The sequence below is a fragment of the Boleophthalmus pectinirostris genome, unplaced genomic scaffold, assembly GCF_026225935.1.
Source record: "Boleophthalmus pectinirostris isolate CB_2022bp ecotype Guang Dong unplaced genomic scaffold, ASM2622593v1 HiC_scaffold_14, whole genome shotgun sequence".
Taxonomy (NCBI): Eukaryota; Metazoa; Chordata; class Actinopteri; order Gobiiformes; family Gobiidae; genus Boleophthalmus; species Boleophthalmus pectinirostris.
The window spans coordinates 14,004,910-14,231,849 of NW_026571047.1; the positions used below are offsets into that span (position 1 = coordinate 14,004,910).

General features: G+C 38.2%; 11 protein-coding genes and 1 pseudogene across 11 annotated transcripts; 7 read left to right on the forward strand and 5 right to left on the reverse strand.

The window, feature by feature from the left end:
- Positions 1 to 18,280: 18,280 nt before the first annotated feature.
- Positions 18,281 to 46,810, reverse strand: ngfrb (nerve growth factor receptor b). Its single transcript, XM_020936719.2, has 6 exons — positions 46,756 to 46,810; positions 42,011 to 42,155; positions 36,122 to 36,478; positions 23,925 to 24,165; positions 21,581 to 21,741; positions 18,281 to 18,738 (listed from the first exon to the last, which is right to left on the reverse strand). Exons 1-6 carry the CDS (start codon positions 46,807 to 46,809, stop codon positions 18,398 to 18,400), a joined length of 1,299 nt encoding a protein of 432 aa, XP_020792378.1. The 5' UTR covers position 46,810; the 3' UTR covers positions 18,281 to 18,397.
- Positions 46,811 to 52,735: 5,925 nt separating this feature from the next.
- slc4a1b (solute carrier family 4 member 1b (Diego blood group)) lies at positions 52,736 to 64,319 on the forward strand. Its single transcript, XM_020936661.2, has 17 exons — positions 52,736 to 52,809; positions 56,225 to 56,396; positions 56,474 to 56,609; positions 57,455 to 57,527; positions 57,971 to 58,013; positions 58,094 to 58,278; positions 58,602 to 58,809; positions 59,232 to 59,435; positions 60,013 to 60,161; positions 60,237 to 60,431; positions 60,537 to 60,785; positions 61,102 to 61,191; positions 61,271 to 61,437; positions 62,535 to 62,776; positions 62,846 to 63,015; positions 63,690 to 63,863; positions 63,945 to 64,319. The coding sequence occupies exons 2-17, from the start codon at positions 56,243 to 56,245 to the stop codon at positions 64,023 to 64,025; spliced, it is 2,520 nt and encodes an 839-aa protein (XP_020792320.1). The 5' UTR covers positions 52,736 to 52,809; positions 56,225 to 56,242; the 3' UTR covers positions 64,026 to 64,319.
- Positions 64,320 to 65,772: 1,453 nt separating this feature from the next.
- On the forward strand, positions 65,773 to 69,507 carry LOC110171002 (nucleolar transcription factor 1-like). The gene is made up of 16 exons (XM_055149894.1): positions 65,773 to 65,919; positions 65,992 to 66,170; positions 66,241 to 66,306; positions 66,383 to 66,532; positions 66,602 to 66,663; positions 66,775 to 66,817; positions 66,897 to 66,928; positions 67,073 to 67,214; positions 67,284 to 67,310; positions 67,381 to 67,407; positions 67,790 to 67,833; positions 67,910 to 68,099; positions 68,187 to 68,234; positions 68,328 to 68,384; positions 69,194 to 69,259; positions 69,341 to 69,507. The coding sequence occupies exons 1-16, from the start codon at positions 65,901 to 65,903 to the stop codon at positions 69,389 to 69,391; spliced, it is 1,203 nt and encodes a 400-aa protein (XP_055005869.1). The 5' UTR covers positions 65,773 to 65,900; the 3' UTR covers positions 69,392 to 69,507.
- A 189-nt stretch (positions 69,508 to 69,696) lies between these two features.
- Positions 69,697 to 72,533, forward strand: atxn7l3b (ataxin 7 like 3b). The gene is made up of 9 exons (XM_020936716.2): positions 69,697 to 70,009; positions 70,274 to 70,315; positions 70,398 to 70,521; positions 70,614 to 70,746; positions 70,818 to 70,989; positions 71,302 to 71,429; positions 71,506 to 71,528; positions 71,611 to 71,656; positions 71,786 to 72,533. Exons 3-9 carry the CDS (start codon positions 70,471 to 70,473, stop codon positions 71,863 to 71,865), a joined length of 633 nt encoding a protein of 210 aa, XP_020792375.1. The 5' UTR covers positions 69,697 to 70,009; positions 70,274 to 70,315; positions 70,398 to 70,470; the 3' UTR covers positions 71,866 to 72,533.
- A 395-nt stretch (positions 72,534 to 72,928) lies between these two features.
- On the forward strand, positions 72,929 to 78,689 carry smarcd2 (SWI/SNF related, matrix associated, actin dependent regulator of chromatin, subfamily d, member 2). The gene is made up of 13 exons (XM_020936664.2): positions 72,929 to 73,420; positions 73,986 to 74,185; positions 74,823 to 74,865; positions 74,942 to 75,064; positions 75,167 to 75,286; positions 76,152 to 76,247; positions 76,537 to 76,638; positions 76,742 to 76,903; positions 77,014 to 77,111; positions 77,224 to 77,359; positions 77,439 to 77,561; positions 77,633 to 77,734; positions 77,950 to 78,689. The coding sequence occupies exons 1-13, from the start codon at positions 73,277 to 73,279 to the stop codon at positions 78,001 to 78,003; spliced, it is 1,503 nt and encodes a 500-aa protein (XP_020792323.1). The 5' UTR covers positions 72,929 to 73,276; the 3' UTR covers positions 78,004 to 78,689.
- A 482-nt stretch (positions 78,690 to 79,171) lies between these two features.
- On the forward strand, positions 79,172 to 81,978 carry psmc5 (proteasome 26S subunit, ATPase 5). The gene is made up of 12 exons (XM_055149892.1): positions 79,172 to 79,257; positions 79,850 to 79,921; positions 79,994 to 80,063; positions 80,143 to 80,240; positions 80,322 to 80,378; positions 80,472 to 80,702; positions 80,781 to 80,907; positions 80,983 to 81,173; positions 81,253 to 81,351; positions 81,457 to 81,567; positions 81,640 to 81,726; positions 81,806 to 81,978. The coding sequence occupies exons 1-12, from the start codon at positions 79,234 to 79,236 to the stop codon at positions 81,857 to 81,859; spliced, it is 1,221 nt and encodes a 406-aa protein (XP_055005867.1). The 5' UTR covers positions 79,172 to 79,233; the 3' UTR covers positions 81,860 to 81,978.
- An 8-nt stretch (positions 81,979 to 81,986) lies between these two features.
- LOC110171044 (MAGUK p55 subfamily member 3-like) lies at positions 81,987 to 100,071 on the reverse strand. Its single transcript, XM_055149895.1, has 20 exons — positions 99,915 to 100,071; positions 88,597 to 88,727; positions 88,312 to 88,430; positions 88,101 to 88,178; positions 87,952 to 88,032; positions 87,249 to 87,386; positions 87,014 to 87,095; positions 86,545 to 86,630; positions 86,387 to 86,461; positions 86,104 to 86,300; positions 85,950 to 86,014; positions 85,157 to 85,174; positions 84,922 to 84,963; positions 84,283 to 84,354; positions 84,010 to 84,168; positions 83,853 to 83,933; positions 83,475 to 83,568; positions 83,221 to 83,329; positions 82,970 to 83,089; positions 81,987 to 82,888 (listed from the first exon to the last, which is right to left on the reverse strand). Exons 2-20 carry the CDS (start codon positions 88,631 to 88,633, stop codon positions 82,709 to 82,711), a joined length of 1,833 nt encoding a protein of 610 aa, XP_055005870.1. The 5' UTR covers positions 88,634 to 88,727; positions 99,915 to 100,071; the 3' UTR covers positions 81,987 to 82,708.
- A 1,289-nt stretch (positions 100,072 to 101,360) lies between these two features.
- On the reverse strand, positions 101,361 to 137,163 carry lrp2b (low density lipoprotein receptor-related protein 2b). Its single transcript, XM_055150181.1, has 81 exons — positions 137,097 to 137,163; positions 135,308 to 135,418; positions 135,053 to 135,175; positions 133,864 to 133,980; positions 133,636 to 133,746; positions 133,268 to 133,384; positions 133,074 to 133,190; positions 132,394 to 132,537; positions 131,707 to 131,823; positions 131,464 to 131,592; positions 131,197 to 131,366; positions 130,452 to 130,675; positions 129,695 to 129,901; positions 129,193 to 129,395; positions 128,938 to 129,078; positions 128,650 to 128,859; positions 128,227 to 128,419; positions 127,573 to 127,698; positions 127,358 to 127,488; positions 127,094 to 127,231; positions 126,729 to 127,007; positions 126,107 to 126,346; positions 125,909 to 126,031; positions 125,711 to 125,827; positions 125,262 to 125,639; positions 124,488 to 124,736; positions 124,036 to 124,244; positions 123,782 to 123,966; positions 123,485 to 123,713; positions 123,228 to 123,405; positions 122,437 to 122,565; positions 122,194 to 122,360; positions 121,957 to 122,100; positions 121,689 to 121,798; positions 121,433 to 121,607; positions 121,147 to 121,360; positions 120,253 to 120,489; positions 119,977 to 120,168; positions 119,265 to 119,737; positions 118,274 to 118,721; positions 117,375 to 117,540; positions 117,142 to 117,300; positions 116,644 to 116,933; positions 116,356 to 116,559; positions 115,294 to 115,536; positions 115,062 to 115,187; positions 114,846 to 114,965; positions 114,542 to 114,673; positions 114,242 to 114,443; positions 113,511 to 113,806; positions 112,711 to 113,227; positions 112,153 to 112,308; positions 111,898 to 112,068; positions 111,597 to 111,820; positions 111,357 to 111,534; positions 110,779 to 110,975; positions 110,294 to 110,539; positions 110,067 to 110,192; positions 109,571 to 109,690; positions 109,384 to 109,500; positions 109,180 to 109,296; positions 108,378 to 108,515; positions 108,169 to 108,291; positions 107,452 to 107,580; positions 107,239 to 107,370; positions 106,733 to 106,858; positions 106,516 to 106,659; positions 106,276 to 106,441; positions 105,770 to 105,898; positions 105,083 to 105,303; positions 104,598 to 104,780; positions 103,819 to 103,938; positions 103,640 to 103,727; positions 103,485 to 103,549; positions 103,223 to 103,394; positions 102,950 to 103,016; positions 102,749 to 102,865; positions 102,228 to 102,305; positions 102,091 to 102,147; positions 101,518 to 101,577; positions 101,361 to 101,428 (listed from the first exon to the last, which is right to left on the reverse strand). The coding sequence occupies exons 1-81, from the start codon at positions 137,161 to 137,163 to the stop codon at positions 101,402 to 101,404; spliced, it is 13,821 nt and encodes a 4,606-aa protein (XP_055006156.1). The 3' UTR covers positions 101,361 to 101,401.
- LOC129407960 (5S ribosomal RNA) lies at positions 117,679 to 117,797 on the forward strand (annotated as a pseudogene).
- Positions 137,164 to 139,294: 2,131 nt separating the features above from the next.
- muc13b (mucin 13b, cell surface associated) lies at positions 139,295 to 144,618 on the reverse strand. The gene is made up of 12 exons (XM_055150549.1): positions 144,611 to 144,618; positions 143,904 to 144,166; positions 143,337 to 143,453; positions 143,159 to 143,265; positions 142,065 to 142,126; positions 141,841 to 141,968; positions 141,628 to 141,756; positions 141,510 to 141,552; positions 141,398 to 141,435; positions 141,155 to 141,242; positions 140,804 to 141,077; positions 139,295 to 139,823 (listed from the first exon to the last, which is right to left on the reverse strand). The coding sequence occupies exons 1-12, from the start codon at positions 144,616 to 144,618 to the stop codon at positions 139,671 to 139,673; spliced, it is 1,410 nt and encodes a 469-aa protein (XP_055006524.1). The 3' UTR covers positions 139,295 to 139,670.
- Positions 144,619 to 146,976: 2,358 nt separating this feature from the next.
- Positions 146,977 to 154,616, reverse strand: znf281b (zinc finger protein 281b). The gene is made up of 7 exons (XM_020936658.2): positions 154,490 to 154,616; positions 152,288 to 152,784; positions 152,098 to 152,208; positions 151,897 to 152,020; positions 151,413 to 151,496; positions 150,846 to 150,964; positions 146,977 to 150,734 (listed from the first exon to the last, which is right to left on the reverse strand). The coding sequence occupies exons 2-7, from the start codon at positions 152,714 to 152,716 to the stop codon at positions 149,154 to 149,156; spliced, it is 2,448 nt and encodes an 815-aa protein (XP_020792317.1). The 5' UTR covers positions 152,717 to 152,784; positions 154,490 to 154,616; the 3' UTR covers positions 146,977 to 149,153.
- A 3,069-nt stretch (positions 154,617 to 157,685) lies between these two features.
- On the forward strand, positions 157,686 to 167,435 carry kcnj19b (potassium inwardly rectifying channel subfamily J member 19b). The gene is made up of 3 exons (XM_020936660.2): positions 157,686 to 158,354; positions 165,472 to 165,688; positions 166,768 to 167,435. Exons 1-3 carry the CDS (start codon positions 157,686 to 157,688, stop codon positions 167,433 to 167,435), a joined length of 1,554 nt encoding a protein of 517 aa, XP_020792319.1.
- Positions 167,436 to 226,940: the final 59,505 nt, after the last annotated feature.

Below are 226,940 nucleotides of genomic sequence, written 5' to 3' on the forward strand. Positions count from 1 at the left end.
CAGTGCAGAGTACCCGGCCTTCTTGGAGTCCTTGGGAGGGGTACTAGACAGTGCACCAACCGGGGACTCCGTTGTTCTACTGGGGGACTTCAACGCCCACGTGGGCAACGACAGTGACACTTGGAGAGGGGTGATTGGGAGGAACGGCCTCCCTGATCTGAACCTGAGCGGATGTTTTGTTATTGGACTTCTGTGCTAGTCACAGTTTGTCCATAACACACACCATGTTCGAGCACAAGGGTGTCCATAAGTGCACGTGGCACCAGGACACCCTAGGCCGGAGGTCGATGATCAACTTTGTAGTCGTGTCATCTGATCTCTGGCTGCGTGTCTTGGACACTCGGGTGAAGAGAGGGGCTGAGCTGTCAACTGATCACCACCTGGTTGTGAGTTGGGTTCGCTGGCGGAGGAGGAAGCCAGAAAGACCTGGCAGGCCCAAGAATGTAGTGGGGGTCTGTTGGGAACGTCTGGCGGAGCCCTCTGTCAGAGGGACCTTCAACTCGCACCTCCAGGAGGACTTCTCCCGGATTCCGGGGGAGGCTGGAGATATGGAGTCCGAGTGGGCTCTGTTCTCAGCCCCTATTGTTAATGCGGCCGCTCGTGGCTGTGGCTGTAAGGTCTGTGGTGCCTGTCGCGGCGGCAATTCCCGAACCCGGTGGTGGACACCGGAAGTAAGGGATGCCGTCAAGCTGAAGAAGGAGTCCTATCGGGCCTTGTTGGCTCGTGGGACTCCTGAGGCAGCTGATGGGTACCGGCAGGCCAAGCGTGCTGCAGCCCGTGCGGTTGCGGAGGCAAAAACTCGGAGCTGGGAGGAGTTCGGGGAGGCCATGGAGGAGGACTATCGGACAGCCTCAAAGAGATTCTGGCAAACCATCCGGCGCCTCAGGAGGGGGAAGCAGTTCTTCACCAACACTGTTTACTGTGCGGGGGGAGAGCTGTTGACCTCAACTGGGGACGTTGTCCGGCGGTGGAAGGAATACTTTGAGGATCTCCTCAATCCCACCGTCACGTCTTCCGAGGAGGAAGCTGAGGCTGGGGACTCGAGGGCGGACTCATCCATCACCTTGGCTGAAGTCACTGAGGTGGTTGCCTTGCCACCAAGCTCCTTGGTGGAAAGGTTCCAGGGGTGGATGAAATCCGTCCTGAGTACCTTAAGTCTCTGGATGTTGTGGGGCTGTCTTGGCTGACACGCCTCTTCAGCATCACGTGGCGGTCGGGGACAGTACCTCTGGACTGGCAAACCGGGGTGGTGGTCCCTCTGTATAAGAAGGGGGACCGGAGGGTGTGTTCCAATTACAGGGGAATCACACTTCTCAGCCTTCCCGGTAAGGAGAGGAGAATCCGGCCGATAGTCGAACCTCGGATCCAAGAGGAGCAGTGTGGTTTTCGTCCTGGCCGTGGAACACTGGACCAGCTCTACACTCTCCATCGGGTGCTCGAGGGTTCATGGGAGTTTGCCCAACCAGTCCACATGTGTTTTGTGGACTTGGAGAAGGCATTCGACCGTGTCCCTCGTGGTGTCCTGTGGGGGGTGCTCTGGGAGTATGGGGTCCAGGGCCCTTTACTAAGGGCTGTCCCTGTACGACCGGAGCAGGAGCTGTGTTCGCATTGCCGGCAGTAAGTCAGACCTGTTCCTGGTGCATGTTGGACTCCACCAGGGCTGCCCTTTGTCACCGGTTCTGTTCATTGTATTTATGGACAGAATTTCTAGGCACAGTCAGGGGCCGGAGGGGGTCTGGTTTGGGGACCACAGGATTTCATCTCTGCTGTTTGCAGACGATGTTGTCCTGATGGCTTCAACGAACCAGGACCTGCAATGTGCACTGGGGCGGTTTGCAGCCGAGTGTGAAGCAGCTGGGATGAGAATCAGCTCTTCTATGTCCGAGGCCATGGTTCTCGACCGGAAAAAGGTGGCTTGGTGGGTGGAGAGTCCCTGCCTCAAGTGGAGGAGTTAAAGTATCTCGGGGTCTTGTTCACGAGTGAGGGGAGGACGGAACGTGAGATTGACAGGTGCAGCGCCTGCAGTGATGCGGTCGCTGTATCAGACCGTTGTGATGAAGAGGGAGCTGAGTCGAAAGGTGAAGCTCTCGATTTACCGGTCAGTCTTCGTTCCTACTCTCACCTATGGTCATGAGCTCTGGGTAGTGACCGAAAGGATGAGATCGCGGATACAAGCGCTCGAAATGAGTTTCCTCCGCAGGGTGGCTGGGCGCTCCCTTAGAGATAGGGTGAGGAGCTCAGTCACACGGGAGGAGCTCGGAGTAGAGCCGCTGCTCCTCCACGTCGAGAGGAGCCAGTTGAGGTGGCTCGGGCATCTGTTCCGGATGCCTCCTGGGCGCCTCCCTCGGGAGGTGTTCTGGGCATGTCCCACTGGGAGGAGGCCCCGGGGAAGACCTAGGACACGCTGGAGGGACTATGTCTCTCTGCTGGCCTGGGAACGCCTCGGGGTCCCCCCGGAGGAGCTGGAGGACGTGTCTGGGGTGAAGGAAGTCTGGGAGTCCCTGCTTAAGCTGCTGCCCCCGCGACCCGGCCCCAAATAAGCGGACAAACAAGGATGGATGGATGGATGCTTTTATTTTAGTTAGTTAGTTTAGTTTTTTAATGTAATTTTTTTATGACTTTTGTTTTTTAATGACATTTTTTTTCATTGCATAGTTATAACATAAACTCTTACTAGTCTTACCAGTTTTCAAAACAATGCTATTTACTGTTTGTTTGGTTTTTTTTTTTGGTTTTTTTTTTTAATATTACGCAGAACTGAGTTAAGCATTTTAGCCCAGCCCTCCACAATATTTTCTGTTTCTCATGTGGCCCCATGGAAAAAATAATTGTCCACCCCTGGCCTAAAGGGTTTCTCTTCATTGTCCTACTAAAAGATGTATTTTGACGAATTCCTGTATGTTTGAGTAATTCTCCATTGGCCTACATTTAAGGTTTCAGTGCTCAAAAAAATCCTGTTTTCATCTACCTCTTATTGTTGCCTACTTCTCTGTACTTTTGTATATAGCTCATTTTTCAACAATAAAAACTTATTTAGAAAATCTGCTGCTTGCTATTGTGAAATTCTACTATGCTCGACTATGAAGAGGCAGGGCCAAGAAGTTATTGGACCTGTTTCTGTGATTAAGTAATTTTGGCATTCATTGAACAAAGTGTTAAATAATAACCTATGTTATAGTTTAATATCAAATGCTTGAAAAAAATCACAATATGTTTTCTTTAACTTTAAATACATTATAGGGTATCAGTAGGGAATTTAGAAGGTTCTATGTACCTAGTTTAAAAATTCTCAATTTATTTCAGAACATAGGCAACATAAATACTTTTTGTGACACATTTCATTCCTCATTTGTGTTGCCATGTAATCGCTAAAATCTATTGTTTGTAAAATGACCACTCATGTCTTTCCACTGTGTCACTACTGCCATCACCACCTCCGTCCTGCTCTTAGGAGGACCAATGGGCTGTTTATCGACTGGCTTCTCCTTCCTGTTTGTGGTAATAAGAGGCTGAAATTAGATCTGCATCAGTGAGGATTTGAGATAAATTGGGCAGCAGATCGGTTCTAACTCGATTTGACTGTTGCTTCAGAAGGGGGGCGAGGTGGAAAAGTTCTTGGTGATGTGGTGGACAGACTGATGAGAAATGATGGGATATTTTTAGATTCCTTATTATGTATGCAATTTTTAGATATTTTTTCTTTTAACTCCCACTTTGTTACTTTTTAGTGGAAAACATGTGCCCTTATGAATGGGCTTGAATCTTCACAAAATTTGGTCTGGAGGAGGGCCTCTTCCTGCTTGTCTCCACAGCAATGTTGTTTGGCTATAATTTTAATAAAAATTAAAAATATATTAATCTGGAGATTAATAAAACTTTAGAATAAAATAATTTACTTTAAATCAGGAGTGGGCAATTATTTTTGGCCACTTGAGAAAAAAAAAAAAAAAAAAATGTATATATATATATATATATATATATATATATAGAGAGAGAGAGAGAGAGAGAGAGAGAGAGAGACTTTCACATGGGTGACTTGGGTTCGAATGATGAGCTAAACAGTGAGGGTCCTTGGGCAAAACCCTTTGTGCTACTGCCGACCTCATATAATGATGAGAGACAATGAAGAGATGCCGGCTCAGACGTCCCGGCCTATATATATATATATGATGATTATGACAAAATTGGTTGAACAGAGTTTAAAAAATGAACCTCTGATGGTTCCTCCAAAAGTATGGTGGACCTACTCTGATTTCAGCTCCCAGGAGACCTACGTTCACTCACTTCACTTCAGTGTATGACCATGAGGCGGGTGTGGATCACACTCCTTTCTCTGTCCCACTTTGATGTGTCTCCAATCCCCGACAGAGGATATTGTTGCCGGGTGACACTTGATGCGCCTGCTGCCTCTGTAGAAATGGGCAATAGGAAGAAGAGAAAAGGAGAATATCTGTTTTATGTGGTGGGCAGACACGGTGACCTCTCTGAAAGGTCACGGCCCACACTGACGGAGAGGAGTACCCAGAAGGCATCACTGCTTACATTAACACAAAGACTGACAAAGTTAGCTACAAGCTGCTCACTAGTTTTGTCACTATAAAAAATTAAGAAATATTGTTAAGTTCCAGTGTCATTTTTCCCTTTATAAGCAATTCAAAGTGCACTTAGTCCACCACCTTGTCTGAGATGTTTTGATTAGAATGTTCCACAATATGGCACAATACTCATTTATTTTGCATTTATTTAATCATACGTGTTCATATTACTAAAACATAATATATATTTAAAATAAAAAAATGCAGGATCCTACACAAAAGTTATGTAGTACACCTGCAAGTTATTCATAATGTCTCATATGTATTTGTACTATTTTCACTAGGGATGTGCTAAAATATCGAAATATGATGTATCTATATTGATATGGGCTGGTGTATCGATATATCGCCAACAATATTTTAGGTATATTTTATCAAATTATTTTGTGGTGAGGCTACAAACTTGTTGCTTGTTTAGAGAAAGGAAACTTGTTAATGCAATATATTACATATTCTGTGACTTAGTCACAGTTTTAATGATTCAAAATTTATGTATTTCATATTCACTTTGCATGGGTAGTGGTTCAACAAAAACTATTAGAATCACAGTCATATTTTAGTAGTGATGTAGTAAGTAAATGTGGAGCTGTATAAGCTATGAATTAATAATATTGTGGAAATTCTCCTATTACTATGTAAATGGTGAGAATTAAATAAACATCACAACACCATACAGTTTCTTCTTAGTCTATTTTTTGACTTGAAGCTTCATGTGGTACATGAGCAGTCTGCAGGAGTGTGAACTGCTACCCAGGGCACAGACATTCTTGTGGGCACATCTGGGGTCAGAGTGGGTCACAGATATGGACATGAACTTGCAACTAGGCAAGGGGTAAACAAAACTAGGTAAAAGGTGAGACAAATGTCACAACTATCACTTCTATGACTTAGACATAAGTGCCACCAGACAGACACCAGAGGGGACTTTCCATTACTTTTCCTTTTTTTTTTTTTTTTTTGTGAAAATGGGGTTGATCACTAAGTAAGGGGACAAAGGCTTTCTATTTTACACAGCCGTATCAAATCGATTTGCACAGAATACTATTGAATCAAAAGTGTAGTGTATTGAGATACACATTATATCGTGGCCTATGTATCAAGGTATGCATCATATCAGCAAAATCTTAATGATACCCAGCCCCAATATTGACTGTCTTATTTCTGAGTTACTGTACATACTATGCAGTGGCCAGCTCATGATGTAACTATCTGCCTATAGGCCAATCCTGTCAAAACACAAACATCTCTTCAGCACATAGTTCAACACTTTAAAGTTTCATTGTCTACATTTTGTTTTGACCAGTTGGACAATGCACATGTCAGTCAATTAAGCTTATCTATTTAGGCAGGATTTAGAAGTTGTTTTGGTTTTTAAAAACAGACATTGACCAAAGCCCTGATACAGTCTGCATACATCAGAAACTGACACACTGTGACACAGTTTGCTTCTGGTCTAGGGTTCAATGACAAAGCCCAATTTACCAATTTAACCAGTTAAAAGTATAGAAAGTGAAGCAGTGTTGGGAAGAATACTTTTTAAATGTATTAGTATCAGTAGTTACAGAATAAAATGTTAAAATGTATTTTCTAATGTATGGCCCAATAAGAGAACTGTACTTTGCATTATAGTGTAAAAATGCAAACAGAAGATTAAAACAGCGTAATGTTTATTATACTGTTGGTACTGCATTAATTTGTCACTGTTTATATAAAGAAAAATCCTACACACACAAGAGCTGCATGATCAAGGACTAGAACGTCTTTGATTTTAGGAAATGTATTCTCAAAACAACCTAATAGTAACAGTACAATCAGTCACTCAAAATTAGTTCTCAATCAATCACTCAAACTTTATTTATAAAGTGCTTTTCATACAAAAAATGCAAGACAAAACACTTCTCTGAATATATATATTTTGGTACATGTATTTAGTTACTTCACTGGACAGCCTATAAGGTAATATTACTTATTACATATTCCAGAGTGCCCAACACTTGTACTCCAAATGTACTTCAGCTTTGAAAATAATGTACCAGAAAATCAGCATGAAAACAAGGGCTTACAGTATGTTACACTGCCAAATCTAACCTAACCTTTGACCTCGCTCCCATCACTCTTGTCTGCATCCTACCTAAAACATCCTACAGTGGTGCGTTCAAAGCCGGTGCATTGTTTGAAGTGCGGTTACTGTCTACCGTGACTAAAGGCTCCACGTGTATCCCCACATGAAAAGCTGTAGCCACTGGTTACAGTCAGTCGTTTATCATTGAGAGGAGCAGTTGGGATGTGTTTCTCTCCTGGTCGTAAAGAGAGAAGATGTTTGTGACCTTTGACCTTTCCTTAAACATTACCAGTTACAGAACACTCTTGAATGGTGTAGCTCAGGGTATCAGGGTCAAGTGGCTGAAAGAAGTTAAAGCTGGTTTGCATTGGTGTTGTAGCTTGAGCAGGAGCCATGGGGTCATCTGTGTGCATTCCAGTGCTGAAAGTCATTACTACTTTTGCATGTATTCTGACAAATCTGGAATAAAAAAAACTAACAAAAAACATATACTATTACTTTGGGCAGGATATGTCTCTCAGTGCAAGGTAGTATCACCTGTATCCATGGGAATAGTTATATTAATACCATGTTGTTGGCAAAGGGAACTATGGAGTAAGAAAGCTTTCAGAAATATTTGTGCGCATAGAATAGAAATTCATGCGTATTTGGGAAATCTGTGCATATTTTGTTGTAGTTGACCATAAAATAAATATTTGTAAACTCTCAAATGAGTCCAGTCGTACATAAAATATATTGTGTGTATTTTATCCATCAGAATATGAATTGAAAAGTTACGATGTCAAGACTTACAATTGCGAAATTAAAATTTACGATTACGCTTTCATCAGTATGAATACGAATTCACAGACGGGACTTTACTGACAAAAATACATCATCACATCACAGACATTATTTATCGATCAAGATCAACACTGCACATGCTCATAGACCGGGAGCCAGGTACACCCCTCAGGATATTTTTTGCATGAGTTGATAGGGACCAACCCCATCTCAGCCTCCTTTGGTCTCAGGGCCCATAAAACACAGTTTTTAAGAAAAGCTATTTGCGAATATGTAACTGTAAATATTAAGGTACTGTAACTGCATACATGGTCAAATAACCCTAAAATTTGACATGGTGTATCCTGACACATGGGGGTAACTAGCAGAAAAATATTTGGGGGCTTGCTGCCTTTCTACTGTCAAATATCACCCCCAACATACACCAAAAGACAAAAAAATGTCTGTCCGCCTGACAAATTGTCATCAAAAGTGATCATTTTTAAGCATTTTATTGCATATATCACTGCCTCAAATGTACATGAAAAACTTCCCTAGTATATAAGCTTCAATTTAAGCCCAAGATGACCTTTGTATCTAGAGGGAAACAGCTGCTATGACCAAAGTTCTTCACTGTACCTCAAATCGGCAGAAAGCAGAAGTTACAGGCATTACGATTTCATATGGGATTAAGCATGATTTTTTTATAGAAAAAGAGTTGATTTATGTACTGCTATACTATATGAAGTGAATTACATTAAAAATGAATAACATTAAAACTCCAGGTGGACAGGGATCCACCTCCCATGTCCTATTTTTTTATTTTTATTTTTTTTGAGTTGGTGAAAAAACATTTAGAAAATAGAGCCCAAATTACCTGCCTCTTTTTTCTCTCTTGCCTCTCAGGGCCTGTTCCATAAAAAAGTGGAGTTAATATGATTAACTGAGATTCAGGAGCAGGACTATGCCTCAACCGCCCTCTCCTCCTCACCAGCGAACCACAGCTCACTTCGACCACACCCTCACGTTCTCTGCGGGGTCACACTGACCCGAAGAATTTTTTCCCGAGCGGGAAGGAATTTATTTTCATGTAAATTTTCGCCAAGCGAGAAAATATTTTTTTGGGTCTGATCGACCCGTCCCAAGAGAGTGGGTCAATGTGACCCCGAGGAGAGCGTCATGGCTAATTTCCCAGAAGTCTATGTGTAGCAGCCTTTCCCATCATCCCAGTTTGTCTCGGCCAACTCGACAGAGCTCGAGACACGGATCACGAGCCGATCATTAACACGTCCAATTCGGAATCTGACCTGTTCGAAGCGTCGCAGTCCGTTGTCTCCTTACACTCCCGATCCTACTCCCCAGTACTACGAAGAGAGTTCCCGGAGGGCCGCAAGCCGCCATCTCCCCCACGCCTCCACCGCAGAGCTCTCTCTCCTGGCCGTACACCCGCCATAATCTCCTCCGTTGACAGGGACATCCTCGCTCTCCTCCCCCTCGTTCGCCTCTTCCTGTTTGCCGCTCGCCCGGCCGCAGCTCGCACAAGCCACGACCATCGTCTCGACCGCAGACACGGCAGCCTCCTCGGAAATCACCTGAGCTCCCGTCCCAGTACTCGACTTTGCGCCCGCACTAACAAATCCAAGATATACCATAGCCATTTAGCTTCAGTCCAATGCCTGTCATTCCGGGCTCCCAGCCCCCTTCGCTCTCAACCCCCTCTCCCCTTCCCCAACACCCAAATGTTTTTTCTACTGTCTCTTACACACACTCTACCTTCAGCCAGTCACCTCCATTACTCGTCTGTGTCCCGTTCCTTCATCTCTCTAACATCAGATTATTACCGGTAATTACGTCGATCTCGCTCAATTGAGCCAGCCCCCTCTATCGCGAGCCATCCGCAGTCTATACTAACCAATGCCACACACCACTCCTTCCAAGGATCTCACCCCTACTGAATTTGCTTTCGCTTTTTCCTTATATCGCAACGTTAGCTGCTCCGCTTTTCCCAACCTTAAAGCCGAGAGCCGACTATCTGGCACTGGTCCTCAACCTCACGTTGTGCTTCAGTCGGTCAGGTGGGGCAGAGATTACTGCGGGTGCACCATTCTGTATCAAGGAGGATGGATAATCTGCCATAATTTTAACGATCAGAGTTGCAGTGTCTCCAATTGCAGGTTTCTCCATGTCTGCTTCTTCTTCAGCAGCACCCACAACAGAATCTCTTGCTGACACAATCCAGTCACCATCGTCGACGAAAAGAGCACTCCCTACACCTCTACCACCCCCATCAAGATAAATGCTCTATCACCCCGCAATCACCCCGAACACAAGTTTGTTAATTTCCTGGTCAATTGTGTCAGCAACGTTTTTCACCGTGCCACTGAAGTTCTGCCAGACATTTCACACTCATGTAGTAAGCTCCAGTCTGCACTCACAAATCCCACTGCTGTGGACAACCTTTTGGCGAAGAAAGCAAACGAAGGGTTCATGATTGGCCCTTTCAAACGTTCTCCTTTTGAGACTTTCCGCATTACCCCCATCAGCCTGCATCAGCCCCATCGGAAGAAACGTCTTGTCAAAATATCTTCTCCTTACAGCACAGCTGTTCCCAACATCAACAGTCTCATTCCTGCCCCAGAGGTTTCCATGCAGTATGCCACTATCAATCATGCCATCTCTCTCATTTGTCTCACAGGCTGCAGAGCGTGTCTCTCTAAAGCGGACATTACCAGCGCGGTCCTGCCCATCCAGATGCTGCAGCAGCCCTAAAATCTTTGACTCCTTGTCCTAAGCCTTGTGTTAGATTCTTATCAATAACTTAAAATTTCCATACGTCCTACACCTCCTGGACGACTTCCTGCTCATGACTCCTGCATCTCCCGCCCCGTTGTTCCAGCCTATCGTCATTCATCAAAGTCTTCCTGGCCAATCTTGGAGTTCCTTTGTTTGAGGAAAAGACCCTTGGCCCTTGTACTACTATCAAGTTTCTCGGCATCATACTCAACTCAGTCTCAAGTGTCTCTCCCTCCTGAGAAGGTCCAGCAAACCTCCCTGCTCCTCTCAAACTTCAATTTAACCTCATGCAACAAGAGACAGCTCCTCGCGCTTGTCGGTCACCTTAACTACGCTCCTCATGAAAGCCACATCCATTGAATTCCTTCATGATATTATACCACTGAATGAAGCTTACAGGCCCAACATGTGCCTATGGAAGCATTTCCTGGACTCCTGGAGTGGCATCTCTTTCTTCTAAGACCAATTTATGTCTCTTCCCAAAGACATTCAGCTTTTCACCTGTGTAACCCTTCACTTGGTCTTGGAAGGTTTTACCAGGGAAAATGGTTCATTTCCATGTGGCCCCCAGAGCTTCTCAGGCCAACTGACAGCTCTTCTGGTTTGTTCAAACTCTACCCCATTCTTTGGGGCCATTCTTTGGGGGCATGAGTGGTCTAGTAGGTGCATCCTTATCCATCCTTGTCCATTCCGACAGCAATGCCATGGTCCACATCTTCAGCAAGGGAAGATCTTGCTCCTCCCGCGATTGCCAGTTCCTCCGAGCTTACTTGTCCACTCAGAATTAGTTTGTCATCCGCGCAGCTCATACTCCAGGTTACTTAAACTCCATCACTGCTCCTCATTTCGATTTTTAGAGATTCAAAAGCTTGGCTCCGCACTTGGATGACTAACCCATTCTAGTTCCTCCATTTATGCTATCCCGCTGTCGCTCCTCTTGTCTCCACCTCCCAACACACCATCCTCAACAGCCTCGCCCTAAGCTTGCTTTTTATAATCTGACTGGGTGGAATAGCTTCAAAGCTAAGACTGGCCATCTCTCACTGCCACGTTTCCATGTGGATTAAAGGGCTACTTAAGTCTGAACCTTCTAAATGCTTGTGTAACACCCCCTAAGGGCTTGACCTCCCCACACAACAGGTATGTTGGATCACCAGAGAACTATGGACAGCCAAGTTCAGTTTTAAGGATTTTATTACAATAATCTGCAGAGTTTTAGTTTAAAAGGGGGAAACAGGTCACAGGAGCATATATATCCCCTCCTTTTATGTAAGTGTGTGTGTGTATATATATAGTTATATATATGTATTTTCTCCCCATCTAAACATGTGTTAAATTCCTTGCCGACTGTACCTGTTTTGTTTTGTTATAGGATGTTATTATATAAAATACTTAATAAAAATTAAGTGACAAAAAAACAGGTCACAGGAGTGGGAGAAATCCATGGACTTCATTTAAAAGTTAAAACTTAGAGCTAGTCCAGAGGTCCGGGCATTCGGTCAGCTAACGTTACTCCATGGCAGGCAATGACAGGTGGCACAGCTGGTGTGGCGCTTTGTCCCCACTGTGCCCCAGTTTCACCCAAGGAGTGGCTGACATTTCTTCTACTGCCCAGGACCTCCTAAACAGATGACAACCAGGTGTGAGAGAGAGAAGGAAAAAGTCTACAGGGTTTTTATACCATAGGCACCGCCCCCCCAGCTGCCAATTATATATTTTTTGGCCCACACCAAACAAAAGAAAAACCCACACAAAGAAAAACCACACCCATTAAGGTGACAGAGGAACGATACCATAGCTCTGCTACACTTGCATCTTACTTCTACTTCTACTTATATTCTCTACTTTTGCATTTGCACTCTTCGTTACAGATAACTCTCTCCGCCCTTGGACCTGACCCTTCAGCTTTCTCCCATATTCAGAATTCACTCCGTCATGAAGCGTTTTCTACCCGTCCGTCCCCCCAGCTTTCTGATCTCGCCATACATTCTCCGGATTTGCTTATCTTCATTCTCCACTGGAGTTAAATGGACCAGTTGGGAAACACTTTCCTTATCCACCTCTTATGCCTTAACTTATCCTTACAAACCTTTCATAAAATATCTCGCTTCCACTTGTGCCTTCGATTCCTCCGATAACGAGCTGCTCTTCCTCACGGAAACAAGCAAGATGGCTTCCAGGTTCTGGTCCAGTATTGCAGTCATTTTTGCATATCTCCCCATTCCTTCTCCAGCCACTGTTTCCACATTGGTGCCACCACGTCTGCTGCCAATGCAAGTGTACCTGACTGGAAAATTCAGGTCCTCGATTGCTGGGCATCCAGCACCTATCTCACCTACGTTCATCATGACCTCAATGATCTCTACCAAGCCCATTCCATCTTGTGCTCTTTCAAAATTTTTTGGCAATCCTGTTCCGGGTGGGCCAATTGAAGATTGAGATGGAGCCCCCACCCTGAGTCTCAACCCAGCCATCTCTGCCCCACCTCAAACATTTATCAATACATTTCTTCTTCGTACAATCTCATTGTTGGCGTGGTCCCTGCTAGTGAAATGCGATTTTAAGAAAGATTTTTGATGTTCTTTACTTTTGCTTTGTCATATAATTTAATAGTCAAATGTTATGGATTTAAATGGCCCTACAGTAACCTCTACTGTTTTCCCAGAGCACATCTTAAATAAATACAAATTTTGGGAGAGATTGGTTTCATTTTAGAGACTTGATGGTGGACCTGTGGATATAACTTCATTCTGCTTTGATGACTCTGGTGAAAGGTCTTTTCAGAGCAGAAGGTTCCCGCTTTCCTCATCTGAGAGAGACTTGTCCAATTGGGATTTGACTTCTGTTTTACCTCACACCACTACTGATTTCAAAGTAAATACTGTGCTGTGATTTTTGAAGAGAGTAATTTAATATAGTGAAAATCTAACAAAATATTTTTCCTAATCATTATTATTATCATTTTACCATAAAAATGCAATTTCAGTTTTGCAGAAATATATGAAAGGTCAATTGCTTTGCCAATTTTACAGTCTGTATCAAATCCATTTTTATTTATAGAGTGCTTTTCATACAAAAATGCAACACAAAGTGTTTAATCCTTAAGTCATCACACAGTAATCAGCTGACAACCAAAATGACAGTTTGTGTGACAATACATGCAGTATTTTTATTGGTCTGTTTTTGTCCAGAGACGACATATACAACAAAAAATAAAAAAAAATATATTGGTGTGTGAAGCACTTTTTCGCTTAATGCCACACACTTCCACATGGTAGTGACCAGATTTAAAGGCATATCAGTAGTAGCAAGTGGTTTATGAACAGCTAAATCTAGTGTGAGTAATCTAATTTCCTTCTTTCTTGTGTTATCAAACCAAATACAGCACAAAGGTGATATAAATGCAGCCATGCACTGTGTGCTCTCCAGTGGTTATATTTATCGATAGTTATCAATCATAGGCTACTGTATTTTACCTCTACCAATGAACCACCACAGTTATTTTATATAATATTAAACATATAAACACTTGTATAATTTTGACTGATTCTCTAATCTCGTGGTCATCTGCACTTTAACACTCAGCCAAGCCACTCTCAGCAGCACATGTCATGATGCACACATGGTTCCCTTTACACATCAGGCATTCCTCACTAATAACTCACTGGAGGTTAGCCACTGTTAGCTCCAAATGTGTTTCCCATTCAAAACCTTGGTTCAGCTAGAAAACAAACACAGCCTGGGTTATGGGTCAGGACCTGCTAGTGCCATTTCTAATTTGGGAAAGGCTAACAGACTCTCAGGTTTAAATGTATTACAGTAACGGGAAGTGAAAGGCAATCATCTGTGTAATCAGCATGCTCTTAAAGAATTAAGCTTAAGGGTCCTATATTACATGAAATGTAGTCTTGTGAACATTAAGTCATGTTAGAATGTTGTTACCTCCTCAAAAATGTACTTGGCATTGTGTTTCTTTTCATTCTCAATTTGAGTAATCCTGCATTAGATGTCTGCATCTTCAACCTCAAAATGCTCTGTTCCACCATATGTCACCAAGAGGTAGTGTTAACAGCTTTTACCTTTTGTTCTGTTCTAAGCTTGGCAATTCCAAGGCTGAAGCTATCCAAATGATTTCAAATGAAGGTGTATGAACACAGTGGAGCACTTCCTTTATTACCACAAGACATCACAAGGTGGAATAGTCTTCAGTAGTTCAGTTTGAGAGAACTCAGCCTAAATAGGCAGGTTTAGTGAGTTAAACAAAACAAAACACAACTCCAGGTATTTTTTTTGATAAGATAACATAGAGCAGAAACTAGTGTAATGTGGGCCCTTTAAGGTATACTTAAAGTTTATAGGAAATTTAGTTTATCAATCAACTTTTTTGACTTTGAGTAAATTCTAGTTTAATAATTTTCCATCAATGCAAAATGTAAGGTTCTTGTATTAATTGTCAGCCTGCAGCAATGAAATCAATAAAGTATAAATAGCCTACTAAACAGTAAGTCTATGGATCTTACTGCCACAATATTATTTATATGCTAGAATCACTACATGAGTGAAAACCCATTCATTCACATACAATACCATGATACCAGTGGGAACCCCTGTCATTTCATGCCTAATTACCTTAGCTTATCACTCAGCACACTAAGTCAAATTGTGCTGACAGCCTGTTCATATTGACTGTGGCAAGAGCCTGTTGCCCTTTAGTATAATGACCACATAAAGCCATAATTCATGCTCAGAAAGTAGTCCTCTCCACTTCCTCCTTAAGGGCTTTTGAACCCACTGGTAATAAGTCTGTCTCATTTGGCCCAGGATTACATGTCAGAAGGATTTGTGTGGTTCTTATAGAAAATGAACACATTTTTAGCGACCAGGGGGCATAACATGTGAACTGAGGCCAGAGGGTTGGGAACAATGAGAAGATGGGGAAAAATATACATGATCAGAATAACATTAGTATAGCATTACTTGTAGTATAGTATAGTTTTGATTGGCCTCTTGAATGCCCTAAGGAGGTGCTCTAGGCATACTCCACAACAGGGCAGACCTAAGACATAAGAGTTCCCCTGAGTAGCTAGAGGAAGTGCGGGGTGAAAGAAATTCAAAAAACCCTGCTCCACTGCAACCATGAATTGGTCCCAGATAATCTGTAGAGCTTTTCCCAAATGAATATGTAACATATTGTCAGAGATTCCCACTGAGCACCACTCAAAAGCAGAATTAGGTTTAAGAGCTTTATTATTGGTTTATGGCTAGTTTGACGTAAGAACTTTGTAATTCACATGAACTATAGTACAGTTTACATTATTAGTACATAAAGAACATTCATTATATCCATAGATCTATACAAGTAGACAGTCATTGTCAGTACGAGCTTCATTACCTGGGCTTTTATTTTCAGACATACACCCTCATTTGCATAAACATGTCACTCAAGTGCAATGACACTTCAGTTAGATACTGTACAAGCTACTCTAATAATCTATAGGATTACATTTGGCAAAATAAGCAAAACATGTTTTTTTTTTATTCATAATTTCTTTGAATTTGAGAGAATATTTTACAGTAATTATATAATTATATAATGAAGATATAGGTGGTGTCAACTGACTAATCTTTTAAATGATCCAATTTCAATTGTGGCAGAGTGTTCCAGATCAAAAACTAACTGTATAAATACTAATACATTACTGTAATACAATAATATGTTGGTTTACTAATTACTATACATACCAACAGTAATTGCTTAGCTGGAAACTACAACTCCCTTTTTGAAAATAAAAAAAGACACTTTTAAAAATGCAAATTCCAGGTTTTAAGTCCTATTAAAATTAGAAAAAAAATATGCATAAGATTTATTACAAAATGATCTAAAAGCTTAACTGTGCAACATCAGCAGAAACCTGAAAAGTCCCCAGGCACATATGATGTAACACAGAAAACATGACACATATAAGTGCTACAATCTATGCCAATAAAATAACATTATATTTAACACCATGTACAGTTTTATGGAATACCTTCATTTCATTATGTAAGCTCAGTATTGGTTAGTAATAAACAAACAATGGGCTCCTTCAATTGTAAAAACAAAATTCAAATGAAAACATTTACAATCACTGGTCACGTTTTAGGCACACTTTCCTTCTCATGCCTCTTTTGTGACATTTATAGCACTGATTCAAGTAGGAGTCTATACAGCTACTCCATTGTCTTGGCATTGTGATATTTTTTTTTACTATAGTATCAAATGTTATTTTTGCTCTCAGTAATGCATGTCATCTGATCACCACCCATTTTTTAAGTAACATTTCAAAACAAAAGCCTTTTCTTAACAATTCAAATAAAGTGGCCAGTGATTGTATGTAAGAAGAATGTGTGAAACAACATGCAGCACAACTCAAGAGCCATAACCACAGCTAACACTTAAACAGTTTGATTTATACAATTTCCTGTTTTTACCTGAACATAACCCACTCTACTTTCTCTTATCTATTTGCTCCGAGTCCATCCCACATCCTTTGACTTGTGTCTCCATTGACTTGCCTTTCATCCAGAGGTCATTGTTGCAAACAATAAGGAAACATTACACCCCCCTTTGCGTACGCCCTAATTCACTCTGTTTCATCTGTTTCAAAGATTGTCAGAAGCAAAGAGTATCACATGGTCTGTACAGGTGATGATTTTAAGCAGTTGCAAGATGGATGTAGGAAGTAAAATTATTCAGACCCTGAATCTGGATGAAAGCCTAAAACAAAAACAAAAAAATAAGTATTGATTCATTCACTTTTAGGTTTGTGGAGAACTCTATTTGCCATTCTCTCCACAAAAAAACTCTAGTATTTATGATGTGGGACCTTTCTGACTCGAGCTTGCATGTTCTCCTCATGTCTCCCGGGTTTCCTCCAGGCACGCCAGTTTGGCCCATCAGCCCAAAGCATGCAATAAAGGTTGTTGCCCACTACACTACAGATAGATCTGAAGGAAGTGTCTGGGGAGTGTGAAGCCTATAGCCTTAGACCACTGCCACAGTTGTACAACAGGAATACATTTGAACATCACTACACTACTTTCATCCAAAAGAATTGTTAAAGGATTTTCACATGTAAATTATTACAGTGTCTTACGGTTTTGTCTTTGCAATCTACGGCTACAGCAAATGCCTTTGTTGTGATGTGGAAATGCATTAAGCTTGAGCAGGGTATGAATAATGAATTGGGTTTAACTATAATGTGCTTACATTTGATTGTAAATCTATAAGAGACCCTGAGAAAAACAAAACTTTCAGGCTCTGCATTTTGCTCCTCTCTCATTTTCTAACACATACCAGTTCATAGTGTACACACATTCTTAAAGTGAGCTCTAATGTTGACATAACAGTATCTGGTCCCTAGAACAGCGCATTAGTTAAATGAAGCAAAACGTGTGTGGTATGTTTGCATAGTGCATGCATGGAGTTACTATACTGCATGGTATTGGTATTTACAAAAAATGTACATTGAATGTGGAATTGTTTCCTCTTACATCCTCTACAGGAGATTCAAGCAGGCTTGTAGTGTTGATCAGCATTTGTCCAAGTCACAAGTTTGTGCAACACTTTGTAAATCTGATCAATGTCCTCTGAAATGGTTGAAATTGAGAATGAGTTTGAACAAGTCCATGTCTCTCTTTTTGTAGATATTTGGTGTGCGTGTCTTGTCTGGTAATGTTAGCAGGTCATTTGTCAAAGGTTTCACAAAATGTTACATGCTGCTTCTCTTTGGTAGATTTTTGACATTATGAGCATTTGATAAAAAACAAACAAACTATAAATGAAGTGAACACTGACAGAAAGGTTGAAAGACAGAGATAAGAAGTTGAAAGCTCACATCCACCGCGGCCCCATTTTTGGAAAAGTCACAGTTGGATCACTTTTAAATCTTCTTGAATAAGAGGTGCAGATCCAGGGTCAACACATGAAACAATTATATGAGTAAATATATATAAATATAAAAATATTGAATTACGTACAGGAATTTAATGGCTTTATCATCTAAATGTTTAAAATATTTTTGGTGTAGATTGTGGTTTGTAAATTTGATGATTGATAGGTGCTGGCTTTCCGAGGCTTTAGATAAAAGTTGAGCTTATAGGAGCTATGAGTAAGGCCTTAGTATATAATATAGGCTTGAAGTGTTCAGACTACAGATGTGGCAGTGGGCTTTGTTGGATTCGAACCTAGGACTAAACTCTGAGCAATATCCTCTCTGTTAATTTTGCGCAGAGCAGTGCACAGAGCATTGATACTGGCGCTGTCCTTGCTGGCCCAATCAGAAAGCAGCGCCCTGACGGGATGGTCCTCCTGCCTGAAGGTGGCAATGCGCTCCTCCTCGTATCCCAGGAGACCGGCCAAGTTGGACCAGTCGCTGTCATCCATGTTGCAGTTTTCTCCAGCACTTCCTCTGAACAGCAGCTGCTCTACCTTCTCTCTGGTGTGAAGAGGCAGCAGCAGACAGGGCTCCTCATCCATTGTAAGAACTACATATGAAGGAAAGACACATTTTATTTCTACTTTCAACTTTTTATGACTTTATCCTTACATGGCAGTCACTGGTTCATCTGGCCTTGTGATTTTTACAATAAAAATTAAGCCTTTGGTCCCTTTTATGTGATGTATGCATCACATATCACATTATTATTGTTATTAGAGCCCGACCGATATATCGGTTGGCCGATATTATCGGCTGATATGGTCGCCTGGAGATATATCGGCTATCGGCCGATATGCTTACTGATATGGGCCGATATTTCACATGGGCATGTTATACCTCGTTATAAATCTTAGACTCTCTACATTATGTTCATTTAATCCGATTTACAGACAGATAAATGTCTGCATCTGCATCAGTATTTATGCTGCGAAGTCATTTGTCTGTGTGTGTAGTTTTGACAGCGGCAGCGGCTCAAAACGAAACTTTCAGAAATCTGCATGTGCATAGGATAGAAAAAACTTGCATATTTGGCTGTAGTTCAGTATAAAATGAATAAACCAAGACTAATCTTGGGCTCGAGAGACAGGGAGAGGTAAAGACCAAGTCCTGACTCTCAGACTCTCAGTTCTCAGTCCTGAGTCTGGTTTTCAGTCTGGTTTAGTCCTGGTTCAGTTCTGTTTTAGTCCTGTTTTTTTAGATCTGTTTTTAGTCCTGGTTTAGTCCTTTTTCAGTCCTGGTTTAGACCTGCTTTAGTCCTGCTACCCATCACTAGTAGCTAGAATGTTATCTACTGTCTGTAAATATTCCCACTGAGCACCACTCAAAAGCAGAATTAGGTTTAAGAGCTTTATTATTGGTTTATGGCTAGTTTGACGTAAGAACTTTGTAATTCACATGAACTATAGTACAGTTTACATTATTAGTACATAAAGAACATTCATTATATCCATAGATCTATACAAGTAGACAGTCATTGTCAGTACGAGCTTCATTACCTGGGCTTTTATTTTCAGACATACACCCTCATTTGCATAAACATGTCACTCAAGTGCAATGACACTTCAGTTAGATACTGTACAAGCTACTCTAATAATCTATAGGATTACATTTGGCAAAATAAGCAAAACATGTTTTTTTTAATTCATAATTTCTTTGAATTTGAGAGAATATTTTACAGTAATTATATAATTATATAATGAAGATATAGGTGGTGTCAACTGACTAATCTTTTAAATGATCCAATTTCAATTGTGGCAGAGTGTTCCAGATCAAAAACTAACTGTATAAATACTAATACATTACTGTAATACAATAATATGTTGGTTTACTAATTACTATACATACCAACAGTAATTGCTTAGCTGGAAACTACAACTCCCTTTTTGAAAATAAAAAAGACACTTTTAAAAATGCAAATTCCAGGTTTTAAGTCCTATTAAAATTAGAAAAAAAATATGCATAAGATTTATTACAAAATGATCTAAAAGCTTAACTGTGCAACATCAGCAGAAACCTGAAAAGTCCCCAGGCACATATGATGTAACACAGAAAACATGACACATATAAGTGCTACAATCTATGCCAATAAAATAACATTATATTTAACACCATGTACAGTTTTATGGAATACCTTCATTTCATTATGTAAGCTCAGTATTGGTTAGTAATAAACAAACAATGGGCTCCTTCAATTGTAAAAACAATAAAATAAAATGAATAAACCAAGACTAATCTTGGGCTCGAGAGACAGGGAGAGGTAAAGACCAAGTCCTGACTCTCAGTCCTGGTTCAGTTCTGGTTTAGTCCTGTTTTACACATGGTTTAGATCTGTTTTAGTCCTGGTTTAGTCCTTTTTCAGTCCTGGTTTAGACCTGTTTTAGTCCTGCTACCCATCACTAGTAGCTAGAATGTTATCTACTGTCTGTAAATATGACACAAAGAGGCAGAAGAACAATAAATGTTGCTTAAATAAACCCAATTTAAAATCCACTACAGCCAAACCTAAGTTTTTTAAACAATTCAAGATTTACAGTGAATTTTTTCATCACTAAATATATCGGCGATTATAACGGCTATCGGCAGCTCCAGCTCCCATTATATCGGTTTCATATCGGCCACAACAAAATCCATATCGGTCGGGCTCTAATTGTTATTATTATTTGCTAAGTAAGATAAGAGTTTGGTAATCTAGTTATCACTCATTTTCAAAGCATTCTATAAGGGCATCAGGTTTAAATTCACAAACATATATTTTTGGCAACTCCAAAAGGAAAATTTTAATTAGAAATAATTGATTTTGTTAGTATTTTACACACTGAACTATTGCTAACGTTTTCTTTAACTTACTCTGTATGTGGAGCTTCAATTAGTTAAACAAACATGTGATTTTGAAGTACTTAAAAGTAAAATGTAAACAGGTTTGTCGAGAGCAGACACTGCCAAACTGCACTGCATGTTGTAACACTAAAGGATGTTGCAATCCTTGTTTGCTGATTTGCTACTTCATTACATTGAAAAGTTGTTGAAAATCCTAGAGAGCTAAATCCTGAGGTAAAATTCTTTTCCACTGGCTAAATCCAGTGTTGATTAAAAATAAACCAACAGTTGGATTTTGTACAATACAAACCTGTTGCCAGGGACATTTTTCACCAGGTTAACAGCTGGTTTATTCACAATAAGCAAATAATGCCACTTTCTGAAGATGCTGGTATGTTTATGAACAACCCGAGTACTAACTAAGGAATAATGGAAATACAATATCTAGTTATTTAATGATTGTATCTTTATTTAATGGCAGCAACAAGTCTGGGTTAAAGGCATTTGTCATTATTCGTGTTGCACTCAAAAAGCTGTATAGACCAGATGAGTGTACTGTTTTTTTCTGGTACCTGTGTGTGTCTGTGTCTGCCCCTGCTGTTCCTGTAGACTCTGGCTGTCCACTGAGATGCCACTGTCACTGTGCAGTTTCTCTCCCTCAGGCGATGGCGTCTGATTTGGATTGGCTGTACAGTTGTTGGCTCCCTGTTTGTTTTGCTTGCAGTTATTCCACCTTAAACCAAATAAAAAATATGTTATTCAGATCATGTCACTGCAAACCACCAATCAAGTTTTATTGGGACCAATACACAAGTTCAACGTAGCAATTATAATGGTAGGGAAAGATAGTAACATTACCATTAGTTGTGCGAAAAAGCATTAAATAGAAAACAGTTGAACACAAACAATGAAATAGTTATGCAGATGAGTTATTTGCAGTATATTCCCACAGTATGATCAGACCACAGATGTAAATTGCAATAATTAACTGCAATGTTCCCAGTAATAAATTTCAGAAAAGCCATATACACAACTGGGACTATACAGTAGAGCCCGACCGATATATCGGTTGGCCGATATTATCGGCAACTTTAGGCATATCGGCTATCGGCCGATATGCTTGCTGATAGGGGCCGATATTTCACGTGGGCATGTTATACCTCGTTATAAAGCTTAGACTCTCTACATTCTGTTAATTTAATCCAATTTACAGACAGATAAATGTCCTAATATGTGGCTCCACATCAGTATTTATCTACGGAGTCATTTGTCTGTGTGTGTCCGTACTGTCCCTGAACACACCACAGAGTCGCGTCACTCACGTGTGTTTGTTTACACTCGCAGATACAGATCCAAACACTGAGATTATATTCTTTTTACGGACAATCGGTTTGAGTCTGGATTAAAAGGACATTTATTAGTGCAGATTTGTGATGTGAGGAGGAGCCTGTATGAGCGGTGAGTGTTGGAAATATGTCGACTCTGAAGCTAGTTTTTGTCATTTGTTATGGGTTAGCTGCTGTAGCTCACGCAGATAAACAGACTGTTTTCTATTGGTCTGTTCTAAAGTGACTATATTGGTCGTATATTTGTTACTGGACCTGCACTGATATGTAAATGAGCTGTGAACAGACGTGTGAATTATGACATTTGCGCATATAATTAATTACCGCGGCGCGCACGTATTTACGGCTAAAGGCTAATAGCGCTACTTTCTTTACTAGTTATGGGTCCGTCGCGAACGAAATGACTCTTAGAACCGGCTCTTTAAAGGGAACAACGGGAGCCTGATCCTTATTGGGAGCCGTGTTTTCTCTTTCTCTCACTTTTTTTCTCTTCACGCCGCGTGATTCGTGGTTTGACAGCGGCAGCGGCTCAAAACGAAACTTTGAGAAATTTGCGTGTACGTAGGATTAAAGAAAATAAAAATTAAAAAAACGAGCATATTTGACTGTAGTTTAGCATAAAATAAATAAGTCCCGGTTTAGTCCTTTTTCAGTCCTGGTTTAGACCTGGTTCAGTCCTGATTCAGTCCTGCTTTAGACGTGCTTTAGTCCTGCTTGCAACAAAACAATCTGAAGAGCCACTTGGGAGCCAAAAGAACCAGCAGGTTTTAGTGAGCCGAGCCAAAAGAGCCGGTTCTCTAAAAAGAACTGGAATACCCATCACTAGTGTCTAGAATGTGATGCAAAAATGCCATTAAGCCAACCTACTGTCTGTAAATATGATGTAAAGAGGCAGAATAACAATAAATGTTGCCTAAATAAACCCAATTTAAAATCCACCAGAGCCAAACCTAAGTTTTTTAAACAATTCAACATTTACAGTGAATTTTTACATCACTAAATATATCGGCTATCGGCAGCGCCAACTCCCATTATATCGGTTTCATATCGGCCACAGCAAAATCCATATCGGTCGGGCTCTACTATACAGGGGGATCAAAATGGGCAAAAGAAATAACATTTGATATATGACCAATCCCAATCCGTATAATATTATAAACTGAAGATAAAATTGAAAAATAACAGGTATGAAATTATTAGGCAAGACAGGAACTTGATGCCAAAAATAATTTGAGAAACACTTTATTAAATGGGGTCAACATTAGTGTTTTCTTGATACTAAAATTTAAAACTATTTCTATACTAAAGAATAGACTCAATACTCAATACTGATTACGATACCACAGTGATAATAAATTATAGTCCTTTCTTTAACATGCCTTATATCTGTCTGCGTCAGTGGTCCACCTAGTCTATGTGAGCTTATACGTGTTCTGATAAATGATTAGTATCTTATTTACAATACTTTTGACAACCCTTGTCAATGTAGACTATTATACATAACACTCATGCTGCTGCAATTGCTGCAAAAGGTGAGTGCACATGCCAAATATGGAATTCAGATCCCTACCTTTTAAATATGATAAAGGCCACCAGACCCCCGACTACAGATGCCAGGATGGAGCAGTAGACAGGGATAAGCTTGTCATTCAGGCCCTGGTAAATGGGCTGTCGGGAGTCCCCTCCTGTGGTGGTTGTGGTGCTGTCAGTGGGCAATGGCAGGGGTGGGTCTACAAAGAAATCCCCATCATCTTCTCCCTCAGTGCTCATGGGGGAGGTGACAAATGGAGGGGGGGACAGGGTAGGGGTGGCTGGAAAGGACAAAGAGCAGAGTCAGCCTTGATAGACATGTTAATTAAAGGAAAAAGATTTGGTGTGTGAATGAATGGTGAATAGTGAATTAAATATTGGTCAAAGAATATACCAGATGCATGTCCATCAGAAACAGCAATGCTGTTTTAATAGGGCTTAGTAGAAACAGGTCCTGTTCAAAACTGGAGAATTGATAAACCACACCTCTGTATGGTGAAATTTCACAGACGCAAGCACTCACCTGTTTTTACTGTTGAAAAATCGGTAAATTCGATAACCCAATGTATGACATGACATTTTTAAGGGAGTAGGTGAAAACATACAATTTCAGAGCACTCAAGCTTGTGAATGCAGAACAATACAACATGCATGAATCTATCAAAATGTATCGTAAAGTCACAAAAGCCTATTTGAGATGAGAATCTGTCAAGATTGAGAGGGCAACCAAACTACAGTGCCTGAGAAACCATTTTTAAATCTTGGGCTAGACTTGGTCAGGACACCTAGCTGTTCATGTATGTGTTTTAGGCTAAGGAATCAAACAACTAACTTATTAGCAATACAGGATTGTTGGATGAGAACATTTTTAGGCTGAGGTTATAGTAATGTAGCAGTGCGCGCCTGCTGCCTTCTGCCACCAGGTGGCGCCTGGGCTTATAAAAGGGCACTCCCCGTAGCGTCTCGTTCTCTGACCTCGGCGCACTTCCGGGATAGGGCTCCGCCTTGTCGCGCACAGGTAAACAACCGCTGTTCTCTAATTACAATTACAATTTTATAATTTAATGTGTGGCTTTATTGTAGTGCCACCGCTCCTAGAGTCTCGACGCGCCCGATCGAAGTTATGGCTCGTGAGTAAAGCTCCTGCATGTATTTGCTGTTGATCGCCACAAGCGCCACTGTTAGCCGCTGTCCACGGTTGGGTCGGTGTTGCTGTCAGATGCCCCGGCCGCTCGGCGTCAAGCCTCGTGGATGTAGAAGCGTGTGTTTTGTGGTACGTTGGCTGGTCACTGGTTTAGGTTCATGTATGGGGCTACCACCAAGTGAAAGATAAAATATAATGTTCATTTTAGGGTCCAGGGTGGTCTTCGGCACGTCATCTGATGGAGCGGTGGCCCTGTGAACGAGCTGCTGCTTTGTTTTACTGTGTTTTTTTAATTTTAAGGACAAAATCACCGTACCGCTGCTTTTGGTGACTGTTATCGGCAGTTATGTGAACAGTGAATAGTCTACTCTTAAAGTTAATCTAACAAATGAATTATGGCAATAATAAATAATTTCATGTTTTGTAAGTCACTTGTCTCTGTCTGTCAATTAACGAACCTGTGAGCCTTTTAGTTTAGTAAATTTAGTTTTAGTTCTGGGCTACGCCCAGTGGCGTTGTTGGTTTTATGTTGATTATCTTACTTTGGGGTGCTCCTCACACCCCTCCCGGATGCCCCGCTCGCCACAGTAAGATAAGAACCTTTATTTCAGTGTTTGATATTTCAGTGTTGAAATATAAAGTTCAAGCACAGCAGAAAAAATATCACTGTAACCAATCCAACTAGAATATTAGTGCCAGTTATCTGCCTGGAAAAAAATCAACAAATGAAATTTAGGCAAGCACACCACATCAAAACTCAGACTATAAACAAAAATAAACCTGGACAAGACCAGGGCTAGAACAGGACCAATCTAAGTCTAAAGTAGGACAAAACTAGGTAACAAAAACAGGAGCAAACCCAGAACAAGTGTGAATGCAGCCAACTAGCAGTTTGTTGCCTAAACCCTACAAGAGATGTTGTACCTCCAATGAAATCAGCACATCCTCTAATACAGCAAACATAAACCAGTGCCTAATGCACATAGAGAGATGGCACACCACTTGGTCATTTCCCTTACCCTCAGGGAGCCATTACCGAGACTAAAAGCAACTTTGTCCATCTCGTCCTGCCCACTCACCCCTCCCAACCCCCACCTACTCCCCCACCATCCCACACCCGACCATTAATGCTCAAGCGGACATGCTCACCGCCTCACCACCAACGTGAAAACCTATTCTGGCCTGTCACTTACTTACTGTTACTCACATCATCAACAGGAAATCACGATGTCAGCTTCTCAGGGCCCTAAATACCATGAGAGCGGACTAAGTGAGACACATCCATTTCACACTAAACAGGCCAGAAGATTTACAATGAACCTATTAACATGGGTCCACTTGGGGCTTCTAGGTAAAGGAATTCAATGGAGATTCTTCATAACAGGCAGTATGATGTCCATTATTCGTGAGCTTAAAGATATTGATTTTTGTCCTCAAGCAGCACTAAAAATACTTTGTTTGGATGATAGTGGTGTAAAGTTTCTCTGAAGCCTGAGAGGGGGATCTATCCACTTCACTCTGAGGCTAGTCTGGTTTGATATGTTACATGAGAAAAGAGTTTGCACCTCATTGTGTTCCATATAACCTTTAAATGTCCTTTGAGTTATGTGTTTTGATGTAGCTGATGCAAAAACAGCAGTAACATTTAAAAAGCCTTAAAGACTTAATTCATAATTAACAGACTGTTATATTTTATTATACTTGCCCAGTGTAGTGTTTAATTTTCCACTATTTCTATATACATGTTCCTGCATTTTTCTATTTCTATTCTCTTGCTGTTTATAAACTGTTGCATTGCAACACTGAAATTTCCCCATTGTGGGCCAAATAAAGGTTCTCTCATCCTATCTTAATTCCTAACCCTTAATTAAGTAGTTATTAAGCCTGACTCATTCCTTAAAGGCTATTTCTTCAATATGAAATCTTTCCTCATAGTTTATTAAAGCTATAAATAGTGTATAGTGTTACCACAATAACTGATCATTTTGAACATGAATGTAATCTGCTTTAACTTGGTGTGAATAAATGTTGATTAATTAAGTTAATACAGATTTGATCACATAAAACAAATTTAAAAAAAAAAAGGGCCTGGCCACACCACATGTGTATTTGCCCTATGCAAGTGTAAAAACTGCAATTTTTGGATGTGTGATTCTTTCTAATCCAAGTTATTCCTATAGGTAGGTTGCTCAGTACTTCTTGCTGTAGTAGTGGTGTAAATTGTTTTGCTTTTACTTTTCTAGTTATCTGGAGGCAACTGTTGGATTTGGGTGTGGCCTAGGACAGTGAAATGGACAGTCTACTGTATCTACTGTATTTACAATCAAGACCACAACTGAATTCACAATAAATTCACATAGAGATTTCCTTAATACACACATGACTTAAAATATTCAGACTGATAATGTTGGTCGGTTCAGTTAATGTTACTGCAAATACAAAGAGTGGCAAATGGCATTGTTCACAAAGTTTAATCATGTCTCTAGATCGAACAACCAGAATGCATGAGTGTGTGTTTTCTAAATAGAGTGGAAATTGCTAGAAAAAATGACTATTACATATTTTTAAAGCCACTGTTCTTATATTGGTTAAAATGGTAAAACTGTTTAAACCATGATTTGGGATTACAAAGCACCTTCTGCCTTCACTGTGGTGTATATTGGTTTGCGAGTGTTTATGTGTGTGGTAATCTGCAGGCACCACACCTGAGTCCAGCCCCTCATTCCAACTGACTGTCAAACAAAACAGGTGTTATTGTGGCTTCCTCATGAGAGCTGTAATAATGGAGCTCCTCTCAAACTAGATGACAACCTTCAGACGAAAACACAGTTATTTTTCCTGACATGTCATTACTGAAGCAATAAGCCAATAAACCCAACACAAGGGACTTTAATAGTGTTGTTGATACAGGTAAACCTGGGATCATTTCAGATACATGTTCCTGCAGTAACTCATGGGCACTCCCTTGGCTTAGGTGCACTGAATCAGATTTTAAGTAACAATTTGAAAAAAAAAAGAAGAAGAAAAAACATACAGAAAATGCTTAATTAAATCATATTCTAAATGAACAAGTGATCTGATGAGATCAATGGATTATGATTGTAGTACGAAGATCCATGGAGCAAATAAACACTATTCCCACTAATAAATAAAAGAAGTACTGGTATGGTAAAACAATAGTCACTCCATAACTTCAAGATGAATATTATTATTATTGGTGCTTCACACTTTCACAATCATCTAAATTGGTTCTAAATAAAGTTGCAGCGATCCAACTTTTTCAGTTCCAACACCAGTGTTGATCCTTTGGTTTTAAGTATCTGCCGATGTCAATATCAATTGATACCAGAGCAGAGAAAGAAAATATAATTTATTTCCTTCAAACATAAACATCATATGGTAAATAACTACAGAACAGTTTTGAAAAATACAAGTTTAATAATATTATGAGATGTTTTGGGCCAACATTGGCTAGTAAATTATCTTATACACCAATCCGATCCATCCAGCAAAATTGTCAGTATCAGCTACCCAAGTGAGTCCAGTGGGCCATTGCTCATTGGACTCAAACTGGTCTCAAACGTGATCAAACACAAACATGTATGAAGGCACCCTATAATGTATGCATGTACATTTGGTAGCTATATATTTCCTTTAACTAAAACATGCATTCCTGTTCAGAGTTTATAAATCTAAACTGTGATTGCTTAAATTCTTGACCAATAAGAGGAATGGGTGGGATAGGTAGACAATATGTATCTTCAGTCTGATTATATACACCAATAACAAATGGGATTATGATATTTTGGTGGAGCAGCTCTATGACATTGTGTGTGTGTGTGTGTGTGTGTGGCAGCGCTGCAGCAGAAAGCGATCGGCTGTGGTAGAGGTCAAGCAGAGAAACTGGAGAAGGCCTACAAGAAACTCCATCGCCTTTATCGACTAGGACTCATTCTCAGCAGCTGTTCCTCCCTCTGCTCTACAGGACGATTCATCTGTCTCGCTCCACATCCCTACATAACTATTATCATCATGAAGATTCTACAATTAACTCACTAAAATTATCTTAGGTTAGTTTATTATTTCTGATACTACAGCTTTAAGTATTTGCTGATATCAACCGATACTAGTGTAGAGACTAAAATTTGCCTTTATTTCCTTCAAATAAAAATAAATTATGACAGAACTGATCCGAATGTGTTATATAGCTGTTATTTATCCCCCAAGTAACCTCAAAACAAATTTGTATAAATAAAAGTTTAAACGCCCATTATTACATCAATGTACATGCTCAAGATGCTGAACTGATATTTGGAAACCGATATCCAATCCACCAAATTTTGCAATATCGGCACTGACACCGGATACCAGCATCGGATCAGTACAGCCTTAGTTGATAGGTATTGAAAGGTATCTGGAAAAATCAATGGTTCATCTCTATAGTAAAAAAAATAAGTAAACTAAAAAGCAAATTTTAAGAAAACGATGACAAATACAAGGAAAACAAGTCAAAACTGATTTACTTTTGTGCCATTCTTGAACTTTAACTAAGATTTTTATTGGGCACATTTTTGCACCATTCTGATGGACTGCAAAAATATATTAACATTAGAGCCCAATCGATATATCGGTTGGCCGATATTATCGTTTGTTTACATCCGCAGACACAGAGCCAAACACTGGGATTATATTCTTTTTACGGACAATCGGTTTGAGTCTCTATTAAAAGGACATTTATTAGTGCAGACTTGTGATGTGAGGAGGAGCCTGTGTGAGCGCTGAGTGTTGGAAATATGTTGACTTTGAAGCTAGTTTTTGGTTAGCGAATAGCTGCTGTAGCTCCCACACATAAACAGGCTGTTTTCTATTGGTCTATTGTAAAGTGACTATATTGGCCATATATTTGTTATTGGACCTGCATTGATATGTAAATGAGCTGTGAATAGAGGTGTGAATGATGAAATTTGCGCATATAATTAATTATTGCGGCGCACGCGCATTTACGGCTAAAGGCTAATAGCGATTGTTTATTTACTCGCTAGCAGTGACGGGTCGTTCCTGAACGAAGCGGCTCTTAGAGCCGGCTCTTTGAAGTGAACGATGGGAGCCTGATCCTTATTGGGACTGGGAGTTGTGTTTTCTCTTTTTCTCACTTTTTTTCTCTTCACGCCGTGTGCAGACTCGTGGTAGTTTGACAGCGGCAGAGGCTAAAAACGAAACTTTCAAAAATCTGCGTGTGCAAAGGGTAAAAAAAAAAAACTTGCAAAAATATATTCAGCATAAAATAAATAAACCAGGACTAATCTTGGACTCAAAACTATTACTGACCCAACTATGCCTCCCAGAGAGAACCCACTGCCCTAAGAGAACCCACACGAGCACAAACATGAGTGTTGTCCTCACCCTTGAACCCGGAAGACTCTCTCTCTCCTCTCCACACGATCATCTCTCAAAAATGTCCCCGAGAATGTTGAGGGCCACATTCCAGTCAGACAGCGCGCCACTCCGGGCCATTTCCAGTTTGAGGAAAAGTACGACTCCAGCCTGTCACTCTCCCTTCCTCACAAAGCCCACAGTGTGTGCAGATGATTTCAGAAAGGTTAGAATGAAAGGTCAGATGTGCGTAGACTCTGAATGGGGGAGACAGTGGTCAGTTTATCAATGGCAGACTGTCTACAATTGAGAAAGTGAATTGTTTGAGCATTTAGGGACGCTTCACAGTTATAATGCGGGAGCTCGTCATATCAGGAATTTTGAAGGAATTTTGGCACTTGATTATATTTTCCGTAATTTTTCTGCTTCTGTCATACCAGGGCTGCTTATGTAAAAATCATGATTATTTGGATTGTAACCAAATGCATGATTACTTTAAACCACTATTCATGTTAAACTGTTAAGGGAAACAACTTATTTTAACTTACTGTATTAGAAATACTGTGATGTAGTTTTAACAACCACTGTACATTAGGCAAGTGGCTTTGCTCCAGGCTTTGTGGGAAAGAACAAGTGCTCATTCATAAAAGAGTTAAATTATTTTATTTTTATTACACCATTTTTGTCCAAGATTAATTAAATAACTTTAATCACAACTGATATTTGACTAATTGAACAGCCAGCTTTGACCCTTACGACATATGGACCATTCAAAAGACCATCCCCCATTCATGCCTTCTTCTTCCATTTTGATTTTCTCCAAATCCACTACAGTGATTCGGTTGGACAGGCCGTGAGTGCCGTGCATGGATCTTGTTAGCAGATTTTGTTTTGCGATTTCGAGGGCAGACTGTCAATCATTAAGGCCAACCAAACTCAGGAAGGAAATGGCCCCTCCCCAATTAGAGGTGCGCGGATGGGCTACTTTTTCGTCCGTAACCGCATCGCAAAACTCATCATCCGCCCGCTGTCCATTTGCAACCACAGTTTTTGACCAGTTTTCAAAACCGCACCCGCCCGCCATCCGCTCGGTCTCCTCCCAATTGCTCCGAGTTCAGAGTTTTTTTATTTGAGTAGTGAAACCGCCACCCGCCCGAATTTAATTAAAATATTATTTTTCGTCACGTCATCCGCCCGACCCGCGGTTTAGCCGCGGAGTCCGCGGCTGTAATCGCTATCCGCGCATCTCTATCGCCAATGCGACTCACCTATCATTCAATAACCAAATGGACTTGGCCATAATGCCCCCCCTCCCCTTGGCAGCTCCCTCTTCACCACACCCATGACCTTCATCTGCCATATGCCGACTGCTGATGTTTGATGGTCAATAGGTTGCATTGATCTGATGGGGAACAGGGGAAGTGTCCATCCATACGACGGTACAACAGCATAAAACTGTGAGTGAATTACTAATTCAGCTTATAGTAATTGCATGGTTAAAGCAATATAGTATTAGAATAAAAATATAAAATATAAAGTAACAAAAGATTCATTCCTATGTAGGCCTCTCACGACTACAAATTGTAAAGTGCAATTTACTAGTGCTGAGGGAAATATAGACGATAAACCATAAAGTATAATTATGAAAAATGATTGTAAATGTACAAAACCAGGAGCTGCAGTAAAACCAGTACAAAGAAAATGTACCCACGATAAACATTATTACACAATCCTATAATCTTTTCTGTATCGATAGTTTATGCATCATGAAAACTACATTGTTCAAGCCACATGCATGTCACTGAACAACTTGACAAAAGCTTTGACTTAGAAAACTAGAAGATATGAAATTAACTCATGACTAGCCACTCCCAGTTCGTAACACAATCCAAAACCATTACTCTCAAACAATCAAAGTAGTTATACGTAGAAGTTTGTCCAAACTTGAACATATATTATCTGATGTAATGTAAGAAAAATGAAGTTATGAAAAAACATTTACATTTTCCCTAAATTAAAATGACAAATTATTATTATTAGCTATAGCCTATTTACAAAGTACAAAAATCAATATAACTTTGTAAAAATATTTTTTTCAAAGGAATTCTGAAATATTTAGACAGTGATGACAGGTGAAATGAGACTTAAAAACATGTCACAATAGCAAAAACATCCTACGCCCCCTGAGAAGATTTGTGAGGATTACTCTGCTGCTCAGTGCACCTCCCTGGGGTAAACTTATACACCCTGATCTTTCACCAAAGACCCCCTTTTCCATATGAGCCCGAGTTGCCCTTTGACCCCTGGCCTTGCATAGCGGCCCACAAAAGAGTAGAAGTCATATCACACTTCTTTAAGATAAGTATCTGGCCTCAGCTCCAGGGGTCCATGTTTTAGCCTCAGAAAGAATCAAAAAGATTTCAGCTCCTCCTAATATGTTCCAAAATAAACCACTAATCCTGGTTTGGTGGTGTAGGAGAAGCTTTTCACATGACATGTTAGCCTTATCCAAGAGCAGGGTGGTAAGGACCTCGGGGGACCTTTCAAAAGACAAATATAACCAAATTAAACTAGATACAGGAAAGCAAAGACCTTCTTTTCTATCTTAATATTGCTTATAATATATTATGAAGTAGACTTATTGTTAAAATAATACATAAACAAGTTTCCTTCCTTAGTGAATGATAGAAAAGGTTTGAAGGCAGTCATCTGGACATGGACATGTTTTTGTTTTTGTTTTTTTTTAACTATGAACCTCTCCTGGTTGAATGAGGGATTGATTACACTTGACAATTTATTTATGTGAAATGTTCCCAAAAATATTTATGACAATATATATCCATACAGCAGCCTGTGATATCAATACTGTATTACCAAATTCAGTACCATGATGTTTCTATTTTATTTTATTTTTTTCATTTTCAATTTTATCACACCTCAAATTATAATCTCTAAGAATTATTTTTATTTGTATTATTTTAGCTATAAATAACATTATCTATTGTACAAACTATGAGATGGTCAGCCTAAAATGTAATCAGACCATTATTACATTAATTTGTGGGAGAAATAGCATCTTTGGCCCTCATAAATATAGTCATAATATCCGATAATGATCTTGAGCTATACACTAAAAAAAGTTATAATTTCACATAAGTTGGTTCAATCAACAAGGATATCCAAATGTCTCTATATGATATTTTCATGATATTTTATGGCAGCTAACCAAATTGTGAATATGCAATTTTTTTAATACCTTGACAAGCCTTTGGTTCTGTCATAATCTAAAGAATTTAGATTTAAAAGTGATTATAACAGTTATTTATTTAGTGTTTAGCTACTCCTGCACCATAACAATGAATTTAAGCAAAGAGACTTATAATTCGATATATTGTGATGGCCCATGGTATTATTGTGACACTTTTAACAATACAATATTTCCATTATTGTTACATCTCTAATCAGCACTAATGTTAACTGCCAACACCAGCTAACCAAAAAACTGCAAACACATAACTTACAAGTCTGTACAGATAAACTTACAGTGCAGTCAAGGTAATGTTCTTGTCCTTCTAAGCTCTGACTCAAGTATTTCTAATTTCTCGTGTTTGGACTTGTCTTGTTCTGAGGCACTGGCCTTGCTCCTGCTCCCCCTCCCTCCCAACACACCTCGCTGTTTTTGGGGGCTGAATTTCCTTGAGTTAGCCTTCGGGCTGGCCTGCTTTGGCTGGCTCCAGTGCGCTAATGGTTATGGGCGTCTGGTAGCGTGGCTGATTTGTAGACACTGATAACACTTGTTGCATTAGAAATCAAGAGCCTCATGATTGGGTTAGAGGGAGGAATAACGTACAAAGATGAAGACCATAATGCAAAGCGCTGTGGGGCAGAGTGGCAGGAAAATGGTGGAGGTTTTTGACTTCTGGTTCTCCCTATCTCGATCTGAAGATGAATCATCGGTGAGATAACCCCTTTTAAGGCCAAGACTCAATTCAAGCTAAATAAGATCCTGAATGAGTGACACTGCTGCTGCTACAGAGCGAATGGGCAGAACAAAATCATATAGTGTCCAGTGTTCTTGTCAGATTTTTGATGCTTTAAATGTAAAATCTTATAACTAAAGTGAAAATAACTATTCTAAAATGTTGTGATTTATTCCTGATAATATAGAATCATGAATAATTAATTTTATACTGTACTTTTCCTGGGTCATTTCACTGTAGATGTATGAAAGCACGCCAGTCTGACCGAACAAACAATCATTCGCATACTAAATTCACACAAAAACAAGGGGGCTGAAATATGCAAGTACAAACAAAACTCTGTGCTGGAATCGAACCTCAGAGATAGTGATCAAATGGTCTAACCACCAAGAAATAAAGGTTAAAAAGTCAATAATCATAGTAATGATAAAACATGGACAAAAATAAAGATCTAGCTCCTACAGTATTTACAGTTTCTGATGTATTCTCTGCTGATTTTGTGGTTGAAAAAGTTTAATCCAGTCTTCTTTCCATGATTTGAAATTTTATGTTATGTTTTAATATGAGTACTGGGACAAGGTTCAAATAAGGCTACACTGCATTAAGATTCAAACCCTATTCCGCTGACGGACAGACTCCTTTAAGTAACCCCATGGGCTGCTCTATAAGCCCACACAGACCAAGTGCATCATGGGAGCTGCACAAAAGACCCCCTTTAAGTCCAGCCTTCCATTCTGAGATAACAACATCCTCCAAAACTGCTGCTCTGACCAACTCCATTGCTTATCAAGGCCTCTTTTCTTGTCTCCTCACAAAAAGCGTTGATTTAATCTGTGAGCCATTGGGTCACAGTGACTGCAGTCGAGAGGAATTTGTGATTTGGGGGTTTGATACCCACAGGGAGCCCAAATATAAAGGAAACACAGAAGAATGGCCTTCTCCTAAACCCTTCCCATAGAAAGAATACGGTCTCCGGATGAGCTGGATGGGATAAGTCCATTGTAACATGCTGATTTTTGACATTTAAGTCCAACAATGTGTATAGTGTCAAATTCAGATGGGGCGATATGCTCTGGACAATGCAGATGCCCAGTGTTGTCAATACAGTGAAACATATAACTGATCCACAACGTGACCCTGACAGAGTATTTCATAATTCATGTTAGCAAGTATAGTTTGTTAAAAGCCTGCCACGGTTTTTATAGGGTCATACAGCGCTAAAACATGAATCTATAAACAACTGAATGATCTGTTCCATTGAAGGAATTTCCCCTTTCAATAGCGAGAATGGCCATGTGAATCCCAACTGCACACTGAGGTTATAAATTCAGCACTTGGAACAAACAGTCGACTATTAATGTAGTAGATGAACAGATTAACATAAAATGAATGGAGCGCCTTGCCTTTTCTGTTTGATTCAATGAATGAAAACATTGTTAATGTACTGACTTGGTAGACAGAGAAAAGTATTAGACAGTAACTTCCACTAAAAGATGTTTTGGTTTGGGTTATTGTTTTAACTTATGTTATGGTCATAATGTAAGGAACATTTTGTCACACAAAAGCATCAAGCATCAAACTACATCTTGCCTAAAGAGGCCTTAAGATATTTGGGTTGCTTGTGAATAATTGCCACATGAGGTGCATACATGACCTTCCACTGAAACAGGGAGCTATTTTATTACATAAATAGAACTACTACACTGCTGTATACATAACAAACACTTAGACAGTTCTTACCCAAACAGACGGCGTCACTGACGGGGGTACACTCCTGAATTTCCTCGCTGTCCTCACAGGTGGTGCAGGGCATACAGGGCTCTCGGAAGCTCTCCTTGTCTGAGTATGTGTCCATGGTGCACTCCTCACACACAGTGTCACGGTCCTGCTCACAGCTGATTAACATGCCCTGGCCCTCAGGACACAAGGTGCAGGGCTCGCAGCGCTTTGTCAGGCTGTTCAGGTAGTAACCATAGTTACAGACGCAGATGGCATCATTTGCGTCAATGCACGGCGATTCCATCCTCATCAGACCTGTGCACTGGGTACAGCGCTGACACTTCTCTGTGTGACTGAAGTTCTCTGAGAAGGTTTCACCTTAAAAACAGAAAAACAGAGAGGGAAATAAACATATTTTTCATTATCATAATGGCTCTTTTCTTAAGTTTTGATTCAAAATGTAACACTAAGTATAGGACATAATTTGTCTTTCTAATCTTAGTATAGCATTGACTGAGGCAGGTCAAACTTAGATCAAACTTGCCTGAAATGAAACAGTAGTCTAAATCTTACACCGTGTCTTTCAAAGCAGCTTGTGTACCTAAAAGACATCCTAGGACAAATATATCCACAGCAATGAACACAATCAATACTCTATGTTTTATGGAATTGTATTTCGACTGGATAGAGAACTGGGAAACACACTAAATTATGCAACAAATCCATTTGTACCAGCCACTTCTGCTGCATGTGTGTGCGTCACGGAGGTGCAGAACATGCTGTCAGCATGGCAATGTTATCTACACACTCATCTATTCATGTCTAGACTTTTATAGGGTTAAAAAAAGCAAAAACACATCTAAACTAGGTGGGAATTTGGTTATTTGTTTTTCCATGACAAACATCCACAATAATGGGAGCCCAGTCTATTTGTGCTTATAATTGTGAACACAAAATAAAAGTAAACCAAACTGTGTGTGTGGTATAGCAAACAACTCATCCCCCAACTTTCTGAGGTTCAGTGACGTGTAATGTATCAAATTTTGGGTAAGTGGCCTAGACCTACCAACACCGAGAATGCTCTGATGAAAGTAAGATTAAAATCAAAGAAGCAGATCTGATAAAGAGAAAAGCAACGACAGAGATAGAGGAAGCACTGAATCATCATGAGACACAGAATACCATCCTGTTACTGTCCCCCATTATCTTCTATAACACCCCCCTTTAAAAACAGACCCACCCCCATGTCCCGCTGGTGCTCTCAGGCCCATTATCATAATGCCACGCATCAATAATGCAAGTCAATACATTAATAACGCTGGCCTGGAGCATGGAGAAAGAGGGAGAAAGGGAGGAGGGGGGTCCAAGAGGGATGGAGAGAGGAAATACAGACGGCTAGTCCTGGCTCAGCATTTCAAATCAAAACAGTGCTCTTTCCACTGTCCAACATTCAATCTGCACATTTGTTTTTATGGCCCATAGAAGGATCGCCGGAGCTGTCTGCTTGAGCTGCTCCTAATTGTAGAAAATAAGAGGTTTTCCGTGCTCCTAAATGATTTCTCGGCCTGACATGTTTATGAAGCTGAGGAGGAGTTGGGGTTTGTCCCAGTGGAGGCAGCTGGACTTGGTCTGCTTCATGTGTTCATTCATCCATTACCCACATGCTCAGTGAACAACAGGCAGTTAAACACCCAGCACATCTCCTCCACTACACTAGAGCACATCGCATTTTTCTAACTAATCCCATAAAGTGCCAAAGGTTTATCTACTACAGGAAATCTATATAAATATTGAAATTTGTTAAAATTTCATGAATACCAATTACTACAAAACCAATCAGAAACATCATAATTACAGCCATTGTGTAATATGAAAAAGAAACAAATAATGTTTTTTTGTTCACTCATACTGATTAATCTCCATTTCTGATTCAATTTTATTTTGGCGTATCTAACACAAATCAATATAAATTGTCTGAACATATACATTTAATCAGTGCATTTACACAAGAATATAGTAATATGCGCTTCCAAAGTCTGAAGTCTGCTCCCAACCACCAAAAACACAGAAATAACTGAATCTCCATCTTTATTCAGTAGCCCAGTCCTCATCATTATACAAGGAAATCAAATATAAACTGAATCCAAATCATCTTTAACCCTAGATATATTTCTTTTTTGAAATATATTAGAGAAATTGCCTGATGTATTTTTAAGAATGTTAGACCACAATATGACCACTCTTGGGATCAGCACGAAGAGTTACTTTACCCAATGCAATTCCTGAATATAAAAAAATAAAGCAAAAACTTAACTGACATGTTGTTCAACCACTGTGTTATCAAATAGCTTGTAGACACTTAAGCCTTATCGGCCTACATTACAGACACGATCAATACATTTGAGGTGTTCTTTAAATATCCCAGTTGTAATGCTATCTGATGGAGGGCTTTCTATTTTGCATTTAGTTTTCCATGACTTTATAGCTGTCTGGTCTCACACATCACTTTTACTGCTGCTCTGGACAAGATCAACTCCAAAAGATGACATAATTGAGCAATGAACTTCTTAGAGACCTTGAAATTTAACTGTGAGTAAGAAACTATTTGGATTTCCAACTACCATGAGTTTAAATCCGATGAAAAAAGAAAGGCCGTAAAATAAATTAGCAGTTTTATCAGAACTAAATCAACATAAATCTAGTTAAGTCCTAGGATTAAATCAAGTTATTGCGAAATATTAAGTAGTGTGATAGAAAAATGTGTAATGTCATGTAATATACTGTATTATTCATGTCCTTTGTAAATGTACTAAATGCCCTAGTCAGTGGCAGAATTAACAATTTGGGGTCCCTAGGCGAACTTGAGTTTGGGGTCCTCACTATAGTGCACTGTTGTTTTGTTTTTTGTTGTTGTTTTGTTTTTTTCCCTATATTTATTGTCTGTTTTCCCCCATTGTTCTTGAGACATGTGGATCTCTATTATGGTGGATTGCAAAACTTGTCTTATTAGTTAAGTATCCTACTAGATAACCAAAGCTGAAAGTAGTTTTATTTTTTTGCTAGTACAATTACATTTTTGTTTACATCCATTACATTATTATTTTTCTTATGATTATTGTTTAAAAGCAAACTACTTTCATTTAATGTCATATTGAGAGAAAATCTAATTGATCTGAGGCCTTGGTCATTAGTAGCACTGAGGGATATTGGTTGGGGGCCCCTTCAAGTTTGGGGGCGATAAGCAACCACCTACTTTTGCCAAATGGTAGCACCGCCTTTGGCCCTATTTAGAAAAACATTATGTGATGTGTAAAATGTAAACTTTTGTTTTAAGATGTCATAGATTTGGCGAGCTAAGATTCCATGTGAACCAAGGTCACAATAAACAGAACAGCAAGATTCATCTTAAACCAATGAGCTTCTGTCTTCTCACAGTACAAAGGGTCTCTGTAAGATCTTAAGAGTATGGACAGTGCAGACAAGAATCTCTCCATGTATGTACGGCCTCCTTTGATCACAGTGTAACTAAACTTTTAAACTTTTCCACTGGATGCCTTGTTATTTTTGACTTTTATCTTAATGAATGCTAATTGAACCTTCTAAAACTAAATTAGACCTAATATAATGTCCATAAACTGCAAAACTCCAAATTAAAATTTCCAGAAATAACAAGTAAAATCTATCCTTCTAAGAATCAAGTGTAGGTTATGTTTATATAGATGGAAACAATATATCTTTAACATATATTTTTTACAGCTTAGGGGCCTTTCTAAAAACATGTATCCTTCCAAAAAGAAATCCCACAAACTATTAATAAATCATCTTCACCTCCTTGTTTTTGTGACTTCTCTCACGACCTTAAATCTGAATTTCGCTCCATCTTTCGCAGCCATACTGGTCCATCCCACATTGACACTAAAAATGTTTACTACGACTTCCTGGTTTGTGGAGCCAGGGAATGCACTGTGGATATAGGAAAACTCTGGGAACTGCACAGAAGCGGCTGGGCCAATGCTGGATTCTGCAGTATTGACCTTTAACCCCCACTCTCAAATGGAGATGCATCCACCACTACGGCTAAATATACTTCTCAGCTCTAGCGCAGTAAATCTGGTCAGCTAGCCTTAATCACTGTGAAAGAACTGCACTAAATATTTTGGTACTTCTTACTACAACATTTGGAAAAGGTCTCGCACCTCAATCCTCCACCATCCCTGGTTCTCATAAAATCTTACAGCGTGACTCTGCACCTCTCCCTACATGGTAAAAGGCCGTACAGGGGGCAACAATGCTATGTGCTCACAAGTAAGCTAGTTTACTACCAACCAGCAGCTGAAGTCCAAACCTGACATGAAACATGCTTTTCTCACCTGTAACAGAAACATTATACGTCACTACTCATTCAATGACAGCTGTAAGCCAAAGCAATAAAAAATGTATAGTGGCAGCAATGCGCTATATAGGCCGATTTATAATAACAATTTATGAGAAAAAAAAGGCACTGTGCAGATTACATGTTTAAAACAACTTTTAATCTAAATTTATATATTGTGAATTCTGGTACTTGGAAAAACAAAACAACACAAAAGGGATATTATAGAAAAAATCACTATAAACAATAAATAAAGTCAAGCTACAGATATTTTAAGTTATTTAGTATTAAAAGCACTCACTTGTTGTCTTTCTATTGACAGAACATTGTGCAGACAATAACACTGTATGCATTCACATTCTTCTCCTCATTAGTAAATCAAATCCATGGAAAAGAAGAGACAGCACACTACAAAGACAGTTCTGGGTCAAATTGTGGCTGTATTCTTCTTGACTGACTTCACATCTATGCTTTGAAATGTAGTGTCAGGGCATCAAAGTGAAATCACTCAATCAAAAGTCAACTGAGATCAAACGCTAGACAAGACGCTTCTTGTGCCCATTAACATGTGATGTGTGTGAGATCACCACAGCTGAACTTCAGAAATTAATTGCACCACTTTAGTTTGACTATTTAGTGAGACGACATCAAGCTCATTTGGTTAATTGATCGTGATTACTGATCAGTTATTACTAAAAATTTTAAAGTGTGACATTTTACCAGAAAACAAAAGCCAATTCAGTCAGTTCTGAAAAAAAAACAAAAACTCACACACTTGAAGTATATATTAGATAATAGGGCTGGGTATCATTAAGAAGTTGCTGATACGATACATACCTCGATACATAGGCCATGATACAATACATACCTCGATACAGTGCACTTTCGGTCCGATATGATATATTTCAAATCGATGCGATACAGTTCAGTAAAGAATAAAGGCTAAATCCTGCCTGTGATATGAAAAGTCTTTGTTAAACCACTTCTTGTGCAAAGTTCATATGAAACACAAACATTTTAATCATCAAAACAGTGAAAATATCAAATATGTCGCATAAATGAATTCCCTTCCTCTAAACAAGCAACAAAACTGTAGCGCTGTAACAAAATAATTAAGTAAAACATATCAAAAAATACTCTTGGCTATATATCGATACAGCAGTCCCTGATATCGATACTGTATCATCGCATTAAACAATACAATATATTGATATTTCAGTATTTTTGCACACCCCTGTTAGATAACAGTAAGAAAGAGAAAGAAATTAGTCTGTTTAATATAGTATGTACAGATGGGCACTGATCTTTCATAATTTTTAGTCCTGGACCTTTTACTTGTTTGTTACCAAAATAAACATTTGGCAACAAAAAAAAACATTAATAGATCATGATGTAAATAATCACAAATAACCTTTAAATTGTGATGTTTTTTCTCACAATAATCATACAACTAAACACTGAAATCCTTATTTGCAAGGATCATAAATTGAGTGGAGCCGAGGTTCTGGCATATGTGTGTAACTGTCTCTGTCACTCACTGTCGATGCAAGGCGCGCACACCGTCTGAGTGACCCCACATTCTTTAACGACGCCTTCTCCGGGCTGACACTGCTTACAGCATTCTCCACTGGCCGTATACTGGCCAGACAAGCATCGCGAGCCCTTATTGGCCAGAGCTCCAACCTGCAAAATGACACAGAATAAGAAATCTGTTACATTATCTGGTCATACGTCTTTCACAGTACTTTAAGCATGATATATTGTTACAGAGATATACTGCAATAAATGATAATATTGAAACAACTTTAAGTCACTGACACATTGACAATAATGCAACATAATCCCGCTAAAACATTTTTAAATAGACCGTATCATTCAAAAGGTCTGAGCGGCAACAAATAGCAGAATGATTCAATAATTAGTCATAGGAGATACGTATTTAACCCTGTACAGTGCAAATCTTTTCACACAACAACAAACATAAAAAAAACCCTCACCATTATTGCAAATAAACTATATAAAAATAAAAATAAAACAAATAAAAAGAAATAATACATCAAAATAAATAAATATTGAACCACAAAATGCATTGTTCCTGTTTTGATTGAACGATAAGTCTAAAACTGAGCTAAAGTACACAGTTAGCAGTTTTTATGCAGAGTAAGACAAGATACTTTGTTGTTCATGTAGGAAATTTTGGTACTTTAAAAAATTTGCTAATTGAGTCCATTCAAACTGCCGTTTCGATTTGATTTCGAGAAATTGTGTAGCACTACTTTGAAAAATGTGTGGGCCACTTTGGGTTTTATCTTAAAACTGCACAACTTATTCATTCCCATGGCCAGGGTCAAACATTAGAAGATGATTTATGAAGCAGAAAAAGCTAAGGCTGATATGTGCTACTCCATATCCTTCAACTGTATGTATGCTCAGTTTGGTTGTGAAATCTAATCTTTATTTTGGCTACTGCCCTTTTCAAATTCTACAAAATGTAATTCAATTTGTAGAGTATTTTAAAAGATTGTCTAGTTTTAGTAAAAATTGTATTGTTATTCACTAAAAATAAATGCTGAGAGATTTTATTTTTATTAAGAAAAAAATATGTCAGATATGACTGAAAAAAATATGACTTTATTACTGCAAAATCCTTATTTGACCTCTCACTTTGCCTGCCACTCTTTTAATTCCTTGTGCGAATCACTGACTCATGTTTTTACTTTGATTGAAGTTTTGGCAAAGACAAATGTCAACATTATAAGACTTAAATTAAATAACAATAAGGTTATGGGCCAAACTTAATCAACAAACACACATCAAATACATTCAAGAGTCAAGGGAGGAGGTATCACACGCACCTATGATTACCTCAAATACCATCCTGTATGTCAAGATGCAAGTAAACAAAGCTCCACTCTGTATAAATGGAACATTTGCATTTCCTATTAACTATCTATTGTTGCTGTATCACATAAAAAATATTTGGATCTAAGAAAATGATGTTCGAGGCAGTGGGTAACAAGAGGTCAGCGCTGTATTTCATTTAGATTGAAAATGTATTTAAGCTTAGTATGTGAAACTTCATATTGTTAGAAAAACACAGAGTATTTGGTTTACTTCATGTTTTACATTTTACATGAACATACCTCAATAATATCAAAATAACAATCCAACATCTGTAAGAATAGAGTACTGCTGTGTGGCTCATCAAGTATTATTGTGTATTATTAGCTCTTACTAAGTGCATATGCAAATGCAAATAAACCCGTGGCACGTGTCACGTTTGAAGGTGTGTTTTGGACATAAATCATCAGGCGTTGGGCCTCAGGTGTGTGCGGAATGCTGTTGACAAGAGGGAGGCGTGTCCCCCCTGGGGGAGTCAGCTGCTCTGTGTCTCTCTTCTCTCCCATTTGTGTCTATGTGCAGTTATATGAGAATTACACAATAATACTCGGTAATAGCTTTACTTGGGAAACATTTAGAAAATTGTTCCTCAATGCTGACATGACATAGTCACATATTTCTATTATTTATAGATGAAAATTGTTATTTTATTATTTATTATTTTTTATTTAACTTTGAAGATGCATCAAATATAGAAACATAATGAATGAACTTGATTTTTATTGCCTTACTACCCTAATACTCCCTGAATATTGACTTGGATGTGCTTGTGTGTGTATTACACAGGTGAGTGCATGCAGACTCCTGCCCTTCATGGCTCATTCACATTGGAGCCTCTGCTTTTCAGGGATGTCATTGGAGTTTCAAAGATTTCTGTCAGGGGCCTCTTGGGGAAAGTTTTAACTTGAAAGAAGTATGAACATTCTGGTATTTGGGCTTTTAAAAACATGACAAGTAACAAGAAATATATGTTTTATTGGAAGGATACAATGAGTGGTGTTTCTACATGTAGAAGTAATGAGCCTAAGGTGTAAATGTACTGATTTGACACTCAGGTTGTATTACACTATTACAGCAACTACTACAACTACTAGTACTACTACTACTAATACTACTACTACTACTACTACTACTACTAATACAAATACTAATACTAATACTAATACTAATACTAATACTACAAATGCAATAATAATGACAGTGCATGAGTTTCATCAGTCTTGATACTTGCTAGTATACTATATGCTACTTCTAGATATCTGAATAGATTTTCTTTTTATCTGTCTTTCCCTATAAAATAATTCAAGTAAAATTGTTGAAGGTTAACATTCAAAAGAAAATAATAGATACAATAAAAACTCTATGCAGGCCCAGACAGAAAACATCTCTTTAAAAATACTGACTATTTTTACAGTAGACCACTAAATGTCTGTAAGGAGTTTACTGCTTGTTCCTTTTAACCTATAGCTGTGTCTGAATGCTTACACAATCAGGTCTTTGAAAATGAATGAACTCCCACTGCATATAGCCATCTTCGTTCCTGCTGGAACTGTCCCTAGATTATAGTGTCTACGCCCATGCATTTGCACAAACGCATAAACAACACAGCATTCACTCACGGCTCAACAAACCTGTTCCCAAACTTGTGACTGACATTTTGAATAGTCCCTTTAACTTCTCTTTGACCCTGCTTCTTATAAGGTGTGTGGGCGAAACATAGCTTAAAGAAGATTTGATACATTCTAATGGCTTTTAAATTGGGTGGATACAACTGAATTATAATTACAGCATGTTCTGGTGAAATTAACGTGCAGTTTTTGTAATGCAAAGATGCACAAGATTTTGCGTGTTGCGGCATGACTTTTGCTCCTCTTATAAATGCGTTTCAATGTGTTTCGGGCCTGTACTTTTATCCCTCAAGTCAAACAGACAAGACTGCGCTAACACACAACAAATCCATCTGGCTGTGTTATAACTCCAGACCAATTTTACTAATGCCCCCAGTCAATGTTCAGTTGGAGGCACTTAACCTTTGCTCTCAGCTGTCAGCACTTGTTATGCCATTTAAGATCTGCTGCTACTATACCAACTCTTCCATAGAGCCTGGCCTAATTTAAATCCATATCGTAGACTGGAAAACACTGGTAGCATTGACATTATGGTGGTTAATGAGTTCTCAGACAGCGCTGAATCATCTTGAACCAGAAAATGGGGACTGGAGACTGGAATGGTGATGTGAGCATGAGGTGAAAGCGTGAGGTGGGAGGAGGAAGGGGCTTCTATCAATATTGCATGTGCTGAGCCAGCAGAGGATGCATAGCCATCAGAGAAAGCATCTGTCATGTATCTGGGACAGTTAAGGCCAAAACTAGAAGCAAATCATGGTTTTCTGGGTTAAAGACAAAAAAAAAAAAAAAAAAAAAAAAAAAAAAAAAAAGATAATAATAATAACTTTTTCAGTTGTCCCCTCAGACATCCACATGTCCGTTTATCCAAGCTGTGGAATAATACAGAGACACTTGATATTAAAAGTAATGGTACAATAACAAAATATAAGTGTATAAATATAATAAATAAGCGATATTCTGGTCACATCACTATTATGCAAAAATGTAAACCAAATAAAATTCTGTAGGAATTTTTAGTTTAGATTAAAAGAGCACAAACGTACACAGTTCGAAGCAATGTGAATGTAAATAATTATGTAAAAATCTGTTTAGCCATCGCCGCTGTTTAAGTACTTTTTAGGTCGTAGAAAAGGTGCTTTGACTCCAGGAAAAGACAAGCTAAATAATTGTTTATGAATATGTAGGGTCCTGGACAGAATTACAAACAAAATCACACAATAAAACTATCTGAGCTCAAATGTATCATTTGAACTTGAATTCAATGATTCAAAATAGCCAAAGCGAGAATACAGTAAATTACTTATATCTGCCAAATCTGTCCCACGTGGTTTATGGATGCACTGATTCCACAAAGGAGCTGACTGCGCGGGGGGTTTTGTCCTCCTGTCCTGTCTGTAAAGGACCATGTAACTGAGAAGGGTGGAACTACAGATGCAGCGACAGAAGCGATAGAGTATCCGTCTCAAAGGCTGCAGTACATCCGCTGGGCTTTCTGCATTGTCGTTTGGGTCATGCGGGACAGGTGCAACTTCAATATGCAGCATTACGCATGGACACAACCACAACTCCCTTTTTAACGTGTCATTTTAAAGTGCAAATGTATGGTATAAACGTGAAATAGTTTATGTTGAATTACAGAGGAATCTGCGTCAGCACGTTTTTAGAGAGTTGTAAAATCTGGACCAATCAGGTGTTGACGCACAACGTAAGGCTTCTCTAAAAACTTTATGTGACTTATAAAACAGTAAACTCACCAGTCCGAGTAAGACTACGAGGAATACGGGCTTCATCCTGTGTGTCCTTGGCATCTTCCCAAAGGTCTCCGTCCAAATTAATGATAAAAAAGGATGCAGCGAACTTTTACCGGAGAGAATTCCACCCGGCTCTCATTTCTGCGGCTTGTTTGTTTATTTTGAGGAAAATTGACTATCTGTCCTCATAAGGCGTTTTAATGGCAGAACTGGATCACAAAAAGTCTAGTCCTGGAGAACTCCGGTCCATCGGATGTCCCGCACAGATCTGCCTCACGCTGGGCTCTGGTGACAGGAGCCGTGCTTTAGCAAAGGAGCCATGACGTGTCCACGCCCACCGCACGCACGCACAGTGCACACACGCACACACTCGTGTCTTAAACGCAATCAGACTCCGGGATGATGTTACTGACTTGCACAAACTTCCAGCCTGAACTTTTGATTCACAGTCTAAAAACAATTGAAATATTCTTTCAGGGAAATGTAGACTTAGCCTATAGACTACTTAAAAACCGTAATAACAGACACTACAGACACCTAAACTGCTCAGTAAGCTCAGTGTAAGAGTAGTATTTTAGGTAATTCTGGGGTATTCCTCTTTAGGAGCATTATTTTATTTTGGGAAATTTTACAATAAATAAAATTAATTGCACAGATTAAAATAAGTGTCCTCTACTTTTCTCAGATAGTACACCACAAGCTTCTTACAGATATAATTTTAGGTGTAAGTACTTAGGCAGAAAGCATTTCTCAGTTCTGCATTGTGCTGACCTCGTTTTACTGCATTCTGCACCAAAACCATTTATGGACCAAGTGCTCTACATGATAGAGCACTTTCAACCCTCTGAACTGAACCCACCTTTAATCCAGATACCCAAGATTCACACTGTCTCACATGTATGCTAACCCTGGGAAATGTCAATGCATGTAATTTCATATTAGGTTTTACAGATTAACAGCCAGTAAAACCTCAAACCAAACTTTCACATTAAAACCCGTTATTGACAGATCAAGATATTACATGTCCCACTCTCCATAAATTAGACTAGTAAACACAGTAACACTGTTGTCTTTAGATGCATTGCATCATAGATTCTCAGGTTTGAACTTGGGTCTTTCATAAACAGATTTTCCCTGCAGCAAAAGTGATGATCTTGAGATTCACTTTTCTCATAATTATGATTGCACTGAGAATGAACACTTCATTAACAAAGTAATATTGAGTAATATTATTGCTTTCACTACAGGTTAAAGCTGCTTGGAGAAGTGGTGACTTAAGATGTGTTCATACTTCACATTCAACATATCAAAATTTTGAATAAAATAAATACAGACTAAACCAAGTCTACATCAGGACTAAACTGGGCTCAAACCCAGGATCAAACCAAGATAAGTGTAAATGCATTTGTCCAGATAACTGCGCTGGAAACATTTGTGATTATTTCCTCAAAGATGTATTTTAGCATTTATTTTAGTGTTTTAGCATTGCTTTATTTGTTAGTTTATTTGTTAGCATTATCAGTGTAGTTTAGGTCTGTGCAATTAATCCAAAACTAATCTTAACTGTTAATGATCAGCTTTTTTAATTGAGAGGTTCACAGCTAACCTCTATCCTTAAAATGTGGTTCAGACCTTGGAGGAAGAAATTAGACTATTTTGGTTTTAAATGGCATTATTAAAAGTCTGTATGGCATTCTTAAAATAAAAGCAAATAAAAAATTGGGATTCATCAGAATGAGGGACAAAATAGGTCCAGTAACCTAACAAACTTGCCACACAAATGTTTCAAGTTTAAGACAGGTTATAGTGCAGTATAGGGCAGATGGACACTTATTAATTGATGATTTGGGGTATTTGAGGTTACAATGGCATGAGCAGATTTTCTCATAAAGGAGAAGGCCCAGTTTGTGTTGGTGCCAGAGCCAAAGTGCTGTGTTAACCAGTCTCTTTACATTGCAGCCCATGGAACAGTGATTTATAAAGCGCTTGTAGGGCTGAGGGCAGCGTGGTACGAGGAGTGCAGGACAGGAAGCTGGTAAGGCTTTATAAATAATGCACAAAGCCAATGAGAGAGACAGTGGGAGAGTCAGCCATGGAGAATTAAATTAGCTCAAATAAATGTTACTTTTCCATGCAGCTGCTGCGTGATGGGTCAGGGCTTCCTTATTTAACTCCATATTACCCACTGAAGGCACATGATGTATACAAATAGACTCAATGCCTTTTACATTTTTTCCATTTGAAGAACGCAGTTGCATGATTGATGTGATCTTACAAAGCCCACCTAATTGTAATGGCCCATATAATCATACATAAACATAAAATATTAAACATGGTACTTACCACTATGATATAGCTTTACAGTTTCAATCATGTCAGACCTATGTATCTGAAGGATTCAAGCCACACATATGCACACAATGAGTTTAAAATTCTGATCCTAACCAGGTTTGTGTATCAGTTGTGCCATTAAGTCTGTATTTGACAAAAGTAAAAACATTTTGTCTGACTTTCTTTTACTGAACTTCTGCAGCAAGAAACTTTGGCCCTGTCTTGAAAAAACTTGCCTGGAAATCCAGAAGGATATTTCTCTGTATTTGTAATACAGCTCCATATCAGTCGCTGGTACCGCGATGAGTCTGGATTCGTCCAGGCAATGAAATAACATAATTTGGGACACAAATCCATGCTCTAAATTGTATTATAAAACATAATATTCTTACCACCCTCTGATCATCATTTGTTGATATGTTAAGCATTAAAGATTACTATTATAATTGCTTATTTTTTGGCATGTGATGATAAATTTTGATGTCGAACTCTCATCTTTGCTTATTTCCAGTGAATCACGTGGCCACACACGCAGCACATGTATACTTAAAATATTCACTAGACTCTTGGACGAACAAATAGGACACACAACATAGACGCACCCAGTCGCCATCTGTCACCCGCCAGTGGACAGAGGATGGGTGGTCCACAAGACATCCACTGTCCCATCTCAAGTTCCTGGAATAAGGGATTTGGTTCCAGGAGGTCTCCCCTAAAGAAAAAAAAAATTAGAAATGATTAAAGCTATATAATGAGCAGGTATTCAAAGCTTTTACATGTATCTAGACAGCAGAAACAGTGCTATCTGATGCAGGCTCCTGTCTAGCTCTCCTTCTAATGTTCGGTAATAGATGGAGGGGCTCAAATGACTCGCCTTGGAAGTCCGAAGATCACTCTCAAGCACTCAACAATAAGCGGCTGAGGAGGATGGATTATGTTCCTGGTTGAGAGCACTGCGGAGGTTTCTATAGGTCTACACAACTTCAAAACAAGCAAAACACACATTACTTTAGTAAACTTATAGTGAAGAATTTGACCATTTCAGTTGGGGGTTCAATTTGCACTTTGTCTGTTGGGCCAGATGGTAGAAAACCCATGGGACACTCTCATCTGCACTGTATTGATCCAATCTGTCCATCCACTGTTCTGGCTTTTTACCGTACGTCTCCACTTCTATTCATTATCTGACATGTCTCACAGTGAATGAGCCACTATGAAAGCATGACAAGATTATGAGACTATTTGCAGTCATATACAGTAGAAAGTTAAAGCACCAATAAAGTAACCATGATAATGTTGTTAAAGGTGCACTGTGTAACTTTTTTGGTGGAGGGTACTTCAAATGCTTTTTTCCATGGAGATATTATTGCATTGTCTGGAACATTTCACAGTATGGTATTAAGCCTTTCTATTGTCATGGAAACCAAATCAGATCAAGTTACAAGGTCAGATCTGTGGAGACGCAACCCTGCTCACAGTCAAAATGCCTGTATTTCTAGGTATTTTTGGCCTTTAAAACTGCCTGTAATTTAATAAATATGAGGTAAATCTATTTAATGTCATATTGTGTAATGTCATTCTAAGCAGAGCAATGGCATATCCATAGAAACAAACAGGTGATGACCCTCAACCAAAAAGTTACATAGTGCACCTTTAACAAAAGTATCACTTAGACTTAGACTTAGACAAACTTTTTTGATCCACAAGGGAAATTATTTGGACACAGTAGCTCACACATCACAGCATATATAATAACAACAATAATAATAAGAGTTTAGACATAAGGGGCTAAACACTGAATATTATAACTGTATATGACTATATGGAACAAGTCTTCAATGCTTTAAAATGTGGCTACTGTTTGTTTGTTGTTGTTGTTGTTTTTCTTTTTTTTCCTTTTAGGGTTATTTTGGCATAAATATAATTCAAAGAAAAAAACAGATATATTGTGACTTAAAATATAATACTTGGCAATATAGATGTGTAACTTACAATTACATGCTGAAGACAAAATAAAAGTTTATATGTCATTTGCTTCTCACCAGTAGCACTGCAGAAATACAGTCACAGCAGCCAGCTTTGATGCCACCTGCAACTTTAATTAATAATGGTGCTGCCCTCTGGTGGATTTGTTATTGCAGTCCATCCAACCCGCAGCAGTGTAAAATTTATCTATGTGAAGTGGTCTCCTTTTATTCCTGCCTTTCTCTGGGTCTGTACTTCTAACTGTAACTACTGACTCTTTACAAATACAACTAAAACCACCACTACTACAAATACTGTAACGCTTTGTGAGAATTATACAATGTTTCCCAGATTGATTTACTGGTATTGTATATGCTTCATCTGCAGTCCAGTTGATACGATGAAATAATAACAATAAATAATTGAATAAATAAAATAACAAGTAAAAGGTGAAACTACAAATGAGTACACTGTTTTGGTAAACAGACGTTGTCACTGTTGTTCCCTTTTGTCTGGACACGGATGAATTACTGTTGAGTGATGCAGGCTGAAGGTTATTACTATCACTATTCAATTATACAATATGAGCTCGAAGTAGAGGTCACTTTTGATGAGAGTAAACAGTACACCCAGTCTCAAGAACTTCCTCTACTGAACAGTTTATGATGACACCTAAATAACACTTGCGTGTCACTTTTCAGGTACCATGCTTTATCTGGAATATTTTACAGGATGTGGTAGAAAAAATGTCCATTTTATATATTAAAGTTCATGTATAGGTGATTTTAGTTTTAGTTTAGTTTAGTTTATTGTACTTATTTAGTGTCATGTACAATTTAATTGGTGCCCAGCCCGCATGGGCTTATAAGACACATAAAACAATAAGCAGACAGATCACACATCAAACATAAAGTGTCCTTTTACGGAGGTCCCAGGCTTTCAACACAAACTGAGCCAACTTGAAAACATTACATTTAAACAGATACTTCAGTTTCTCCTCATCAGACATACCAAACCAAGAGTAAGACACATTAGACAACAACTGACAGCGAAGATCATGATACAAAGGATAGTAAAAGTGATGAAAAATGTGTGTTTTTACTGTGAGTCCTATAATTTGGCCTGGTGGCATAATCTTCTTGTCTAAATAGATAATAATGCCATCCTCTGGAACAAGCCATGGGCAAAGCCATGAAGTCCATGGAGACAAGCAGGTGACAGACCCCAGAAAAGTTATATAGTGCACCTGTTGTATAATATTTCTTTTATTTGTTTTTTTCTCTTTTATAAATAAACTTTAGTTTTAAATCTTGATCTCCCTATCTACATATTAGTCAGCACAATGTGTTAATAAATCACATCTTGTTTTATTGGAATACTCTTAAGTGTATAGCATCACTCTTTTACAAGTCTCATTTGGTAAATGTTCTGAAGGTTAGCATTAGCAGCCCTGAAAGCCAAGCCACTGTTGTCCTGTGAAACATAGACATTAATGCTCAGATAAGATGCAGGTTGGATACTGACTGAGACAGGTTTCCTGCACATACCAAGGCGCTGTATTTACTATCAATATTTTGGGTGAGAACACTGGGGCTTGTGGTGTGCATGGGGCAGAGGTAATAGGTCTGGAGACTGTGCACGCATATTTTAGCCCTTCCTATCCCCATGCAGTGTGGGTCTTTAAAAGGCCGCTGTTTATAAAGTCACGCTTTCTGCCACTCTGGGCCAGTCACTTGTTACTGCTGCAGGACTCTGACACAGGTAAGAATCTACTTTATGGGAAAATACAACGATCTGAAAGATTTATTTATGTTCACTGAGAAAAAAAACAAAACATATTTTAAAACTTTTTAAATGGACAGGTATCTTAAGACTGCAGGTGGAGAATATAAATGTCACCACTTTGCAGTATAGATATTACTCTGTGAATCTAATATGAGAGTGACTGCAGTATGTACATGAAAGAATGCATCATTATCACATTTACTACTATCAAGTTACACAATTGATTAGTGATTCTGTAATCCAGGCTCACCAGATCATAAGTTTACTCTTTGTACCTGTCCCAGTTACAGAGAATATGTAAATGAGCACTACTTAAAAGAATATTTCTGTACTACCATTTGGACTGGACAGTTTGGGTAAAATTATTATTATTATCATGATTTTTTTTTATTTTTTTTTTTTTAGAGTATTTGATGCTAAATCTATGAAGCACTATGGTCAATCATGGTTGTTTTAAAAATGTAACTGATCCATATCTGCACAATGACTCAAGGCTCCAATAAAAAGACTACCATTAATTTGAACTATTTATGTGTACACATTTTCCAGTAAGAGTCATCTTAATTTGCATAGTAAAATTGCAAGTGCTATTGTGCCTAGCATTAATGAATGGCATTATAACAGAGGAATGTAATTCACTTACATCATTATGCAACTCGTGAACAAGAGAATAGGAGCTAAAGTGAATGGGTGACTTTTGCTCTGGTCATTCTCTATTTTAAACCTACACACACTTGAGTAATCCACAGACAGAGTTGCCAAAATGGGCTAGACAAACCTAAAAACTGTAGGAAAAAACAATGTTTCTTCTTAACTATGGAATGCCAAAATACAAAATAAACATTTTTTAAAATCAACACTTTCCAATTTCCTGCCCTTCTTGCCCAGGGCCCCGACAGTGTCTAGAGACAGCTCTGTCCACAAGGGAATGTATTTGATTGTATTTAATTATTTATTTTATTTTCAGCTTACTAATTAGGGATGACAGTGGCTAGAGCAGTCTTTCACCAACCCGAAGATCACAGGACACTTCATTCACCTTGCCTAGTATAAATGTGGTATGTGTGTGTGTGCGTGTGTGTGTGTGCGTGTGTGTGTACCTGTACACATGAGTGAGTGATGGGTGGTGGCTGGAAGTGATGGTGCAGATTGTCAGCCTTGTAACCGAAGGCTGATGTGGCTAAATACTAGCTTGGGTATGGAATGAATGAATAATGTAGCACTGTGTAGCACTTTGAGAGTCTTTGAAACACTTAAAGAGTGCAAGACATTTTATTTTATTATTGTAGATGTTTAGTTGAATTGTAAAATGTAAAGATGCTTCACTGCACCTGATTTTCTGCTTCATTTAGATTAGATTAGATACATTAGATAGATACTTTGTTATCCTGAAGGTAATTTGTTAATATATATTCAAAGGTCCATAGTGGCTGGATACATTGTGACTTGCAATACCCCAAATCTCCAGCACTTGATCAATGCTTCATTTGCACCCACCACAGACATGCTCAGTGAAACAATAACATATCTCATCCAGTGTCTTATCTGTCTCCTTTCTTTGGTCACCTATGTTTTGGAAATAACTGTACATGTTGTTATAGACAACTCCACGACTGTCTTCAAAGACAGACACAGACAAAGTGGAGATATTTTACATAAGTTATGTTTGTTTTGTATGTCCGTTCATTTTAAGTAATGTTAGAAACATGATGAATTTGACATTTGGTCAACCAAACATGAATTAGAACATGACAGGTGCATGTAGTCAGTAAATCACCACATACTGTTTGTATTTATTGCCCAGAAAGTGCTGCATATTTCATTCCCTCCGTTACTGACATGAGTTTTTAATTTTTTTGTCAACAACTTGAAAGAATATCGCAGGGTTAACTTTACCCTGTTGGAGTGGAAACTCTTTCCTACCTTCTAATACCTTAATTATTTCAATAGTCCCTCTAGTTTCTGAATAAGAGCTATTTGAATGTAAAAAATCTGCCCCTGTTTCCCTCCGTTACCGCTTGACCGGACCCTACTACATTTGTAACCTAATTCTTTCAATGAACTGAGTAGATTAGCTAAAATAAGTTGCTAGCCTACTATCCTTACTATCCTAAGCACTTATAACTTATATCTATGTATCTTATTGTAGGCCTACATGAGAATATAAAATAATAGCCAGTGATCATTTCAGTCAGTTAGTTTGGAAAAGTTTTGTGTTTAGATTTTCTTTAGAAACACTGGAGACATATGGCTATGCACTCATGTTGTAGTCAAGTGCATCAGGCCTATATTAACAGATTTAACCTACTTTAATAGATGGCTTTCAATTTCTTTTCATTTTAATGACATTAGATTAATGAATAGGTTTCAAAAGACTTCCCTGCTTTGTTCCCTCTTTGTAAATGTAAACTAGGTCTACGTGTGATTGCATTACTCCAACAGAAACATTTGTGAATGGGTCTTTGTTGTGAACATGGTGAAAATCGTCTCGGGACCCAGGGCCATTTAAAGCAGCGCTGCCCTGAGCACAGGCGCCCATGTGACACACAGAAGTGTCCTCACCTTCGCCTGGCTCCAGATGCTCCAGCGCGGGCACACGCGGGCACACGCGGGCTCACCGAGTATTGACACTCCAAACACGCGGCTGCTCTTCGAGGGATCCTCCACAACGAGACTTTAATCGCCTTTGTCACTCTGTCTCATGCTTCCTGACTGCTGTACTAACGTACTGAGGCTCCTAGTCCTAAATACAGTAACGATGCAGTGGAGATGACAGTTGGATCTAATTAACTTTTTTTTATTGTCAGAGTTGGTTAATAGCCATTTTTGTTAGTTGGAACACGAGCTATGTAAGTACCATCTACAACCTCAACGTAAGCTTTGCCATTAATTATCTTAGTTAATTAACTTTATCATACCAATGGTGCAACTTATTTATCTCGCCAGTGTTGTTAATGTTTTGCTATAGGCCTGTGTGCTGTGCTCAAGAACGAAACTTTTTACTTTTTTATAAATTTAAATTTAAAGAATTTTTATGTACTATTTTAGCAGTCTTATCTCAGCCATTTGACCTGTTATTTCTTTTCAGCATGACCTTTGGGCCCTCTGAAACAAATGATTTCCTAGTTAAGGTCCACAAATATAGTTATTCGTGTTTGCTCTGAGGCTCCAATGATACACTATCCCAAATGAAAAGTGACTATTGAAACCACCACTCACTCATTGCCACAGGCTTGACCGTAACCATCAAAGATACCTGTGGGAGGTGCACCTATTCTTTCAGCCTGGCGTCCAGTTTCGCTCTTGGTCTCATGAACATGCCAGGACGTATGTCCAGGCCTAATTTACATATTCATTGGGTATAATGAGTCTTCTCTATTTGGTCTTTCAGGTGAAGCTAAAGGAGCCAATGAAGGACCAGAAGGAGGGCTACTGGCAGGAGACAGGGCGATGGGGGGGCTACGAGGAGAGCTTTGATCCCCAGGCTGGTGTCTGGGCCTCTTCACATGTCTCCTTTCTCACCTTCAAGAGCCTCATACAGATAAGACGTACTATGAACACAGGTAAGCTTAATTTAAAGAACCTTTCAAATTATTCTGGCCCATTGCTGATCCAGTCATAAACTGTGTATTGTTTCCAGGGGTTATCATTTTCAACTGTGAGGAGCAGAGTATGGCCACCATTGCGGAGAAAATGGTCAAAGAGTTGTTGAACAAAAAGGAGATAAGACCAGGTGATCGTGAAGGAGTGCTCAAGGCCCTGCTACAAAACCACAGGTAAATGTCCCTCGACACACCCAACAGTGACTCAAACAAAATGACCTACATTTAGGAGTTTAGGAGTTTAGAGGTTTGTTATGATTCTGCAAAGAGAAATTTGAATGGTGCACCTGTAACTGTTGTGAGGGCTCAACATGTAATTAAGGGATCATTATTTGACCACAAAACTGCCAACAAAGGTTTTTTATTTAAGCGGGTTAGTACCTAGAAGAAACCATGTACATGTAATCATACAAAGAAAGCATGTCTCAAAATATTTTAGCATTCATAAGATCATTCACAATTTAAGAAAACTTGCAACCTAAATGGCAATCATGTAAGCACTATAATGTAATCTGTTAATAACTAACTTCCTTTCTGTAACCATAGGGTCTTATACTGACCTTGCATAAACCTTACATGAAATAGGTTAAAAAGTACAAAGTGCATGAACTGATTTTAATACATACATAGCAAATGAAAAATGCCAATAAGAATCACTATTATTATTATTATTATTATTATTATTGAATTTAAATCTGCTGACCAAAGAAAGATAATCACTTCTATGGTACATTTATATTTTGACAGGTCATATTTTTGTTTCATGGTGCTTACTGTAGAAAATGTAAACTTTTGTAAAAACTTCCTAGCTACCCGTATTTTGAGAGGCTAGTATAAATACACCATGTCATATTTGTATACCCATAGTTTCAAATGTAATTGTCCTTATATTTACTGTTTACTAAAGATATTCCATGCCCACAGTCCTCAATCACCCATGCAGGGCATTGTTATTGAGTGTTACTGTCATTGCGGGCCCTGTGTCTTTTGGTGCACGTACCAATGACATCTGTTTGTAGTCCGCCCAGTGACCAAGAGAACCAGGCTTTGACCGGGGGGACAGACCTCCAGAAGTTTGCAGTGAAGGAGAGGGTAAGAGTAATTAACCATGATTTCTAAAAAAGTAGACAAAAAAGTACATTATAATTTAAACGGGTACTATGCAACTTTTCTAGTGGAACACACCCACTTGCCTCCATGGTGATATTATGGGTTTGCCTTGAATGTTCCACAATATGGTATAAAATGTATCCATCTAATGTTTATGTAATTACACATATTTTATTGCTCAAAAATAACCTCCTTTTCTCCATGCAGATACAACATAAGATACACACGTTTAGTGTCATACATTGGTACATTCTAGGCAAAGCAATACCATCTCCATAGCGACAAACGAGGTGGACTGTCCATCGGAAAAGTTACACACTACTCCTTTAATCAGAAATGTTGTAATGCCTTATTGCATCTTGTGTAATATTCTTATACATTTTAAGAAACCAGAAATGAATAATCACTTATTTGCATTTTTTTAGAAACAAGATTCTGACAGTGTTGAGGCATCCATAGTTTTAGTAGGTGAGGATCTATTAAAATACATAATACAAAAATTCTAAAATAAAAGTATAATTTTTGAAGTGGCCTCCTCTTTTCCACAGGGGCACTGGACTTCCTGGAGAAACCCACAGTTGCGTTTGTGCGTCTTAAAGAAGCGGTGGAGCTGGAGTCGTCCTTTGACACCCCCGGACCTGTGCGCTTCATCTTCATTCTGATTGGACCCAGTAATAGTGACATCGACTACCATGAGACTGGACGTGCTATGGCAGCTTTACTGGCAGATAAAGTGAGCCAAACACCACAGTGGGAGATACTGACAACATTTATACTTTTTAATATCTATATTTTAATATTTGATCTCACATGCCATTCTAGTTTCCACTAACGAATAACTGTTACACAGATAGTTATAACAGTGTGTTTGCAATGACTAAGTAGGATCAGGATAAAGATTATATGATATAAGAATACTAACTGCAATTTGAATGAACAATATAAATTAGGAAAATTACACAATTAAGAAACATACTACAAAGTTATCTACAGAGTGGTGGTAATTAATGTGTAATTAATAATTAATGTGGTAATCATATATTTCTCAAATTTTAGGTGTTTAATCTGGCAGCATTACAGGCCAAAACGCCCCGGGAGCTGACAGATGCGGTGACTGGTTTCATGGACTGCAGCATCGTCATACCTCCAACTGAAATCCAGAATGAGGCTGCACTTAGCTCCATCATCAACTTTCAGAAAAAACTACTGGAGGAACGATGCCCGCCGAAGGAAGAAGTCTGCCTGGACATCAAGCCTCGTAAACGTATGTATTCTGAAATCACATCAAGTTACTTTGTACTTTGTGCATATATGATATATAAAATATATGGTGTATATGAAAGTCAGAAAAAGTGGTTAAATCAAGCCAGAAAAAAATGTACTAGGTGCACTTTGTAACTTTGCTGCCGTCTTGTCTGCTTGAAGAAGTTATTGTCTTGCTTGAAATTTTCCACATCATGCCATTAAAGTTATCTATCTCCATGGAGTAGTAAGTGACCACCAAAAGGCCAATTCTTGGGTCAGATCTGTGGAGAGGTGACCACGCTCTCCATAAGAATGCATATATATTGTCATTTTGAGCAATAAAAACATATCTGATTGAAAACCCTCCATCAGAAATGTTACATAACTTGCATTTAAATTGAATGTCACCATGTTCACTAATCACTTCATCTCTTCTGTTAGCCTCCATTGTTAATATCCCTCCACCTGAAGACCCACTGGCACGCACTAACCGCCCCTTTGGTGGGATGATTCGGGACATAAAGAGGCGTTACCAATACTACAAGAGCGACATGACCGATGCTCTCAACGCCCAGGTCCTCGCGGCTGTTATTTTCATCTACTTTGCTGCTCTGTCTCCTGCCATCACTTTTGGAGGACTGTTAGGTTTGTATCATGACATATTCCTCCAGGTTTTCATTTATTCAGATTTATTTTAATATTTTGAATCCATAATGACACTTTGTAATGTATCTTGGCAGTAAGTGTGTGTATATATATATATATATATATATATATATATATATATATATATATACACACACACACACACACACACACACACACACACACACACACACACATACATATATATATAATTCAACTTAAAGTCCAAACTCTGGAGGTAATGACAGTAGTGTCATACTAAGTAGTAGTAGTAGAGTAGTAGTAGACTGATCCACTGATCCGAAGGTTGGCAGTTCAAATCCTCTTTACATAAAACAAAATTGGTTGAGCAGGTCCAGCTCTCACAGCTCAATGGTGTCATTGTGTCCTCGGGCAAGACACTTAACTCACCTGCCTTGAAGGTAAATGTGACCATGTACCATTTGCTTGATCGTTTTAACAATGGGCATGAAAGTGAACAAAGGATTTGACTGTTTGTTTTTGTGAAAAATGTTGATGTTTCTTCTCACAATACATTTAACACAAAATCTAATATTATGACATCCTTACTATGCAGCGGATAAGGTTGACAACATGATAGGTGTGCCTGAGCTCCTTATCTCCACCAGCATCCAGGGCATCATATTCTGTTTTGTGGCTGCTCAGCCAGTGCTGGTCATTGGCTTCTCCGGCCCTTTGTTGCTTTTCGAGGAGGCATTTTATGGAGTAAGTTACCACTATATTAATTGATCTTTATGAAAAAATGGACTGGTAAAACATCAGTATATTCCCTATTTCCAGTTTTGCCAAACCCAAGAAATTGAGTACATTGTTGGCAGAGTGTGGGTGGGCGTGTGGCTGATCTTCATTGTAGTGGCCATTGTGGCATTTGAGGGCAGCTTCCTGGTGCGTTACATCTCTCGCTTCACCCAAGAAATCTTTTCCATCCTTATCTCCCTCATCTTCATCTACGAGACCTTTGCCAAACTTGGAAGGGTAGCCCCATTGTCATTATACCATTCACAATTTTAATTAATTCAATTAATTTAACCCTATAACTACTAATCTTTGTTTTCATTTCTTCTGATTTGATTCTTACAGATCTTCAGATCTCATCCACTTATTCTAAATTACGACCATGTAAATTCAACTATAGAGAATCCCTGGCTCCCAAGAGTGGAGGAGACAGTCATCTTTGACAATGCCACTGGAAACACAACTATTATCATCAACACCATTAAGTCCCCGTATCCCAACACTGCACTTCTCTCCATGTTCCTCATGTTTGGATGTTTCTTTATCGCATTCTTCCTACGCCAGTTTAAAAATGGAACCTTTCTACCTGGGAGGGTAAATTTTTGTTTGCCAAATCCTTACCATTGGGGTCTATAGTGGAAGAACTTTCTGATTCCAAATGTAGAGTTCTCAGTTATTTTTCTCATAGAGTTTAAGCCATAACCCTAAAACAGATACTTTAAAATGTATTTCTTAAAGTTTTTAATTTCAGTCTAGTATTTTCTCATGTTTCCTTCATTCTTGTGTTATTTACGCTTTATAATTTAATAGAATTAAATTAATGAATCAATAAAATTAAAACTAGAATTCCCCATTTACTGTTGAGCTCCACTTCTAACATTAATCTAGTATTTGTAAACACACTTCATAGGTGAGGCGACTGCTTGGTGACTTTGGTGTGCCGATTGCCATTTTCCTTATGATTCTTGCGGACTACAACATTGAGGACACCTATACTCAGGTTAGCCTCTAATACAAAAGATCAGTGTGTTTTCCTGGCCTTGCAAGAGGATGATGAAACAAATGTATTTCTCCTGCAGAAACTGACTGTTCCCAAGGGTCTGATGGTGTCCAACCCGGCCAAAAGGGGGTGGCTGATCAACCCGTTTGGAGAGCACAAGCCATTTCCTGTTTGGGTCATGTTTGCATGCTGTGTCCCAGCATTACTCGTCTTTATTCTTATTTTTCTGGAGTCTCAGATTACAACGTAGGTGACATTTAAAATCATAAATAGATTGTGTTCTTAACTACATTTTAGCCTACATTTTAAAATAGATGGAGCAAGTCAGAATTTACCGGTAGAATGTACTGTTAAACTGACAGAATGCAGTTGTTTTTACCTGATTTATGATTATAATCTAATCCTATCCTCAGTGTTGGGAAGGTTACTTTTGAAATGTATTCCCCTACAGATTACAGATTACATACCTCAAAATGTAGTTTGTAACGTAATCCATCAAGTTATTTAAGGTGAGTAACGTAATCTGAATACTTTGGATTACTTGATATTGTCATGCTTTTGAAAACTACATGAATGTAGCAACCACATCCTGAAAATTCTTTGTTTGTTCTCGTCAAATTGTCTGTTGAGCCCAAGTCTCCATGAACAGGTAATTGTTTGCTGTAGAGAAGCAAAGATGAAGATCTTATCATGAGATGTTTTATCTGCTAAAAGACAAGAAAAAGTCCAGTCTTTCCTTAACCATATTAAAAATATTATTGATAGAGAAATTATTTTTATATGAGATCACTACTGCCTTACATTATGTCCATCCTACTGTTAGATCTCATATTGTTTAGTCTTGGTTTAGTCCTGGTTTAGTCCTGATTTTAGTCCTAATTTAGTCCTGGTTTTAGACCTGGTTTAGTCCTGGTTTTAGACCTGGTTTAGACCTGGTTTTAGTCCTAGTTTAGTCTTGGTTTTACACCTGGTTTAATCCTGGTTTTAATCCTGGTTTAGCCCAAAATGTGAAAACAAGAACATACCGCCATGTAATCCATTTATTTCAACAAAGTAACTATAATCCAATTACCACTCATTGAAACAGTAACTGTAACCGAATACAGTTACTCATAATTTGTACTCTGATTACATAATGCTGGTACATGTAATCTGTTACTCCCCAACACTATCTATTCTATCATGTTCTCGGTCTCTTTAAAGTAGACACTGCCTTGAAATTGTGAAACGAAATCCCAACATTGCGTTTATTCCCATAGCGTTATTGTGGCTTCTGCTCTACATCTAACATAAACCCAACATAATTACTTCTCCATTTCATCAGTTTACTTGTTTTGTTCTAGTCTAATCATCAGTAAACCAGAGAGGAAGATGGTGAAGGGTTCAGGCTTCCACTTTGACTTGCTTCTGTTGGTGGGAATGGGGGGCCTCGGTGCACTTTTCGGTGTGCCTTGGCTTAGCGCTGCCACAGTGCGCTCGGTCACCCATGCCAACGCTCTAACTGTCATGAGCAAAGGCCCGAAACCTGTGATTGAAAAGGTGATGGAGCAGAGGGTTAGTGGGATCCTGGTTGCATTATTGGTTGGTAAGTTATCTTTATCTTTCATACTTACTAAGGACATGAAACCTTTTTTTAATCTACGTTTATTTTTAGGCCTGTCTATTCTAATGGAGCCGATCTTAAAGTTGATCCCTATGGCTGCATTGTTTGGGATCTTCCTGTACATGGGAGTAACTTCTCTCAATGGGATACAGTTGTGGGACCGTATTCTGCTTCTCTTCATCCCAAAGAAATACCATCCAAATGAGCCTTATGCTACCCGAGTAAGTAGGACAATATAATTACTATATCGGCTTATCATTCAATATATGAAGAATGAAACAATACATTTTATTATATTGTGGATACATTTTCTTTGCAAAAGTGGGGAGATTTTTGTTATTTTAGTTGTAATATGCAAATATTTGAGCTGCAGAGAGCTGAAGAAGTAACTTTTATGGCTAATTATTGGTTCATTCTGCTATTTATTTGTTGTAGCTCAGCCCTTTTAAAATACTTTATATTTAAAAATGGTGTACTGGGGAATGGGATTATCCTGCTTTATTTTAATCATTTATCATAATATTGATCTGTAGCAATATATTGTGCTTCAAAATTTCTTATCATCAGGTCTACGAGTAAGAGCCCATTAAAACTGAATAACCCACATGTTTACATACAGGCAGTGACTGAGACATAATTTGGTCATATTACAGATAGACATCATGTCAACAAACTTAAGTGTGAATCTGAAACCATCTGTTGCAAGACAACCATTTGTTTTGTCTGTCTACATAACAAAATTTGGTCAGTTAGTACTTAATTTAACAAAAACAATTGGTTTGCTAAGCTGGTTCTCATTTGAGTCATCCCAAGATAAATAGTTTTCTGACTAAGAATATCTTTTATTTATTTTCATGCTAGTCTAAAGTACAATCTCTCTAAATATTTACTTCAGGTGAGCACAGGACGAATGCACTTCTTCACAGCCATCCAAGTGGTGTGTCTGGCCATTCTGTGGATTGTGAAGTCCAGCCCTCTGTCTCTCGCACTTCCCTTTATTCTCATCCTCACCATTCCACTACGAATGTTCATGACGGGCCGAATATTCACCGAGCTGGAGATGAAATGTGTAAGTTTGTGGTTTGTTAACCTTTATTAAACATAGTATGGTGATGCGGATATTAAGGGCTAATTGTTGTTGTTTTTCCAGTTGGATGCAGATGATGCCAAAGTTACTTTTGAGGAGGAGCCAGGACAAGATGTATACTGTGAATCTCAGATGCCATTGTAGATGACATGAAAACTGTCAGAGATGTATTTATTTGAAAAAAGTGTATTTATGTAAAGCTCAAATTAACCCCTGTCAGCCAAAATATTTTTATGAAAACGGTTGAACACTAAGTGTACTTTTAAAAACTTGAAATTATTTTTATTCTATTATTTTACTATATGGGGCAAAAAGCTTCATTTATTTATAAAAATTACCAATCTAAAAATGTTCTACAAAAGCATTAGTCATATAGCATGGCAATGTATGAAGTTTGTAAAATATACTAAATGTATGTATGTATAAAAAGACCAAAGACCCAATAAATCACTCTATACTCTTTATGCATTTTATTACATTTTATTCAATGCTTTTAAAGAATAATAGTGTGGATAGTTTAAATGCATAAAGCTGTTACTATTGTGTGTCTAGTTGTTGTGATAGATGTTACCTGTTGGACTGAACAGTTTTCTCTCAATTCCATAGCCTAAAGACAATACAGCTCTCTCTGGGTATAATGTGTAGCAATGTTTATGTGCAAAATATTCCCAAAAACAAAAGGAAGGAAAATGTAAAAGCTTTTATTACAGCATGGTTACTGAGATAAAGATAATTCTATTTATGCACAAAATGTTGCAACACATTATACCCAAAGGACATAATTAAAAGTAATTATATACCTCAAATAAAATGGTGTAAAAGATTAAATAAAACCAACAAGTGTTATAGACCTATGCACAAATTGTCAGTGAATATGAAAACTTTAAATAATTTATGTCACCACCATTGTTTCAACATGAAACAGACTGGATTGCAAATGAAACAAAAAATGAACACAACACTGAAATAATTAATTTAAATAATTTAAATGCCATCGGCAGCAAATAATATAATTTCAAAATATGAACTATTACTATGAACTCTGCCCTACAAAGGCAGAATGCCGTAACATCATGTTTGGTCATGAATGAGTTTTGGGGGTATTTGAGACCTCTTTTATCATGTGAATAAATATTGTGACAAGTATTGAGCTCAAAATTGACCTTTGACCGTTATTTAGCAGTTACTGTACTCTGCCTTTGTATCATGTGTCAAAAATAAGGAGTCGTACAAAGGCAAAAGGCTGTAACAGTGTATGTTTTGTTTGTGATTTATTTGCTAAATATATTTTATTTTAAAATCCAACCTCTCACCTCCTTTTTGTTGCAGCCTTGGCACAGGGTCTTAACACATTAAATAAATAAACCTTTGTTTTCAATTATACTTTAATTATCTTTAATGTGAATGTATTTCATGTATTTATTCATACTGTACATACTATACTGCAAAGTAAATTGTCTCTCAAAATGTTTAACTGTCTAAGTGTCGCCGCATGATCCTGATCAGCAACAGCAACTTCTATATAATTTCAAACAAACACCCAATGTCAGTTACTCCCTTTTGCCTTTGCACAACTCCTTATTTTTTGCACATGATACAAAGGTAGAGTACAGTAACTGCCAAATAAGGGTCAAAGGTAAATTTTGAGCTCAATATTTTTCGCATACAAATATTTCTTCATTATAGCAACTTGTTGTCAAATTTTTTGGAGCCCTACCTATTATACTTTTGTCTGGAAAAAACAAAAACTTTGAAGTCAGTTTCACACTCTGGCGAGTTAAAGACTTTTGTCTTTGTAGGGCAGAACTGAAGTGGGCTACTGAGCTTTTCTAAACTACTCCAGAAGGGGGTGGTATTGGCCTTTGGTTGTAAAAAACACGCACGGCGGAAACTGAAGAAGACCAACACAACAACATTGCATGTATGTTGGTTGCTTCGTTTTAATGTTTACTTTGCACCCTGTTTTACTTACATTTACTCATTAGGTTACTAAATCTACGACTGCTTTACTTTCAAATAATGGGAACAGCAGGTTCCGGTAAGTTGTGCAATGGAAAAAGATAATTATGCACGTGATTTCTCGCTATAATGGTATGTTTCGCGCAAATAGCTAAATGGTCTACAGATGACATCAGGACGCTTTTGGATGCAATGAGTAAATCCATAACAGAACGTGAAAAGGGCAAAATATGGAACGTCGGCCTGAAGACCTTTGACTGGAAAAAAGTTGCTTTTAGTGATTTCACTCCTGAAGAGTGCAATGCCAAGTGGCGAGAGATAATGCAGAAGGTAACACATACAGTTTCTTCCCACAGTGCAAGCCCAAAACATTTATTATAAGTGCTGTGTTGTTTTTCAGCTCAGAAAAATGAAAACCCTCTCTGAGCTCATTGTTGATGCACAAAATACTGTTAACAATGCAGAGGTACAGTGCCCATTAATATTATTACAGTTTACAATGTTATGACCTTAAGTGACATGGCTGCCATTCATCCGTACAGATTGAATTTCATAAGAAACCTGTGTCTGCAAATGCCTTATTTTTTGCGGAAAATAAGGAGCTATTTAAGAAAAAAAAACCTGATTTGAACAGCCGGGAGCTAATGAAGGTGGTAAATGATAGTTATAAGAAACTGCCACCTGAAAAAAAGGTAGGATTAGACATAAATATATGTTTAATGTATGTACATGTTTAACTGATTGTTACTATTCTTTTAAAGGAAAAATATTTGCAGAAAGTTGAGAAGGCAAAAGAAAAATACCAGGACAGCATAAAGAAAATGTATTAATTAAATCACACATAACTTTTATCTATAATATTGTTAGTATTAATATTATTAGTATTAGTATTATCTATTTCCTGTATAATAATCTTTAACTGTGTTTTTTAAAGGACTGTCCATTCAGAAGACCTAAAGAGAAAAAAGGATTCTGCAGTAAGTTCCTCCAAGAGCACTAATATAGAGCCCACTAAATGTTTATTAACAATTAACTTTGTAATATGATTTCCTTTAGATAGGAGCAAAGGAGCGTACAACGCTTCCAGTGTAAGTTTCAAAATACAGATTTTTTAACTTTTGTTTGTCCTTGAAGCTTTGCAATTGTACTATTAATCCGAAACATTACTTTACTTAACCTAAACACTACATGAAACATGACATTACTTTTTGTAAATGTATATCTGTTGGCAGGAACGGTTACAATCTCTTCTGCCGTGAACAGAAGTCTCTTCTTACTGGGGTACCAAACAGAGAGATAACATCTGTCTGGTCAAGTCGTTGGAAAGTACTGTCCAAGGAAGAGAAGGAAATGTATAGTAAGCGCTGCTTAGAGGTCTGTACACTCACTGGATCTGAAAATTAGAACATGAATTAGAAGTGAAATTTAAATTGTGTGTTTTAGATGAAGAGAGAGGCTAAAAATGTAAAGGTAAGAACTAGAATCTGAATCTAAAAATTAGAACATGAATTAGAAGTGAAATTTAAATTGTGTGTTTTAGATGAAGAGTGAAGCTAAAAATGTAAAGGTAAGAACTATTTATATCAGGGATCTCCAACCTTTTGCGTCTGGTGAGCTACCTTTACAAAATGAAAATGCCAGAGAGCCACTCATTTTAGCGGACGCAGGAAATTGAGTGGATGTAAGAGGGCAAGCCTTAGTGTTGTACAGTTAGATGCCTTTAAATACTGAACCATTATCCATTTATTAGAGCACAAAGTTCAAAATGACACATTTACAATGGTAATTCATCAAATCTGAGTTATTCAGTATAATAGGTAAAATTTAGAAATCACTTGGCCAGCTACTTGTAAGGGGTTGGAGACCACTGATTTAGATATTATAAGTCATGCTTTTAGCTTGAACAATATATTTACTCATTTGTATTTTCTACTTGTATTCGATAAAAGAGAGGAAAACAGACATTCCCTGGGGAGCCAAAAATGCCAGCTAGGTAACAGTTGAAATGTTCAGATTTCTTCTCCGACAAAATAAAATGCCTTGATAAGTTCATGCTTTCCCTGTGACAGATCTGCTTGTTCACTTTACTGCAAGAGCCAAATGAACAAAATGAAGGGGCAAGTAAAAAGGGCCAGGGACCGCTTTGCTATGGCCAGCCATGAGTTTAAGACTCTTTCCCAACAAGAGAAAGATCAATATCAAACAATAATTGAAAACAACTTTAGCATGTATGAAGAACAGCTCCAGAGATGGTTTAAGGTAAAATTAAATTTAAAAAAAAACACACCATTGTTTATTGTGATGCATGTTGTTACCAATGTAATGATTTTTTTTTTTTTTCTGTAGACATTGGAACCAAACCAACAGCAGGAATATTGTGAATGTAACCCAAGTGTAAGTGTTGTTTTCCAGCAAATCTGCCATTTTTATTGATTAAATATTTACATAATTACATCTCTTAACATTTGTTACAAATTTCAACCACAGAAAATAAAATACCTCAGAAGTAAAAGGCACTTGAGAACACCACTTCACCGTACATCGGTAAGTCACAGAGACACCAGAGTCATTTCATGTGAAAACAACAAATGCTTACTGATGACTGTCTTGGGTTTGTTGAAACACTGGTAGATTTTTAAATTATTTTTTGTTAACAGTATAATCATTAATGAAGCTGTGAAAAAACATGACCTCAGAAAAAAAAAAAAGATGGTCAAACAACATTTCTATTGATACTGAAACTAGTATTGAAACTAATGATATTAATGAACACAAATTTTTATATTTTGTAAATGGAATTAGAAATATTTTGCGTTTTATCAGAACTACAATATGTTTATGAAGATCCATGTATAAATCATACTAAGACATGCAGACAGGCCATCTTATTGTTTCTTCAGAGAAAATGAAATACCAAAATGATTGTGATTTGACTTTGTGATTTGACCCTTATATCTGAAAGATGGAAGGATTGAGACATAGAAAAGAGGGGAGAGTGGGAGAGGCACACAAAAAAGAAGACACATAATTAAATGATTTCTCTCCTCATGTATCTTGTGTGAATCAAAATACCCATTATTGAGTGCAAGTCTTTCTGTTCACCATATAGATTTAATAAAAGCTGCCTTGCCAATGAGTTTTTGATTGAGTTTTGAAAATATTTTTTAATGATCATAACACAAGTAAAATGAAAATGATCAACAATAATTGGGGCCCACAGACAGAGATTTCAAAATGTCAGTGCAAATGTCTTCCACATGTACTTATAAAGTCTTGTGTGGTCCAAGTTTCCTCACTGTGCCAAAGTGTTGAATGAACTGAGATGAGTAGAGCTTTTATTTTGTCTTACACAGGATTCAGAAGATGAAGACTGGGAAGATAGCAGCTGCAGTGACAATGATGATGATAACATTGATGAGGTTGGTAAAGTATTATACTGCATTTGTTAAATTTATAAACTATATAAAGGTCCATCAAATCCCTCGTATGCTCATGTACAGGTTGTCATACAAGACGAAGAAGAGGAAACCCCCATGTTTGATCTATTTTAAGAGAGAAGCAATAAGCAGAAACCTCTGGGTCCGAAGCTGATGCAGTGTGTTGGCCTTATGTATATTTATATTATATAATGACGTAGGTCTATTTTTCTTAATAATAATAAAAATAAAAAAACACGTTGTTTATTGCCTAAACACATTGAAATCTAACCAGCCTATGTGCATGTTATGTAATTAATAAGCCGATGGAGTTAGCGTTTTATTGTATGCGCTGAAAAGTAGCGTAATGTGTTGTACTGTTACGCAGTAAATAGCCAAATTGCTACACTTGATTCCGGAGGTGCTGAAGTTTGCAGTGTTGTGGAGAAAGCGCTTGGCGGCGAGAGCCCGTCTAGCGATCGATTACTACTGTCTGTCTGATGTAAAGATGGACGCCTGTCGAAATGGGTAAATAAACACAATAAGACATTAGCGTGGCTGAGATTGCGGTTATAATTAAAAAGTGCCTCTGAATGTAATGACGGTATAGTTTGGTCTAAAGTCGTACTTTGAGTGAGGAGCGGAGAGGCGCACAGCCGCAGTGCAGCAGCACCCCGGGACGAGTCTTTACTCAGCCCTATTTCTTCAAAGTCTCATTCGACTACAAATGTGTATCTTCTCGGGCCCACACCGGTAAGCGTTTTCATGGCCTGATTTATAACTATATCTAATTGAGTCTTTTAGCAGTGGATGCCGCCTCAAGGCGCACCTTGGCACCGTCTCCAGCCTATTCATAGCCACGCTCTTTGTTTTCCATAGGGTTTGGCTAAGCTACTTTGAAGTAACCGACTATGCTATGTGATCAATGAGAGTGCATGCTTCTGTCTGTTTTTGTCTCCTGAGTTACGGTTCATAACGTAACCAAGCAAATTAATGATCTTGGTGTCCATTTCACAGGATAGACTAAATGAGGGACTCCCCGGCACCGCTCGGCGTCTTGTAAGTGGCAGCATCCGCAGATACTTGCACTCGCACTGGTTTTATCTTGTGGTGATGTTTAATATGGCTCTATCTGCTGCAGACCTGTTCTGACCGATGCTTGCTGCGCTACAGCATGACCACAGCAGTCTCGGCTCATCTGCTACATCTGTCAAATGAAAATGGAGGAGGTTTCGGTGTCCAGCCTGGACAACAGCAAGCTGGAGGTAAAACATAATTACCTGGAGCCCCTGCAAATGAAACCCTGATTGGAGGATCCAAATCTGAGCCCTGACTATGTTCTGTTCTGCCTCTGCAGGGCCTGGCTCAGGACATCCTGTCTGACTTGGTGGAGGATGCCTGTCTGGGTCTGTGCTTTGAGGTCCACAGGGCAGTCAAACAGGGCTATTTTTTCCTGGATGACACAGACCAAGAAAGCATGCGGGACTTTGGTATGCATTTTGTTCAACCGAAAGGGGAAACAGCATTTTTGGTCCAACTAAACATTTGTCATTGTTTGTAGAAATTGTGGACCAGCCAGGCCTGGATGTGTTTGGCCAAGTGTTCAACCAGTGGAAAAACAAAGAATGTGTTTGTCCCAACTGTAATCGGAGCATTGCTGCCTCCAGGTTTGCTCCTCACCTGGAGAAATGTCTGGGAATGGGACGCAACAGCAGCCGTATAGCCAATCGCAGGTAGTCCATTTTGACTTTAGCCTATTTAGTAATGTCAGTATTTGCTGAATACAAGGTCAGTGGTACTGTATCTGTGTATATAATGATGATATAATGATTCCAATTGGATTCTGTCTGGAGATGGACTATATGCCAAAAAATCATATCACTTTTTTTTTAGAACCTAGATCATGATTTTAATCGTGATTCATGCCGTTGTTATCTCTTTATATGTCATAAATAAAGAATGAAAAGGTAACTAAAGCCATCTGCTTCTCCTGAGAGTTCACACTTTTAAGTGATGGGCTAAACCCATGTCACTCTCCTTCACAGAATTGTCACTGGTAACACTACCACCACCACCAACAACAACAATAACACAAACAACAAGTCTGAAAGTGACCAAGAGGATAATGATGATGTCAATGACAATGACTGGTCCTATGGGGCAGAAAAGAAGGGTAATGTGTGCTTTTATTTAAAGGCCTGAGTGTGGTGGGACTTATTGTAATCTCCTTTCTCCCCTCTTCTTTTCAGCCAAGAAAAGAAAATCTGAAAAGGTATTTCAAATTAAGATTCATCAACATATAATGGGTCAAATGGTCACAATCCACTAATGAGATTTTTTCCCTTTATTCTCAGAATCCAAACTCACCCAGAAGATCAAAATCTTTCAAACATAAGAGCAGTAAGTAATTTATTTATTTTTTGCTTTGTGGGGTAAATGTCAGTCCATTAATTTCAATGCCAAGCTCTCTGTCATTATAATGTGCAATGAATGGATGTAATCATGACTTCTCATTTTATGACCTGTCAGGTTTAATGGGCCCTAGACGTCGCATGGAAAATCAGGAAAGCCCTTGCATGATGATGAAAGAGGAGGCATTCCCTCAATAACACCTACACGCACAGGAAGACTGTAAAACTTCTGCCTTTATTTTAAGATGCAAGGACGTTTCAGTTATAGGGGACTTCTATAGTGTTTACTGATGAGCAAAAGCAGCCAGTCCTTTTCCATACTTGACAGTACTTGACAAAACCAATTCTCACTATTATTTTTGTTTTTAAATGATTTGCTGGAGTCCAAAGTATATGAATATTTCTACATGCTTTTTTACCGCACAAACTTGTCCAGTGGCCAAGCAGGACTTAAGCAATGTTGCTGCAACATTATGCATATATAAAAGTTAAGCATCAGGTGTCAGTAGGTCCTACTGTTGTTTTCAAGTAGATAAAAAAAATGTGTCACAATATTGGACAATCATGACAAAGTGGTTGTCTTTCATATTGGCAGTTTTTGGTATGCTTATGTGAAACCTGGGGATTATCTTGAGATAAGTAGGTTAAATGAAGGGGTAATTATAAGTGCTAGAAGCAGCTGTATTTGCTTCTGTTGATAAATCAGCTAATTTTCTAGCATTCTCTACTCATGTGTTTACATTGTAAAGGCTTATATAGGCTATATTCTTGGTGTGATGTGTATATATTACAATAGTCAAAAATGCTGCTATCATGACTGAGTGTATTTCATCTGTTTAGCGTAATAAATGATTTATCGGTCAAAAGCTCTCGTTCAATGTTACGTGCACAGTGCAAATTGCTAAATATCCTTTTAAGTTAATCTTTCCTGGCATGTAAACAACAGTATCACCGCAAGAGGGCGCTACTGTCACATAGACCAAACCGATGTTAAAAATATTCGCCTAAGCAATTGGGCTATATTTCATGCATTTTAGTAGCCTAATGTAAGAAAATATAGGTCATTTGCTGGTTGGGTATGGTTTATATCCTGTTTGGATATTATTTAGTAAGTTTATTGGAGTTATGTTTTAGAAAGGACAGTGTTAAGTTTCACTAGTGCTGGAGAAGCCAAGGTGGTGGTGCAAGATTTTATTAGTTCTGCAAATATGATTAATACGCTGAGAGAAGGTAACGAACTATCATTCAGCGGGCAAATTGATACCATAATCATCACAGATATAGCTGAGTTACTGAACTCGTCCCGCTTTGCATTCTTGCACCATAGGTGGTTTGAAGAGATGTCATAATAAAGGCGGTAACTCGCTTCTGCTTCGGAAAGGAGGCGTTTAGTGAGAAGGAAGCAACCCCGGACATGCACCGAGCTAACTCCAGCTAGCTTTTTGTTGACAGTGCGGCTGCTGTCAAACAGGACCTCCCTTTAAACGGATATTTTCTGTCACCTCGTATTTTTTATACTCGGTTTTCACGCGTGCTTGTGATTCATGTTACTTAAAATTTAGTTAAAAGTTTTTTTTTATTACTTTTGGAGCACATGTGGAGTTAAACTATGGCATCAAGAGGAGGCTTCCCGGGTCCGCAGATGAACCCAAACATGAATCCCATGAATGTGGCTCATGCAGCGGTTGTGAGGATGCCACAATCCCCGGCGGGATACCCCCGGAGCATGAACACCGCCCCGCAGTATCCCCAGGTACTTCAACTATCAAAATATCAAATATATGGGTGTTACAACATGTTCCTGCCGACTTCTTAATTTTATACATGTATCTAAAGATATAACTTCCGCATGTTGTGGTCTTCATTTCTTTGATTATTTTATAATATATAAGTTTGGATTTACACTGTTTGTCCCCGAGTAAAGTTTATGGATTGTGTAAAATACAGTCACGTGGTTACCCCTCAGCGTCCTTTCTGTCAGTTCAGTTTTCTGAAAACAAAAGTTTTATCGTCTGCGCCATCTGTCAGCGCTTAGCACGCATGGCTTTATCCCGGTTTGACACCATCTGTAGCGTCATGTCTTTCACTAACTTTTTCTTGTTTGATGTGCATAATACACATAATTGTGAACTATTATGTATGCTTTTGTTATTGGAAATGTATTCCATGTAGTAGATTCTGTAACTCAAAGGCTAATATATTAAAGCATGTGTCACAACTATTTTATACTTTATCAATAATGTCATGTTAATCAGTGATAGTTAATTTTTTTTATTTCAGTCTACTTGTCAAATAGCACTGTTCCTTCTTTTGCTCAGCGCCCAGGGATGCCACCCAGTGGAGTCAGGGGCCATATGGGGTCAATGGGGGGTCAACTCCCGGGTCCTTCTTTTGGAGGTGGGAACATGTCCATGCGTCCTGGAATGGGACCCCCATCTATGGACCCCTCAAGGAAACGTTTTCTACAACTTCAGCATCAGCCACAACAAGATTCTGTGGGAGGCCCAAGGCGTGCAGGGTAAGCTCTAAACAAAGGAGTGTGAGTTAAATGAAATGGGTTTCACGACATTCTAAGGTACTTTAAGCAGCATCAGTAGAAGAAATTACTAATTATTTTATATTCTGTAGGTGAGATGTGTGTTTTATCTTGCTGTTGTTGATTACATGTCTGAAAACAAAATAAAATGCTGTCACTATTTTTTCTTCTAGTCACTGTTCATGCAGCAACACTCACAAACACGAGAATAGGGCAATCTCATGACCCTGTTTTCAAAACACTCATTTGTCTGCTCTATATTATGACTTTGTGGTGTTACTGTATTCATAAATGTGAAATATTTTAACTGAAGGCGATATTTGCTGAGTTTTCGTGTAGGATTATTTAAATTTCCAGAGTACTGTGATTTAGACGTGATTACAGTGAAGTGCCTAATTCACTTAAAGGACACAATGTCCTCTTCTTTGAGTAGTGGCTAAAAAGAAGCTTGAGATGGTCATTTTAAAGTGATACAGCGATCTACTGTAATTGAATGCAATACCAGTAGTAGAAATCTTCGTAAAATGTCTCATAATTGTGTGATGTGATACTGTATGTAACCATTACTAACAAGATGGTTAGTTGTGTGCCCCCTTTAAAAGTGTGTGTATATTTGTAGAGCCAAAAGACGTAAGATGGCTGACAAGGTCCTCCCTCAGAGGGTAAAAAAGTACAGTTGCAAAATAACCTTGGTTATGTATTTTACCTTTTGCTTAAAAAGAGATGGTGTTGTTTTAGATCAGAGACCTTGTTCCTGAGTCCCAGGCGTATATGGATCTGCTGGCCTTTGAAAGAAAACTTGATCAAACCATAGCTCGAAAACGGATGGAGATTCAAGAGGCCATCAAGAAACCCATCATGGTAGCACATTGTACATTTATGAAAGGGTCTTAAGAATTACAGTTTACTTTTATTTCTGTAAGTGAAATATTTTCAATGATGCTGAATTATTTTTATAACCAGCAAAAGCGCAAACTCAGGATCTACATTTCAAATACATACACCCCTAGTAAGCCTGAGGGTGAGGAAGCTGAGAAAGTGTCCTCATGGGAGCTCCGGGTGGAAGGCAAACTTCTGGAAGAGGTAAAAGTTAACTGACTGTTTTCAGACTGTTAACTGTAATGATGTTGTGTGATGATGGTGGCAGGAGAATGTGTCTCCCAATTGCAAAGCATTCTGGGAAAGTGCTTTGCTGGCTGACTCAGCATGAGAAATATTATACATCCATCCAAACAAGAAAATCAACTCACATTATAGACTTTACAGAACTTGCAGAACTATAGGATGTGTTGACGTCATCTGAAATCCACCAATAGTCCCTTTAAGCCAGCGCCTCTGATCATGTTTCTAACCTCACTTGGCCCGTCTCAAAGCATGCAACCAGATGTGTGTTACTGCTCTCCCCTCTGCTCGCCAAAGCCCTTGCACAAGCCTCTTTTTCAAATGAGGAATTGAAACCACTGGCCGTCGCATACCAAGAGCTGACATGCTTTCCCTCCATCAATTGTAGATCTCCTCATTGTGGTGTTTGGGGCCACATGAAGGAGGATTCCTGCTGTTAATTTGTCTCCTGCCTCTTTTGGTCCAAGCGTGCGGAGGAGGGTTGAAGGGTGAGGAGAGAAACAGGGATGTTTGAGAGGAGTGGGAAGGCTCATATTGTGCAAACTCCCAGGGCTTGGGAGAGGGTGGGGTGCTACAGGCCTTTCGAGTTGTCTACAGTTAAGTACACCTCCCCCATTGTGGTCATGGTTAAACAATGCAGTAACTGAAAAAAACAATACATAGCTTTTGTTTCATTTGTCTCATGTTTTAATTTTTTCTTGATTTATTTATATATTGATTATTTATACTACCATTATATATTCATATATTTTCATTGCATATGTTTATTATTATTATTTTTGGCACTAACATATTTGTCATTTATACCACTGTTTTGTATTTTCAGACCGGAAAACAGAAGAGAAAGTTCTCGTCCTTCTTCAAGAGTTTGGTGATTGAGTTGGATAAAGAACTCTATGGACCAGACAATCACTTGGTGGAGGTATGAGAGCTTTGCACAGTCATGTGATGTGGTCCCCTCACAGTATATCACACGCCAGGCCAGAACACTTCATCTGCTGCAGTCTGGTTCAGCTGCAATCACTAAAGTTTTGGAAACGGTCCTTTGTTTCTTTGAAAAGGGAGACGATCAAAAGCCGTAGGTTGGGCATGGAAAACATTGCTTTAATCCAAGCACTTAATCATTGACAATGAGCATTAAACCTTCTGCACACACTTACACACTTGAACTAAAACAGATTTTAAACTAAAAGATGTTTTTGCTGTTTCAGTGGCACAGGATGCCAACAACTCAGGAAACGGATGGTTTTCAGGTCAAACGACCTGGAGATGTGAATGTCAAATGCACTCTTCTCCTTATGCTTGACCACCAGGTAGGTTCCTGAATACAATATATATTTGTATTAACAGGATTATCTGTTTACAGTGGAAAAGTGACAGTTAAATTCAACTCAACTTTAACTTCCTTCGACCTAGCCCCCTCAGTACAAACTTGACCCACGTCTGGCTCGTCTGCTGGGCGTGCACACACAGACTCGGGCCAGCATCATGCAGGCTCTTTGGCTTTATATCAAAAACAACAAACTGCAGGACAGCCATGAGAAGGAATACATCAACTGCAACCGCTATTTCAGACAGGTATTTAGATGACTACACAGCAGTTCAAAATGTATAAAACTCAACAGCCTCTTGACTTGCGAAATAACGTGCATTGAGTAATCCAAATAAAAATTTTGTTTGTTAAACAGATTTTTGGTTGTCATCGCATGAGGTTCTCAGAGATTCCTATGAAACTTGCAAGCCTTTTGCAGCACCCAGATCCAATCATTATCAATCACATGATCAGGTATAAATAGTCATTAATCTTGTGTGTTTGAAGTACTGGCTTGTTGCTCTATATATTGACATAAAGTATATGCTGATGGAGTCTTGGTCTTGCTCCTGTTTCCTCTGAGTAGTGTGGACCCGACAGATCAGAAGAAGACTGCGTGCTATGACATTGATGTGGAAGTGGATGACCCGCTGAAGAGCCAGATGAATAGCTTCTTATCCTCCACCACAAACCAACAGGAGATTGCAGCTCTGGAGATGAAGGTACAAACTCTGAAAATCTATGCTGAAACTTTTTTCCAACTGAAAAACTGAAGTTTTGACAAATTCTCTTCTGTTGCAGATCCATGAGACGATAGAGTATATAAATCAATTAAAAACAGAGAGGGATTTCATGTTAAGCTTCAGCAATAATCCACAGGAGTTCATACAGGATTGGCTCAAATCACAGAGCAGAGATCTTAAGGTTTGTGCAATATCAGTGATTATTAATTTTTTTTATTTACATGTGTCCTTAATTATTTCTTTCTGACGCAGCTAATGACTGATGTGACTGGAAATCCTGAGGAGGAGAGAAGGGCAGAGTTTTATCAAGAAGCCTGGGTCCCAGAAGCTGTTGGCCGATACGTTTACTCAAAAGTAATAACATCTAATAGGCAATTGTTTAATTTCATTTTTAATGTTGATTCAATTACCACACTTGGCACTGCCTTATAGTTGCTGTGTCATGAGGCAAGGCACCCACTTTATACCCACCATATATGAATGTGTCAGAAAAAAAGCTTACTTTCAATGCACTTTGATGCCTTTTAATCCACTTTAAATGTGTGTATACTTCTGGTTATATTTTGTAGGTGCAGCAGAGACGTCAGGAGCTGGAGCAGGTGTTGGGGATCCGCCTTACCTAAAGACACAGATGTTGAATCTAAATCTTACTTGTGCTAAAAAGCTTGATCAGAATCAAGTGGATGTTGCAGGTTAGGAGTCTAAAAGCCATCTTTGTAAATATGATAAACTGGTATAACTGGTGCTTTGTTTGTTTTAAAATCTAAATTTTATTGGACCAAAGTGCAAGTGTTTATGGTCAATAATTGTTATTCTTGCTTAGTTGTTTTGTACTTAAATTGTACAAATTGCAGCATTGATTTTGTTAAATATGATGTGAATGATCCATCTCTAAACCATAGGCATTGGTGCTATTTAACCTTTTTAACTGGTTGTGGATGGTTGATTTCTTGTATTGTTTCTTTGTTTTGTTTAATGTTTCTCTTCCATCTAAAATCTTCTATTGACCTGTAAAATGCTTTAATCTTTTTCCTTCTTGTATTTGGCCATTTAAGTAATCAATGGCCTTTATACTGTGAAGATTAACAGAAAAGAGATATGTCTTATTAATAATGGCAGCAAATATATATATTTTTATTGGGTAACTTGAATGCTTTTGTACAGGGCTTATATGGGATCTTCTGAACATTCCAGGTTAACATATTGTGTAACTTTCTTCACGTTTTTGTTCATCTGCATGTTTTATAATGACAATCAAAGAGCCATATATTTTATATATCTGGATTTTTACAATAAACATTTACCATTATTCACTGTTTTCTATTACTTTAAAATGTGATAGTCAGGGATTAGTAATTTAGTGCAGGGTAGGTTCTTGTACAGAGTGATGCTGCCATAAGGGTTTGCAAGTTTGGGCTGGTCTAAAAGCTTGCTTTTAACTGCTGTGTTACAACAGGTATATCAGGTCTCGAAACTGAACTGAACTTTACCGCTACTCAAATAGCTGCAAGTGTAACCCAATGTGCTCTTACCATTTGGAAATATGCAAAATGGAACTTGCAAACACTGCTATACGGTTTTAGCACTAAAATTATTAATTAAAATAGGCTATGAGTGACCTTGTAGGAAAATGAATGTTTTCAAACATGTTGTGACTAAATGATATAGTGATTTATTATTTTATATAGTGATTTTCTTAATAACTGATAACCCATTTAGAATATGTGGAAAGTAAAAAGTACATGAATTTCAAAGCCTAAGTATGCCACTAGATGGCTCTTTGAGTCGCCAGAATAAAAAAAAAAAAAAAACGGAAGTTGGCTGGGTTGCAAACGGAAGTTAAAAAAGTCAAGATGGAGGTGGACGGTGTCGATCATGTAGGTATTTTTTTCTGTTGCTTTAGCTCTTTTAGTGTTAAATTATACGCGAAAGTGACATTTAACATAAAAATGAAACCCGCTAGACGTTGATTTCTGGTGTATTTTAATAGATTCCCATTAGTATTTCACATATTCTGGTCACGCTAAATCCCTTCAATGAATGCCTCGTTCACTACTGGTTTGCTGTCTCATTGTAGCTTGAGCAGCTAACGCTAAACAGCACTGTTGACATTATGCTGTTTTAAACAACATTGATTGTCGGGCTTTATTCTCGTTCACACTCCATACAACAACAACCAAAACTATGACTGCACCTTGCACGGCAATAATACTCTATATCCTGTGCTTCGTCAATCACAAAGAAAACATTCTAGCTACATACATAGTTCTGACATGTTGCGTGATACTTTTGTATTTCATGGATTTTATATGTATGAAGTTAGTGTTTTATAGATCTCACTGGACTGTACATAAATTATGTCATTAAACTTGTTTTCAAAGAAGTATATTGATTTCCTGTCTGACCATTTTCTTGAATGTAAGCAGTAGCCTTGGTGTAAAACTCTTGATTCTTTTCCCCTTTTTCCAGATGGAAATGGGCGATAATAAAGGTGGAACAGGACTTAGACAGTACTATTTATCAAAGATTGAAGAATTACAGGTAATTATTTTGTTTTGGCAGCTTAAATATATGTTGTTCTAATACATGTTTTGTTTTCTTTTGTTTGAACAGTTGACAGTAAACGATAAGAGCCAGAATTTGAGACGTCTACAGGCCCAACGAAATGAGCTCAACGCCAAAGGTATATTTTGCTTTATAGTTGATAAAATTGAAATGCTAGTAGTCCGTTTTAATAAAGTGTTTTGTTCTTTGTGGTCTAGTACGTCTCCTTCGTGAGGAGTTGCAGCTTCTGCAGGAGCAGGGCTCATATGTCGGCGAAGTTGTGCGGGTCATGGACAAAAAGAAAGTGTTGGTAAAGGTAGGATGTGATTTTCTTTTTTAAAATTATTTAGTTTTGTCTGATCCTAAATTATATAGTATAATAATATTACATTTCCAGGTACATCCAGAAGGCAAATTTGTTGTGGATGTGGACAAAAACATCGACATAAATGATGTAAGTTTTTTTTTTTTAATTATCATATTTTAACATGAACATGTTTTAATAATTGAACATTGACTAGATAGTATTGTATATTTTTTGTTATAGGTAACTCCAAACTGTCGTGTGGCTCTGCGTAATGACAGCTACACTTTGCACAAGATACTGCCAAACAAGGTGGACCCTCTTGTGTCCCTCATGATGGTGGAGAAGGTACCGGACTCGACCTATGAAATGATCGGAGGACTAGATAAGCAAATCAAGGAAATCAAAGAAGTGATTGAACTTCCTGTCAAGCACCCTGAGCTTTTTGAAGCTTTGGGAATTGCTCAACCCAAGGTATGTCATATATATCTTCCGCTTAATCCCTAAGAGAGTGTTTGAAGAGAACAAAAATGTACTATCTTGGTTGTGCAGGGTGTGCTGTTGTATGGACCTCCTGGAACTGGGAAGACCTTACTGGCCAGAGCTGTGGCTCATCACACTGACTGCACCTTCATCAGAGTGTCTGGCTCAGAGCTGGTTCAGAAATTTATTGGAGAAGGTAAGATATGCCTAATAGTGTGTTTCTATATTATTTATCTGCTTTTTTTTATATCCTTTTCTTCTTTGTTTGTAGGTGCCCGTATGGTGCGTGAGCTGTTTGTCATGGCCAGAGAGCATGCTCCATCTATCATATTCATGGATGAGATTGACTCCATTGGTTCATCTCGTCTTGAAGGGGGCTCAGGTGGAGACAGTGAGGTTCAGAGGACAATGCTGGAGCTACTCAATCAGCTGGACGGATTTGAAGCCACTAAAAATATCAAGGTATTCCCTCTCAAGTACAAATTGTTACATATTTTAAATTTGTCTTCAATGAAAATTAAAACCCATTTTCCTTTTAAAGGTCATTATGGCAACCAACCGAATTGACATCTTGGACTCTGCCTTGCTAAGGCCTGGAAGAATTGACAGGAAGATTGAATTTCCTCCTCCTAATGAAGAGGTAAAAAGGGGGAACTCAAAGCACTTATTATGTGTTTTAAAATTAAATAAAGTTATGAAAGGGACAATTGGAAAAAAAAACAAATTTTCTCCCTCTTTTTACCAGGCCCGTCTTGACATTTTGAAGATTCACTCCAGAAAGATGAACCTCACTCGTGGCATCAACCTGAGGAAGATCGCAGAGTTGATGCCTGGAGCATCTGGAGCTGAAGTTAAAGTAAAAAGAAATTGTACAAAATGTGTAAAATGCTTGCCTTTGAATGTGCTCTTAATTGGTGCTCTATTATAGGGTGTATGCACAGAAGCAGGAATGTACGCCCTGAGAGAACGAAGAGTGCATGTAACCCAGGAGGACTTTGAGATGGCTGTGGCAAAGGCATGTTAAATTATTTCAGTTGTAATATAATGTATAATTTGAAGTGTTTCTGGTACTAATTTTCTTAATGTGTTTTCAGGTGATGCAAAAAGACAGTGAGAAGAACATGTCCATTAAGAAGTTGTGGAAATAGTGCACTTGGACACACAGCAAAACACACACTTATGTATATTTTTCCTCTTTGTTTATGGTTTGATTTATAACTGTCATTCATAAGTCATTCAAAAATAAAATGTTTTCCCCAAGTAAAAAGCACTGAAGTCATTATTACTTTTTTCTGTTCACTTCCTTTTGATTTTATTTACCATCAACACTTTGTACAATATGGCACATTTCATTTTAGCTGGTTATGTGAACATTGATCTTGCACTGTACATATCTACTGCATGCATGAACCATGTGTCTGGCACAAGCTGCTCCTACTCAGGGTGGATACATTTCAGCACTATTTTTATTCACAACACCAATCCTTGCTAGTTGTTTACACAAATAAAATAGCGGGTAGAATAAAGCGTATTGTCATTAGTACATCTCGGTGCCCTTTAATGTTGGCACCTTTGAAGATCGTGGGCAATAAAAATGGATAAAAATAAGATAATTGCTAAAAACAAAATGTAAAAAGAAAAAAATATGCTTCAAATTATGGACCCATTTTGAATTCTTTTTGGACACAATATGTATGTTTTTTTTTCTATTCAATCTTAGTGTCAAGAAAGAAACTTTTTCTGTCATAGAAAAATACCAATTGTAAGTAAACTGGCGAGCGAGTTTTTGTTGTATATCCCAAGTAACTGGAGGTGAAAATTGTCCTGGAGGGCCAAAAAATCCCATAAATCACTACTGAAAGTGAATTGTGTGTTGGTGTCAGAAAGTCTTAAATTACAACACAAAGTCTCACATGACTGATTTAAATCAGAGGTGCCGATATCAGCACTGTAACGGTCTATTTTGGCACAAATTGAGCAATGGGAGCATGGAGGGGCTAGCTCTGGAGCCAGGACACAGGCACCCACTGTGGCTCCCTCTGCACCCGCTCCATCACAACCTGCAGCTCAATCAAGGCACTCATAGCATCCTCCTTCAACAGAACATAGTCCACCCAATGACCATAGCATTCGTCAATGAGGTCAGCTGACTGTTTCATCTCCATCAGGTCCTCTTCCTTTAGAAACACAAAGAGCCATTATGGAGGAGTGAGCAACCAGAGTTATGTTCTGGTACATTTTATAGTTAAAATTTTTACCGTTATTCCAGCAGAAAGAGAAGAAGTGGAGCCGAGGAGTTTCCTTTGACTATCAAGGATACGAGGTCTGACAAATATGACATACGGCTTGAACTCAGCTGTCCGTAGTGTTTTTAATGCCTAAATATAATTTATAACATGAAAACAATAAATGTTGGCATACACATGATTCAACTAAAGTAAGTTTTTAAAGAGCCAAACTGAGCCCATTCATAGTACAGTTCAATAAAGAGTCTGCCTGAATTACAAACCTCAGGTTGTACATCCACCAGACAGACTTTGTTATGAGCCAGAACTCTGTGGATGGACTCTAAACTGGTGCCGTAGAGATTGTCTTTATACTCCCCATATTCAATAAATCTGCAATACAACAAAACACCAGTGTATGAAAGCAGATGGGTGAACACAGTGTTAATGAAAAGCTCTTATTTTCCTTAAATCCTGCATTGTAAACCATCTGCTGCTGTTATTTGATTGATGAAAAAGATGATGCTTCCACACTCACTTGGCGCTCTGGATGTCATCCTCGAATGTTGCTCTGCTGATGAAGTGGTACTCCACTCCTTCTCTCTCCTGACTCCTTCTGGCTCGAGTGGTGTCTAACCCACAGTGGTGATTAAAACAGAATTAATAATACATAGGTTCTATATCTTAAATAATATATTATAGTATAATTCAATTCCAGCTAACCTGTTTAATCTTATAAGCTGTTTACATTAATAGTGGTAAAGTGCCATCTGAGAGTGCAATGTTTGAAAAATAGATTAATTCTAATCCTGTAGATTACACAGCCACATCTGTCTCTGTACATCTACACAGTGAGTTTGAGTCAGATTATAGGGGCGGGAAAAGGTAATGTAAACTAAACCAATAAGAGACTTACGTGGCACAGCCAGGCCGTAGCGCCTGGGATTTTCAGCTATGACCTTCTGTTTGAGCTCAGTGGTTCGCGCTCCCAGTGAACCTGCCATAACAAAAGAATGAACAGATTATGGATTAGGCTGCTTACACTATGAAGTACTAGTTTTATGATATCTCACCAATGAGCACTATGAGGCGGGGGTTCTCGTCCGAGCGTGGCAGATACTGTGTAACCTCCTCATAAATCAGGAAGTTTAGGTGATTGGCCTCTGGAGTGTGGGCATCTCCCGATGAAGCCTGACGATCCTTCTTTAGGCGTAGACTTCTCCTCAGGCTGGCTGTGCTCACACATCCACAGAAAATTATCCACTATGTCACTTATCTACACTAGTGGTATTTTATTGCTCCTGTATAATACAAACTATCCTCCCATGTCAAGTACAAATGATTACCTGAAGAAAAATCCCATGACAGAGAATGGCCACAGAAGGCAGCAGTTGTCTTACTCTTGGGAGAAACTACAGCTCATATTAAACTCATATTAGACCAATTCGTTAAGCATCTGAATCAACTGATCAACGCAGTATATATATACTACAATATATAGAAAGAGAAGCTACAGAGCCATGCATCTACACCTTACAAAGCAACAAATAGCAATATGGACCATTACATGACCACAAAGCTAAAGCTGACTTCCATACTGAGCCACAAAATGTGTCATACAAAACGCCAAACAAACAATAGCGTGGATGTGAGACAAAGAAGTGGCTGAACAGCTTCACCAATGTTTCACTATGAAGCTCATAAACAACAAAAGAACCAGCAGCAACAATACAAGACTCACTACATTTACAGTAACTTATAGCATCTGCTCTGATGAATATAAGCACTGATAACATCCAATAATACATGTGACTAAATCACTTTTATTTAATTCAATTATAGGCTGAAACAAAAGTATACTAAAGTATGGGAATGGTATTCACATAGCACTCAGTCTGGTTCAGTATCTCAATAAATGTGGCACACACAAACAGCAGCAGTTAATGAAGCCATACTTATCATGGGCAAAACACTGGCCTCCTCACCTAAGTCCTTCCCATTCAGAACAGCCTCACAGTCACAGTCCTCTGTGGGAGACAAACAAGGACATTGTCAAAACAGAGCACAGTGCAGGAAATAAATTCACTGCACAATGTGCAACATCAAAATGATCCATTATGATTTTAGTCAAACAACTCTAAACACTGGCTGTGGGGTCTGGGGATGAAAGCAAAGAGTTGAATAATGAGCTTGTTCTGTACTCCATATCTGAAGACTTACCTCTATCGGCCTGATCGTCTGAGGCAAGCATGATGACAAATGACAGAAATATTTGTGAAACAGGAGCATAATTTAAATAACATTAAAATTCTTACACTTTTGGGAGTGCATCCCAATCTTTGCTACAACTATCAAGACACCGCAGTATTTCCTGGAGATATCAAATATGTTCATATTATTGTTGTTAGGATTTGTGTTTTTGTTCTCTCCCCCTCCCTTTTCTGTTTCAGAGCTTGAGTGTGGCAGGGGGCATGGCTGGCTTTTTCCGGAGCAGATGAGACACACCTGCAATCAATCCCTTCATCTACCTCAGTATTTAGTCCTGGTCTTCTCATCACCACTTTGCCAGATAATTCTGTCCTGTTCTGTAGCGTGACCAGGCTCTTGGATTTATTCCCGTCTTGCTTATTGTTTGCCCTGGATTTACCTACTCCTGTTTTCTCCCAGGTGTCTCCTGGTGGTCTGCCGTTGCCTCCGGAGAAGTTGGCCAGCTCCCTGCTTCCTCAGCCTGCCTTCGTTTGTACAATAAACTGCTTAAACTTGACTGTGTTCTGATTCTGCTTTGGGGTCCCTCTTCCCCCACCTTAACAATTGTCTTCAGAAAAATGAACCTTTCTTAAATCTAATCTGGATCAAATTTTTAGATCCAACTCAAAAAGAAACTGTATCTTTTGAGAGATTAACCACAGTCTTCTCTCATAATCTCATCTGTTGTTTCTTGGATAGATGAGATTACAATGTGCTCTGAGCCCCAGAGCGTGGTTTGGTGATTGTACATTATAAATTGTCTTACATGTGGGGACTTTGATTGAGTTGGGATGAGGAAAAGAACCCATTTTCATCCTGTATCTCAAACGCCTGAGGGAGAAAAAGAAAACCATCCAATTTAAAACCAAACCAATTTATGTATTTTTAAAAATTTAGATTTAAGTTCGATATAACAGTACCTATCCTGAAACTGAGTTGAGGGAATAAGAGCAGCACGTAGGTTACTGTCACCAACTTTCTTGGCCTGCCACCAGGTGGTGTCCTCCTGGCTCACCACCTGCAGAATGTCCCCTCTCTTAAAAGGGAGTCCTGCCTCTTGGCATGGGGTGGCTTTGTCCTCAAACGGAGTGTAGTCAAACAGAGCTCGAAGGTAAACCTAAAAGATATATACTTTTATTGATCCTTAGTAGGAAACAAACTGGATTTAAAGCAAACTAAAGATTTAATAAAAATGATGCCGACCCTACTCTCCTTAAGTCGATCCTCTTCTGCTACAGCTGGTACAATCTTCAATGTGATAGTTCCTTGGGACTGGGACTACGAAATCGCAATGTAACAGAGTATATGTGAGTAAAAGTGTATATATAAACAGCTCTTTTCTATGTTTCTAGCGTATTTACCAGTATCTGGCTAATTTCGTCTGGTCGTCTGTGGGTGATGACCTTCCCATTTACTTCTCGAAGTTCGTCTCCTACATGCACCAGACCTGGAACAACAATAATCACAACAAGATAATAATGAAAAGTGAAAATAATATAGATTAGCGTATACAAAACATCACCATGGAAACCACAAGCACAAGCAACCTGTAATCTTAAAATATACAATCTCAAAGCACTAATCTCAAGAACTTGATCTCTTGTTGACAGTTCCAGGGGTTACACAGCGTAATCCTCTGTCAGTAGTACAAGAGACAGTGCAGTGTAGAACTGCTATACATGCTTATAGTTTATTCACCGCTTCAGTTTGCTCTTAATAAACCATTATTCAGAGCATATAATATTATGTAATGAGTTGTCAACAGTAGTATTTTTTCATCACTTTGAAACGCATAAATGAACAAAAACTTAAATAAAAATAAAAAATCACCACTGCGATCAGCTGCTCCTCCTCTCATGATTCGGGCCACTATTACAGCCCCAGTGGCCTCATCTCTGCGAATAGTGGCACCCTGATTAAAAACAAAAATGTTATGAAGGTGATCAATCCAAGTCCTAACAACAAACTGATACATGTCTGTAGTTTGGTTGTGAGAAAGCAATTATCCCCTTTATGTATGTGCAATTACGAATACTTTACTACTCACTACTATATTACTACTCACCAGAGGCTCCTTGTTTTTGACCAAACGGACAATTTTCACAGACTCCTCCTCAAAGTCATCGTTCAACTCTTCAGGGAGAGGGGGCAGCACTGGGTCAAAGTTTTTCTGGGCCACTGTGTCATGAGCTGACAGCACCGCCTGTGGTAAATATAGACAACATATTGTTAGTATAGTCCATAAAAACTAGGATTAATTAAAAATGGGAAATGTTTAAATGTTTTATCTATTTCACACAGCAAGTATTCTACTCAGTCAGCATATGGTAAACAAGATCATATAAGGGAAGTCCCTTATTACATAAGTCTAAACAATCCATCTAAACAATTCCAATCATACTGTTAATATGGACAGTATGGATATTTTGAATCTATATTTTGATACAATATCCAAAATTTGTCTTGCTGCTGTGGCCAATAAAATAAGATAATATTAAAATCCATAACAAGACCCACAAATGTATGTTAAAGTACAGTAAAATTCGCACATTTAAAAACAATAAAATGTATTTATTTGTAATAATGTATGTATTGTTTAAACATGCAGCCATGTTTTTTGCCCAGTTGCTCCTTTATTTAAGACAAATCTGATTCACAAATTGGAAATGAGACATAAGCACACATATACTGGGGAAATAATATCACCCTCAATATTATAAAACCTCCAATTTCACCAATGCCAATACTGGCACTGTCTCAAGCTGTACCTTGAGGTGAGGAGCACTGAGAAGTAGGAGCAGCTCTCTTTCATCATTGTCCAGAGGTCCGTTCTGGAGATCTTCAGTCAGCTGCAGATTTGATTAAGATTATTATTACAGTGTTGACTTACTATGATCACTAAATTGACTACACTTACATCTTCTGCCAGGCAGGAGGCACTGTCCAAGACTGGTTCTGGACCAAGTTTTTCATACTGCTTTAATTTTTCATGGATCTGTAAAAACAGGCAACATTAATGATAAAGTAGGTCTAAAGTGGTTCTCAAGATGCTGTGTTACCACTGTGAGTCGAGGAAACATGATTAGACCTGATTTAGTCCTGGGTTGTTTTAGATGGGTTTGCTGTACCTTCATAAGATAAGCAAGGCTCTTTTCACTTAAAACATCTTTGAGGAAGGACAGATCTTCTTTGTGTCTGGCATCGGGGTGGAGCTGAGAGGTGAGAACAGCCAGTGTCTCGTGCAGCCCTGAAAAATATCAACATTCAACAGAGGTACAGCTACTAAACACGACATCTGGACCTAAGCAGCCATAACAGGCCAAGTAACAGTAATGCATGCTTGAAATATTGCCCCATGTATTATTCATAGGGTTATAAACTGCAGCAGAGAGGACTAAAGAGCCTGGCTGTACCTGTGGTTGCATGCACAACAGGCATGGCTTCAATCATTCAGAGCAATAGGAAAAACCAGGAGAGGGAAAATGACCACAACAGTTGAAGAATGGTGTTCTTCTCTGCAGAAGATTTAAAAAGCCATGTGGTTCTGAAAAATAAAGCACAAAACACCAACACTGTTTTAGATGAGAGTTCAATTACAGTGTAGGTGGTAGAATATGAATGCAACTGCTTATCCTTTGTTAATTTTTCCATTTCCTAGCAATGAAAATGTGCATGACAATAAGGACAAGATACTTTGGTCAGACATGATCAAAAGCAGACTACTTCATGTGTACAAGGATTGTCAGAAGTACTGAAAATCAGATACTAATCAATACTATAGCCAAAGCGAAGATAGATACTCACGAGAAAGTATCAATACTGCAAAAAATCGGATTAAGAGGATGAAATTTCAAATTTTCTGAACTGTTTTAGTCTGATTTTAAGCTTAATCAGAACTAGTGCAAGATCTCATGAATAATAAAGTACTATTATTTTGTAAGAAATTAAATTCTACTACTACTTCATTGTGGTACCACAATTTGTATCGAATATTAAATTAATTCTTTAGTATGAAAATCGAATTTGAAATTTTTGTATCATGACAACACTACTACATACCTCCAAATTCCAAATATTTTACATAAATATCCTTGGGATTCAGGATAATTAAAAAAAATGCTATGCATTGCTATAGTAATGAACAGTTCAAAACAAAATATTATATCTGAATGTTAAAAAGTCCTCAAAATACCACCTATAAGCAGATAGTGTAGCCAATGAATACATTACAGTACATAGATTTCAATGAGTGCAAAGAAATGAAATGAGGTTTATTATAATGACCAGTGCACAAAATTCAAACTATAGCTGTTGTTTGGTAGTTTGTTCCGAGCATATAACAAGAAAACAACATTGTTGCTGGTAAGTGAAGAGTATTATTTCTATGGGAAAAATACAAAAGACTTCTCTTGCTGTCATAGCATTGCTCAGCCCATCACAACTCTCGTTTCACTATAATTAATAATCCCTCTCATCTCCTCATATTGTGTGAGCTGATGGGGTCAGACAATCCAGGCCACTTTTCCTTGCTCATCTCCATGGCAACACCACAGTCACAGCTTTACATATGGAGAGAGTTGAAATAATTAAAGAAAGACAAAAGTTTTCAAATCTCCTTAGGGTTAGGAGGTGAGCTGTCCCAGTGTAAGAATACATAATTTTAAATATATTTTAGCACTAAAACACCTCTATATGAATAAGTGTCAGATATGTAAGGTAAGGTAGTGTACGCTTTACTTGTCCCCTACGGACATTGGTCCTCTGCATTTGACCCATCCTTAATGCTGCAGTGCAGGGAGCTATCAGAGGATCTGACGTATTATTCACACTTTGGGTTGATAGGGAAACTGGAGAGCTCAAAGGAAACCAACCAAGACACAGGGAGAACATACAAAATCAGTACAGAAAGGCCTGGACATCATGGGAGTGGAACCCAGAACCTTCTTGTAGTGAGGTGAGACTGCTAGCTGCTAGCAGTGTTAAATGTTTAATTAGGAACATTCTAGACAAAGCAATAATATTTCCTTGGAGACAAGCAGGAGGCAGACCCTTTACCAGAAAAGTTACATAGTGCAACTTTAATTAGCATGACTGTAAACTGAGCTGTAGAAATAATGAAATATGAAACCTCCACTACTAAGTGAACAATAATTTAAAATTCTATAAATATTAAACAATGGCATTAAATTTTCACAGTTCAATTTATACCTTTGATCCCACTTGACTTGTCCTTTTTCAGGTCGAGGAGATCTCATCCCACTTTATCCTGTGTGAGGAGGGCTGCACCATCATTCACAAAGGAACCACTAACAGACATACAACCGATCACAAACAATTTCACGGCCCATCAAATTCAAATGTCCTGGCTCTGCAGAAAAAGAGATTGCACCTCGGAGTAGGAAACTACCACAAGAGACTGAGATAAAATGCACTGATACTGAATACAATATATTATGTATTGTTGTTCATGTTGGCGATCAATCAAGTTAGACAGTTGTCCATTTATTAGAAACTGGTATCCCATTATAAAAGGTATATTGATGAATGTTGAACCTGATCATTCTAATAGTGACTAGGCCCAAGAACTTGCTGCATTACCACAAAAATCAGCATTTTATGTAGTATCAGTAGTACTGACACTACATTTTATCAGTATATAAATTTAAGTTGCTACCATCTGTTTGAAATATTATTGGAAACCCAGTAATAGTATCATTGTAATAAGGAAATAGGATGCTTGTTAAAGTTACCATCAATCAGTACACACACACACATATATATATATATATATATATATATATATATATATATATATATATATATATATATATATATATATATATATATATATATATATATATATATACCAGGGGCTCAAGGAAGAGCTGGAGAGAGCCTGGAAAGTAAAGGCATCAGTGGTGCCTGTGGTGATCGGAGCACTCGGGGCTGTAACCCCAAACTGGAAGAGTGGCTACAACAGATACCGGGAAAACAACGGACATCTCAGTCCAGAAAAGTGCAGTACTGGGAACAGCAAAGATACTGCGCAGAACTCTCAAGCTCCCAGGCCTCTGGTAGAGGACCCGAGCTCATGAGGGTGAGAGAGACCTACCACCGTGGAAGGTGAGAAACACATTTTTATTTATATATATATATATATATATATATATATATATATATATATATATATATATATATATATATATATATATATATATAAAGAGACAGTTACAAGTACCTTGGTATCCCACAAGCAAATGGCAACCTTGAAGAGGCAACAAGGAAAGCGGCTATGGCCAAATACCTGCAAAGAGTGAGGCAAGTCCTTAGAAGCCAGCTCAATGGCAAGAACAAGGTGCAGGCAATCAACAGCTACGCCCTGCCAGTGATCAGATACCCTGCAGGGATTGTAAGCTGGCCAAAGGAGGAGATACAGACCACAGATGTTAAGACACGAAAGCTCCTGACCATGCATGGAGGGTTCCATCCCAAATCCAGCACCCTGAGACTGTACGCAGGCCGGAAGGAAGGGGGCCGAGGACTAGTGAGTGTGGGAACCACTGTCCAGGATGAAACATCCAAGCTCCTTGAGTACATCAAGGACAAGGCCCCGGCAGATGAGGTGCTCAGAGAATGTCTCAGACAGTGGGGTCCAGAGGAAGAGGTGCTGGAGGGACCATCATGGCAGGACAAACCCCTACATGGGGCGTACCACCGGAACATAACTGAAGTGGCTGATATCAAGAAATCCTACCAATGGCTTGAGAGGGCTGGTCTGAAGGACAGCACAGAGGCACTGATCCTGGCTGCTCAGGAGCAGGCCCTGGGCACTCGAGCAATAGAGGCCCAGATCTACCACACCAGACAAGACCCACGGTGTAGACTGTGCAAAGAGGCTCCTGAGACAGTCCAGCACATAACTGCAGGGTGTAAGATGCTGGCAGGGAAAGCATACATGGAGCGACATAACCAAGTTGCGGGCATAGTGTACAGAAACATCTGTGCAGAGTTTGGGCTGGAGACCCCAGGATCAAGGTGGGAAACACCTCCAAAGGTTGTGGAGAACAACCAAGCCAAGATCCTGTGGGACTTCCAGATACAGACTGACAGAATGGTGATGGCGAATCAACCAGACATAGTGGTGGTGGATAAGAAACAGAGCAGAGCCGTGGTGGTGGACATCGCAATACCAAGCGATGGTAATATCAGGAAAAAGGAACACGAGAAGCTAGAGAAATACCAGGGGCTCAAGGAAGAGCTGGAGAGAGCCTGGAAAGTAAAGGCATCAGTGGTGCCTGTGGTGATCGGAGCACTCGGGGCTGTAACCCCCAAACTGGAAAGAGTGGCTACAACAGATACCGGGAAAAACAATGGACATCTCAGTCCAGAAAAGTGCAGTACTGGGGAACAGCAAAGATACTGCGCAGAACTCTCAAGCTCCCAGGCCTCTGGTAGAGGACCCGAGCTGAATGAGGGTGAGAGAGACCTACCACCGTGGAAGGTGAGAAACACATTTTATATATATATATGTATATATATATAATATATATATATATATATATATATATATATATATATATATATATATATATATATATATATATATATATATATAATATATATATATATATATATATATATATATATATATATATATATATATATATATATATATATATATATATATATATATATATATATATATATATATATATATATATATATATATATATATATATATATATATATATATATATATACACACACACACACACACACACACATATACATATACACACACGCACGCACACACACAGGTGTCTCCCAGAAGATAATAAGACAATGTACAAGAGGCATCATTGTGGAAAAAATATTTCTCAGCTTTTATTTACATTTGAACAAAAAGTGGCATGTCCAAAATTATTCATACCCTTTGTAAACTGTCAAAGTCTATGGAAAAATCCAAAGTTCTATACCATTCCAAACATTCTAAAACTTCCTAATTACCCTGATTCATTGGGAAGAGCTGTTTTAAGCAATTCAATAGGTGAATATATATATATATATATGTATATATATATATATATATATATATATATATATATATATATATATATTATTATATATTTTTTTTAAATGTATATATATGTTTTTGTGTGATCAGCAAAGCCTTAGGTCTAACGCCATAGATCCAATATTATCAACTACACTGCCATAACAACCGTGTCAGCTGCATTTTGTAATAATGTTGTCCATAAAAGACCAGAGTGAGGTGGTGGTGTGACCCTCACCCCTCATAATGGTGGTTGCTGTACTGGACATTGATGATAAAACCATAATGGATTCTGCTCCATCAGCAGCATGCCTTTGCTTTCAACAGGGATCTGACCAGAGACACTTCCAATAATCCATTCAACACATTAGAGGAAGCACTGAAAGGGACGTGCCAAGATGTGGTTCTGCACATTCACAGGCAAAATATGTGAGTTCAGAGAGATGGAGGATTGATCATTTCATGGTTCACATATAGTCTGGTAATAATTAGGGCTTTCAGATATAACTTCACATACTAAACTGGGAGTAGATCTGGAACTAAACCAGGACTATTGCAGGACTAGAACAGGATCAAACCAAGTGTTATAACTACTATAAGTAAGAAAAATCTGCTGAATTTTGAGAATGGTGCTGTAGTGTTCAAAGGATAACATTAATAGATACAATAACACTACACACACATTTTTCATTCCATTTTGATGCCATATGAAACAGTTGGTCTCTATTTCCAGTATTCATTTTATTTCAGTTTTAAGCAGTTTCCTGGCTCTCACATGCCTCATTAAACCCCTAAGAGCAGCACTATCCCTCTACCAGTCCAATCTATATACTTCCAGAAAGCGCCTGTCTGTCCTGATACACTTGGCCCACATCCTGACCTTTTTCCTCTCTGTCGAACTCTTTCTAATTACACACTGAGTGAGTGAGGGGCTTAGTGGACATCTCCCTCTGCCTATTGCCACAATACTTAAGGTTGTTCCAGCTGCAGCCATATGGTGGTATTACGCAGCCTCCTTGATTTGAGATGCAACACTGGTTCTGGGCTGTGCATCTCTGAGGATTTCACACAATACAATGGAGGAGATTAGAAAGTGGTGGCAGATTAAACTCAACTACAACAAGAGGATGAGGTGTACAGAAAAGCATTTGGGTACAAGAGGCAGAGTAACAATAAAAATCCTCTTTTAAATATTGTTTGTGAGGATAAGTGACGTGTGTGGCCTTTAGAGATTAGCAGAATGTGGACAAACAATGGAAACAGGTAATTAGAAAAGAAGTCCTATTTCTGAACAGGCAATTATCTAGACTGACAGGTGCTTCAGACGCCTACACAACCTACACAATAATGGTGACACTTCAAAGTAGAATTTATGTCAGTGAGAACAATGAGAAAGTCTGCAGGTTAAAAGTCAATAGGCAGTATAGAGCAGGTAGGTACAAAGGTGGTCAAGGTGGTAGAGCTATTTGTGCTTTATCACTAGTCTACTGTTCACTATAGTCATGCCCTGGGTGTGTTTCTGACATTTTTATATACCATGGTTTAGTTGTCACTGGGCAGACTGGGTTTAATTCCTGATAATGGCCAAGTTTCCTTGAAGCCACATTATGTAACTTTTTAATAAAAATAGAATAAAAGCATGTTTGCTTAAAAAAAAAAAAAAAGTTTTTATTGCACAGAATACTACAATATAACAACGTGTGAGCTGACTTGCATCTCCACAAACCTGACTCTTATTTGAAGAGGAGAAACATCTCCTCCTCCAGATCAAATAAGATGCAATGGAAATGTTTTCCTTTGGCTATAATTGGTGTATAGTGTAAAATGTATCTCCATGGAGAATGTTCCAAAGTATGGTTTTAATCGGTATGATTTCCATAATTGGAATTATGTGAATTGAAAAAAACAAAAAAAAAACACCTTTTTGGGTTGGGCTAAAATGTTGAAATGAGATGATATCTTAAAAATGGTCAGATGATTCCAGTAAAGGTATTTGGCCTACTGGAGGTGCGTAAGCATTTTGGGCATCAATATGATTAAAACATAAAAATATAGGTCTAATAGTAATAATTGAGAAGGAAACACTATAGTAAATAGATTGATTTGTCTAGTACCCATGTTATTGGGTACTCTGAGCATTATACAAAGCTTAGGGGCCTAGGCCCAGAATACCAGGGCCCAGTCTTAAAATGCAGGATTACACAGACATCAGTCCGTTTAGCCTAAAATTAACTTTGGGAGAAGAATGCTTCATGCCAAGTTATTTTCAAAGAATACTTTTATATTACCTCATATACTGAGATTTATGACCCCACCACCCATCCACATACTCCGGGATGCTGATTAGATTCATGTCCTCAAACCCACACTGGGCAAAACCTGGACATAGTGGAGCCAGTGTGTGCCACTTTATTGTAGTGACATTGTGTTTGGAGGCTTAACCCTGTGCCCCTGTCCACACACACACACACACACACGCACGCGCACACACACACACACACACACACACACACACACCACCTGCTTATCCAGGCCTGTCTGCTGCTGGGACATCCCGAGAGGCAGGCTAAGAGGAGTGAGGTCTGCTACACACGGCTACTGCCATCTGCCCACTGATTCATATTTGGGTTTAAGAGAATGTAACACAAAAATGAAAGAAACCAAAATGTAGCGACAGTAGGGCAGCACAATATATATTTGAATCAAAAATCACAAAGACTGCAACTACATGATAGGGTTGTCAAAAGTATAAAAAATCTGATACTAACAATCGATACTTAAACTAGATGCTAATTTAAGCAGGCATCAACACTTAAAAGTCACATTCAAAGAACAGAAACAAACCTTTACTGAACAGCTTAAGACTGATCTTGAGCTATATCAGAACAAGTATAATGGACCACTATGGAACCTATACCTGGACAACTGAGAGATTACACAGATATAAGGCCACATGGCAAAATAAAACAAAGTACTATTACTTACTGTTGAAAATCACATTCTATTGTGCAAATAAAGAGTGTTTTATATCATGATTTGGAAATTGGAATCAGTATATCAGAGTATATTCCTTAGTATTGAAATTGAGTCTTAAATGTTAGAGTCTATTAGATAGGTAACTAGAATTTTCTCTGTAAACATTTAAATACAAAAAAGTTAACCCTGAAGTTTGGAACTATACAAACATATTCTCTTTGGGTGTGCCCCAAGGCTCGATTCTTAGGCCCAAATTATTTATATTGTATATGAATGATTTTGTTAAAGTTTCTGAGCTTGGGAAAATTCTATTTGCTGATGACACAACATTATTTTACTCTGGAAAAGACATAAAAGAGGTCACAAGTAAAGTTAACAAAGAGCTAAGAAAAGTTAAATATTGGTTTGATTTAAATGGATTGATAATGAATGTTAAAAAAACAAATTTCATTTTATTTAATGATAAAAAGAAAAAAGACAACATAACTTTAGAAATAGATGGGATACAAATTCAAAGAGTAAATGAAACTAAATTTTTAGGAGTTATGATTGATGAAGGTCTAAACTGGAGATCTCATATAAATTACACAAAAGGCAACATTTCCAAAGCCATTGCTGTTCTGCATAAAATAAAGTTCTCACTAAATAGTACAGCATTATTAACTTTGTATAACTCTATAATTGTACCATATCTGATGTACTGTGTGGAAATTTGGGGTTCAACATGTAAAACTTACCTACAACCTTTATTTATTTTACAAAAAAGGGCCTTGAGATCATCACCAACAGTCATTGTAGAGAGCCATCCAACCCAATATTTGTTCAACTTAAAGTGTTGAAAATGCAGGATATTGTTGACTTAAGTATCCTCAAAGTCATGTATAAAGCAAAGTGTAATTTATTACCTGTAAATATTCAAAAACTGTTTGAGATGAGAACAAGCCACTACAATTTAAAAGGAACCTACATGTTTAAAAAACCCAGATTCAGAACCAAGGTTATGGAGCGAAGTGTCGCTGTGAAAGGAGTTCACTTATGGAATAGTCTTGACAAAGAAATAAAAGAATCAAGTACAATGATGACATTTAAAAAACATATAAAATCGAATGCACTGTGTCTGTATGAAAAAGAAAACTAAGTTGTGTATAATAATGAAGATTTACTGTTTGCAATTGATCAGTAATTGTGCCTGAACTGATATGGAATGTTTAGTGACGATCAGTGTTGATGTTTTGTCTTGAAAAAGGAAAGGGGGGCAGATAACATAAGATTTTTTCTTCTTTCTGCTCCTTTTCATTCATTTCTTGTGTGTTTGATGTTGTGACACTGTAGATGTCTTTTTATGCTTTATGAAATAAATAAATAAATAAATAAATATTCTGAAATGCTTGTGGTTCTTGTTTTTGCCATTCATACTACTAATAGTGATGCTTCTAGGTATTCTTGATTTGAAAACATATATTGCAAACCTAATCAGAATCACAGTTACATAATCTCTTCAAAACAATGCAGTCCAATCTATTTAAATTATGAATATATTTTCAGAAAATAATAAAGGTGGGAGTTGAATACTAAAATTATATTACTGAACAGTGACAATTAAATGTAATTGAATATCTGTCAATTCACTGAAGATGTGCAAAGACATCCTCAGAGCTGTTGATCCTCAGCATATGGGTTTTTATAGTCATTACCTGCTCATACAAATTACAATGTTACAAAGTACAGATTGTGACCTACAGTCACTAGTCCCATGTGTTCTCATGCAGTCTTTACAGTCTTTAGCTGGCTCCACTTTATGCATACTACAGCAGCCTAGTGCACATTGATCTGTAACTCATTAGTAGAAACTGTTAACAACACAAGTACCTATTTATAAACAAAACTAATTAAAAGATGCAATATCCCACTGAGTCCATGCATGTGTTATGTTACAGTGATACTGATTTCTTAAATGTCTCAAAAACATTCTTTGTTCACCCAGATCAATGTAAAAAAATAAAAAATAAAAAGCAAAAATAGTTTTGTTACTTCATTTTCTGATCTATTTCATACTGTTGTTTCCTCATCACAAACATACCTGGAGGTGTGGTTGATTCACACATGTTTAACACACAAACCCTGCATGTTCTCTCAAACGAAAAACACTCTGTTCCACCTTGTGATGTCATGTGATAAAACAGGAAGTGCTCCACTGTGTTTTAAACTCCATCCACTTTTACTGGAATCAATTGGATGATTTCAGCCCTGGAATTGTCAACCTTTACTGAACTTAAGATAAAAGGTAGCTGAAAATTTCATGACATCACAAGGTGGAACAGAGCATTTTGAGCTTTGGGGATGCAGACCGTCTAATAAAACAGGATTCCTCAAACATGTGAATGGAACAAACATAATTCCAAGTATGTTTTTAATGAGGTAACAGCATTATAACATGATTTAAATCTCATGAGAATACATTTTGTGTAATATAGGAGTTTTAAATCACAATCACTGTAGTCCTAAGTTGATACTTGGAAAGACTGTGCTGAACAAGGACATGTGGGCTTTCCCAACCTTATAAAATGTCTGCCACATTAATTCTGTGGCTACCTTGAGATTTATTTGAGATTTTGGAAAGAGAATCAGACGAGGTCAGGAGGCAGACGGTTTAGGAAAACCACCTTTGACGCCGAGAATAAAAATGTCTATTGTCAAAGTGGGGAAATAGAAAGAGGACGTAGCCATCTTATCTCTGCAGATTTGGAACAAGGTAAACATAATGCAGTGGTAAATTAAATGTAACAAAATAGGAAAATCCCCAAAGGTTTCATTATTTGTACATATTTAATAACAAACTTTATTTATGAAGATGAAAGGATTTTATAGGGATTTCATAAGGAACTGACTTCATAGCCATATACTATTACTACATGTGTTACTATCAGGGTCATCAGAGTTAACTGAGTGCTCATTAATATTTACATTTTACAGTGAATGGTCACAAGAAAGAGGAAATTTCCAATGAGAGGTACAGAGGTGCACAATAAAGCAATACAAATCTACCTATAGGCTCAAATTCAATCAATTCAGTAACAGTATCAAATTTTTGGAAACAGAGTACTAGTATGTATTTTACTATAGTACTTATTTGTTATCACAATAACAAACCAGATGCACTGTTCTGAGTGTTTTATGTTTGGTGGAAAACATACTATATTTTTTATTACTACATTTGATTCCATTGTTCATATTTGTTTGCAGAGATAAATCAGCTAGTATTTAACTAGGCTATACATACAATTTAGAATCTGTACTCTAGAATGTCTTCCCTTTAAACAAAACTAATGCTTATTAACATTTGCAGCCTACATGTAAATGCTCACATATTATAATATGTACAATTATGCTTGGGGACTTTTGATGGATTGCAACAATGTGCATTTCTAAAACAGTAATTATCAGATCTTCATTTAGACCAGGTAATTAACCCCACTGACGAAAAAGGCGTATTTTTAATTTTTTATTTTTTAGTAATTTATTAATTACAGGATTTAGATAGAATTATCCAAAAGTTTTGATATGAAAAAACGCAATTAATCAATAAAATGTGGCATTTCTCTGACCAGAAAATGAAGACATTTTGCAGTTATTTCTTGCCATCGCTTGTCATTTTCCATATTCAAAACCGGACTGAAAAAAGAGTAAACTGATCATATTTACCTTATGGGGGTTCCGTCTGTCACCACGGCTGCGCGTAATACGTCTATCCCCAAAACGTGGGCGGTATCGGCGCGACACTGGCACGGGAGATGGTCGCTCCTGGGTCTTCTCTCGGTCCTCTCTTTGTCCGTGCGTCCGTGTACCTCTGTCTGGCTGTCGGAGGGTCCGTGCAGATGACAGGAGAATCACGTTTGCTTTGGTTTGCCTGCTCCGTTTAGTCTGGCGCGCACTGACCACGCCCCCTCCCCCAGCTGTCACTCACACACCCCTCACCCCGTGCTGTGTTCAAATACCCCATGTAAACACGTAGCAGGTGTATATGATGACGAAATAACGTTCATTTACAATATCATGCTTGTCTAAATTAACAGGTCAGTCTGGTTTATTTAGGTTATATTGTTATATAGTTAATTAGGCTACTGTGTTTTGCATCAAAAACACAAGAAATTGCAAGCCCACCCACCCAAATACAAGGGTACAATGCATTTCATAGCATAATAATAACAGCTCAACAAGAACCATAATCTAATAATAGCTTAGTAATAGCTGAAAGTATAATGTATTGCGTGCAATAATAAACTGAATATGTGATTAGTAATGTGTGTGTTATTAAGACAGTAGCCTTTTGTGTGTTTCTATTCTGTTTATAACTGCTAAACTGCTAAAATGTTGGATATGTTTTTAGAGCCAGAGTTGACATTTGACATATACAACAGCTAATAAGGCTGACATATACAACAGATTCAATTCTGACAATGGGAAGAAACATTTTTTTTCCCTTAACACACGTGAATACAGCACAAGGCTTTTTTTTTTTTTTTTTTTTTTTTTTTTTTTTTTTTTTACAACCCCTTGGTCCCTCCCCATTCCAAACAATCAAATACAATTCATTTACTGCCTTTGCCTCTTCTACTTTGTCTGCAGCTTGTTTTGACTGCTGCTTTGGGAGGCTCTCAGTGTGTGGAACAAGGATAAAATCTTATTAAGAACCAATAACATTTGTCTCCTTCCTTTGATCTCCTCTTTGCTTCTCTCTGTTCTTCCACTCATTCTTGGCCTAGTTGTTGTATCCACAGGAGACAAAACCTTGTGTGAAGACATTTTTGACTAAAAAGAAATTGCTGTCCTACTATTAAAGGATGACAAGGCTACTGATCCAAGTTTAAAGAATAAGTTTTACATTTCTGTTGGACTGTTGGTAACAAAGAAACAATCCTTGAGCATAAATGTATTAATCAGATATCTGTGGGAGGTTGTGTGATATTGCAAATGAATAAAAAGAACAAATTGTAGGCAGTGGTAGCATAGATATTAACATTTATTGCAGAGAATAAACAACAGGCTGACAAAATATAATTTATTTTAATTTTGACATTACATTTTCATGATTAGCAATGATATGACAGTCTGTCTCGCTTATTGTAAAGAGAAACATTTAAACATGATGTAAGGTATAGGTAATAGAAAACAGTCTTCAGTAGTGGGGATCATATGTCGGAGTCAGGGTGATTGTCCTTGTAAATAATAGAATAATAATAAATCAATATTAAAACAAAACACTGCAGTTTTACGGGTACTGAGTTTCATTATGTGCTATACTCACTGGGTACACTGGGTTTTGGAAGCCGCCCATGAGGTCAAAATCAGTGATCGGGTCAAAAGTCTGGGAATAAAACAAGATATGAAAGAAACTTAAACGGACATAATGCATTATTTTAAAGATGCACTATGTCACTTATCTGGTAAGGGGGCTACTACCTGCTTGTTTGCCTGTCTGCTTGAGATATGAGAATGCAAATGTTGTTTTTGTTTAGTCTGGAATGTTCCACAGTATGGCATTAAACGTATTACGCATTGTATTTAATTACACATTTTTAATGCTCAAAAATACATTGCAAAGCTGACATTTTCACTATTAGGGGTTGTGTCTCCACAGATCTGAGCTATAGCTTTGCATAATTTCATCCCTGCTTGTCTCCATGAAGAAAGATAACTTTAATGCCATACTGTGAAAGATTTGGGGTATCATCTCCATGGAGACAAGCAGGTGGCAGATCTCCCACCAGAACAGTAACATAGTGCATCTAATAGTTTTCTTCACTGCTTTATACACCATTGATTACATTGTATTAGTCAGTTCTATCTGTAATATTATTATAATAAATAACCTACATACCACAGTCTTGGGAGCAGCAGCTTTTGTTAACTCTGAATCATTCTCAGTGACAGGCCTCTGAAAAGATAAAAGTGTCCTATATCAGAACCACAGCAACAAAAAACAAATACATGTTTCACTTCAGCTGATGATCAGACCATGTTTGCAGCGCCATCTTGTGGGGGTTCACTGACAACCTGGAGCTCATCCATGTACAGCGGGTTATTTACATTTTTCTAAGAAGAAATAAGACACAAAAAAAACAAAAAAACTTTTAGTGGACACATATTTTATTTTATATCAACGTGCATGCTATTTTATCTGTGTTTACATGTACAACAAAAATCTGACCATTATCTGAATATGAAGTTACTTTTACTATAAGGGAGGAGCTAACTTTTCAATGTAGTTAGCCCCTCCTTGCAGGTAGATATAAGGCAGTGTGGATAATCTGATTTCTTTATGATTCATTATTAAATTCATTGTACTTGTCTTGTACTGCCTTCCAAATAAAATTGTTAGTCTAAAAATTCATTGATTTACTGACATGTCACCAGATCAGACAACACACACAAAAAATCTGATCAAATTACTGAGTTAACTGATTATTCAGATTTTTGCTGGCCATGTAAATGTATCCAGTGTTAACAACTGTTATTTTCTACTAACCAGTACTAACCTTGATTGAACCATTTAGAGTTGGAGATTCTGCATATGATGTAAAAGACTCTGACTTCGCTTCATAGGCCGGATTCTCAAAGCTCTTGTCCTCTGGCAGCAGATTGGGCACAGCCACCTGTGTTAAATTTTATGTTGAAATAGATTTTTGATACATTTTGAATATATAGTAAGCACAAGGCTGTACTGTTTCTGTACAGACCGCTTCATCAGGATCCATACTTGTGGCATTAATTTCTGTCTTCAAGTTATTAGAGGATGGGTCCTTTCTGAAATCATAATTAGATAAATAATATACAGTGTTGTCTGTAACATATAGTTACATAACTAATTTACTACTTTGTGTCATTTATTTTATGTATAGCCAATAAAACCTTTTTGAAGAATTGGGTCCCCATATTTGCTATAATAATTTTGTGGCTTCAAGTCCTTTCAGCTGACAACAATGATCTTAAGGGAACCAGAAGAGTCTTACCTGAAGCGAGATAGATTGGGCATTGCAGGCATAGAGGGCATAGAGGGCAGAGAAGGCATGCTGGGAAGACTGGTGCGCAACTTTCCTATGAGGTCAGGCTTCTTGCGTGCAGTGTACACAATAGCAACAAGAATCCCAATTATTAGCACTGTGACCCCAATGGCTATTCCAACTGAAAAAGACACAGGAAATGGAAATAAAATGAAATCACAATACTATAATATTTTTGTTTCGATTGTAAATTTTGTATGAAAATCTATACCAGATGAAGCCAAAAGACCAGATTTGCTGTTCTCACAAAAATCTCCATACCACGTTGAAGGGCATCTGTGAAGCACAATGTATGTAATGCAAATTTATTGTTACTCAAAACAAGTATATGAACTATGCTGAAGTGTAAATAATGTTTATTCGCACATGCAAAGGGCCTTGTTGTCATTAAAGTAGCATGTTCCGCCATTTTGACACTGACAGGGTGGGGGCATAGTGGGAGGTGGCTCAGACCCTGAAAATAAAATTAAGATAATAACAATAGTGTTTACAAAATCCAAGCTGATTGCAATGTTATGGGACAGTTTTGATCCTGCTGATATTACCAGCGTCGCATTCGGTGGTGCTGCCTTGGACAAAGCTTGTCCCTTCAGGGCAGGCACACGTGTAGCCTCCCGGACGCAGCAGACACAGGTGGCTGCAAGTCCCTTTACATGGGTTCTTCACTGCACAGACAGAGATTGAGCTAATTTTTTTCCAATTCATAATATGATTGTCATTAGATTTGTTATTTAAATTTGTTATTAAGTTTCAGTTCAAAGTGTACATTGCAGACTTGTCCAGGAGTGTGCACTTTTGAGAGAAGAGTGCTAAACTAATGTAAAAACCTTGTGCAAATTTTAAATTAAAATTGCAATGATATGTGTGGGTCTTTTTAATTGAGAAGCCTAGCCAGTCCTGTCAGTAAAAGCGTGCGATTTGGAGTAGAGTTAGGAAAAACAAATTAGACAGTGCTTTTGTTTTAAGTGGTAATCATTTAAAGTCTTTGTTTTTAATCACATATATTTCAGCACATCTTTACTGAACTCTAAACTACAAGATTACCAGCTTTTATACATAAATACCTGTGCAGACAGGATAGAGAAATCATATAAAATCATATAAATACTACATAAAAATTACAACTTCTGCGATTTGTGAACATGTAAATGGAGTTTTGGATTTTGCGATCTTAGCTACAAACACATTGTACACACTTTTAACCTTTATTTAACCTGAACCAAATTATTTCCACAATTCCTTTTTTATCAGAATACCCCACCAGCATAGGCTCTTTATCACAAGGATTTACTTATAACTAAATTACCTTGTCTGTGTAACTTACTATTGATGGAGTTGTATCTCTGCTTCTGATACAGGGACACTTGTGTGAGCCAGGGCCCTGCAGTCAGGAGCTTGGTCTTGAGTCCGTGGCCAAACTTGTCCTGTCTGTAGACCTCGCCCTTCTCCTGTGTGCTCCAATAAATGTTGTCCTCAAACACGTTCACACTGAGAGGGTTTTGGACATCTAAAAATAACACAAATTTATAATGGTAAATGTTCATAGTATTAAAGGGGCCCTATGAAACCTTTCTGGTGGAGGATCTGTTTGCTTGTCTCCATGGAGATGTTGTTGCTTTGGCTGGAATGCTCAATAGTATGGCATTTAAATCATAGTATTTATTTCTTTACTGGTATTTTTACTGTTCAAAAATATAATTAATTTCCATGAAGATATAAGCTGAATACCATACAGTGGAACATTCCAGGTAAAGCAGCAACATGCACCTTTAAAGTCTTTTTTTGTTTTTATTGATCACCTCTTCTTACCAATATAGACGGCAGTTCTGCGGTCTTCTCCAGAGGGCAACACTGACTCGATGTGGTTTTCTTTGGAGTCGGACCAGTAGATGCGGTCATTGTTGGCGTAGTCTATAGACAAACCCGTTGGCCATCCCAATCGCTCTCCCACAAGAACCTTTCTCTGCTGACCGTCCAGCCACGAGCACTCAATCTTAGGGTCATTACCACGATCAGCCCAGTACAACATCCTATCCAAAAAATACAACAGACTTTTTAAAGGTGCATTGTGTAACTTTTCGGGTGAAGGGTCTGTCAAATTATTTTCTGCGTGTTGTTGATGTTATTGCTTTGTCTGCAATGTTTCATAGTATGGCATTTTTAAGCCTTTCTATCTTTATGGAAAAGCAACCCAGTTCACAGTCAGAATGCCTCTTTTTCTTGGTATTTTGAGTTATAAAATCACCTGTAATTTAATAAATGTAAGGTAGAGCTGTTTAATACTTTGGAACATTCCAGGCAGAGTAATAACACATTACATAGTGCACCTCTAAAGTTCTCCGTATAATCCCTCATTCGTGCTGGTCCATAAAACAGGACAATAAATTCTGTCAACTGTTTTAAGAGTTTTAAACAAACTCTTAACCAGTTGACAGAATTCAACTTCTTTTGCTATCTTTAGTTCTAGGAGAATCTTTGCTCGTCTGTCTGTCTCACCCCAGTTGAGGGTTAACAGCCACAGCAGACGGGTATCCCAGGTCAGTCTTCACCAGATGTTTTCGGTATCGTCCATCCAACATGGCCACCTCTAATCTTTTGACTCTGGAGTCTGCCCAGTAGAGGTTTCTGTTGGCACAATGAGCAAATGCAATGTGCAAAACGTAGAAAAAATATAAAGGGACTATATTAACACTACAGTACTTTGGACATTATAGTCTGCTCTGAATTTCTTTAAAACATACTTCCAGACCTTAGATGCAATGAATTTAGGATACAGAACTGAAGAAATACAGAATTTATATCAAGCTAAATATAATGGATGCTAACATCACAATTTCTGAGATGTATAGTGCAATTTGAGCACTAATGTAATCATAACAAGCTTCATGGATTACAACCTTACAACCTATTTCAGACCACTTTAAATACTGAAATTCCAGGACAATATGACATGTTTAAAATAAATATAAGAACACGGCAGCAAACACAAAATGTCCTTTGACCTGCCAACCCAGTCCACGGCGATGCCGTCTGGTGAGGTGATGTACTTGATGTCCAGGGTAACAGCAGCACCAATGTTATTGCTGCCATCATCTACAGAAGGGATGTACGCTCTCTTTATAGCCCCTGAGACAGCACCATTACTAGCAACAGTGAAGTACACCATACCTGAAACACACAGATTCAATTAAGTTACCAATATTGTAATAAAAGGTGCTTTGATCTGCCAGCTTGAGACCTACTAAATCCAGTGTTGTTGTGGTCGTAGTCATAGTCCACAGCCATGATGCGCTCCTCCTCTTGCAGGAAGTCATGATAAGTCTGAGCTTGGAGGTTAAATCTCCGGATGCGGATGTTTTCAGGCAGAAGCAACAGTGGAGCGGGGCCTAAAAACATGGGATTCATATTTGCTGTTGCCTTGGCAATGGTAAAGCTTGCTGAATGTAAAGGTTTTCTCACCCTCTGCCTCGCACTTGTCTCCATTTCCCACTTTTCTGTATCCAGGGGCACATTCACAGTCATAGCCACCTTTTGTGTTTTTACAGATCTGAGGGCAAATGCCGAACTGCTCACACTCATTTATATCTACAAAAATACAAATACAAAATATAGTATATTACAATAATTCTATTGAAATAAGTTAATTGGTTCTTAAAGCAGAACTAAGTAACCTCCAGCAAAAACAGCATTAACCCTAACCCTCTGTCAGGGAACAGACTCAAAAGCACTTTATTCTTTTCTTCTCTTTCTTTTGTTTTTTAAATGAAAACAAGGCAGTATAATCACATACAAAAAAACTAAAATTAGAGGGTCGATGGCTGCCATTTTTGCAAGGATGGTTTTCTGCCAAGAGACAGCAAACAGAGAGAGCCAACAGATCCTATCACAGGGACTTACAAAAAAAGACAAAATAAGGTACAAATATTACTTAGTTCTGCTTTAACAATACTAATGACACTATGTACCAATGCAGGTCAAAGTGTTATCTGGGTTCACTTTGTATCCAGCTCGACATGAGCAGATGAAGCCTGTCCCGTTCAGGTTGATGCAGTCTTGTTGACAGACCTTCTCCTCACAGGTACGATCCGAGCCAAAGTCTAAAGTCACAAACAAAGACATGTGTATCACTAGTATCTTAAATATATCTTAATGTTTTCGTGTTATCATTTGCTACTCACTGCAGCCTATTTCGTCTGTGAGATCCCCACAGTTGTCGTTGTGGTCACATACATAGGGCAGAGCTACACAGTGTCCGTTGGTGCATTTGAATTGGTCCAGGGTGCAGGGGGGCAACGTGGGCTCACGGCCTAAAACAAACAGCCAATGATTAGTCAGTGATTCACGCAGTCAATGCTGAAAAATTGAGTATGTTGAATTACTGCCTGTCCACTATGTACATCACTGCTCTGTGGACAACTCACTCCCCAACACTACAAATAAATGGCTAGGAGAACAGTCAGATGGTAAAGGGTAAAAGCAATTATATAAATGTATCAAACTCTCTAAAACAGTGATTTGATTTAAACTAATCTGATTGTTTAAACTGTACTCTGTCCCATCATAGGAGATTTCCCTTTTCCTGTGTTTGAGGTTCATAAGGAAACTGTAAGAATAATTCCCAAACATACTCAAGATTAGATGATTACTGATGCATTTACTCAACAAGAACATAGTCTCCATTCAGTGTGTAGTGACCCCTGGTGGTAATAAGGTGAAGTAAAAGAACAACATGGTTTAAAATGCAGTCGACATTTGTGTGCAGTAGCGTGATAGGCCTCGTATGCACTATAGGTGCATATGATCAGCCTGAGTTTTATTTTAATTTTCTCAGATAAATTAAACATATTCACATGCTTAGCTTTTTTGGACTATGGATAATGTGTTTGTGTTCGTACAAAGCTCTTCTTTCTCATCGCTGCCATCTCCACAGTCGTCCTTCTGGTTGCAGAGCAGTCCAGAGTAGATGCAGTAACCATTTGCACAACGGAACTTGGCTGGCATCTCACAAGTTACGTTCACTAAAGGACAAAAATTAGTGTATTTATTTGAATCAATATATTTTGAAACATAGTTACTGATGGAATGAGTATCTTTAAGTACATACTGCATAACAGTAGCTGTTCATCGGAGCGGTCTCCACAGTCGTCAGTGCCATCACACACAAAACTCTGGCTGATGCACAGATGGTTGGCACATTCAAACTGCTGCGGTGGACACCAGCGGCCTCCTGGGTAACGAGTGGCTACATCGGCAGACATCAAGACACATTCAGTACATGTAAACAAGCCTTGTGATTTGTCATTACATCAACAATGTTTTACCAAACTTTTTAGTTAAAGAGGAAGTACAAGACAGCAATATATCAGTCTCAAAAAAGAATCAGAATCATTTCTACGTATTCATGGGTTTCAGCTTCCTGTTATAAGCAACATTCAGAGGACTTTTCATCATTCAGTAAATATTTCGTGTTCAATTGTTGCAATTACACAGTCTTAATTTTTCATAATTTTGAAACCCATGGATAGGCAACATGTATTTTTTAATTTGTAATATAAAAAACATATAAATGGTCTACTAGTACTAAATTGAATTAATCTGCAAGTTGCCTGTTTCATGTTCTTCACAGATTTTGTTCTGTTAAATTCTGTTCTGATAAATTATACATACAATGATTATGATTATTATACATTATATATGATACAATAGAGGTCTCAGCTGGTTTATTTACTGTATGTTTTATTGTCACAGTATGATATGGCATTGTGGTTACTTGGAAAAAAGATTGTGGCATATGTGTTATGGGGATTATCTAAGGAATATTACAAGATAAAGTTTTTCTTCAGTGGTGGGCTGACAGGTCTAAGGGTGCGATAAAAGCATAGTTGAATCCTGAATGATAAACTTACGGCAGCTGGTCTCATCAGACAGGTCTTTACAGTCTGCGAGGCCGTCACACTGAAGAGACTCAGGGATGCAGTGACCGGAGTTGCACTGGAATGAGCCTGGGTGACATGTGTACAGTTCTGGACATGATGTGAAAGAAGGGTTTGTTTATTTTATGTTTAACATATATTTAAAACATTTGAGTTTGTGTATGAAGGCCTATGTACCGCAGTCCCGCTCATCCGAGTTGTCCCCGCAGTTGTTGTCATGGTCACACACCCATTTTCCGGGAATGCACTGTCCGTTGTCACACTTGTATTCACTTTCTGAACAAGGCCTGGGTTCTAAGAATGATAAAAATCTATCAACATTTTGTGGACACACATAACACATGCACGACAAATGAATTCATACGGCAGTCTTTTTCATCTGATCCATCCCCACAGTCATCGTTTCCATCACATTTCCAGCGAATGGGAACACAGTGATGGTTATCACAGCGGAAGTCTCCCACAGGGTCACAGGTCACGGCCTCTGTGAAGTCAGTAAGTAATTTAGGTTACATTTTCATCCACTAAAACAGATCCCAAACACAGAGAGGGGATTTGCAAAACTGTCCAATATTTTTTGTTCAAGTTGTCATTACTTAAAGCGGCACTATGTAACTTTTCTCCACAGAGATACATACACTTTATGCCATACTATGAAATATAATAGCCAAAGGAACTACATTTTCATTTCTATGATTTTGAGTGCAATAAAAACATCCCAAATAAAATAGCAAACATGCTATTATGCTAATCTATTGTTGACTAAAAGGTAATGTGGTTGAACTTTAATTGTTAACAAATTCCCCTTGAGACAGTAAATGTTCTTTTTTATTTAAAAATAAATAAAAATAAAAATGTACCGCATCCTTGCTCGTCACTATTATCCAGGCAGTCATTGGTGCCATCACAACGCGCCCACATGGGAATACAGCGGTAGTTTGTCTTACAGGAGAACTCTGTTTCATCACATTTGTAGTCGGGGCCCACTGCAGAAAAAGACACAAGTTAAATCAGTTCACCATTGATTTTTCAACACCTCTAAATCTGCATGGAATGTTCCGCAATATTGCATTAAATCCTCACTCACTGCAGGTCTCGAAGGGCTCATCAGACCCGTCTCCGCAGTCATCCTGGGCGTCGCACACATAGCTCTGGGGCACACACAGGCCATTGGCACAGTGGAACTGTCCTGGTTTACATGTGCGCTGAGAGCAAGTGTCTGGGTCCTCATCGCTGCCGTCCGCACAGTCCTTCAGTCCGTCACAGTGCCACGCCTCAGGGATGCAGCGCTTGTTTTTACACTGGAACTGGTTATCCTGGCACCTGTGGTCACCTGTCCAGATAAAAATAATAACTAAGATTTTAATTCATAGTATTATCAAAGTGCAGTTTAAGGTTTAGGGTTATTGGAAATTAGATATGAATCAGTACTAGTAATACAATAATACTTAACACAGTAATATTTAAAATAAAATTCCAATGTGTAAAATGTTATCATTATTGTGGTATTGAAATTGAGTAAAGAGTTTTAATTTTATTATCATGGCAACACAAGTGCAGTTTTTATCGTACTGCAAAGAGCAGCGTCCTCGTCTGAGTTGTCTGGACAATTTCCGTGGCCGTCACAGATAAAGCCAGGGTGGGTGCAGTTTCCATCCTGACACTGGAACTGGCCAATGGGGCAGTATCGAGGGGGGCAAGTCTGTGGTTCATCTGAGCCATCGCCACAGTCCGACTGACCATCACACTTCCACCAAATCGGTACACACCTGAAAAAGAAGCACAAAAATCACAAAAGTTAAGTAAGTTAAGTTGGCCTCTGCTGGAGATTTAAGGCTAATAACCGTGAAGCTATAAAGTGCAAATATTTGCGTGGTAAATTAGGCAACTGTTCTATCTCTAGTTGGGAGTGTATTTTTGGCAGACGCTGGAGCCTTTTCCCTTTACAGCTAAATAGCGATCATCTGGTGACTGTAACAGCACAGCAGAGCACTGGTCCAGTCAAACACAGAAGTGGCAGCTGTACTGGGTGCAGGCGAAGGATAAGACAAGGGAGCTTGGCCTCTGGTTCTGTATTTACTTGTAATATAAAATATTTGTGTTTGCTCAATGCTTTTATGCTCTAAATGTAGGCTTAATTAAAGACATACTTCTCATTGTCCCCACATCTGAACTGTGTACTGGAGCAGTCCGCGACACATTGGATTTTGAAGCCCACCATTAGACCAATGAAGTGATCGGGACATTCACAAGTAGCTCCTTGTCCTCCAGGTTGGATCAGACAAAGGTGACTACAGCTCAAATGATGGGAAGTGCATGGATTTTCACCTGAGAACAACACAAATAAGTTACAGAAAATATAACATGAAACTTTGAGGTATTGGTCTTACTTCTGGGTTGTCTGTACGGATGGTAGACGTGGATATCGTAAGGTCGGTGTGTGTTGTTGTTCATTACTGCACGCTCGGCTCCTGTATACTTATGGGCCTTCTCCACAGTGTGTGTGTTCCAGTCAGTCCAGTAAACCCAGTCCTCAAACAGGGAGATCGCAAACACATGAGGGAGGGCTCCAGCTATGGCCCGATGGCGGTTCTTACCATCCATGTCTGCAAAGCTACACACAAGTAAGGTTAAATTAAGAAATCTTTACCAGGCAATTTAACTTATTAACTTATGGGGAAATGTACTCACTCCAGATAACTTAGATGAGCATCAGCAAAGAATATCTTGTTGGTGGTGTAATCTATAGTTAAAGCATTGGGCCACTCCAGTTTTGTTGTGATGATGGCACTGATGTTGCTTCCATCCATACCCGCTCTGCCAATAAATGGTGTGTCTGCCCAGTCTGTCCAATACAGCCATCTGGAAAACAGGAAGATCCCCAACAATTAAACAACCTAAAAAATCTTGTCATGTTAGTTGTTTTTTTGTGTCAAAGTGTTATACCCGTGTTTAGGGTTGACCGCAACAGCTCGAGGTCGAGTGATAGTAAAGGTATTGTTTCCATCTTGGAAATGTCCAGTGATGAGTTTTTTCTTGTAGCGTCCATCCAGCTCCATCACATGAAGGGAGCCATAGAAACTGTTTGACCAGTACAACTTTCTGTAAGAGGGCAGGAGTTTGTTAACAAGTGCCGTGTCAAGTTGTTGAAAGGTTTTGTAATTTTACAAGTTCATTCAAGTAATCTATATTTGTCACTATGGAAATCTGTAAACTACGTAGACTGTTGCACTATGGAACTTTTTTGGTTGAGAAACCTGCTTATCTCCATGGAAATGTAATTTCTATGCATTTATTTTTTTTTAGGTAGGGCATTAAACATGTCTAACTTGGATTTATTCAATTACTAGTGTTTTGATTGTTCCAAAATGCCTTCAAAAATATGTCTTTCAAAGATCTGACCTGTAACCACAAGGCAGACCCACTTACATAAAAGTGACATGCGTTTAAGATTCATCTACAGAAGCATGCATTTTTGTTTAACATTACTATTCATACACGTACCTGCCAACCCAATCCACAGCAATGCCCTCTGCTCCAACCACATTGGTGTTCGCCAGGGTCTCTCTATCAGTCCCATCCAGACGTATTCGCTCCATTTTCCCAACTCCAACATCTAACCAGTAGAGCCTCTTCTCTATGTAGTCAAAGTCCAAAGCTACAACATTAGACAGCCCCTGCAGCACAATGCTCAGCTGTGACCCGTCGGTGGTCAGGTTGCGGATGTAGTAGCGATTACTGTAGAGTAGGTATGGGTTGATGCCACTGTTTTGGCGACAGGTGCGGCCGTCTGGTTCTCTGATGTAGCCAGGGGCACATTTGCAGTAGAAGGAGCCCGCGGTGTTGTCACAGAGCTGGCTGCACACGGATGGCGTGCTCTCACACTCATTTATGTCCTCACAGGCTTTCCCATCAGGCATTAGTCTGTAGCCCGGGTTGCAAGAGCAGTAGTAACTAGTGAGAGTGTCTGTGCAGAGCTGAGCACATTTATGGACAGATGGGTTGAGGCACTCGTTGATTCCTGGACAAAGATGAAATACAATGTTTATAATTTTTTGTAAAGTCAAGAAGACTTCAAAATATTTACAATAAGACTATTAATGTGATTAATTTCAGTAAACATGACAAACAATGTACATTAAAAGAATGTACCACTCTTGTGTAAAAACAGCTGCAATAGGCCGACAGAAAAAAACAACAATTTAAGCTGCTTGTGACGATGATAGCCCTCACCCCAGCAACTGTCCTACCATGCTATTTTCTACATAAAAGTTGACAAAGAGAGTGCAAAGTATATTTCTCACCACAGCCTTTCTCATCACTGCTGTCTGAACAGTCCTTCTGTCCGTTGCACACCTTGTGGACGTCAATGCACTCTCCTGATTTGCAGAGATATTGGTTGGGGGCACAGGTGGGTTGAGGGGTCATACACAAACTCTCGTCCTCATCAGAGCCATCCAGGCAGTCTACCTCCCCGTCACAGATATAAGTGCCCCAAATGCATGCTCCGTTTTTGCAGGTGAAGTGGTTTGAGGAGCAGGTGTCATAGGTGCAGCCGAGCTCGTCACTGCCATCACCACAGTCATTTACACGGTCACAGCTGGAGGAGAGGAGCAATGTCAGAACTTTTATAATACTACTACATTGTGGAGCTTAGTAGTCCCGCCCACTTCCATGTCTGTTCTGGTTATATAAGTAAAATTTCCATAAATTTTCCCATATATTTTTTGGAAAACTGGAAAAAACAGTTTGACGGCACGAGAGGCTAACCATTTATGTCCTAACTAATATCCATTGCTCGGTTGTTTGAAGTCCAGGTTTAAAAAGCATGATTCAATTAAATGTTTTAATAAATTTGCGGTTTACAAAATTTCAAAAACAGACTGTAAAATTATAGGTATAATTATATCTGATTAGGTCTGAGTAAGCTTTCAAACTTTCAATATTATCAGTCTATGGAAAATGAATGGGAATTTTACCTTTGGTACCAGGGGGTGTATGGTCTCTTTTGAGCTCCATATAAGCTTCTACTTACTGGAAAGGCAGGAAGATGCAGCGTCCATTGGAACAGGCAAACTCATTCATGTGACAAGTTCTGTTCGGACAGTTCTGGAGCTCATCTGCCGCGTTAGCGCAGTCTTTTTCCCCATCACAAACAAAAGTAAAAGGTATGCAGCGCGGGTGGCCAGGATGCCAGGTCGGACAGGTAAACTGGTTTGAACTGCATGTACGCTGACCTGAAGGGGACAAGAAGAGAGTTATTTGTAGGTGTTACAAATGATAGAAGCTGCAATGTTCAAAAACACTATAACACAGATTTTTCTCATGGTCTTACCACATTGTAATTCCGGAGCCTCGTCACTATTGTCTCCACAATCGTAGTTGCCATCACAGACCAAGGACTGAGGGATGCAGTTCCCATTAGTACAGGTGAACTGGCTTGGACCACATGTTCTGATTATATCCTCTGAACAATAACAAAAGACAAACAAAAATGATGAATAAAAAATCTAAACATATCTATTATTTTTGTTAAATTCTATTGCAGTGATTAAAACAGTGATTTCACAGGTTGTTTTTAAAAATGAACCTTATTTTACTATCAAAGAACAACTACAAAGTAAATGTGTGTCACTTACGACAAGATGGAGGTTCATCTGTCCCATCATTGCAGTCTTTAAATCGATCACAAACCCAAGTCTGAGGAATGCATTTCCCCCCATCACAGCGAAACTGCGTAGGAGAGCACGTTCTACCCGCTGTTAAAACAAAATCACATGCCGCGTAATGATATTCATGTCTCAAAAACAAAACTAGATGTAGAACTTTTTAAAAGGCAAAGAGCAGGAACTTACCACAGAAAAGTGGATTCTCATCGCTGTTGTCTCCACAGTTGTTGATGCCATCACACAAATAATCAGGGTAAATGCAGATATTTGTATTGTCACATTTAATTTGACCAGCAGGGCATGTTCTGTCAGCTAAAAAAAAACAAAAAAACACAGCATTTAAAATCTGGTAATAAGTCAATATAAGTGCCAATTCCAAATAATAACAATAACAATAACAAATTAAATAAAATCTCACGGCAGTTGATTTCGTCTGAGGTGGCGTTGTCTCTGCAGTCATTGTGTCCATCACAAACCAGACCTAAGCTGATGCATCGTCCGTTGGCGCAGGTGAACTCGGTGGCAGGGTTACAGGTGGGGAAAGGGCACCCTCTCTCGTCACTGTTGTCACCACAGTCGTTTGTGTAGTCGCACGTGTAACTGAGCGGCACACAGCGGCCATTATCACATGTGAAGTCCATTGCTGAACACGTATGGAAGGCTGCAGGAAAAGTCAGTCATTAAAGGTCCTGTATTATAATAATGTTGTTATCTCATCAAAACATAACCTGAGTTGTGTTTTGTTTCACTCACACGTTTGAATAACCCTTTCCCAAAGCTCGAAACACTCTGTTTCACCTTGTAATGTCATAAAGTGGTAGTTTTCAAGTTATCAGCTATTTTTTACCTTTAGTTAAATAGACATTGACTATCCCAGGGCTGAAATCATCGAAATGATTGTAGTAAGGTAAGGTACATGGAGTTTAAAAACACAGTGGAGCACTTTCTGTATTACTGCATGACATCACAATGTGGAGTGTTTTCTGGTTGAGAAAAAATATGAAGGGTTTGTGTGTTAAACATGTGATGCACTAAAACACAACTCCAGGTATGTTTAAAATGAGGAAACAACATTATAAGATAAATGAGAAAATAGTGTAATATGGGCCCTTTGGAGATGGAGTAATCAGTTGGATGAAGTAAACACTTTTTTAGTGTCTCAAGAACAGCATTGTGAATCTAACAAGATTTAAGCGTTTTAATGTATTTGTCTTAACAAAAAAAACAAAACAAAAAAAAAACAAAAAACTTTTAAGTATCAATAGTTCCTCTAATGTTTTTTATTCAAAATGTGTTGGTTGGCCAGTAGAAGACAGAAGAAAGAAGTTCTACTATGTTTTTTGGAATTATATTGAAACATTTCTTTTGCTTCAATAAATTCAGCTATAACATGTGAGCTTTTTTCAATAAATAAATAACACCACACTAATGCTATCACTACAGTATAATAGTAGTGATAGCATTAGATGTTATTCCTCACCACACACTCTCTCCAGCTCATCCGAGTTGTCATCGCAATCCTTGTAGCCATCACATTTCCACCGCATAGAGATGCAGTGCCCGTTCAGACAGGTGAACTGCTCTGCAGGACAGCGCGCCCCAGTGTCTTTAATACAGTCTTTACCATTATTGGCTAAGTACCATTTTCCCTCATGTGGACACTGGCACTCAGGACCTGATGGACCTGAGAAATAAATCTAAAGTTATATCATTTATTTATATAAACAGTATCAAAAAGGTAAATAATGTTTTCCTAATCAACTCTTACCTGATACACATATGTGACTACAGCCCCCATTAAACTGCATGCAGGTATTGTTACAGCTCTCCTGTTTTGAGGGGGAATACACATGGATATCATTTGGTCTGTACAGCAGGTCTGTGGCAAGAATTGCAAAGTCTGAGCCATCCTCCTTTCCAGCCCTAAACACTCCTCTTTCAGTCCAGTCTGTCCAGAAAATGTCCTGCTTGTAGACTGTCAATGAGAAAGGGTACTGGACTCCCAACAGTATCACCTGTCGATTATCACCTGTCAAAGTGGACCGTTCAATCTTGTCCCTGTGGAGAGCAAAGGAAAAGTTCAGGTTACTCCTTCATTTGAAATTGACAAAGTTTATGATTAGCAAATAATAACTTTAGTGTAGTCAGTTAGTCAGCAAAAGTGTTTGTAAAGTCAAGTTAACCACCACAATTATCAAAATATGACTCTTTTTTTTGATAGTTGACTTGTCACGATTACTCAGATCTACTTATGGCAACCACATACAGTGAGGCATCAGCCCAGTAGAGCATCCTCTCCTCATAATCAATAGACAGTCCATTGGGGGTTGTGAGACTTGTGTTGACAATTGGAGTCCGGAAATTTCCAGCAAGAGTGGCTCTCTCAATCTGAGCCGGGTACCCCCAGTCAGTCCAGTACACATATCTATGAAGATAAATGATGAATAAATGAATTTTCAAAGTAAAAAGATATCTATCTATAATGTGTGACAACTGTACCCATAGCACGGATCCACAATGATGCCTCTAGGACGATTTCCATGAGCTATAACTGAGTAGTTCTTTCCATCGAAACCCATGGACAAAACATAACGTCTGTAATAATCAGTGACATAGAGGCGCTTGTTGATCCAGTCATAGGCTACGCCCTCTGGATCATCCAAGTCTGAAATTGAAAATATAAAGAATTAACTTTACAGAACTAGGTCATGATCGAAAAATATCACAGAGGATAATAGTGAAACTTTTCTATGCCAGTGACACATAACACTCTAAACTCTCTCTGTGTTCCCAGTAAACACTTTTCTATGGTCAGACCTCCTTGAGAAAGCCTGATCTCATCAGAGCTCAGAGCCTAAGCAGGGCTGGGCCTGGTTAGTACTTGGATGGGAGACTGCTGGGAAAAATCAGGTGCCACAGTGGGGCGCCAGTGGTAAAAAAACTGGCATTATGTCCTTAGACGAGACACTTCACATTGCCTAGTATGTGGTGGACTAATGGCACAGATTGGCAGCCTTGCTACGGTCAATCTGCCTCAGGCCAGCTGTGGTGAATAGTAGTTTACCATCACCGGGTATGGAATGAATAAATAATGCACCGACTTTAAGTGTCTGGAAAAGCACTATATAAAATGAATGCATTGTTATTTTTCTTATTATTTTCTAAATGCATATTGTTAAAAACATGAGGCACAATAAATACATGACAAAATTAAACATTTTGGATTTATTTTGTATCTATGAGTCATAAATGTTCATTATCTTATCATACTACTAAAAATAAAGGAATCCTCAAGAAAACATACACATGGTAAATATTGGCATCCCAAATATCTATTTATTTATGGAACAATCAGTCAATACAAAACTATACAATTACTTGCATGAAGTGTCACTGACCTGATGCTAAAATCACAGGTGGACTGCTGACGGACGTGGTTGAAATGTAGCCAACTCTGCTCCGGCCATAACCTACGTACTGTGTGAAGAAAACACGCTTTTCTTTGGCATCAAAATCTGTTCCCAAGACTCGGTTCCCCAAAGTCACAGTTGGAAAAGGGGTACTGTGGTCTTGGGGGTCTAACCTGAGACTATTGACACTAACATCAGTTGTGAAGATTAAAAATTCATCCAAACCATAGCCACAAGTGACTCCATTACTAAGAAGAGATCCGTGGGCACAGCCACACTTTGGTCTTTCCTGGCCAGGCAGAGCAAAGCAGAACTGTTGGCAACGTCCATTATCTTCTAAACATGGGTTAAATGCAACCTGGTGAGCTGCAATGGGCTGGACATGAACGTCAAAGATAGCCATGTCCATTAGGCCAGCGAGACTGTCTCTTATTACCTGTTTAATGGGAATAAAAAAAAAAAACAATATTAGAGAAAAGTTTGAGCAAAATAGCTAGACTGTACAAAATTAAAGCTCCTAATTAAAGGCACTGTGACTGATTTTTCCTCAAGCATTTATGCAAAATTGCTCTTGCCCCTGTACAGATATTATATGATACTTATTGCATAAGCAGCTCTTGAGGTCAACATACATCCAGTGCATGCTTCTTGCATGCAATTATAAATCATTTAATTGTCATCAGGGTGAACAATAAGGATGCTTGAATTATAACTTTACCACTTCACCACTGCATCACCACTGCACTGCTCTACATTTTAAGTAAAAAAAATCAGGGGCGATGACTACTATTGAAATTTTTAATTGTTCAATATTGCTATGCATGTTTAGGGTTCTATTACAACTTGGTGTTACTTTTAAATTTGTATCACTTTTATTCAGTTCAACTAGTTATACTATACTACTACAAGCTATATTAGGTGACACCTCCTTAAATATAATGGTTACCTGATGTGCACTTCGCTTCTAAGAAATTCTTACCTCTGGCTGGTCAGTATTGGCTGGAACTTTACTGGCTTGAAAGAGTTTGCCCAACTTTCTGTCTACCCACAGCATATTGTTCCCTAAAATGGACACTGCTGTTGGGGCTGGAAGACGGCTCCCATATCTGATAATCTGCCTCTGAGTGCCATCCGCAGCCATACGAGAAATCATATCAAGAACGTCATCTGTCCAATACAGGAAGTCATTGGTGTAGTCCACAGTTAACCCTCGTGGTGACACTAAGCTCTCTGAGGCCAGAATTGTCCGGTTGGTGCCATCCAGAAAAGCACGCTCTATTTTGGGGGTTTGTCCAGAGTCTGTCCAGAAGAGGTAGCGAAGCTTTGGGCTCACTGCTAGGTCAGTGGGCTGGTCCTGGGATGACTTGAGGAGGATCATTCGATAACTGGTGTTTATGGCCAAGACTTCGAGCAGAGTCTCACTTGTAAAGGCATTGGTGAAGTACAAGTTGCCTATAGATACAGAAGATATGACGCTTTGAATAAAATGACTGGATAGATCTGTAACAACCCACCTATAACAAACATATCTTATGAACTTAACCTATATATGTGGTCTTTTACTCACTCCACATAATTCACAGTATATTGTTTGTTTCTTAAAAATATTATAATCATACTTACAAAACCACTTTTTTAGGAAAATAATATGATTTACTCAATTATTCAAACTTCAATAAGGAAAACTCTACCTGCAATCCAATCAACAGCGATGCCTTGGATACCCCTCATTCCAATGCCAGAGGTAACTATACCACTGTACTGTGCACCATCTGTTTTGGCCCTGAAAATCCCCCTGTAGGGAGTTGCAGTGGTGTTATCAGTCCAGTAAACAAAGCCAGATTCAATATGGAGGTCCACCTTGTCCTTAACTGAATATGAGGCTACAAACAAAAGACAAAATAGGTAGCGGTAGAGAATTCATTAATATCAAATAAAGCCTGTGCTCAATGGAGTGGCTAACTTACGTCCACCAACAGGGACCATTGCCTCAGAGTGGTCAGAACTGTTGATGTGAAAGCCTCGAATGTGTATGGAGTTAGTAACAATGGCAAACGATTCAAACTGCTGGCAGCTGGAACCGTCATGTGAGGGGTTAAAGCCAGTGGTGCAGGCACAGGTTTTCTGGTTGCCTGATTTGGGTAAACAAAGCTGAGGGCAACCGCCATTATTTGAGCTGCAGGCATTGCTGGTTCCTGCTGAATCTGAAAATAAAACACAAAATAATATCACACTACATGAATAGTAGCATAAATATAATGTCCACTATGTAATTTTTCTGGTGCAGGTAGTAACCTGTTTATCTCCATGGAAATGTTAACTCTATGTCCATGAAGATACAAGCAAGAACTGGCTTGTCAAAGCCTGATCCTGTCAGATCTCAGAAGCTAAGCAGGGCTGGGCCTGCTTAATACTTGGATGGGAGACTTCTGGGAAAATCAGGTCATCAGGTCAAATCAGTCTGCCCCAGGCCCAGGGCAGCTGTGGCTACAGTAGTAGCTTACCACCACTGAGTATGGAGTGAATGAATAATGAACTGTAAAGCGCTTTGGGTATCTTGAAAGGCGCTATATAAATGCAATGAATGCAAATATTATTATTATTATTAAGAAAAGACAAGCTCCACCAGGCCATCAATTCAGATCTGTGGATAAGCAACCACGTTCACAGTGAGAGTGATTGTCATTGAAGGTATTTTTAGCAGGTGAATTGTTAAATAAATGCAAAATGCAAGTTTTGCAAAATTGACAAACATTACAGGCAAAGCGATTATCTCCATTGAGACAAGCAGGTCAACCAATACCACTGAAAAGTTACATAGTGTATCTTTAAGAGTTGAGAGGTATTTTGAATCTACTAACTGTCTCTGGCGTGGACTTTGAGAGCTCGCAGATCAGACATGCCACTTCTCATGACCACCATATTGGCCCCGGTGTTTTTGTCCACTCTCTCAATGACCTCCAAGTCCAGGTCGGTGTAATACAGATAGTTTTGGTGAATAGTGAGTCCCCAGGGATTTGATAGACCGCTAACCACCCTCACACGACTCTGCCCATCCATAGTACCGCACTCAATCTAACAGACAAAAATTCTGTTTATAATTGTTTAATATGCACTACAGTTAAACAGCCTATTTGCTCTACATACTATTCCAGACCCCGAAACACCCCAGTAGAGTTTACTGGTTGAGATGTCAGCAGCAAGAAACCCAATGTTAGCCAGATTTTCAGTGTAAAGGTTCTTGAGATTGGAACCGTCCATATCAGCACTTCCAACTTTAGCAGGGACTCCATTTGCGCCCTTGTCGGACCAAAACAATTTCCTGTTTGAGAAAAGTATCAGAAAACTCAACTATCAACTAAAAATCCTTTTGCCTGGATGTGCAGCTTTGTAGATTGTTTACCCTCGAGCTGGATCCACAACTATTCCATTTGGTGATCCAACTTCTTCTGGTTTTCCAGTGGATGTGATGAGAGTTTTTCTGTAGTGCTGGTCTCCATCCACACGAATCACCTACATGGGTGTTACAATATTAAGTAATATGTTTTAAAAAGTTTACACATAAGGCACTGACACAATGTATGAACAATGTGTATAATGTGTGTTAAATATGAGGGTTAATTTTGAAAAAAGAGAAAAAAAAGTGACCATACACCTTAGATCTGGTTTACCTCAATAGTTTTAGCAGTTGGATTTGTGTAATACATCATTCGACCTATCCAGTCAAAAGCCAGTCCAGAAGGTGTACCCAAGATGGCAGCTGGTGCAAACTCAGACCTGTTGGTACCACTGGTTTTAACTCTCCAAATGGAACCCTGGTAGTTTGAATAGACCATAATTAATGAAAACAAATAAAATAATAGAAAATAGAAATAAGAATTGTGACAATAAAACTGTATTTCTCTCACAGTATCTTGCACCCAATAGACAAACTGTTCTTGGTCATCAAACTCTATGTCTCGTCCTTTGCTGACACCAGACACAGGAGTCATTGCATTGTTGGACGGATCAGATGGGTCCAGGGGAATCCCAAAAATCACAGAATCTCTCACCACCATAAGGAAAGGAGTCTCATCTAATTACATCAAATTAGAACATAAGTCTTCTTTTTTAATCAGTTTTATTATGTAAATAGTTTAGGACAAATCTACCTTTGATACAGGTGCGCTTGTCCGCATCTAGTTTCCATCCAGACTGACAGTGGCAGGTGTAGTACCTGGGTCTCATTCCAGACAACAGACACAGCTGAGTGCACAGGTGTTCACTGCAAGGGTTGATAGCTGAACAAAGAAAGAGTATAAACTCTATTCAGGTTACATCACAAACCAGGAATATGTTTGGAAAGATGCGATTAAAACTTCCGATGTAGTTAGCAACACTGGCCTCGCTGACCAACTGTGATAAAACCCGCTGTAGTAAATGTGATCAGCGGTAAAATGAAGACTGCATATGTACATGTATGTGCTGTTTGGAATAATCTTGAATTTGATGCCTTCATCTCTTCTAATTGCATGTACCAAGTGCATGTCAGTGGCGAAATGATGAAAACCAAGGTGTGGTTGTGACTGTGGATTAGCCGAACATAACAGAATGTGACAATGACATAGATGAAGAACACTGGGCCTGGGAAGTTGTAATCACCTCTTTCCAAACATCTTCCTAACGGAAAAGTGAATAGAGCCTGTTCTGTTAAAGCTAATGCTAGAATTGCACAATTTGGGGAAAAAAGAATGTACTTTTTTTTTTTTTTTTTTGCAGTTGTGTTTACGTTTGTTTAAAAAGTAGAAGTATATTCAGAGTGCAAGCTGCAAACAAATTGTTAACAGTTGGGTGAAGACTGAAAGCAGAACTGCAATGAATTTCAGATTTCTATTTGATTGTAATATATTGCCCAAGCAAATACTAATACACTGTACAACTGAAAATGTGTCATTGTATAGACCTTGTGGTTGTTTGATGGGGTGCGCCATAACTATTCCCATTGGCTGATAGACATTATTCATAACAGTGGTGACATTTCCCCCATGGAACTTGTTGGTCCTCATGACTTTGCTGGTGTACCGCTCAGACCAGTACACATAGTCCTCAAAGATGGTCATCCCATGTGGGTGCTGCAAAACCTGGTCAAAGAATGAAATAAAACGTCAGAATTTACTAAAAAGTGCTTAAGGCTTTATTATTTATTTATTAAAAACATACCAAATCACTAGCCATGACTTGTTGACGATTGTTGCCATCATAGTCGCAGTAGTCAATGTACTTGAGATATGCATCTGCAAAGTACAGTCTGTGTGTGGTGTAATCCAGAGCTAAGCCATTGGGCCAGTAAACTTTAGTGGTTACAATCACCTTCCTTGCTGTACCATCCATGAATGATCGCTCAATACGAGGATTCTTGCCCCAGTCAGACCAAAACATGACATTGGTGCTGAACAGAAAGAAATGTCATTATTATAAACTTATAATGAAAAAATAAAAAAATATCTTCTGTCTTACTGGTTGCGAGGGTCCAAAACAAGTCCCCGGGGGCTTGTAATGTTTTTGGTCAAAAGGACTTTCCTGTAACGGCCATCCAGTGTAGATACCTCAATATTCTCCATCACAGAATCAGTCCAGTACAGATTTCGACCAACCCAGTCCACAGCTATACTCTCTGGTACCATAAGACCAGAAGAAAACACCTACAGCAAAAATACTTTAAATTTACTAAACACGCTCACAATAAAATTAAAAGAAGTCATGATAGCTACCTGTTTTGTGTCAGTGCCATTTTGGAAGGCGCTCCATATCTGCTTTGTGGATGCATCCGCGTAGTATATGCGGGAGGTAACTTGGTCAAAATCCACTGTGACAATTGCTGAGCCACTGATCACAGGTCTTATGAGAGGTGGGTTCATGTTAATATAGTTTGCAACGATCTGGCTTCGCTTGCTAACCAGAAGTACTGCGGCCATTTGATCTGAGAGTCAAAAAATGTGGATAAACTCATATAAGCAATAACTGCCTTTGTTTTTGTACCAAGAGATGATAAAATAAATATGAAGATAGATAAATGGATGTTGATTTTAAGATAGTCACTTTAAGAATAACAACAAATGAATTACTACTAGTTTTAATGACATGTTTGTAATTATATTGCATATAGTGCACTGCATACATAAATTCAATTAGCCTAAAAGTAGCTTGGGTCTGTTTTTGCTACCTTCAGCTTTGCATGTTCGCCCATCAGGCTCTAGGAAGTAGCCATGTGAGCAGTAGCATCTGAAGCTGCCTCGCTCGTTGTAACAATGCTGGCTACAAAACCCAGGGATGAGGCACTCATTGATGTCCTCACAGGTCTTGGAGTCATTGAGAAGCTGGAAGCCCGGTGGACAGGTGCACTGGGCCCCAAATGGACCTTGGATACAGCCATCACTGCAGCCGCCATTATTCAACTGACAGTCATTTTCGTCTAAAGAAGACACAATGAACAATTATACTTACTACTTGAAAAAACAAGAAGATCCAACAGCAAGTGAAAGCAGCTGCCACTGCTGTTCCCTGGTACCCACCACTATTTCAGTATTTGTGGCATGTGACGTGGCACCTGCCAGATATTTTTCTGAGATGGCAGGTGCCACAAATACTGCCAGGTTACAGAAAACAGTGGTGGGAGCCATAGAACAGGTGTGGCAGCTGCCGCGGTTAGAAATTGAGTCTGCTTTCACTCAGATCCAAGGCACTCCAATAGATATGCTTTATATTTTGGTTTCAGTTAATGCCAATCAGTTTTGAAAACTTATGTAAATTCAACAAGCAAATTTATTTGCCTCTTCGATATCCCTGAAGGGCAACTGTTTTTTATGTTATGGTCTAGCAAGCTTTCCATGAACTATTTTCAGTTACAATTTACTTACAATTTACTCTGTTTATTTTTTGCTTTCACCTATTGCTTTGACATACAGTAGAAAATGGATCAGTTGTCACATGAACTTACTACACAGGGGGGATTCATCGGCTCCATTGGGACAGTCCCTCTGGCCATCACATAATTTGTGGAGGTCAATGCACACCATGTCTGTAGGGCAAAGCCACTGGCCTGAGGAGCAGCTGAAAGGTGGAGTGGGGCAGTTCTGTTCATCGCTCATGTCCCGGCAGTCATTTTCCCCATCACACACCCAGCTGCTGGGGATGCAGATTTTGTTGTTACACTGAAAATAATAGGGGCTACAGGACACAGGGGGGCAGGAGGTGTGTTCATCTGAGCCATCCTCACAGTCCGCATGGCCATCACACTCCCATGTGTCTGGGATACAAAAGCCATCAGTCTGACACTGAAACTCATTGTCATGGCACAGGCCTGGTCCTCGAGTGGCTGAGAAAACAAATGTGTTAATAAATAACAAACAATAACAAAGTGGTTATGTATATTTATTTGCATCTTACGACAGTCTCGTTCATCAGAGTGGTCACGACAATCAAACACTCCATCACAGCGATAGCCACTACTGATGCACTGATCCCCACTGGCACAGGCAAATTGATAGGAGGCACAAGAAAACTCTATATTTGGATAAAAAGTTGCATGTAAATTAACAAACGATAATATCTGAAAATTAAAAACAGACCCAATGTGACACTGACCACAGTCCTTTTCATCAGAGCCGTCTAAACAGTCTTGATCTCCATCACACACCAAGAAGTTGCTGATGCATCGGTGGTCCGGACACAAGAAATAGGACGGAGGGCAAGTCGTGATGGTTGAATCTTCAATTTAAAAATGGAAATTAACTTAACAAACATCCCACATCAAAGATCACTGCTTGAATGCAGACTACTCACTGCAGTTTTGTTCATCAGAGCCATCGCCACAGTCATTGTCACCATCACACAACCATTTTTTGGACACACATCTGAAGTTGTCACAGGTGAAGTAGTCTGAAGAGCAGGTGGTCGGGATATGAGTGGGACAGTTAATCTCGTCAGAGCCATCTCCACAGTCATCCTGACCATCACAGCGCCAACTTTGCAAAATGCAGTGCTTGTTGTTGCAAGTGAACGCTCGTGGAGAGCAAGTCGCCCCTGAAAAATATAATAACAATAGGCACTTCTACAAAGGGTGAATAAAATATATTAAAAAATAAAGGTGGAAATACAGGTATTTTCAAAATGTGACTGTATCGAACATAATACGACTAGACATACAGTACATAATACAGTTCAGTTCTAGCTTTTACCCATGATAGTAGATGGCAGAGGGCTGGGATTACGTGCTGTTTTTGTATTATTAAAAATCTAATAAAATGTATTATTTAACACACAAAAACAATACAGACTCATCATTGTCACTTAAAACATACAAGGCTGTAGATCACTGGATTAAAAAAAAAAATTCATTGACTGTGTTAAAATATTAGATCACAATTTGATAAAAATTAGATGAATTGCACAGCCCTGTCTTTACCTATATTTGTGCAGTTGGCCTCATCTGTCTTATCAATGCAGTCCATGTATCCATCACAGCGATAGGAGTTGGGTCGGCAACGTCCCTCGTCACATTCAAATGCTAAGTCGCCACAGTTGTTGTCAGGAGGGGGCACTGAATCGTCCTTGATACAGTCTCTCTGATTGGCCTGGAGCTTCATACCAAATGGGCAGCCACACACGCGACCAAAGGATGGAGTTGGGAAACAGAAATGGCTGCAGTATCCGTTGGGGGCAAAGTTGCACTGGGTGCTACCCACTGCATTTATTGACATAGATAAGGGTCAGAAGAATTTACAGAAGAAAACAAATTGCATTAAAGTGTATTTAAAATGGTCCATTTACAACCTTGAGTGTCAGATATGTAGGCTTTGATGTTAATAACAGTTTTTAATCCCTGTCTAACCATAGTATTTCCACCTCCATCTCTTTTGCGCATCTCAAAAATTGCTCTGGTTCTTGTGTCCGAAACATACAGGTAATCTACAATGATTAACACAAATATTAATACATGAACATTTGTTTAGTAACATATGTAGAGATATTGTCTGTTGCATTACAATGTGCACAGTTTGTGACAAATATGTGGTATATTATTGGTACACATACCTAAATACACTGTTAGAGAATAAGGTTGTGTGATTTGCCCAAGATTCCCGAAGGTCTGTCTGTCTGATCCTGCAATATTAATACTGCCAATCTGATTCAGTAGGGAATCTATCCAATACAGACGATTTGTACTGCCACAAAGATAAACTTACTTACAATTAAATTCAGCATTGACAAATAATTAAAATTAAAATGTAGTTCATTATGGCACTTACAGATAGTCAAGAGCAATCCCATAGGGCAATCCAAGAGTTGTATTAACTAAAGGAACCGCATTGCTACCATCAGTGTAAGCTCTCATTATAACAGCAGGGCGGTCCAGGTCAGACCAGAACAAGTATCTGTTGATGGGTGACACAACATTTTAGACACATCACCTCTTATACTGATACTTTGCAGCTGATCTCATCAACATTCCGGGGGTTGTGAAGCTAACTTAAAGCCCTACTCTGTTAGAAGCTCTCTTACTCAAGTTAGACTTTAATCTGAGCTTTATGTAACTTATTCTGACCAGAAGGAGCTGATTTGGTTGAAACTACAACAGGTAAGATGATTCGTGCTTTTAAACAATGTGTTTCTCACATATAAAATTACAGTCACAAGCTAGCTAGCATTAGCCAAGTTTAACACCTAAAACCTAAACAAAACCAAGAACGTACTGATCACAGGGTCCTGAAAATATGTTGTTTAAATCCATTTTGTATTTTTTCTTGAGCTCAGATGATCTTAAATCTTTTTTGCCTGTGTTTGCTAATGTGTGCATTCTGTCACCATGGAAACTGCTGAACATTCCTTCCGTAAAACTGCATCACCCAACACCCCCAGCGTGATTTCCCTCAAGTATCAAATATTTTATATAGAGAACTCACCCCGCAACAGGATGCACTGCAATGCCTTTAGGGTTTCTCACTCCTGTCACAATGTCCCGTCTAGATTTATCTGATACCCTTAATGCAGCCACTATTCTGTAACTGCTAGAGGTCCAAAACAGCACTTTTGACGTCCAGTCATAGGCCATGGCATCAACTGATGAAACTCTGTAACCTGTCAAAATTTGCTGCACTGAAAAGAGAGAAAAGATAATATAATAGCATTGATAATAACTACATTACATGCATGCCAGAAAAACAACTTATCTGGCCTAATCCAATAGAAATTGATTTATCAAAATGCATGTAAACTATGACTGAGGTGTCATAGTTCGAATGTCAAAGATCCCAATAACAAAAAAAACAAAAAAACAAAACAAAACAAAACAAAAAAACAGATCTGATATAATGAATAAAACTTACCTGATCCATTTAGATTAGACTTGTAGATGACTCCTGCTGACCTGTCATTATAGAAAATAAGTTCATCTTTGCTATCATATTCTACAGCAGACCCAGAAAATGATGTCCCAAGTCCTGTTAGAGGTAGAGTGATGTCTTCCTGCAGTGACACGTTAAGTGGGATGCCCCGGACCGCCAGCGTGGTCGCCATTAACAAGTAGTCTTTCACCTCTGCTCACACAAGCACAAGAAAGGCCATTTAGACATGGAGAGGAAGAATATGTCATATGTTACATTTAGGTAACTCACTAAAACAGGTCCGACGATCAGGCTGCAAATCGTAACCGTGGCGACACTTGCAGCGGAAACCAAGTCCATCGTTGTCTGTGCGGTGACTCAAAACACAAATATGTTGACAGCCACCATTGTGTCTTCCACATGGATTCATCACTGCAAAACAAATATAGTTTGTGTTGATTTTTGAGGTGAGGTAGGGTAAAACAAGGACTTTCACAATAAAATATGATATGATCAAACTGTGACTGAAAGCAAAGGGTTTCTTACCAAACGGTTGCAGAACTGAGTGTGAAACCACAACATGGCCTGGGCGCATTGCAGTGCGATAGAGGAGAACTGGATTGCTGCCGTTGAATCGATTAGTTCTTATCACACCCATTTTTGTCCAGTCAGTAAAAAATACATGGTTCTCAAACACTGCTAATCCAAAAGGATGTGGGGACTGAGTTATGCCATTGAGCACGATTTTCCTAAAGACAAAACACTACATTCATTAATCCAAGAATCATATGCATTTCAGACCATGTTGTAGAGGTCAGCAGGTGTAATATTGTTTTTTTTTTTAATGAAAATACAGAATATTTTGCTTTTTGCAGAGGACATTCTATGATCTAAATAACTGCAGACGTGATTAGATAATTGCACAAACACAAATTGCGATTTTGATTCAGTTGGGTTACATTTGCACCACTACACTCCATTATGTACAAGAACATCAAAAAATTAACCCGCTAGATCATAGACGTTCATAGTTTGATTTAGTACCAACCTTTCTAAGCCATCGTAGGTGACTGTCTCCACTGTGTCAAAGTGACTATCAGACCAGTAGACTCTTTTGGTGACGATGTCCACGCTAATGCCAGTTGGTCTGCCCAGTCTGCCTTTGATCAGCTCCAAACGATTGCTGCCATCCATGTAGGCACGTTCAAGCTTCACCTGCTGATTGGATATTCCCTCGTCTGTGAAGAACATGTAACTAAATAACAGAAAAAATAATAAGAAGGGAAAAACAATGAGTAAAATACACAAATGTTGCATGTAAAATCAAAGATTTAACACCAAGTTCAGCTTACAACTTAAGAAAATATTTGACTTTCTGAGTACCACCAGATCTAAACCTGGTCTATATAGGGACAGGGGTGAACAGGACTCTTCTAGATCTATGACAGCTCTAAAATAGGTCTACACAATTGTTATACTAGTTCTACATAAGAGGGCCGTAGGCCTTTAGTTGATTAATTGGTCAATTGTGTCTTAATTGTATCTTATTTCTGTTTGAGCATATGTAATTGTGTGAATTCCTGTGATCTTGTGAGTGCAGCACCACAGGTCACCTCTTTTTAGTTGACTAATCCATACACAGGGCATGTCTTTAGTTGACCAAGAATTTCTTTGGTCGACTACAGCCCTTCTAAACAGGGACTAACCTAAAGAATTTGGAAGTCTATATTGAGCAAATATTTAAATGTACCACACTTTCAGAACCACTGATATCAATAATGAATAATAATATGACATACGCTTACCCCACAGTAGGATCAAGGGCCAAGCCACGAGGAGTCTGCAGGTTTTCAGCCACCAGTGTGACTCTATTACTTCCATCGAATTCACACATGTCAATGCGCTCCACCATTGCCTCCAGCACATACAGTTTGAAGTTTATCCAGTCCACAGCTAGATTCTGCACACTCTGAACCCCAGCAGTCAAAACCTCTTTCACATCAGCTCCATTCATGTTGGCAGAGTAGACCTGAGGAAAAAAGAAACAATTATAAATCCTTTTTTGGAAACAAATACATTCTAAATTCCAAACTGGAAATAACCGGAGGCAAAAATGAAGTGGAACAAAATACAGTTTTAATTGAGAAACTGTGATTTACAACAAAATATCACATGTCTGGTTTAGACACTAACTATTGTATTTTACCTCATTTGTTCATATATGTTTTTTAAAATATTGATGCCAAATAGTTTTTCAATTAATCTAGATATATTACACACTTTATCACAAATTAAAGGTTTTGTGAACCTTACATAGCCTACCATTTTTAAGGTAAAATATGTTGCCCTTTTTAATAGCAGAAAACTGCAAAACCTACCCCTGAAAAAAATGTTTTGACTTTAGCAATTTGATCTGAGATCAGTTCATTCATGAACATGTATAAATATACTTTTTGACACAAAAATACTACTATTTAATTTCTAATCTATATCAAGAGATGCAGCTATGTTGATATTTGACTATAAAAATGTAAACCGTTTCACCCTGACCTTTTCAGTGTATGTGTCGCTCCAGAATATTCTTTCACTGTGCCAGCTGTATGCTACTCCCAAAGCGAAGCCTTTACCCTGCGAGGGTACGAGGGTCCTCGCAAAGCGACCATGTATGTCGGCCATCATCACATCTCCCCCATTGGTGAAAATCAACTGTGGAAGTCCAGCTGAAGGTAACAACAAAAGAAAAGTTACACCAATGAAAAAATAACAAAACAAATTGTAATAATTAAGGCACTAGACAAAACAAAATTTGACACTTACTTGACACATTTGCTTTGCAGACATGTCCTTGCTCCAGAAAGTAACCATCAGCACAGTTGCAGTGGTGGGTCCCAGGACGATCTTCACACAGTTGGTCACAGATTCCCCAGATTTGACAGTCATCATAGTCTAGTGGCAATACCAGCACTTATCAGTATACATTAAAACAATGCATGCTTTAACCCAAGTCCTCACTTTAAATACATTACTTGCCACAACACAAAAACAATTTGGGCCTCTTACCCACACAAGTGCGGCTGTCATTGGCTACAATAAAGCCATCAGGGCAGTAACAGGTGCCCCCTTGAGGTGATGGGTGGCAAACATATTCGCAACTCAATGCAGAGCATCGTTCAAGACCTGTGATGAAACATTAACAAACAAAAAAACCACAATTCAATCCAGAAGTTCATTACTAAGGAATGTACTTGCTAAAAGTAATGATTTTAGAGCTCAAAGGGCACAACTAAAAAGCACAATAGCCTACTATAAGTTAATCTTAAACTAGAATTTGTGTAAAGTGTGTAAATGCCAGATGTCTAACTGCTGACACATAAAATTAAGAGTCCATTACACCACATTTATAGCTCTATAAAGAGGTTTCGAGGTGTTAAACATGTGATTTTCACTTAACGTTGCTGTTTTATCTTGAAATAATTTGGAACACCATTTTGTAATAGTATTTCACATTTTAGAACCTACAGTGGGTATGGTAGTAAGTAGTATTACCACTACTAGCATTAATGGTTATATTCAAAGGTGACAATGCACAAGAAATTATGCACAAAATATGTAATGTTTACTTTTGTAAATCCATACTATCTTTAGCCTGTTGTTAGATCTAAACCAAAGTTACAATAGAAATTCATTATTAAGGGAATGCTCTTGCTAATGGACAATAGGTAGCAATACTCCATAAATCAGACTTACCACAGGTCTGACCAGCTGTTGTGTTGGTCTCATCAGTTCCTTCTGGACAGTCTGGTTTTCCATCACACACTTTGCCCACAGGGATACACACTGGAGATCCAGGGCACCCCCACTCTCCCGGGTAACAGTCCCTCGAGTTACTGTCTAAAATCCACATGTTGGAAATCATAATCTTTGCACATTCTCACAACACTAAAAAAGTAACTGAAAGGTAAATTAATACTACATAATTGCTGCCCTGCAACTTGCTAACAGTGATTTCATCTGGGTTCCCTATAACATCATCAAATTAGAGTAAAATCAAGACCAGTTTTGAATTAGTACTGAATTGCTTTTCACTATGTACATTTTATTACTTTGTCTGGAATGTTTCACAGTATGGTACTGAATGGTTTTGTCTTCATGCACACCAAAGCAGATCAAGTTACAGGTCAAATTTGTGGAGAGGCAACCTTGTTCCCAGTCAGAATGCCTGTTTCTTTTGTTCAATAAAACCATTATAATCGAATAAATGTAAGTTACAGGTGTTTAATGTCATACTATGGAGCAAAGACATCTCCATAGAAACAAGCAGGTGATGACCCTCCAACAAACAATTACACAATGCACCTTTGACTATGAAAATAACTGTATTATCAGATCACTTTGAACTCAGTTGCTTTACTACTAGTGATACTCACCACATCCTTTCTCATCACTATAGTCTCCACAGTCATTGAAGTGGTCACAAACCCACCGCTGAGGGATGCACCTGCCACTCGTACATGTGAACTCGTTGCCACTGCAACTTTCATACACTAAAGCACCAAAACATGTTAAAACAGTACGAATGTTGTTTACTGCTGTAACTTTAGAGGATTGATGTCATACTTACCGCAGTGTTGTTCATCACTGAAGTCCCCGCAGTCATCCCAGTGGTCACAGACAAAGGATAGGGGAATACAGTAACCATTTGCACACTGGAACTGGTGTAGGGCACAGTGACGGTTGGCTGAAATAAACAAAAGAAATACAAAACTTTGACTTGATACACTTGGAATAGCCTAAATGTTCTGATTCTTTGATTTGAACTTATCAGATCAATGAATCATTCACATATGTAAATTATTGTAGTGCTTCTCATTTATTTAGGTATTAGTCATATCTATATCCTTTTTTTCCATAGTGACTTCATATAATATTTAGACACAACTTTTAACTCTACTAATGAACACTTTATCTTAACTACTAAACCTTACTTACTGCAGTTAGACTCATCGGAGCCATCTCTGCAGTCCTGAAGGCCGTTGCAGTGTTGAGAGTTGTTGTAACAGGCGCCATTTGCACAGGTCTTTTCACTGCAGCTTGGGTAGTCTGGAAAAAAACAAACAAACACACACATAAAACAATACAGTAGCTAAATATTAATCTAAATCTTATAATTCAGCGTGTGTTCTGGGGAGGTTATGGGCATGGTTATATCCTACTTACTGCAGTTGTTCTCATCTGAGTTATCCACGCAGTCTTTCACGTGATCGCATCTGTATTGGCCAGGAATACACTGGCCCTCCTGACACGTGAACTGGTCAGAGCTGCACGTCCGTCCACCTGGAATCGTATGATAAGGGGCATTCGCTACTAATGTTGCATGAGTTTGTCCAAAATATTATTAAATTAAGGATTAATTAAAAGGCCATATTATGCCATTTTCTGATGTTTCTTCATCACACACTTAACTTAAGTTGTGTTTTGTTTTGGTCACACCTGTTTAACACACAAACCCCCTAGGCTATATTTAGGCTGAGTTCTTCTCACAAACAGAAAACACTCTATTCTACTTTGTGATGTCAAGTGGTAATACAGGAAGTGCTCCACTGTGCTATGTGTATGGGATCATTTGGATAATTTCAGTTCTAGAATTTATCTACTGAATAAAGGCTAAAAGGTAGCTGTTAACTTGAAAATTTCCCCATGTCATGACATCACAAGGTGGAACATTTTGAGCCTTGGAGATGTGATGAGACAGACTAATAATAAAGGATTAGTCAAACATGTCAAAGCAACACAGCACAACTCCAGGTATGTTTGAGGACGTAATGACATTATAACATAGCTAAAAGCTCTCAGGAGTCAATTATATATAATGTAGCATCTTTAACAATATAGCCTACAAAGATAGTACCGGTAAATACACAAACAAACACTGTAATATGATGGCCTGTGAAGAAAAATGTAGTTACAGTCCGTCATTCAACTTCTGTCTAAGAACTTCAAAATGTAAAGATATTTTTGTTGAGAGGTAAATTATCATTACTCTTTTAAGGTTGACGCATAGATCTAAATCAGTCTAAATCACACAGTGTGGAATGGCAGCAGTTAAGTGGAACCATTTACAGTTTCCATATTGACCACAGCTCCATGGACTTCAGCTCCTACTATACTTCACTGTGCTGCTGTTAGACCTAATAAAAAGGTTTGGACGTCCCTGTTATAGACAAGGCACTCATTGGAGAACTCATTTTGCATATCACCAAACCACAGTTGCAAATGATGTATTATATGCTGCACTGTCCTCTGTTATAGGCTTTATTTTTGAGTGTCTATTTCTATTCTCTTGCTGTTTGTAAACTTTTTCAACACTGTAAATTCACCATTGGCTAACAAATAAAATACCACATACCACATGTTCTCTGCTCATCAGAGCCATCGACACAGTCCGGTTCCCCATCACAGACAAATCCTATTGAGATACACTCTCCGCTGGTCACACATTTGAACTCCTGAGATGTGCATGCTGGTGGAGCTAAACAACAACATTTAACATGTTTTGAGCTATGTATGTACTTTTTGATAAGTTGGTTGACCCTCTCTGGCCCCTATAATTACTGTTCCCCACACATATTGTTGAAGGCACTTGAAGGTTTGCAATACTCACGACAGTTCAGCTCATCTGAGTCATCTGTGCAGTCTTTTGTCCCATCGCAACGCCACTCACTGTTGATGCATTGTCCATTGTTGCATTGAAACTGTCCACTGTTACATGCTCCTAAAAAAATAGGTTACATAATTTACCTCAACCTTAAAATCCTATGTTAGCATCATGCAGAAATACTTTATCATTGGTCTTTAAAATCAAATAATGTATAAAAACAAACAAAAGATCTCTGACATAGAATTTGTATTATAAACACCAGCAGGGAGTACAACAAGGCAGAGAAGTTGTAAATAAAGCTAGTGTTTGAAATCATCTAAATGAGCATACTGAAGGGGTGATTGTTATGAACTCTCAAAAAATACGCAGATTACAAAAACAGTTACTGAAAATAATGGAACAATGATGGAAGATGATATGGTATAACTACAACTATATATTTTTAAGGATTCAATAAATAACATCATTATCTTAATATGAGTCATAAATGTCTTTAAACTTAAGTAAAATGTGTCTTTTACTGCATTTCTAGAAACTTAGTGACTAAGTGTTTATGGTGGCTATGGGCTCTTTTCTGGCCCATGGAGCATGTGACCAAACCTGTAAATTTGCTCCTAGATTGGATCCTGTCATGTGGACTTGAAGTCAGTAAAATCTCTTTCCTGTCTGTCACTCAGGCACAAGTCAGGTGCATGTACCAGGCTTTTGTAGACAAGCGTTGCATACTTTGGGGGAAACAAAACTAATTGCAATTTTTAATTGTTTAATTATTAATTGTTAATCTACTTCAGTTCACAGTCCACATTATAAACACATCCAGGAGAATAAAGTTTTGACAGAACATTCAAATATGAACTGCTAAACAAGTATCCAATAGGCCTACATATTTGAGCATGTTTGTAAAGTTAGCAAGTCCTGGTTTTGAAATTTGCCACAGCAATTTTAGAAAAGTCTTGCCTAATATAGAATTACTATATAGTTGTTACATTATCATTGTTGAAAGAGATCTAGATATTTTGTAGTGACTGCCACATCAGGCACCTACAGACGCTGTGGCCCTCCCCTCTAGAAAATTTTGCACTAGATATTGCAAACGAACCTTCTCGTTATTCTGCTTGAATTTTAGTGTAAATGTATAAAACGGCATAAACAATACAATTTTATCAAAGAACTTTGATTGAGAGAAATTATCACATATGTTTCTCGTAGTGTCGTAGTACTCTAGACCGGTCTTGGTCTCGAGACTGGCCTCAAAACTGTTTTTTTTTTTATTTTTACTTCGTCTCGACTCCGGCTCAAGCGCATTTGGACTCGGTCTTGTCTCGGTCTGGAAGGCTGTTTTAAAAAATCCTACACAGTTCCTTCACTTTGAAGCAGTTTTCTGTGAAAGATGCAGTGCTTGGCTTATTTTAAGCTTATATTAAAGTTTATCAGATCAAATGGGGATAGATTTATAAAAACACTGACATAGCCTAGGCCTATATGTGCCAAAATAACTGGAACATACAAATAAATATTGAAAATTAAAACATGGTCTCGATTTGGTCTTGATGGGCCGTAGTCTTGGTCTTGTCTTGTCTCGACCTTTAAAAGTCTCCATTTTGTCTCGGTCTAGACCCTCAGAAGTCCTGGTCTTGTCTCGGTATCGGGACCTTGTGGTCTCGGACTGGTCTTGGTCTCAATTAGTGCAGTCTTGATTACACTATGTATCTGATTCTGCAATTCTTAAAAACCTTTTAGACAAACTGCGGACAATTCTCTGTTTGAACAATCAAATAGGGTCCCCACTTACCTTGAGTGAATTTAATTTCTTGGAGGATCAGTAATAGAGGTAGAAGATATAGGCCCTTTAGCCCCATAATGTGCTCATTGGTGCCCTGTACCAGAGCACTGTCCGAGGCCTTCACTTTGGTCCTTTCATGCACTCTCAATGAGCAAGAGGATGTGCAGATGCCTAACCTCCTCCACCAACATCACATGAATAATATAGCTTTTTATGGCTTACCTCTTCTATATAAACTTCAACTAAGATTAACTTTTATAAGCTTCTTTGCTGTGCACATCAGCAAAAACAGAATAGTGACCCGGAGGTGTGTTAAAGATATAGCATTCACAGCGGGTCAAAAACATTAAAGGAACAGACTAAAAAGCGAAAGATGAGTGTTTCAGTGAGTCAAAGTTCAGGTCAGGTGCTCATCAGGATCACAGTGGAAAAACTTCACTTACATTAAAAAGAAGAAAAAGAAGAAACGTTGGAGTTCCTCAGATCTGTTCTTCTTTAAAATTAAAGGAACACTTTGAAAACACATCATATCTCAATGTGAAAAAAGAATGCAGAGAGCTTAATTTTATAGACATCCTGAAAATCAAAGTGAAATAATAATCTGACGACCTAGCCCATTTTGCCAAAATTTACTTTCTGCAACTCAAAATGCTTCTCAGTATTTTGTGTGGCCCCAGTGTGTTGGTATGTTTGACAGCGCTGTGTTTCATGCACCTAATGAGACAACAACGTATGGTGTCTTGTGGGATGTCCTACCAGACCTGTGTATGGGCATCACTGAGCTTCTATAGAGTTTGAGGAGCAACCCGTCTGATGGAGCCAAAAATAATGTTCCAGAGGTGTCCTATTGGGTTTAAGTCAGGTGATCATGAGGGCCATTCAGTTGTATCAGTGCTTTCACCCAGATATGATAGTCTTGCCACGTGAGGCCGGGCACTGTTGTGCATCAGGAGGAACCCAGGACTTACTACACCAGTGTAGGGTCTGACTTGCACAAAGGAGGAGATATGGGTCCTGCTGATGGTTGAGGACCTTCTATGGCCCTGTCCAGCTCTCCCAGAGTAACTGCGTGCCTCCTGAAATTTCCCCGTGTTCTGGAGATTGTGCTGGGATCCTTGCAACGGCACATCAGGATGTGCACAGATTGTCCAACTTCTTTAGGGTTAAGGAATGGACTCATACTTCCAGGAGTTATACCCACTCTGTGCCAGCAGTGGAAAACCAGCCAAAAATGATCAAGAGGGAGAAACTTGAAATGACCTCCACGTGCAAAACCAACCCTGTTTTAGGCGTTGTATCATTGTTGCTACACTAGTGCCCCTGTTGTTAGAGGTGGCATCCTTTTGTTCCAAAGACATTGCTCTGTCCATATTTGTATAGATATCCAACATATTTTTTTCACATTGAAGTCTGATGTGTTTTTAAAGTGTTCCTTTTATTTTTTTGAGCAGTGTAGTTATAACATACATTTGTCAAACACTACATTTGCATTTAGTTAAGTTAATGAAATCTCATGTTCATCTTTTCACATTTAAATGATGTGTAAAAATACTGCCATACAGTAATATATTATGTAGAATGTTATTATATCAAGCAAGTTAACTTCCAAATTTCTAGACAAGATCATGTGCATTCCTCCAAAATCTTGTGTCTTAATGTGTGTCTTAACAAGAATACAGACGTGATGATAATAATAACGGTAAAATGTATGTTTTTTGTTTTGTTTTTTGTTTTCCCAGTGGCTTCCCAGTGGCTAGAAAACAAATATACAACTTTCATTTATTTTAGTGTAAAGTGCTAAAACTAAAATAATTCCTCAATTCAGTGGCAAATTCAATTTTAGGTCCCTGGATTTGATATAGGGACGGCAGCATACAGTAATAGCAAGTACAATCTTAAATACACAAAAGTTTTCAATTTGTTAAGTACTAATACCTGTGCAGAAGTTATGTATTTGAACGTATATTTTAGTACCGTTGGCCTTTTATGCAGATGCAGATGCGGAGACAATGGCCTGGACTTTAGCGCCCTCGTGTGGTTACCAGTTGAATAGTACCCCCATTTATTCATGAAATTATTGTAAAGAAATATTAAACTACAATGTTGCTCTCTAAGCTTTAAAAAAACACAAAACTAATATATACAGTTTGTTTATTTAGAAGACTATTACCATTAACATAAATAAATATATATTATGCACATATAATAGAAAAATTACAAGATGGAGATTTAACATTTTAGGTGATTTCTCTTAAACTGTAAATAAACAAATGCAAATGCAAAACTGCACACAAAGAAATTGGCATTAAACAAGAATAAAGTTTAATTCATTCATTTCATTTCATTCAAACATCTGCTACATTTATACACACAGGCGCACACACACACACACACACACACACACACACACATAAAATACAAATCCAATTTGTGATTAATGCAATGGGATTCAGAGTGATGAAAAATGATGATGTTGCCTTAGCGACCAACTATTTAGAATCAATATAGTAAATCTCTATCTAAGTGTTGCATAAACCTGGAAGCTGAAACCCAAAACTGAATAGGAGCAATGCAGAGAATCATTTAGTAGCGATCAGCACTACTGTAGTATGGATTGCTGTGTCCCTGACTGGATCCATAGGGGTTGACTTGAGGTCGTCCGATGGCGTACGGGTTGCTCTGTGGTCTCATTGGACGACTGTAGGGGTTTGAGTCATCATTATCATCATAGCGACGCTACAAAAAGAGAAAAATCATTCATACAAGAGTATACATTGCCTATATTTAAACAATTATTTAACAGTCCTATTTGCTCAGTATAGTTATTTTTAAATGTTTGTTTTAATATAATGGGAAACAAAGCATGATTTTGTGATGCCTATGTCCATGCTGTTTTTGACCACAGGAGAATTTTAGACCAATCTCCTTTATTAATGGGGAACACTGACTACTACAGATAGATAGAGGAGTTGTGCTGCTTGTATTCCCAGTATTCCCAGAGTAAGATATATATAACACACTAAACTCTCATTTGCAGTTGCTCATGCTGATCATTTTGCTACATGATTAAAGTTGTGAGGTTGCTACTTTCTAAGAACACTCTAGAGAGCAGAGGGCTTCAACTAAGGTGTTAGTAATTAATTATACAAGGCTAAGATAATACCAGATCTGGACTCAACTCATACAACTTCCTCTAATATTTTAACAATTCAACCTCCTTACATGTCATGGGAAATAGCCACCAACTTTGGCGAATAACAGGGTCTTTAAACCATCTCAGAGGGACCGGACTACATGTAAGATTATTACTCTATCGACATATTGTTAAAGAAATGGTAGATCATGGAAAAATATTTGGGGGAGATTTAGATATTTTTCTGTACTGCTATGACATTTAAGCTGTAGGAATTTGAAAAAAATACTTGGGAAGAAGATAATCCTGTTTAGTAGTTTTTAGAATAATTTTGCTGTTTCAATATTTTTCATTTATTGTCTACGTTGTCTTCAGAATCATATTGCCCTTCATAATGTTGTATTGTCACGGGCCTAACTACTTACCCATCCCAGTCCAACGTACCTGGCCAATAAAATGGTAGATTTACGCATACAAAAAATATTTATAGTCTAATTAAAAACATATGATCGAAGACATCCATTCTAAAAAAAACTAACTAAAATTGGTCCCTAATTGCTAAGTGAAGCTGGGGGTTGCTTACAGAGTTTCTTCCAACAGGAATAAGGTTTTGCCGGCTGTTGCTTGGCACCATCTCGAGGTTACTGCGGTCCCAGCTTTCATTAGTTGTAGCTCGTGGAATCCTTGGCACACCGTTGCCCCCAAACCCTGGTCGTCCCCCGGCTGGAGAGGCTTGAGCTGGAATGGGTCGCGGTGCCGCAGTACCATTGCTAATCTGCGGGGTCTTCATAGGTGCAGTGTTCATAAAAGATTTTTCATTGTCAGTCCCTTTCCCCTTCTTGAATTTCTTCTTTGTCCTTTGAAGAGAAAAGGTTCAGTATCACTTTTAACGTCTGAAGAAAAATAAAACAATATTCCTTCGAGTGTTACTTACGTTACAGCCACTACTGGTAGAAGGATTATTGTGACAAGCAGCAAACCCCCAAACACGGAGCCAACTATGACAAGAATCAGCTGCCAATCTGAAAAGACACACACAAACAAATATGGTTGATTTTGAATGTTTTCTTATTTGTATGTATCTGTAATTGCATGTTTACATTACACAGGCTACGTTCTCTAAAATGAATCTCTATGCAGTTTCAGCTACGTGTTTTATGTCTTGTTAATCACTTACTGTTGTCACAGTTGAAACCCGAGTAGCCAAACGAACATCTAAAAGAGATATTTAGTTCATTTTATTCCGTAGTATATGTAGATATATCTTATTATAAGTGTATTTGACTTACTTTATACAGTTATTATTCTGTGCTTTTTGACCTTCTGGACAAGCTAAAAAGAAGAAAATTAGCTTATTGTTATAGAAGTTTCAGTACCACTGCTTTGTCAATTGGGACATGGACTTACCAGCACAGATGCGATCACTAAAGTTTGTTGGAATATACCCTTCGTTGCAGGTACAGTTGAAATCTCCCTCACTTTTGTTACACGTAGTTGTGGTCTTATCACATGGATTATCGTCACATAAATTTTTTTCTGTAGGAAAAATAGACATTACAAACAAACATTACAGTTAACATATTATATTTATTATTGTATATGTATAAAAACCATATCTACCGTTAAACGCTCCTACATCCGCTACCGCTGTTTTAACATCTGCAGTTGTTACGTCAGAACTTAAGTCAAACTTAATGTCCACCGTAGCGACAATTCCTGCTGCTCTCATCATCTTCGTTCCTGCTTTGCTATATAAAAACAAAAACAGTTACCGTCAAGATTATAAAACATGTAATTATATAATCAGATGAGTAGAACTAAAACATGAAAACAAAATCCCTCACCTGAGTTTAAGTACAGTAGTGTCAAGATACTTCTTTGCAGAGTCTTTAAACGTCTTACCCATCTAGGTTTGATAAGAAAACATGGGCCATATAACACCAGTCAAGTAATCATTTTTGTGTACATGAGAATACATTACACCAGATTGTAATGATTTTTACATGTATATACTTTTTCAATATTAAATTTTAGCTACTATTGTTAATCTTAATATGAATCGTCAAATAAGACAGTTTTGATTAATAATTTGAAGTGCATATGACAGGTTAGACTACACGTGTCACTAAAACATTGTTAACATAATTATATTTAAGATTTTAAATAAATATCTTTTCTTCATTTTCTTTGTATTTTTTTACATTTCGGTGAAGTTTATCATTTTACTTCCTCTTTGGACACGGGCAGCAGATATGACATATGTAGAGATAAATTCCATGTTATCTAGCAAGCATAATGTTAAGAGTAAGAGATTATCTAAACTGCACAATAGTTTTGATTAGACTAATACAAATAACTGACAAAACCTTTATACTGTATTTTGCAATAATTAGAAAAACATGAAAACCTGTCATGCATTTTAAAGGTGCATTGTGTAACTTTTCTGGTGGAGGGTCTGTCAAATGCTTTTCTCCATGGAGATGTTATTTCTTTGTCTGGAATGTTTTATAGTATAGTATTAAACCTCACATGAAGATTAAACCAAACCAAGTTACAGCTCAGATCTGTGGAGATGCAACCCCAGTCAAAGTCTGAATATATGTTTTTCTCAGAATTTTTGAGCTATAAATTGACCTATGATTGTATAAATGTAAAGTAGAGCTGTTTAATGTCATAGAGTGGAACATTCCAGGCAGAGCAATGACATATCCATAGAAGCAAGCAGGTGATGTGTAGTGCACCTATAAAATAACATTGTTTATAAAGTGCAATTATGTAAGTTAATTATTTTGCTGCTTGTAACTCATGAATAAAGCACAGCACATTTATTTCTGGCTTTGCTTAATGTTGTTGTTAATGTAACAGTGACATGAAACTAAATACAAGTCACCAAATGCCATGAGGGTAAAAGATGTTTGTCATGAAGTTAACATTTTACCTCATTAACTATGTCATCTGCAGTTTCTTTAAATATGAGTGATTTGGTATTTTCCATCCCCTCTACATAAGACTTGTTGTAGGTTAACTGCCCAGGAAAAACTTTGGCTAAAATATAAAAAAAAGTTAGAATTGTGTTTAATGTTTTTTTGACAATGTTGTTTAAATGGAATACTTACCCCGAACACATTGATGTCCATTATAATAGTCTCCAGTTAGACAGTAGCATTCATATGTACTATTTGCTCTTTCCTGACAGGTGCTTCCCCCGTCACACGGATTTGAGTTGCAAACACCTGTACGGGAATGGATGTAGCTCAATGAGACAATATAAACATAATTTTTCCAACTTTGTATTGATGACTATGATGGTGCATTCTGTATCTGAACTGAAAAAAAAAAGCTTAATAGAGATCTGAAATTTAAAGTAATGGATCATACCAGGTTAATAAACAGTAAGTGATTCTAGTTTAGTCCAGATAAAGCATCAGTTTGATAAAAATAAATACATAGATGCGCACAAGCTAAACTACAAATCTGCACTTTAACACCAAAACAGACCTATACAAAGGACTATATGGGTCCATTTATTTAACCTTCAAATATGCTCATCAGCTTGTAGGAGTTTTAAAAGAGTTATCTACTTTTGAAAAACCTTGACCTATTGTTAAAGTAATCAGTAACAGTTATTAAAATCAAAACAGAGACATTTTGGATCCATGTAATTTGATTTTGGATATAAATACCTGGAGGTGAAGTTGTAGGTGACGGCTTGGTTGTTGTGTTTTGTGGGGTTTGTGTGGTTGTTGCGTTTTGTGGGGTTTGTGTGGTTGTTGCGTTTTGTGGGGTTTGTGTGGTTGTTGTGGGTTGTGGGGTTTGTGTGGTTGTTGTGGGTTGTGGGGTTTGTGTGGTTGTTGTGGGTTGTGGGGTTTGTGTGGTTCTGCGGCTGCTATGTTTTGTGAGGTTTGTATGATTGCTGTGGGTGTTGTTGTTGAGCCTTCCACACTTGCTGTGTCAGGAAAAACTAAACACATGAAAAGAACAAAAGTCAAATGACATTAGTAGGGGTGGGTGATATGCCAAAAAATAATATCACAATTTTCTTGGAGTCATGATTTGGATTATAATGATACATGTACAAAAATTGAAGTATGCGATTGGTGGTTAAAGCCTGGTTAGTGGGTTTAAAGCATAGAGCTCCATTACAGAGAAGCACAGATTGAATTAGCAACATGCCACATATTGTCACAGGAATTGGCCTGAGATTCAAGTTTATTACCCAGCCTTAGTTCTGATATTGAGCAGGGCCTTCCAAGCACAAACTGATATTGTTTACTATTTTCACAACCTACAACTTTAAGTATCTAAAAGCCTGTAGGGCAAACAAAGAAAAGGAACAGGGCTGTGTAGTGATGCTAAAACGTGTGTGTCAAGCAGTTGTTCAAATATTAACCTAACCATGTCTTTGGAGGTAAAATACTGAAGATCTGCTATTAAAACCTTTTAAACTGAAAATATTTTTAAAGTAATATTATAGATCAGTCACACCAATTTAGTATAGGCAGCACAATAAAAAAAAAAAAAAAAACTTCCTGAGCACAACTTTGAGTGAATATATATTAATCAAACCAATTACCCCGACAGGAGATTAAAAATTAGAAAAATAAATTGACTTAAGTAGTAGGTTTAATGATCTACTTACCCGCAATCACAAAAAGCAGGCAGATGAGGAGTTTCAGTGCCATTATGGAAGCTATGCTTAATCTTTAAAAGCAAGTGTCCAGTGGTCCCTCACAACCTTAAAATGATGATGACTGAGGTGGTGTCCTACATTTGGTTTTAATCATTAGCCCCTCCTTTTAAGGCGGCACCTGGAGCTCAAAGTTCAGAGGTCACAAACGGTGTGGCCATTCAATATTTCCTTGTAAATATATACAATACATTTGCAGCACCAAACTTCATTCTGATTTAATTTTGGTTCACAAGATTAAAGAATAGGATTTAGTTGAGAGACACATCAATAACAGAATTTAATATAATGTTGTATTTTAGACCTGGTACACAATAAAACAACATGTATCATCATAAGGTAATAAACCAATGATCCAAGCCAAAGTATTGCTTTATGGCTCTACCCCTCCCAGACAATTGACCTTGAAGCAATTTAGACAAACACACTTCCTCATTGGACTGCACATTTTTTTCAGCCAGAATAGGGAAAAAAGATTTCAATGGAAAGATTACAGCAGTTTAAATATTAAAACAACATGGTCTTGAATGCAACCTGAAAGAAGAACAGCAATTAAACAAGTCTTTAACTATAAAAATACAATCAACCCCAGGTTACATGAGGAATCATAAAGAAATGTTATCTCCAAGTTGACTTTGATCCCATTTAAGTGTTCATAAAGTCTTGGATTTAACGTAATGGAAAGTGTAGCATGACATAAAAATAAGAATGATGACACGAAACACAGCTGTTTTCAAACTGATTTTATAACCAGGTCATGAACGGCATAGGGTTGTCAAAAGTATCGGAAATCAGTAAGTAATCGTTACTAAAACTAGTATCGAAACTAGATATTAATTTGAGCGAGTATTGATACTAAAAAAGTCCCATTCACAGGACAGAAGTGAACCTTTCCTGAATAGGTTTAAAATGATCTTGAGCTGTATCAGAACAAGTATTAAGATCACATACAACTGGATGACTGAGGGATTACACAGATATAAGAAGACATGTAATATAAAAGAAAGTACTATTGTCGATTGTTGAAAATGGCATTATACTATGTAAATGAAGAATGTTTTTACTATCATCGTGATATTGCAAACAGTATGGAATAGAGTCTGTTCCTTAGTATAGAAAAAAGTATCATGACAACACTAGAATGGCAAAACACTTGTTAAATTCAGGGCAAAGAAACTGCATAACACATATTTGGAGGAACCTTCCAACAAATAATAATAAATAATAAACAAAAGCATGACTGCCATGTTGATATTAATTAAAACTAAAAATATTTGTTTTTTTTTAATGAAAGGCTTAACTTTAAAATAAAAATATATGCAAATGTTCAGTTTTTTAAACAAGACTGTCCCTTCCCTCTGAATGTTGTGTTTATATATGTTGCCATGTTGCTGCCATAATCTGAAGAGTTTTACGAGCATCGGGGCATGGCATGTCAATATGTGACAGAGCTGCAGCTGTGGTTGGAAGTCCAAAGTCACTTGAGTTATTACCATCTTAACCTAACCCATTGCACTGTTCCCAAAAATGTACTTAAAAGAGACAGAATTAAAGGGGGAAACGAGTAGGCCATTAAATAACACTGTAGGAAGAAATTAGCAATTTACTAAAATACATTTACAAATGTTAAGAGATGAAGAGAAAAAAATCGTTTAATGCTGGAACCCATATTCTTTTATGACCGATGTCTCCAGTAAGTGCCATTGTAAACAGTGATAGGTAACATATTAAAAGGAAATCTGACATAAAATTCACATTCATCAAGACAGCTGATCAGATGACCAAGTCAGCAATCAATAATTTTCCTTATCGACAGGGTGATTTTGCGTGTTGAATGTGTGTCAGTTTGGACACTGTGTTGTGACATCACTTCTGGTCACTATCAGCTTTGGACAAGGAGAGGCACATTAGTGACTGGAGACATTTTACTCTGTTGTCCATTTTGCTTTAGGTTTGGTCCTTTAAGGTTGCTGACATTTAAACCAAACAGCAGCTGGGCAACCAAGAAAGTCTGCTTTGATAAACTAAAACTTAATTGAATTGTCTTCACTCAAGTACACAACAACACGTTTTGTAACAAAAAATTTATTGGCTTCTCTAATCCGTTCATCTTCTCAATAACAAGTAAAGCCTGGGAAATCATATCACAAAGGGAGTTCTAAAACAGAAGGGAGTGACTTCTGCTACAAAATTTGGTATTGAGGCAACAAGTCAGAAAAAGCCATACAAAAATGTCTTATCATGCATACTGGAGGAACTCAAAACTTGAGACATATTTTTAGTGTTTTTTTGTACATTTATGTAAACAATATCCTTCTAAAGATCATACAAAAACACATTATGGCAATAAAAATAAAGGATATAACATGAGAAAAATTGTTCTATGAGGCATCTAGATGCAACACTGCTTAGCGTGAATGTTTTTTTGTTTGTTTTTTTTACATCACAACAAATAATACGTTGCGGAGTTGTTGCTCTATAGATGTAAACACAAGCAGTGTTAAAAAGATTATACAATATGTCAAATCTATACTACAAATATGTCCACTACATACATGAAATGCATGTCCCTGCTTCTTACGCTTTAGTGATATGAGGTATATTAAGGTCAGTCTTGTTTTTTTTTTCCAAAAAGCATAGTGTTGGCGCGGAGTGGCTGGTCAGTCTTGGTTCCCTGTGATCTAAGCAGCTTCAAAGTCTCTTGGCTGTGGTGCTAACAGACGTGGCCCCGGGAAGTTTGAGGAAACGCTCACAGGAAATCGACTAAATTAAATATCAACCCTGACTGCTCGGGATAGAGTGGCTTCAGCCATGGAAGACAAAGAAGGCCATTGTTTATTCTTGTGAGGAGGCATACATTTTGGAGAGGAAAAATGCACAAGTTATATTTTCTAAGCAAGTGAAATAACTTTTTGCAGTGATGTGATAAAAAAAAAAAAAAAAAAAAAAAAAGAGGAACTAAACCTGTTCAGGTCCGGTAATAATTACTTGCCAAAACTGTCTGCTACAGTACATCTGTTTGGATTGAGGGGAATAAATAAAAGGGGTATGAGTGTATGCATCCAACATATGCCCGGATTTAGATTCAACAAAGCCCAGCATGTCAGCCTGTCTCTTAGAAAAACTAAATACAAAGAGGTACTTTTCAAATATTGTATCACAAAATTATGGCAAATTATTTTTACAACCCGATAAACCGGACAAAATAAAACATCCCTCCCATATACCCTCCCTCTATATACCATTGAAAACAAAAATACATTTAAATGCCCATAGTCAATCCTACACCCTTGCTATCAAAACCCATGCCCCGTATCCCCCCTTCCTCCCAAGACCCTCCCACAACACCCAAACCCATTCACAGTTTTTTCCTTTTAAAATAATCATAAGCATAATAGTCCTGTATGCTAATTGTTCAGTTCATGTAATTTCCAAAAATGATTTGTTATTTGTTTTAAAAGTGCTTGTTTGATTCCTTTGACAAACAGAAACAGCTAAAAGTTATGAAATTTGTTGGAACTATTTCATGTTTCATGAATTGGTAGCCAGTGGTTGAGCATGATTCTTTACGATGGCACACCACAATATGTCAACTATGCACTGTGGGTTTAATTCACCAGTTCAGCATGTAAAATAGCCCTCAGAATTATTACAGAAGTTTTCACTATGACAACAGTACCATAATCTTGACAATACACGCAACTGAAAGTGAACAATCCTGTATTTTGACCTTGCAAATTCAAAAAGCAACACCAAAAAATCAAAGCTTTGTAGTCAAAGTACACATGTAAAAACTGTGCTAATTGCATCTCAATACAAAGTCTTGCCTTTTTCCTGAGTTAATACGTAACAGACAATATATACTTTTTGCCATTCGACTTCTGGGCCTTTCCCTGCCAAAAGTGTTATTGAGATCAACATTATTACTTAACAATGGCATGATGATTGGTAAAACACAAGGGTTCAGAAACAAATGCAAGTTCATAGCTACCCTCTAATATTTTAAATTAAATTTAAAGTCTACAGTTTACGATCATATCAAAATCACAAATCTTTAAAATTAGGTCACTAAATACATGATAAATGAATATTTAAAAAATTGCATTTGTGGCCATAAAGACCCTCCCTGGTCATTTTGTATTAACAATTGATGGCAGTGTTTAAAAAAATGCTACAAAAACAGAATAAGGATGGTTAAGGGGCCACATGGACAGTAACAGGACCCTGGTTGGACCTTGTTTGACCCTTATCTGAAACTTTGGCTTGTCTGGGTTTTTGATCCTGTACTGACTGGCTCGCTTACATCAGCTAACAAACTGCTGTACCCTGAGTATTCTGGAGTCTGTATTCGGGGATCCACCTCTGTGCTTGGGTCACTCCCGTAGCTCAGAGGGGTCCGGCGCCCTGTCTTGAACTGCGATCCAAAGGCCTGGGCGAAATTCTCAATCTGGTAGGTGGTTTCTTTTGGGGCATTGAGGGGGGACAGCTCGGGGAAGCTGGAGCCATTGGTGGGTGCAGTGCTGGCCCCGGTCTTGGCTGCCTGGCCTTTGGCGCTCTCTGGGACGGCAGTCAGGTCTTGGGAAGGGAGGCTGAAGGCCCCAGGGGAATGCTGCTTGTCCAGCTGATCAGTCAGCTCCTGAGACGGGGTCAGTTGCTGGTGGCTACTGGAGTCCAGACTGAGGTGGTAGTTGTCCTGGGACGACAGCATGGCGTAATGGGACTTGGAGGAGGATGAGGAGGAAGCAGAGGATGGGGCAAGAGTGAGTGGCGAAGAGACGGCAGCAGGATAGCACTCTAGAGGAGATTGTGTGTATATATGCTTGTCTGAAAAAAGAGGTCCCGTAGGACTGGAGCTGCTGGACAGCAAAGGGAAAGGCCCTGAGGAGCCCAGGCTGGGGAAAGGCCCACTGTGGCTGGTGCGCTCTAGGGCCTGCAGGAGGAACTTTGAGTACTCACTCATCACTGCCGTCTTATCGCCTCCACTTGCTGCATCATCCTCCAGCTCCGGCGTCACTGGGGCTGCTGGCTGAAGGTCTACGTGATGAGGATGGTCTGATAGGTCAAAAGTCACGTCGTGATGGTGTGCTGCTTCAGGCTTATGGCTATAATGATCTAACAGGCTCTGGAGTACCTCGTCTGGAATGCCGGATTTGTCATGCTTGAGCTCTAAAGGAGAGTCCAACATGGCCAGTGTAGGCTCAGGGCCCAAGGAGCCCTGAATGACACTTCCTGCTTGGGATGCCATGTGCAGTGTCCCTGCTCCGTAATCACTGCTGACCGCGTGGAGGTAACGCCTCTTTTTAACAAACTGCATTGCATCATCGTAGTTGCTGGTGGTAGTGGAACCCTGCTTGGTACTCCCTGTTCCTTGTAGCATGCTCATATTATCCAGACCTGTGCCCTCCATGTGATCCATGGAGCCAGCCTTCTGGTCTAACAGTTTCTGTCCCTCAGTGCTCTCTTCCAGAGATAGCAGCCCTTTATCCTGGCTCTTCCGGCCAGCTTTTTTAAATACCAGTTTAGGAGTGCGACCATGCATCGCAGCAGAGTCAGACGGGTGCTCCATGCTAAAGCCCATGCCATCTGTAGAAGATACTCCAGCCACAGATGCTGCAGCATTCTTCTTCCTTTTGCGCTCACCTGTCTCTCCGTTTTTCGACTTGGCCCTCTTGCGTCCAGAGGTGGTAGCGTTTCCCTGAGTGAGTGAATAGCTGCCCTGGCCTAGTTCGGCCTCACTGAGCTCCAGCATGTTTGGGTCCAAGCCCTTCTTTATGGCTTCTCCACAAGTCCGTTTGTGCTTCAGTAACCGGTCTGTTCTTGAGAAAAACTGGACAGAAAAAAAACAATCGATGTTCTGGCAAATGCATAATACTACGTAATAAAACATTAATGTTAAGTAATAACACAGCATTGATTATGCAATGAAAAATAGACCTACTTGTTGGCAGGTGTCACATCGATATGGCTTTTCGCCGCTATGTGTCCTTTTGTGTCGCTCCATGTGGTACTTCTGGATGAAGCGCATGTTACACTGGTCACAGCTAAAAGGTTTTTCACCTTTAAAAACAGAAGCATTAATAAGTCAGTCTGGTTCCATTCCATTTTAGAGCATTGTTAACATGTAGCTACATAAAATCCAAATAATGAATGAAAAATGATTAATGTATTTTAAATAGTTAGTGGGGAAAAGGACTCCATAAACACTGGGCTGGGAATCACAAAAGCAGTATTTCCAAAATCAAGAAAGCTGTGATTTACTTTGACAGCAGCATTTCTTAGTCAACATTTAAGTGATTATAGCACTTAAAATTAATAGTATATTGAATTTTACAGTGATACCCCTGGGTACAATATATTGTTAGTTTAGTGGCATCAGTGACAGTGTGCAAAGTTTAAGAACCCCTACATTGAAAAGAACAATTACAATCTTTTTTTCCGGGCAAGAATTGGATTTTTGAGAAGAAGAAGAAGAAAAAAAAAAAAAGAGAACAAAGATGAAACATACCACTGTGGATCTTCTCGTGCCGCTGGAGCAGGTACTTCTGAATGAAGCTCATGTTACACTGACTGCATCGAAAAGGCCTCTCACCTGAGCAAATAGAAATATGATTTTTATTCTGGCTATATTGTAAAATAATTCTGCGTTGGACAGCTGGATGGATAGCTTTTAACATAAATAATTTTAAGTAATTTATTTTTATTATTTTAAAACTAAATGTGAGAGTTCAAGATCAAATGTTATGAGTTCCCAGTATAAAGATGACTAACTTACCCGGTAACCCATGAGTAATAACTGAGTCATGCCCTAGCCCAAGCCTGATTCCCCTCTGATGCCATCATTTCCACAAAAATTACGATATATTATTTTGAGAAAATGACTACAGTGTCTTGATATAATGCAACTTGATTTACAAATTTAAATATAACTGATAGAAAAAACTGAATAAATACTAAATAAATAAATAAATGTATTAAACCCAAAGGCTCACCTGTATGTATGAGCACATGCCTTCTCAAGTGATAAGAGCTGCGAAAAGCAGCGTTACAATGCTCACAGATATGTGGTTTGGAGTTGGGAGACAGACACGCTCCATCTGGATCTAACATCAGGGCCTACAATTGGACATTGTAAACACATTGGTAAATAACAATGGAGAGCAAATGCAATACACTCTAAAAGCTTAACCAACCTTGGCAGGATCGTTGCGCTTCCTTCGAGGTTTGCCTTGTCCGTCCCCATTGCTTCTTCGTCCTCTTCTGACAGAGGAACCTTTTGGTTCTTTATCTGTTCTTCCAGGCATCTAAAGGCATAAAAAGCTGTTGAAGACAAAAATACTAAAAGAAAGAAAATGCTTTTACTGGTTTCCCAGGAGCACGCACGTTTACGAGGCTCAAATCATGAAGAAGCATGTTCTGGTGATTTTGGTGATGGTTGCTGTATGACATTTCCGGCATATCAACACTCTTCCCCGCGCCCCCTCCGGTACAGTTCACAGGCACTCCTGCACTCCCGCCATAGAGGGGCATGCGATAATCAAGCTCATTTATTCGTTCCTGTTTAATGCCCATGCTGTGGAGAAAGCCCCCTGGGTTGGCAGCAGCATTTCCCTGATTTTCTGGCGGCGTGTCCCGTTCCTTTTTCAGGATCATTTCCTGTGGAAGTTCGTTCATAACCGATTGGGAAGCCAGTCGTGTAAAGCTGGTGACTGGAGGCAAGTGGCTAAACATGAGCATGCCTGGTGCAAAATTGGGATCCATTCCACCGTTGCGCAAAAACTCATTGCCTAATTTGTCCTGGATAATACTCATGGTGGTGCTGGAAACTTCAGACAGAAGGCAGCTGATAATGCTACAGCGAACTGCAGGAAATTGAAATCCTAAAGAAAGAACACAAAATTAATATAAGGGTTTGTTGTAGAACTATCTCAGTGGTTCAGTACTTGACAACTGTGGCATGCAACTATCTAGCAAGACACAATTAATCAAATTGAATTAAACTGTTCAATTAACAGTACTGAAATGCTTACATGATTTGAGTGACCCCAAAAACTAGTTTTAATGTACTAGGCCATGTTTTTTTTTTTTTAATCTAAATGCTTCATGTTGCGTTACATTTTTCTTCACACTAACGCAAATGGAATTACCTGGAGTATATAATATTTGTTAAAAACAATATGTTTTATATAGCAATATACATTTCAGTGACATACACAGGACAAACAACAGACATATAATGAAGCTTGTTAACAATGTCAAAATGTAATCTCTTAAAACAATAAGGCTGTGGCAGTGGGTGAGCTCTTGTGAAGCATAATAGTTAGCAGACTAGTTAGCTCCCGGCTTAGACAAGCTGAGAAACAATACAGGAGTAATACATTTCTGTCTAAAAGAATTGCTACATACACAACGAACAAGGACAATTAAATGATCACACAATTAACTGGTATGTTAAAATCACATTTATAATTCAAAAACAACGTGAAACACAAAACTACTTTCAAGTTGAAACTTGTATTATACTATGGTTAGCAAGAAGGCTAACGCTAAAGTGAGGTTTTGTTGCATTAAAGTGCTCTTTCTAAGGCTGGATATCAAACGAATGTTCATAAATAAATAAAATAAATGCATGAACTATTAGTGACGACGACAACCGAAGAGGACCATATTGTTCAATTCCCGAGCTTTGATGACGCTCATGAAATCAAATCTGTCTGGCTGCAAAGCACTGCTGTGGCTGGCGCTCTATTTATTGATAGCTAACTTTAGCTGCGACAACAACCGGATAAAGCTTACCAGCGTGCTTTACAACTACAAACAGTCTTCAACAAACGTGACCCATGTGAGGGCTTCATATCGGGTGCCCATGCCACATATATACACACGAGCTTCGATTGTGTTGTCGTATTGATAACAATCAAGTCTCGGCCATGAGCTAGCTAGTTAGCTAGTAGCCCCTCTGAACACCCGCATTACTGTGCTGCACTCAATTGTAGCTCCCAATGCCAATGAAATCCTCTTCAATTAATATTTTCTACTCCAGTATTTTTATTTAAGGTTATAGTTAATGAAAATGTAGCATTTCGTTTAACCTGACCCGATATATTAGATTTAAATAACAGCATTTTCCAACTCGAAAAGCAGATACTTTAACCTAATTAAAGTAATAAAAATAAGACGCAGAACAATAAGGATCGACTTCTACTGATCTAAACAGCTTTCGAAACCAATTAACACTTTGAAGATCTACGGACCAATAGTATTAAAAAAAGCATGTACCGCTTTGTAGCTTTATTTCAACTTAAGGAGAGATTTAATGATTTTTATAGTTATTCGGGTTTATTTCATTTATCTTCCAAATTAATCAAAACCATAATGTAAGTCGAAATCTGTGATCAGGATAAAAGAATGTCGTATCCTCGTGGATACCTAATTCAGCATACACTAACCCATGCAAGAGAAACAATGATGCTCGCTGGGCTGCATCTCGTATGCGCCGAGCTAGGCAAGGCAATCTCGTCGGCTATATTTCAATAATTCTTCGCTATATATGTAATATAAAATGTTATTTACGTTGGTACTTACCTACACATGTTCGCAATTAAGTTAAATCGTACATAGATACTGTCCGTATTCACTGATTCGGGGTTTTATTGCCAAAACATTGTTCTCCGGCGGTCGCTGCTTTCTTCCATCTTGTCCTGGCGCGGGGAATTGTGGGAGTTTGAAGCGGACGGGTCGTGAGAGGAGACAGCAAGGGAGCAGCATTACAGGGCATAGGATCAGTCTATAGGCTTGTAGCCTACATCACACTTTGCAGTTCTAAACTACATTCACACATTCGCAAACCCTATGGAAAACTACTTAATAGCTGGCTAAAATGTAACACTGCAAAAACTGCAGGGCCAAGATAAATCAACCAGCAATGACCTCGCCCGGGTCTGCGTTTTTATTATGTGGTTGTAAACTAGGTAACATTGAATTATTTAGCCTATAACAGGCTTAAACGTAGGCCTACTAGGTCTATCAACGTATTGATTTAATAGTAGGATAATTACAACTTCATGTGGACATGCAGTGCTGGATTTGCTGTGGCAAAAAACTTTCACTGAGCTTCATCTTACATCATGATTTTGAACCTATCATGATTCATGAAGGCATATGGGCTATAGCCTCGGCCAACGGCCGTAGGGCCGTCCAAAGGGCTGCATATAGACTATATGAAGGGGCGGGCCACAGCTCGTGGTGAATACAGTAGGCAAGTTATTGACGTGGGTTAATAGACCCAACAGAGGTTTGACAGAGCCATACATTAATTTTAAGCCTATATCACAATGCCTCATCATTTAGGCTAATTCAGCAGGAAAAAGGGCTGCATTAAACACTTGGCCCATAGTTTAAGCTTATGTTGCTGGTAGACTAGGCCTAACTATCTTTCAATTTAGATTCTAAAGCAATAGGCCTATGCCTTTCAGAAAGTTCACACTTCACAACCATTTGCTAACAATCTAAGCAAAAGCTGACCACAGGAGTTGGTGGGTAAGAGTAAGTGGCATGTTTCTGTCTCTCTGAACAAATTTGTGCTGCATTAAAGACTTAGACAACTTTATTGATCCACAAGGGAAAATACTTGGACACAGTAGCTCACACATCAAATTTTATTATAATAACAAAGAAAAACACATATATAAATGGTAATAATACATTCTAAATATGTAGCAAATTAGCAAGATACTGGTGTCAGATATGGTATATGTGTACGAGTAAAATAATAATAAGTAATAAAAATATCTCAGCTATATATAAGAGGTTGTAAGGAAAACACTGAAAGGTGATATGATGAATGACAGGACATAGGGTTATCTGTTGCAGTGGGTAAGCTGGAGTGTCCATGTCAGAGAGCAGTTTGTCCACTGTCCTCCTGTCTCTCACTGTGACAAATGTCTCCAGCTCACAGCCGATCACATGACCAGCTTTACAGATCAGTTGTCAATCCACCCAATGTTTTTTCTTTTACTGGTGTCTATCCCCCAGCAGACCACAGCGAAGCACAGGGTGCTGGCCACCACAGACTGGTAGAAGATCTCAAGTAACTTGCTGTACACATTGAAAGCTTTCTCAGGATGTAGAGTCTATGCATGCCCTTCTTATACACAGCATTACAGTTGTCTCTGGTCCAACTTGTTGTTCACATGGACGCCAAGGTACTAGCAGTCCACTATTTCTATGTCATGGCCCTGGATGGTGACGGACTCCACTGGCGTCCTTTTTGTCCTGAAGTCAATCAACAGTTCCTTGGTCCTGTCATGGTTTAGGAGCAAATGGTTTGGCTGGGACCACTCCACAAAATTTGCAATCATTGTCCTGTACTTAACAGAAAAGTCCATTCATTTCTATAGAGATAAATGCACAGCAGTTGCCACAGGCCATGATAAAATAGCTGATTTGAAAATGAATAAATAACTCACACACACTTGCATCCTCGCCTCCTCCTTAACAGTTATGTTTGTTGAGCCACTAACAGGGACAAACACTGCAGCGCTCTCAAGGTGAGGGGCTGTAGCCTCCCTTTCACTTGCTTTGCTTTTAGGGTCATGAGGTGAACATATGGTTAGCCTATTATTAATAGGCCTAATTATCACTGCAACCTGAACCTTCTCATAAGTAGCCTAGACCAGAACCAAATCAAACCAAAGTATTCTAGACTTTTTTTTTTTTTTTTTTTTACAAATGAAAAAAACAAACAAAAAACATACAATTTGTAATTTGTTATCTAATACAAATTTGGCAAATTTAGAACAAAAGTAAAGGTATACTCTATGGTAGACTACTTTAGTAAGGAAAAAAAGGTAGATCTGTCAGTTCTTTCTGTTGAATAAAAATCAGCACAATTTAAAATAATTCAATTTGATTCTTGAATACATTTTAATTTTTTCCCCAAAATACTTTTAAACATGGGACTTAAGTCATTTTTTCACTTGAGTATTTTTGCTCCTGTATCTTACCTGTTTTGTTACTTACAAACAAAATTAAGAAGGCCTACTTCCACCACTGCTCAGCGGGCAGTAGGGCTTCTGTTTTTTTTTTTTTCTTTAAGTATTGGCAAATTTATGTGTTCTTTGTGGAGGGATGTAGTTGAGGCTGAACACTGTAGTTTACCTTAAATGTCACTAGAGGGAGCCAACCCATCAATTAGATTTTCTAAACTGTGCCAAGCATGTGTTTGTTATGGGTACTTAAAGAATTCTAAGCCTACTGTATTGTGAAGAAAATAAGCTATGTAAAAATATTTTAAAAGTAAAGCAAACGCAATTCCATGGTCCATTTCTTGACCGTTGTTTTCGCTGTAGTGCTTTTATAGCTTTCCTTATTGGCCGCAAGCTATAAGACCTCCCATTTTGCGTTCACCCCCACGAGCATCTCACTCCAGTTTAAGAGTGCCATTGCAGTCAGTCTCCGGTCTTTAATTTGGAGTGGACCAGAGCGCCTCTTCACAAGCTGAGGCAGCAGTAGAGCCATTCCTTGCGATTACAAGATTCATCCGTATTGTCTTCATGCCACAGCAGAAGCACGGCGGTAAATGGAGGCGTATTTGTCACTTTGGAGCAACATTTGACTAAACTTTGGTTGAGGACTCAGGACAGCGTTTTGCGCAGACTCTCCAGCATCCACAAGACCAAGGTATCCTCCTTTGCAACATGCGAACCGCGCGCACTGCGAGGTGATGATTTTGTGCGCCAAACTTGCGCAAAGAAGCTGACAACGAACCAAGGACCACACCATGTCTGCAATACGCAGGAAATTTGGAGAGGACTACCAGGTGGTAAACACCAATCGGGGCATGACTTTTTCAGCGCCAGTCAAGAAGAAGAGACAGCGCTTTGTAGAGAAGAACGGCCGCTGTAATGTGCAGCACGGTAACCTTGGAGGGGAGACGAGCCGGTACATCTCTGATCTGTTCACCACGTTGGTGGACTTGAAGTGGCGCTGGAACCTGCTCATCTTCATTCTCACTTACACTGTGGCATGGCTGGTCATGGCATCCATGTGGTGGGTAATCGCCTATATCCGTGGGGACTTGAGCCACGGCGGCCACGACCCGTCCTACACCCCGTGCGTCGCGAACGTTTATAACTTTCCTTCTGCATTTCTGTTCTTTATTGAGACCGAAGCCACCATAGGCTACGGTTACCGCTACATTACCGAGAAGTGCCCGGAAGGCATCATTCTGTTTCTCTTCCAGTCGCTTCTGGGATCCATCGTGGATGCGTTCCTCATCGGCTGCATGTTCATCAAGATGTCCCAGCCAAAAAAGCGTGCGGAGACGCTCATGTTCAGCCAGGACGCCGTGATCTCTCAGCGGGACGGCAAGTTGTGCCTCATGTTCCGAGTGGGCAACCTGAGGAACAGCCACATGGTGTCTGCGCAGATTAGGTGCAAACTCATCAAGGTAGGTCACCTCACAAAGGGCACATTGGCTCCCACACTGGTGTAGACTCCACTCTCGTCAGTGTTTTGAGAATTGCATGCACATTACTCTTGAGTCACGAGGTAAATGCTTTTAAACTGTGCTATTATTTTATTTTTGTCTTAAAAATCCTTACTGCTTTGTTTATTCATTTTTTTGTCATCTCAACAGAGTCTGCCTTCTCGCACACTACTAAACATAGACCTTCATAGACTTGATGAATAAGTCAATCAATCAAACTGTATTTAGCTATAAAGTTCTTTTCATCCAAAAATATCTGGGCTTATGCGTCACAGTCTATTAAAACAATCCCAAGCGACAGTTTAAGTTTGACCGCAGCTGCAGCAGGTTTTACAGCACATGCTTTGTGAGGTGCTGAGTGTCCACTGTAAAAACCAAAGGGTCAACAACAGTCGTAGAGTCAGCAGTCAGCTTCAACAGTGCCAATGCAATCCAAGTAATTACAACAGGCCTAGTATTTTACTGTCCTAACTAAAAAGAACATTTTACATTTGCTAAAAAGTGGATTCAAGCATCACATAATTCTAGACTATAACATTATGGATTTGATTGATATGTAAGCTATTGATTGGTTAAATGGACAAGGAAAATGAGTAAATTAAGCGTATTTGTAGGACTACTTATCCTATTGAACAAGGAACTTTGCAAATGTTTTACGTTCAATATCAATATTATGTGCAATTATTAGTTTATTTGGCCTGTCCAAAAACTAGGCTAAAAAACATGACCATTCTCTAAATAACTTTAAATCCATCACATCCAGACACATTGTGCACTTAATGACTTAACAAGCTGCTATGTAGTTTGTTCCAAGTACAAGTACTGATAATAGAGTACATATTAAGTGTTTGATCCTCCTCATAAGTGGATTTTTCTCCTGGGCGTTAGCATTATTAGCTGGTCTGATGTGGAGTTTGTTGTGACAGTTGGGGTCGGTGCTGCTCTTGTCGCCATGGTAGCGTGACAATCTCGAGTGACAGTGTACTTTGTGGAGCTGCAGGGAACGCCAGCAGAACTTCTCAGTATGTTAACATCACTACAACAGGTTACTCTACACTTATACCAGTACATGTGGCATTTTGTAATAGTTTTTAAGGTGTGCTGGGCAAACACTTTGAATTACTGACACTAAAGTTGCATAGAAAGGCTACACAGTGTTGGGAAGTTACTGAATACATGCACCATATTCTGAATGCAAATTTTGAGTAACTGTATTCAATACAGTTACTTTTTTATTTGTTGGTATTCAGAATATTGATACTTTCCTACAATTAAAGGAAAACATTACAGTATTTGATAATGTAATTTAAGCTTCAAACTGCACATAATCAGTGAGAAAAAAAGAGAACTCTGCTCTTGTGGTGTGTGTGCATGAGTGATTTTTTTCCATCTCCAATTGGTGATTAAAAACAGTGAAATAAATGTAAAATTGTTATTAATACTATGTTGTGTCTTTACACTATAATTTAAATGCAACTCAGTGTAAAAGTATTCAAAGTATTCAGAATACAGTATTCTGATGGGACATTGTATTAGAATGCATTACAAAATACTTACTACTTGTAAAGTATTCTTCCCATCACTATACAGTTTCACATGCTAGAATAGTTAGACAAAGAGCCCAGTAGTCCTATCAAAAGGAGAGTGTGCAAACTCCTGTCAGAAAGATGCTTTTTCTGCTACAGGATTAATTACAGACCTCTGAGTCAAAAAGTCCCAAACTTGTCAATTTAAACTCTCCATTTGATTACAATTTTAATAACTGAACTATAAATAATTAAACTCTTTTATGATATGCATATGTATATGCTACACTTTTACACTACTGCATCTAACTGCTTGGTAAAGATAAGGAGCAAGTATTGAAGACCTTGAAAGATCATCAAAGTATAGACCTATATTGCCCTGTGGTAGAAAGAGTGGCACATCTAGTATAAACGTAAAGTACAATTCAAGGTCACTGTCAGGCTGTCCACAAAGCTGAGCGCTGAAATGAGGCATGCTGCAGTAAATCCTAATGACCGCGCTGTGTAAAAGCACGGGGACAAGCTCACCGCGGATGTCCAGGATGTCGCTGATGTCGTAAATTCCCACAAAACATGGATACGCTGATGTGCCAGGCAAAAGATCAAAGTAATGGCAGTTCTCAAAAGAAGTTCTTGATTTATGTTTGGGAATACATATGTTAAGAGTATGTGTATGTATGTGTGCTCTGATAAAACACTTCAATTTTACGGTAGCATATCTTTCATATGGCTGAGATTACACCTTTTCATTAATGTTTTCATAAGCGTTTAGTCCATTGCATAATACCTTGTTCAACATTTATTTCCAGCAAATTACATTCCCCCAGATACTAATATTGTGGAGTTACATGTCTATTAAAACAACATGTGCACAACAAAATCAGGTGTTTTATTCCTCTTGTTACTCACATCAGATTTTGCAGTTTGCATGTCATTAAAATAATCATAAAAGGTCCAGAAATCAGATTATAATAAGATTTTGAAGAGTATGTAAACAAAGCCACTGTTACTATATTATCTTTCCTTGTTATAATCTGGGATCTAAATGGAGTAAAAATGTAGTGTCTTGGGACAATGTGACTGATCTGGCAGGACATTCCCTACATCTGCAATGCTTATAAACCCCAAACTGCCCTTGCTCATCCATAAATATTAAATTAGATGTCGTTAAAAAAACAGTGGGAAGAGTGGTGCAATGTCCTCTGCAGGCCTGGCAGAATATTATGATCCGTAAACAGAGCATTTGCATTTGTAGAGATTTGTAGACATCTGACCTCCAAAGTATTTAACTAACGTGATTTGGCACTGGACAACAGCACAAGGGGACAGGAGGAGGGGCCTTGGTGCTGCTCATCACTGTCGTAGAGTGGAAGGGAGGGGCAGGGGGGGGTCTCTGTGGAACAGCCCGCAGCAGGACATTGGCGATAAGGAGACAGGAGGCAAAGGAGACTCTGGTTAAACTAGAGAGACAAGCAAGAAAGAAGACATGTCAACGCATCTCACAAGGAACTGCTGTTGTCAAAGTTTGAACGACAGGCAGAAGGAATGTAGGAGGGGGAAGACAAAAGAGAGACCAGTGTTCAGGATAGTTGAGAAATCGGGAATAGGGATGTCAACTCAGGGTGGGCCAAAATAGATTTTTATAAGAGCTGTACCAGACTTTTAATGACTTAAAAACATCAGAAATGTAACTAGTTGATTTTGTTACTCCTCACTTTGTCCACACATTCCCTAGCATCATAATTATTCACCACAAAGAATTAAAAATTGGCTTTTTCATGACTTTCAGAGGTCAGAGAGGAGTTTTGCAGTCACACTAGGGCAGAACAACTTGGGTGCAGACACTTTAAAAACTCTGATTAGGCCTCATAATGTAATTTTTGAAGGGCGCTGTGGATGAAAGGTTTGAGCGTAATACACATGTGAGGTTCTTTGCTGACCACAGCGCTGTTAGATCAATTCCCAGCCTGGTCAATGTGATAAATGCCTGTCCCCACTCTTCACTACCATTTCATGCTATACACCCACTCGCCATTATTAGTTATGCTGCTAACGTGAAATCTTAAACTCAAGATGCACCAAACCTACTGGAACATAAGGGCCTTTCATCTTGTGTCTCTTTGCATGTCTCTAAAAGCAGCTGGTCCCATGAGGGTAAGGTGTATCTCAGGTGGTCCGCTAAATGAAGCCCCCTTTCCATCAGGTCCTCCTCTAAAGGCCATTAATTTCCCCTTGTGGCCCTCAGTGCTTAGCAGGTCTAAACCGCACACAAAGCTTTCACCTTGTTAAAACCATTCACCATCAAAGCAGCCCTCTTTCCTTTGGTGAGCAGGATTTTTATTGCAGCACTGTTGTGTAAGACTCTATGAATAGTGTTTAAAATCACCTGCTTAAGTAGTTGGTGACAGGCCAAAGAAATCATATCACAAGCTTCACAATCTCAATTTGATCACGATTCATGCAGTTAATTTGTTTTTATGTTTCTGATGATCAAATCGTTGACCACTGGGTTTGTGGATGAAAGCTTTAACCACTAAGCTAGCCGCAAGTGTGCTTAGCATTTTTATTTCTTTGCAGTCAGGCTGTTGGTTCCATATACAGGAGATCTATAATCGAGGCCTGTCTCAATAATTACTATATTGATTTATCGCTCAATGTATATCTCGAATAATATTTATTTTTAAGCTCAATATTTATAGTGTGTACACATTCTTTACAATAATGGGGAGATTTTTTGTTATTTTAGATGTAATACATATTTAACCCCGTACAGCTCAAATTGTATTGTAACTTCTACGTCATAACTCAGAATCTTAACTCCTAACTTGAATTTTCTTGCTATTTTGGACTTGGACTCAGACTATCTTGTTATTGTGTCAGTGCCATGAAGTAGTTTCAATTTATCATGCTTCAAAATGTATTGTTGTGACTACTATATCTCTCCAAATCTCTCCAAAATCTGTATTAGAAGTAACATTCATAGGTGAATTGATGACTTAAATAAGGTGAAACTGACCTAGACAAACTTTATTGATCAATAAGGGAAAATACTTGGACCTAGCAGCTCAAACAACACAGTACAAAAGAGTAATGTGTGGTCTGGCCATTGTCTTGTACCTTGTCAATTGTTGTTGGCATAAGCACCATTCATTCATCCATTCATCAATATTAAAGCTATGAACTAATGAAACGAAAATAGATATAGTAAATGCCTTACAAATTTTCTCTGGCACCCATCGCCAAGGCACCTCAGCATCGTGGTCCAGGGATCGGTGGGTGCAGGCGGTCTTACTGCGAAATGTCACACCCATAGGTCCTCCACTTCTCTGTGAATACAAATGACAGTCTGTTTGCCATCTGTGGTCTGGAAGCTTTTCCCCGTTCCTCTTTCCGCTCCTCTTAGCTGGGGAACAACTCTGTACCAAAGCGAATATTTCAGCTCCAGTCTTCAGCAGCCTCTATCCCAGCGCAGGTAATAAGTTAGATCCACAAGGGACACTGGGCTTAATTAGCTTTTTATTTGTCAGTGAAATGTGGGGAAGCAGACTGTTTGACTTTGGCTATTGGAACTTGTCATTGATTGACTTTTTTCTGAGACACTTGCTTTTCTTCCTCTTGAAAAGCGCCCTCTCTGAAAGACTAAATGGAATTTGCCTGTTGAAAATAATATGCTTGGAATTCAGATTGTGCTGTTAGTTAGAAGTGGATGTTTTTGTGGTTGTAAAAGCGCCTGTGCACTTGTTTTGTTGCACTAATACTAGGGGGAATTCATTTGTTGACATAAAATAGAGTGATATGGTCAGTGAAATCAATCACGAGTTAGTAAATACATATAATCTGCACTAGTGTTATCACCATGACTATAAATGATAAATTACACACTTTTTTACACAATAGAACTTATTCTTCAACAATCATTGAAAATAAACAGTAATTATAACTAATATTCAAAGACAAAAAATAGTATGTAATAGCATAATAGGTATGTAATGCACTAAAGCATAGTATCACTCACAGTAAGAATGCATGTTTTTCAAATTTAAGTTCAAACTCAATTTTAATACTAACAAAAGGCTTGATACAGATTTCTGATAAATTACACTTAATTTTTTAAACAACATAGTTGTAATTAATAGATTCTTGAAAAAAAAATGCTGTGGACTTATATGATTTCTGATATAGATCAAGAGCATTTAAAATTGATAACGAAAAGGTCCAACTTTGCTCTGTTATCAAAGCTTATTTTTCTATCTTTAAATTAGTGTCTAGTTTTTTTTTTTTTTATATATACTGGTTTTAACTTTGATTAGTATCTGGGCATTAATATGCACTCCACTTTTTACTGCAATCTTAATTTACTTTCCTCCCCTTTATGGTTATAACAAATTAAAAATACAACCAAGCATTTGACATCAGTTTAACATCTTTAAAGACTATAGTAAATAAATACCACCTCATAACACACACACAGTCGTGCACACACACACACACACACACATACACTGTTGCGCACACACATAATACTGATGACAGTGAAGATTCTTGCTAGGACATATCTATCATATCTTGTCATCATGTTTTCCCGAGATGAGGTGTGAGAACTGCTGATGCTGACAGTAGTGATAGGGTTGTGGTCGTATTTTAGAGTGGAGGTGGGTGGGTCCATTGCTAAAGTGCTAGGTAGATAGAGAGAGGGAGGACATTTTTTCGTCAATATGCCTCTAGTATGTTAAAAATTACATAAGGTTGCTGAGGAGTGCAGACATCATAATAACAATTTGGTGCAAGTACTGCTTTCGCTGAAAAGTATTTCAAAAAACATAAGTTACAATATAATTATGCGTAGTAAAAACTAAACAATGATTTATCCATGAAAATTATATCAAAAGATTGTCTCGTTTCATGATATTTGTGTTTTGTCGCTCTCTAATTACATAGAGAAAGAAGGATCTACGTTTAATTCACTGCCTTTGATATTGTAAATTTGCACACTATTCCACATCTTTCATGTTTCTAGTGATTTTTTTGTTTTTGTTCAATGCAGCTACAAGGCAGAAAAGCACCTGTGTTCTGTACCTTATCAGCCAGGTTTCTCCTTGAGAGATTTTAAATCCACTCTTTCATCTTGTTAAACCCCACCACCTCCAACCCATTTCAGGTCACAACGTGTCAAATAGCCAAAGAAAATTGCCTTTTCTAGAACTCATTTCCAGTAACCGTCAACATCATATATTGCATTTGGATTACACCAGAAATAACATAAGAACGACTAGTGTATGCGCTAGGTTTAAAAGATACCCTGAAGACATCCAAGTTATCTATAGGCTCATAAAAATGCAGGTTGTCACCCTGAACAGAGGATCGTATACATTTTTATAGCACAAGAACGTAATGACTTGGGATTCCTGTAGGTAGTAGCAAACAAAGCAGCTTAAAATCTAAATTCTGGTCACGTTCGACTTTTCTTCAATGATTTAAAGATTGTAAAGTGGTGTCAAAATGTCATCCTAAGTACTCTTGTGTTTCTAAAGTAGTGTCATGTTTCTTTGCAGTCACGGCAAACTCCAGAGGGTGAATTTCTGCCTCTGGATCAGTGTGAGTTGGACGTGGGGTTTGGGACTGGAGCTGATCAGCTCTTCTTGGTGTCTCCGTTGACCATTTGCCACGAGATCAACACCAAGAGTCCGTTCTTTGACCTGTCCCAACGCTCGCTCATGAACGAACAATTTGAGATCGTGGTCATCCTGGAGGGCATTGTTGAAACCACTGGTGTGTGTTTGCTGTTTAATAGGGTAATTAATACAAAAACACAAAGGATGGAAATAGTAAGGAGTAGTAACTATAACTGATATTCTAGGACAAAAAAATGTGAGACACATTAAGAATGCATTCAAGTTCAAAATGAGTATACTTCTGATTCTGTCTAATGTTGACTTAGTGCAGACAAGTATAAGGAATTAGTGCAGACAAGTATAAGGAATTCTTAACTGAACAAAAATCCAAAATAATAGGAACTTTACTGTACAAAAGGACAAAGCAGGATTTACTTTAATCAAGACGTATTACAGCGTTATTAGGCTTTTATCCTCATTGTCCACAGTTCAAAACCAGCATTTCCAAACCGTAATTGATCATTTTTACAATACAATTTGAATACTAATAACCACTGACATTTGGTGTTTATGTTACACTTATTACTTTCCCCTCCAAGGCCAGAACAGTACCATCTCCAGTATCATCTGCCTCCAAGTAAAGTACACTTATCCAGGGTTGTGACTGCCACCATGTAAATTTAAATTGTTTATGCATTTTTTCTCAAAACATTTAGTCCCATCATTTACCTTTCATAGAAAAATAATACATTTTTAACCACTTAAATTTCATGGTCTTTTTTAAGCCACTTAAAACAACTTTAAAATGTATCACTTATTCACTTCGCCACAGTTGACTGATGGAAGCTGTGAATCAAACAGTCAACCTTTGGGTTTGTGAACAAATGCTCTACCACTGAGCCGCTATTACTCATGTCTCTGTAACAAAACAATGTATATGATATTCCACTTATATATGCAGAATACTGCTCTGAAATGTTATTATGTACTGAAATGTTAAACAACTTCAGGATGGATATGAAGAAATAAAGAGCCGCTTCAATCGTTAAATATTTAAAGACCATGAAATTAAAGTGGTTAAAAGGAATTACTTTACTTTCATGATGAGACTTTTGATATTGCATTATTACAATAATATGATAATTCAATATAAAAAGTCTCATAATATTCTCAGTAAAATAGTAAAAATAAAACCAGAAAAATCCCTAATGCATTTGTCTTGTGCTCTGGTTATAGGTATGACATGCCAGGCCAGGACGTCCTACACTGAAGACGAGGTTCTATGGGGTCACCGCTTCCTCCCAGTCATGTCCCTGGAGGAGGGCTTCTTCAGGGTGGACTACTCCCAGTTCCACAACACCTTCGAGGTCCCCACTCCCCCGTACAGCGTCAAAGAACAAGAAGAGAAATCCTCCATCACATCCCCCAACCCCCTGCCCGTCGCACCCACACCTTCTTCACCTTCACTGGGGAACAACAGTGGGCGCGTACCTGGGCGCAAGGAGCGACTCTTATCGGCTGACTATGCAGATCATATAGAGGAACAAGTGACCAGGATACCCCCCAAACTCCAGCGAATGAGCTCAACGAAAGAGGAGAACCTTTGGAGGGGGCTGAAGACGGGCACACCTCTGCCGGGGGGTAAGGCCTCCAGCACGGGGGACTTACCGCTCAGTATCCAGAGGCTGAGGTCCAGCTCTATCCCTGTGGTGAGGCAGGGACACTTGGAGGAACAGGTGCAGCTGTTACCTTTGGACGGAGAGGCAGAGGAGATGGAGGTGGAGAGAGACAGACTGATTTCCCCGGGCATCAGCACCATCACACAGGGGCAGGGTCCACTGGGCGGGGGGCGACCAGAGGACAACCTGCCCCCCAAACTACGGCGGATGAATGCAGACCGCTGACTCGTGCTGCTGTCTGTGGACATGCAAAAATGTTACAAAAACAGCTGGGGCACTGTGTGGAATGTGAAGTTTTTTATTCAATAAGTCAAGTCAAATTTTGTTTCTATAGCAAAAAACAATCACAGTTTACCAAAGTGCAGAACAGGCCATAATAGTACAGTCACTAAAAAGTTTAAGTTTAAGTTAAGTTCTATATTACGCGAAATGGATTCTTGGGAGCTTTTATCCACTTTCTAACGTTGCTACCTCATCAAAAATATACCTGGAGTTGTGTTTTGTTTCATTCACACATATTATTAGTCCGTCTACCTCTCCAAAGCTCTAAATGCTCTAAATGCTGTCCTACCTTGTGATGTCATGAAGTTGTAGTTGTGGTCAGCTTTACTTCAGTAAAGAATAGATTGTCAAGTCTAAGGTTGAAATCATCCAAATGATTCTAGTGAGGATGTGTGGGGTTTAGAAACAGAGTGCAGCACTTCCTGTATTACCACCTGACATCACAAGGTGGAACAGAGTGTTTGAGAGAAGAACTCTTAAATATGCAAGGGTGTGTGTTAAACCAGAGTGAATGAAACTAGTGCAAAGCATCTCCTCAATGTTTCTTTCATTCATGCTCCTGTACAAGGTCCCTATCAAATAAACTAAATAAACTAAAACTAAACAAAAACAAAACAACAACAAAAAAATAAAATAAAATAAAAAATACAAAACACAACTTTAGGTATGGTTGTGATGAGGAAACAACATTACAATAAAAAAACTGTTAAAACACCATTAATCATTCCAAAATACTATAGAGCGCAAACTACAACTACAACTACAACAATAGTTGTATGATTTAATGGAGACTTGCCAAGAGACAAGAAAAATAAGCAAGATTTTGTCATTAATATAAAATTTAATTGAGGATATTGTTTTTGAGATATGACCTATACACCAGCTACAGGCCTCCATCTGATTGAGACATTACATTTAATGACAAACAAAGACTGCATGCTATTTGCACATTTAAATAAGCAACAGTATCATTTATAGATTATTAAAAAAAAAAAAAAAGTTCTCCAGGTGATGAAACCAAGACGTAAACCCTGAAAATGGATTTAGTCTCAGATATGCTTTCATCATCACCAACTAAAAACAGCTCAAGGATTATTTAGAAATCATCTAAGGTAAATTGCGTACAGTTTCACTTTGGTTTCATTGAGTCATATGAATAATGGAATAATGTAGGGGGTATTAGGTTTAATGAGAGTGATACAAATTTCTAAAAATACTTGTGTACTTTTTCTATATGACTTCATCATAAAAGTAATACACAAGACATGTAAAAGAGCTCAACACAATGTAACAAATGTATTCAGTTTTGACACTGTATTCTGTAATCTATTATTATATAAGATTATTATAATGATATTTATTTGTAATTGCTTTGTTTACATTTCACACAGTGGCCCAACTTATTTTGAAATAATTGGGGTTATAAGACTCCTACTTGAATCAGGCATAACGGGCATTTAACCAGGACTACTGTGTTTTAGATTTCTACAGAACACTTTGACCTTTACTTAGCGACGCTCAGTTCAGTTGCTACTATTAGAAGGGCAACACTAATAAGCCATTCATCCGCTCATACTGTGAGTCACTTTTGATAGACCACCATCTGTGCCCACCCTACGGACTCCTCACACTCTCTCTGTTTCTCTTTCTCTCTCGAGCGTGCTTATTCTGCATAAATTGCCATAAAATCTTTCTTAACATTTGAGGATTTTCTGATTTGTAAAGCACCAAAGTGTCAATAATGTGTCATACAGGCTTGTACCAGTCAGGCAAAAGAGTAAGACCAAACCAGCGTTGAATTTAAATGATTTTTTATTTTATTTTTTTCTATTGACTAAAATGACTTTAGCCTAGATTTGGTCTAATAAGATGTTATCAAATAAATCGATAACAGCTTTAGTCAACCAGAAAATATGTGTTTATTTAACAAAGATAAATGGTATTGTATTGCTTTATGGGATGTTCCTTGCTCCTTGGACTGTGAGTTTGTTTATGGTCTCTTTTGGGGCTCTATGATCTAGTCTCCCGTTCCTTTTATTCATTCATGTTGACTTTATTTTTATTTTATTTTTTCGAATTTGACGTAAGTTTTAGTTTAATAAAAAGATTAGACAGCTCCACAATGAAGAGATGACCTTTAACCTTTTATTAGTGGTCATAATGTTATGCCTGATTGATGTATTTATATTCTTAAAATGACACCATATTTGACCAACTACATTTCTTAATTTAAATTTGGATTCTTTCACCTTTTACTATTTGGTGCATATGCCTGTTTTGTGCATGGGTGGATGCTCTTCCACTATAGAGTGAAGAAAATGAAAAGAATCTATTCAGGACTGCAGGGACGCCAACATCAGGGGACATGTATTACTTCTACAAAGAATTCTTCTGACTGCTTTAAAAATAAATGCTTTGAAATCAAGAAGGAATGTGCTCTTTTATGTATCTGAAAACTTAATATGTTTTTGAGAGCCTATAGAGTATACAGAAATGTACACGTTGACAAATCCAAGAAGTTAAGGCAACTAATATGTATAGAAGCATATAAGAAGCAAAGTTCATGCACATGTACAAATACATAACTATCCTTATAAGAATTCAGTGGAACATTAACATTTCCTTGGAGACAAATAAGTGCCATATCCATATCCTAATTTGAAAATACAACATCTTTAAATTAGGCCTTCAGCTACTAATGATCCTTTTGAGGCTACTATTTAACCAGTACCATAGTTAAATATATTACTTTTACACATTTACACAACTCATTTAATAGACTTTAACAGAGTATTTTCTCAAAGCCAAAAGAAACCTAACTTTCTCGATGATCAGAATGCATACAAGCCACATAAGAAAAGCCTTATTTGATTATGCAACTTGTTGACAGTCTATAAATGAGCTTTGCCCAGTTTAAGATAAAATTAACTCAGATAGATGAGAGTTACAGGGATACATCACAGGCCATTCTTCACTTGGATCTAATACTGTATAATGATAAACTCCACTGCTATGGAAATCTCTTCTGCTTGTTTCTTGCTCATTAAATTGTACTGCGAAAACGGATTAAGCTAATTTTCACCCGAGATGCACATCCTTGTCTATAAAGGTCATTTTATTTATAAAGTAGATTAACACTAAATCAACAGAACTATAAGCCCACTGCAACAATATATTCACTTAATGATAGAATAATTGCAGCAGTGCCCAGCTGTAACATTTTAATCATTGGACAAACTTGTGCTGGACTTACAAATTTACAGGCTGATGATGTGTCCATTATATGCAGAGTGTGTACATCTAAATAGGCTTTATGACGTATTCGCATGATGTGCTAGCCCTCACGTTTACCCCACAGCTGGGACATTCTAATAACTCAATATGAGCACATGAATCTGAGCAGTAAGGGAATAGGCGGATGATAAGTTGTGTTAAATAGTATTTATGTATACCAACTGATTAAGTGAGGAAAAAATAAACTTACATTTTAATTCAAATTGTAAAAATATAGTACCTGCATAAAATATTTACATATTTATCTACAGTTTTAAAACAGTGAGTATGAAGACAATATCGCAAAAGTAAGACTTTACAGCGAGTTCAGCAGTTTGATGGCGACAGACAAGAATGATTTCTGTGTCTCTCAGTGTAGCAGCCTGGCAGTAACAGTCTATGGCTGAACGAGCTCTTGTAGCTGACCAGCACATTTTGGAGTGAGTGGGAGGATGAGTCCAGAATAGTGCTGATTTTGGACAACATCCTCTTGTCCAACACTACAGTCAGAGAGTCCAGCTCCACCCCCACAACATGACCAGTCTTCTTCATGATCTTACTAAGTATTAATGTCCCTCAGGTACAGACTGCGTCCCCAGCAGACCACAGTGTACAAGATGGCCTTGCCCACCATAGACTCGAGGAACATTCTGAGCAGTGTCCTGCAGATGTGAAAGAACCTCAGCCTCCTCAGACTGTAGAGGCGACTCTGGCCCTTCTTGCAGGCAGCTCCACATTCTTGCTCCAGTCCAGTTTATTGTCCTATGTACCCCCAGGTGCTTGTACTTCTCGTCCACACCCACAGTGGATTACCTCAGTGAAGGACACCAGACTGGCATCTGCCTGCATCTACCAGCATCACTGTCAGATCCTCAGCCAGCAGAACCAACCTGATAGTGTCAAACGCACTGGTCAACTAAGTCAAAGTTCTTTGTGTCCTTGTAAAAGTATGCAATACTACTTATTTTATTTCAGGAGTAAAGGCCCAATTGATTTATTCATAATTCATACAGACATGGGGAGAAGCATGCAAACTCGGTACAGAAAGGCCTGAGTGACCTGTTTGTGTTTTTCACTCATGCGCTTTGGGCCTGAAGCAGAACACCTGAATATTAACTGACACATTTACTAAAAATTGAAAAGCACATTTTTACGTTCAGTTTGTGAAAAAAATAAAAAATACAAAATCTGTGACGTTTTTAAACACCTGTTGTCTTGCTCTCATTTACCCACAATTAAACACAAAATGTGCATTTAATCCACCATAGAGGAGATGTAGGTGCTCTGCTCCTGCATATTTGTCTGTGCATAAAAAACAGTAGCACCATCACATCGCACTCACACATTGACCAGATGCTCATCCATAGTCAATGAGCAGAAAACGCCTTGCTTCTCTTCAGAACAGCACTATTAGCCCTGTATAGCAAATGATCCCTGTAAAATGAGTGGTTTTCAGACCTTGATGTAGCGAAACCCACATGAATACATACATTTAAACTTAAACAGCCTGTGAGAATAATTACAGTGACAGTTTTCTCACCAGACTGGATTTTTTATACAAAACATACAATATTTATTTTAAGAGAAAAAGCACAAATCGCCATAAAGTGATCCATATAATTCTTTTGATCACAAGGAGGAGGCTTTGCAGACAAGGCTTTGTGACAGGAGTAGATGCGGTGCCCACAGGCTAGCTCAGGGCAGCAACAGCCAACAGAGCTTACCATGGTTTTTCTTCTCTGTGCTTTTTCTATGAGTCACTGTGTAACAATCCAGGTACATGATGTCTGAGGTGTCCTCGCTCATAACATCAAACTATTCATGCTGACAAGATGGCCATGGTTACTAATACATACAAATACATTTTAGTATAAGAATGATACCCACAATTTATCATTTAGAAGTTCACATATAGAGGAAAGCATTTGTCATCTTTGACATATTAAACTGAAGAAATCCAGGTTGAATCCAGGTCTTATTGCCATAAGACACAAACAGATTTCTTTCAAAAAAGCAGTGCAAAAATATTAAATAAAGTAAATGCTAAATGTGAGGCCAGCATTTTTAACTGATATTTCTTTTTACAATTTCTTTATTATAAATAATGATACAGTTCTTGTCTTGTCCTAGTCTCTCGTGGAACCAATATCGTGTCTCGTCATGTGGAAATTGTCTTGTACACCTAGTAGAATATGTGCTTTAGTACTTGCTAAATCAGGACTGAAATTGTATCTTACCTTTAAGGTGCACTGTGTAACTTTGCTGGTGGAGGTCTGCTACGTGCTTGTCTACATGGAGATCTTAATGCGTTACCTGGAATGTTCCACAAAATGGTATCAAATCTAGCTAGCATTTACTCAAATACAAAACATGCATTCTTACTGTGAGCAGGTCTCTCTCTCCACAGATCTGACCCACAGCTTAGCATGATCACGCTATCTGATTGACTCCTGAAAGATGAGTGTAGGCAATGCAGTGACATCTCCATCAAGACAATCTGGTGATGGACTCTCCACCAGAAAAGTTAGATAGAGCCCTGCTTTTTATTGAAATCAGATCAGTTAAAAGCCCTTCTGGAGACTCGTGTTGCCAGTTAGCCTGGGCTATAAACACTGTGATACCTGCATTAGATCACTGAATCTATCTATGTTTGTGGTATCTGTCTCTATTCAAATAACAATAAACAAATACAAAGCCTGCTCCATAACTTGATAACCACAAATGGTAAGTGCAAAAAGTGCATGAAGATGTGTATAAATCTGTAGTGAAGTTTTCCTGTCCCGTGGGATTTTCAAAAGCTCCTCCTTCAGTGCACAGTGGTGTGAGAATATGAATGCTGAGGCTGCATTCCTGATCTATTCCCAGTCCTCCTCAGACTATAGTACACTGCAGCAAAACAAAAAAAAACAAGGAGAACACTTCCCTCAGATCCAATTGTGCAAACCCACTTTCTGACAGATCTAGTTCAATGATGAAACAATGCGGCATGTGTCAGCAAAGTCTTTTTTTTTTTCATTTAAAGAAAACATATTGTGATTGTGTCTGCTATATAGTTATAATCTAAGACACTCATGGATCATTTTGTTCTAATTAAGATGTTTTAAATCGCAATATTGATCTAAAATGACTTAATAAAAGAAACAAGCGTGCTGACTTCCGCGTTAGTGCTCAATGCGGTGCCCAATTCGAGATGCTGAATCTTACGCATATCACAGTTTAAGAAAATAAAATTGGAGAATGAAGTAAGTACTGAGTAGTGGGTTGATCTGAGTAATGACGTCTTGAATACAGGAGTTTACAGATTACTCAAAAATGCATGGATCACGCTAAATACAACTTCGAGAAGGTAAATGAGAAAGGGAAACAACAATAACACAGTAAAAGTAAAAGCTCTGAGAAGAAGAATTTTACATAATATGTTTGCTTTAAAGAAAGACAGAAAAAAAGAAAATAATCTGATCTGATTTAAAATTTCAGTGTTTAAGTTACAATGTTAATGGTGTGTTTAATAATGTTCATTGTCAATATGGGTAAAATCCTCCAGCTAAAGTAGTACTGATGAAATCCAGTTCAAGATCTGAAGATGAAATTCACCACAGTGACAATAAAGTATGTCTTAATCTCTAATTACAATCATTTATAAGGAACAATAACTCAAATATTGTGATATCGTATCGTCAAAGTTCTTACAATAATATCGTGGACCATCACAATATATCGAATAACAAGTCTCTTTGCTTAAATTAAGAGTTATGGTGCAGCAACAGCTAAAAAAAGACAGAGGGAACTACATAGACCATGATCCTTTGCTCCATGTCAGTGCAGACTAACATGAAGAAATAACACTTCTAAGCACTTTTAAATCTTAGTTCTTTGGATTAAGTCTTGTCAAGGCATTTTAAGAGGAAAAAGTAACATATTAACAGTTTTGTTCACAGCCTCGACAAAATACCACAATAAATATCGTACCGTGAGATGTATAGTGTGAAAATATTGTACTGGGAGATTTGGATATTGTTCCATCCCTAATCGTGAGCCTCGCCACCATATCGTGAGCTTTCCCACGATATCACAATAAACATCGTACAGTGAGGTTCATACCGTGACGATATCATATCGTGAGACTTTGATATTGTTACACCCCTTATCATTCACCATTCAAAAATTATACTATATATACGTATAAACGTGACTATATAAGTGTGTTATATTCTTGTATCTGTTTTTGATCCTCACTATTTTTTACTGGAGGCTATTTAAGATGCTATTAGATTAGGCTAAATAAGTTGCAACTCACTGAATGTCATTGTGCTGTGTTTGGCAAAATAGGGTTGACCTTTTTGTCCCTTGAGAGGACTGTTAGGACATTAAGCATTTATCGCCGCTTGTAAATCTTCCAAATTGCACCCGCAGAGACATTTTATTCTTCCAACTGCTAGAATACACATATTTTTAGCATCTTGTGACTAGGATAAAATTAATCTCATATCTTAATGGCAGACTTTAAAGTTCCAGTACATCTCCAAACTTGACTATAATTTTTGAATGCCAAGTCCTTATTTCTCTCAACATTTTACTGATAATGAGACTGCTTGTCATTGTTGCATGTGAAAGGTGCATGCAGCTAATACATGTAAATAAGTCACCTTGAATTGTAAAATACTCTATAGGCCTCACTACCGCTCATATTTGAATAAAATACATACTCACTGTAAGCAAAAAGAGAGGGCAACGTGTACTGCAATGACCAAAACACACCTCTGAATACACAACTGTAGTCAATTAGAAATGTGGTCAAAATATTATATGACTACTTTATATGGGATTCTGCCTGGATATATGGCAACCAGCAAACATGTATTTTTAGTTAATGAGTTGAAAGATGAAAACAAACTGATCTGAGAGTCTTTCTGATAGTGAGAGAAATAAGATAAATGATCTTGTGAGCTTTTAGCCATATTACCTCCTCAAAAACATACCTGGAGTTGGAGGCGTGGTCAGTCTGAGCGACCTGCCAGGTCCATCAGGCTGACCACGCTTACAGGAAGTAACAACAGCTGATATACGACACGTCATCACCAACACCGGTGACAGTTCTGAAGATGGCTTGCAGCTAGCAGCTGAAACATGTCAACAAGGTAAACACACTTTACTGCATTGTCTTTAAAAAGAACCCAAGAAGTTAAAATACCTGGCTTTATATTTTGTTTAATTAACACATATTTGAGTAACTCTATTATTCATCTGTGTACTTCTCCAAAGCTCAAAATGCTCTGTTCCACCTTGTGATGTTACAAAGCCGTAATTTTCATGTTAACAGCTACCTTTTAATTTCAGTATATAATGGACCTCCTGTATTACCACATGACATTTTGGGCAATAAAACAGCTGTAATTCAAAAGATGCAAAAAGTGTAATGCCACAGTGAGGGATATGCCAGGCAAAACAATAACATCTTCATGAGACAAGCAGCCAGAAAAGGTTTCAGAGGGTACTGTATTTGTCAGCCTATAAGTCGCTCCGGAGTATAAGTCGCACCTGCCAAAAAATGAGTAATGAAGAAGAAAAAAAACATATATAAGTCACACTTTTTGGGGGAAATTTATTTTATTAAATCAGGGACCAGGAACCAACATTTTGTCTTGAAAGGCAAGTTATAGTAATAACAATAGAATAAAGAACAACAGGCTGAAAAGGTGTAACTATAGCATAAACAACAAAACAGAAGTTTACCAAACTCTCGATCGCACTCCAAATCACTAAATCCATTGACTCCACTGAATTCTTCATCCTTGGTGTCACTTCTGAGCAACTCCTCGCAACTTAAGTTGCCACTGAAGTCCAGGCACGGCGCATCCTCCCAGTTACCGTGAAGCTGTGTTCTCCATTCCCACTTTCCGCAAGTCCCTCACAAATTTCTCGCTCACTCTAAACTTTCTTTCTGCTGCCCGATTACCGTTTTCGGCTGCATATTTCACTACTTGCAGCAGGACAGTGGCTTTTTTTGCACATGTGTAGAAAACTGACACACAAGTCTAGAGCACCCTCTCATGGCTGTCAGTCTGAAAATTTTAATATATCAGTTACACCGGAGTATAAGTCGCAGGTCCACCCAAACCATGAAAAAAAGTGCGACTTATAGTCTGAAAAATACAGTACTTTTAAGATGATGGGGAACAAAAGGCATCCAGAGAGAACCTACCCTGTCAGAAGTAGAACATGCAAACACCACACAGAAAAGCCCCATTTAGTCAGGTAATTGATGTGAAAGGGCTAGCCATTCAGCCACTATACCACTAACCCAAACTTGCTCCTAGTTTGCAGAAGTCAGCAACAGTCAATAAAATCATGGTCTCAGATGAAACTACAGTAATCATTCTGCCCTCCGATATCAGACAGGTAATAAGATCATGCATGATAGGTGTATTATTCACTGGGAGGGACCATACAAATCAAATCATAATGAAGTCTTTTGCAGAACGTTAACATTGTTTTCATATCTTCGCATCTCTCGCTGTGACAGAGGGGCTGCGTTCTGTTTTGTTGTCAGGTAACGCTTCCCGCCATGACCCTGATTGAAATCTCCTTCGAGTTAACGCACAACATGTGTCATCTTTATTACCAACACTGTCACTCACTACCAAAGGCCTTCCCTGCATCCTAATTCCTCAGCATTTTCACTAAAATCTCTATGAATTAACCACTCTGTGCACATTAGCAGATGATGCACCCCAGGAACTCTCCATGGTGCTGAATGAGAAATTGTCTTCTTCTTTAAATAGAGGAAAGCTCTGAATTGTTTAAGACTTAGTTGAGGCGTAAGCGAAGCAGACAGAATCATTTATGATCGTGGACAACACAACATGGCGTACAATTTAAGAACAGCTACTAAGAAAGGCGTCTCTGTCGGATAAATATTTGATAGATTACTCAATAAGTGAAAGGCAGTGCTTTGGGGAGGCTCTGCTCTTAAACGTTAGTCGGAGAAGGCCACATGTAAAGCAGGAGTTGAATATTTTAGGCGTATTGTTATATGGTTCAATGGAGCAGGCATCAAAGAGTGAGTGATCATTCTGTGCAAATTCTTTTAGTTCCACATGTTTTTTGGCCTTGATACAAGAGAGAGGTTTAAACTTTTCATGTGTAAAGGAAAACGTTTTTAAGGTTTATGAAAAAATGTGTCTTAGGTTCAAGAATGCACAAAGTAAAAAAAAAAAAAAAAAAAAGAAAACAGAAATTTCATCAGGTTTAATCTAATAAAATTATAATTTACATCAATGTTAAATTTCAATACATGTCATAGACGTATATATATATATATGAGTGGACATAGTTAACGCACTAGCTGCCTCGTGCCAAATAGGAAGTTCACCAGGAGGCTCTTCCGACTATTTATTTAGGTATCAGTGCTTAAACTTGCACATTTCAACTCTGCATTAAAAATGTGGGTTTCAATACTGTAAAACATTACTTTATAATTGAAAATCAAAATGTAAAAAATGTATATAATCATTAAAAAAATATAAAATTAACTAACAATTCACATACATTTGTCTGTAATTTATGAAAATATATTATAATTTTAAAACATGTATTTGTTTGTTGGTTTTAGAGGAAGATTCTGTTCTTGTGGGTAATTTAAGTTCTGATTTTACAAAAACGTTGCACCAAAACTGAATAATTGCCACAGCTAACCAAAGTACAAAACTGTTACTGTTGAAATAGAAATACAAATAACTTCAAGCCTGGGTTTTACAGTGCATTTTGTGACCTTCAATAGCACAATGTTGAAATAAGACTACAAATTCTAAGTTGCTTTGCTCAAAAACTCTGCAGACCTTTTGTATTGTATGAATGCCTTTGTGTTGAATCATCTTAGCAACACACACACGCAAACACACATAGAAACACACAGAGTAAATAGCTTGGGTGATAATTGAGTAATCTTCAAAGAGAGAATACAGAATGGTGATGCGTTCCTTTCCCAATGGAATTTACATTTTCAGGGAATTTGCATATTTTCTGGGACACTCTGTTGGCTTGACTACTGTCATCTTGGAAACTTTGAACAAAATAATGGGTTTTGTCTCAAATGTGACACATCAAATCAGCAAATCATTGTCTTTTTTCCACAAATGAAAGGCTAAAAGTGTGAGTTTCTTCAGCCACAAAACAGTGCAGATAAAATGCGAGCTAAAAATACTCAGGAAGTGCTTTGCTTTTCAAACTTTCAAATCCACTCTCTTATCTCTAGAACATGTTGGGGTTTAGAAGAGCACTGACAGCACGAGGTTTAAGTTGGTACTTTTTCCCTATAGATTTCCATCCTACATACTTTAAAGCTACATTTTTATAGCTGTCTTCCCTGGTGCTTTGTTGGTACAGAAATCACTCTATGTCTCTTATTGATTCAATATTACAGCATGTATAGTGGCAGTTCATTTTCAGCAATATACTAGAAGCAGTTAGCATCTGCTTTGTAAATATTGGTCTTTCATATCTCACTTCATCTCTGAGGTTTATGTTGCCATTGTGTCATTAGGCAAAACACTTCTTATTAGGCAAAACATCTATCTCTCTATTCTGGGGCAGAGTAATTTATCTAGCTCAAAATCTGAAGAGGTGTTTCTGGGTCCTGAGTTGTCATCAGCTGCTCCTCACAGTTGAAAGCAGTACATTGTAATAGTATAAATGTATTTCAAGAGAATCCCCATGATAATATACAGACAATACTATGGCAATCCATCATGAATGTGCAAAAGCATGTATTAATACTTGAGGACTATAAAATTACCTGTCAGAATATGCACTGAGATATATCACTTAATACCCTTATTTTAAACTGTTTCAATGTGTCTTTAACGGAGCATTTTGAGATTTTTATATTGATTTTTCTATATAAATTGATATTCATCTTCATTCATTCAGTATTCATAATCCAATATATTACCCACATCTAGAATGGTTTATTCAAGTGTGGCTATGCTTCCATTGTAGGATATATAATAACCTCTGATGATGCAGCTCATCATAGATAGAGCTATCCGCAAAGAAATGTCTATGTGGAGAGAGCTGGAGGTGTCCTTGGTACAGCAGTGCATAGAAAAACTCACACCAGAGACAATAAAAGTACATCTTCACCTTAAGATTTTGTGCCAACGTCACGCAGCAAACTATTTACAGTTGTTTTAATAAGAGTAAAATTGATTAAATTAAGAGCCATGCTACGGGCTATTATGCAGATTTATTGGGCCATGCTAAATGCAATAAATCATTAAAAATCTTAGCGTACATTAAGTGAGTCCCATAAGACTCGCTGACAGCTAACTGCATGCAGAGGCAAAGTGCAACCTGTAACCAGTGGGTCCACCCGCTGGGGCTCAATACCCACTCAATTAAAATTCATATTATAGAAAAAACCCTCTTCATAAAACCAAGGAGATAAGAATTGCAAATGGGTCAGGCTCCATTTAGTAGTGTTAGTTGTGAGGGTTTGTGGACGCAGTATTTGTCACAAGAGGCCGCCAGACCGAAAACAGATTCCCTATCAACACCAATGGACAAAACAACGGCTCACACATTTGACTGGTTTCTTCAAAATGAGCAGATGACAAGACAAGCATCCAGACTGGCAAATACAAAAGCGTATAGAGCCCAGAATATCAGCTTCCATGGAAAAAACATTGCAATTTCCTCCAGGAGAATTGTGATCTAGAGCCCTAAGCTAATGTTGTGAAATGCATAGTTTAATAACAAACTAGAAACAGAATACGGGTGACTCACTGAACTTCTTCCCTTCAAGAGCTGTTTTGACTAAGCAGATTAGCGACTTGCAACCTTAACAGTGGGCAGAAGTGACAGCAAAGACAGCCCAAAGCAGCAATAAAAGAGGTACTGGTGTGAGAGTAAAACATGCAGTGAAAATAAACATACTTTTTTGTTTGTAGGAATTAGGGGATGAAAATGGGGCTTATTTATATGTAAGAAAATGATCTCTTCTGCTGTGAGATAAAGCTGAGCATTTTCCCCTGAAACAATACTTACACCCTGAACAAGAAGGTCTGGGCATTAGTGTCTTCATGGCACTAACATTTTAAACTCAAAAATCACCAAAATGAAAATCAAACAGGCAACAGAAATGTTCAAATGCTGTTTTCATGGTACTGATGCAGATCAAATCATTCTAAAACTTCATTCTAGTACTTTTTCAAATGAGTTATATAGTTTTGATGCTATTATTGCTTTCTGAGTGTCTACTAGGGGTGTAACAATAACCAAATCTCACGTCACAATATTTTCACAATATACATCTCACGGTACGGTATTTATTGCAATATTTTGTGGAGGCAAACAAAATTGCGAATATGCTACTTTTTTCTCTTAAAATGCCTTGACAAGACTTAATCCAAAGACTTAAAAGTGCTTAGAACTGTTATTTCTTCATGTAGTTGCACCAAAACGGAGCAAAGTATCATAGTCTATGTAGTTCCCTCTGTTTTTTTTTTTTAGCTATTGCTGCACCAACAAACTTGTGGTTCGATATATTGTGATGGCCCACGACATTATTGAGAGACTTCTGACAACACAATATCAGGATATTTTGGTTATTGTTACACTCCTAGTATCTACTAGTATCATGGTCATACAATACAACATAAACGTTTTCAATATGGACAGGGATTTTTCGTATACAAGGCATTACCATGACAACACGTTTGAGTGACATTAATTAAACTAGAGGTGATTGTCAGTTTTATTATTATTTTGTATTATATTCTTAGCCATTTTTTTGTTCGGTGTCATTTTTAACACACAACAAAGCAGACCACTAATTTAAGCTTAAATGACTCACCATGATAAAAGCAAAGCACTGCCTATTCTTGCTCTTACTCACCCGCTAAAAGATTTCGTTGGATACTCTATATATGTAGACTGCAGCTTTTACTGTACCTAAACTAATTCACTAACACAGTCCGGTTCTGTACTTTATTACAGAGGCTCTGGTTTACCAATCAATTCACTGGAGTTCCAATCAATTAGCTGTGCATTTTTCCCCAGCCGTCCCCAGAGAGACTCACTCAGACAAAACCAATTAAAGTGCTCTCATCCAAACAGGACTGCGCACTAATAGGGACTTGTACTGCTATTTATTAGATGTCTATGATCTAGGATGTATAATTTATTTGTGCATATACCAGAAAGTAACATTAGTTGGTGAAGGTAATGTAGTACTAGTATAGTTGTATGTGTAAAGAGCTTTTTCTGCTATTACAAAAATAGATTGTAACTGGAGAAGGTAATGTGAGTTAAATGTCCTAGCCTGGCCTACTCCTACGACTCCTACAACTACAACTCTTACAACTACAATTCCTACAACTACAACTTTTACAACTACGACTATGACTCCTACGACTACAACTCCTACGACTACTCCTCCTACTCCTCCTACTAGTCCTACTACTAGTCCTACTACTCCTACTTCTACTCCTACTACTCCTCCTACCCCTCTTACTAGTCCTACTACTCCTACTCTTCCTACTCTTCGTACTCCTACTCCTACTTCTCCTACTACTACTACTACCCCTCCTACTCCTTCTCTTCCTTCTCCTACTCCTTCTACTCCTACTCCTCCTCCTACTACTACTCCTTCTACTACTACTACTCCACCTACTGTCTAATACACTACTATTATACTACTATACTCTGCTACACTACTGCTACCAACTACTTACTCCTTCTATATACTACACTACTGCTACCACCACATGCTACCACCTACTACTGCTACTACTATGAAATGCATGTTTGTGTTCACTTCCATTAAACATCTGTGCCCAGTTACGGTGATGGCAAAAATGCTAATGCTAGTATAAGCTTTATTAGGCCGTTGTTAGACCCTTGGCCATCTGCTAATTAACAGATTTTAAGCTCCTGTCCTTCAACAAAACAGAGCATGTGTACTATTTGCTGCTCACATGTATATCCATAATTATGCAGCATAGGTTCACTGTAATTGACCACTACTACTATAGAAGAAAACACTATACACTAACACTCAGGAGTTCCTTTGTCCTCTGCAGTAGCGGTCAGTGCCAGTCCATTATAGGGGACTTAATAAAAGCTAGAGGACACATTAAAAGGTTGTCCTATAGGAGATTTGTGGACCTGATGTTGTAGTGCCTCCTGCTGTTAAAAAAGGTCAAGTGGGTATGGATACTCGGGCCAAGATTTGATGAAAGTTGTGTCTGTGCCAAAATGTGCTACAGAGGCTCTGTTTTACATTATGAGTCCAGGGACACAGTCATTGAGTTTCAATTATCCTGCTGGATGTGATGCTCATTGTTCATTGTTCATTGTTATTGGTGACCTTGAGTACAATACAATACGTCTAATAGATAAAATGTATTAAATGCACTATTATGATATGTTGAAACATCGCCAAAGAAGTGTTTGCCAACATAAGAAATCTGGTAACTAAGTGCAATGCATTTATTTTTCTCTATTGTGAGATTAAAGAGCCTATATTGCGGCATTTTCTGATCTAGGTTATAATGTTGTGTCTTCATCACAAACATAGAGTTGTGTTTTTTTTTTGTTCACAGATAAACCCTGCGTAATTAAGTTGTGTTCTTCTCTCAAACTCAAAACACTCTCTTCCAGTTTGTGATGTCATGTGGTAATAAAGGAAGTGGTCCACTGTGTTTTTAAACTTTCACGATCAATCAGTCATTCAATCATTCTGATAATTTCAGCCCTGGAATTGCCCATCTCTACTTAACAAAAGGTAAAAGGTAGCTATTAACTTGAAAACTATCACTTCGTGACATCACTAGGTGGAACAGAGCGTTTTGAGCTTTGGAGATATAAACAGACTAATAATAAAGGGCTGCTCACACGTGTCGGCCTAAAGGTCACAAGAGTCACTTACAGGACCTTTAACTATAAAGGCATGTGCAATTAAAATATGAAAAAAGGCTGCTGGGGAGAAAACCTAAACTTTATCCAAAACACAGTGGGGCAGCAGAAGCTCTAGTGGAAACTGTTGTAGTGTCTTTGGGCAGGATACTTCACCCACATTGCCTAGAATGAATGTGGTCTGCGCGAGAGCATTGGTGGTGGTCAGAGGGACCAGTGGGGCAAATTTCTGATTACTATATCCAAACTTGTTTTCTGGTAGTCATTTAACTTCATGACATACCTAATAACAACCGATTGCAGTCCAACCATCAATTATCCATGCTTCTTACATAATGTTGCTTGCCTGTATCATCTGATCACATAGATTGGGGCTAATGCTAATCAACACTGAAGCCTACAGTGAGTATTCATTTGACTGAAAGAGATTTAACAGATAGACAGTGATGGGATGTAACTGAATGTACTGAGAATATGTATTCTGAATACTAATTTTGAGGAACTGTATTCTGGTACAGGTGATTTTTTATTTAGTGGTATTCAGAATAGAGTTATTAAGTAAATAAAAAAAAAAAGAAAGTAATGCAATTTAAGCTTCAAACTGCATAATCAGTGAGGAAAAATTGACAACTCTTCTGGTTAGCACATGTGTGATTTTTCCATCTTCAGTTAGTGATAGGAAATGCTTAAAAACAGTTAAACAAATTTATAAAGCTGTTATTATTAATACTATGTTGTGTCTTTACACTGTAATTTAAATGCAACTCAGTGGAGAAGTATTCCAAGTATTCAGAATGCAGTACTCTGACGGGAACATGTATTGGAATACATTACAAGATACATTTTAATTCAGGTATTAAGTATTCTGTACCTAAATACATTTTCAAAGTCTTCTTCTCATCACTGCGAATAAATGAATATTTTGCTTTATGAATCCCAGTCAGCTAGTATAATGTATAAAATGTAAAATATCTGCATACCATTGTAAAGCCAGATGCACACTGTCCATTAGGTGATCCAATGCATCTGTGAAGACCAAACAAACAATAAAATCCCATCTGCCTTCATTCAGCCATGGTTAAGCGCTCTACATTTGGCACACATTTACTCGCCATGTGCAAATATGACCTGTAGCCTCTCCAGATGAAACTTATGAAGCTGCTGTCCCGTTATGTGTGTTTACCATGTTGAGGTAATCAGGGATATGCTTCTCCTAACAAAGTCACTGCTTCCATTCATTACAGTTAAAGGAAATTACAGATGCCTAATTGGCTTATGGGACAATGGCTGATGCACACAGGTTTGTAGCCAATAGATCAAAAGTCCATGTGTGAACAACTATAACTATAAAAATGATTATTAATATAAATGTGTAATTTCAGGATTGTTTGTGGATGATGGTTCAATCTTCAGACTTCACTAAAGGTGCACTGAGAAACATTGCGGGCAAAGGGTCCATCACCTGCTTGTCTCCATGGAGATGTTATTGCTTTGCCTTTAATGTTCCATAGTATGACATTAAACACAACTATCTAGCATTTATTCATTACAGGCGTTTATTTTGCTCAAAATGCAATAATTCTCTCTGTGAATAAGGTTGCCTCTTCATAGAAGCCTGATTGTTATATAGCATGCCCAGGCTCTCCTAGAATCTAATGAGTGAAAATGTTTTACTCACATATGCAGGTTAAAATCAAGCTACACTTTATTGACTCTACAGGGAAGTTTATCCTCTGTAAATTGTAAAACCCTCAATGTCAGTTTGGGACAAGCTATCAGTCTTTAGTGTAAGGACATCTAACTTAGCTTTAAAGACTATTACCTATTTTGTTAAATAATAATAATGCATCAGTTTTATAGAGCGCTTTTTTGGACACTCAAAGATGCTTTACAGAGCATTATTCATGCATTACTGTTGACATGGTTGCTGTAAATACAAGTAACACCAAAAGTTTGAGAAACTAATTCAAGTTTACATCACGCTCAACGCCTGAGGACAGTTAACTGACATTTAGGTTTAATGTTAAGTCATCAACATTCATAACCTGCTTCTTGACAATACTCTAATTTGCCATAAATGGGAAACATCAGACACATTTGCTCTAACCATATCTCTCCCATAACAAATCAATACCTCACTAAAAACATACTTCGTTTGATTTCCATTGTGACCCTTTGAACTGCTGCCAACCGGAAAGCTGGAGTGTGAAAATGTTTTGCTGTAAGCCACTGAAGTAAAACTTTGTTCAGAAATAAGTGCTTAATTATATAAGCCTCTAGGGCCACTGGATCAAGTTTGATAAAGTGGAAAAATGGTAGAACATAACTTGGGATAAAATAGAGTTTTACTGTTGATTTAGGAGACAGTCAAATGCTCAACTTTCCAAAAGTTATCAGCAACAGTGATCAATAACCATTTTATATTAAGCATTAACGATCTACAACAGAGTAAACGAGATATAGACACCGTTTACCCTTATTTATATTATCTCTAATAATGATAATTGATTGTCCGATGTAGCTAGATGTCCCTGAAAGCACCAGTAGTGTTTCCAGTAATAAAAAAACAACAGTGTCTAGATTAGGAGGACCATGGATCATAACTGCAATAACACCATATATATATATATAATTTTTTATTTTTCATCAATCATCACACGGAGGGAGACTGGAATGGCAATAGCTGGCAACATATGACAACCATAAAAGCCAGTACACCCACAAGTCTTGATTACTTTGTAAGAAAGAGGAATAATTTCTAAATCAGTGGGAGAAGGGACAGTGGTATGTGGCTGTGCAGGACAAAACGTGGCCACCCTAGAATAGACCTGCACTTTACTCCCTAGTTCTGGGTTAACTGGTCTGCCCATTGAACCCTTACCAATGACAAAGCCCTCTCTATCTGGCAACTATAACGTAGTAAATTGATTTAGTGACTCATAGTAGTAGGGAGCAATAATCAGTAATCAGTCTCATATATTTCCCCACTAGTGCAGTGTGTTCTTGGGCAAGACATTTAACTTTGTAGATATATTAAATCAAACCTTATTTATAAAATGCTCATCTAATGTTGCAATACAAAGTGCTTTGCATGTTAAAACAGTCCCTGGTGTCCACCCAACCAACCACGCAGCCCCCACCACCCCCACATCTACATACAACACTCTATGTACCAGACAGATGTGTGCACAAATGAACTAAACTTAATTAAAATTTTTACAATAGTACAATTATTTGTACTATTGTATTATCTCAAAGTATTATCTTGCTAACATTCAGCCTAACAAATCCTCAAATGACAAAAGGCAATGTATTGTATGAGCATCCCTTCATTTTTCTGCCTGGACTCACATCCCATTGTTCCTAACAGCACTCACATATCTCACATCACGGCCAGCGTTTACATGACTGACATTTGTGACCCAGAAAGGCTGACGTGTCCCTGTGGTGTCATTAACTACAGAGGTCAGGTTGTACGCTGACAATATCATGACAACAAGACTCAAAACATTTCACCAGCACAACGCTGTAGCCATCAAAACATTTATTTATTTGTTTATATTATGCTTTTTTTTCCCGCTGCTATTTTGACAGACAGGTCAAGCTTTCATATAAATGCTGTATTAATCTACCAATGCAATTTGACAGTTAGCTCCACTGTTAGACTTTTCATTGTAATTTTGCCAACAAATTCTTCATACTGCACTGACTGAATATGTACTACATTTTACTCTAGGTTGCATTCACGTTTTAAGATCTGGTAATTGTGAGATTGTGGGCAATGGCCTATACAACTCTAGAGGGGATTTACTGTTATTAAAAGAATAAAAAAGAAAAAAGAAAACTTTGAACATTATCAATATTTGTAATTAATTGGGTTACCACATTTATCACATGGGAGTAAATCCTTTCAATTAACAACAAATAATGGTATCACTTTATGAAGATAAACTATATCACTTTTGTTTATACTAACTGAGAAGATGTTGAGGATAGGCCCTGTATTAACCATAAACTAGGTCAATAAATCTGCAGTCTGACAGTTAAAGAACAAATTCTGTTATAGAAAACTGACCCGTCTCCAGCTCAGTTCTAAACTATATGGATTTTATAATGTTGATGTCATGTGACTGCAACCTATTGCCATAAACAGGAACTTAAAGATTTTAGCATCATATGTTTACATTGGTCTGTGACAATTGTATATTGTATGTAACACAGGAAGTAGAACTGTCCTAATCTTTGTTATTGTAAACATTCTTAAGTGTGAAATAGAATTTACCCCTGAACTAGTAGACACTAATCCTGGGCCCTGCATTGTCAACCATTGCAGGATTGCAACATGATCTAAGCCTTTTTATATGGATGACAATGCAACAAAAAAGCTCCCTATATGGCATAAGTGGCACTTGAATCCTGCACTTAACCCAAAAATAACAGAAAATGTCCAGAACTGCCTCCGCCCAAGAGCTGTTGAAACAGTGTGGAGGCCACTTACATTCATTTTCATTATCACACATACATTCTACAGCTCTAAACCAGACGTAGGTTCGGTTCCTCCACACCCTTTGGCTCCATCATTTGGGAACTTTTTATATTTGATTACTTGATTAGATTAATCCTTGATTTAATTCTCAAAATGAATGCTAAGAAATTGCCAAAGTTCTGAAACTTGTTGACACCCTATCTGATTTGTCTGTCAAAAAGCCCAAATTGAAACTTAAGTACAGGAGATAAATCACATAATATGCTTAACCTTTTATTTGTTGCTGCTCTGAACACATTTTATCTTCCTAAATTCTCTAGACCTCAGTGACATTTGTTTTTTACTTTTTTCTGTTGAGGTGAATAGGCAGAGGCCATGTTTTAAAAAGAGTTTTCATAAAAGGATGTAATCACTCAATATTTGACCTTAATACTAACTGAGGTCTATGTCTTCAGTTTCTATGGCTGCAAATGGGTGAATAGACAACATGCTCTTAGTTTACACTTGCACACACATCAAAACAAAACAGGACCAATATGGGACTAAATGCAGAACTGAACCTGAACAACACCAGTCTACATCAGGACTAAACTGGGATCAAACCAGGACAATGTGAATGCACTCATAGATAAGTACTGATAAAAAATAAAAACTAAATGCACAGATTTATACCAAAATAAGGTCTTTCATGATGTCATGACAATTCTGCATAAAACACAGAATAATGTGATCAATGTTTGCCATGGTAGTATTGGAAGAGTCACGTCTTATACTGTGCACAAATGTAACCTTAAATTAATCTACAACTTAATGAGTGACAACACAAACATGTTACTATGCTGAACTACATCCAGTGACATGAGTTTAATGGACTAGATCCTCTTATGCTGCATTCCCACTTATGCATACACCACATCAAATCCAAGATTAAACTAAAACTAAACCAGGACTAGAAGTGGACCCAATCAGGTCTACATCCTGACTTAGCAGGGGCCAAAAGACAAGTGGTCAATTTAAGCTGATTATTGAAACACCATTCATGGTCAAAACTCCTAGTAACAACACATAACCACATTACTTTATGATTTATGATTTTAGGCCACATTTAGGCCTGTCAGAATAATTACTATATCATCTTATCACTGAATATATGAAAGCTGGACGAATATATTTTGGGGTTCAGTATTTATCCTGTGTAAAATTTATTTGTAATAGTGAGGGGATGTTTGTCATTTTTATTTAACACCATAAAATTTGAGCTTTAAAGGGCAGAATAAATAGCCTAACTTCTATGGCTAATTATTAGTTTATTATATTTATTTGTTACAGCTCAGGCCTTTTAATGGTGATTGTTTGTTCCAATATTTCTCTGTAACGACTGCTTAAAAACGTGTTATTGTGACAAGCCTAGACACATTCCTGAGTTGGATCTAGTTGTATGTAACAATTCATGAATCCAAACCTGAGCAAAGGGACAAAGCAGACCAACTTCTGTACAGTTATGCAAGGACTATATATGAAAATGACACTTCTAGAATAACTGGAAAGCAGTAGAAATTATGCAGTATCATGTGTAGAGGAGCACATTCTCCAGCAGGCTCCAACAGCCCCACTCAAACAGTGAGAGATACAGAATTACATTCATACTCCATACAACAACATCTCACCCTTATGTAACAGATAACCCTCTGTCATGTCAATCACTATTTCATCTATTTTGCACTGTTTCTCCTTATAACCTCTTGAATATAGATAAGATATATTTTGTATTCTTATATTTCTGTATTTTATTTTTACTTTGTATATAATTATGTCTTATTTGACACCAGTCTCTTTCTATTTTTGCTAATTATATAGAATTTATTGTTACCATTTATATTCATGCTTTTTGCCATTATATTATATTGTGATGTGTGAGCAACTGTGTCCAAATAATTTCCCTTGTGGCTCAATAAAGTTTGTCTAAGTCTAATGCATTGTTAGACTTTTAATATGTCCATCTGCCATTTCCTGTCACATTTCACACTGGATCCAAAACTGTCTCAGTTTATTGCAAAGCAAACTGATTGTCTGGGGAAGCGTGGTGTTTGTAGCCTGCGGCGCATTAGTCTTGGTTGACCTTCTCAAGTGGCTCCCGTCAGCAAATCTCTGGTTATGTCTGGAGGTGAGAAATCCCTGGGTTCACAAAAGTTACAGGGAGAAAGGCCACGCTCCCTCCTCCGGGCCTCTGGACACTGTGTCAGATGTGTCCACTCTTTGGTCTGCGGCTGGATGCCAATGCTGCATTCACTAACCCTGTCGACATTCAGGAAAAAAGATATTCAGAGGAGAAGGAAAAGTGCGATAAGAACACTGAAGAGGGAAAGTAAAAGTTGCTTGATTTTGTGCATCCCTTTTATTAAAAGCAAATGGCATAAAATGACTAATTGTGTTCTATGTTTTTTTAAGTTACTGAAAACATTTATGAGCATGTTTTAGCCTATTTTATTACAGTACGTAAAACATACAAACAAACAAACAATGACTTAAAGGGGCACTACGTAACTTTTCTGGTGAGAGGTCCGCCACCATGGAGACGTTATTGCTTTATTTGGAATGTTCCACAAGATGGCATTAAACTGTCTTGTAACATTGAAAACATGTTACTGTAAGCGGGGTCACCTTTACACAGATCTGACCTGTAACTTGACCTGATGACGTCAAAGGCTTGTCTCCATAGTGATAGATATGTTTAATGCCATGCTGTAGATCGTTTCAGTTAAAGCAATAAAATGTCCATTGAGACAGGAAAGGTGGCCACCAGAAAAAGTGAACCTTTAAGTGTACATAAAAAAAAAATATCTAAATCTAAATTAGCAAAAAGAAATTCTACAATATGCTAATAAACAAAATCAATGAGCTACAATGTAAAATAAAAAGTTTCTTGGCAGGAAAAGGGCTAATTAAAGGTCAGTACTGCTTTCATCAATACTCTCTAACTGATCAGAGCAATTGATTTTAAATAGTGACGTTCTATAAGGCCGATTGGAGGGTCTTACTGACAAGGCTGATTCACCAATAAATAGTACAGGAAAAACAAGTACAAACTCTCACTCACAAAATTCTATGTATTTATTTTCTGCCTCTAAGCTGATGTCTGAATTTGCTGTGCTGTCCTGCCTGTGAGATGACTCTGAACTTCTGAAGATATGAAACATGGTGTGACCAGGGACTGTTGTTAAAAATGCATAAGCCATTAAACTATAACAGCCTCTTTGTATCTGAGTCGGGAACAATTGTGTTTTTATATTTTTCTCCTTGAGGTTAGAGCTACTGGCGTCGCTTTGGCCTATTGAGTATAACAAGATGAGCACTCAAGTGAATCAACAACTGCAGCAGAATTTCAGCTGACACTGGTTTTGTCCTATTGTGTTTAATGGGAGAAATATTACAGGGTACATTTTGGCCATATGCAAGTCAGCCCTAAACTTCATATAGCATTCATGACAGTTCAAACTATTTTACTAACAGCAGCTTTAGTCTGGATTCAATCAATCAATCTTTATTCATAAAGTGCTTTTCATACAAAAATGTAACGCAAAATGCTTTACAGTGATTAATAAAACCAAGCCCACATTTCCTTCCACCCACCCACCAACCCAACCCCCACAGCTGCCCGACCCCACACAAACAAACAATGAAGACCCACATGCACAAACATGCACACACACACTCACGCACACTCACACACAAAAATACATAAAATTACCTATAGTAAGATGTGAGGCTGAATACAGGCGAGCCAGTTGAGAAAGCACCATCAGAGGAGCCGTCTATACCAGGAGCAGAGAGCCGCCCACCGCCACCAGGAACCACCACAGTGCCCAGGGGAGAGATGAAGCCCAAGCACCAACCCTCCACCAGGAGCCCATGGGACAGACCTGGCAGCCGCAGCTGACCTCCGCTCCTGATGCAGAGGGAAAGACTGGAAATCCTAAAAATATGCCTAAAATAAATAAATATAATAAAATGTGTACAGTAGAAACAAGTAAAAATATGAGATTTTAATCAAAAGCTAAGCTAAAAAGTTGGGTCTTGAGCTTACTCTTACAAACGTGAATGTTCTCTGCAGCCCTGAACTCCTCTGGCAGGCAGTTCCATTGATGAGAGCCATAGTACACACTGAGTGTGTGTCCTGACTTTGGGAATGACCAGGAGCCTGCTGCCGGAGGAGCGCAGGGTCCACAAGGGTTCGTAGGGTAAAAGCAGTTATGAAAGATAAGAAGGCCCAAGACCATTAAGACATTTAAAAAACAGTAAAAGAACTTAAAATTGATCCTTAAAGTCACAGGAAGCCAATGCAGTGATTTTAAAACCGGTGTAATGTGGTCACGGCCTCTGGTCCTAGTCAGGACATGTGCTGCTGAATTTTGTTATAATTGCAAACCTGAAATCCTCTTTCTGGGAAGACCAGAGAGCAGGGCATTACAGTAGTTTATTCGACTGGTGATAAAAGCATGCATCAGCGTCTCTGTGTTGGCCCGAGGGAATGGGGTGGACTCTGGCTATGTTTTTAGGTGACAGAAACCATTTTTTGTGATGTTCTGAATGTGTAGTATAAAAGTCAGCTCAGAGTCAAAAATGATGCCCAGGTTTTTCACTTGAGGAGATGGGTTAAAAAACTGTGCTTATAGTTTGGGTAAAAGTTTCTCTCTGGGCCTTAGGACCAATGACTAAAACCTCAGTTTTGTCCTGGTTAAGTTGGAAAAAGTTTTCTGCCATCCAGGATTTAATTTCTAGAATGCAGTTCAAAAGACCATCCATTGGACTGGTGTCATCAGGAGACATGGAGATGTCTAGGACAGTAACTATTCAGGATGAATCGATACCAGTACTAGTATTGACTATATGCAGCAACTGAAAAATTTGCTGGATCGGGTATTGGTTTCATGATATCGGTTAAGTCGATATCCTGGTAGGGCCTTTATTCGATGTAACACGAGTATTTGCAGGTTGATTTTAGCCCAGAACATCTCATAATGTTACTGTTGTTAAAACAAAACAGATACTTGAAGGTTAAATGACAGTTACATAACACAATTGGATCCCTTGTGTAACTAGAAAAGCACTCAGAGAGCGCAGACCTCCGCCAAGGACTACCCCCATTTTTTATATAAATTGCGATAAAATCAGTCTTCTGGATCAGATCTGGATCAGCCTTTGGAATATGAAAGAGGATCCCATTGTCCATCCCTGAGTCAAATTTCATGGGGTTTGGTCAATAATTAACCGAGATATTGAGAAACTAAATTTTTGGCCCCATTTACCACAATGTTAACTAAAATTTCAAAGTGATCCAGAATCCAGGATTTCTTCCAGATCACCCCCAAAATGAAATCAGTTCTTCCTTTTCACATTTCCAACAAATCCTGAAAATTTCATCAAAATCGGTCCATAACTTTTTGAGTTATGTTGCTAAAAGACAAACAAACAAACGCCGGCAAAAACATAACCTCCTTGGCGGAGGTAATAAGTGTTTCAAGGAAATGAGCGCTATTTTCTGTCCCTACACTGGTATTTGTTAATATATCAGCAGATACTTAAAGTCACAGGATCGATATCTGTCAACCTGAAAAAGCTGGATTGTGCATCCCTAGTAACTATCTGTTGGTTACCTCCGCCAAGGAGGTTATGTTTTTGCCGGCGTTTGTCTGTTTGTTTGTTTGTTTGTCTGTTAGCAACATAACTCAAAAAGTTATGGACCGATTTTGATGAAATTTTCAGGATTTGTTGGAAATGTAAAAAGGAAGAACTGATTTCATTTTGGGGGTGATCCGGAAGAAATCCTGGATTCTGGATCACTTTGAAATTTTTTGTTAACATTGTGGTAAATGGGGGCCAAAAATTTTTGTTTCTCAATATCTCGGTTAATTATTGACCAAACCCCATGAAATTTGACTCAGGGATGGACAATGGGATCCTCTTTCATATTCCAAAGGCTGATCCGGATCTGATCCAGAAAACTGATTTTATCGCAATTTATATAAAAAACGGGGGTAGTCCTTGGCGGAGGTCTGCGCTCTCTGAGTGCTTTTCTAGTTTACTAATGTTTTCTCCTTAAACTACTTTTTATAACTATTGACCACCGCAGATCAAGGATATGGGACATTTAAAAAAAACAACTGAACATCTAGCATTATGGTTTAGATACATTTTTCCTTACAGCACATTCTTTTTGAGAATAATATCTTCACTGCCTCATGTGGGTTAGACTCAGTTGCTTGCATGCTGCTGATTGTTCATTCATAATTCATCACATATCTGCACATAATTGCTGAGAAATTAGAAGAAATAGAGTGAAACATTTGTGAAGAAAGTCACACAGTACCTATACATCAAGCAAACCAATTTAAACTATTACTAACATTGAAAGGAATATTCTTACATCACCTTAGTGGTCATACTGTTTCCCTGATGAAGATTGGCTGTATCAATGTCACAAGGGACCAGTGCCAATAAGTGAAATTAGACTGACAATGAAGACTGCCGAGAGCACGCCCATCCCACAGAGCTGACAATACTGAGCAGGGGGAAAATGTCTTGTTGGACCATAGAGACAGCCCATAGCCCAGAGGCACATTCCCATCATGCATGTTTAAATAGGATTAAGTCCTCCAGCTGTATTATTTAAGTTGTGGGAGATGACCTCAAAACGTGAGCGTAATAAGATTAGTTATTAAGTAGCTCAAGTGAAAATTAAGTACACATAACATTCACTGGAAATTTGAAGTAGTTTTGTCTCATGTTAGATTCACTTATGCATAATTTAAAGAAAGGCAGGGAAGCATTATCATGGAACTGATTAGTGAAATTCATTGATTAGTTCCAGTTCTCCAAACTTTTTGACCATCCAAATTTGTGAAACATTTTGGAGTAAGTCATTTCATAAAATCATGTGTAATTATCTCTGCTAAAGTTGAGTGTTATTGACCTGATTTTACCAACAAAACACAGCAGTATAAGTATAAACAATATGAGGGGCTGCCCAAGTGTTTACTTGTGCTACATCACACAATATCACTGTTAACAAGGCACGTTTTCTTTCTCTTTTCTAAAACCACACATTCAAAATACTGAATTGCTGCAATTCAAAAAATGGCTTTGCTGCCATTGTATGCTTTTAAGATCGATCAGGGTCCAGGGGTTTTAACCACAGTTTGATTTGCTTTTAACTTGGAAAGTCTAAAATAATGATGGCACACAATGAAAAGTACAGAGTGCAGTGTTTTCAAACAATGGCAAAAAGTAAGGCACAAAAGATTACAGGCTATCCTTGTCTTGGATCAAAAGTACTTTTATCCACAGTTTGAGGAAAAGAGGTAACTTTTGACAGGTAGCATAAACAAAGGAACAAAACCCAAAAGTAACTATCCAAAAAAGTCTCACAATCTAACTACACTACAGACATAACAAACCCATTATTCAACAGCACATACACCAAACAAGTGCTGAACCAGAGCAGAAATTAAAGTAATAATTATTCCTATGAAGGTTTCTACCCACAGCTGACAGCCCACTGGGTTGACTGAATAGTCTTGGTCTGATGAATACTGTTTATCTGTATGGAAAGCAAGAGTTTAGAGTCTGATCAGCCTTAAGCACTTTTCAGTTTAACAGTTCATACAAGGCGTGAATGTGCAGTGAATGCAGATTCAATGTAAATTCAAATAGAGATCAGATGTCACGATAATTATTCAAATTGCACATCTTATTGTTTGACCTTTGCTGCTTGAAATTAATCTGTCAATAAATTACAATTTCAAAGGTACACTATGTAACTTTGTGGGCCTGATTGTCTCCACAGATGTGTTATTGCTTTGCCTGGAATGTTCCACAGTGCAGAATTAAACAAATCTCCACTGAGAGAAGTAATCTCTGCCACCAGACCAAGCTCACAGTAAGAATCCAAGTTTTCAAATAATTTTCCTAACAGTAAAACACAAATAACTGAAAAAGCTTCATTAGCAAAGCAAAAACATGACCATGGAGACCAGCAGGCAACAGAAAAGTTATATAGTGCACCTTAACCATTTATGTGGCTTCTTCATAATTCACTTTCCGCTCTTTGATGGCTACAGACACTATGTGGATGTTGGGTTGAGTAACAGCACCATATTGCAACTCTTAACTTTGAAGTCAACACTGCAGTTTATGCCCATAGGAGCGGAACAGTTGGCGGTGCTCTCCAAGCTTAAATCTTCAGTGACTAATTAGGCAAACCAGTCAAGCTGTGTCCTATGTAAAATGAATATTCTTGGGAGGTTTTGGATCAGGCTGCAGGTGCATGCAGCAGAGAAGCATGTAGTGTATATGATTGGATGCAAAAGCCACTGAAACACGCAAAGCTGCCCTGCCCATATGTATGTTTTTCTACTTCTTCACTCATGCGAAGCACACTGCTACTCTCGGGGGTCGCTCCTGTCAACAACAGCTCAACCATGCACACATAAAACATAGCGCTCTTCCTCTCCGGCTACTACCCGCATCCAGGCTCACTTCATCCGTTTTAACGCACACGCAAGTATCTTACAGTACACACACCTGATATCTTTCTTTGAGCCCTCGCGTTTTGCCCCAAGGTTGTAGCAATGAATGAAACATGAATTCTCAGACCCATCTCATTGTCTTTTCCTTCATACCTCGCATGTCCTTGTTTGTGTTTCATATGGCAATCTCTCTGCGGCCTGTTCAGAGCAAAGTGAAGGTTAGAGAGTGGCTGGCCTTAACCCCTGTAGCATCTCATCAATGGAGTTTGGACAGAGGTAACTGTAATGTTTGAACTAAGTGGGCATGACGGTGGCTTTAATCTTGCAGCAGCTGTTATGGATGTGAGTGCTATTATGACAGAGCTGGTTAATAATGTAGAAGCAGGTGCACTGGAGCTTACATACTGATCAGAACAGACCTGGGACTCGCTCAAGACAGTATTGTTTTTGTCAGGCAAACAAGCGTATGCACCTTGGCAAGCTCAAGCAGTTTTGAATCAGTATTTCAACAAAGGGGAGCAGGTTTGAAAAGAATAAACATTTTCTGTGCCAACCACACAATTTTGAATTATTTTTTTTTCTTTTATGAGCTACTGTGTCCAAGTAATTTCCATTGTGTATGAACAAAGTATCTTGTTATTATTATTCAAGGTTAAGCATTAAGAAAATTTGTTTTTCCTTTTCTTTCTGCTCTTGTACATACAAATTTTGGTTGACTAAGACGCCATTAACCAATTAATCGTCCACGTGACAACTACAACCCTAGAATGAACATGGTGCAAAAAAACTAAAATTATAACCTGGGTCTATGTAAGTCTGCTGGGAACTTGTGTTTACAATGTAACATGGGAAAATATGTGATGTGGTTTTCCAATGTATGAGATGAAGGATCGGTCATGTTTTGCTCTGAATTATTGAGCGGTTGAGGGCTGGTGGGTGGAAGCTTGGTAATGTATCCAGAAGTACCATGTTTTTAGCTACATTTTAGTTCAAGTGTATTAAAGATAATGTATGTTGTAGAAAACAAGCTTTTAGTCCATTTTCACAGAGATGGGTCTACTGTATTACATTTCAATTGGCTATCAAGGAGCCTCAGGTTTCAGCACTTAAAAAAAAAAAAAGACTAAATGAAAACAGTGTTAAATCAGGACTGGAGAAAGTTTATGTGTTCTATCTGTTATTTTGGTACAGATACATATTATATATATCACATATCACACTATTTTCTGATCTATGTTGTAAAAACATACCCAGAGTTGTGTTTTGTTTCATTCACACACGTTTAACACATAAACCCAGCATATTTGGGTTGTGTTCTTCTCTCCAATGAGAAACACCCTGTTCCACCTTGAGATGTTATGTGGTAAAACAGGTAGCACTCCACTGTGCTTTTAAACTCCAGACACCTACCAATCTTGACTGAACCAAAGGTAAAAGGTAGCTGTTAACTACCGCTTCATGACATCACAGGTGGAACAGAGAATTCTGAGCTTTAGCGATGCAAACAGACTAAAAATAAAAGCTTACTCAAACATGTGTGAATGAAACAAAACACAACTCCATCCAGTTTTTTCAGGAGATAACAAAATTTTAACATGGCTTAAACTTCACAAGAGTCAATTTTGTGTAATATAGGACCTTAAAAGTTTCCATCTGAACTCACAAATTTTCACACTCATCAAACTCCGTCAGAACCAATCATGTCTTCAGAAGCTTTGTCGTTATAGAGATCGGGCAATCCCCAGTCCTTCAATTTGTCACCCATCTCAATACGTCAATAACATGTGACCTATTGGCCTGCACTATGCGCCGTCTGTCACAAGTATTTACCTCATCTTCAACGCTGTTAATGCTTTTCTTTATCAATGAGTCGTCCTGATGGATGATTTTTCTATCTTTTAATCCATTCTGACAGAAGACTGGCTGGAAAAATCTTTACTGTCAACTGGACCTCATCTATCATTGAGGTCATCCACAGACTGCCCAGGATGCATTAACCAATTAACCCTACTCTTGCTCTCTCTTTAACCACTAATAACTCTGCAGCCTGCTTACTTGTTCTTATCACAAAGTCAAATCACATTTTGGACTAAATTCACCACTATTGATAATTTAAATTGGATGCTTAGTTATTCATAGACTTACCATAAAGGCAAAATTGGTCTCTGAAACTTGTGAAAAGTGCTCATAAACTCATCGCAATGAATAATTAGGGTGCCCCAATCACATAAGGTAAGTGAGGAATAACTTGGACCACAACAAGCCATTAAAATGAATTAGTTCTGTGTTTCACATTTTAGGACAGTAAAAATCAGGGAGTGCAGAATAAAAAAAAGGTAATTTAGATACATACATGCAAGAGAGCGGTACACAAAACACAAATGTTCAAATAATTTAATACAGCTTTTGTCTCTTCTCACAGTAGAAAAGTAACCAAAACTTTTATTCAAGCAAGAGTACCGTCACACTGTAAATATATAACTTAAGAAAGAGAAGAGGAATGCCAGAAAACTACTCTAAGAAGTACAATTTCATTAAAAAGTTACTCAAATACATGTATTTGAGCAAATGGAACGCCATTTGGATTTGAGAGTGCACTTATGAAATATTAATAATCACCAAAAAAATACTTTAAAGTACTTCTATCACTACTGCTGATTCACTACTGAAGCCACGATAAAGGCCAGGAGAGGATTTCTCTTCACTTCTTCTTTTGAAAATACATCTTGGCAGAAAAGGTGAACAAGGCATGAATGTGCTTTTGTATGACAGTGAAGGATGCCTCTGCCTTGCGCTCTTCTCCGCGGTTACGTCCACTGACCTCCACCGGGGGCACTGTTGCTTTTGAACTCCCACCGGCAATTATTCATCATCAATCTAGTCATTCCACTCCCAGTTATGAGAGCAGCTTATCCGCACCAACACAAGCAAACTCCTGTGAGGGAAAACACTGTAAGCACATGAACAGCTAACGTAATTACTTCCAAAGACAAACACACAAGGCACTACTGCACAAAACACCCTAGTAATAATATGCATTTCACAGATTAAAACAGGCATGGGATGGGCTCTCAGAAGCTAACATGAAAACAGTGGTAATTTGGCTCTTAAGCTCCTCCTTGTCGATTTGCAATTAGATAAGCGCGTTTAGATGGGCCACTTGGCACCCACACACTTCCATTTTATAACAAGCTCCGGTATGACCAAACCCGATTGAGCACAGCCCCCAGCTCCTCTTCAAAACATACAGTCACAGCCCACACGCCCACTCCACACCAGCGCTCACAAGCTAACCCTAATGGACGCGCCCCCCCTCCACTGGAGCCATTTAATATGTTGTGCTTGTTCGCATTTTGGTACTGTGAACTCGGAAACTGCTTCCGGTAATGCATGTAAAAAAAGCCAACATGACTTTTCAACAGTCAACATGGCTTGACTCACAAATTGGCATAGGAACTTTTAGGGTAAATATCTCTCACTTATACCTGTGACAAATGACGATGAAATTGTTATCTCTCTTTATTTTAGAGCAAAGTGGAATTTGAATTATTTAAGCAGCTAAAGACTAGACGTGGAGAAGACTTGTCACAATATTATATACTATATTTTGACACTACAAAAAAGTTCATTAATACATACCGATTACAATACCTCTATTAAAAAAATACCTTTTAATGAAAAAGACCTTTTATTTTCACACATACATAATGTAATAAAAATTCAGTACAGATGAATAATTATTTAAATACCATTACCAATTCATTCAATAACATTACTTTGGTGAGTTAAGATTCACTGTTTGTCCATGGAGGACAAATGTGAGACATATTGAAAGCTGATCCCCCTTGCTGACAGAAGCAATGACCACTCTGCATATAGATAATGGCAGTAATATTATGTAAATATGATTATTTTTTTGTGTGAGATTCTATTTGGCACCCTCTCAGACAACCTTCTGACATTTACATTTTGTATAAGTATTATACGCACGCACAATTCTCTGTACCTCCTGAAATTCAATTTAATTTAATTTAATGCAGTAAATGGAAAATGTGCCATGGCTTGAGGTAATGATGCTTAATTGTTGATTGGAACATGGAAGTGAAACATTGCACTGCCAAAACCATGAATCCACAATCTGCTGCTCTGGATTCATCCCTACAAAACACATTTTATATTTCAGCTATTTTTTACACTTGAATTGTGAAACCAAAAGAAAAAAGACTCAGTGCATGCAACACTACTGACTTAAAGAGCCATAAGCCATAGCCTCTGTTTCACTGCTATAGCCACACTAATGGAGTGGTGCTACAAGGACAGTCATCTCTAGGAAGCATGGACATAACCTTCTCCTGAACCCATCCAACCTGCAGCTTCTTACTGTAAATGTCCACCACTCAGAGTGCAAGCCACGTTGTGCTGGTAACCTTGGATATCCCACTGGAGTAACAGGTGAGTAGAAAGAGTAGACAGGTCAAACCACTACACTACTATGTTTCACTGGCACGATCAGCAATATACTCAGTAGCGGTAATTTACATATGGCCGCACCTTTTGTCCAGTTATGTATTCAGCTAGAGGAATTAACTGTCCTCTTTGGTTTGGAGGGCAGATAAAGCAACTACCTCCTCATCAGTCTTTTAAAGGTAATTAAATATATCTGTAGGTTAAGAAATTGCCATTTCTTAGTTAATATTCTACTTAGTACTATTACATTATCTGGACTTAATTTAAGAGTAATAATTATACAGAAATAACTTCACTTGCTTGACTTTTCATTTGATTACTCATTGACATGTACTGTCCCTAGTACAGTTTAAAGAGAAAATTGAAAACTTGCAAAACAATTTACAGAGGGTCAAAGTGTTTTCCTCACCTGTGGAAATCAACAGCATCTTATTTCAATCTACGATCTGCTTGGAACAACCAACTTCTATTGTCTAGGATGTTGTCGGCCTCTGACTTATACAGAGTTACTAGAAAACCCACCTGTGCAATCTAAGAGAACAAGATCAAATTGTTTAAAGAGGGGATGTTACAGTTCTCTGTTGTATTGTTTACCCATAACACATTTATTCACTGTGTTACCTTTTATTGTTTTGAATATACATGTCAGTTTAGTTTTTTATGCTCTGTGTCCCCGGTCCCTTTGCTCCCCACACTCACTCCCCCTTCACAGCACTATCACAACACAATCAGCATGCATTCTGTCAATGAAAGGCCTGCACATCGCATCAGGTTTGTGAAGTTTTATTATTGTTATTTATGGTTTTGTATCACACTTTTGTATATTTATGAAAAATGACCTTAGACAGGATTGCACTGCTGAGTTAAAAGGTAGGGTTCAAATAGGGTTGAAAAATATGAATGAACAGCATATAAATCTCTTCAAGCATGTTTTTGATGAGGGAACAACAAGATAACATGGTAGATAGCTCCAAAAAGTCAATTTTGCATAATATCCCCTTTTTAAATAAAATACTATATAAGCATATAACAACAATGTACACCTTTGAACCCACAACTGCCCATGCCCTAAATGTCATTAACGGTCCATTTAAGTCAACATGTAATAACGTTTTGTAGCATTCTCAGCATTTTCTCCGCTTGATAACTCCAAGTATTGAAAGGCTGACCCAATCTAAAGGTGTTAAACGTTCTTTAGGTTAACTGCCCCTGCTACGGCCCTGTCCCTGGATGCACCCGCTTGCATTGTGCTCGCTCAGTGCAAATGATTCTGTTCTGTCAGCAGCGAAAGCCACCTTTGTGAAGGGCTGTGGCCTTGCTCTGCTCTGGTGGCTCTTGTAAAAGTAATAAGCACGTGTCCCTAAAGGTATTCACCGCATATTTGTTCATTAAGATTAATCTGAGAGGGGGTCCTCCTGACAGAGTGGGTGGGAGGGAGGGAGGCAAACAGGGAGGGGAGGGCACCTTGAGAGTGGATGGAGGCCTGCTGCCCTTCCAGCCGCTGACAGAGCCATTCGTCAAATAAGAAAAGCCAAGAATTTACTGCACCACCACCACCACCACCACTATCTCATCCTGGAGTTTAACCCTGTGTTGCCCTGATGATGTGTCCGCCAAGATCCGCAGTGACGGCATTAGCATCAGATAAAGCGCGATGGCGACGTGCAGCCCCATACGGAGGCAGGGTTTATTTAATTAGCGGGAGACAGGAAGAAGGGCTGAGTGACATCATTTTAATGTCTCTCCCCATCACTTCCCCCTCCTTCTACCCTATACTTCGCCCCATGTGCATGTAGTCCGTTGTCAAGAGCTCCATCTGCTACACACATGGCACTCTGTATTTTCACCAGGCTTGCAAGATTCATCGCAAATTAGTCTGTCACCATAGCACATTTTGAAAATATAGACATGATTATATTGAAATGTATCTTTACCTCTGTCACATTAACCCTAAAGCAGGATAATAAGACTTGAATAAACCATGAGCTGCAATAAGTAAATAGTAAAATGAAAGTTATTCAAACCTCTCCAGCTCAAATCTAGTGCATAAAACAAAAAGTGTCCCTCGCTAGCACAAAGAAAAAGTACCCACAGTAAGTATTGATCTTCACAAAGTATCGGTCTATGTTGTTCAATAGTCACGAATCGATGCAGGAATTATCATGACCAAATTGCTACTGAAACTGAATTCAAAAGTTTGACAAAAGTAAATCACCACGTCTGTACTTACTTAAAGAGGGGGTATTATCTAAAATCGATTATTTCAAACTTTCTACCACGTTATGGCATTGTTCCCTCATCAAAAACATCATCCATGTATGTTTCACTCATCTAGTGATCCCTCCTGGGACCTATTTGAACCCACTTTAAGGTTAGTGCAAGTCTATCCAATGCTCACTCCACAAAATTAACACTTAAAAAACATAAAAGCTAACATGGTGATCTAAATGCAAGAGAAATACCCCCTCTAATTAATTCAATGTTCTCTGTGAACAACAAATTAACCTGCCTACATTGGTTTTTGTAGTATAGATCTTCACTATATGTTCTGAAATGCGATTTTGGTACTAGATTAGAAGTTAATTTTACAGTCTTCCCTCAAATGTCAGTTGTCGATTACGTGTTAAAATTGTGCACACAGAACCAAACTTTAACTTTAAAAGACAGATCAATACTTCCCAATAGGACTGTGCCGTTAGTCGAACTTAATCAAGATTCAGCCATCTCTAATCATCACTGATGTGCTTGGCTCTTTTTTATTTTAAGGTCTACAGCCAATCTTCTGTCAGTAAAACCATGTGGTTTGGAGCAGAAATTAGACTCTGAAATTTGACAGACTTTTGTGTTAAACGGAAATTATTCAAAAGCATGAAAATGAATACTGAAAGACATTTTAATTTTATTTTATGACAAAATAAAATCTAAATTGAAAGATCATTCAATATGAGGATTTTTTTTTGACACACAGCCCAACCTTCCTGTTACATATTCATTTTGAAATTGTTAAATCAAATCTGTGGTTTTCACATTCTAGAATGGGATAATGTTCATACTCCCAGATGGGGGACAAGAGCCAGTTTTCTCATTTGATTACTGTATTTTGCCATAAAAATCCAAAAGGTAATTTCACAAATGCTGAACTGATCATTTCCATTATTGACTAAACCCCAAAACTCAATGTATTATGACAGAAATCTGCATTTAAACAATATTAATTGCTTGCCCCCATCTCTATTAAACATTACTGGCCTATAGAATATTATGACGTCATATGAAACTCAGCAAAATACAGACAAAAAGGCACACGGTGGCTTCTTGAGTTCACAAAAACACACAGCACATACAACTAACTGCATCCTCATTGCCTCCATATGGCTCTAACATTCTGTCACTGTCACTGTGGCAGAGAGCCACGGTGGATGAGCTGTTCGAGCCCTGTCACCCTTCACACATACAGTAACACGTGAACACAGCCCACATACATACGCCACATTATCTGAGTAGAACCGCACAGGCAGCAATATAGTAAGTTAGTAAGCAAGTTAGGGGCTATAGATGGTAGGGCTGAACGATTTTGGAAAAATATCTAATACTGATTTTTCAGACATATATTACTATTAGGATTAGATTTGTGACTTGTGTTTTTAGCAGAATTCTGTTCAAAGTGTACATTTTAAACATGCCAAAAGCATTAACATTTGAGACAAGACTGAAATATGAACTGCTAAACTAATTGCTGGGATTCAGATGACATTACAACATTCTATAGGCCAATCATATTTAATAGAGATGGGGCGCAGCTAAAATTAATATGATTAAATGCTGATTTTTTTTTAAATACAGTGAGTTCTTGGGTCTTGTAATGACTAATAGAAATGATCGGTTCAACAACCTGTGAATTAAATTTACATAAAATTAAATACAATGTACTCAAAAGAGAAAACTGACTCTTGCCCCCCATGTGGAAGTACAACATAATCACATTATAGAGTCTGAACAACACCAATACAAGAATGAATCCAATCTATTTTAGTACATATTTGTACGTGCAAACTACAGGGTTAACGGTTTTATTTTATTTATTTTTTTAGATAATAAGGGTATTTAGTTACTCACACGGGAGGAGCTCGGAGTAGAGCCATTGCTCCTTCACGTCGAGAGGAGCCAGTTGAGGTGGCTCGGTCATCTGTTCCAGATGCCTCCTGGGCGCCTCCCTCGGGAGGTGTTCTGGGCATGTCCCACCGGGAGGAGGCCCTGGGGAAGACCCAGGACACGCTGGAGGAACTATGTCTTTTGGTTGGCCTGGGAACGCCTCGGGGTCCCCCCAGAAGAGCTGGGGGAAGTGTGCGTGGAAAGGGAAGTCTGGGAGTCTCTGGTTAGACTGCTGCCTCCATGACCCAGCCTTGAATAAAGTGGAAGAAAATGGATGGATGGATGGGTATTTAGTTGTTCAGTAATTATATTTATAGTCTTTGTGATTTTCTGATTGCAACCATTGGCATTGTAATTTTGATTCAATTGCAATAAATCTTTCGGTTCAAGTGGATGGCTGGAATATATTGTATACCACGTACTTTAGGCTTAGACGGGGCACACTGTGATATTGTCCATGGCTGATGTACCATTCACTTGGTGTGCTAGGAAACTTTTCTTTTCTTATAGAAGGCCCATCACCTGCTTCTCTCTGTGGAAATGTGATTGCTTTGCCAGGGATGTTCCACAGTATGGCATTAACATTTCTATCTTGCATTTATATAAATACAGTTTGTCCATTCTTACTATAAGCAGGATCACCTCTTCACCTTCACCTTCACCTTTTGTTTTCATGAATAATTTAATGTCACACTGTGAAATATTCCAAGCAAAACCAATAACATCTCTATGGAGATGAGCAGGTAACCCTATAACCAGAAAAGTTATATAGTGCACTAGCTACTATACTATATTCTTTTGAAAATTTAACTCACTGTTTTATGATGGGGTTAATATATTTTTTTACTCTCTGTTAGTGAATATTTAGTTATGTATTAGTTACAGTGTCAGTAGTAACAACAATACTCACTACTTGTCATGATCTTTAGATAATATGTGGAAAAATCTATTTTATCATAACTGTCTCTCCCTTGTGTTTTTCCATAGTCCTGTCATATGTGATCTCCATGCAGTGAGCGTGGCCCTGCTGCTTCACTGACAGCTCTCACGGACACCTGCCCCCCCGCAGTTCTGCTCTGATCCAGCCTCAGGAGAGCAGCCTACCCACAATGCACCACTCACACTGAGATACAGCAGCGCCCAGCCAACCAACGCATCAACACTCCACTGAACATCTCACCTGCTGTCTGTCAGGCGTCTCTCACTCTCACACTCACGCACGCACACACACATGCGCACGCATACAAACTGTACACTACCTGCTGTGGTATTATTTGATTGAGTGATTGAACTAAACTAAACATTTTGTGTCTTATCTGCCCTATAAGCAAATTCCATTAACTTAATATGAGCAACTGATGATCATATATATATATATATATATATATATATATATATATATATATATATATATATATATATATATATATTAGTGCTGTCATGCAATTTAAAAAATTGAGAGATTAATTAATTATGATCTGTAATTAATTAATCTAATTAATCTCATTTTAATCTCACCTAAAAATTGCTGAGAAAAGCCTTCAATTTGAGGTATTTTCATTTAAATTCATTATTACATTATTGTGGCAGATCAAAAGACTGATATAGATTTAAAAAAGTGACTTTATAAAGTCATTTATTGTTTAACAAATCTCTCCAAATTGGCTGTTGAGCCCAAGTCTCCATGAATAAGAAACTGTTTGCTGTAAAGTAGCAAAGACAAGGAAATCTGAACATAAAAACTTTTGTCTACTTAAAGACAATAAAAAGTCCAGTCTTTCCTTAACCATATTAAAAATATTATTGATAGAGAAATGCTTCATATATGAGATCACTGGTTTTAGTCCTGGTTTAGACCTGCTTTAGTCCTACTTTAGTCCTAGTTTAGTCCTGGAATGGATTAATCCTGATTTTAGTCCTGGTGTTAGTTCTGGTTTTAGTTCTGGTTTAGTCCTGGTTTAGTCCTGGTTTAGACCTGGTTTTAGTTCTGGTTTTAGTTCTGGTTTAGTTCTGGTTTAGTCCTGGTTTAGTCCTGGTTTAGTCCTGGTTTAGACCTGGTTTTAGTTCTGGTTTTAGTTCTGGTGTTAGTTCTGGTTTTAGTTCTGGTTTTAGTTCTGGTTTAGTTCTGGTTTAGTCCTGGTTTAGTCCTGGTTTAGACCTGGTTTTAGTTCTGGTTTTAGTTCTGGTTTAGTTCTGGTTTTAGTTCTGGTTTTAGTTCTGGTGTTAGTTCTGGTTTTAGTTCTGGTTTTAGTTCTGGTTTAGTTCTGGTTTAGTTCTGGTTTTAGTCCTGGTTTAGACCTGGTTTTAGTTCTGGTTTTAGTTCTGGTGTTAGTTCTGGTTTAGTCCTGGTTTAGTCCTGGTTTAGACCTGGTTTAGTCCTGGTTTAGTTCTGGACTGGGTTAGTCCTGGTTTTAGTCTTGGTGTTAGTTCTGGTTTAGAGGCGCACAGGAGGAAGCGCGGTTTACGCCGCGTACGCGAGAAAACACGATCCACACGCGGCTCACGGGAGCACGTCGGTGTCCGCGCAGTGTCTACGGAAGGAAACGTGGTCCGCGCGTTCTCAGGTTAATGACGATGATGAAGGTGTGTGTTTGTGTTTGTGTGTGTTTGTGTGCGTGTCCCCTCATGTGGCAGGTCACTATAGGACAGTAGTGCAGACATCATGAGCCTATGCAGGTTGTTTTCAGGCGATATTATATTTGTTATTTTTTCTTTTATATTTCACGTCGGGAGAATAATTTCCAAGACACGAATGTGTTTTTACCTGTGCACTGCTGCCTCTGTTCTACTGGCTCTTCGACCTCGTCCATTGTGCGACTGACGCCGCCAACGTTGAACATGACGTTTACATCGCTGTTACTGCGCACGTTTTGTGTGGGTTTCCGGCAATGAGTGGAATTACCGAAATAAAAACATGTATAAATGTGTTTTTTGTGTGTGTGTGTATTATAAAACAGGTTTTATAATAAAGCAACTCGCATACAGAAACAGTAAAGTTAGACATTAAAAATGAGATTAACGCGATTAAAAAACATAACGCGCTAAATATGACTGTAATTAATAAATCGCAATTAACGCGATAATTTGACACCCCTATATATATATATATATATATATATATATATATATATATATATAAACACATAATTTGGTTATTTTGAGATATGCACAATTTGAATATCAAGTATATCATCTGTAATAAAAATTTAATCTTCCAAACAAGGGTGCATGATATTTCTGTACTTTTGTGGGAGTCCATTCACTTTTCTGTAATACTTGACATGCAACCAAGACAAGCACGGGCAGCTTCTGATACCATAATATTGCTCAAAGTATGGGTACTAAGACATCACTAAAGTATTTGTGATTTAAAATTTGTAAAACTGCATATAAAAGGCCTGTACCTGTTTTTTTTTTTCCATGTAATTAAGTAAAATATGCTTTGCTCCAGTGCAGATATATAGTAAAAGGAGCTATTAGGGTGAAAATGAGGCTGATGTCTGCAGTCTGCATCTAATTATGGAGCGCTTTATGTTCCACAAAAAGGAAGTGCACCGATAGCATGCTAGCTTTACTGGCCTTTACCTTAGAAAATTGTGATAAGTGCTTATAAACTCATTGCAGTGACTAATTAGAATGTTGTAAATGGATAAGGTAAGTGAGCAGGTAGAGTGCCCACTGGACTGTAATTAGAAAATTCATAATATCTTACAGAGCAGCTTATCTAAATAACATTTCTTAAGTGCATCTGTAGTTTGTAACACAATTTGCAACTTGACGCCACATTTTCAAAATAAACCATCAATCATTGCTTCTCAAATGGATCAATACAACAAAGACTAAGCTGGTTTTTAGTGAATGAAAACTCTGCAGTGGCTCACTCCTTCTGACCCCAGGGTCGCAGTGAGACAGATTGAGCTGAAAATTCACCCAGGAAATCACTGGGGAGGAGGTACAACAGCAGCAAAATGGTTCTGCTTGTGACCTCCAGTCGTGGGGGTCAGTGTGCGGATTATTCGCCAAACATGTCAGAGAACACAGGTGCTATTACGGAACAAAAGGCACTAGTGACTGCAGAGAGCGAGAGAGAGATCAGAGAGAGTTCAGGCTAGTATTTGGAGCTTAATAAAGTCCCCAGGTAGAAAATGCTAGTAATGGCCAATGGTCAAAAGGGGAATCAAATACTATGGGAATACTATGGGAAATAAATTGGGGGTATAGGACCAGAGCATGGAGTCTTGGGTTCGACTAAAATTGAGTTTTCCACAGATTTGGGGCAGAGCTGTGTCAAATTTATCAACTCAATGGAAAATTAAGATATTGTGGCAAAGTCTTTTTATGGGAAAGGTGTCGTTTATTGTGCCCATAGGGAAATGGATCTATTTCTGATCCATACTTCAAACTTAAAAGTTTCATTGGGGACATTTGTAAGCTGGTGACCGCAAAACACTCACTATAGGAATCTTTTGACTGATCTTGTCCAGGAGAAGATAGGAAAAATGACTCTTTGTTGTTTATTAATCAAACATGTTTTAGGTTTCAGTACAGAGTGGTGGTATTAGTAATTAATACTGTAGTACCTGTGGTTGTAGTAGTAGTAAAGAGATCATGCTATGGCTCTGTGCTAGCCTCTGTATTATGAGATCCATTTCTGGCTCTAGCAATTTGCTGAATGTTTCTACCCACTCTTCCACCCCATTTCAAATTTGTCTTGTCCAATAAAACCTATGCATTTTGTAAATCTAAATTCCAAGAAAATATTCTGTGTTCATTTTATAGGTTCAGAAAAGTAAACCCTTTGGTTGTTATCTCTTTCTCCCAAAAGTCCTTCCTGATGCAATCGCAGTGAAAACACATTTGGCAACTTCTAAATAATAAAAGGATAGTATTCAATCTTCATTACAATCATCCACAGCTCAAATAATTTCTTTTAAGTTTTCACTCACTGTGTTTTCAGAATAAATCACACAATTTCTTATTTTGTTGTTATTAAGCCTTGTATGTCATCGTTTCACCAATTAACTTTGCCTCTTTTAAGAACAAGCATGAAGAAAGTCCTTCATTTTGCAAGCATTTCATGCACCTTCTCTTCCCAAAGCCACACTGGCATTACAGGGACATTTGCATAGACATGAAAGCCACACTGGTGAAGTTCACTGGAGCAAATAAACACAAGGAACAGACAGAGCTTTGATCTGCTGGAATGCGAAAAGCAAATCTAAAGCAGGAAAAGGCCACAAATTCATTTAATATGCCAATGGAGACATGAATTACATGGACAGAAATTTATTTTTTAACATTAGATTGGTAATCTGTTAAATTACAAGAAAAGAGTCTAAAATTATCAAATTTACTATATGTAAAAGAACTAAATGTGGTAGTTTTCTGACTTCTGTCTATTACCGTTTCTTAGCTCTACATAATTACTATGTTAATTGTGCTGTCAAAATGGCCTGGCCTTTAGTTTAAGATTTTTTTAAATATGTTTTAAATCTAAAAATAATGTATTATGGGCATATAACAGTATACTTGTCTTGTTTAAACTGAAAAATTCTGGTGAGATTAAGAACCCCTGTTTATATTGTGTCTGCAATATAGTTATAATCTATGATCTAAAACAAAATAAAAGAAAAACGTTTGCTGACTTCCATGTTCGAAAACTGCAGTAGGAGCGGATTTCAACTGTAAACATCATCACAACAAAGAGTGATGAAGTTGTCAGGACCTACCGATAGCATCACACTAGCAAACCGCAGATTTTTATTTTTTTTCATTTGTACCAAAATTACTACTAAAAAAATACAACTGGAGAACAAAGAAGCTCAAACATGCACAAATCACCACAAATACAACTACAATTGAGTAAATGTGCAGGCCAAACAACTATTACATGGTTAAAAGCTCTGAAAAGTCAATTTTGCACAATAGGCTGCTTTAACAGGCAGACACAGACACCACATACATTTACTGTACACATTTCCACCCTAACATATGACTCTCATATGAAATTCCCTGAGCATTTATCATATGTGACAGTGCATGTCTGCTATAGGAGAATAGTGAACCAGTGGAAGGGTTAGCTGGTCAGTTAGTACACAGGATACTGACACCCACATTCATCACTATTATCCTCTCCACATCATTTTGAAGGCTACTGTCTCCTCGTTATCCTGATAGCAACACAAACTGCCAATTAAGATGTAGTATTTTCACTGCTTTTACATGAGGCAAGGACAAGCCCATTCAAAACAGTTGGACTACATCAAAATTCAAAGTCATTTCTAATAAAAGACAACAAAATGAATAGTGAGTCATGCAAAAGGGAAAGATACACCTAATTTTCTTGTCAATGTCAATGTCAGAAAAAAACAGATTGGAAAAATATTAAGAGGAATTCAACAGATGGACGCCATAATTTAAACATTTTTAGGAAGCTATGACAGCATCACTAACATTTCTGAAGAAGTCTCAAGTATTTTGTTTGTATGTTTGTTTATTTAACCATTTTCAGTCAACAAATTGGAAGATCCTGTCTTTACATCTTGTTGGAAAACGAAATATTTATATATAGAGAAGCAGGAGTAGCAAGGGTGCTAAATACAGTAATATTTGGAACTATACAAGAACTATAACAAGCCATGATGGTAACAGGATAGTTGGATTAAAACAATTAGTAGTCTTAATTTAAAAGGTGCTCTATGGTACTTTTCAGTTGGGGGTCCATCACCTTCTTGTTTTTCTATGGATATGTCATTGTTCTGCTTCAAATATTCTACAATGATATTAAATGGATCTGCCTTACATTTACTCAATTACAGGTGGTTTTATTGCTCAAAAATACCTAGAAAAGCATTCTAACTGTGAGTAGCGTTGCCTCTCCACAGATTTGACCAATAACTAGGCCTGGTTTGGTCTCCATGATGACAGAAACATATAATGCCATACTATAAAACACAATGCCATCTCCATCAGAAAAGTTACACAATGCACTAGGGATGTAACAATAACCAAAATATCGTGATATCGTATTGTCAAAGTTCTCACAATAATATCGTGAACCATCACAATATATCAAATCACAAGTCTCTTTGTTTAAATTAAGAGATATGGTGCAACAATAGCTCAAAAAAAGGCAGAGGGAACTACATAGACCATGATCCGTTGCTCCATTTCAGTATAGACTACAAGAAGAAATAACAGTTCTAAGCACTTTTAAGTCTTAGTTCTTTGGATTACCATATTTTCCGCACCATAGGGAGCGCTCATAAGCCTCCGACTGCATCAAAAAACAACTGCGTGCCCCACAATCCAGAGCGCACTATACACGAATCCACTCGGGTGTCCCAGCGCAACTTCAGTAAACTACAAAGCCGCACCGCTGCACGCAAACAAGCACGGAGCAGACAGTGATTGTGCAGCGAAAAATACCCGCAGCCACACTCATCACTTCACACGGATGAGGAATGGACAGAAGGAACGAAAAAGCTAGTGCATTGTGCCACTTCTAGCCACAACTGAACAACTGAGTCACTGCGAACACGCCAACAATCCAGCGGTCCCAGACAGCACCCTCCCTACACGCCACAGCTGAACAAAGCCCAGAGTCACTGTGAACGCGCCAAATAAAGTCCGACTGAGCCATCTAACTGTTGTGTTTCGTTTAAAGTGCGGTGCGGTTTATTTGTGAAAAAATTTCGAAAATAGACCATTCAATGACAGTGCGCCTTATAATCCAGAGCGCCCTATAGTGCGGAAAATACGGTATGTCTTGTCAAGGCATTTTAAGAGGAAAAAATAGCATATGAGCCTCCACAAAATATCTCAATATACATCGTACTGTGAGCTGTATATCGTGAAAATATTGAACTGAGAGATTTGGATATTGTTACATCCCAAATTGTGAGCCTCTCCCCACCACACCATATCCGTGAGCTTTCCCAGGATATTGCAATAAATATCGTACCGTGAGGTTCATACAGTGACTTGGATATCGTTACACCCCTACAATGCACCAATGCAAGTAGATTTATCTGTGTTCTTAAAAAAATTGAGAAATCTGGGTTTTTACTCAAGCACTGATTTTGTTTACAAAATAATTCATAATAGGTTCAGACATGTAATACTTCCTACACATCCATTTACTTAAGGTAAGCTATTATCTTGTGCCTGTACCTTCAATTACACCCTTGTCTTCATCCTATTAAGCTAATCAATCGTGGCTAAAGCTATTATGTTAAAGTGCATTCGGGTGTAACCGCTATAAAAGATGCATGATCGATTCCCATTTAAAAACACCAGCGCTTGCCATATAAGAAAAAACATTATGCTCACCGGGGTAGTTTAACGCTTCAAGCACTTAAGATGGAACCCTACAAAAGAAACAAAAAGAACAGAGAACTGATAAACAAATGGCACAATAACAAGATATAACCATGTGAAACGCGTGTATTGATAAATTGATTCTGGGGTGTCCCTTACTCAGCAAATGTAGTGAGTATTTAAATAAAGATTGTGAGCAAAAAGCGTTACAAAAAAAAAAAAAAAAAAAAAAGAAAGACACAGCAAGTAGAAGCAATTTCACAGCATCTGCCTATATGAGAACAGGCTTGTGTAGAGCCACAGGGGACTACATACACTGCAGAAATAAATGATTTTTGAGAAATAGAGTAAAGCGAAGCTAAGAAAAGAGTCTCATCCACACTTGGGGAAATAAGTAATTTAAGGGACAATATGAAAGGCTGCAAGAACAAAACAAAAGAGGGGAGCATTTGGTTGGCAAACACATTGTCGGATTTATTACAGGGAACACACAATTTCCTCTCCCCTCTGCTGAGATGAGCTGGTACTACCATACTAGCAATTTGTAGAAAAAAGTAGTGCTGAAAAGGAAATAATAGTCAACCACAAGTAATGGTGGACAACTAAAAAGTCTAATCTTAGCTCTGTTTTTTGTACTTTCAGGTGGTGTGTCTCTAGGCAAGACACTTCACCCACCTTGCATATACAAATGTGAGGTCTGTGAGTGATTGGTGGTGGTCAGGAAGGTTATAGGTGCACATTGACAGCCATGGCTACACTAGTGTACTCCAGGGCAGATGTGGCTTCAGATGCAGGTTAACACATAATAAAGAATGGGGTGGGACTGATTGAATACAGACTGAAAGACAAGCCTGGAAAAAGTGTGTTACTAATGCCTAAAATGTATTGGTTAAATTTATACTTTATGTACTTTTCTGGTTAGTTGAAGGGGCAGTGAATTTCTTACAGTGAGAGGGGCCGACTCTCTATAGATCTGACTTGGCTGTCTTGATGACGTCACCTGAGATAGTTGAATATTCCCTAGAACATTCCATAACATATTCATGAAATCAGATTGTGTAAATGTATATAGTGCTCCTTTATGTTGTGTTTTATATTTTCATCTAGATCCAGAGCCAGACCAAATTAACTTTTCTTTGGAATTTCTGTGCATACAAATTAACTAGTAGAATTGGTTTTATGACAGCAGAGGACTACATGAGGGATTTTTTTTTTTTTTTTTTTTTTTGAGGGGTGTAAGAAAAAATGACAGCATTTCATTCTAAGAGCTACAAAGTTTCCAGTGGGTCAGAGCCTCTGCTGTCGTCTAATCAGAGCAATGGTGTTAGCGTCACTGGAGAGACAGACTGCAGCCTTGGGCTTTTTTGAAATGCTGATGACTTTTTCAAAGCAGTTCAGTAGTGTTGAGTGAAGAATGTTAATTTAAATGAAAAATGAAACAGTTTGTGTTAAAGGCAGTCTGGAAATGCATTCATGTATATTATTAGACTAGATGTAGCCTATATTTTTAAATAAGCTTTTATATAAGAGATATAACGTTTTTTTATTCCTGTAAACACTAGCCCGTAAGGAATTCATGTTTATTCTTGCAGTATGGTCCAGGGAATACTTGGACACAGGTTCTTTTGTTGCAAGCTTTCAGTGGATTCCTACTGCATTTCTAAACCACAGAGATAAGAACTGGCCATGACAACATCATGTGTACTTCACATTCAATATCTGCAAATGTAAAATGGACAGTAACGGATCAAAGTGGACAGGGGAAAATGATGACAGTCACAAGAGCTAATTCAGTATCCTCTTCCTCTACGAAGGTCATCTGCAATCAAAGTGTGGACAACCCCATTTAAGCACAGAAGAATCAATGGGATTAGCTTGGATTGGACGGACACTGTAAAAGCACTGGGTGAGACAGTAAGAACCATGGGCAGAGCAGGGCTGGCTCTACTCCATCATCGTATGGATAAATTACAAAGCAATGCATATCAAGTCAAGTCAGACACAGGAGTAGGCAATATTGACAAAAATTATACCTGCTTTTTCTTTCTTATCAACACCAAAGACAATATGAGTAATCCATCAGAAAAGTTCTAACCTATGCCTGTAAATGTTCTGGTTGTGATTCAAGTATCGCACAAAACATGAATAAACTTTAGGTATATAGAACCTCATAAGACATTATGTGAACAAGCCTCGACGGAACATAGTTGAAAGTTGGAATTATTTTGGTTCTTCTGAAAGCCATTGCTATTTCTTGCAGTAGTTTGCACGATAATAGCAATGGCTTCTAACACAGCCAAGGAATTCCTTATTGACAGCGATCTCCAAAGAATACAATAATACCTACTTCAACCACTACTTTTGTAAAGACAAGTATGGATGCTAGCTTTACCTTGACACTGCAACCTTCACAAACGTACAAGTAGATTGGAGATATTTCAAGTAAAGTTCATAGAGACATATTTGACTCCAGGCCAGGGATGACATTTAGGTGTCTCATATTATGCTGTTAAGTGAATTATATAAATGTTCAGGTGTCAACAAATAGTTTAGAGAGACTGAGATCTTAAAGACATTAAATGATCTGAGTAAATGGGCCTGTCACAATAACACATTTTGAACTGTGATATACAAGCTAATCACAATAAATGACAACAATGAAATTATATCAAAAGAAAATTCCATTCTGTCCAGTGGTCAAAAGTGAAGTGAGTGAAGATGTTTTGCTGCTCATTCAAGTAGCTTCTTCAGTTCTGGTCAAAAACACACCTGGATGAGTTACGAAATGTCTTCACTCTAAAACCTTGTCCAGATGACAGACTAGAATGTTTTTTTTTTGCTATAGAACCTACCTGGATGACTGAAGGATTACATAGATAATAATGAAACTACTTCTTGCTACTGACACAATAACTGTATAAAGCAAAAGTCCCAAAATGTGGCTTTAACTTTCTATTTCCAATTCATGGAATCATCTAGGTGGTGTGACTCCTCCAGAAAATTATATATTGTTAATATTAATGAGTCGATATATGTGAATAATTTGAGCTTGTGTTGCTCAGATGTTGTCTTACTACAGAAAATGCTCTCACTTGAACAAGGAAAAGACATGATAAATATTGAGCCAAAAATCTTAATCTGAATTTTTGTCGATATAGTAATAAACTGAACAGGCCAATTCAAAATAAAAAGGACAATAACATAAGAAAAGCGGAAAGCATGAGAGCACCATGCCGGTACATTGTATAATAGGATAGAAAAGGGTTGGCCAGTAGAGACCACTTCACTTGTCTGTGCTTTTACGACAATCTGAAGGTTACAGCAGCAGTTAGTGCAGGCAAAAGCTGCCCTGCAGTCTTCATTTGACCCAGGCATTCTTCACTAATGGTCATTTGTATTGATGCCAGGTTATATTTGGAGCCTGGCCAACTGTATGAATGCAGCAGCCATTTTCTGTTTCTAAATAGAGATGGACATATGTGTATTATTCTTAAAATGATTGACCTTGGAGTCTAAAGAGTCTCTTGTTATAAATAACAGAGGGATCGAATAGATCTGACCTAATCTCTTACCATATTAAGTTTAAAGGGTCTAATCTATATAAAGAACTCAGATACTGCTCACATGCTTCACTTGCACATTGTTGGCAGAACAGTCTCTGTACCAAAGCAGCCAAGGCTGGCAATCCACAATCTGTGTTTTTTGGTTCTCCACACATCACAAAAAGTAAGCTGAAATTCAACATTTAAAATCTGGCAAAATATGAATACGCACAAAAGGTTATATGGCAATTACAATCAACAAGCAGGTGCTGTGGAACTTTACAACCAGAAAAGTTACATAGTGCACCTTTAAAATTGACAGATCAGACATGTATCTATACCTCAATAAAAAAAAAAGCAGTATCAGTGATTATAACAGCAAGATCAGAAGAATGAAATAAATGTAGCAGCATTAGGTTTCCAAATATCAACATATCTCAATCCAATACCTTTTAATTGCCACCCCACTGATGTGTTAATTCAAATGAAAGTTGGAGTCAACATTTACTCTATATACTTTATAACCAGAAAAAACAACTTATGGCTGTAGCTTGACCTTATTTTGTACCCATATTTACAGATTTAAATTTAGTAAAAATGTAACATTAGCATTATAAATAACCTTTGCGTAAATGTCCAAGTTTGTAGCCATATCTAATTTACATACCTGCAACAGAGGCAATGGATTTATGATACTGAAGATGAATGGGGTCTTTTAACTGCCACTCTTCCTATTTACAATATTTACCACAGGATATAGTCATATGAAGCATTATGTAACTTTTCTGGTGGATGGTCCTCCACCTGTTGTTGATTGTACATGCCATATACGCCTTTTTGTGTGTATTAATATTTTGCCAAATTGTATTGAATTTCAGCTTATAATAAACACAAATTGTGGATCACCAGTCTTGGCTGCTTATTGAATGTTTCGTGGAAAGCTTCAGTATATAGCATTAAACTTATATATCCATGGAGAAAAGCAGGTGATGCCACTAGGCCAAGTTACAGGTAAGGTCAGTGAATGAGATGTTTTATTAAAATAAAGGCAAAATGAATACTTTAACGCTATACTGGGGAAAGTTTTATGCAAAGTTAGCATCCCCCTGGAGAAAAGTAGGTAACAGACTTTCCACCAGCAAAGTTACAGAAAAGTTAGAGAGTGCACCTTTAAGATTTCTGTTTAAAGAAATGTCATCTTAACTAATTAGCTGTTTTGGGGTTAAGCTAATTACCACTTATAGTTGCCTTAAGAGTTAAAAATAAATCAAACATTTATTCATATTTCTGCCTGCCTCAAGTGAAAATGTTTGTTTTTAGATGTTTTAGATGTTAAGGAAAGTTCATATCCAACTTTTTCCTCACGGGACACAAATCCGTTTATTACCTGATGGGATGATGACAGTGACGCCTCTCTTCTGCCAGTGAAGTGTGCTAATGGACTGAGTAAACAGGCTAATGTTGTGTATATTAATGTGGAAGTGCATTAGGCAGACAGCAGGTGCACTGACCTATTTGACTCTGAAATGAGCTGCACCTTCACCGAACACTCACCAGGAGACATTTTAGAAAGATGATCCACTTTTTCCCCCCAAGATGTTTTTAGCGGTACTTATTCAAATACTTTTGTATCCACAGATTATATTTAAGGGACTTTTCTGAAGCTTTGAACTCGACTTGGGAACTTTTGGCATTAGGTAAGTGTCCAAAAGTTTGAAAAACTATTCTACATGTAAATTATTTTAACTGAATATAAATTATTGCATTTTTCTAGGTTATTCTTCTGACCTGATTTCTTACAAATTATGTAAGAGAATGTTTATGGTTATTATCTTGGTCATCAGTACTGGACCTATCCACCTGAAAAAAAAAAATCTAAAATGAAATGATTTGTTCAAAATAGCATCAGAAAATGGTGCCATTATTCAGCCTAAAATACATGACTATTGTCAGTTGAAAGGACCTAAAGTTTTTTTTTACCCAATCCCTAACAAATAATGATAAGGTTCAACATTTGTGAATTGTATGTTTGGATATTTTTTGGAGAAATAATTACTCTCCCATAACATTATATAGCGCATCCCTCCTATTAAAAAAAGTGTCTAACCTAACATACCCTAGCTCCTGTCTTTTATCAGATACCAGAATGTGAATGCCTATTCACCAACACAAGGTCAAGTAAAAGGCATTTTGTAATAAATCTGGTCAAAATAAATCTCTGTACCTCTTATTGGTTCATGACCCATATGTGTGTGGCAGTGGGAGAGTTGATGGTCAGGGCAGGCCTAATGCTTCTTCCTCCTCCTTACATCAGATAGATGCAGCAGCAGGACCAGGATAAACAGGCTGTGCTGATGGATGGAGCGGCCGAGAGGATCTTTCAATCACTCTGTCATCCCCACATCCTCCGCTCATCTGAAGGATACAAGACTTATGTGAGTGGATACATGCAGGTCTGTCACATATGTGTAACATGGGAATCTGTGTGTGGATTCAAAGATAGACAGGGCAAACAAGGAGTCAAAGTAAGTACAAGCAAAAGAGAGGGGATTTGTAGGTTTAATGAATAGGGACTGGGGAGTTGTTTGCAGTTCAAGTCCTGGTTTAATTAATATTGGATTTATTCAGAGGAGAAGTATAGATTGCTTAAGAATACAATACAATTAATTTTAGCCCTTACATAGTTCTGGCTGAGTTCTGGTTCTGATTCAGGCCACTACATTTTGTATTTGTACACTCTATTATCCCATAGGGAAATAAGACCTCTGCATTTAACCCCTCCTTTAACCAGCGCCTCAGGGCGACCTGTCAGGGGCAGGGGATGACTGCAGAGCCCAGGGACCCATCTGCAGATCTGGACCAGGACATATAGCACAATTACAAAGCATGATTATTTGGCTTACTTCATGTTTTGGATTGATGGGGCAAACTATTAACCTAGCTAACTCCATATTGATGGGTGTAGACACACATCCATACATACTCCATACAGAAAGTTCCCACAATGTCCAGAAGCTGAACCTAGGGATGTAACCATATCCAAATCTCTTAATACAATATTTTCACAATATGCACTTCACAGCATATTTATTGCAATATTTTATGAAGGCTAACAAAACTGTGCACATGCAACTTTTCTGTCATTATAATTCAAATAATTAAGATTTAAAAGTGCTTAATAGCAGTTATTACATTACGTAGATTGAACTGAAACAAAGCAAAGGCTCATGGTATATGTATTTCTCAGTTTTTTAGCTGTTGCTGCACCATAACAATGAAATTAAGCAAAGAAACGTGTAATTTGATAAATAGTGATGACCCACGATATTATTGTGAGACTTTTCACGATATGATATCAGGATCCCTAGCTGAATCCAGGATCTACTTCCAAAATGGCAGCCACTAAGCCACTGTGCTGTCTAGACTTGGTGTAGCATATTAGGACTAAATGTGCTGTAAGTATAGTTCTGGTTGCATAGTTCTACTCCTGGTTTATACCTGTTTAGTAAAAGGGCAGTGCTAGTGTCTGTCTGGTTTGGCCAGGTTTAACCCTGGTAAGTAACTAGTTTATTTCTAGTAAAGTTAGTTTAACAATTTTTGGCAAGCTAAATCTATTCAGAGGCAATACTGGTGCCAATGCTTTTGCTGAAAAAAGTTTGTTTTTTGCTCCTCTTTAAGCCAGTCTTTGCCTGTTTTCTGAAGTCTTGTTGCTGAAGTTAAGTGTCACCATCTGCTGCATGGAAATACCCGCTGACATGACACATCACACAATATCATGCTCGTTCAGCAGAGGAGCAGCTCTTATAATCCACCACCCCACGTCCAACACTGTTTCATGTTAAGGGTTTAAACGCCTTCAGAAGTAAACTCCATCTTAAAACATTCTTGGACTTCAAAAGCCTCATGAGAACTGAAGGAAAACTTGCTTCAAAAATCACATGGTATGACTAAATACTGTCTCAACTTAAGCAGCTAAAATTAAAGTGTGCCAACTTCACTTAAAACAAATAATTACTTTTTGAACACTATTTAGTAAGCATTTAAGCGTGTCCTGAACAAGAAACAAGAAGCGAGATTAGACCTTTGATTTGACAGATGTCGTGTTTAGGGATGCAGCGTTATGATACTGGTATCTGATATCAGGGCTTATACAGAAAAATTTGCTGGATTGGCTATCGGCTTCCAAATATCGATTCAGTCGATATCCTGTTGTACATATTAATTGATGTAGTAAGACTAATTACTGGTCGTAGTCGGCCCAGAAAGTCTCATAATGTTTGCATTTATACAAAGTTTTACTGTAGTTATTTGAGGGATAAATTATAGCTACATAATGCATTTGGATCAGTTTGTGTTGTAATAGTTCTGTTTAAACTAAATAAATGCTTTCTCTGCATTGGTATCTGCTGATATTGGGTATCTGTACCTATTAAATCTGTAGTATCTGAAGGAATCGGTATCAGAACTGAAAAAGCTGGATTGGTGCATCCCTAGTTGTCACAATATAGAATTACGAAGGTTAGATCGTTGTGATTTGGTATTAATGAAGTATCTGTTATTTATTCATTTTTATTTATTTAACACTATTTACTGCTTAGTTTGTATGCTCTGTCAGAACTACTACAGTACAAAGTCAATGAACACCAATATAATATCTTCTATTTTCGTCAATGTGGAAAATCCAATATTTGTCCATGGGTCTAACATAGCTGACTGCACCACAGTGTTATCCTGCGACCCATAGTGTACAAACACTGGTCTTCTGACAGCGTCCACAGAGCATGAGTCAGCTACGAGTAAATGCCATGACACTTCAATTACCACTGCGTGTGTCGTGTATCTCTGAGGAGCCATCTTGTCCATTTTATAACATCTTATTACCTCTTTTAAATTATATATGGCTTAATTTTAGCACCTTCACGCCCCAGTAAATAATGAACTGCTTTTATTAAGAGCTTTTGTGCAAGGCATTAGCAGTTGCCATGATTTATTAACACTACCAATTGTCATTACCTCTCCTATCCTCCACACAGGCTGCGTAACAAATGGCAGCAATATAAAGATTTCTCTGTTTGACTCTGGACAAGTGTCTCATTCTTTCAGGCACTAATGAACAAAACAACAGCTCCACAGCACTAAACAAAATAGTGGACGGGTACTGTTGTTACTTGGAGTGGCGTGAGGAATCGACTAAAAGGAGAAAAAAAATCACCAATAGGAGATTTACTTAGGTACTTAAGAGACTAGTCATTCTGAGCAGATCAATAGAGCAATACAGTCTCCCACTTATTAACAGTTAGTAAAAGTCTGAGACAGGTTTAAAGAATGTTATATAGAGGAACATGAATATACCTAATTAATTTTCCAAACTAGAAGCCCTTGCAGCACATGGACCACTGCCAAAGTATGAGGATTGAAAATGCTATTTCAGTGTGTGCTGTGTAACTTGTCCTGTGGAGGGTCCATCACCTGCTTGTCTCCATGGAGATGTGCCTAGAATGTTCCACAGTATGACCATAAACTTAAGATCTCCATGAAGACTTGCGAGCCAAATTACAGGTTAGAACTGTGGAGAAGCATATTTTATAACATATTTTTGAGCAATAAATAACATCTGTAGTTGAATAAAGGCAAGACAGATTAGTTTAATAGAATACTGTGGACAAAATAAATACATAGATCACCTTTAGTATTTAATTTGTTTATACTTTTTTCCTTTCGATGCTGTATTTTAATTAAATAAATAAAAATAAATTGTGGCTTGTATATTAGCACTTTTTATGTTCCTTGTGGGAGTCATTTGGCATTGACAAAATTAGAGGCGTACAACATATCTTTTTGGTAGAGCGTCTGTCTCCTGCCTATCACCATGGAGCTTTTTTCTGGAATGTTCCTCAGTATGGCATTAAATGTATCCATCTCCGTGAAGTCAAGTAGACGGCAACAGGCCAAGCTACAGGTAAAACCTGTGCAGAATCAGATGCACCCAGTTCACAACAAGGATACATATTTTCAAGGTATTTTCAGTCTATCATAACAACTGTAACTGAGAAAGAAGAAAATAGATATGTTTAATGTAGTATTGTGGAACATTCTAGGCAAACATATCACTATATCCATGGCGATAAGCAGGTAGTTGACATGTCACTGTGCCATGGTGACACAGTGGACACACACACTGAAATCCGAAGAAAAAAAATACTAAAAACTACACCTATTGTAGTTCCAGTTAAATCAGTTCTTTATAGTCAGATTGTGTTAAAATAAAGCAGAGATTAAAGTCTAACAAGGCCTCAGACAGAGCATCAAGTGACTGTTGACAACATCAGCTACAAAGTATCAATATAGTGGGAAACAATTAGAGAATTCTTTACAAACACTAAAATTATATCTCTATTTTGGCTTTCCGTGTTAGATTTTGTTTGGATACATTCATGGGAACTCCTGATACATCTTGCTAATTGAAGAGTTAATCCTGGTTGGCCTGGGAAAAAAAAAAAAAGAGAAGGCTAAAGCTGAGGAGGCTAATCTGGGAGCGAAGCCATGAGAGCAGCGCTGATTAACAACATTATCACCTTGCTCCCCTTATTCTGAGTGCGTCTGCCACGCTCAATCACTCTCACATCCAAGGTTACCGCCGCTTATTTCAGTTCAATATAAGCTGCTAACAATGAGAATCTCTGGGCCTTGTATTTCCCACACAAAACATCATAGCGCTTTAGTTTTGTTGCAGACAATGCTGGTTTGTTGCTTTGTTTTTCTTGGGGTTTGTGGCGGCTTAGATTCCTCCCTGTGAAATGAGGATCCTAAAAGAGACATGATTATTGATTATTTCTATGTGGCACGATCAATAGAGTGAAAATGTCTCTAAAAGATGTTTTTAAGAGGATTCAGAGCTCTTTCTTTTGTTGGACTGCTAGTTTTGTGAGGCTCTGCTCTCTGCAGGAAAATGAAGGTTTCAGCAGGGTCTGTTGAGACTGAAAATAAAGGCAAATCTAAGGAGGCTGCATTCACACTACAGGGAAAAGTACCATAAACATGTTTCCCATATATTTACAGTGGAGACTGCAGTTACAACCCACCATCGTAAACATTGTAAATAATGTGGTAGCCTTATGTAGGAATGTACGACAATGACTTTCTCTAAATAGTCAAGTGTTTCAACTTACTGTTTATAGGCCATATTTGGAGTAGGACAGTCATGACAGTAACTCAATATAGATGGAACTATAATGTTCAGGGCTAAATATTTATTGTCGGTACTTTTCCTTTGTACTTGTTTGTTCTTTTTCTGTACTATGCTAAGGTTTGTGCTGTAGAAGGTTGAAAAAAGACTCCTATTTCCTTTTTTTTACTATTGTACATTTAGAATAGGGGTTTTAGGGATATTGTGTCAGTTGAGGATTTTTGCCTCTTATACAGTTAAGATAGGACATATTAATTTGATTTGTTAATTGCTTTGGCAACGCTGTTACTACAGTATTTCATCACTCTGAAAACAAAACTCTCTAGCACAACAAAACATATGAAGGTATAAGCTTTAGAGTATGCATGATCTGTTATAAACAGAACCTGGAGTCTGAGGGGGCAAAGGTGATTTAGAATGTTTTCGACAGCGCTGTGGTCGATGGAGGCAAAAGGGTTGGTCTGAGTTGTCCACAAACTGCTGAGCTATAGGAGATTTTCCATACATCACAGAGAATATACAGTCAATTGTCAGAAAAAGAGAGAATAGCCAGCATAAACGTCAGGCTGGTGCAACTGGGAAGCAACATAAGTCAACAGAACAATGTGTGAAACCAAGCTCCACACTCAAGCAAGTTTCAACACAGACCTTGAAGAAAAAGGACTGCATGTACAAGATTTACAGTCCTTTACAGTGGTGGAAGAAGTACTTAGTTTTGTTACTTAAGTAAAAGTAGGGATACTGGAGAAAAAAAAAGTAGTAAAGTAAAAATTTAAATATCACATGACAAAACCTACTTAGGTAGAAGTACCTGTTTAAAAATGTACTTAAAGATTAAAAAATAAAACTATTTTATGCAGATTTTGAGGTCTTATGAAGCTTCCAATATAGTGATTTTGATAAAGGTCTGTGCTGATTTTTGTTCAACAAAAACAACCGAGTGGATTTTTCCCCCTTCTTCGCATATTTGTGTTTGCTCAAACTATGAACATGTTAAAAATAAACCCCTCCACCTTTTCAGCGAGTCTCATTCCGACACTAGTGCCCTAACATGATGAATATTGTCTGATAAAAATAAAATATAAAGCATTAAAACAATTCAAATATTAAAACACTGTACGCAGAAGACGTCCATGAACTGTTGCCTTGGCCCTCTCCAATCCTGCGTCTTTCTGAAAAGTTTTAAGTGGATTATGTCGTAAAATTCTTACGCACAAGATCATACGCAGTTTAAAACGCTCGAGGCTCGTCTTTTCCTCAAAAATGTGTCCCGATCAAGGTTTTGCAGTATTTATTTTTTGTTGTTTTCCAGCGCACATTTTCGTGAGTTATTGCCAAAGCTAATCACTTCTGTGTTGTTTTGTTTCACCGAGAGAGAAAAGTGCATTGTGGGTCGGCCAGTCAAACGTGCGTGCGCGCGGCAGGTGACGGATGGGCGCAGTGCGGAAATTGAAGACCCAATTTTTAAAAGAAAAGAAAAGAAAAAAGTGAAGAAATAAACTATCCTTGTGTTGCTGGGTATTTACGATTTTGTGGGGACTAAAATCTGTATACACAAGTAATTCATGGGGACCTGCCTCCGCTGCGTAATGGGGACAAAATTCAAGTCAGTAATTATCCTTAAATCGACTTTAAAGTTCTAATATGTCCTGAAATAGGTTAAGCTTAAGGTTTTGTATTTTAATAAAGTTTACGGCTACGGTTAGGATCTGTCTCCACTTTAGGCTGCTATATTCAGACAAATTGTTGACCTGAAATAGGCTTGATTTAGGATAAATGTAAATAAATAATAAAACAAATCAAATGTGTAGTCTTTGAGTTGATGCATTACTTACGCCATTTACTGACCTTTAAGTGGCAGTAAAAATGAACAGATGATACCCCCTGGCGGTTTATTGTAGACATGCACGTTTAATGCACAATGACAGATTATTAAGGTTAATCAAATCGTATAATCAGTATTTCCATAGTTCTTAGACATTTTTTCATCTGTAAAAATAAACATTGTACGGATGCCTTGTATGTGTATCCATGCAGAGAGTGAAATAAAACAGGACATTATTGAAGCATAAATGAGCCCAGCCCTCTTCAGTATTTGGAGTTACAGAGGAGACGCAGTTTTGAAAGAAGCAGTGCGGGGGCTCGGTGACACAGCGGACACACTGACATGTCAAACCCAGCTGATAATAGTTTAACGCTCAGAGATGACGGTTCAATGCCACGCTATCCCTCAGACACTGCAGAGCTATTATGTTAGACATTTATTGTATGGAGGAGTTCTGGAGGTTCTGAGCCCTGAATATAGCTGCAGAAATACCATATAGAGGCATATATAACCCTATTGCATTCTAATATTAATATTAATACTAATAGTAATGCACAAGTGAAAAGTCCATCCATATTTTAATATTTCAATATGCATCAGATGAAATAAGCAAATGTGCAATAATAGCCTACTCTAGCTGGTACTATCTGGGCAATAATAATAATCATAATACATTATAAAATAACACATAAAAAAAAAAAAATCGTTACTGTATGCAGGGTTGCCTCTCCACAGACGTGATCTGTAATGTGCCCTGG

Excerpts from the sequence above, each read along its gene's own strand:
- ngfrb (XM_020936719.2), bottom strand. The coding sequence starts at position 46,809 with ATGCCAAGGACACACAGGATGAAGCCCGTATTCCTCGTAGTCTTACTC. Across the intron at positions 42,156-46,755 it reads TCGTAGTCTTACTCGGACTG|GTTGGAGCTCTGGCCAATAA; the intron begins GTGAGTTTACTG and ends GTCATTTTGCAG. Across the intron at positions 24,166-36,121 it reads CAGTGACGCCGTCTGTTTGG|CCACCCCTACCCTGTCCCCC; the intron begins GTAAGAACTGTC and ends TGTCCTTTCCAG.
- slc4a1b (XM_020936661.2), top strand. The coding sequence starts at position 56,243 with ATGAAGGACCAGAAGGAGGGCTACTGGCAGGAGACAGGGCGATGGGGG. Across the intron at positions 58,810-59,231 it reads GGACATCAAGCCTCGTAAAC|CCTCCATTGTTAATATCCCT; the intron begins GTATGTATTCTG and ends CTCTTCTGTTAG. Across the intron at positions 62,777-62,845 it reads CCTGGTTGCATTATTGGTTG|GCCTGTCTATTCTAATGGAG; the intron begins GTAAGTTATCTT and ends GTTTATTTTTAG.
- LOC110171002 (XM_055149894.1), top strand. Across the intron at positions 67,215-67,283 it reads ATAGTAAGCGCTGCTTAGAG|ATGAAGAGAGAGGCTAAAAA; the intron begins GTCTGTACACTC and ends TGTGTGTTTTAG. Across the intron at positions 67,311-67,380 it reads GAGAGGCTAAAAATGTAAAG|ATGAAGAGTGAAGCTAAAAA; the intron begins GTAAGAACTAGA and ends TGTGTGTTTTAG.
- atxn7l3b (XM_020936716.2), top strand. The coding sequence starts at position 70,471 with ATGAAAATGGAGGAGGTTTCGGTGTCCAGCCTGGACAACAGCAAGCTG. Across the intron at positions 70,747-70,817 it reads AGAAAGCATGCGGGACTTTG|AAATTGTGGACCAGCCAGGC; the intron begins GTATGCATTTTG and ends CATTGTTTGTAG. Across the intron at positions 71,657-71,785 it reads ATCTTTCAAACATAAGAGCA|GTTTAATGGGCCCTAGACGT; the intron begins GTAAGTAATTTA and ends ATGACCTGTCAG.
- smarcd2 (XM_020936664.2), top strand. The coding sequence starts at position 73,277 with ATGGCATCAAGAGGAGGCTTCCCGGGTCCGCAGATGAACCCAAACATG. Across the intron at positions 75,287-76,151 it reads AAGGCAAACTTCTGGAAGAG|ACCGGAAAACAGAAGAGAAA; the intron begins GTAAAAGTTAAC and ends TTGTATTTTCAG. Across the intron at positions 77,360-77,438 it reads TTGCAGCTCTGGAGATGAAG|ATCCATGAGACGATAGAGTA; the intron begins GTACAAACTCTG and ends CTTCTGTTGCAG.
- psmc5 (XM_055149892.1), top strand. The coding sequence starts at position 79,234 with ATGGAGGTGGACGGTGTCGATCAT. Across the intron at positions 80,241-80,321 it reads AAAAGAAAGTGTTGGTAAAG|GTACATCCAGAAGGCAAATT; the intron begins GTAGGATGTGAT and ends TTACATTTCCAG. Across the intron at positions 80,908-80,982 it reads TCAGAAATTTATTGGAGAAG|GTGCCCGTATGGTGCGTGAG; the intron begins GTAAGATATGCC and ends CTTTGTTTGTAG.
- LOC110171044 (XM_055149895.1), bottom strand. The coding sequence starts at position 88,633 with ATGATTGAAGCCATGCCTGTTGTGCATGCAACCACAG. Across the intron at positions 88,431-88,596 it reads TGTTGTGCATGCAACCACAG|GGCTGCACGAGACACTGGCT; the intron begins GTACAGCCAGGC and ends GATATTTTTCAG. Across the intron at positions 86,015-86,103 it reads TCAACTCAGTTTCAGGATAG|GCGTTTGAGATACAGGATGA; the intron begins GTACTGTTATAT and ends TTTCTCCCTCAG.
- lrp2b (XM_055150181.1), bottom strand. The coding sequence starts at position 137,163 with ATGGGGCTAAAGGGCCTATATCTTCTACCTCTATTACTGATCCTCCAA. Across the intron at positions 116,560-116,643 it reads TAGTCACATATGTGTATCAG|GTCCATCAGGTCCTGAGTGC; the intron begins GTAAGAGTTGAT and ends TTTATTTCTCAG. Across the intron at positions 102,148-102,227 it reads AAGATGGCGCTGCAAACATG|AGGCCTGTCACTGAGAATGA; the intron begins GTCTGATCATCA and ends TTATCTTTTCAG.
- muc13b (XM_055150549.1), bottom strand. Across the intron at positions 143,266-143,336 it reads TGGACATCAATGTGTTCGGG|CCAAAGTTTTTCCTGGGCAG; the intron begins GTAAGTATTCCA and ends TTTATATTTTAG. Across the intron at positions 141,757-141,840 it reads GGATGTAGGAGCGTTTAACG|AAAAAAATTTATGTGACGAT; the intron begins GTAGATATGGTT and ends TTTTTCCTACAG.
- znf281b (XM_020936658.2), bottom strand. The coding sequence starts at position 152,716 with ATGAGTATTATCCAGGACAAATTAGGCAATGAGTTTTTGCGCAACGGT. Across the intron at positions 152,209-152,287 it reads ATGATTTGAGCCTCGTAAAC|ATGCCTGGAAGAACAGATAA; the intron begins GTGCGTGCTCCT and ends TTATGCCTTTAG. Across the intron at positions 151,497-151,896 it reads GCATGTGCTCATACATACAG|GTGAGAGGCCTTTTCGATGC; the intron begins GTGAGCCTTTGG and ends CTATTTGCTCAG.
- kcnj19b (XM_020936660.2), top strand. The coding sequence starts at position 157,686 with ATGTCTGCAATACGCAGGAAATTTGGAGAGGACTACCAGGTGGTAAAC. Across the intron at positions 158,355-165,471 it reads TTAGGTGCAAACTCATCAAG|TCACGGCAAACTCCAGAGGG; the intron begins GTAGGTCACCTC and ends GTTTCTTTGCAG. Across the intron at positions 165,689-166,767 it reads GGGCATTGTTGAAACCACTG|GTATGACATGCCAGGCCAGG; the intron begins GTGTGTGTTTGC and ends CTCTGGTTATAG.